This window comes from Mytilus californianus, unplaced genomic scaffold (genome assembly GCF_021869535.1).
Source record: "Mytilus californianus isolate M0D057914Y unplaced genomic scaffold, xbMytCali1.0.p SCAF_7, whole genome shotgun sequence".
NCBI classification, from domain to species: Eukaryota; Metazoa; Mollusca; class Bivalvia; order Mytilida; family Mytilidae; genus Mytilus; species Mytilus californianus.
This window is the reverse complement of record NW_026262723.1, coordinates 90,034,614-90,294,086: the sequence shown is the minus strand read 5'-3', so window position 1 is coordinate 90,294,086 and position 259,473 is coordinate 90,034,614. Positions and strand designations below refer to the sequence as shown.

Here is a 259,473-nt window from a genome sequence, read left to right as displayed (position 1 = left end):
CCTAATATTTTAATACAAATATACAATGTTTGATTAATGGTTGTGATTTTAAGAGGTTTCACTATACATTGCCTTACTGAATATACAATGTTTGATTAATGGTTGTGATTTTAAGAGGTTTCACTATACATTGCCTTACTGAATATACAATGTTTGATTAATGGTTGTGATTTTAAGAGGTTTCACTATACATTGCCTTACTGAATATACAATGTTTTGATTAATGGTTGTGATTTTAAGAGGTTTCACTATACATTGTCTTACTGAATATACAATGTTTGATTAATGGTTGTGATTTTAAGAGGTTTCACTATACATTGTCTTACTGAATATACAATGTTTGATTAATAGTTGTGATTTTAAGAGGTTTCACTATACATTGCCTTACTGAATATACAATGTTTGATAAATGGTTGTGATTTTAAGAGGTTTCACTATACATTGCCTTACTGAATATACAATGTTTGATTAATGGTTGTGATTTTAATAGGTTTCACTATACATTGTCTTATTGCATATACAATTTAGTTTCTGTTTTAAGTTATCTCTTATTTATTGCTTTCATTAATACAACATTGCCATATATAGCACATTTCTTGCAGAAAATTGATATTTTTTCCATAACAACCTTCTGCCACTATGCTCTCCTCCCTGCTACAACCATTGCAGGTCCCTGTTCTAATGGTGTATAACACACATATTTTTCAAATCTATGCTACCTATTTCATGTAACAAATGATAAGTCAAAACATGAGCTATATCATTGTACAAGTTTTAGTTTATTATATATATCAAAACAAATGTTGTTATTGGTAATGTAATAGTTTGTCAGAATACTGCTGAATTTTATAATCCCCATTTACTAGAAAATAAATGCAAAATAAAATTATTGCTCTCCTCCCTGCTACAACAATTGCAGGTCCCTGTTCTAATGGTGTATAACACACATATTTTTCAAATCTATGCTACCTATTTCATGTAACAAATGATAAGTCAAAACATGAGCTATATCATTGTACAAGTTTTAGTTTATTATATATATCAAAACAAATGTTGTTATTGGTAATGTAATAGTTTGTCAGAATACTGCTGAATTTTATAATCCCCATTTACTAGAAAATAAATGCAAAATAAAATTATATCTAATCTAGGCAGGTTCAATTTACTGTCATAAATTCATAGATTTTTACTGAATAATTTTCTAACAAAAGGTTCCTGAAATTTTAGTTTTCTAAGAGCAGCACAAACTTGATAGATAAATCTTCCTATTTACCAACAACTACTGATTACGATTGATTTTATGTTGAAAGTCCTTAAGATAAAGGTTTAACTGCAAGTATCACTAAAACTTTACATTATCAATGATACAAGTAAGTGCAGTCAAGATCATTTGATTCCCACCAGACAGACATGTACACTTTGAAATCATTCCATACACCAAATAAAGTTGATCTTATTCTTCTAGTACCCAAGAAACTGACCAAACCACAAAAACTTAACATTGACCAATGAACCATGAAAGTGAGGCAGAGGTCAGATGATACCTGCCAGACAGACATGTACACTTTGCAATCATTCCAGACACCCAAAATATTTAACCCATTTCTTAAAGTATCTGAGAAAAGGATTAACCTACAGAATCTTAATAGTGACCAATGAATGATGAAAATAAGTTCAATGTGAGATGATGCCTATCTGTCAGATGTACACAATACAATCATTCCATACACCAAATATAGTTGACATACTGTTTGTCCAATCTAAAAACAGAATAAAACACAAAACCTTAACATTGATCAATGAGCCATGAAAATGAGGTTAAGGTCAGATGAAACCTGCCAGTTGGACATGTTCACCTCTCAATCATTTCATTCACCAAATTAAATTTACCTACTAGCTTATAGTATATAAGTAATGGACCTAATCACGTAACTTGAACCTTGATCACTGATCCATTAAATGAGGTTGAGGTCAAGGGAACCTTGACGGACATGTAGACCTTTCATGGATCCTATATACTAAGAATAGTTATCCTATTGATCATAACACATGAGAAATTCACATGACAAAAAAAAAACTATTTTTTAAAGCAGTAACTGAACCATGAAAATGAGGTCAAGGACAGACAGAAACTTTGTAACATAATGCATCTGTATACAAGGTAAAAAACAAGGTTTCTACCCCCAAAAATATTAAGTTTTACAAATAGTTTACACAGCCGCCAGTTTGTAAAGCCTATGTCTTGCATTCTGCTTTTCTTCACAGGCTAGACTCTGAAGTTCTATAAACATATTTATCTTATCATGCTTATTAAATATGGTAATCTTAAATCGTTCACAAATTAAATATTCAACAGACTAAAGTTGTTCATAAATTGACTAAAAAAGTCAACCAGGTACAGTTTGCAATTTTAATTCTAATGATCAAGGTAATATTGTCAAAACTTGATTCTTTGTAACATAATTGCGTGACATTTTGCACTTTAAAATGCATGTATTCTGTGAGATAAATGCAACTTTGTATTACTACAATGTATGTTGGAAACTGAAGTTTTATTATTTGAGAAATAAGTGGCACACAAAGTTTTCAGGGTCAATGCAGTAGTTGTAAAAAAAGGATTCACAAGCAATATTATAAAGGCATAAATCAGACAGACCCAAATAGTTGTGTAATACTTGTGTATTAATAAAAATAATAACAATATCAATAAAACTTAAACTATTTTTTGCCTTTATTAAAAATAATATATGCATTTGTATTAAACACAATAATAGATGAAGATTTTTTTTCAAATATTGAGTCAATGAAATCCAACCACTAAAAAAATGAGCCCACATGATTTTTAAAGATCATATAAAATCAAATCAATTATCCAATCAAATCTTTTTACACTATATATACAGATTGAAACTCTGGCCTATCTATTGTCTTCAGGTGTCAATCTTGAGTAAACACCCTTTTGGTCAACCTAGATTTATATTATAGCTCTAAATTTATATCTAGATTGATTATTGCTAGCTTAAGGTCCAGTGGAAAATATTTCAGGCGTGTTTTGCAAGAATATCTTGGAATGCTATACAGAACACTGCTAAGAGTTGTGTATTATACACTGTACAGAAAGCTTGATGATTTTTCAATAGATTTACAACTATGTCAGACCACATTGCAACGCTCTAGGTCTTTCTATCTTATAATATTAGATTTACAATTCATGTTAGACCATATTTTATGTCTGGTAATAAATTCACTACCAATGTATTTTCTATAAATAATCAGTATCTTATGAGTCTAATAACTATACACAATTTCATTGGTTGGCTATTTAAAATCAAGCATTAAAGCTTTTTTTAAATCTGATACTACAGGGATTTTTAATCAAAGAGAGATAACTCATTTATTTTTGTTACTTACATGGAATGAATGGCACTTTTCTTTCATACATGCATATAAAAATAAGGAGATGTGATATGATTGTAGTCTGTTTCTTCAAAATAGTTTCTGAACTGAAAATATATAAAATCAATATATGAATGGGAAGTAACAATAGTTAACTGTTTTATCATATCACAACACCAAAAATCAGAAATCTAAATAAATTTCCTAATTTGAAAACTTCAATTTTCAGTTTTTAATTTGGCTTTGTAAAATACTAACCATGATATTTTTTTCAATTTATTGAAGTAAAAATTGACATTCAGAACTAAAGCTTTATATATCTAGTCAATAGTAAGACCAAGGTACTGTAAATGGGCTAGCTATGTTACAGATTTTAGTAATAAATGTATTTTGCATACAACTTTGGCTCATTGAACTATAACTGAAAATAAAAAAAATAATGCATTTATCTATTTTATTTTCAGAAATACTTCTAACTAAATTCTTCCAAAATAAGTAATCATTTGAACAGGAGGCACATAAAATTCGCAAAAACGTTCTTAAAGTTGTTTTAAAATCCAACTTTTTTTAGCAGTGAAAAGATATGTTTTTAATGATCTAGTACTATATGTTTCTCCTCTAATGTTATGACAAACTTCATTCAATGAATTCAGTGCCTTTATTTTAGTCAGGCTAGACCAGTCATGAAATCTGATGTGTTTAATATAATAGGGTTGTCTGGAGAGCTTATATTTTCTAGTACATATATGTCAACAGTAGCTTCAACATATTTTTTCCTCAGTTCAACATGAAATTTCTTTGGTGGATAAAGAAATCAGAATAATTCTACTTTGTATATATCCATATATTAATCGTTGGTTTTTTATGTCAAAGCTTAAATGGCTTTTTGATATCTATAGATCTATGCGTTTCCTACTTGATTTACTAATGATACAATTCTTATTCTTTACAAACGGTTGCTGGTGGCCAAGTAGTTTATTTAATACAGTATCACTATCCCATTGTTGTTCTCAGAGTCCTCTGGTATCCTCCATTAATAAAAACTGGCTGCCATGATTATAGCCAAGAGTGCTTATGTGGGGTTAAGGGCATATGATGCAGTTAAAAGGGAGTGAATGATAGTAATGAAAACTGTTATTTTTCATGATGTCATACTGTGACATATGGGGAAACGATGCATTTTTAGACTGATCTTAATCATTAGCTTGAAAAAGAGATCATTGACCCCTCTTTTTTAAAATGACATTTGGTTTGTGTATTAAAATTATTTTTATCAATTTTTTTGAAAAAAGACTCATGAATTTTTTTTATATAAGATGAACATACAGAAAAAAATTCTTTCTTTTTTCTTTAAAAAAATGAAAATTTGATAAAAATGAATTATATCCAAAGAAGTTTAGAGCATACTTATGTAAAGAAGATTTCCCAAATGTTTTTACAAAATCCGCTTGTGTTTATCTTTTGAAACAAAAAAGGTAGGCATGTCTGTCGAACATGTTGGGGAAACCCACCAAATGGGAAACTATTCCCAATGAGTAACAATACCTTGTTTGACTAATCATTTGATAATGCTAAAAACAAAATTTTCTTAACTGTGTCTTTCTACTAAAAATGGCAAATTTTAGTAAATCAGATGAGGGCTATTAATTTTTCAAAAAATTGGCTGCATTTTTTATGAATATGTGCCATTTTAAGTAAAATTAAAAGACTCAGTTAAGAAAATATTGTGTTTGGCACTATCACATGATTACTCAAATGAGGGATTGTTAATAATTTGGGGAATAGTTCGCAACCTGTCGAGAGGATAGAAATGTCAAAACAAGAGTGCACACGCTGAAATGTCTCGCCTCCTTTACTGACCATTGATTTTATGTTGATAGTCCTAAATATTAAGCTTTACTACAAGTATCACATAAACTTAAAATGATCCAAGAAAATGAGGTCAAGGTCAGATAAACCAACGGAAATACATGTTCACCTTACAATCATTCCATACACCAAATGTAGTTGACCTATTGCTTATAGTTTCTTAGAAAAAAACTAAACCAGGAAAACTTAACATTAACCAATGAACCATGATAATGAGGTCAAGGTCAGATGAACCATGCCAGACAGACATGTACACCTTACAATCAATCTATGCATTAAACATAGTTGACCTATTGCTTATAATATCTAGAAACAAACTTAACCATGAAAACTTAACATTGACTAATGAACCATGAACATGAGGTCAAGGTCAGATCATACCTGCCAGACAGACATAAACACTTTACAATCATTCCATGCACCAAATATAGTTGCCCTATTGCCTATAGTATCTAAGAATAAACTAATCATATTTTAATATAAAGCTTTTAAGAAGTTTGTTAACACTGCCGCCGCCACCAGATCACTATCCCTATGTTGAGCTTTCTGCGACAGATTAGTCGCAGGCTTGACAAAAACGAAAAATGTCCAAAATTGCAACTCTTTTCATCCCTAAAACTTGAATTTACTTTATATTTTTTATCAAATATTTGAACTGACTAGGTGAAAAATAGCTTGAATGCAGATTTTTGTAAAAAAAAATTACTTTGGGATCAAACAGTCAAACCTGCAGTGTATGCCCAAAAATCAATCAAACAACATTCTTTACAAAAATATCAGGGGCAGACCTAGTCCAAATAATTATGACGTCTTGCAAGGCTATTTTAATTTTTTTCTGTGACGCCTTCCTACGAATCCAAATAATTATGACATCTTGCAAGGCTATTTTAATTTTTTTCTCTGACGCCTTCCTTCGTAGGCAAGGCTATTTTAATTTTTTTCTGTGATGCCTTCCTTCGTCATCACAGAAAAAAATTAAAATAGCCTTGCAAGACGTTATAATTATTTGGACTACGGCAGATCCAGCCATTTTTAAGAGGGGTTCCAACACATGCAAGTTATCTAAAACAGGGGTTCCACCCATATGTCCCCATACAAAAGCATTATATTTTATAGTGTTGTCAAACAAAGAGGCCTTAGGGGGATTCCTACCCCCACCCCTACCCTTAAGACTATGACATGACTGAATACGATTTAATCAAGTTATTACCTGCTATGAGAAAAATCACTGGTCCCCCCTTTTTTGCAGGGTTATTGTGGCACTATTGTCTATTCGGTAAGAGTTCCATATGGCACCCCCACCATACTAATAGAACACAATAATGTATTACAGTTTATTCCGTGGGGGTGCCATATGGAACTCTTTCCTAGCCCTAGCTCCTGTTAAGTAAATTCCGCGCTAAATTATCTACCCTTAATTTAGCAGCGCCAACCATGTTTCAATGACAACTTCCTGTTTCACAAAATATGGATTTGTAGTGATTTCTGAAAACAAAACCAAGCAAACAAGCTTTGTCACTGTAATTCATTTAGTTATACCAATGCTTAACAATCTAAACTATACTAAACTTACAACCCAAATCTTGTAGCAAAGCTCTTAGGTGGAGACAAGTGAAATTACCAGGTTTGTGGCAGAAGATAAATTCATACGAAGAAGGCATTTGATCAGTCTTGGCTGTTGAATATGGATGCACATGCCCTCATTCATTTGCTCTTTGTTGGTTTGGTCTATTCCTTAAATCTGCTATTTTTCACCTCTAGACTAACCGTAGCTCTTATGGTCCTTATGATTTTTTGCAGACCATGTCAAATAATAACATAAGGACCATTGAGGGGGGTAGGACCTTTATCGGGACTCCGGGATCGGGTGTTATTAAGCTCGGGATTTAGGGATTGATCCATTCGGGATCCGGGAATTCTTTTTTCGAATTTCGGGATGTCAGGATTTAATTTTTTTTAAATTCGGAACCTCAGGATTCCATGTTTTTAAGCCCGGATTCGGGATCAAGACCCTTCCTACCCCCCCTCACCATTGCCATGGCATAGGAGCTAAGGTTTAACCTTAATTCCAGGGACCTCCATGACCTGTTTCAGGGTTCTCACTAAGGTGAGTCCATGAGTCCTGGACTCATGAAAATCTGTCTGGACTCCTCATTTTCAAAACAGGTGAGCCCAAAGATGCATCAAGATTGTAAAATGGAAATCATGCTGGACAACTCGGCCCAGAGACAACTAGGACAGACTAATAAGTTAACTCAGATTGTCTATAAAGTCAAGTCGGAACCATATACAATGGCAACAAGACAAAGTTTTAAAAGAGGATTTGAACTCTATAAATTATTTGATTTTATATTTTACACGACAATATCATTTGCATGTTGCTGAATTTGCAAAACATAATAAAAAGAAATATTGTATAATGTGAATTCAAATTTTTACTTATCTTTATCAATTTATAATAAAACTTAATTAAAGCATAAACAAGTCTAGGTTGAATTTGTTTTATTTATTTGTTGAATTCTTTATTTATTGTTTTAAAGTCAACTTGGACCGTCTATAATGCTAACTCTAACAAAGTATAAACATAAAGTGTGTGCTATTTATATGATAACTTGTTATATTTTGAAATATAGTATCCTTTAATGTAGATTCTTATTTCTACTTCATCATGGTGATTCTATATTTTACTCATTCATCTTTCAAACAACAGAAATAAAAAATTTAGGGAGCGTCATTCAATAGACCACTTTCGAGTTATGTCTTTCAGTAGAAAAGTTCATCAATTATGCGCGCCTTTATGACTTTATTTACCAGATAGAGGGGACTGCAGGGATCTCCATGGATGAAATTTAACAATGGAGGAACTTTCACCATGACAAAACTGTTGTGATTGAAAGTATTTCATTCCTCCTTTTCATTGTATGGAATGGTGAACAGACTGATAAATTGCTTATTATATTTATTTCACTATATAGAATAACCAATATTTTCATTGTCATTTGTAACAATTCCCATGTCAAGCCTGCATTGCTCTCCCTTAATCAAGAATGACCACAAGCTGTCTTTATGGTTCCCAAGTTGTTTTCTTGCTATTTTGGTAGATGGTTAGGGCTTAAAAATCAGGGGGACTTTTTTTTCGCTGTCAGGTTCAGAAGTCATGAACAGGGATCGATGATTTGTAGCATCAACAACAAGAAGTTTCATACCTGTTTTGTAAAACGTTGAAGAAAATTTTTGGAGAGCAAACATTTACAACTTAAATGGTTTTAATAACTTTAAATTGCAAATTTCATAGTAATAGACTATGCAACATGCATCTTTCGATTATATGTTAAAGGCTCAAGTTACATTTACTGATATTTCAGTACATGTATAAACTAACTAACCTTATAAGCCATGCATGCATGGCTAACCCTACTTAATTGGGTTAGTTTTCATTACAATTTCTTATCAGTTTCCAGAATTCAAAATTATTCAAATAATTCTTTGTTAAGAGAATATTTTGAAATAGCTTGCGATGAATTTTCTCCCCCTAAACTTAATTTAAGCTGTGATGTCCAATAATGGCAGACAAATTGTGTTAAGGTGTATTACCTACTGTTCATTTGTCATATCTCAGGAATAGGATTTGTCCCATGAAGGATGAAGACCTAGACAAAGATACTTTATATAACCATTAAGTATACCAATTCCCAGTTCCTGGATTTTACTATGACTTGACCATAAATGCATGACAAAATTCAAAGAAAATAATCAATAGTTTTGAAGGGGGGGATCTGATTATGTAACAGTTGAGTCCTTGGACCATGTCTTTTCTTTTACTACATTAAACATATTCCTGCTGGTCTTATACATCTTATATGGTCTTATAAAGACCGAATTGAATTTTAGTCAATTTTTGTTCAATTTTGAATACACAATGCACTGTTTGTCAGCTAAACTTCTCAGTTTCCAGCTAGAATCATGAATGTATTTTGCAAAATGAAGATACTCATTATCAGGATTTAAGTTTAGTGAACTTTTTCAACTGTTGATCAGCTCAACGCCTTCCACAGTTTCAAGACAAAAAATATTGTTATGCTGAATATATCTACATAAAGTAATTGTCCCCCGCTTAACGCGTTGCGGGGGACATGGAAATACCAGGCGTCTGTCCGTCCATCAGTCTGTGCGTCCGTCTGTCCAGTCTTGTAAGTGTACAATTCTTGCCAGATTTTTATGAAACTTATATCATAGGTTTATATCAGCAATGTCTTGGACGTGTTCGAAAATCAGTGCCGATCAATTATTTTTAAAAGAGTTATGCCACTTGGAAACATTAATTTTATGGAGAATTGCATTTTTAGTGGTCTCATATGTACAATTCTTGCCAGAATTTTATGAAACTTAAATGATAGGTTTATATTAGCAATGTCTTGGAAAAATTTGAAAATCAGTGCCAATCAATAATTTTTAAAAGAGTTATTCCCCTTAGAAATATTAATTATATGGAAAATTGCCTTATGAGCACTCTAATCTGTACAATTCTTGCCAGATATTTATGAAATATATATATAAGTTTATATCATCAACATGATCAATGTTCTTGAAGAGTTCAAAAATCAGTGCCTATCAATTATTTTTAATAAGAGTTATGCCCCTTGAAAATATTGATTATATGGAAAATTGCAATGTTATCACTTCAATTCTTGCCAGAATTTTATGAAAATTTATAATACCATAGGTTTATATCAGCAATGTCTTTGACACTTTTGAAAATAAGTTCTGATCAAATGTTTTTTACAAGTTATGCCCCTTGGAAATATAAATTATAATGGAAATCACATTGCATTTGCTCTGAAGTCTTCATTTCTCTTAAGATATAAATAAAAAGTTTTGAAGAAGAAAAAAAAAGTGTTTTTTTTAAGTTATTGCCCTTGTACCATGGATAGATAAAATATGTGAAACGTAGGGGGCATTGGAACTCTGATCTTTTATTAAATGATGTCCATATCAGGATTCAAAATTTTGATATAAGTTTATATCATCAACATGATCAATGTTCTTGAAGAGTTCAAAAATCAAATATTCATAGAATAAAAGTAGTTTGATATGATGCACACTTTATTCACTCATTTCACTCATTTAATTAACATGCTTAAGTTTACAAGCTAGAAATATTTGTTATTTATATGTTCTTTTTTTGTTTAATGCCACTTTCAGCAATCTTGTTTTTTTTCATTTTGGCCAGTTTTTTTTGGATAATCCAGATAATTGGGGGTTTTTTTTGTTGATTTTTTTTTAGAAGGGATGACTTTAGTTTGCCATGGAAGTGTGACTACTCTCATTGAATATTTTATTCAATTAAATATAATGTGGAATATTTTCAATATGTGTTGTAGGCATATTACTTGTGCTTAACAGTATAGACTATTGAAAATAAGTATTGACAGGAATATTAAGTATCCTCAATGAATATGCTAGTCAGGGATGCATAATGCACTTAGTATTCTTTCAAGCATCAATGATGAAGAATAGACTTTAAAGTCATTTGAAGGTTGAAATTTACGCTTTCCAAATCATTAAGGATAATTATGCAGTGTAAAATTTTCATATACATTCCATAATGAAAGGATTTAAAAATCTTAAAGTTTTTTAGATTGTTGATGAAAATATAGTTAAGTTTATAGTTTATTTATTTCAAACAACATTGAAATAAAAAACTGTCTGGCCTTTCATATTGTTTGCATTTTATCAAATAATCAATTTATTATTTTATTTTTTATTTTTTTTAGTTTTATTTATATACATGTACTTATATTTTTGAAGATGTAACCTTTAAGTATTGAATGCAGCACAGTCAGATCTTGTACCTTTAATAAAATGTTTGATGTTGATATTGTTTTTCTAATTATTAGCTTGCAAATTAATGTTTTTTACATTATTTTATAATTTGTTGATGAATCAGTTATAGTAAGTAACATCTGTTCTGCCTACTGAGGAACATAGCTATGGTACATTGGAGGTGATTATCTAGATTAATATCAATCAGACAAACTGATCAAACTATGAGAAAGTGAGTCACTTTGATAACAGAGAATTATATCAGTAACAAGTTTTTTTTTCTCTGGAAATATGAAAATCAATGTAATTACAACATTCAGGTAAGTGGGTCTTTATGTCCAGTGGATTATAGGTGAACTAATGTTAGTAACAGGTGTAAAATAAAATGATGTTGTGTCTGATGTCCTGCAGGGACAGGTAATGTCAGGCTAATTACTAACAATTGTTAGGGTAAGAAATTAGTGTTGATAGTATTTTTATGTTAGGAAGTTTAGGGTAATATAGAGTATATTTTGGCTGAGTTTCATCTTTCTATGTTTTGTCTGGACAATTGTTATGTTATTTCTCTATCAATTATAATGCATGAACAAGCTGTTGTATGTGAAGTGAGGAAAACTGCTGATGTTGACTATCGCAATCAAAACAAAGTGTACAATAGGATATATGCGTGTGGTAGATCTGCTATTATTGTTTTCATTCTGTAGTCTCTGAAATTTCACACCATAGGCAATATTACCTTCTAATACAGGTATATAGTCGTGTTATTTTATTCTAAGTGATTAATTCATTATTTATAGATACTTGTATATAATTTAGATAGGGTTAAATTTGTTAAAGTTTCTATAATCACGGTAATTGCTTCAATTTATAATATTCCTGTAAGTAATATTGATCAGTTGAGAATGACCATTCTTTGTAACATCAGTTTGTCTGTTTCAGGATCAGTTTAGAAACAGCTGCACAAATCCACTAATTGTTTACCTGATAACAAGTAAGTAGATCATACAACAAAACTGCCAGTCATTAATATTCATGTACTGTTATGTTGGAAATTTTGAAAAGTTTCTCTAAAAAGGTTTGCTATTTGCATATACATCTGATTTTTTATGGGTTTTTATTTTTACATTATTTCTTTAAAGAAATTTTTAAACAATTTTGAATGCATTCAGATGGACCCTTGGGATTTACCATACACAATCTTTGGAAAACAATTATTGTCTAGGAGAATAAAAAGTTGGATATCATTATAGTAAAATATTTTATTAGATTGCTAGTGCTATATCAAAGCTATCTACCAGATCTTAAAATTATTGTCCGTTTTGAAAATCTTGGGTTGTAAAATAAAAAGTTCTTTTCTTTTACTTGAAGTTGACCCTTTGCTGTCCATTCAGTAGAATCAGCTTTGTGATTTGGATAGAGCCTAAAAAAATTGAATTAAACCCTGATGGTAAAAATTTATGACATTACAATGTGTTCTTGCACAAAAAACCTAATTTCAAAATTGTGTAATCTTGTTTATTGTAAAATCTTATCTCTTCTTACAATTCACCAGGATAGAATAGATAAGAAATAACATGACTAACTTTTCATTTATTTTAAAATAGGTCTTATTCTGTAAATATTATTCCTTGTTGCACTGTCATATCATTCCTCAAGGTTGAAATATTTACAAAAATATGGCTTACTGAAGGTTAGATCTAAATAATTCTTCAAAAAGCTGTCTCTAAAATACCATCACTATAGGCAAAACATGTATACCTGTTATTACAGTTTTCATTGTTCAACAGTTCTGTGGATGATTTCTTACTTACAGATATTCTTGTATTTCAGAGCATCAAATGTAGATTAAATAACAGATGGGTGCATGCTATTCTAAAAGTGGCCATGAAGCTTCACTCTCACCAAAACAGAAGTCACCTCATAAAAAGCAGAACAATGGTTTGGCAATAAAAATAGAATATACACCAGTCAAACCTCATGAAGATGACAGACTATCTGCAAATGTTGACAATAACTTTAACCATGACAACAAGTCAACTGATGGTCAGTTGACAATAACCGAAGAAGAAAACGAAAAAGACATTGATTTAAATGAAATAGAAAAGAATATTCCACTTATAGACAAAGACATTGATGACCTTAAACATGGACTAGGTGTTGCTACTTCTGACAGTGGGATAGAGAGCCTCTCTCCCAATGAAATAGAGGCACATGTAGAAGCAACATCAAGTCAACCATTAAATACAAGTCATTCACGCAAAAAGAAAGTTGATCATATTTTGGAGGACAAAGAATGCTCAAATTGTACTTGTGGTGCACAAAATAGATCATTTACTTATGGTGAGTTTAAAAGTTCTAAAAGAAATTCTGATTTATTTAATTTAAAACCAAGTTTAAAGAAAATTGGACACAAGTCAGATAAGAAATTTCGACTGTCATGGAAGTCTTCAGACAGTTTAGATTGGACTAGTTCATTTGGTAGTAGCTTGGACCGTTGTCATAGTGAAGCTTCAGATCTATTTATGTTTGATGAACTAAGCATTCGTGCACCATTAGCAACTTTTGATTCTGTTGATTTTCTTGGAAGTACTACCAAATTACGTGATAACAGTAAAACTAACAGTTACATAAGTTATGATTCTGAAACTTTTACTTTTAAATTTGATTTTTCCGCATTAGACGCACAGAAGATCAAATGTGAGACAGCGCCAACAACACCGGATAAGGATGAGAAAAAAGTGATTAGACGACAAGATAGTCGCCACAGTACTGTTAGTTGTGAAAATGTTTTACTGGATATGTCAAAACGATCTTCTCGTGAAATCAGGTAAGACAAGATACAGGTAAAACAAGCATCAATTCCCAGCTTCTTTCCTGATCAGGATATAATGTCAGGTTCTGAAAGATAAAGCACAAATATATACAGGAATAGGATATAAATCATTGTTTACTCTAGTCTAGCTATTCTTTGAAACAAGAATTAACTCAACAGCTTACTTGATATCAAAATTTGTCCAGCATTGGTTAAGTGTAAAAGGTATAAACATTTTAAGTTTCATTGGGTTCTGTTGCACTTGGGGGAGTTATTGTGTTCATCACTGTTGAATTGTTATACATGTATTAACAACAGTGTTTGCTCTCATGTTTTTAAGTTTATTTTAACCATTGTGGCATTTTCCTAGGTTTATGCATGATGGTCTGGATAGGGTTTACAGAATAGAGAATAATGGGCACAACGTGCAGAATAATGGGCCAAACGTGCAGAATACAGGGCAAAAAATATAAAGAATAGAGAAAAACAGGCCAAAAAAAAAAGGAATAGAGAATAATTGGGTATTAAAATATAAAGAATGGAGAATAATGGGCAAAAATATAAAGAATAGAGGAAAATGGCTTAAAAAATTAAAGAATACACTTTTAGCGTTTCTTCTTTACATTTCATGTAAACAATCTAAAGACAACTTTTCCCTCCATGAATTCTTAGTTTTAAAAAGTATATATATCAAAAACAACCACAAAGAGCTTTCTCTATTGGTTTTTTTTTCAATAATTTTGAAGTATTATACATAATCTTTTTTAAAAAATGACTTCATTTTTGAAAATGATATTTTACTTGATTGCTTATCATCCTCAATTAAATCATTGGATACTGAATACTTTCTATCTATGGGGTGTATTTTAGCATCCTACACAGGAACTTATCCTCTATGTCTGACAGACTGAATACTTTCTATCTATGGGGCGTATTTTAGCATCCTACACAGGAACTTATCCTCTATGTCTGACGGACTGAATACTTTCTATCTATGGGGTGTATTTTAGCATCCTACACAGGAACTTATCCTCTACGTCTGACGGACTGCATACTTTCTATCTATGGGGTGTATTTTAGCATCCTACACAGGAACTTATTCTCTATGTCTGACGGACTGAATACTTTCCGTCTATGGGGTGTATTTTAGCATCCTACACAGGAACTTATCCTCTATGTCTGACGGACTGAATACCTTGTAAGCATAGCTACAGATAAATGATAGAGTATGTGTAGTTAGCATTTAGTACAAAGAAGCATTAACATATATATAGGATACTGCTAACCTAATGCATGGAATTCTTAACATTGCATGCATTGCATGGAAGTCTTTCATCGCAAACTGATTGTTTCTTGTAATTATTTTCCAGTAGACAGACAATTAATTTGTATATGGTGTCCCTGGGACTTGGTCTTTGTTATTATAGGTAGTATAATTAATTTTCCATTTTGTTACTGGTATTGATTAGTTAAGTTTATTGACCAATAAGTCGTTAATAAATATTTCCTGACCATGCTAAGCTGATATCGATAAACATAATAATATGAATTAAATAAAAATGAGATGAAGGCTTTGTTTATATTCTTGCTTTTCTTTTCAAAAGTTCCTTTTGGAAACTATAAGGTTCTTTTTTTTTAATACTGATCATTTTGGGTTGTGTTAGATCCGCCACATGACACTGGGAAACGGCATCATAATAAACTAAAATTCTTGATCTTGCTTAAGAATTGTTTGCTGTCATTTTTGGGGTTCATGGATCCAGGACAATTTTGCAAAGCCTCACATACATCTATTATGGGTGTTTTGTTAAATAAACACCATGTCTAATATATAACATTATCCATATGAATGAAAGGTTCAGTAACAAAGTAACATTCCAATGTGCCCAACCAATTTAGGTCAACATGACTTCATTTTCAGAAATAATTGAAATATGTAGGGTTAGCATGTTAATTTTTTCAACTTTTAGCATTTTAACAGTATCTACCAACACAATGTAGGTCAATATGACCCTTTTAATAAAAATAAAAGTGACCAAAATTTGTTCTTGTTAGGACTATTTGTGCTATAATTTTCAGAATTCCTTCATTATAACCTTATCAACAGTTTGTTGTGTGGTAACAGCATGTATGTTATTGTCATTTTGTGTGTTGCATTATTTCTGTATTGATTTCAGATATTATTCTAGGAATGTTATATAAAGTATGGGATGAAATGTTAAATATGAAAATTAAAATAATTACTTACTCATGTGTAATGAATAAGTGTTTAGAATTTACATTATTGCTGGAATGTTAAATAATCTCAATGTATACAATTGAAATTTGATACAGTATTTTTTGTCGCTAATAAGTTTGTATTTTTACCTGACAAAGTTTTTTTTCTGATGAATAGAACCATTGATGAACTTTTTTAGTAGGGTCATTGCATATTGCCTGAAAAACTTTTGTTTCTGATAGTACCGTAGTCAGGTTTTACAGTTAAGTTATATCAGTGAATGCAAAGCTCACTTTGATAATTGTGGGTAGAGAAAATGATGAAAAGTTTTCAGGTATAAACCAATAGAAACATTGAAATAAATTATATCGGTTTTTTGTCTATTTGGAAAGATAATTATTATATTTTGAAAATATGACATATCCATCAACATTGAAACACAGCACATAAAAAATATCAATACCATGTTCAAGGAAAAACAGAGCTTGCAGATTGTTCTTTTGACTGAATTTTATGGTCTAATTATTGTTCTGACTTAATTATTTCAAAGCTTTTAATATGATATTTGTACATATCCCGCAGTGCTAATGAGTTCTATTACAGAAATTAATCTATTTCTTCCATTTCAAAGGAAACATCCCATGATTTCCATAATAAAATATCATTATATAACATTCAAATTCTCAGCGAGATGTCTTCAAAAACGTAACATGGATTCTACATATGCTATAGATTTATTCTGTAAGGTTATGAATGCTTGACATAATTATGCTTACCTATTGCATGTTTAAGGGTATTATAGATATTTTGGAAACCATAAAGTTAAGAATGTTGTTTGTAGCTTTTAATGTTGTAGCTTGATTTGCTTTAAATGAATTAATAGAATTAGTTGTATTCTTCAGCTCAATCACTATTACTATAAGATGCCAACTCAGTATGCAGAAGTTGCTTTTGGCGCTTTCTGAAAGAGTTTTGATGTGCAAACAATTATTTAAGCCTTTTATTATCATTTTTTCCTTGCTTAAATATGGTTGGACTATTGTCTGTGTGTTTTTAATTCTGTTAGAAGGTCATATTACATGTATGTACAATTATACAACTTAGTCTATCTGGTCTGTTCAATCTATTTCTCAGGATCTTTGATGGTATAATATATAAATCTTTTTTCTATTTCTATCCTCTCAATACTGAATAGTAAAGTTTAACATAATTTCATTCTTGAATGACATTTTAAAATTTTTATGTACCTCCCTTCCAAAAAACACTACATTGAAAACTAAAGACTTGGTAGCATGAAGCCCGCCAAAAATCAAGGGTGATCCTGGTTTACTGTAATGTTTCAATGCAATGAACAACTTCCAATTTATATGTCTTGATCTGGAAGTGTAATTTGATTCTTGTTCAGCTGTCAATATAAAGAATGGTGTATTTCTGTTTCCTTTCTTTATTTACACGTTTTTTAGCCATGGCGTTGTCAGTTTATTTTCAACTTATGTGTTTGAATGTCCATTTGGTATCTTTTGCCCCTCTTTTCCAAATAAAAATTGTTTGTTGATATAATTTGATGTCAGTCTGTGTATTAAATGCATTGTTTTTATTTTGCAAACTGAGATGTAAAGATTAATATATACCCAGCAGACATAAATAGATATCAATTGACATATTGAAATGTAAAACATCAGTAGATGATTAAAAAATGTACCCCCGGTATACAGTATACAATTTATAAAAAGCTGTTTAAATATGTTAAATAGTACAAAACTATGTGTTTACATAATGAAAAATATGTTCTAATCTATGACTCTAAATTTCCAATTAATATTGTTTGCTCATAAATATGTTAGTGAATATTTTAGAAAAAATGGTATGGTATTACACTATAAGTTTTGGTCAATGTAAATGTCTATTAGAACAATATCCTGTTGTGGAAAAAAGTTCAATAAATCTGCATGATTTATAGATTAAATATTGAAATGATCTGATCTGTACTGTTAAGGCAGTAACCAAAATAGCATATTGATTTTGTGTCTTACATCATGGTTAAAATGACCAATAATGTTAAACATTTTATCAATGCTGTTAGGGCATCTTTCATTGTGAAAATATGCACCTTTAGGACGAAGAACAGTATAAAGACTCATTAGCTTGCATTTTAAATTCCCTCTTCCATACAAAAATTCAAACAAAGTTGTTATACTATTACAGCTAGCTACAGTTTGAGTGTAGCATTATATAATTAGTTGATAGGATTTATAGTTGATTAAGTATAATGGATGAGAAATGTTTGTTTCATGACTATAATAATAAAGCCATGTACAGATCTAGAACAAGAATCATTTATTGTCCAATTATGGGTCCAAGAAAGTCATAAACAAAAATTAATGTATTTGTAATTATTTGTCAACATCTTCATTAACAGTTTTAGTTTAAATAAGTACATTTCTGCAGACTATTTTTTAACTGTAAAATGTTGAAAACTGCAATAAGTTCCTATATTGCATTCAAAGTTGTTTAATCATTGTGCAGCCTATTTTATGAGTCATATCTGATTTGATTAAATTGAATTAAAATTTCTGCAGCAATTTAAGCATCATTACGTTTACTATCATGACAGATGTACTAAAGGATGCTGTAATTCTCTGCTATCACAAACATTATCAGGACTTAGGTTAAAGTTTACCTTGATTTTAGTTTGATTACAATATGACCTTGCTTTCAGTTTCAGGAGATTAACTATGTAAGTAAAGACATGCTGGTTTGGAGCTTGTTCCTTGTTATTATGAGAATGTAGTTAAGACTTGTTTCATATAATGAATGTTTCATGTAGCAAATGCTGGTTCCATTATACAATTTAACATGTGCCCTGTTAGATCAATTATTTAAATAGAAGAAAACCTGCTTGTCTTAAATGTTGTTAGGTGTATGAATTATACTTTCCATTAGAAAATTTGCAACAGGATATGTACAAGGATAACAGGAATTACCAAAAATATTGGACATACCACACACACAAACACTATTACCTGTATTTTTGTCTACTAGTCTGGGTGAATATATTGTATAATTATGAATGAAATAAGATGTAGTATGTAGATCTATGAGAAAGCAACATAATTATATAATTTTACTTAAAAAACAAAGTTGTTTTCAGGTCAGTGCATGGTCACCTACAAAAACAAAGTTGTTTTCAAGTCAGTGCATGGTCATCTACAAAAAAACAAAGTGTCCATATGATATTTCACACTCTAAATCACTCCAAGATAATCCATATTTTGGATTTTATATCAATAAAATCTTTGACTTTTGACTTTGACTTTGACTCCAAGTCTTGAATTCTGTGAAGACTACCAGATTAAAGTTATCAATACAAAAATCATTAATGGACAAAAAAAAACACTAAGATATAAACATCAAGTAGAGTTTTCTGACTGGGGACAGTCATCACATGTGTCATCGATAAAAGTTCCTAACACTACACCAAGCCCATCATGCATTTATATTTGCACCTATTATATTTGTAAACAATTCTCATTTCTAATTATTTTTTGTACACATTTGTTGAATATTACCTTAATGGACAAGAGTTCTGAGATAATATACATAAATTATCTAATATATATGCATCTTTTAGTCCCATGATAATTTTACCAAAAGTTCTGAGAGATTAAACAAAATAACCTATGTTTATACATCTGTATAAATATGTATATAGATTATTGCAACAAACAGAAAAAAAAGCATGTCTCTATTTGAAAGCATGAAAGATTCCCCGTACTGCCCATCTTTTTATTATTGATAAAAACTATGTCTTTGAATCAGACAATGTGTTTTAAAATTTAGAAGGATTCATGTTTGTTAGAAACATTGAAATGATCTTGTTTGTTGAGTGAACTTTTGAAGTTTTGTATGTATTGTATTATGATAGTAGGAACATGTTGCTATATTTTGCATTGATATGTTATCATAAGGAAAATGAATGTATAAAAACCTGAATCAATATTTTAGAAAATTATTCATGCAATATTTCATGACATTCCTTCCTGCTTATGTTTTTTTAACGAAGTTTTACATTTAAATTCTACTTTTAATCAATATGATAGATGATGGGTATATTCTGACAGAGTCTTTAAATAAAAAGCCTAACATCAATACAATGTAAACGATGAATTATGAAAGCTACCTCGATTTAATATTCATTGTAATTAAAAAAAAATATTTATATGAGGGTTGAATTCTGTAAAAAGCAAGTAAATGTATTCTGAATTCAAGATAATCAGTTTATTTTTTCTTGCTGAATTAAGAATATAGTATGGTCTTTGACAAACATTATAATGCTGCAACTTACAGTTGATCTCTTGCAGTTACTGCAATAGACATGTGGTAGAAGGCCCTAACATTTGTTTTCAAATACACACGTTGGCTTTCTTTAGGCTCTATGTATTTATTTAAAAACAATTTTCCCTTCACCTTGGCATGATGTGTTATTTATTAGTATCTGTCTGGACTTTTTTTCTGAAGGTCTTACTATCTTGCATTACTGGACTAAACTTTGCTATAATCATAATAGGTAGTAGAATTTCAGAATTATATTTAATATTTAAGGCAACTAACAATGCCACCATTAGAAAAAATAGAGCATAGACGAAATAAAACCTGTATTGATCCTTTTTAGATTTAATGTTGGTAACTTAGTTTTAATGACCCCCTTTAGAAATTTAGTCAAAGGACCTTTCATGTGCTCCTAAAAATGCTAAATGGCCACCATTACTGTGCACAGAAAATTATAGTTAAAAATTGATATGGTTAGCAAGATTTAGAATTGATTGAAGTCGTTCCGGATATAATGATATGCTTGGCATATTGTGGATTCATTTATTTTTCGTGAGTTCCAATACTCGTAGATTGAAGAGAGATTGTATTTTCATGGATATTTGATTTCGTGGTTTTTGTCAAAGTTTGCATAGAAGCCTATAGAAAGCTTGTACTTAAGTGAACATTTAAATCCGTTGTTCAGCCTAACCAACAAAATCCACAAAAAATGGTATCCCAAGAAAAATAATAAATCATTGGCAGGCTTCATACCAATATCAGACACGCTCCCCCTTTTGTGGAAGAAATTTGGTTGATTATTTAGGGAATCACTGAAGCATGACTGGAGCGGGCCCCCTCTTATGGCAGTCAGTGGGCCCCCCCTTATGAAAATTTCTGGATCTGCCACTGAATATCTTAAAGGGCAGAAATCCAATCTAGATACTTATAGACTTGGTGGAAAGTAATTTGACATCTAGCATAACACCATTAATCAGATATATTGAAAATATCTTTGACTATTGCAGACATTTTGATTCTGAGGCTAGTTTAGACCTTCCTTCAGCTTTCCAGAGTTTACAGGATGTTAAAACAATGCAGATGGATGGAAAGGAAGTGGTTGTAATTGATGCTGAACTATACTCACAAGTATTAGAGGAGCTGGCAACATTAAAGTATAAACTAAGTCAGCTGACAGACCTTATACAGTTACAGTCCATCAGCGGAGATGATCAGTCAGAGGTAAGATATAAAATACAAACTAAGTCAGCTGATGGACCTTATACAGGTACAGTCTCTCAGTGCATGTGATCAGTAAAATCATGATATATTTTGTGGCTAAATGATTTGATTTGATTTTTGTCTCGCCTTGACGGAGTCAAAAAGCGAGACTTTGGTATGCTGTTTCTGGCGTCGGCGGCCTCAACAATGTATTAGTTTGTGTTTAGGTCAGTTTAAAGGGAACCAATAGTGGTAGGTCAGTGATATTTGGTATGTAGATGCATTAGCATTGGCACATCTCATTACCATGGTGATCGTTTTGTGCCGCCCCCTCAGCCATGGTCTATTTAAGAAATAATTAATGCAAGTCATAGATTTGTTGGAAATTTTCACATGGCCTGGGTCGTTATATTCAAATTCATTCTCGAGCGTTAGTGAGGGATAAAATTAAAGAATATAACAACCCAGGCCATGTGAAAATGATAACAAATCTATGGCTTGAATGAATTATTTCGATTCTAATAGGACAAATACGGTATTTTTAAAAACAGAAGCGAAGGTAAGATTGCAGTGTGTATGGCTGTTCTATTTTACCCCCTGTAAGATAAAAGCTACAAATTGCAAATATATCTAAGGCTTGCTTGAACTATTTCTTAAATAACCACTTGAAAAAATGTGTTCAATCCTTATAATTCTTAACCCAAACAATCGAATAGAAAATGAACCAACACCTACCTCAAAACTACATTTTAATGCAATATTATCCGAATTTAGAGCGTAAAAGTAACGGAATAATCTTCAGCTTGAGAGTTTTATTTCCTATGACGTCATGGTTTGACATGATGTTAATGTGCCAAGATCATTCATGAAATTTCCGCGGAATTTTATTTGATTTTGATTTTATACATTTTTGTCTCGCCTTGACAGAGTCAAAAAGCGAGACGTAGGTATGCTGTTTCCGGCAGCAGCAGCGTCAAGAATGTATTAGTTTGTGTTTAGGTTTGTTTATAGGGAACGACTTATAATAAGTCAATGGTATTTGGTATGCAATTTTATTAGCATTGGCACATCTCATTTCCATGGAGATTGTTTAGCCATGTACCTTCAGTTATGGTTCATCGACTTTGAATATTTGCATAACTTACATGTTAAAGTATTGTATTTTAATTTCAACATTTGCATTATCAAAATTACAAAAAGGCGACACATATCTCTGTTTATTTAAGATCTTTATTCTTTTTGTTATGCATTATAATAGGAATAACGGTTCTTTAGTTTCTTTTTCAATTTCAATTTGAACACAACGAAATCCACATAGTTTTTGCACATAGGTAACGATACATGTGGATTTGCGTGGGAGGTAAATAGTAACAGTCATTAATATGTACATCTCTGAGTCTGCGCTAAGTATAGATATATTGAGAATTTTATCACGCTGTTATTTACAAAGTGAAATATTAGAATTAAATGTTTTGCATAGTTTGCATGTTAACGTTTGTGATTAGATCAGTTTTAGAGGAACCACTAATGTTAAGTCAATGATATTTAGTATGCAGTTGTATTTTTATTTGCAAGTCTCTCTTCCAGGGAGATAATATGGCCCCACCCCCTCATCATGGATCATTGACTGAAACTTTTAAATTTTGAATCTCCATGACAAACATTTCTAACTGAAGCAACCTTTAAGTCTGACATGTAGTCATGTTTAATCTTTAGGTTCCCTTCATAGATTTCATGATGGTATGTAAGTAATAAAAATTTATTGTTAAACAACATTTTGTCATTGCATTTGGGCCAAATGAAAAGGTTACTCATATGTCTTTTGAATATGGGCATATCCTAATTCAGACACATCATCAATATAAAAAAAAGGAGAAGTGGTATGATTGCTAATGAGACAACTATCCAAAGGAAAAGGATGTCAACAATTACAGGTCACTGTCACCCTACTGTAGTTTGGATTTAGGTACATTAATAATTACTGTTTAATTTCAGATTAATGATTCAACACCACTGAATTCACCAAGAGTAAGAACATCATTGAACTTCAGTAAATCCTGACGGTAATATAAAATTGATGTATATTGATATTATATGAATTTTGTTTCTACCACTGCATCACATGATTCATAACATTTCATTATTCTTCATAGTTGAATTTTAAACAATTTAAAACGGCAGACTTCATGTTGTAAATTTTTAAAAATAAAGATAAAAAGTGGAAAAATAGCATTTCATATTGGATTGAGTGTTTAAATATGTTTACTACTAATTTTGAGTTTCAAAATCATTAAAAATGTGTTTAGTTAAAGAGAAATGATGAAGATAGTTGTTGATTATGATTTTAATACATGAAGAAAATATTACCTCAATTGACAAACTTTCTATCCTTGCAACATTATTATCTTTTTTTTTTCAGAACATTTTCCTGAGTAAAATGAATTCATTCCAGGAGAGAATTGTTTCACAAAGATCATTGTACATAGACCATGATATTCAGACTCCCTCCAGATTACATGTCTCATTGTATATACTACATTGTATAATGTATTTTGTGTAATTTATTTGTAGTTAGAACAAGAGTGTGATACTGTTTGTATTTTATTCAAGTTCTCCTTATTTATATAGAGTAATTTTATACTCATGGAAGTTTCTTGTGATTTGCTATGATCTCTTATGCAGAAAAGATATGATTAATTCCAGGGGAAACATATATTTTTATCATAAAATTTGAAACCAATATTATATTTCAATCTTGATGGGTATTTGCATTCAGAGCTTGAAGAAATAAATACAGTTGATAAATTTGTACTACTATATAAGCACTTATTTTCACATGTTATTCATTTGAAAAGATTATTTTTGTACTCATAAATTTGCATTAGTTAAATAATTGTGATTCAATGTACATGTGAATAATTATTTATACAAAAGATTCCCTTTGGTGAAATAGTACATCAACAACATTGCTTACATTCAATTCACATTTTAGGAAAACCTTTAGTACAAGTGCTTATTAATTGATCTTGTGGTAAGGGGAGAGTAGTTTTCATGAAATATTAGTTTTTACAACAAATGGGAGCAAAAAACATTATACATGTACTGAATCTCTGGTTTTTAGCCTGATATCTTGAGAAATCATATTTACTGGTTTTCTTTTCATATCACAAATCTATCTTTGATCATTTTAGAACACCACTTGTCATTCAAGAAATGTAAATTTTGTTGTCACCTTGCACATGTAGGTATTTTAAAATTTGGAAGGTTTTACATATTCAAATTATAATATTATACTAAATTCTAATTGTTACTGCAATAGCATACAGTATGGTTGCTTTAATATTTTTTTTATAATTCTATCAGTGCAAGTTGGGACAGACTGTAAGAATAGGTGGTATATGTTAGTCATAGAAATAAAAAAAAAAGGTTTTTTCTCTACTTTTATTATAGGTAATTATTAATTCTGCAAATATCATTTAAAGTTCACATCAAATGCTTTATTTTATATGTATGAACTGATTGGATTTGTTTTATGTTAATAGGTAGGACAAACTGTTGTCCCTGTTTATATAAAGCAAGTGATACAAGCTTAATTACATCACACAATTATGGTAAAAGGGGATGTCAAATTGGGTGGTTATGGAATGAAAATTTCACAGTCTGCTCTACTTGAGACTTGCTTCCCTTTGCCAAATATTCTTATTTCTGTAATTTGAAATTTGCTATTGCATCATAGAAATATATCTGCAAGATCATAAGTCAATGTGAACTTGACAAATAATGTCAGAATTGATTAGGTGTTAGATATTTGCTGCACGCCTGGTATAACTACAGCAATTTATTTTTGTTGATTGTTGATCATTCTACCTCTTTTGTTTGTCTAGGTGCTTGTTTTTGTTGCTTTAAGTTGACTTTTTTCATTACATTATAAATATTGCTGACATGATAAAAGAAAGAGCCTATTAATTATATGATATGTATCTAGTGAGGGTTCTTTAACACTGCTCAACGTTTTTATGAAATTTATTACAAGACTATTTACGAAAGGATTGAGGTTTTGCTAAATTTCTTGGTATCTTAAATTTTTTAATAGTGCTTTCACTCCCATGAACAACTACTTAAAAGGAACGCTTGAATTAGATCAGATTCATATACATATGATGTACACTTTTATAGAGATAGGAAAACATTTGAAACACATTTTGTTTTTTCTGCGATAAACATTGCTAAGGCTAGACATAGCAATCCTATTTTCCATCACCATTAGTGTTGTCAACATTTAGGTTCAGCCTGTGGTTAAGGATTTTTTAAAACACCATTATCTTTGTCAAAAGGATTTCGAAACTAAGACAAAAGCTTCTTCTTGATCAAGACAGCTCATCCTTAGCATTATTTTTTTCTGTATTTTTCTGATAGATTGACTTAGCTATAATTATTGGAGCTTCTAAATTTAAGCACAAGTAATTGCTTTCTATTTTTCAAAAAAATTTAGTATTTATACTTTTCTTATGGTTAATACGATGTACATCTTTTCTTTTTACTTTAAAAAAAAATCCAGAGATATTTTTGATAAATATTTTCTTTTAAATCAAAGTTATTTAATACCTTTGATAACAATTTAAAACAAGATTTAGTATGTTTTGATAAAGTCCTTGATTAAACATAGAAATATAGTTTCATTTTTTAATTTGGTTGTCTTTTGATAGAATATTATGGTTATTTATGATTATTCATCTTCAGCTAACATTGAATTGTATTAATTGACTTTTTCATAAAAGAATGGGACCAATATAATCAACACAATAGATTTCTTATATTTTATCTGCAGTGCAGAAGTTTTTATTATTAATAAATGATTTTCATGAAACATTTTGATATATCTTGTTGAAAATATGCAGCTGCACAGTTTTTAAACATTTTACTCGTTTACCTTTATTCAGTATTTTAGACGGTGTCTATAAATGTTATTTTTTATTTGCAGTACATTTTTTTTATACATTTTATCATAATTTTCACCATTTTATTTCTCATTTTGCATACCACTATAAACATATGCTCGTTATGTACTTTTTCATAAAACCTCTGAAATTTAGACTTTTTCCAACTTAGGAAAACAAAAGGGTTATTTGTTTTGGTTGTGTTCAGATTTTAAAGATATTTATAACTTAGAATTTTTATTGTGTGTTTATTTGCTCAGTTTTTTTACCGTTAACAGTTCATCTGCTTAAATATCCCGGTAATTCATATGTACACATTTATTAAATGAACGTAAATTTTGCAAGTTCTAAGAGGTAAGAATACAAGTGACTAAACATTTTGGCATGGAGCATGGGAAATCTTCTTGCACTACAATAAAAATATATACCACAAATGGGTTGCATGAACGTCATCTAACATGGAAAGATGTTTAAGTTTTCAGTTTTCATTAAATCTGTTGTATTTGTTAACAATTAGTTAATAATTGAAATTTAAACAATGTTTGATGTTAATTGACGTTTGTGCAACCCAGTCTAGATCACTTGTTTTCTTATAGCTTACAACTGACAAAATATGCATTCACTTCTTATTTACAGTCTAAATGAAGTAAAAAAAGCATTAAGTAAATTTGATAAGTATGAAATATAAAATGTAGAAATTATAGTAGTGATTTACCTTCGTCTAATTTACAAGTTTTCAAAGGATAAAGTTTCTAACATTAACATGTTTTAAACAATAAGACTACATTGATTGTGTATAACAGAAGACATTACTGTAAAAATATTAAATTAATTGACAGTATTCATTGTTTATTTAATAAGAATCGAAAACATAGAGTTTGGGAAATTTTAACTTTTAACACATATTAAACATTTATTATGAAATCAGAGAAAAAATAATTATTTAATCTTTGTGATGAATGAAATTATTCTTATGGTTTAGCCAATTTTGTGATTAACCACCATTACTATCTTATTATCTCATTGTTGTAGTTATACACTAAATTGAAAGCTCATGGATAGACTTGTAATCCTTTTAAACTTTGGTGATTAAGTTGTTATTGTCGCAATATAGTCTTTTTGTGCTGATGCAGCCTAAAGCAAACATCAATCAATTGATTAAGTTGTCCACTTTTATACAAATATATATTTTAAACCTTACAAGTAATGTGTGTTTCATTGTCATTCACACTGTGTATTTTATTTATACTGAATGCTAAATGTCTTTATGCTTGAAGTACAGTTTGTCAATACAGGTAAATTAAGATCAACAATTTCAGGAATTTTATGAATTCATAGATGCTCTGCTGTAAACAAGAAGATGAAGTTAACAATAACGATATTCTATATGTTTTGGGGGAATTCAACTACTGGAGTTTTGTATTTTTCTAAAAATATTCTTTTACTGTTTATTTTGTTTTTTAGTTATACTTTTATGTTCAATGTTTATTGTCTTGATGTGCTTTCGTCCTGGTTTCGTGCTTACAAAAGTTTTATGCATGGATAGATGTTGTACCCAATTGTTGAAGGAAAAGCTAAATCAAAATCACACTGAGAATTTTAAAGTATTCAGTAACAGAACTACATAAAATGTTACATTATACTTACTTATACAGACATGTTTATTTCAATAAAATCCAAATGTGAACACAACGTGAAAAACATCAGCAATATGTACCTAATCCCTAAAAACCCTATAAAGGCTGACTTGATAGCTATATTTTCCAGGCCTCATCTCTACTTTGTAGACCACAAACAACATAGAGCAGGAGGTAAACATTCTTTAGATCATATCTATGTCCATGTCAAGCAATTCATTAATGATAAACAACAGATATTCAAGTTACAAAATGATGTGATTATATATATCCATAATTGTCAAGAAAACTACCCTATTGAAAATTATGTGAGTTGTGCATGGTGTATGGATTTATCTGTTCCAAAAATAAGCTCAACTACAATTATGGACAAAGTAAGATAACTCTAATTCAAAATATTGCCTTCCATTGCTTAATACATTGCAATGTTTAATTTTAAGTGAAAACAATCTTTACTCTTCAGTGCTTATTAGTACCTTAATAACTTTATTTTATTATTATGATTATTTAAAAAACATACATATAAATTATTAACTTGATATTTTTTGGTTTAGTAAGTCATTCCCTTTCTATGATTCATAATCTTCAACTTTTAGCCAGCCACAGCCTATGATTGGGAATTGCTAGATTTATATGCCATGATTCTCAGTCTTTCAATTTTAGTCACCTTTGGACTCCTGCAATCTTTTTAAGTAAAGTAGATTGTAACCTTTGAATTAATTGAAGTGATTTTTATATGTGTTCAGGCTACACAATACTGATGCATCAAGATCAACCATTGAATATATTTGTATAGATAGTAAAATTTTATTCACAAACCCCAATACAGTTATAGTAATGACTTGAAAGTGTCAAATAAATAGAAGTGTTTTCAAATATTAATATCCAAGTACACTGGTCAATGGGGGGAAAATATCATTAACTTTTCTTTTAGGATAGTGCTATTTTAAAGGTTCTGACTGCTTTCTCCAAGACTTACAACAAAGACATGCTGATTTGTAAAAATCAGACAACAGTCTTGTTTCTCCAAAATGTTGTGAAATAGACTTAAATAAAGAACACTCCTTATGATAATTGTATGCATTATATTTATAGAACCTAAGTCCTCAGAAGTTAACAGTTTGAATTTTCTATTAAGTTTGTTTATCAAACAAGTCTGTATTGGGGTTTGGCAAATTATGAAGCATATGATGAAATACATTTCAAATTCAAAATACTTTTCTAATGTGCTCCTCAATCTTATTCTTTTAACCAAGGAAAGAAATGTTCTTACTACTCGTCTAGGATCATATAACATAGATTTAATTGTCTTTCACACAGAATCATACAATTTAATCAAGAGTTTATTGCCATTCATCCATATTCATATCATCTAATCATGACTTTATTGTTTCACAAGCAGATTCACATCATTTAAACATGATCATGATTTTATTGTTTCACAAGCAGATTCACATCATTTAAACATGATTAATGATTTTATTGTTTCACAAGCAGATTCACATCATTTAAACATGATCATGATTTATTGTTATTCATGCAGAATCACATTGTATAAGCATGATTTTATTGTGAACATAAGGTGGACAGTGTAATGCTTCAGATGTCAAGTATTTTTAAGGAAATAAAAAGTTTTGAATAATAAAAGTATCTCTGTTGCTGTTTTATATGCCTTTTCTACAAAGTCTTGGATCTAAAGAGATCATCTTGTCCATTCATTTGTCTTTCAGACTTTTGGTCCCAAGATGTTAATTGAAGAACCCTCAAACGAATCTTTTATTTGAATTTTAAAAGAGCAGATGTCATGGACCAAGAAATAGCCTTATGTAAAAACAGCCTTATTTATGACAAAACAAATAACAACCACTGAATGGCACAAGACAGGCACATAAAGAATGTGGCAGGTTTAAACATGTCTGATCAGTCAACCTTCCCTCCACTTGGGAGAGTGGTGTAACAGCTCAAAATAAGATTGACTGATTGATTGATTGATGTTTAACGCCACTTTCAACACAATTGTGCTATTTTGTGGTGGTCAGTTTTTATTGGTGGTCTCAACATAAGAACAAACCGTTAAAATCAGTTAGAAATGATGTGATTCATCAGATTGGCACAAGGATAAATAACTAGAGAAAGACAGAAGACACAAAGAATAAAGACTTAAATGAAATTTCACCATTTTAAACTTTTGGAAATCAAATGTATGGAAGATATTGATTACATATATATGCACATATATTACACAGACAGTTAACTTAATTTGTGAGAAAGCAAAGAAAAAAGAATGGTCAAAAACAATGAGAGTTAATTTTTTTCTTTTATAATTATAATGCAATCTAAATAGTAGTGTCAAAATTTATACAAATAAGTGGCTGTGTGGGGTGTATAACTACACAGCCATGTGTGGTTGGAGTGGGGATATTAAATCTGGTGTGTTGTGTAAGGATAGTGTCGTGCTCTCTTTAATATGAAAGGGAACCCTTGCAACAACTCAGAGGAGTCTGTAGGTGGCCTGTTTTCAGGCAAAATACTCCCCCTTTCCAACATGCCCTCATTTTCCAGTGGCAATAGAAATTCTTGCCATTCATGCCAATATATTTTGGATAACTACTTATTTATTAATTTACTAATTTTTTGTTAATTAATTCTCGTCCTGAATATGCATGATATACTTGCCACTGTGTGTTAAGAAAACAAGTCAATCAAATTGACCTTGACCTCATTGTCAAGGATCATTGATAATGGTCCGTTTTTGGTGATACCTGGATACCTGTAGTAAGAATTTTATCTTAAGGATTTCCAACATAAAATTCCGTTCTTCCATTCTTCTTGTCAGCATGTTAGGTTCCTCCTTAGAAATCCCAAATGGTGAGTTAGACTGAAAGGCCTTTACGATGTTGGTAATGTGTTTTGTAAAAAGGTCATCTGATATTTGTTATTTTATGGGTCATTTTGAACTTTTCATTTGCATCCATCAAATTGCAGGATTTTTAGTTTTCGGGTGTTCAATAATATGAACACATTTACCAGTACTTTGCATATGATTCCAACTTGCTCAGCTCCTTGGATAATATGAGATGGTCTTTTTATGTTTCTATACAGAAGACAGTCATCCATAAACAGTCAAACTGACTGCGACTATTCGGAGAGGTGAGCTCATCGTATGTTCCTTGTTGAACTGTTTTTCCCTCGCCAATCTTTACCTAGAAAACTACATATAATATTATTGATTTATTTTACATTTTTACAATATACTAATGCTTTAGTTAACCCTAATGTGGCAATGGCTGATTGTAAATTAGCAGGTACTGGGAACTGCTGTTGACTCCCTATGGTTGTAATGACAAACCTGATGGTGCTGACATTGGTATTGTATCTTCTCCCTATACTGTTTGTTTGTAGATTGTATCATAAACACTGCTTGATAAGGAAATTAGGTATTGACAGTTGATTTGAATCATCAACGTATTACTCCTACAGGTCTCTTATATTTCACATTGGAATTTAAACCAAAATTGAAGAACTTAGACTTCCTGTTTACGCTCTAGTTATACTTTTTACCAATCTAATTAAAATATGGAACTCTGATTTCATTATACTCATATACTTTTTACACGATTAACATAAGTGTCCTTACTAACAACGTTGTATTGTTGGGTATGCCAAATACTCGAAGAACGTGACATCTTTTCAACTTATATAACTTCTACTTATCAGCAGTCAAAACCAGTCTTCGTGTTTACTGTGAAAGTACTCAACTAAGACGGTGGAGTGAACCATGTAAGATAAGAAAGGAGAAGCCTAAGATACGAAAGGGTTATTCAAACGCGTTTGTCAAAAACTGATAATGCCATGACAAAAAACGAAAATCGATCAAAAGACAAATAGTATACAAAAAACAACAAAGAAAACTATAAAAATTGAGCAACATGAACCCTACCAAACACCGGGGTGATCTCAGGGGCTCCTCAAAAGTAGGCAGATCATGTTCCACATGAGGAATCCGTCGTACGTGTTGCACATTTAAGTACACATTAAGTCACATTCGATAAAAAGAGGACGGAATTATGGTTACGACAGAGAGACGGTGACCTATAGTTGTAAACTTCTATGTCATTTGGTCTCTGGTGGAGAGTTGTCTCATTGGCAATCATACCACATTTCCTATATTTATATATCCGTCGTCATCTGAGTAACAAATATTCCATAACGGTCATAACAACTCGCGATGACGTCCATAAAATTTTCAAACGGATGGTTTCACCTTCACCGCTTGGAACTACTGTTTAGTAGCATCATTGTAAGCAGCAATCCTCTATCAAGGAAATTATAATATGAAAGGCAAGCTCTGGGATATGGTATCAACTGGTAGATATATTCTCCATATGCAGGCGCTTCTGGAATGTTGCTTCATAGAAATGGAAAGTTCACAATTGGGAACCTGAAATCATCTCTTTTTTCGTAAAGTTTATGTTTTCAACCGACCCTCATTGTCAATTTCTAAATGTAAGTCAAGATATGAAGCAGACTTAACTGTATCTGGTGTATCCTTCATTTCAAGTTCGATGTGATTCATGCATTCAACATAGTCACCAAACTTTGAATTATTTAGTGAGAAGACTTCATGTGCAGTATAAACAAATATTTGACCTGTCTAACCTTTACACAGTTATTCCTCAGTCCAAACTATTGGCAGTTCGAAAGTAAAGTCCAACTTTGTTTCACAATTCAAAGAATGGCCAACGTAGATACAACTAATCGTTTTAGTCATTATGCGGTAGAAGGCAACTTCAAACAGAACAGTTCTATATACAAATCCCATGATTGATTTTTGTTAATTGACGACAATTCTGTTACGTTTGGACCCCGGGACATGTTTTTCAACAGACAGTCGTCTTTCCTTTGGGAACCAACTCTGATTCGCCAAATTCTGGCAGCATTGTTCCCTTACTTGTATGAGCATCGTACGAAGCACACTGCTGAAGAAGATTAAAAAGAGGATATAGTACTATTATCTAACTTTCACTAAACAATAAAAAGGTTGATGACTATGTTGATCGTATCTACCCCCACCAACTTGAATTTGAAATAAACGTTTCCAACTTTCTGAGATATAGTTAAGTCGACCTCATATATGCTTACATTTAGAAATTGACCATGAGGGTCGGTTGAGAACTAAAACATACGACAATAGAACTATGATGATTTCAATTTTTCTCATTGAGAACTTTATATTTCTGTAGCAATATTTCAGTAGCACAGTATGGAGTGTAAGAGAGAGGAAAAAGGCACCAAAGGGACATCCAAACTCATATGTCGAAACAAACTGACAATGCCATGACAAAAAACGAAAAAAAAACCAAACAACAGCACATGAAACATAACATAGAAACTAAAGACTGAGCAACACGAACCCCACCAAAAACCGGGGTGGTCGCAGGTGCTCCGGAAGGGTAAGCAGATCCAGCTCCTCATGTAAGCCTCATAGTTTATACATTATTCCAGGGCTTGCCTTTTCTATTATGTTTTTCTTGATACATGTAAAGGGTCAAGGGTTCTTAATGCCGGCAAAGTTGAAGTCGCCTCTTCGAACGTTTTACAGATCTTCGACGCTATCATGGTTGGGGTGATTGTCAGCGAATACCTGTGTCACAAATGACCAATATCCAAGATAATGGCTGTCATCTGTAATGATAGGACGCCTATATATGTTGTATTTCAATTTTCATTTTCAGTAAGGTCATACTCATTCACTGAGTTACTTACCTTCCGCAGCCATAGATGCACTCTTGGTGACTAAATAACTTTTTGTAAAAATGTAATTCTTTTTAAAACAGATTTCCGTCAAAAAACAAATTGCATGCATAATTATTTACTAAACATAAATGTGAAACATCAAACATGTCAAAGACTAATTCATATGTCGATACTACACGATAACGTAGATGATACACTCATGGCAATATCAGATGTCGATATCGATTACGAATCCATGATAAAACCAGATGACCATGTCAATATCGACAATGTCGATGTCAGATGACTTAAGTCAATGACAAATCAAGCTGATCAAGTTTAGATCGAATTTAAAAATGGATATAGGGTGAGATGAGGGCTTTTTCGTCGTTTATATACAACAGAAATAAAGGACATGACTCAAAACCAGTACAAGGCCATTATGTGGTCACTTCTCCAAATTACAAACTGTTCAAAGTACGCACTGCTCATATTGATACAAAGTTTTGATTAAGTTAAATGTAACTTTTGAAAAACGTATTTCATTTGTTTTTAAATAAATAAATAATCTTTATTTCAAGAGGATAATCCCATTAGTTAAAACCAATCTTCCTGAGAGTCCTCAAAATTGATAATAACATATTTATAAAGTACATACAATATCATAATGATATTTTAATGAAATATACACAATATACAATTTTATAAAGATATTAATGCAAAAGCATATCAATTTGCAGAATTTATGAAAAATTTGTAACATTTTGTTTTAAAAGATACAAGTGTATTACTCATCTTCATTTCATTTGGTAAACTGTTCAATATTTGAGAACCAGAATATATAAATGTTATCTTCAAAAAAATTGTTTTTAGCTTCGGAAGATTTAATACTTTTTCATTAGCTGAACGTAAATTATAATTTTGATTATCAGTAAAATGAAAGTTTTCTTGTAAATAGTTAGGAACCATATCCTTTGATGATTTAAATACAAGTATTGCCTTTTGATATTGAGATCGTTTTTCCACATTTAACCAGTTTAAACTATTAAACAACAAACTGGAGGATGTCATTACGTACGCTTCTACTAAAACCCTAGCAGATTTCTTAAATAACTTATTAAGTTTATTTATTCCACTTGCATAACAACAACCCCATATATTGCAACAATAATCAAATAATGGCAGAATATAAGCATTAAAATAAATAATACGTATATGCATAGGTAAATACTTTCTTATCTTTTGTAATTAGTTGATTCTATTCGATATTGTACATGACATTTTATCTATTTGCTCATTCAAATTTAGGTTTTTGTCGATATATAAACCAAGAAGTTTTTCACAATCTACATTCTCTATATGTTCATCTGAAATATTGATATCTAAACTGTTCCAAGTTGAATAAAGCCTCTGTTTTGAACCAATAATCATTGATTTACATTTTTTGGCATTTAGTTTCAAACAATTTTGCGAACACCAGTTTTCAATTATGTAAATATCATTTTGAAGGTTAGCATTTAACTCACATAAATTATTATCTTTACTATGTAAAGTAGAATCATCTGCATTTAAATCTATTAATGAATTTTCTATGTTCAGTGGTAAATCATTGATGTATAAAATAAATAACAGAGGGCCAAGGATAGAGCCTTGTGGTACACCAGTTTTTATGTATTTATTTATTGACCTTACCTTAAACTTGTTACAGATAAGGGGGTCTTGGGTTCTCACAAACAAATTAAACACCGCCACATCAATCTCTACGTGACTGTCAGGAGCCTTTAATTCATCATCAGTGATAGACAGTGGATTTTAGTTGCTGTCTGCTATACAGTATTTGTTTTTTTCTTTTCTTTTTCTTTTTCTTTTTCTTTTTATATATAATTAGGTTGTTTGTTTTCCCATTTGAAGTATTTTACATTCAGTTGTCATGACTAGTGTTGCTAGTTGTTGAATGTCGTACGGTGACCTTTGTCCTATATTTGTCGTCCTTAACAGTGGTCACGTCTCATTGGAAAGCATGCATCTCCTTATTTTTATGATTTTTAAATTGCACCATTAAACTCAGTCAAGGTACATAAATCAAAAACTGAATGAAATATACAGAGAAACAAATCATGAGAAAAATTAGAAAAATTTCGATATTTAATCGATATCTTCGATATTGGCATCTTTTAAAAATAGATAAACCAGGTGAAACTTCTCGACAACTAAAACAGATGAGCCAGGATTGAGACCGTGACAATGTCAACACCAAATCTACATATGAAGCAGATGGACACAGAGTTAACTGCTAGTTTAAAAAAAATAAAATCTTGAGGAATGATAGATAAAGTGACTATCGATAACATTTCGGGCGATATCGATACAGTTGACGACTTTCGAATTGGTGCACTTTCCCAGAAATTTCCTATGTCACAAAATTACGTCACAGTTAGAACCGATTGTTCATATTGTCATAACCACGTTGTCAGTTTATTTTCGACTTATGAGTTTGAATGTCCCTTTGCCAAAGCCTTTGGTATCTTTCGCCTCTCTTTTATGCCGATTGACTCCTGGTCAGCCGATGTAACTCATTCATAAACTTTGAAAAAAAAACTCGAGATTGGTGTATGTCTTCGATATCATGACAATATCATGTCTTCAGGTATAATCAGTGTCAATAGTATGACAAACATATGTTTGATCTGGAACACTTTCGCCTAGCAAAATTGCAAAATGACATCATCCTTAAAAATGAACACTCCAAAAAAGAAATTAAAGAGGGTGGTAAAGGATTATTTTCGTGCAACGTGTTTTGCCATTTTTATTTCACGTGCAGCCGTAAAAAAGGTTCGTTATTCACCGTGTTTCGTGAAATCGGTAAAAAGATCAGCGTGCAAGAAATTTTTAATTGTTCGTTCATCGTGAAATGACAATTTTATTTCGCGTTCTTCCGTGCAGATACCCCCCCCCCCCCTTTACGCCCCTCATTAAACAGTTAAACAAACAACTCCTGAGGAAGTCAAAACTGCTATCAAAAAACCTGAGCACTGGCAAAACATTAGATGAAAATGGTATATGTTCTGAACATTATAAAGAAGCAGTCACTGTAGATGAAGTATCTGTGGAAATTGCAAGTATAATTAATAATATTTTCACAAATCTGGATGTACCAAAAAGTTTTAAAAATGGAATATTAACACCTGTCCTTAAAAAAGAAGAAAAATAAAACCATACCTGGAAACTACAAGGAAATTGTCGTTACAAGTATCTTTTCTAAAATCTTTGAATCCATTGTTAAAGGAAGACTAGAATATAAACTACTACCATCACAAAATCCATTACAACGAGGTTTTACAGAAGGGGCATCAAGTCTTTTTGCAGCCTTTATTACAACAGAAACTGAATTCTTTCAGTATGTCGTTTATGGCCGATGCCAAGCTAACTGGCTCAGTCTATAAATATCAGCATACAAGATAATGCTATATAATTTTAACATTTGCCTTGGCAGGGCACCTATCGACTAGAACACTGTGTCTAAACTACCCCGGCGAAAAATGTTTGGACTCAATAGTATCTAATGTCCGGTACGGTGACGGACAATCGACAGACAGAGAAAGGTAGAAATTCTGTTTATTTATATGTTGTTTTAATGATATTGAAGAATATACATACACATATAACTATTTTCGATATTGTGATGTAATATTTTCTACAACCGTTCTAGATTTATGGAGAAATAAGTAAAAAGGCACATCAAAATGGTGAATTGAGTAAACCCTGCCTCGAATTTGTTTACTTTCTCTTTAAATTGAGCACATTGTACGGAAAGAAAGGTACGGAAAGAAAGATATTAACTCGATGATTTCAAGACTTGTCACTATGAACACCTCAATATTTGCATGTCTGTGCATGGAATGAAAGAAGTGGGTCGTGTCAAAATTGAAGCACCCGGTTTTGTCAATGTGTACGACCCGGTTTTGTCCTTAAATTTCACAAAGCAGACCCGGTTTTGTCATAGAAAATAATGCATAATCGCATGACAAATATTAAAATATGGCGTTCAACAGCAGTTTGAGGGATCGTTGAAAAACATTTTCTTTCACAGGATAACTTATAACCTTTTTGAATCCGTAAACACTTGAATTCCTGCTATATTAGAACAAAGCAAATTTCAATTTTGTTTTGTTTATAAAAAAAAAAGGAAAAATTAAAAAGAAATGAAGGTTTTGTAACGCAATTAGATTTTTTTATATGTTAATTTAAGTGTTCAAACTTAAATAGTGTACGGCCTTGAAAACTTAAGGACGCACATTTGATATGTGATTTTCTGGGACAACAAGATGGTTTTCTTAATGTTCTCTACTTAAAGGGAGAGACAGTATGATCGTTTGAAAATAAATATTCTGAAACTAAACGTTCATTATAAAGCAAGAGAATAAGAAAAATGTATATGCATGCAGAATCGCCCAAGAAAAGGAATTTCCATGCGGCGCAAAGGATCACAATAATAGTGCGTTAAAAATCTGTTTACCCCTCCTTGTTACAATGATACTAAGTATAAGTTAATATAATAGTCTTAGGTCACCCGGAAATTGCAATGATGATTATTTGATTAGTAATTTTATAAATAAACGTTGTTTTATCTCTTTTTTTTTTCTTCTTTTTTTTTACATTAACAAATTCTTTAATGCACTAGTATCGAGTTCTTAACAACTGCCCTATATACTAGTAGTACAACTATTATATATAGGTTTATCTCTTCATTGTATAATGATTATCGTTCATTGACAAATGTTCTACAATTTAAGCACGTTGGTCAAGTTTAAAATTGTCAATATGCAAGGGCGGACCGATCGCGAGGCCATGATTTTTGAAAGGGGCGTATACATAAACGGATTTTATACCGCCGAGCGTAGCAAAGGGAACTTTTTTTAACGATTTTATGCTAAAAAAATCATATATAAATCGTAAAAAACATGATAAAATAATTATATCTAGCCACCAAAAAAAAGGGGGGTCGGCGTACTACCTCTACCCCCTGGATCCGCACTGATATAATGTAACTATATCGTATACCATCATAAAATTTAATAAAATAAAGACGAAAAAACAGAGACAGCCGCCAATCGCATATTTACTATAGGGGCTCTGTAATCAAATGAGTTAAGCCTTTTTCAACTCACTGAATTTTTTTTCATATGTTGTGCTGTTATACCAGTTTTTTTCTTGTTTGTTTGGTTTTTTTTTGGGGGGGGGAGGGGGCGCTTACACGTTCAACCCCGCAATTCTGTATGTGCCAGTACCAAATCCAGGAGCCTGTAAATCGGTGGTTGTCTTTTGTTGCTGTATATATATCATACATGTATTTGTTTTTCGTTTTTTTTATTTTGTACATAAATCAGGTCGTTAGTTTTCACATTAGTTTTTTTTCACAGTTTTTATTTCGGGGCCTTTTTTAGCTTGCTATGCCGTATGGGTGTTTCTCATTGTTGGATGCCATACGGAGTTCTATATTTATTAACTTTACGTCATTTGGTCTCTGATGTCATTTTTCATGGGCTAACTTGCTACTTAGGTCGTTCTACGAAGACGAAGACGAAGATATTGGACGTTATAATGTTGCAACCCAACTTTTTTTTATAAAAAGAAATAATTCTTTCATGCCATGCTCAATGCTCATTTTAACATACTTAGGTAGGCACTATATTTGTTAAAATTTTTAAACCAAGCGTTAGCAAGGTATAAAATATTGACAAATGTAATGCCTACCTACCCATGTTAAAATGAGCGTAGAGCATGGCATGATATAATTATTTCGTTTCTAATAGGGAAGTTTAGAACTTGTGCATTTTGAAGCGGACATAAAATACACGTTCGAAAGACAATCATTTTGATCTGAGATATCCAAAACGTTCTAATAAATATAAGAAGATGTGGTATGAGTGCCAATGAGACAACTCTCCATCCAAGTCACAATTTGTAAAAGTAAACCATTGAATGCTATATATACGTATACCTTATCGAACTTATCTTCGAACTAAATTTAAATGGAAATAAATAAAAATGTCAAAGTACGGCCTTCAAAACGGAGCTTTTTCTCTCACTGTCCGTCAATGGATGAACGAATGAGTAAATATATTGTAAACATAGCGTATAGTATAGTAAAGCATACTATCCTTATTCTTTTGATAAATTGATATGGTAACACAATCATTCCACATCTTCTTACTTTTACATCATTACAGTAGTATAGAAAATAAACAAACATTTGTGAGATGTATTTCTATTTGTATCCATCTGATGAGTTAAGCCTTTTTCAACTGATTTTTAGAGTTCGTTCTTATGTTGTACTGTTACACCAATTTCCCAGGTAAGGGGGATGGTTGGGACCCCGCTAATATGTTTAACCCCGCCATATTCCGTATATATGTACCTGTCCTAAGTCAGGAGCCTGTAATTCAGTGGTTGTCGTTTGTTGCTGTGTTATATATTTGTTTTTCGTTCATTTTTTTGTACATAATTTAAACCATTAGTTTCCTCGTTTGAATTGTTTTACAAATGTCAATTCGGGGCCTTTTATAGCTTACTATGCGGTATGGGCTTTGCTCATTGTTGAAGGCCGTACGGTGACCTATAGTTGTTAATTTCTGTGTCATTTGGTCTCTTGTGAAGAGCTGTCTCATTGGCAATCACATCACATCTTCTTTTTTTATATCATAAGGAATTAATGTAAGTACATGCTATAAAGTATTTATTTCCATTTAAGTTTAGTTCGAAGATAAGTTCAATAAGGTATACGTATAGCATTCAAAAATGTCTACTCCCTATATTGAAAAGTTCCCGTTTGAAATATATTTTAACACGACATGTTTGTATTGCAATAACATCTTTATAACATCTTTTTGACTCACATATTTAATTTCTTCCGATGGGCAATGTCCAGGTCCGTGTTAACGTAGCTTTTCATAAATTTGTGGTTTCAAAACAAAACAAAACCGGGTCCTATACTGAGACAAAACCGAGTCCTTAAGTAATAAACAACATTGACGAAACTGGGTCCTTCCATTTTGACATGAATCATTTCTTTCGTTCCATGCACAGAAATGCAAATATTGAGGTGCTCATAGTGACTAGCCATGCAATCTCTGTGTTAATATCTTTCTTTCCGTACTATTCTTTCCGTACGATGTGCACAATTTAAAAAGAAATTAAACAAATTCGTAGCAAGGTTCACTCAATTCATCATTTTCATGTGCCTTTTTACTTATTTCTCCATTAATCTAGATCGGTTGTAGAAAATATTACATCACACAATCGAAAATAGTTATATGTGTATGTTTATTCTTCAATGTCATTAAAAAACAAATAAATAAACAGAAATTTTACCTTTTCTCTGTGTGTTGATTGTCCTTCACCGTGCCGGACATTAGATACTATCGAGTCCAAACATTTTTTGCCGGGGTAGTTTAGACACAGTGTAGAAATCACTAGGTTGTAAATTTATTATTTATTCATATTGTTGAATCAAAGTGCTGTAATTCAGTTGTGATGTGTGCATAATATTTTTTTATCAATATCTTTTAATATATCATCAAAGACATTTTAAACTTTTACTTAATTCACTTTAACTAACTAATTTTATTTTTAAATTATATTTTTCATATCGTAAATATTTAAAAAAATCCGCTTTTTCGGTTAAGTATTTAAAAATTTTAATACTCATTCGATAAGTGAAGTGCTCCGATAAAACGGAGGAATATACCAGAACAGAACAGTATATAAAATACCATACTCCAGTCTCCATCTGTAAACCGATATTGACCGACCGTTCAAGGGCTGTATAGCCAGTCAAAGTCGTTTAAAACTTCCATATATATGTAAACCGATATTTGCTGATTGACAACCCACACGACATGTAATAATGTGGCCGATTCGACTGTTATTGAACTGGTTTGTGACCAAAACGTCTCCAAAACATAGGTGCTCCTGTAAATTGGAGTTCTTCTACGGCTAAGAGGAGAAAAGGGAAGCGGTAAAAGACCAGAATCTAGTTCTTTAAAATTTATATGTTTTAAACTAACCCTCGTTATTTTCTTCTTCTAAAGATGAAAATCTTTACATTTAGTTATAATGTGATGGAACTATCAAAGGAATGACTTTATATGGAAAGATTTGGTTTTCGTTCAATTTCGCTCTCATTTCCGGTTTTCAAATTCGTCCGCATGTAAACAAAACAACTGTGCACGTCAGAACCACAGAAAATCGATGATAATGAATGAAAATGTAGATTAACAACCCACACGTCATGGCAGAAAAGTAAAACATCAGTATGGAATATGCAAAATCTGTTTTTGGTGGCTGGAATCAGGACGGATATAGTAGTAAAGCCACTGAAGGTAAACAAATATGCGAAAAATGGATAAAATATGCAGTAGCCTAGGCACATATCTATCGGCGCGGTCTATCGTTTCTTTCACATTTTCTACGCGTCTAACAAACTCTCAATGACAGTATAAACAAAAGGCACTTTTTTCTGTTTAAAGTGATTTCCAAAAACTATTTATTCGCCAGGATTAAACACAAGAAAACTAATATGAAAGAGAACCCTGTCTGAGTGTCTAAAATATATTTAGCAGTGCTTCCCTTAACATAGTAGCTCAGAAATCACTTCCATTAGCTGTACCAACAGAGTATTCCTTACTGTAGACAGTTGGTAGAGTGTTAACTTATTAAGTGGTGTCACGGAATAGAAGTTCCTTCATAATATAAGTTCCAAATGGAAACAATATTCTGGAATATTATTTCCACTGGAATAAATATTACAGTAAATGTTCCTAACGGAATAAATGGTATAGAATATTTGTTCCAACAGGAACAGGTATTATGACATTGTTTATAACAAAGTTTCCAGTGGAACTTCTGTTAGGTGGAACAAATATACGTTGACAATGGGTCCTAGAGGTACAATGTACAATGTAGCAGGGTTGTTTCGCCCAGTTCCTGTTTACCTCAGGTCGTTTCTTTCCAGAAAGTGAATGGTTTCATCCCGATTTAATAATATACACATAGTTTATTGTTGATTGGAGATTAAAAGAAAAGACAAAATTCAAGTTGATGGTTTAAAATGACTGTTGAGTTTTCAACAAGTGTTAACGAATTACAATGATTGTATATTCTGGCGTGTGTACAAGGTTAAACTTGTTAATTGGATGTTATTTTGGCATTTAAACCATGGGGACATATCACTATTCTTATTCAAACTTATAACACAAATTAGCATATTATCTGATCAGATCTGTACTTAGTGTCTTTTTTGTTGTGGGGATGTATAAATACCCTGCCACGTCCGATCTGTGTTTTTGTTACTTACTTTTCTGCTTTGTATTGATCTGATGAGTTAAGCCCTTTTCAACTGATTTTTATGGTCTGTTCAAATGTTGTGCTATTACACCACTGTCCCAGGTTAGGATGGTTGGGCACCCTCAAACATTTTCAGAAGCCAGAAGTCAGAAGCCTGTAATTCAGTGGTTTATCTGTTGCTGTATGCATGTATCATATTTGTTTTTTCGTTCATTGTTTTGTACATTAATCAGGCCGTTAGTTTTCTCATTTGAATTGTTTTACATTTGTCATTTCAGAGCAGGACCTGGTAGGGGGCCTTGGCACAAAGCTTCTTGTAAGCTCCTGATTTTTCCAGATTTCATGTTAACATTTTCCTCTTTTATTGTTCTCGCTTTTTCTCATTAAGCTTATAATCCATTCAGCATCTGAAGGGCTGCATGCCAATAACAAACTTATCTATTAACATAAAAATCTATATCACATATGACCATTCTAGATTTCTCTTATGCATCTCATACAGTGTTTCTTGATAAGGGTTATATTTACAGGGTTCGCACTAAGGTGAGACCATGAGTCCTGGACTCATGAAAATCTGTCTGAACTCATCATTTTTAAAACTGGTGAATCCAAAGATGCACTGAGATTGTAAAATGTTGTATTAAATGAGCACATATATCATCATAGATTAGTGAATGTGCATATATAGTATATTATAAAAGAAAATATACTAGAAAGACAAAAGATCTTGAAAATATGGTATTCCTTACCTTAACCCTCTCCGCGCCAGGAGTCGCAGAAGGCCTCCACGCTGTTCTTCTTTCTTTGATGTACATTAATAATACATTTTGCATTATTTTCATTTTCAATGAACTCTCTAAAAAATAGCATGGTATTTGAAATCTATTGTAAACACACAAGATGATTCAGTTAAAATCACTCTTTCATTTTACTGGTGTGGAATTTTCCCAGTTTGTGATGGTGTTTGTGGGTGATTCAATCTGAAAACTTCTCTATACATTTTATATTCTAATTCATAGTACATGACAGTACGAGTTGTAAATTAGAGTATTATTGCCCTAAATTTCCAGTAATCACTTTGATTCACTGTTAATTTTAACATAATCTTCTTGTGTATACAAAATCCTGCACAACTATAATAACATATTATTTTATTATAGTTGAAACCTTGTCAGAAGATGAAGATGATCTTGCACAACAATCTGGACATATTGGCATGTCACCAAGTCACACCACTAGTCCCCAGGGATTTATACCTACACCTGGAGGACCTTTCTCAGCACTCACACCATCCATGTGGCCAGAGGATATACTTACAAAACTTAGTAACCAGGTATATGTATGATAACACCCTTAGGACTTACATACACAAACATCAGGTCTATGGTACTGTCATAGGATTTCTACCATCCATGTACATTTAATCTATATTGCATACCCTGTATCACACCCCTGTTTGGATTACTTCTAGAATTATCTTTTTTTTTAACGTATAAAAAAATGTATGCTGTCTCAAACAAAGATCAATATCTCTTAGGACAATACAGCATGTGATACACATTTTTGTCGTGTATGAAACTTTTTTTTGTGGAAGCGAGATTTAGTGATCCTATATTCTTATCAGATGGCAGCGTCTATACTTAGGTTCAGTCTGTGGTTAAAGTTTTTTATAGACATTTATAACTTTGTCAAACCTTCATTGAATTTAATAAAACTTAGAGAGAAGCTTTTTTCTTATCAGAAGACAATATTCTAACCAAATTTGTTGTTTTAATTTTTTAACCGTGTTTTTCTGACAGAACTCCTGTAATTGATTTGGGGTTGTACGACAGGTGGGTTGATTTTTATTCACATTTTAGGAGTCAGGAGTTCTGATCCTTCATTGCTTTAACAATGACACTAATTAATACATATACAAATGTAATAAAAACCTGGTTTGCTGTCATTTTGATAGCCTCTTGTTACATATTTTATAAATGGACTTTTTTTAAGTTAACTTTAAGATGCAGTCTCAGGTTAAAGTTTTTCAGACATCAATAACTTTGTCTAACCTGTACCCGAAACATGGAATTTTACAAAACTTGTACAGAAGCTTTTTTATGATCAAAAGACAGTATCCAAAGCAACCATTACAATACAGTCTCTGGTTAAAAGTCTTTGAACTATCCTACTGTCTGTCGATACATTTATTTTTGGCATTGCACTAGTCATGTCTTCTTTGACTGTCCATCGTTAAAATACTAAATCCCTGGGATGTGTTTTAGTTGATTTTAGTCTCTGATGCATGATTTTTTATTATTAATTGTTTTGGCTTTTAACTAGCTGTCAGTAACTGCGAGTACTCTCAAATCATACTTTCTTGTTTATTTGGCCTGTTGATACTAATTGTATTGCTTTTTTGTTATTAAATGTTATTCAGGGTTATATCTGGTCTATATACCAGCTTTGATAAGTGTTTGGTATTACTATAAATTCTCATTTTGTACTATGAACATTAAAATTATTTATTTTGTAAAAATATTTCCTTTCTCTATTGGAACTGTACACGTATACCTAACAACAAAATTATTTTCAGTTACCTGTGTTTAAAGTTATTGCAAATGGCTAATATTTTTGTTAGAGCATATTGTTTTTCTTTAATTGTTTAACATTTCATACCGATATTACATGTTACTTTTATTATTCTTCCCTTAGTTTATTTATTTTGTATTTACATTGTATCATAGGTCAAATTCATTTGTTCAGTGTATGTTCAATGGTGTTAATATGTCCTTTGATTGAGTTAAGCTATTTCAGTTGATATTTTATAGTGTGTCTTTCTATGTTGTGATGTTACACTATTGTTTCAGAAAAAGGGTGAAGGTTTGGTACCATTAAAACGTTTAAACCTGCTGCATTTGTTTGCACCTGTCCTAAGTCAGGAATCTGATGTTCAGTAGTTGTCGTTTGTTGATGTGGTTCATAAGTGTTTCTCGTTTCTCGGTTTTTATACGACAGCAAAAATTGAAAATTTTTTGGTCGTATATTGGTATGACATTGGCGTCGTCGTCGTCTTTGTCTGGCGTCGTCCGAAGACACATTGGTTTTCGCACTCTAACTTTAGTTTAAGTGAATGGATCTCCATGAAATTTTACCATAAGGTTCAATACCACGAAAGGAAGGTTGGGATTGATTTTGGGGGTTATGGTACCAACAGTTAAGGAATTAGGGGCCAAAAATAAGCATTTTTGTAACTTCCAGACAATAACTTGTGTGTAAGTGTATGGATCTCTCTGACATTGTACCACAAGGTTCCATATCACAAAGGGAAGGCTGTAATTGATTTTGGGGATAATTGCCTCAAAATTGTAGGAATTAGGGGCCAAAAAAGGGGCAAAAAACAAGCATTTTTCTAGTTTCATGACAATAACTTGTGTGTAAGTGTTTGGATATTTCTGAAATTGTACTACAAGGTTCCATATCACAAAGGGAAAGCTGGAATTGAGTTTGTGGGTAATTGCCCGAAACGTTTTGGAATAGGGGGCCAAAAAGGGGCCAAAAATAAGCATTTTTCTAGTTTCAAGACAATAACTTGTGTTCAAGTGTATGGATCTCTCTGAAATTGTACTGCAAGGTACCATACCACAAAGGGAAGGCTGGGATTGAGTTTGGGGGTGATGAATCATAAGGGGGTTCAAAAAATTTGGGGGGGGATTTTTTTTTTTCTTTTTTTTTCTTTTTTTCCTTTTTTTTTTTCTTTTAAAATTTTCCATTTTAAGTTGGTTATTTCTGATTAATATTTAAAAGCAAATAATAATGATATGGTAGGAGATACACACCAAACAGGATGTGTAAATTATTATATAATAAGTATTGTGCAATAGCAAGAAATTTTCAATTGCACAGTATTGCACAATTGCAAGAAATCTTCAATTGCACAGTATTGCGCAATAGCAAGAAATCTTCAATTGCACAGTATTGCGCAATAGCAAGAAATATCCAATAGCACAATATTGCGCAATAGCAAGAAATTGTCAATTGTACAGTATTGCACAATAGCAAGAAATATTCAATTGCACAGTATTGTGCAAAAGAAGATACTTCGTATAAATTGCTTATTTCTTGATCAATTTCAATGGGGTTTTATTCTTGAATTCTTGGGGTTCTTTAATATGCTGAATCTAACCAAGTATTAAGTTTTTGGATTTTGGGCCCCGTTTTTAAATTGGTCCACATTGAGGTCCAAAGGGTCCAAAATTTAACTTTGTTTGATTTCATCAAAAATTGAATTATTGGGGTTCTTTGATATGCCGAATCTAACCGTGTATTTAGATTCTTAATTTTTGGTTCCGTTTTCAAATTGGTCTACATTAAGGTCCAAAGGGTCCAAAATTAAACTTAGTTTGATTTTAACAAAAATTGAATTTTTAGGGTTCTTTGATATGCTGAATCTAAACATGAATTTAGATTTTTGATTATGGGCCCAGTTTTCAAGTTGGTCCAAATCGGGGTCCAAAATTAAACTTTGTTTGATTTCAACAAAAATTGAATATACGGGGTTCTTTGATATGCTGAATCTAACCATGTATTTAGATTTTTGATTTTTGGGCCCCGTTATCAACTTTGTCCACATTGAGGTCAAAAGGGTCCAAAAGTAAACTTTGTTTGATTTCATCAAAAATTGAATTCTTGGGGTTCTTTGATATGCTGAATCTAACCATGTATTTAGATTTTGGATATTGGACCATAATAGGTGAATGTCCAATTTAAAATTTTTAAGTTCTTAGACCACATTCATTCTGTGCCTTCCAACCATCATGGCCGACTTGGTTAAAAATAGAACATAGGGGTAAAATGCAGTTTTTGGTTTATATCTCTGAAACTTAAGCATTTAGAGCAAATCTGACAGGTGGCAAAAATGTTCATCAGATTTAGATTTATCTGCCCTGAAATTTTCAGACGAATCCGACAACCCGTTGTTGGGTTGCTGCCCCTGAGTTAGTAATTTTACAAAAATTTTCAGTTTTTTGTTATTATCTTAGATATCATTATAATATCTAATATCTAATACTATTAATTATGATTTTAACCTTATTTTACATGATTTCCAAAGCATCAGTAAATACAGGTGAGCGACACAGGCTCTTGAGAGCCTCTAGTTGTATTTTCTGACAAATGGACTTGTCTAGTTTTTTTTTTTGCAATTAACATTTAGATAGAGTCTTGGGTTAAATTTTTCAAACATCAATAACTTGTTCAACCTTCATCATGTTCATGGAATGTTATGAAACATAGACAGCAGATTTTTCAAGAAATAGCATCTGAAGAAAATTTTTAATTTATTCTTGCAGCCAGAAGACCCAAATGGAGAATTAGACTATAGATATGATGAGTTCGGATTTAAAGTAGAAGAAGAAGGTAGGTAAAGTTTAACAGTAATGTATGTTGTATTAAATAAGAATACACAGAAAAAAATCATTTTTGCTAAAACAACATTAATTGAAAAGTATCAAAAATAGAACAAACAAACAAAAAATTTATTGGCGGAGGAAGCCATTATGCCCTGAGAGAACCCCACCAACCGTCAGTAAGAAAACTGACAATCCTGGTCAATTGGAATTGGAGTTGAATGCACCTGCCATGTGTGGGAATAGAACTCCCAACCTCAGTGTTGACAGGCTAGTGATACAGTAGTTGGACTACGGTACATAGACCACTCAGCCACCTAGGCCCCTGTCGGTAATTGAGAAACACAGTCTACATTAAAAAGATTTATAACTTAGCACTCACACAAGCTTCCAATATAAACAGTATTGCTGTTAAAAAACTTCCGATTTAATTTATTTAAATGTATATAGATATAAGAAGATGTGGTATGAGTGCCAATGAGACAACTCTCCATCCAAGTCAAAATTTATAAAAGTAAACCATTATAGGTTAAAGACTTTATCTTTGGAAAGTTTTTTTTTTAATCAAGAATTTTAAAATACAGTAAATGAGATGGTGTGTCTGAAGTATTGTGTACCTTTGAAAATTTTTCAGATGGACCGGAAGAAAATTCCAGTAAATTATTGAGTACTCCATTTGTTGAAGACCCACAACACAGATTGAAATGGACAGCTTACTTAGAATTTACACATAATAATGAAGTTGGAGACCTTACATGGGACAAGGTATTATATTTGCTCTCTTAATCTATTGCCCTCAGTGAGCTCCTTTCCAAATAGATTTGAAAGCACTAGGCTAGTTCCTAAAACTTTATCTGAGAATGCTTTTGAAATGCACCATTTTACCCTTTGTGATTAGATTAAAATTGATAACAGCTCAATTTTTTTTTATCCTTAAATCTAATAGAGTGTATATGAATAGAACAAATAACAAATGAAATATAATTATTTGTCACAGAAAAAAGTATAAGATAATGCATATTTTTTATCCTACAATGTAGTTACATAACCATATAAAACAAATGGTAAATAACAATATAGATACAAACAGACATTGTAGCACTGAAAGTTAATAGACACTTATGATTCTAAACGGAGAAATCACATCTCCCTATTATTCTGAAGTTTTGTTAGCCCTGTTTATGTGTGTGTTATACTGCAATAATTACATTACATGTACATTACATTAAGATCCATAATTTTGATTGGCTGATCACTATCGCAAAGCACTCCAATATCATATTTTATTTCTGTATTAAATACAACAGCTGTGACTGCACATGCTATTTGTTAAAATGTTAAAACAATGCACAGAAAAACAAACTCATAAGCTTGATATAATTCTTAATTTCATGGTTGTATCATAAGAATGTAATAATAAGAATTGAAAATTTCTTTTTATAATTAAAGGCAGTGCTTTAATGCCTTTCTAGTTGCCGGGTTAATCCTTCCTTCCGCGATATCCAACTTATCTACGTGGGGGGTCGTTAGACTCCAAGTAGATCCGGAAATGTTGAATTCTCTCCTCTTCTTATTGCGATATAAAATGTTTTTTGTTTCATTTCATTTACATTGGGAAATAGAGAAACGATCATTGTGTTTTGTTAGTTTTAAAAACTTTTGATATATTAGTATTTTGCATTATAAGCAGTCAACCGATTGACAAACTAGAATTATTTGAATTCCGGGTGGAAAGAGCTCGGGTTAATTTCGAGTGTTATCTGCAATCTAGATGTTTATAAATCATTTCAGTCGTTGATATAATAATTAAAGGTCGACTGAACATGAATTATATTATACAATTTAAAGCGCATTTCTGTTTAAGCACGTGAACCCGTCTAACGTTATTTTCGCAGTTATATAAAGTAGCAAATTATCGTTCCTGAATAGGTGGCGCCGTGGTAGCGGATCCTGTTCCTCTACTTCCGGTTTCTGCACTGTGCAACTATTTCAGTTATATTTCTAATTAACGATGCCAAGTACTTGTTGTTGTGTACCTGGATGTCATTTAAGAGGAGGACATGCATTTCCAAATGACTTAAAAAGAAGGAAAAGTTGGATCAACGCCATGGCCCATACGCAGATTGGACGAGAACACGATGATATCGTGGAGTCCATCTCAATCAGCTGTTGTTTGCAAGGCACGTTTTACTGAAAAAGACTATGTGCAGGAAACTATTCATGGTAAAACTCTATTTTCCTTGTGAAATATATAGTTATATATGTAATCGCCATGCGAATAAACCAAAGTCTGTTTACAACCGCAATTATCGTTTTAGAATAAAAGGGGGTGGGTAATTCAAGACGTCATAATTTTTTGGATTACGATTCAATGTGATCTGTTTGAGATTTTTTGGTGATTGCTACAATTATAATGATTTCTTACAAGAGGTATATCATACTGAGAATTATTTTAGCAGTAATTATGCTAATGTAGTAATGACAGGAATGCATAAGCTATGCCTCATAGACTTTCTTGAAAAATATCAATGACAATGTTAACAGGAACAAAACAATGACATGCTCTCATCTATATTATAGTTATTTAGGTACAAACAATGTACGTTTGTTGCATAAGTCTCTCATTGTTTGTCCTTTGGATTGACATAACATACATTGAATCAGGCAAACATAGTTTTATCCAGATTGTAATGAATAAATCTAGTTAATATTTCGCCAGGTAGTACAAAGTATACATTGCTAATGGAATTTCATTTAATTATAAAAAAAACTAATGTTTTATAACCTTTTTCAGGGCGCAAACCCACCATACAGAGACTTAAGTCTACTGCAATTCCCAGCCTATTTTCCTGGACCAAGCAAGAGACTGAATCGTCCACTAAAAGAAAAATCAGGGCAGTTTCCTGTGAAAACAAAAGAACTAAACTTGATGAATATTGTAGTAGAAATCTAGAGGAAAGTTTTGATTGTAAAGTTGGTTTTCCTGAAGAAGTCATTCATACTGCAGAAAGGATTTATGACTGTCCACCACCAACTGCCGAGCTAATGTTGAGCTTCACAGATGGAATTACGCAAACACCATCAATGCCTATGTTTTCAGCAGAGAATTTTGAAATGAAGACACGTGACACAGCCATGCATTTTTAACCGGTTTAGAGTTGTATACTAAATTTTTATTTGTTTTGACCACACTTGGTCCAGCAGCACATTGTTTGAGATACATATATTTTCAAATTGATAGGGTGTCAGTTGAAAATCAGTTTTTTTATGACTTTGATGAAATTGAGGCATCATACAACCAACTTTGAACTGTCTAGATTCTAGATTGAATCTAGTGTTAAGAATATTGTGTACACATGGATTGTTTTTATGCCTAAACAGTGGTGTGAGGCTAACACTTGGCCATCTAGTGGTTTAGTCAGGTATTTTTCACCATCCAACTTCAAATTAAAGTTTCCTACGACTTGGATTATTATTGACAGCACAGAATATCCCGTGATAAAACCTAAAGCTCCTAGAGCTCAGGCAACCTTTTCATCAAATAAAAACAGAAACACTGAAAATTCTTGAATGTTCGACACCTGGTGGTTTAGTCAACTATGTCTCTATGTCACATAGAGCGAATTATTGGACTTGGCAAAACATACAAAATTCTAATAAATCCTATGAATGGAACTGAAACAAAACTTTCATCTGAAATAACATTTAGTTGTTTTATGTTGTGTAATTTTAGAACTTGTATTGTGCCAAAGGATGCATAAATAAAAGTGACGCAATGAATTTTGTTCTGATATATATATATTTACAATTACATGCACATGTAAATTGTAATGCATATAAAAATAAGGAGATGTGGTATGATATTCAGTGAGTTTATCAAACTAAAGTGCATAAGAAATGGGTTTAAGCAGTTACAGGTGTTACTGTCACCGTACAATCTCCAACAATGAGAAAAACTCGTACCCTGTAAAAAATTTCAGAGATCTTACAACTAAGTTTTGTTGTCTCACCTTGACTTTGGTGAATTTTTTATATCTGTTGATGTAAATATAAAAAAGAAGATGTGGTATGATTGCCAATGAGACAACTCTCCACACATGCACAAGAGACCAAATGACACAGAAATTAACAGCTATAGGTCACAGTACGGCCTTCAACAATGAGCAAAGCCCATACCGCACAGTCAGCTATAAAAGGCCCAGAAATGACAATGTAAAACAATTCAAACAAGAAAACTAACGGCCTATTTTATGTAAAAAAATGAACAAATATAACAAATATGCAACACATAAACAAACGACAACCTCTGAATTACACTTTTATAGGCTCCTGACTTGGGACAGGCACATACATGTACAAACAGAATGTGGCGGGCTTAAACATGTTAGCGGGATCCCAACCCTCCCCTAACCTGGGACAGTGGTGTAACAGTACAATATAAGAAAGAACTATAAAAATCAGTTGAAAGAGGCTAAACTCATCAGATGGATAAATACAAATACAAGTGGACGTGGTCGGGTAGTTGTACATCCAAACAACAAAAAGACACCAAGTACAAATCTGAGAGTACTCGCAGTTACTGACAGCTAGTTCAAAGCCACTAACAACTGATAAAAAAATCTTGCATCTAAGACTAAATAATCAATCCGTAAGCTCCCTTTAGAATTTTATAAATTTTAGATTTTACATTTCTGAGTTATGGGGTTTTATTCATTAAAAAAGGGGGGATTTTCCAGTCTTTGGACAACAACTCAAAAATGCTTTAAGCAGTTCACATGAAACCGTGGTGAATTATTTATAGCTATTGATGTAATCTCCCTATTGATTTTCATCAATTTCAAATATGACATTGAGAAGAAATTGAACTTTATTTGTTTATAGTCTGGCAACAGATTTATTAAGTATTGCACAACAGCACAGTGTATTGCACAACAGCAAGAAATCTTTAATTGAATATAAATTCAATTCATATAACCGATTTCAAGTTCATTGACTACATTTATTCAGAAACTATAATATGTCAAATATTTAATTACAATCCAAATTCAGACCTGTATCAAGCTTGAATATTGTGTCCATTTTTGCCCCAGCTGTTCAGGGTAGTACCTCTGCGGGTGTATCCAGCTCTGCTCAGCGAATCAGTTTATTTCTTAATTAAGAACTCCTTTTTATACGACCGCAAAAAAATTTTTGTGGTCGTATATTGGTATGACGTTGGCGTCGTCGTTGTCGTCCGAAGACACATTAGTTTTCGCACTCTAACTTTAGTTTAAGTGAATGGATCTCAATGAAATTTTAAAATAAGGTTCAATACCACAAAAGGAAAGTGGGGATTGATTTTGGGGGTTATGGTACCAACAGTTAAGGAATTAGGGGCCAAAAATAAGCATTTTTGTAACTTCCAGACATAACTTGTGTGTAAGTGTATGGATCTCTCTGACATTGTACCACAAGGTTCCATATCACAAAGGGAATGCTGGGATTGATTTTTGGGGGTAATTGCCTCCAAATATTAGGAATTAGGGGCCAAAAAGGGGCAAAAAACAAGCATTTTTCTAGTTTCATGACAATAACTTGTGTGCAAGTCTATGGATCTCTCTGACATTGTATCACAAGGTTCCATATCACAAAGGGAATGCTGGGATTGAATTTGGGGGTAATTGCCTCCAAATTTTAGGAATTAGGGGCCAAAAAGGGGCACAAAACAAGCATTTTTCTAGTTTCATGGCAATAACTTGTGTGTAAGTGTATGGATCTTTATGAAATTGTACTACAAGGTTCCATATCACAAAGGGAAAGCTGGAATTGAGTTTGGGGGTAATTGCCCAAAAAGTTTAGGAATAAGGGGCCAAAAATGAGCATTTTTCTAGTTTCCAGACAATAACTTGTGTTCAAGTGTATGGATCTCTCTGAAATTGTACTGCAAGGTACCATACCACAATGGGAATGCTGAGATTGATTTTGGGGGTAATTGCCTCCAAATTTTAGGAATTAGGGGCCAAAAAGGGGCAAAAAACAAGCATTTTTCTAGTTTCATGACAATAACTTGTGTGTAAGTCTATGGATCTCTCTGACATTGTATCACATGGTTCCATATCACGAAGGGAATGCTGGGATTGATTTTGGGGGTAATTGCCTCCAAATTTTAGGAATTAGGGGCCAAAAAGGGGCAAAAAACAAGCATTTTTCTAGTTTCATGGCAATAACTTGTGTGTAAGTGTATGGATCTTTATCAAATTGTACTACAAGGTTCCATATCACAAAGGGAAAGCTGGGTTTGAGTTTGGGGGTAATTGCCCTAAACGTTTAGGAATTTGGGACCAAAAAGGGGCCAAAAAACAAGCATTTTTCTAGTTTCCAGACAATAACTTGTGTTCAAGTGTATGGATCTCTCTGAAATTGTACTGCAAGATACCATACCACAAAGGGAAGGCTGGGATTGAGTTTTGGGGTAATGAATCATAAGGGGGTTCAAAAAATTTGGGGGGGGGATTCTTTTTCCTTTTTTTTCTTTAAAATTTTCCATTTTAAATTGGTTATTTCTGATTTATATATAAAAGCAAATAATAATGATATGGTTTGAATAGGTAAATTAAATTTTTTTAAGTATCTTAGACCACTTTCATTCTGTGTCAGAAACCTATGCTGTGTCAAATATTTAATTACAATCCAAATTCAGTGCTGAATCAAGCTTGAATGTTGTGTTCATACTTGCCCCAACTGTTCAGGGTTCGACCTCTGCGGTCGTATCAAGCTGCGCCCCAGCGGAGCATTTTATTTCATTCATAAATTACTTTATGCTTGGAAATATAATTTTGCTTGGAGTTGAAAGAGTTGACATGTTGCAATGTACATTTACTCTACATAGTTCTATGGTACCAAATCAAAAGTTTATATAAAGAAAGAAGTCAAAGGTTTCCCATCATAGTTTAGTTACATACATTTTTTTTGTACCTGAGGTCGTTGAATATAGATCATTATATAAATAAGGAGATGTTTTATGATTGCCAATGAAAAAACTAAGGATTTTCTTATCCAAGGAATAGATTACCTTAGCCGTATTTGGCACAACTTTTTGTAATTTTGGGTCCTCAATGCTCTTCAACTTTGTACTTGTTTGGCTTTGTTACTATTTTGATCTGAACGTCACTGATGAGTCTTATGTAGACGAAACACACGTCTGGCGTATTAAATTATAATCCTGGTACCTTTGATAACTAATTTGACTATAAACATAGATAAAAAAGGTACAAACTGGACATAATGCACTAGTTCATAAACAAGTGAGAACAATCGCCTTCATATAGTGCTCAGAATATGACATTCATAAAACTTATTCAATATCATTAGAGAACTCTAAATCTTAAATACTGAAAGCCACCTGTACTATGCAAGATAATGATATAACTGGACTTAAAATACACACAACCTGTAATTAACTGCCTTTACAGCGCTTTCGTGCTTTGATTTTTAATCAAGTGATACCCTTTGTGGTATGGAAACTTGTGGTATAATTTCAGAGAGATTCATACACCGTTCCACAAGTTATTGTCTGGAAACTAGAAAAATGCTTATTTGGGCCCTTTTTTGGCCCCTTATTCCTAAACTGTTAGAACCATAACCCAACCTTCCTTTTGTGGTTATAAACCTATATTTCATTTGTTATTATACCACAAGTTTCCATACCACAAAGGGTAACACGTCGTCGTCTTCGTCCGAAGACATTTGGTTTCCAGACAATAACTTGAGTATATGTAAGTAGAAATCTATGAAATTTAAACACAAGGTTTATAAGGTTTTTATACGACCGCAAAAAAATTTTTGTGGTCGTATATTGGTATGATGTTGGCGTCGTCGTCGTCGTCGTCGTCGTCCGAAGACACATTGGTTTTCGCACTCTAACTTTAGTTTAAGTGAATGGATCTCTATGAAATTTTACCACAAGGTTCAATACCACAAAAGAAAAGCATTTTATTGTGTTTTGGTCTGTTTTTCTAATACTGTATGCAACAGGTCAACTATATTTGGTGTGTGAATATTTTATGATGTACATGTCAGTCTGGCAGGTTTTATTTGACCTTGACCTCATTTTCACGGTTCATTGCTCAATGTTAAGTTTTTGTGTTATGGTTTGTTTTTCTCATACTGCATGCAGTAGGTCAACTATATTTGGTGTATGGAAATATTTTACTATGTGCATGTCAGTCTGGCAGGTTTTATTTGACCTTGACCTCATTTTCACAGTTCATTGCTCAATGTTAAGTTTTTGTGTTTTTGTCTGTTTTTCTAATACTGTGTGCAGTAGGTCAACTATATTTGGTTTATGGAAATATTTTACGATGTACATGTCAGTCTGGCAGGTTTTATTTGACCTTGACCTCATTTTCAAGGTTCATTGCTCAATGTTAAGTTTTTGTGTTTTTGTCTGTTTTTCTAATACTGTATGCAAAGGGTCAACTATATTTGGTGTATGGAAATATTTTATGATGTACATGTCAGCCTGGCAGGTTATATTTGACCTTGACCTCATTTCCATGGTTCATTGCTTATGTTAAGTTTTTGTGTTATGGTCTGTCTTTCTTAATCTTTAAGCAATAGGTCAACTATATTTGGTGTATGGAATGATTGTAAGGTGTATATGTGTGTCTGGCAGGTATCATCTGACCTTCACCTCATTTTCATGGTTGATTGGTTAATGTTCAGTTTTCCTGGTTAACATGGTTTCTTAGATACTTTAAGCAATAGGTCAACTATATCTGATGCATGGAATGATTTTAAGGTGTACATGTCCGTCTGGCAGGGTTCATCTGACCTTGACTTCATTTTCATGGTTCATTGGTCAGTATAGAATTTCCATAGTTTGGTCTGTTTCTTTTATACTGTAAGCAATAGCTATATATATAGGTCATCTATATTCTGTGTATGGAATGATTGTATTAAAGGTGTACAAGTCTCTGGCTTGGTTTATCTGACCTTGACCTCATTTTCTTGGATCATAAATGTTAATGTGATACTTGTAGTAAAACTTTATATGTAGATATATCATCATAAAATCAATGGTCAGTATGGTAGGCGAGACATTTAAGCGTGTGCACTGAAAATTGACCATAACGTTGTACAAAGGTAGATTTTTTATTGGCACCGGAAAACTGTTTGTGTGAAATGTGAATACTATTTAATTATTATGAAGTTATCCCAACTGAATTATCAAGTAAATACTAAATTTCTGTATTAGTCAGTGTTGTTTGTTTTTCTACTTAGGTTGAATCAAGATTACCAAGATCAGATAAGCTGAAGAGCATGGTTAGGTTGGGTATTCCCCACTCATTACGACCACAGATTTGGATGAGACTTTCTGGAGCTCAGGAGAAGAAAGAAAAATCTGATCTTTCATATAAAGATATTGTCAAAGCTAGTTCTAATGACCATCTGATGACATCAAAACAAATTGAAAAGGTATGAAAAAAATATCAAAGCTTGCCTTTATTAACTGCAAACATGCTTAAATACAGTATTTTTTGTTATTGTTTTGTATTTCCCTGCTTTCATAGAGTTAAGTGCTTTTTTCTGTACTGATATAGAAATGAAAATTATTATTGCCAATGAGACAACTCTCCACCAGAAACCAGAAGTTAACTATAGATGTACGGCCTCCAACAATGAGCAAAACCCATACCGCATAGTAAGCTATAAAATGACAAACATGTAAAACTATTCAAACAATAAAACTTAAAACTGATGTTTATTATACATTATTTTATGTACATTAGGTTGTTCAACTGGTTTAGATTGAGAGGGGGAGGTCGAGATCTAAAAAAAAAAATTTGTTGAAACCCTCCACACGTTTATTAGCATTCTCTCAAGTCAGAAACCTAATTGGTTCTGTAGAAAATAGTCTTTATTGTATGTTTATAATTGGCAAATATATATGTTTTTCTTTGTTTAACATGTACATGTTATATGTCATAAATCATATTCAGTATCATTACTCATTGATACTTGACAACTGACATGTCAAGCACACCATTATACCTGATTGCTTTCTTTTTTACCACCTAAACTCGGTTCTAGCCTTTAATTTTCTTTCTATTTCTTAATTCTGTATTCTGTTATTGTTGGTGGCCTTTGTCATTTCTTCTATCTTTACTGCTTGGTTTTCCTGTTTCTTAGTTTTAAAGTTAAATTCTGATTTTTTTGTTTAAAGAGTTTTATAATGATTTTAAAATTTAGTTGTTCAGATATAAATAGCATTTGTAATGGTATATTAACAGAATAGATTTAAGGTATAAACAGAATCTTTATATATTGCCATATTAGGAAAATACACAGCAACATCAGATCATCAATGAATGGTTGTATTTAAATATAATTTATTTTTTTTGTCATTTAGGGATTTTGATAATCTCTGTGAAATGAATGATAAATGTTACATTTGATTTTCAGGACTTGTTGAGAACAATGCCCAGTAATGCCTGTTTCTGTAACATACATGGTACAGGGATACCTAGGTTAAGAAGAGTGTTACGTGGACTGGCATGGTTATACCCAGACATTGGATACTGTCAAGGGACTGGAGTGGTAAGTTGTTATCCCCCTGTTCAAATGGAGGGGATTTACTGGGTTTTTTTCATGCCTGTGACAAAAAACGCAGAAAGCGAGACATAAGGATTGCCTTTCCGACGACAGCGATGACGGCGTCAACAATTGTTAAGTTTTCTGCTTAAGTTAGTTTGATAGGAACTACCTGTGATAGATCATTGATATTTTGTATGAAGATGCATTACTATCAGTACATATCAGTTTGACGATAATTTTGAGGCCCTGCCCCTAGGCCATGGTCCAGTGACTTTGATTTTCAATGTTAAGTTTTCTGCTTAAGTTAGTTTGATAGGAAGTACTTGTGATAGATCAATGACATTTTGTATGAAGTTGCATTTCTATCAGTGCATATCAGTTTGACGACTATTTTAAGGCCCTGGCCCCTAGGTCATGGTCTAGTGACTTTCAATCAATTAACAATTTTCAATGTTAAGTTTTATGATTAAGTTAGCGTGATAGGAATTACAATAGACAATATTTTCTATAAAGTTACATTGCTGGGTGTTCATCTCAGTTTGTCAACCATTTAGAGGCCCTACCCACGAGTTGGTCCAGCAACTTTTTCTGGGAAATTAATTTTGAAAAATTTTCTGTGTGACATAACTATTTTATGAGAACGTCTGAAATTTCAAGGAGCAGTTGTCAAATAGAAATTATATGAATTGCAACATTTACTGATGATAATAACCACACAACAAGTTAAAATGAAAAATGATAGAATTTCCTTTCCTAAAAATCAGTGAACCAAGATCTAATGAAATAACTCTACATTTACCAATATCATTTGTTTTGTAGATTGCTGCCTCTCTGTTATTATTTATGGAAGAAGAGGATGCATTTTGGATGATGTGTTCAATCATAGAAGATTTGTTACCTGCATCATATTATTCACATACCTTGATTGGTATACAGGTATGTATGGCCTATGGGTTTATAGAGGTGTTCTGTCATAGCGGACATGTTACCTGCATTATACGTCCCACTTTTTATACGACCGCAAAAAAATTTTGAGGTCTTAATTGGTATGACGTTGGCGTCGTCGTCGTCGTCCGAATACACAATGGTTTTCGCACTCTAACTTTAGTTTAAGTGAATGGATCTCTATGAAATTTTACCATAAGGTTCAATACCACAATAGGAAGGTGGGGATTGATTTTGGGGGTTATGGTACCAACAGTTAAGGAATTAGGGGCCAAAAAGGGGCCGAAAATAAGCATTTTTGTAACTTCCAGACATAACTTGTGTGTTAGCATATGGATCTCTTTAACATTGTACCACAAGATTCCATATCACAAAGGGTCAATGCTGGGGTTGATTTTGGGGTTAATTGCCTCAAAATTTTAGGAATAAGGGGCCAAAAGGGGGCAAAAAACAAGCATTTTTCTAGTTTCATGACAATAACTTGTGTGTAAGTGTATGGATCTTTCTGAAATTTTACTACAAGGTTCCATTTCACAAAGGGAAAGCTGGAATTGAGTGTTGTGGTAATTGCCCAAAACGTTTAGTAATAAGGGGCCTAAAAAGGGGTTTAAAATAAGCATTTTTTAGTTTCTAGACAATAACTTGTGTTCAAGTGTATGGATCTCTCTAAAATTGTATTACAAGGTACCATACCACAAAGGCAAGGCTGTTATTGAGCTTGGTTTTGGGGGAAAGGGGGGTGGGAGTGATGAATCATAAGGGGGGCGGGGGTCAAAAAAGGGGTAATTTTTTTTTTTCCTTTTTTTTTTGTTTAAAATATACATTTTAAGTTAGTTATTTTTTATCACGAAGAGAAAGTAGGAATTGAGTTTTGGGGTTAATTGCTCAAACATTTATGAATAAGGGGCCAAATATTTTTTTAGTTTGCAACAAAAACTTGTGTTCAAGTGTATGGATCTCTGTGAAATTGTATTGCAATGTACCATACCACAAATTGAAGGTTGTGATTGAGGTGGGGGATGATGAATCAAAAGGGGGTTGAAAAAATGGGGGGGGGGGGTGGGGGGTGGTTATGGCTCTAATGTTTAAGGAATAAGGGGAAAAAAGGTTAAAAAACAAGGGTTTCCATTTTAATAGACAAATAATTGAGTAAAGAACATTATTTAAAAGCAGTGTAAGGTTGGTAATTCAAACTCATTTAAATATCTCATCTACACTGCTTTTAAATTATGTAAATTGGAAATTTGCCAATAACTTTATTGTTAATAAATGCATTGGAAATTTGCCAACAATTTTAGTGTAATAAACTTCATTGGAAATTTGCCAATATAAAATTTTGCTGATGAAGGTTTTTTGTTTACCTTTAGCCTTGACTATGAAGTCATTTTCTATTTTTATAGCCTTATGATGTAGTTGAATTATTTAATACTTTTATGATGTGTTTAAATGGGGTTTTATCATGTTTATGGTTGCAAATTTATTGTTTTAGTATAATAAACTCCATTTAAAATTTGCCAATAAAAAAAATTTTTGTTTATTTTTAGCTATGATTATGATGTCATTTTCTATTTTACTTTTATGGTTGCAAAGAAATTTTTATTTTTAGATATTACTGTTAAATGATGCTGATTAAGGTTTTTGCTATGTTTAGCCATGACTATGATGTCATTTTCTATTTTAATATCTGTTATGATGTATTTAAATGGGCTTTTATGGTTACAAAGGAATTTTATTTTTAGATATTACTATAAAATGTTGCTGATGCTGATTAAGGATTTTGTTTATTTTTAGCCATGACTATGATGTCATTTTCTATTTTAATACCTTTATGATGTAATTTCCATTTTTAGATATTACTGTTAAATGATGCTGATTAAGGGTTTTTTGCTATGTTTAGCCATGACTATGATGTCATTTTCTATTTTAATATCTTTATGATGTATTTAAATGGGCTTTTATGGTTACAAAGGAATTTTATTTTTAGATATTACTTTAAATGTTGCTGATTAAGGATTTTTGTTTATTTTTAGCCTTGACTATGATGTCACTTTCTATTTTAATACCTTTATGATGTATTTAAATGGGCTCCCATGTATTTAGATTTTTGATTATTTATACATGTTACCAAATTGGTCCACATTGAACAAAAACGGTCCAAATTTCAACTTTATTACATTACATCAAACATTGAATTCTACATATTCTTTGATATATTGAAATTAACAAACAATTTAGTTTATGGATATTCCACCATAATAGGTAAATTAAATTTTTTCCAGTTCTTACACCACATTCATCCTGTGTCAGAAACCTATGCTGTATCAAATATTTAATGACAATCCAAAGTCATAGCTGTATCAAGCTTGAATTTTGTGTCCATACTTGCCCCAACTGTTCAGGGTTCGACCTCTGCGGTCGTATCAAGCTGCGCCCCAGCGAAGCATTTTATTTATTGTTGTACAGATGTAAAAAGATGTATAGAGATGTTTTATCGTAGAGCACTTAACTCAGAATGATGATAGGGATTAATTTTTAAGAACATGTTTTTTATGAATTTGAAGTGCTATAATAATGTCTGCAGCACATTCAGCACATGTATCTATATTTTGATGAATTATCATACCTATAGCTTAACTTTGAAATGATAAATTTTAGTCCCACTCCAGTTACACTAAAAATCTAATCTTGGAATTGTACCTATCTGTGGTACATTTTTGTCCTCAAAATACATGTATGTAAGGCACTAGACATGTGTTTATGTAAATATACATACCTACACCAGCTGTTAACATATAAGTCCTCTAGCTTCCAATCCATGAAAAGCTGGAAAATTACTGTCAACCACCAGGAAACCATATTGCAAGTGTATATCAAAAACTTAAAAATAGAATATAAAGTATTTATCCCCGGCTTAGTATATTTCTAGGATTTTGATTGGTTAACGCACGTCGTTACAAAACCCATAGCCCCTGGGTGTTGCTAACCCATATACCCGGACGTTGCTACCCATTACAACGGGGAACATCACGCGCGTTTTCCTTAGTTGCATGGTTGTTCCTTGTGAAATATCGAATTCTGTAGATTATCCATGATGTCTGAAATTAAATATTTAATCAACTAACAATTTTATCTTATTATGTCGATCATTTGCACTCATTTTAGTAAATGCATCACTTGGCTGCCACATTGTCAATGAATGGGACTACTGACCTAGCTATGCAAATGACCCACGTTGACGTCACACCGTCTATGATGTAACTCTCACAACATTGAGCGCCAAATTGGACCCATTCCCGTTTCTCTGTCTCTGGATTAAAAACGTCTTGTATTTGACTACCTGTAGGGTTCTACCAAAGGTAGTACCCTACACCCTGTTAAAAATATGTCAAATTCCCAAATTTCAATAAAAGATTTTTAAAAAATGAAAAAAACGTTGCTTTCACGTTACATTTTGTGGTTGAATTTCTCTAAAAATCGCAAGATTTGGACTAAGACCGGGGATAAATTCGTTATCTACGTTCATATCGCCTCAGGGTGTACTTGGATACTTCAGGGTGTTAAAATATCCATATCTACGGATATGAACGTAGATAACTTATAATAGCCATTTTAATGGAGTGTTACAGAACCCAAATATGACATCTTACCCTAACAGATTGCATTTTCCTCTAAATGAATCTGAAATCATAAGTTTCTCTCTCTTGCTAAATTAAATAAGTACTATGGCCAAGAGCTGACCATTGATTGCTAACTATACTTAATTAATTTTTTTCAGGCTGATCAGAAAGTTTTGAGGCAGATACTTATTAACTACTTACCAGATTTAGATTTAGTCCTCAAAGAACATGACATCGGTAAATTAAATATTATCAACAACTGTACAGGATTTAATAAGACTCCATGCTATTTTTGAATTATTGGTTAGACCACTGATCATAATAGATCTATATTGTGTCTTACAGAACTAATCAAATCTTTCTGAATACCTTATCTTACATTTGTTTTTATTGTCCATTTCTAGTTATTTACATGCTTCAGAAATTATGTATTTTCTACTATCTATGCAATTGTACATTTTTTTTAAAAGATTTGGAATACTATGTGTGCATTGTGCATGCAGTAGATACAGTCAAACTTTGACAAGTCTTAGAGACCTACCATAATTTTTCAACATATTAGATGCTTGAGTCAGTGACACACCATAAGCATACTATTCTGATTGTTATAACTAATTTGGACTCAAATTTAAATATATACTGATTTGAATATTTGACAGTACTTCAAACTTTAATTATTTTTTTAAATTTCCTTATTTTCTTTTACTTTGAGGTTCAAAACATTTGTGAATTAAATATGTTCATATTTCGATGAGGCACTTATAAAATATACTCAAGTTAATCAAAATTTCAATAAATCAATTAAGTTTGACACATCAGAGTAAAAAATGTATTGAATAAATGAGGAATTTTATCAGGACTGACTAAATACCTTGACTTTACTGAGTTATTGACACAACCAAGTTCAACTTTAATAGGTTAAGGTTTGACTGTGTTTATGAAAATAACAGTTGCTTGCAGTGTATGATGATTGCATACTAACCAGCATGTTACATTTCAGAGTTATCATTAATCAGTTTGCATTGGTTTCTAACCCTGTTTGCCAGTGTGGTACATATGAAAGTTTTACTCAGGATCTGGGATCTGTTCTTTAATGAAGGATCTACAATTATCTTTCAAATGACAATGGGCATGTTGAAAATGAAGGTAATAATAGAATGTAAGAATAAAATATCCCTCAGTGGTCTCCTAGTGACTTTTTGCAACCAAGTTCAGATGGTTGTGGGATCAAATACCAGCAAGGTGAAACCAAGTCTTTAAAATTGGTATTTGCTTCATCTCTGCCAAATACATCACACTTGGGAGTAAAAGCAAAGACTTGTTATAATAATACCTCAGAGTAGGGTGTGACTTACCTTGTGAGCTAGTACATTTGAAATATGATGAATGGATGGATGGATGGCAAATTAAATGTATTTATGATGAGAACATATTAATGGGATATGAATATGAACCCTACTTTGTACTAGACTGACACGCTGAGCTGGATTTTCAATGTGCAAGTTCACAAGATAACAGTCCGTAGGAAGACATGTTTCTCTTACCGTAACAAATTATTCTGACTCTTGAGCTGACCAGTCTTTGCTCTTACTCCTTAATGCCACATGCTTAGTAGAGAAGCAGCAAATATCAATTTTAAAGTGTTTGGCTTGACCTTGTTGAGGTTTGAACCTACGACAAATGCACTTGAGGTGAGCACATGACCACCGAGGCAGGTCATTTAAAATATGATTTGGTGTGTTGGTTTAGTACAAAGCAGTGCACATTCATATGATATTAATGTTAATGTCCTGAACTTGCCTGTGAAATTTTTCCACTGGATAACAAGAAGACATTTACCAATTAATCCCTTGACAATAAATCAGTTAACAGAATGCATAATATCCCAAAAGTGATCAGTAAACAACATGTATAATATCCCCACAGTGGGTCAGTTAACATTTCTAATACCTTAAAGTTGATTCAGTAAACAACATGAATAATATCCCCACAGTGAATCAGTAAACATCATGTATAATATCCCAACGTGGACCAGTTAACATATTTAATATCCCATAGTTGAATCAGTAAACAACATGAATAATATTCCCACAGTGAATCAATAAACATCATATATAATATATCCACAGTGAATCAGTAAACATCATGTATAATATCTCCTCTTTGGGTCAGTTAACATGTGTAATATTCCAAAGTTGAATCAGTAAACAATGATTATTTAAATATCCCCACAATGAATCAGTTAGCAACATGTATTATATTGCTAACAGTGAATGAGTACAGGTAATCCTCATGTATGATGTAACTATAGTGAATCAGTTATCATGACTGACTTCTGAAAAGTTTAGACCAACTGTTACAAGTTAATTACATGTTTACCTAATGATTGTTTTTTTTCTGTTCAGGAGACAGAATTGAAGTCATTAGATAACTCGGCTCAGATATTTAATTCTCTGTCAGATGTTCCAGGAGATGTCCAAGATGTGGATGAACTAATAGAGGTATGTTGACCAAAATATTAATTTATAATGTAGAAGGTCATTGTGAGTTTTATCAATTACCCACTTGTGATATTTTTTGTTTTTTTGCCATTTGCGTTGCTGGTTTTTCTTCAGCTTATGATATTTAGTCTGCTATTGACGAATAGTCCGCTACCGACGAAGTCGAAGGGGACTCTTAAGTTTGCACTCAGTCCGTCTGTCTGTCCATCCGTCAGTCTGGCAAATCAGTTTTCCACACTTTTTTTCTTCATGCTTGAAGATATTGATTAGATATTTGATATGTTGTTTTATCATGACTAGTTACAGATCATGTTCGAATTTTGTTCTGGTCTGATGATTTTGTGCAGAGTTATGGTCCTTGGACTTAGAAAATTCACTTAAATAATCAGTTTTCCACACTTTTTTTCGTCATGCTTGAAGATATTGACTTGATATTTGTTATATAGTTTTAACTATGACAAGTTATAGATCAAGTTAGCATTTTGTTCCAGTACTCCAGTACAATGTATTTTTAACCGGTAGTGGACTATGTATTGCTGTATTGCCATGCAATACTCTCAAAATGCTTGTTTATTATCCCTTTGGTCTTCTGCCTCTCTTTTATCAAGAGTTGCTAAAAATCCAAAATTGATCAAGATAAAACTTGAAAAAAATATGTAAAATCATATATCTATGTCACTTCAATTTTTATACGACCGCAAAAAAAATTTTGGGATTGTATAATGGTATGATGTCGTCATCGTCCGAAGACACATTGGTTTCCGGGCAATAACTTTAGTTTAAGTGAATGGATCTCTATGAAATTTTTTAAGGAAGGTTCAATACCACAAAAGGAAGGTTGGGATTGATTTTTGGAATGATGGTCCCAACCATTTAGGAAGTAGGGGCCAAAAGGGGCCCAAAACAAGCATTTTTCTAGTTTCAGGATAATAACTTGTGTATAAGTATTTCGATTGCTATGAAATTGTACCACAATGTTTAATACCACAAGTAGAAGGTTGGGATTCATTTTAGGGGTTATGGGGCCAACAGTTTGCCAAAAAGGGGCCAAAAACAAGCATTTTTCTAGTTTCCAGACAATAACTTGTGTGTAAGTGTATGGATCTCTCTGACATTGTACCACAAGGTTCCATATAACAAAAGGAAGGCTGTGATTGAGTTTGGGGTTAATTGCCCCAAACATGTAGGAATTAGGGGCCAAAAAAGGGCCAAAAACAAGCATTTTTCTAGTTTCCAGACAATAACTTGTGTTTAAGTGTGTGGATCTCTCTGAAATTGTACTACAATGTTCCATACTACAAAGGAAAGGTTAGGATTGAGTTTTGGAGTTATTGCTCCAAGGGGGGTTTCAAAAAGTTGGGGGGGAAGGGATTTTTTTTTTTCCAATTTTTTTAAGGGATTCATATTTTTTTCTTCAAAATTTTTCAAATTTCAAATTTTTGAAAAGTTTCAAGTAGAAATCTTCAATTGCACAGTATTGCGCAATAGATTTGTAAGATCTTGGACCACATTTATTTTGTGTAAGAAACCTATATTATGTCAAAAATTTGATCACAATCCAAATTCAGACAGTATCAAGCTTGAATATTGTGTCAAAATTTGCACAAACTGTTCAGGGTTCCACCTCTGCGGTCGTATCAGGTTGGCTCAGCGAAGCATTTTAATAACCTGTACTTTTACGATTTAATTTGTATTATTCATGTGTGTAAGAAATATTTCAATTGATTGTAATTTTCCAGATTGCCTTTAGAATCAGTGGATCTTTGACAGATGTTGTGATAGAATCTCATAGAAGAAAACATTTAGCTTACTTAATGGCTGACCAAGGTGCTATTGTTAGCCCCCAATCAAATAATTTACCAAAACAGGTAAGATTTTCTTTAGATTTTGATTGAAATTTAGCTATATATATAGTCACTTATTAAAAAATGATAAACATTCTCTTTCTGTCGCATGGTATTTTAGATTTTTTGTTCGTATATATAAGGTTGTGTTAGACGTAGATGAGTTAATTGTATAGAATTTACCAGAATTCATATCAAGATATAAACTAATCAAAATGTATAACTAAACAACATATAGTAAATAGATATAAACCCCTGCCATTTCATAGAATGGTATTGTTTCATGAGAGCTGAATGGTTAGGGTGTTGTTTCCTACAAATGTTTTAGACTATAATTATTTTGCTAGATTTTAACAAAGACTAGCATATAAAATGTCTCTCCAATAGTTGATTTGAGAAATCCAATACCAGAATGTACTTCTGTGAATAGCTGTCATATTTCTTGTTGCTTGATCTCTTATATGGCATATGTTTGAGATGTGGCAGACAATTGGATATCTAAAATATTTGGAGAGATATGGTAAAATGAGCTTTTATCAAATTGCATTTTGTAATTGATCTTTATTGTATACCTATAAATAGATCCTTACTATTTACAGGCTGAATTATTTGTCTGTTTTCAAAACTGTCAGACAGTAAGTGGCAGAGTCCATAGGATTTTTCCTGACCCTCTAACCTGCAGTATTTTTTTGCAGTCTACCTAATCATTATTCTTTGAATAATTTGTTGGCAGGTGCCTTATAAAGAGGGTTTTTATAATCCCAGCTTGCAATTTTGTCTGTTGAACCAGTAATATACATAACCAGTAATGGATATAGTGTGGAACAATTTCTATTTTTTTCTAAATTTCAGTAAAGTAAACATGTTTAATTATATTCTTATGTGATGAGATAGTTTTGTTAAAAAAATTAGTCTTATGTAAGTTTTGAAGAGAAATGAGTTACAAGGTTATAACCTTTTTAAAGGTACAAGACAGTTCAACATAGATGGTAACATTGATCTATATTCCATGATTTATTAACTTTGGTTGTATTTCACATTTTTTTGTCACACATTTCTCCACTACTACTTTAAAGAATAACTTCGTAATTCTTGAGCTGTTGAAAATTTATCAAATATCCCAGTTGATTGGATGAAGTTTTTAACTAGCAAAAAAGTAGTCTTTGTATGTCATTATATATAAAACATTGTCTGGGTTGCTGTCTCATTTAGACATATAGGGCCACATTTCCTTTAATTCATATTATATGAATAATCAGGAAAACTTATTGCAATCTTTATTTCATTTACACCTTGGTTAATATTTAGTGTTTTTATGCCCCCGCCATAGCGGAGGGGGCATTAAGTTTTACCCTTGTCCGTCTGTACGTACGTCCCAAAGTTGGTTTCTGTTCTCTAACTTTAGTTTGCCTCAACCAAATGTTATGAAACTTATACACAATGCTTATTACCACAAAACACAGATTAAGTTTGAATTTTGGTGGTGTCACTTTAACCGTTCTTCAGTTATGTCCCTTTATAACTGTATATAATAAGCAAACGGGGGCATCATCTGTGTCCCATGGACACATTCCCCATTTATTTAATGTTATAATACATTTCCTAAGGTTGAATTGAGGAAAGAAAATATTTGTCTACATTTGATATTTTATGAATAATATTGAAATGATATACTTTTTCTCATTTTTACAGCAATTGAATAAAAGGCATTTGCGAAGGTCCCGTTCGTTAGTGTCAATGTTACTTTGGGGGGATCAAGAAGATGACGATTTTGGAAAAGCCAAGAATATTAAGCAGACAGAGTTACTTGTAGATCTTAGAGAAGCTATACTGCAAATAGCAAGACACTTCCAGTCACTTGATCCCAAAAACAATAAAGTGGTAAGTTACCAAAGAGAAGCTATATAACAAATGGTGAGACTCTTCCAGTCACTAAGTCCTAAAAAACAATAATGTTGTATGATTCAAAAGATAAGCAAGATTATAAATATAAATAGCTTCCAGTTACTCAATCATAAAAACAAAGTGATGAGTGACCGAGCAGAAGCTATGTTTCAAATTTTTGGGCACATCAACTTTATACTCAATCCTAAAAACAATTCAATGGTAAGTTATTAAAAAAACAGCTGTATTTCAATGATAAGTTACCAAAGTTAAACCATTGTGGTGACGTCAGCCTATTCATTTATCGTGGATTCTTCTTCTAGAATCAACGCTTCCTAAATCTGCCGCTGAAATTGACTCACCAAATTATATACAATTGTTTCCTTTGTGTGCCTAATTTCATTAAGTTTGAATTGGCTAATTTACTGATTTCTGTTCACTAATGGAATTAATTTAAAAACTTACCTTTAATTTTTGTATGCCTTCACTGGGAGTCGAACCCTTCCTTAAAATCTGTTATGTGTGACTGACATCAACACATCGACGAAACCTCTCGGCTACCAATGGGTTACACTATAGATGTCTATTTTATATATTTAAATGAACATCTGATATACATCAGTTCATCGGACACACAGGGCTTGTACCTTTATATAGACACAATAGGCAGTCGTATAGTATGAGTTGGTAGCCGCGAGGTTAGCATGGTTAAAATCAATGAGTTAAAGATAGGGATTTGTCGGTTAGGTTCGAATCCCTGTATTCTCTCTTTTGTTCCAATTCTTAAGTTATCCTATTTTTTTTCTAATTTTGCATGTTATAGTGGATATTTTTGTAATAATAGCGAGTTTTACCGTTTTTTTTTAATTATTATTGGCTATTTCACATGTTTGAAACAAAAATGATTACATTCTATTTGTCAATTTTTGTTTTATAAATATAGTATGATTTCATCTGTTTTACTACATAATTTTACAAAGGTTTATTCGCAAATTCCTATGCGAGAAAATCGTGATGTGCCTACTAGAGTGCTAGAAAAATTTCTATAACATACTTATTATATATACTTTATATATGCTTTTTCGTCGGGTTGTTGTCTCTTTGACAGGTTCCTGGTTTCCATTTTCAATTTTATTAGAAATAATTTCGAATATGTCTTATTTTGTATAAACAGATAATATTCATATGCCTGGTAATATAAAGATCTTTAAAGGTAGAAGTGTTATATTTGTATTTTGTTAACCAATTAATTGTGATCTGAGATTTATCAATGCATCGTTGGACACGATGACATGGTTTTTATACCCCACGCAACGAGTTGCGGAGGGTATAATGTTTTTGACCCGTCAGTCCGTCCGTCCGTCAGTCCTGTTTCTTGTCATCGCAACTCCTCTCAAACCACCCAACAGAATTTCACGAAACCTTTTTAGATAATAAAGACATACTATGTAGTTGTGCATATCGACAGGAAATTGCGATTCAATTTTTTTTCTAGGAGTTACGCCCCTTTGAACTTATTTACTTTAATGTACTACTGCAACAGTTTGTCATCGCAACTCCTCTGAAACCACACAACAGAATTTCATGAAACCTTTTTAGATAATAAGGACATACTATGTAGTTGTGCATATCGACAGGAAATTGCGATTCAATTTTTTTTCTAGGAGTTACGCCCCTTTGAACTTATTTGCTTCAATGTACTACTGCAACAGTTTGTCATCGCAACTCCTTTGAAACCACACAACAGAATTTCATGAAACCTTTTTAGATAATAAGGACATACTATGTAGTTGTGCATATCGACAGGAAATTACGATTCAATTTTTTTTCTAGGAGTTATGCCCCTTTGAACTTATTTGCTTCAATGTACTACTGCAACAGTTTGTCATCGCAACTCCTCTGAAACCACACAACAGAATTTCATGAAACCTTTTTAGATAATAAGGACATACTATGTAGATGTGTATATCGACAGGAAATTACGATTCAATTTTTTTTCTAGGAGTTACGCCCCTTTGAACTTATTTGCATCAATGTACTTCTGCAACAGTTTGTCATCGCAACTCCTCTGAAACCACACAACAGAATTTCATGAAACTTTGTAGATAATAAGGACAATCTATGAAGAAGTGCATATTGACAGGATATTATGATTAAATTTTTTTTTCTTATACAATTTTTTTTTTCTGACACTTATTTTATTTCTCCAATGATAATGTGGGTACGTGGGGTATGTGAGCGCGCTCACTAAGGTTCTTTAATTTAAACTCATTTACAATACCTTCTAATTAAGAAAAGGCTTTAATTTTGAAAAGAAATTAACACAATAGTTTGAGTTATAGATACAATGGATAAGCGTAGATTCATGAAAAACAAACCATTCGCCCTCCGGGCTCATGGTTTCTTTTTCAAGAATCCACGCTTATCCATTGTATCTATATAACAGAGCCTATTATGAATTAATAGTTTCTTTTATATAGTCCATTTTAAGAATAATTAAATGCTATTCACAATATCCTAGATATTTCTAGTCACTCAATTCTGATAAAAGCTAGATATTTTGAAATTTATAAATTAGGAAAATAGTTATAATAGATGTGTCCAAGGCAAAATCAAAGTTCAAGAACGAACAAAATGCTTTTTGTATAATGATTAATTATATTAAGATCAATGACTTTAAATGAAATATTGTTATTTTGTTAGAATCTGATAGCTGACTATACAATGGAGAGTCATGCCAAGGATCTGGAGAATTATGTCAATGTGGCAAGAAACAAACGGAGAAGAGCTAAAGCATTGTTAGACTTTGAAAGACATGATGATGATGAGTTAGGATTTAGAAAGAATGATATAATTACAGTAAGATTTAAACAGTTGATAAAAATGAATATTTATTAATGTATCCTTATCATCAGCATATGCAAAAAAACAAAATATTTTACATGTATAATTATTAAAAAGTTTTTTAGAAAAAGCTTTGATAAACACGTAAAAACATTTCTACTTATGTTATCAGTATGATTACAAATATATTGTGAAGCAAACATATTGATAGCAGTTTAGAAATGTTCATTTTGCATTGGATAATAAAATGCTGCGCTGGGCCCAGCTTGATACGACCGCAGAGGTCGAACCCTGAACAGTTGGGGCAAGTATGGACACAACATTCAAGCTTGATACAGCACTGAATTTAGATTGTGATTAAATATTTGACACAGCATAGGTTTCTGACACAGAATGAATGTGGTCTAAGAACTTAAAATTTTTTAATTTACCTATTCAAACCATATCATTATTATTTGATTTTATATATAAATCGGAAATAACCAATTTAAAATGGAAAATTTTTGGCCTCAAATTCCTAAACGTTTAGGGCAATTACCCCCCAACTCAAACCCAGCTTTCCCTTTGTGATATGGAACCTTGCAGTACAATTTCAAAAAGATCCATACACTTACAAACAAGTTATTGTCCTGAAACTAGAAAAATGCTTGTTTTTTGCCCCTTTTTTGCCCCTAATTCTTAAAATTTTGAGGCAATTACCCCTGAAATCAATCCCAGCCTTCCCTTTGTGGTATGGTACCTTGCAGTACAATTTCAGAGAGATCCATACACTAGAACACAAGTTATTCTCTGGAAACTAGAAAAATGCTTATTTTTGACCCCTTATTCCTAAACGTTTAGGGCAATTACCCCCAAACTTAATTCAAGCTTTCCCTTTGTGATATGGAACCTTTTAGTACAATTTCAGAAAGATCCATACACTAACACACAAGTTATTGTCATGAAACTAGATAAATGCTTGTTTTTGACCCTTTTTTTGGCCCCTAATTCCTAAAATTTTGATGCAATTACCCCCAAAATCAATCCCAGCATTCCCTTTGTGATATGGAACCTTGTGGTACAATGTCAGAGAGATCCATACACTAACACACAAGTTATGTCTGGAAGTTACAAAAATGCTTATTTTTGGCACTTTTTGGCCCCTAATTCCTTTACTGTTGGTACCATAACCCCCAAAATCAATTCCAACCTCCCTTTTGTGGTATTGAACCTTATGGTAAAATTTCATAGAGATCCATTCACTTAAACTAAAGTTAGAGTGCGAAAACCAATGTGTCTTCGGACGACGACGACGATGCCAACGTCATACCAATATACGACCACAAAATTTTTTTGCGGTCGTATAAAAAGCTGCTAATCCTTCATTCTTCATAGCTGAGAACCAAAAATACTTTTGAATACATTTGTATATTGAATCAAATTATAATTTAGAGACAGATTCCTGATTGCAGATTCAGTAAAAGCTGTAGTAGATTTGGCAACAACAAGAACTTCCTCAAACGCTGTAACCTTGTTTTTCAAAGTTCAGAAATAAATTTTATAATATTGTGAATTATATGCCAATTACGCCATTCGAATACAGTTGTTCTTGTGTTTGGTAATTATTAATAGAAATAATAATGTGATTGTTATTTAATTGCAGATAATCTCTCAGAAAGATGAACATTGTTGGGTAGGAGAACTGAATGGTCTCCGTGGCTGGTTCCCTGCCAAGTTTGTAGAAGTTTTAGATGAAAGGAGTAAACATTATTCTTCAGCAGGCGACGACAGTGTAACGGAAACAATAACAGATCTTGTCAGAGGAAGGTATGTGTATACTATAAAACAGTTCTGTCATGCTTAGTGAACTATCAAATCTCACATCATAAATTATAGATACTGTAAATTCAGAACTTATTGCGACTTTTGAAGAAAGGACGAAAATATGAGACTAATTATTGAGATTGTAGGAAAATCTGCCATCAGATATATGCATTGGATATCAAAATGCAAGTTTTGTTATTTCGATACTCAACCAGTTGCATTATTCACATTGATAAAAACCTTGCACTTATTTCTGAAATTACAGTAAACTGAATAGTGAATGCTATCGATGTTATATACTGAACCCAAAAAACTTACCCTCAATGTTTATATGTATTGATATACAGAAAATTATTTATGATCAACAAATAAATTAACAATTAATTAATCATGAATTGATGTTGATCTTCTATATTTCTACCTTAAAAGGGGAATAACTCTGGAATGCTTAAATGATTTAAAAGTAAACTTGTCACTATCAAAAGAGCATAGAATATTCAGCCTATAAAACTAACTGGTAAATTCACATTTTCAAAAAGGATCTCATTAAAGACATGCAGCTTGAAGGTTGTTATACAGAGTAAACTTGTCACAATTGACATAAAATAAATGATTTTTAAATTGTAATCAAGCAATGAATATTTTTGTAGTTTGTGTCCAGCACTGAAGCAGGTATTTGACCATGGATTGAAGAGATCTAACTTACTTGGTTCTACATGCCATCCATGGCTGTTCTTAGAGGAGGTGAGTAGTGATTTGAAAAATCAAGTAATTTATGTTGTGAATTTGTTTTGGAGGGACCAAGTGTTGACTTTGTCCCTTGAACTCCTTCTGTATTAGTTAAACCAATGTGAGTGTGCATCTGTTTAATAGTAGGTGATGTATGACAACACAGTCATATTTGGTCAGAAGGGGGGAGGTTAAATCCTATGCTTTCTTTATGGAGAGTGCCATGCTTTATCCATGTTTAAGAACCATTTTAACAACTCTATAAAGGGTCCATAGGTGGCCTGTTCAAAGGCAAACTTTCTGCCCTTTTATAAATACCCTCTTTTTCCAGATCAACTTTGCAGAACCTACTATTTTGATTTATTGTTAATTGTTCTTGGCTTCAATATGAATGAACTATTTGCTGCTAGATGTTAGCAAACAGCAATCAATCAGTTGTTTTGGGGGGACCATATGGAAACTTTAGATGATGTTTATTGTCTGGTCACAGACTTGCTGGCCTTTACCTTATTGAAACAAACAGTATTATATTAATGTTTGTTTTGAATAGTCTGTCAGTTATTATTTTATAAGTAAGTCAGTTTTATCACAAGAAGATAGGTAAATTATCAAACATGTTTTTTTATGTTACTTAACATTGGATGAATCTTATTATACTCCTGCTCCAAGGAAGGGGTAAACTGGTTCTGTTCCTCTCACTGTCCCTTGAAACTTTTATCAAATTTTTCTCAGGAATTACAAATCAGAGCTACCTGTTATCAAGCTTCATGTAAGCATGCTGTACTGTGTGATATGTTTTAACATTCATTCGGTCATCAACTTTCTGTTCACTTAATACTTATATATTCATACACATAATATTCGTGTATGAAATTAGGTCTCAGGAACTACCAACTACAGCTTCCTAAAATTTGATGTCAAGCTTCATGTGAGTATGCTGTACCGTGCGCTGCATTTTCATAAACTTCCCAAATACTTATAGTGGGGGTATTATTAGTGAGCAATAGCTAACAGTTCATCTTGTTGTGTTTAACCATTTATTGATTACAATACATACCAACTTTATACAAATATGAAGAGAATACAACAGATGTGAATCATGTATTATTTTAAATGCATATAGCTACATATGACATAGAATTATTTCTTGATGACTGGAAAATATGGTTATTATAAAAAATAAACTAGACCAGCCTAATTTTAACCTGTGCAAGTTGTGTTACTAATAGCATCAATAATCATTTGTTTTACTGAAAAAGAAAAGTATTGAAGAATTTTGTCAATTTCCCAAGAGTTGTCTCTCTTGGTATACTGTAAAAGTTAATTTCTTTATGTTTTTTGATAAGGGAATTTAACTATAAACTATTGTTAAAATCCAAAAGCATCTTTAAAAATGGTAATGTTAAGTCACAGTTGATCTAAGGGCATGAAAGTAGTCTTTTTAGAATGATGTTTGTCATTTTGCCTGTCTTAATTATTTTAATGTGTTGTCATTAATACTTATTAAAATCTAAAGACACCAGTAGATACTTTGTGTTCTCCTTTCCTTATATTAAACAAGGCTGCAAAGAAGAGAATTTAAACAAATGTGCAATGTGCACCTGCTTTTTAAAAAATATTTAATCGAGTGATTTTTATGGTTCCACATACCAAACAGGGACATCAGTTTCTGTTTAAATTAAGTTTGGGTTTCCCATACTAAAACATAGACTCAGCCAGTTTATACCTGTTTGTTAATTCACAAATCCTTAAAAAATGATTCTTCTACTAAGCATGAAGTTGTGCATCAGCTCTCTTAATTTTTAATTCAAGCGATTTTCCATACAAACATGGACTTACAAATTTCTGCTTAAATCAGTTTGTTAATCCACAAGTCCTTGAAAATTGTTTGACAGAGTTCAACCAAACTTGCACAGATTTTTCTACAGGACTTTAGTTGTGCAATTTTTATTTTAAAGTTTGATTTGAGTGATTTTTAGGATTACCATACCAAAACTTGGACTTGGCCTTTTCTGCTTATACTATTTGGAGTAGGCAGACAGCACATACAACACTTAGATGGAAGACAAACACATTTTCATTAAGTCATTCAAACTAGGATATATATCAATTAAAAAGGCTTTCATATTTGGTTTTGATTGTGATCACCTAATTATCTGGAATTTTAGTTCTTGTGTCTTTTGATGAAGGTCAATATTGGAGATAAGTTTAAATCGTAATACTGTAGATTCTGAATTCATATACAGTACATGATGATGAGGTAACGAATTAAAAAGGTTTCCAAAAATTTTGAGTTCCAGAGTTAGAAATAATGTGCAAAACCTTTTAGAATTTTTCTCTCTCACCCAAATGAAGAAAGTTAAAGAGAGAGAGAGAGAGAAGGAAAGAAACAAAACTATTTCCATGATCTTGTTATGTATATCATACATGTTATAGTTTGGAATTGATATGGAATTTTTACTGGAAGATATGTCTTATAAATGCTTAAAACCCCTCCAACAATTTGCCTTAGTATTAATTGTTTTTATAAGATAACATTACTGATCTTTGAAAAAGTATTGCTTTTGGTCTCATCAGTTTATCAAAGCAAAATCTTTAGAATTAAAAATAGGTCAAACTTTCCTACTTTACATACCAATGTTGACTTTCTCACTAAGGTACATTTTTTAAAGTTGAATTATATCTTAGAATTAAAATGATCAGTTCACATGTAATAAACTATCTGATAATGCCACACCTGATTATTATTATCATTATCTCTGCTTACATAATGGATCATCTGATAGATGACATGTTAAACATAGGAGAAGTTGTATGTAGTGACCTGATATTGTATCAACATGTGACAATAGGCTTATTTACTCTCAGATAATTGTTAATATTTTACAAATAACCAAGTGATAAACAACAGATGTAGATCAGGGTCATATATAGAATTAAATGTCAAAACACAGGGTATTTCAAAAGAATTGTTATTGTCAACAAAGGGTCAACTGACCACAAAAATAAGTAAATACCTCTTGAATACCATTTTATATTTAAATCACATTTTACTACATATAATAATGAAATAGTCTAGATAGTGGACTACAATACTATAGATTTAAGTATTGTTTACCACAAAGATAACTCTGTTTTCTGACCTGGGATTCCCCTTGATGACCATAATTTTGGGGTAGCTTTTTTAGTGATTTTTATACGCCCGTTTACGGGACGTATTATGGTATACCTCTGTCCGTCCGTCCGTCTGTCCGTCCGTCTGTCCGTCGTCAACATGTCGGACATTAACTCAAAAATGCTTTTACCAATTTGCATAAAACTTTGGTGAATTGTTTATATCTATTGATGTGAGCTCCCTTTCGTTTTTTATAAAATTTAGATTTTACGTTTCCGAGTTATGGGGTTTTATTCATTAAAAAAAGGGGATTTTCCAGTTTTCGGACAATAAGTCAAGAATGCTTTCACCAACTTGCAAGAAATTGTGGTGAATTGTTTATATCTATTGACATGAGCTCCCTTTCCATTTTTATAAATTTTAAATTTTACGTTTCTGAGTTACAGGGTTTATTCATAAAAAAAGGGGTGATTTTCCAGTTTTCGGACAAAAACTCCAAAATTCTTTCAGCAATTCGTATGAAACTTTGGTGAATTGTTTGTATGTATTGATGTAAGCTCCCTTTAGAATTTAATAAATTTTACATTTTACATTTCTGAGTTATTGGGTTTTATTCATTAAAAAAAGGGGTGATTTTCCAGTTTTCGGACAATAACTCAAAAATGCTGTCACCAATTCTCATGAAACTTTGGTGAATTGTTTATATCTATTGATGTAAGCTCCCTTTTTATTTCAATAAATTTCTAATATGACATTGAGAATTAATTGAACTTTATTTGTTTATAGTCTGACAACAGATTTACTAAGTATTGGGGACTATTGCACAACAGCAAGAAATCTTTAATTGAATATAAATTCAATTCATATAACCAATTTCAAGTTCTTTGACTACATTTATTCAGAAACCTATAATATGTCAAATATTTAATTACAATCCAAATTCAGACCTGAATCAAGCTTGAATATTGTGTCCATTTTTGCCCCAACTGTTCAGGGTTGGACTTCTGCGGGCGTATCTAGCTGCGCTCAGCGAAGCAGTTTTTTTAAAAATTTTAGACTGTCCACTTTTTTCAATGGCCCCTCCACCCCCACCTACTTAGGAAGATCCTGGATCCGCCACTGCATGGGTACTAATTTTCATGTCTAACAATTTTGGTGTAAAGATAAACCAGAAAAGAAAGGATATGGGGTCTCCATCCATGACATAAAATCAGTACATGCACAGCAAAAAACACAAGGAACAGCCCTTTTATTGCTGCTCTTCATCTCAAAGTCACAGTGTGGCCTTCAACACGGAGCAAAAACTCTCACCCCACTGCAAGTTTGATAAGGACCTTAGCACAGGTTTGAGCAGACTTTAACAGTCAATAATACCCTCTGAAATCTAATGGTAACGATTCATATCTAAAAGAGGGGCCCCGGTGGTCAAGTTGTCTATATAATCTAACTTCTGCAACATTGGGGTTGTGAGTTCGAATCCCGCATGTGGCAGGTGGTTTTATCCGGGCACCCATTAAAACTGACCACCACGAAATAGCACAATAGTGCTGAAAGTGGTATTAAACACCAATCAATCAATCATACCTAAAAGTTAACTATGCCAACAGGTCACACTAAAAGCCTTACCCCCTATATTTTGATGGGTATAGCAGCGTTCTCACCTGAGGTTCTTTTAATATGACCTGCATTTTACAATGAATGAGATCTAGATCTTGTTTCAATTTTTCAAACCCAATTGCCAAAATTGTTAAATTTGAATGATTACTTAAAATAGATGTTATGGCAGTGCTGATATCCTATATTTCTAGCTTTTAGTTCATCAAGCAAAGTTGACCTTAGACTGACTGTGTTTGAGGTTTTATTAGGTCCTTGGCTTTTGTAGTTCATTTTATTTATATGGCTTTCAAATTTTATCTCAAAATGATGTTTCTGTTAAATTTTTTATATCAAAAGTCCATCACAAAGATTCCCAGTAATGAATTTATGGTAATGAACATTATAATCTGTACTGTATTACAGAAGTACAATTCATATTTATAGTACATGTATTAAAGGATATAGGTTATCATTCTCAATGTTAGTACTTTAATTTACATACCAATATTGATAATAATTCTTTATTTAAAGATTATAATGCCATTATAATTAATAAATCAGTGAATGACCTCAACATTTGATTAAACACAAGGGTCACATTCACTGTACATTGCATGTACAAATATTCATTTCTTATATATCTACTTTATATAGATTTATTATAGTCGATAACATATCCCTGTAACATTATCAAGGGAACCAACCTATCATTTAAAGGAATATCATGGATTTTAACAATGGTTTAATTTGAAATGTATCAATACATAATAATAATAAATTATGATGCAATTTTCTCTAAGATGATTAAATAAAAATTCCATAAGATTAACAACAGGAAAAAAGCTAATTCACCAATGTCCATACAGATAATTGTGATAAAAGACCTCATAAACAGATTCCTTACAATACACATAATAAGGATCCACTTGGACAAGTACTTTTCATTCTTATCTATATCTTTTAGTTATATTTTCTTCATTAAGATGATTAGTTTCAGTTACTGGAAAATGAATAAGCATGCCAAATAACCTAATAGTAGGATTACATGAGTTCTGAGATTGAACCAAAGCATATGCTTAAACAAAATGTCATTGGAAAATCTTTTCTTTTTGTTGAAGAGGTTTTGTTTTGAATGATATATATAGTGAGCTGTATAAGTAGGACTGTAATTACTTTCAATACATTAGACATTGACATAGTGCAAACGTGGATAGATTGAACATGCATGGCATATGCTATGCAGAACTTTTACTTCTGAAAGTTTCAATTAGAGTTTTGCCAATTTCTATAAAGAAGATTTCTGCCAATTTCTATAAAATAGAGATCTGCCAATTTCTACAAGAACATACTTGTTTTAAATACTTTCTCATTTCCATTTTACTGCAATAGCCAATAAATAGCTTTACTGTAGATCAAAAGTGATCATCAGTGAAATTTGCTTCCATCTTGGTATGAAATTGTAGGAGTGAATTCAAAGTATGTGGTAATTTTTTAATCACTATATTACATATTCACTGACTTTTGTAATAATTTGAACATCGTCATTAAATGAATATTTTTGCAACACTGTATCCTTAAAGATTATATAAACAAACTGGATAGTTGTCAAATTAGTTTTAGATTGAATTTCAAATTTAAAATCTAAGGTTAATTTCATTTGATACAAAAACTGGTCTGCTTATCCTTTCTGAAATAATTATTTTGTATGTAATTATACCCTATGCTACTAAATAGTGAAGGGGTTTATAGTTTTTACTTGTCTGTTGGTCCATCTGTCAGTCCATCAGTAATTTTCCTTTCTAGATGCTATTAACTCCAATATTTTATATTGGATTGCAACCATACTTGGATATGTGGTCACAAATAATGAGGGGAACATCCCATTTGATTTTGAGGTCACTTTGTCTAAAGTCAAGATCATAGTTACTAAAAATAGACTGAAATTTATGCAGAAAATGGATTTTCAGATACTAAATCAAATACTACTTATGGGATTGCAAAATTACATTGGTGTATGGTCACATATAATAAAAGGAAGATCACAATTGGTTTTGAGATCAAATTTCAAAGGACTAGATCAAAGCTTCTAAAATAGACTGAAATTTGTGCAGAAAAGTGGTTTCCATATGTTTAATCAAATACTGTATATGAGAGTACAATCTTGAATGTATTGCACACATCTTTAGAGGAGGATCCCTGTTGATTTTCAAGTCACTAGGTCAAAGGTCAAGGTCATAGTTACAAAAAAATAATTGTTGTAACACCAATATTACTGCCTGAAATCTTAAAGGAAAAGAATAATATCTTAAAGTTTTCAGAAAAAATCTATGCCATTAGGTCATTATGAGCTTTTGCACTCTATGTGGGGTGTGAGGTATGTGAGCTTGCTCACTAAAGATTCATTAATTAAGTCTCCCAAACGAAGTTTGGGAAGACTTATTGTTTTTGCTCAGTTCTTATTATTATTATTATTCTTCTTCTTCTTCTTCTTCTTCTTCCGCCGTTTTTAAATTTGAACTTGTCCACACCTGTTCTCCAAAACCGCTTGTCAGATTAACTTAGGGTTTCACAATATGTTAGACTAACATGTCTAGTGGTGCAATCAGGGTTTTGTTTGTGCAATGGGGTTTATAAAGGGGTACTTTGAGGGGCAAAAAGAAAAGAGGGTTTTACTATAGAACCCTATGGGATTTTATTTTTTTAAATTTTCAAACGATTATAAATTGAAAACCGTTTGTGATAGACACAATCTTTTTAATTGAAAATGTTCTAAATGATAAAGCCCATTAAATGAAATACAGGGTTAGTCCCCAGGGGTCACCCCCACCCCCTGCCATTTAAGAAAGTTCTAATACCTTGTAAGTGGTCAAGATCCCCACCCCTAAACCATATATATTCTGGTTTGTCATGCTAAGATGGTTTGAATGATATACAGGGTTAGTCCCCAGGGGTCATCCCGACCCCCTGCCATTTGAGAAAGTTTTAATATCTTGTAAATGGTCGAGATCCCCACCCCTAAACCATATATATTCTGGTTTGTCATGATAAAGCACATCAAATGTAATACAGGGTTAGTCCCCAGGGGTCATCCCCACCCCCTGCCATTTGAGAAAGTTTTAGTATCTTGTAAATGGTCGAGATCCCCACCCCTAAACCATATATATTCTGGTTTGTCATGATAAAGCACATCAAATGAAATACAGGGTTAGTTCCCAGGGGTCACCCCCACCCCCTGCCATTTAAGAAAGTTCTAATATCTTGTAAGTGGTCAAGATCCCCACCCCTAAACCATATATATTCTGGTTTGTCATGCTAAGGTGGTTTGTATGATATACAGGGTTAGTCCCCAGGGGTCATCCCCACCCCCTGCCATTTAAGAAAGTTCTAATATCTTGTAAGTGGTCAAGATCCCCACCCCTAAACCATATATATTCTGGTTTGTCATGCGAAGATGGTTTGAATGGTATACAGGGTTAGTCCCCAGGGGTCATCCCGACCCCCTGCCATTTGAGAAAGTTTTAATATCTTGTAAATGGTCGAGATCCCCACCCCTAAACCATGTTTATTCTGGTTTGTCATGATAAAGCACATCAAATGTTATACAGGGTTAGTCCCCAGGGGTCACCCCCACCCCCTGCCATTTAAGAAAGTTCTAAAATCTTGTAAGTGGTCAAGATCCCCACCCCTAAACCATATATATTCTGGTTTGTCATGCGAAGATGGTTTGAATGGTATACAGGGTTAGTCCCCAGGGGTCATCCCGACCCCCTGCCATTTGAGAAAGTTTCTAATATCTTGTAAATGGTCGAGATCCCCACCCCTAAACCATATATATTCTGGTTTGTCATGATAAAGCACATCAAATGAAATACAGGGTTAGTCCCCAGGGGTCATCCCCACCCCCTGCCATTTAAGAAAGTTCTAATATCTTGTAAGTGGTCAAGATCCCCACCCCTAAACCATATATATTCTGGTTTGTCATGCGAAGATGGTTTGAATGGTATACAGGGTTAGTCCCCAGGGGTCATCCCGACCCCCTGCCATTTGAGAAAGTTCTAATATCTTGTAAATGGTTGAGATCCCCACCCCTAAACCATATATATTCCTATTTGTCATGTCTCGAACATTTGAATGACGTATACGGTCAGTCCCCAGGGGTTCCCCCACCCCCAATGTTCTAATATCTTGTAAATGGTTGAGATCCCCACCCCTAAACCATATATATTCCTGTTCGTCATGTAATGAACATTTGAATGACGTATAGGGCCAGTCCCCAGGGGTTCCTCCCCACCCCCAATGTTCTAGTATCTTGTAAATGGTCGAGATCCCCACCCCTAAACCATATATATTCTGGTTTGTCATGCCAAGATGATTTGAATGATATACAAGGTAAGTCCCCAGGCATCACTAATGCATATAACTTTACTGGACCAAACCAATTTTCACTGGACGTTGCCCAATGTCAGGCGACCCTGGGAATTACGAATTATGGGAGCTTCGTTTGGGAGACTTCGTAACAGCATCCTGTTACAATCATTTCTTGTTCATAATATGTTTTGTCCCTATAAACTGGAAAACTGAAAGCAATTTCATCATCATTTTCTGTATGTTTGAAATATCTTGAGTAGTTTTACGAGATGAACAAAAAGTTTTGTCTTCTTACATCAATATCCCTTCTAAAGACAATTAGTCCTTTGACTAAATGGACTCAAATTTGAACTAACAGCAATTTTATGACTTTGATAACACATTATGAATAGCATGAGATCAGCAAACACTTTCTACTATGCAAATTTTTATTGGATGATAAATGCAATGTATATTAAAATCAATTTCTTCAGGAAAAAAATTTGATGGATACACTTTTTGAAGGAGCAATCAAATATGCATAAAATTTTGTATAGTAGCTCTAAAAGAGTAATGATGTAAGATTTACAAGTACTGTATAATTAACTTTGATTTCAAAATCATAAAAATGTCTAGGAAATTTGTATCAGCACTTGCATGTACTTAGAAATAAGTTTCATTTATTCCAGTTGACAAAGTTATGACAGAAATATGGCCCTTGTCCTTTTCTTACTTTCTACAGGCATTGCTATTCATGTTGTAGCTTTACATGTTGTTATTTTTCTTTTTTTGAAAACTTTATGATAAGTATTCTCTGTTTATACTCAAGTTATTTGTCAGTTATAATGTGTATCATTAGGTATCTGGATGAAAATCTAAAAAAAAACTGTGTTGTGAGGAAAAATTACTTGTGGTTTTTAATTAAATCAACTTAAATACTTGTTTGACCTTAAGATGTTATTTTGTTATTCAGATAAAAATTGTGATTTTAAATGTAGAAGCAATGTTTATCTTTAAAGAACAAAAGATCAAAGACTTTTTTTGAATTAACAAGAAATAGTTTTGAAGACAAGGTGAGGGGTAACCTGGTGTACTGGATCATTGTTAAAAATGGGTCACCCTTTTGTTTTACTGAGTAATTAAATTTTAAAGAATTGATTGGAGCATGAAATATCAGTTCAACCATAATACATGATTTAATTCTGTTTTCTATACCAAATAATGCTGCTGGTGTATCGTACATTGCTGAACACTACAACTTGGTCAAGTTTCAACCTCAATAATGGACTTCCTGCTACAAATTAAAAAAAACTATTGAAATAGCTGACTCAGTATTTTGTTTTATTCAGTATAATAGATTTAATCTGTTTGGATAATCTTATGATAGGACAGTACAGTATAATTCTCTTTAAGATATAATTCTGTCAGCGACCTTGAATTTGATAAGATTAAACAATTAGGTTCCTAAAATACAATATATATATAGTCCTTGATGTTCTTGACCTTATGGTTAAATACATGGCTGAACAGGTGAAAAATACATTTAACCAAGGTTAAATACTATGTAATGATTAAAGGCATAAACTGCATTTTTACATGCCAAGTTTTACCTACATTTATATACATGTTTTAGAAGATGTTAAATGGCTGTTTTTGTCATGGTTTTGTATGTAACTTAGTCCATATGATCAATATTGTAGAGTACATTTCGTAATGATACATGCATGATTAAGGCTTAAGGAATGATTTTATAAACAGAGCCTATATGATCATTTAATGTCTACCCACAGGTAGAGAGTCCATGTCCCAACTCCTTGCTAGGATAACTGGGTAAAACAATTTGGACCACGAAGAGAGCTGCAAAACACTTTAGTGAATTTCAAACTCATAAGATAAAGATTAGATTAAATATAGTATCATAATTACAGCTGAGAATGTGTGTACAGTTCAAGATATGCCTGATAAAGCAGTACCAGTATTAGGTACCAAGTACCATACAAACTTTTAACTTGGCATTTTTTTTAATGAAGGGATAAAGGGAATTGGATGCTGAACACGTGCATTTTCATACAAATTTATGTCCATTTCTACATGTCCTATCCCTCCTCCTTTACCCCTTTTGTGATAGAAGGAGGACACAATATTTCTGCTTGTATAGCAGCCCTTTGAAATGTTAAAAAGAAACTTGGATCAATTCAATTTAAGTTAAAAATTGATGAAGTAGCCTCAGTTTCATAGATGATTGATCACATAATTTGGGTATGAACAAATAGAGATGATGGGTATGATATTAATGAGACAGCAACCCCACAAAACACAGCTAAAACAGGGGACAAACAGTCTGCCACAGTGGTCATGTGCCAAATAACCATTGGTCAAATTTTCCTGATTCTAGGTTTTTTTTCAGTATGGAGTTTAAATGGTAGCTATTTTCAGATAATGGTAACTTAATTTATGTATAAGTCATTCTTGATGAAAGCTGGTCTGACAGTTAAAAGACATGAACAATTAAAGCATGTTAAAGAACCAATGGAATTCATTAATGGAAGAATAAATTGCATAAACCTATAATTAAAATGGATATTAAATAGTTTTAATGTTATTTGCACATTGATACCAATTAACCCAGAATGTGCATAACATTGGTATCACAAGGACATTGAATGAACAAAATAAGGTTAATAGAAGTAAGATGTGATTTCTAATTAGTTAGAGGTTGGTTTGCCATAGAATCATTTCCTGAACTATGTAGATAATTTCTGCTAACTATTTCCACCTAGGATAACCACCTCTGGTGGCCTTGATGATATATAAAAACACTTGTGATTTGTTATAGGCATGCCGGCTATTAAAAGTAGATATATAAACAAACTACCTGTTTGATTATTTTGTATTGATGTACTGATACTTTATCAACTTAATGGTACAAGAGAATGTCTTTATAGATAGGTTTCAAGTGCACATGTACGATTTTTTTATCTTATTTTCAAACAGGATATATATTTATATAAAAGAATTGTAATTTGGCAAACTTGTTTAACTTTAAAGAAAATTTGGCAGCTCAAGGATCTTTTCCTAGCAAGCTGTGTGAAAACTGAACTATTGAAATGTCACTTAATTGAAATAGAAAGGAAATTGGAAAGACATATTTTGTTCTGGAAATAAACTACACATCAAGGTCTGCATTCAGTTAGAAATTTTACTGAGTGAAAAAATTAGTTCAGAGTTGCCCATAGTATCTTTAAAAATGGACTTTATTGGTTTTAATTTCTACATCTAACAGATCATATTGCACAATGCTTTGTTGATATATCAAATAGCATGAAAAAAATCTTTTGGTTTACATCAACCTGTATGTGTCATATGATAGCAAGTCATCACAGATGCAGGAGATTGTGGGTTGATTCTTTTGCTTGTTAACACAAAGACTTAAAAAATTGGTATTTGATGAGACTCCTACTATCATACGGCATACAAAGGTTATCTCAAGGTTAGAGCAAAAATCTGCTTGGCTCAAAGGCAGAATAATGTGCAGGCCTGCAGCCAGGGTGTACTTGGTAAGAGGTGGGGCTATATCACGGATCATGATGCTCAGACTGTAATAGTGAAACTTCAATCTGAAATAACTTTAATAGTATGTTTAAAGGGGGATTCCAACCCTCAAATCCCCCTCCCCCTGGCTACAAGTGTGATGTGTCCATGGGGGATGTAGATATCATATTTTTGCAGTCTGTGACTTTATGAGCTATACCACTATGACTTTTTACAGCTTATTATATGGTATAGGATTAGCTCATTGTTGAAGGCATTATGGTGGTGTAGCTATAGTTTTTCACATCTTTGTCCTTTGGACTTCGGTAGATATTTGTCTAATTGGCAATCATACCACATTTCCTTATTATTATATTCGTAAGATTCCATCTGAAAATTACTATATAAAATTAATAAGTTTTCCAGTGTTTACTAGAGACTTGTTCTATCTTAACTTGATAAAGTCTGGAAGGCAAGACTAAGGTGTGCTGTTTCTGTCTATAGCGTCAACAATGCAATAGTATGTGATCAGGTCAGTTTAAGGGGAACTGCTTGTGATAAGTCAATAGAATTAAGTATGCAGTTGTATTAGCATTGGCATTTCTCATTTCCACAGAGATAAGTTGGCCCTGCACCTTCAGTCGTAGTTTACATGCTAAAAGTATTGCCATTTTAATATCAACAGATGCATTACACTATCCAAATTTCATTCAGGCAAGCCATAACTCTGTAACATCATTCCATTTCCAGGCTGCAACAAGAGAAGTTGAGAAAGATTTCCAGTCAGTTTACTCCCTTTTGTTTCTATTTCCAGGCTGCTACAAGAGAGGTTGAGAAAGATTTCCAATCAGTTTACTCCATTTTGTTTCTATTTCCAGGCTGCTACAAGAGAGGTAGAGAAAGATTTCCAGTCAGTTTACTCCATTTTGTTTCTATTTCCAGGCTGCGACAAGAGAGGTAGAGAAAGATTTCCAGTCAGTTTACTCCATTTTGTTTCTATTTCCAGGCTGCTACAAGAGAGGTTGAGAAAGATTTCCAGTCAGTTTACTCCATTTTGTTTCTATTTCCAGGCTGCTACAAGAGAGGTTGAGAAAGATTTCCAGTCAGTTTACTCCATTTTGTTTCTATTTCCAGGCTGCGACAAGAGAGGTAGAGAAAGATTTCCAGTCAGTTTACTCCAGATTAGTGCTATGTAAAACATACAGGTAAATGAATGTTCAGAAAAAGATTTAAAGTTGCTGTTCTTGTATTTTCTTCAAAATTAAAACATTGGCTTATTCTATCATATGAGAGGAGATTTTTATTCTTTCTGAATTATTTTACTTTATTCTATTAGGTTGATTCTATATTTTATTATTTAAATATATGCATAGCATAAAAGCATTTACATATCTCCTCACTAATTACAATTAGAGTTATTCATAAAACTCATTAGGCACATTGAGTAAGTTGGATCTTGTAAAAACAGCAATGTCTTATTCATTAAAGATTATATTAATTTATTTTATTGGGTAACCATTGATGACCAAAAATTGGTGATGAATGGAAATCCATATGATACAGTTGGTACTTGGTGAGTGGTAAATCAGATGACATATATTTGAATAACCTGTGCATTAACATTACAGATTGGATGCTGATGGAAAAGTCTTAACACCGGAAGAGATTTTGTACAGAGTAAGTATTTACCCTTGGGATTGCATTAATTTGAAGAAACAGCTCAACAAAAAGTGTCAGTATATGTTTACCCTTAAAGTTTGGTTGCTGTTTGAGTTTTTTCTGATATTTAAAATCTTTTAAAAAGCTTCCCTTTAAAAGATCACTACATGTTTTGTCCTTACTTGAAATACCAGCAGTGTTCAAGGACAACTTATAATAGTGAAAAGATCAATCTGTCAAGTAAGGTTCTTAAAGATATAACCTTATTTGGAAAATTCACCATTTCTTAATCTAAATCATATTGGTTACTATTCTCAAAAGTTGATCCTAATGTCTACAGTGTTTTGAACATTGGATAAGTAGTCAAATCAGTAAAAAAAAATTTGCAGTCGTATATTGGTATTATGTCGTCGTCCGAAGACATTTGGTTTCCGGACAATAACTTTAGTATTAGTAAATAGAAATCTATGAAATTTAAACACAAGGTTTATAACCACAAAAGGAAGGTTGGGATTGATTTTTCTCCTCAAGATTTCAGAAATCAAAAAGAAAATTTCTTCAAATATTTTTTTTTTTGAAAAAAAGGGGAGGGTAAAATTTTTTTTTGGGGGGGGGGGAGGTTAATTCACAACAGCGTAGTGTATTGTACAAAAGCCAAAAAAAGGGGGGTGTAAATTTTTTTTTTTTTGGGGGGGGGGGGGGGGGGGGGGGGTCAATTCGCAACAGCATAGTGTATTGCACAAAAGCAAAAATTGAATATAAGTTCAAATCATATAACCAATTATCAGTTATTCTTTGTCAGAAACCTCTTATGTGTCAAATATTGAATTACAATCCAAATTCAGACCTGTATCAAGCGGAATATTGTGTCCATTTTTGCCCCAACTGTTCAGGGTTGGACCTCTGCGGTCGTATCCAGCTGCGTTCGGCGAAGCAATTTATTAATTCAGTATAGACAGTAGTTAGTTGACATAAAGCAAAGAAATCTGTTCCCACCAGTGTTATGGGCAATCTTGAATTGCAGTGCAAAGGGAGCAATTTGAAGGCCACACACTTAAATTGAGATGGAAAAGCCCTTTTTTCTCTGTTTTGATTTTTGTCAAGTTCAATCCCTTGTTTTCCATTAAACAATGAAATAACCCATAAGAAATCATTAAGAATTTGAACTGGCAAATAATTGCTAAAATTAAATATCTATAAACCAATATGTCACACTTTTTTCATACAAAAGTTAAAATATACTTTATCATAGTTTAAAGTGACTATATTAGTATTCAAAATATGGACATTAAAAAGAATTATTGTAGATTTGTAAAGTAGTTACTTTTGAAACAGGAAAATATTCTTAATATTGTATAATTTCAGGCTGTACAAGCAGTGAATGTATCTCATGATGCTTGCCATGCACAGATGGACGTCAAATTTAGGTCACTGGTTTGTTGTGGACTAAAGTAAGTTTAGTGAAAAATCTATGGTCAGAAAAAGTCCATATTGTCCATGACATTTTGGTAAACTTTCAAAACTTTTGCACAGATTTTTGACAGAAATATTTGGAAGTTCTTAAAAAAAAAAAAGTTTTAATAACATTACATCAATTATTGAATAAAAGATCAATAATATAAATGAGGCTGAACAGTCAAATATCAGAAAAATGTACTAAAAAACACTAGCCATAAGGGGGCTTGAAAGCCTAGTTGATTAAACCACAGAATAAAAAATGAAAATGAAGCCACAGCTATGAAAGTCTAGCATATAAAAGTTATATATTATATTTCAAACATATTTCCAGTGAACAGGTCCTACACCTTTGGTTAGAAACTTTGTGTTCCTGTGTTGATATAGTTGAAAAGTGGTATCATCCTTGGTCATTTATGCGAAGTCCTGGATGGGTTCAGATCAAATGTGAATTAAGGTAAGTCTGGTTTCCTGTAGATTGAACTGGTTCCATGTTTTTGCATGGTTGTTAGATGTTGTAGTTAGTGTTGTTTGCCTGTTTGGTATTAGGTGCATGTAACAAAACAGAAAAAAAATAAATTATTTGCTGTTATTTGAAAAATAATATATTATGAAAATAAATAGTAAATAATTAATAAGGTATATCTAAAATTATTTAATTTTATTTCATTTGCTTTGTTTAATTGCAGTGTATTTAAATACGTGGTTTTGATAAATATGACATAAGAGAAGACATTTATGACATAGAATTAGTGTGACATAATTACTCTAGTAATGTGTTTCTGACATCATTTTGGCTTCAGAAAACATCACGAGGTAGTATCATGAGATAGTATCAAGTGCCATGTATCATACTGTGACACACTTGAATTGTTATAACTGGAAGCCATATTTTGGTGATCTTAATGAATTCAGCTGCTGTTGATAATTAGTTTTTGTATCATTTTGATTTACCCATAATAATACCCTTCCTTGGAAATTTTTGATGAAAGGCCAAATTAAATAACCAAATTCCTGAGATTAAAATGAAATACCATGATAATTTGATTAAGCATTTCTGCTCTTTAATTTTACCAAACAATATATGGTATTCAAATTGCATTACTAACTCAATATGCTTTTACTTTCTGAAATTCTTGTTGAAGAATGCACAGTATCATCAATTTATGTTATTTGATAAGTTTATTACAATTTTGGTGTATTGGAAATCAGTGAAGATGTAAGATCAGCTAAATTGGGTCATTCTTTCTGTCTTTAGGTATAATACCACCAAAACATAGTACATCATATTTCATTGCAGAAAAAGATTATGAGTCATAAACATAAATCTTGAGTGTTTAATAGCACCATTCTTTTTTTTATTTGGTATTCCTATAAATTATTTTGGAGGTGACCTGGTTACTTAAACTTGTAAACAGGAAAAAGAGAGGTGAAAATTTGCTTGGTTTCCTTGTGGTGATGGTTTTTTCTTATATGCAAAGGAATATTGTGTGAAATATTCACTGTAACACTGGACAGGATTAAACTTCATCCATGCCAAGTATTTCTTTTTTTTGAAACAAAGATAAATTCTGCACTATTTTTTGAAAAATGTCAATTTAACAAAGAATAATAGGGTGGCAAGCAGTGTAAATTATTAATCTGATACTATTATTGTATTTAGGCCACACCAATTTGATTTGTAGGCTCAAAAAAATATGGGTCGACCGAGTGAAATTTTTTTAATTTTATTTTTTTCTTGAAATTGAGTATTTTTGAGGCAAGTGCTCTACAAGTGAAGCAAACAGTATAATTTTTTATGCCCCCGCCGTAGCAGAAGGGGCATTAAGTTTTACCCTTGTCAATCTGTACATCCTAAAGTTGGTTTCAGTTCTCTAACTTTAGTTAAACTTATACAAAATGCTTATTACCACAAAACACAGATCAAGTGTGAATTTCGGTGGCATCACTTTAACTGTTCTAGAGTTATGCCCCTTTTACAAATGGAAAAGATGCTGAATTTTTCGTTTCCGTTCTCTAACTTTAGTTTGCCTCAACCAAATGTTATGAAACTTATACACAATGATTATTACCACAAAATACAGATCAAGTTTGAATTTTGGTGGTGTCACTTTAACTGTTCTAGAGTAATGGCCCTTTTACAAATGGAAAAGATGCTGAATTTTTCGTTTCCGTTCTCTAACTTTAGTTTGCCTCAACCAAATGTTATGAAACTTATACACAATGATTATTACCACAAAATACAGATCAAGTTTGAATTTTGGTGGTGTCACTTTAACTGTTCTAGAGTTATGCCCCTTCACAAATGGGAAAATTCCTGAATTTTTCGTTTCAGTTCTCTTACTTTAGTTAGCCTCAACCAAATGTTATGAAACTTATACACAATGCTTATTACTACAAAATACAGATCATGTTTGAATTTTGTTGGTGTCACTCTAACAGTTCTAGAGTTATGCCCCTTCACAAATGGGAAAATTGCTGAATTTTTCGTTTTCGTTCTCTTACTTTAGTTTGCCTCAACCAAATGTTATGAAACTTACACACAATGCTTATTATTACAAAATACAGATCAAGTTTGAATTTTGGTGGTGTCACTTTTACTGTTCTAGAGTTATGCCCCTTTACAAAAGGAAAAATTACTGAATTTTTCATTTCCGTTCTCAAACTTAAGTTTGCCTCAACCAAATGTTATGAAACTTATACACAATACTTATTACCACAAAACTCAGATCTAGTACAAAATTGGATAGAGTCACTTTTACTGTTCTTCAGTTATGTCCCTTTTGTAACTTAATATGTAATGCAAGCAGGGCATCATCTGTGTCCCATGGACACATTCCCCATTTATTTTTAAATTGTGCGATTTAGAATTTATGTACATGTTATAACTGGGTTACTAACTTCATAGAAAAACGAGGAGAAACATGCTCTAATGCATATAATTTGATTGATTGGTGCCTGTACCATACCAGACTTTCTTGTCTCACTGTGGTTTAGTTAATTTTGATTATTTTCGTCAAATAAGCTTTGTCTGCATGAATTTTCATTTAAATCCATACATGTATATATATTAAGGAAGCATAGCAGATGCAGTTTTACAAGAGGAATTATGTTAGTTAGGTAAATGACAATTGTTGAATAAAATTAAAATATGTGTAATGTATGCATCCCGATTTTTGACCTTTTATTTACGAATCTATTTATCATAAGTGCGTCGTATATTGGTATGACGTTGGCGTTGTCGTCGTCCGAAGACACATTGGTTTTCGCACTCTAACTTTAGTTTAAGTGAATGGATCTCTATGAAATTTTACCATAAGGTTCAATAACACAAAAGGAAGGTTGGGATTGATTTTGGGGGTTATGGTACCAACAGTTAAGGAATTAGGGGCCAAAAATAAGCATTTTTGTAACTTCCAGACATAACTTGTGTGTTAGTGTATGGATCTCTCTGATATTGTACCACAATGTTCCATATCACAAAGGGAAGGCTGGGATTGATTTTTGGGGTAATTGTCTCCATAATAGGAATTAGGGGCCAAAAAAGGGGCAAAAAACAAGCATTTTTCTAGCTTCATGATAATAACTTGTGTGTAAGTGTACGGATCTTTATGAAATTGTACTACAAGGTTCCATATCACAAAGGGAAAGCTGGAATTGAGTTTGGGGGTAATTGCCCAAAACGTTTAGGAATTAGGGGCCAAAAAACAAGCATTTTTCTAGTTTCCAGACAATAACTTGTGTTCAAGTGTATGGATCTCTCTGAAATTGTACTGCAAGGTACCATACCACAAAGGGAAGGCTGGGATTGAGTTTGGGGGTGATGAATCATAAGGGGGTTCAAAAAATTGGGGGGGGATTTTTTTTTCATTTTTTTTCTTTAAATTTTCCATTTTAAATTGGTTATTTCTGATTTATATATAAAAGCAAATAATTATGATATGGTTTGAATAGGTAAATTAAACATTTTTAAGTTCTTAGACCACATTCATTCTGTGTCAGAAACCTATGCTGTGTCAAATATTTAATCACAATCCAAATTCAGTGCCGTATCAAGCTTGAATGTTGTGTCCATACCTGCCCCAACTGTTCAGGGTTTGACCTCTGCGGTCTTATCAAGCTGCGCCCAGCGGAGCATTTTATTTTTTTTTATTGAAAAGTCAATTTATCCAAAACAGGAGCGGAAAAATCCAAAGGACTAGGAATCAAATTGGTGTGGCCTAAGATAACTTGCACCGTAATGACTGAAATAGAAGATTTATTTCCTTAAAACTTTTCAAGATGAGTGTCACAGACTGCCAAGAATAGCCTAGATTCAACCATTCCCTTAGCATTTCTTACCAAAACAATTTCATTTTCCTAGATTTGAGAACAATTGTACTACATATCCTAATAGACAAATTGATATATTGAATTTGACTCACTGCAAAAGATGTGCTGAACAGTGAGTAGGACTGATAATTTGAAGAGTATACATTGACCATGGTTTGTATTGTAGGCTTCTAGCACAGTTTGCATTTAATTTATCAAGAAACTGGGAACTTGGAATAAAAAAGAGAGCCAGAAAAGAAGTGACTGATTCAGTCCAGGATATCTTGATAAAGCATCATCTATTCAGCTGGGAAATTTAATTGTTTAAAATGTATAACATGTAGGATATGGAACAGTTCTCACTATACAGGCCATTGTAGGATTTATAGTCGAACAACAAGGCTTATTTTTGCCAGAAATACAGTATGGCACAGACTTTTGTCTATGTTCCATGAATAGGTTTCTGTGTAAAAGAATTTTAAAAAAGAAAATAGCAAGCTCTTTAAAACGATGGATCCAGCCTCTGAAAGATTATTCTTTTGGTTTGTTAAACTTTGAAAAATTTTCTATTGGCCTTAACACATATATATAGTATATTTATAGTTTTTAATCATATGATTGCCCCCTGAAGCCATATCAACTTGACATTATAAAAAATAAAAGTGCATTGTCTAATTATACCAAGATAGTTTGATTTTGCTGCCAAATTACATTCACAGCACAATTTGTATGAAGATGTTTTTCTGTTTTGTTTATTTATCCTTTGTTTATGTTGTTATGTTGTTATGTTATACATATTGTATTTATTTTCTCCTCCATGTTTTAAGAGACAGGCATATAGGTTATAGATATAAATTTAGAAAAGAAATATTGTTGTAATTTATGAATCCATCCACAGCTGCATGCTATAATATATGTGTTATTACAGAAAAACACTATAGAAATTCAAATGATAGCATAACATATCTTAACATAACTTTGTTTGCACAGAGCTGACAAATTTGTTGTATGGATCACTAAGTATTTTTTGCTTGGAGCATGAATTCTTTTCAACATTTATTAAAGACAATTTTTTAAGTGGACTATCAAAGTTCCTGTAAAACCCTTAAAAAAAGGGGGATAATGTTGATGATCATTTCCTTTGTATACTACAGCTTTCAATCAAGTAATGATTAAATTGTACATGTGCTTTATATTAATTTGCAAGTTTTTACAATTAATTTAAGCTCAATGCAAACAAGTACAAAGAGTTTGTAGTTTCATTTTCTTAATGAAATGTTTGTATATTTATTTGTAATACTGAATTTCACTATGAATAATTCTGTTATTGTATTAGAACCCATAAAGCACTTCAGAGAAATGTAACAAAGTTTTGTTTGGTAAGAGTAAAATTTTGTTTAGAAAAATTCACACATTGACATGATTTTCATTACCAGTATTTACTTTAACTTTTATACCTTCTCTGTCAGTATGACTTCATCTATATCTTCTTTATAAACATTTGTATATATAAACACCTGCTCAATTGTTGTTGTGAGTAACATGTGTTTTTGTTACAGACTGTTGTCACAGTTACCATTCAGCCTCAGTTTGGAGAAAGAAATCCCACAATCCTCTACTCCACATGTCAAACAACTCAGATCAGGAGTTAGAGATATGTTAATAAAGCATCATTTGTTTAGTTGGGATTTATAGAAACAGATAATTAAGGGGGGAATGGACATAGTAATATAGCTTTAATTGATCAGAGATTATGAGGAAGTTATTAAATGTAAAGCTCTGTACTGTGACATGAATGATTCCAGTTTTCTTGGCATAAATGTTTTACCAAATTTATTGTCAGGTCTAAATCCATTCTTCATTAACGTTGTTTATAAAATTATTGAACGAAAAACTTAATTACAAAGGAAATAAGCTTACAGCAATTTCTATTTTTACTGTTAACAAGTTAAAATCTGTTTTATGTCCCCCCCTCTTTTAAGTGGTGAGGGCATATAGTGTTACCCATACCAATTTTTTGTATTCTGAAAGCCTACAGTTGTCCAGAGTTTTTTGCATATTGCCTGCATCTGTAGTACATTAGTGTATAATGATGACTGGTTGAGATTGTTTTTAGTACCAGTAACTGAATGTTTGTGGAATTATGCTGCTCTTTGATTTAGAAAATTTCATAAAATTGTACTTGTCAGGATTTTAAAGTCATGCTTCAGATCTGAAGCTGCTCTTTTGTACATTAGCATATAATGATGGCTTAAAGATTGAGTTTATTTTTTTTTTCCAGTTGACAGACATTTTGATAAATTTGAGTTTGAATATCAACAGTTCGACTGACTTTTTCTAGACATCAAATACATAATGAAGTTCTCTTTTTTGTCATTTAAGCCACACTATAACTCCATGAATGTATAGCAGCAAGTTTATGTCCCTGGTATATGTCACTTTTCATATGAAATTTCAGAAGTAGGTTATAGGCAGGGACATTCTTGTTGTAAGGACATATCTAGTTTCTACATTTATGTATTGTTGAATGAAATCCAGAAATCCATTTTGTTAATGTAGCTTTACTGTGAGAATATTGTGCTTTGAATGAAGAAAATGTTGTCTGTTTTTATACATTGCTGGTAGCTTAAGTATTCATACAGAAATAAGCTTGTTAAGTTTTGTATTGTGTATGTTATTTCTTTATTTTGTGGGGATTATTTTACTTAGGGTTGTGAGGTTGTGTATTATCTCCCTTAACTTGGTGGATAACAATGTTATGCATTTTGTCTTATTTTAAAGTTATATTTGCAACCTTAGTCAAATTTTTTAGTAGTATTAAAATATGAAAAATAAAAGAAATGAACATGTTTTGAAAACTTGGAAATATTTGTGATGTCTAAATTATTTGCTATTTTTTTAATTCACTACATATAAGGAAATGACACAGTAACATGATATGGACAATTTTGTGATGGCTTTAAGTGTTGTTTATTTGTTCCCTATTTATTGTATGATTGTATAATGCTTTGCCTAATAATACAGATCCAATCTGATTTAAATATAGATCCTGTGTCAAAGCTTTGCTTACAAGGATCTGACATCTTTCCGTTCTACTTTCTGTTTAGGTATTTGTTACATCAGCCAATGAAATTTTTGAAGGATAAAACCAGAGGATCCCAAACAGTCTTTAAAACAGAAAGTAGAAAGGATTGTTGGTCTTGTGAGCAAATACAGGATCTGTAGTTCAATCATATCAGATCTACATTTATTGTACAGTGGCAATTACTAAATGTGGTGTAACTTCATACCTACTTAATCATATTATTTTGTAAGAACTCAATATATTTATGTAAATGATACACTACATACATGGAATTTATTAAAAATAAGGGATTAGGATAACACCTTTTTCTTATTAATTTGTGAAATTTTTTAACAGACTATCCAATAGGATTAGTAATTGGAATAATTTATTTATACTTGTGAAACATAATGTAGTTAAAAGCTAGATTGTATTGACCAAAAGAAAGGAAAAAAAATGCCCAAAATGAACATTAGCATGATATTGTAATATTTCTCATATTTTATATTTTCCAGGTTATTATCCCAGTTTTCCTTCAATCTATCAATGGACTGGGAAATCCCCAAACAAACAATTACAACTTTTAAACCTTTCAAGGATGGTGTAAAAGATATGTTAGTTAAACATCACTTGTTTAGTTGGGATTTATAGATTACTTGAGAGAGTTATAATTTTTACAATGTCCTAGTTATCATTCAAATTCATTGATAGGTTTTTCTTTTTAGCCCTTTCATAAAAATGCAAAGTTCCTTTTATCAAATATTATACAAGGAAAAACTACACTTTAATGATAGAAGTTGGTTGTTCAAGACCAGTGAAAAATAGCTAATCAGAACTATTGTTTGACTTGTTTGCCAAAATTTGTAAATGGCAGCATCAATTTAAATTCATAATGAAATACTCCTTTGTGTTCTGTCTGCCCTATATGATTGGTTTTCAGTTTATTTATTAATGTCACTATATTCATCAGATTTTTTAAAAATTATTAGACTGAAAATAGCAGTTCATGTACCTTTCTGAATCTAGAACTTCTAAGCTACAAGAATGCTGTCATATTTGTCCTTTAAGATGTTTTAAAATTGTTACCAAAGTCACTTATTATCAGTATGCGTGTTAATTTATTTCATCTTTTATCTGAGTAATAAATGTTAGACCAGTCCAGAAGAATCTGTGATAAAAGAGGGATATTCATTTGTCCCCCCCCCCTTAATTGTTACTCATCAAACATTCCATGATATATAAACTGCTTCCCAAAACATTCCATTTATTCGTTTTTTATCTCTTATTTTATTATTAGGGACCCCAACATAGTTTATCATCATACAATAAAACATTGTTGAAATGACATATGGATTGGCCATTGTCATTTATGTTGAGCTATATGGATTGGCCATTGTCATTTATGTTGAACTGACATATGGATTGGCCATTGTCATTTATGTTGGACTGACATATGGATTGGCCCTTGTCATTTATGTTGGACTGACATATGGATTGGCCCTTGTCATTTATGTTGGACTGACATATGAATTGGTCCTGGTGATTTATGTTGGACTGACATATGGATTGGCCCTTGTCATTTATGTTGGACTGACATATGGATTGGCCCTTGTCGTTTATTATCCATTGGATAGCATTATATCTTAGATTAAAATCTCTGTTGCTGTAGATTAAGGAATTCACCACTTTAAACATATTTTGATAATTTAACACAATTTGACTATAGTTAAATCACTCTGACCTACATTTCATGCTTAAGTGATTATAGTCAAAAATAAGGTACCTCATTTTCTCAAAACCCAAGGTGGTATATCAATGATATGTTAACCCTTATTATTCATGTGTGTTTGGTCTGTATCTTACTGTAGGAACATATGATGTTCTTGGGTGAAATTTCATCTTTACATGACCTTTGCATAGTTCATCATGACCTAGTTTTTATACTTGAATAACTTTGGTTAAGTTCTCTTCAGATGTTGACATATAAAAATCAGAAGATGTGGTATGATTGCCAATGACACAACTGTCCACCAGAGATGAAATGACATATAAGTTAACAACTATAGGTCACGTATAGTTTGTGAATGTTTTACACAACTGTAATCCTCTTTTTACTCAACATATTTCAATAAAGTTTACTAAGATGTGACAATGTTTTAATGCATATTACTATTTGGATTTTCAATAATATGTGGAGAGGTAGAAGGTATAAAGTCATCTGAGTTGCCAGTCATGTAGTTCATGGGCTAAACTGTTGTGGTATTTTAACATTTTTATTTAATAGTGCATTTATCTACTCACCGTATAGTACATAGACACTGTATATAAATCTAAAGGATGCACATTTTAGTTATTTCTATACAATAGTAATCGCACTTGTTTTATATCAATACTAACTAAATATAGTGGATAAAGGTCATTTCTTCTCAATACAATTGTTATATAATGATAGAAACTGAAAGCAAACACTGGATTATGGACTTAAGGCTGTCTTTTCTGTAAGCAAAATATATAACTTCTAAGACAAAACAGTTTTTTTACTAGATGGTTTTCTCATTAGCCTCGTTATTTTTTTTTATTCAAGCCCTGGTTTGATTTCCTAGATTTGAACCAGTTTTAACTTTATTCACATGATGTTTCTAGCAAACAAGAGATTTTCAAACTTTTTTGTTGTGATATTGTATAAATAAATGACTTGGCAATCTATCATATCACAAAACATGTATTATAATTGGCTTTCAATGTTATTTTCTGGGACATAAATCATTTTTTGAAACTAGTACTTTTAACATTATTTTATGTTTATGAAGTCATAAAATCTGTGATATATGTAAACATTTGAACTTGATTTTTTTTTCAAATATTTTGTTATAATTTAAATTAGAGTATTTGTAATGAGATTTAATATACACAAAAGACACTGTTACTAAGTGAACATGTTTCCTCATTATGACTTTTTGGAGTAAGAGTGTAGATAAAACAAATCTTACCGCGGAACTGAGATGGTGCTTTAAGGGCATTATTTGCCCTAGTTTTTGGGAGTAGGGGATGGGGATATTATAACTCTTCTCGCTGAACTTGTTGAGTACTCTAACAGCTTTATTTGCCATATTCTTTGGGAGTAGGGGATGAGGGTAACAGAACTCTTCCCCCTGAACTGATAGGGTGCTCTAAGGGCATTATTTGCCCTCCTAGTCTTTGGGAGTAAGGGATGGGGGTAACAGAACTCTTCCCGCTGAACTGATAGGGTGCTCTAAGGGCATTATTTGCCCTCCTAGTCTTTGGGAGTAAGGGATGGGGGTAACAGAACTCTTCCTGCTGAATTGATAGGGTGCTCTAAGGGCATTATTTACCCTCCTAGTCTTTGGGAGTAAGGGATGGGGGTAACAGAACTCTTCCTGCTGAACTGATAGGGTGCTCTAAGGGCATTATTTGCCCTCCTAGTCTTTGAGAGTAAGGGATGGGGGTAACAGAACTCTTCCTGCTGAACTGATAGGGTGCTCTAAGGGCATTATTTGCCCTCCTAGTCTTTGGGAGTAAGGGATGGGGGTAACAGAACTCTTCCCGCTGAATTGATAGGGTGCTCTAAGGGCATTATTTGCCCTCCTAGTCTTTGGGAGTAAGGGATGGGGGTAACAGAACTCATCCTGCTGAATTGATAGGGTGCTCTAAGGGCATTAGTTGCCCTAGTTTTTGCTCCAAATTTATTGTTTTTAATTCAAGATTTTCATTTATGTCCTCAATGATAATAACTTAACAAAATACTTCAGTAGCCATGATGTCACAAAACCATATAGTTATGTTGTTATACAAAGAAACATAAAGTAAAAAATAATAAAACATTAATTTTGGTTGATTTTAAAATATCAAAACCAAGAAGACAATGTATAACATCAACTATCTTTATGAATATTTCCTCTATTATGAATTTTCATGTGATATATGTCCTCAGTGTGTCTCACTTTAAATGTCAAAGCAATGGCAGTTTTCTTATTTTATGTAAAAATGCACAGACTCCTTGTAAATGTATTGGCGTTATAAGGTAATCAGCCTTTACCTTTTTTGTGCAATATAGTTATTATATTATCAGTACTACCTGACATATTCTGAGAAATCCTGTAACTAGTGCAATATTGCTGAAAAAGTCTACAAGAAATCCAGATATTTGTTGAAATGTTTCTTATTTTATTCATATTTATTGTAAAAACAAGAAATTTATGAAATGTTGTAAAAACTGTTATCATGATAACAACAGTATTACAGCCTATTAGATCTTTGTTGTAATCATGATCAGTGCAATCTCATTGTTATTAATAAATATATTTACATTTATTCTGAGTTAAAAATTAATTATGTCACAGTTTTAAACTGGCCAACTGTTGTGTTCACTTATCAATACACTAACCTTCAGAGTAGAGCTTTTAGATGGAATGGTGGACCAGTTTCGCCTAAGATCAAACATTTGATTAAAATCAGAGTTTGAAATATGAATCACATCTTCAGTAAGATATGAGAAAAAAAACAATAAGATATTGAAGGCCATACGATAACCTATAGTTGTGAACTATGTCATTTGGTCTCATGTGGAGGGTTGTCTCATTGGCAATCATACCACATCTTCTTATTTTTAAATATGAGATCTTATTTTTATACGACCGCAAAAATTTTGCGGTCATATATTGGTATCACGTCATTGTCGTCCGAAGACACATTGGTTTCCAGACAATAACTTTTGTTTAAGTGTATGGATTTCTATGAAATTTTACTATAAGGTTTATGACCACAAAAGGAAGGTTGGGATTGATTTTGGGGGTTATGGTCCTAACAGTTCAGGAATTAGGGGCCAAAATGGGGCCCAAATAAGCATTTTTCTAGTTTCCAGACAATAACTTGTGAAATGGTGTATGGATCTCTCTGAAATTATACCACAAGTTACCATATCACAAAGGGATGATAAGAATTTGCTTTGGGGGGTTATGGCTCACACTGTTTAGGAATTAGGGGCAAAAAGGGGGAAAAACAAGGGTTTCCAGGTTAATGGACAATTACTTAAGTACAAAACATAATTTTAAAGCAGTGTAAGGGAGGTAATTCAAACACATATTGTCAAATTACCTCCCTTACACTGCTTGTAAATTATAAAGAAATGTGTTGTCTTCAGGTGATTAGCTGTCAATTTATTTTTATACGACCGCAAAAATTGGTATCGTCGTCGTCGCCAAAGACATTTGGTTTCCGGACAATAACTTTAGTATAATTAAATAGAAATCTATGAAATTTAAACACAAGGTTTATAACCACAAAAGGAAGGTTGATTACCTCCCTTACACTGCTTTTAAATTATGTATAAAGTAAGAAACTCAATTTTCCAAAGAAAAAAATTAGGGGTCACAATTTATTTTGCTAATTCTTTGTATATAGTCTGAAAACAGATTTACTAAGTATTGCACAACTGCACAGTGTATTGCACAACAGCAATCTTCAACTGAATATGAATTCAAATCATACATTTGGATTCCAGACAATAACTTTAGTTTAAGTGTATGGATCTCTATGAAATATAACCAAAAGGTTCAATACCACAAAAGGAAGGTTGAGATTGTTTTTGGGGGTGATGGTCCCAACTGTTTAGGAAAAAGGGCCAAAAAGGGGCCAAAATAAGCATTTTTCTAGTTTCAGGACAATAACTTGTGTATAAGTTTTTGATTGCTCTGAAATTGTACCAAAAGGTTCAATACCAGAAGAAGAAGGTTGGGATTCATTTTGGGGGTAACTGACCAAACTGTTCAGGAATTAGGGGCCAAAAAGGGTCTAAAACAAGCATTTATCTAGTTCTCAGACAATAACTTGTGTTTAAGTGTATGGATGTCTCTTAATTTGTACCACATTTTACAAAAAGAAAATTCCTTCAAAATTGGAGGGGGTAAACAAAAATTTTTTGAGGGGTTCAATTTTTTTTTCCTCAAGATTTAAGAAATTGTCAATTTTCCAAAGAAAAAAATTGGGGGTCACAATTTATTTTGCTAATTCTTTGTATATAGTCTGAAAACAGATTTACTTAGTACTGCGCAACTGCACAGTGTATTGCACAACAGTAAGAAATCTTCAATTGAATATAAATTCAAATCATACAACCAATTTCAAGTTCTTTGACTACATTTATTCTGTGTCAGAAACCTATAATGTGTCAAATATTTAATTACAATCCAAATTCAAACCTGTATCAAGCTTGAATATTGTGTCCATTTTTGCCCCAACTGTTCAGGGTTGGACCTCTGCGGTCGTATCCAGCTGCGCTCGGCAAAGCAGTTTATTAGAAGTTACTATTTAAAAAATGTTTAATAAAGGTAATTTAATTATAGCCATGATTATGTATGTGAAGGAATTTTATTTTTAGATATTACTATTTAATGTTGCTGATGGAGGCTTTTTATACGCCTGTTTACGGGACGTATTATGGTATACCGTTGACTGTCTATCCATCCGTTGTCAACATGTCAGATATTAACCCAAAAACGCTTTAACCAATATGCATGATTCTTTGGTGAATTGTTTATATCTATTGACGTGAGCTCCCTTTTGTTTTTTATAAATTTTGGATTTACCGTTTTCGAGTTTTAGGGTTTTATTCATTAAAAAAGGGGGGATTTTCCAGTTTGTGGATAATAACTCGAAAACAATTTCACCAATTTGCAAGAAACTTTGGTGAATTGTTTATTTCTATCGACATGACCTCCCTTTTGATTTTTATAAATTTTAGACCATACTTTTCCGATTTATTGGGTTTTATTCATTACAAAAAGGGGGATTTTCAAGTTTTCGGACAATAACTCAAAAATGCTTTCAGCATTTTTTATGAAACTTTGGTGAATTGTTTACATGTATATCTATTCAGTATTGATGTAAGCTCCCTTTAGAATTTTATAAATTTTAGATTTTACATTTCTGAGTTGTGGGGTTTTTATTCATTAAAATAGGGGGGATTTTCCAGTTTTTGGACAATAACTCAAAAATATTTTCACCAATTTGCAAGAAACTTTGGTGAATTGTTTATTTCTATCGACATGAGCTCCCTTTTGATTTTTTTAAAATTTTAGACTATACGTTTCTGATTTATGGGGTTTTATTCATTACAAAAAGGGGGATTTTCCAGTTTTCTGACAATAACTCAAAAATGCTTTCAGCATTTTTTATGAAACTTTGGTAAATTGTTTATATCTATTGTTGTAAGCTCCCTTTTGATTTTTATAAATTTAAGATCTTACGTTTCCGAGTTATAAGATTTTATTCATAAAATAGGGTTGGTTTTCAAGTTTTTGGACAATATCCTTAAAGTGCTTAGAGCAGTTTTCATTAAACTTTGATGACTGATTTATATCTATTAAGATAACCTCCCTTTAGTTTTTTTATAAATTTCTGATATAACATTGAGAAGTTATTGTTTGTTTATAGTCTGACAACAGATTTACTAAGTATTGCGCAACAGCACAGTGTATTGCACAACAGCAAGAAATCTTTAATTGAATATGAATTCAATTCATATAACCAATTTCAAATTCTTTGACTACATTTATTCAGAAACCTATAATATGTCAAATATTTAATTACAATCCAAATTCAAACCTGTATCAAGCTTGAATATTGTGTCCATTTTTGCCCCAACTGTTCAGGGTTGGACCTCTGCGGGCGTATCCAGCTGCACTCAGCGAAGCAGTTTATTAATTTTAAAAAAGCATTTTTCTAGTTTCCAGACAGTAACTTGTGATTTAGTGTATGGATCTCTCTAAAATTGTACTACAAGGTTCCATACTACAAAAGAAAGACTGCAAATGAGTTTGATGGTTAATGCTAAAAGGGGAATTCAAAAAGTTTGGGGGGAAGGGGGGTTTCCAATTTTTTTTTTTAAAAAGGGTTCATATTTTTTTTCCAAAAGTTTCAAAATTTCAAATTTTTGAAAAGTTTCAAGAAGAAATCTTCAATTGCACAGTATTGCGCATTAGATTTGTAAGATCTTTGACCACATTTTTTTGTCAGAAACCTATATTATGTCAAAAATTTGATCACAATCCAAATTCAGATAGTATCAAGCTTGAATATTGTGTCCAAATTTGCCCCAACTGTTCAGGGTTCGACTACTGCGGTCGTATCAGGCTGCGCTCAGCGAAGTATTTTATTAAATATGTGAACAAAAGACTAAGAAGATATAAGAACACAAAACAATAAGAATATATGAGAATAAAATCATTAAGAATATATGACAACAAAATGAATAAGAAGATATGAGAATATAGCAATGAAAAGATACAAGAACACAATAAGATGATATGAAAACAAAAGCAATAAGAATTGAGAACAAGAACAAAAAGTAGTTATGAAAACATAAACAATTACAAAATATGACAACAAAATCAATAAGCTATGCAAACAAAAATGATAAGAAGATATGAAAACAAAAACAATAAGAATATACGAGACCACAAAGATTTGCATCTCCAATTTAGGGGTGAAGGGGGTATAGTTAGATGTACCAGAGACAACAATTTCATGATATACTTAGTTTAAATAAATAAAGAAATAGTTTACCCTACATTAAAGTTATACTCTGTTGCTGTCATCTCATGCTAACATTTCTTAATAGAATAAGTCCAAAACATAACTCTGGTGAATAAAAGCCTTCTATTCTATTTGGATCAGACTCCAAAATGTTCTGTGTTTTATTTGGATCAAACAAAGACTTAAAAGTAGCATTATATTGTGCAGACCCCTGGCAGTAAATATGTCTTAATTGTGTAATATACACCTTCATGCATATTGTGCGGGAGGTCGTTGGTTCAAACCCTGGCCTGGTCAAACCAAATACTAAAATTGGTATTTGCTGCTTCTCTGCCAAGCACGCGGCATTAAGGAGTTATAGCAAAGACTGGTTTGTTCGGAGTCAAAATAATGTGTCCGGGTAAGGTGACATGTCTTCCTGCGGACTGTTAACTTGTGAGCTAGCACGTTAAAAATCCATCTCAGTGTGTCGGTCTAGTACAAGGCAGGGTAAATATTCATATTACATAAACATGTTCTCGTCCGAAATATGCATATTAATTTGCCGCTGGACGTTAAGCAACCATCCATCATCATCATCATCATCATCATGCATGTTTTAAAACCTCATATACAGTTTTGTTCATGTCTTAGATATGCACAATCATTTTAGTTGAAACAGAATGATCTGCAGCACTGGTGCTCTCATATTGCTTGCATTTTCCTTAGGATGCTACGGTCCTTTTTCAAAAGTTTCTATCATCTGTTTATTACTAGTAGCTTCACACATTCAATTCCGCAAATCTTGACATATTGTAACTTCATTGACACCTTACAACAGTTAGATTCAGTAAATGGCTGGCTAGAAGATATCAGAGTCCATTACGGACTACCGGTACTTGAATTACTCATTGAGTCCGAACTTTAAAAAAGATATTTAAAACTTCAATATAGATTTTAAGTTTATAGTTCTTTGAATGGTAAACAACTAAAGGATAAGTTTAATGCGTGTCTGACATGTCCCTGAACCAAACATTCAATCTAATTTCAAATCGATTTACTGGGCGTAACCTATTATATCATATTTTCTGCAGTTTAGCGTTTCACGTCTTACGTAAAGAAAATGAAACAAAGAAAACACCTCAAACTGTGTTGTGTGATTAAATGATTCTCTTAAATGTTATAATACTTAACGTCAGGTTAATCTTTTATAATTAATTCTCTGACGTAAGTTGTGTACATGCATATTTTCACTTCATCACGTAAATCCACATTTTATACAGCATTTGAAAGTCATGTTCTTGGATACTAGTCAGCTTTCTCATACGTGATATCTAAAATATTAGGAATTAGCTTGTTTTTGTAATGCATACATCGTTACAGAACAGTAATCTGAAGTTATAGACAAACGTATTGATGGCCAATTATCAACAAAGTATACAAGCCACAACGACAAGAGTCAACTTAAACTAATATAAATATCGAGTCCGAAAATTGAAATTCTAGATAAGCAAAACAAAAATGGGTGATTTGATAATGTTAACCTTGAGGTGTAATAGAGAATGGCAGGTCATTACCAATTTCCTTGATTAAAAATAAAGAAGAGACAGAACACACCAAATACCATAAGAAGAAAAAAAAACGACAATACCATCGCAAAATACGTCATATTGAACACACACACACAACTGCGAAAAGACACAACTGTCTACAAAACACTACAAACAGAAAACCAAAGTGATCAAAACAGACCCCGAGGATGATCTTAGGTGCTCCGAAAGGGCATGCAGATCCTGTAGCATCCATCGTGCTAATGGCAAGCACACATTCGAAAGGTTTCATCTGGTAATGTCAAAATTGTTGAAACGAGGAAGGGATTGTTGTTACGATAATTGGAACATATTCGATAAGACGTACTTGAGGTCCTTTTAGGTCCCGGGTAGAGTGACATGTCTGTTTTCTTACGAACTATTACTGACGTTTAAAATCCGGCATCAGCGAGGCGGTCTAGTTCAAAGCAGGGTTCATAATCATATCACTTCAGCATGAACTCTTCCTGATATGCATGATATTCTTAACACTGAACGTTTACACCAATCCATCCATTCATACGTTAATTTCGCTAGAAATCAAATTACAAGATAAAACTTTGGTCGTTTCAATAAATAACATACTTAGCCGACTTTTCATCATATTATCTCTATGACTTGTTTACTAACATTATATTAACCGACTTGTTGAAGCTATCCGGGGTCGTTATCTTCCTTTGTGACAATTTTCTATTTTCAGGCTACAAATGCACTTTATGTTATGTCATAAATAAACTAACTAATGTTTAAGGTAAAAGCCTCAAAATAATGCCTATATACTTATATGTTAGTGTCGATGTCGGTGATTGACCATTTTTTTTAATTTTCTGTCAAATTGATTGTTTGTTATTTGCATATAACGTCCAGTGGCAAATATTTCATATATAAGTACTGCAACTCCAAAAATTAAAGAAAGAGGCTTTTGCAAGTATCATCGTAGTAGAAGGTAGTAAGTAATTCGTTTGCAAAGAAATACCTTTATTCATATATCAGCATTGTAGAGAAACACGGTTATTCTCGTGCCTACTCTTATTCAACATATAATGTAGTATTAATAGAAGACAGTTATTTATATGCTATCATAGTAGAGTTCGCCTTGGCAGGACATCATAGTAGAAGACAGTAATGTTCATTTCTAACAAAGTTGAATGCAGTTATTTACAAGCCAAAATAGTAGAGTGACACAGCTATTCACATGACATGTAGAGAAAGATGGTTATTTTAATACCAACACGTGAATGTATGTCATTGATTGATAAACCATAGCTTTTTTCTTTTGCATGTTTATAGAAAACAATAGTCCTAGATTGCTCTGACGTCTGACAGCTTCATTTTAGGATTTGTTAGGGCCCAACAAGTCAGTCCTAAAAAGGCTGCCAGACGTCAGAGCAATCTCGGACTAAGTAAACAGGTATCTGGATACTGTGTTCCTCCCCTGTGACACATTAGAATACCGGCCTTCTTACTGATGTGTTGGAATTTTAAATAATTGACTTCTTCTTGGTAGGCATTTGGATTTTGATCTTGAACTTCTTTTATCTAACAAGTGAATAACTGCCCTTCCCAACAGGAGCTATGTGCATGTACCCCGGCCTTTTTCTGTTCTTTTTGTGTGTTTATTATTATGTAAATATTCATTCATTTAATTCATTTAATTATTTTCACTTATTTAATGGACATTACGGCGACCTATAGTTGTTAACTTCTATGTCATTTGGTCTCTGGTGGAGAGTTGTCTCATCGGCATTCATACCACATCTCCTTATTTTTATATTTAATCCTCTTGGAAAATAAGAATAGAGGGGCAAAATATATAAACTACTGTTATTGTTGTATCGTATGGGTAAGTACAAGAACATATTAGATAAGAAAAAATAACGGATTTTACTGAAAAGGAGAATTAAAAAGGGTGGTCCATGCAACAAGCGCCTGTGTCTTATAGTATGGTATGCGGATATTTACCAGGGTATTTATTTCCTGATTATGAATTAAATTTAACGTAAGAGTCATGATAAGGTTATATCGTCCTATACATGGGGTGATATTGATCAATAGTACAGAGAAAAACATAACACCCGGCTATTTGATTGGCAGATGACGTGTGGAACACGGCCCATTAACAAGTAGTATAAATAACTTTGTAATCTATTTAAGACAACATTTACGGACGATTAGAAGTTCTTTACACACCTGTCTTCAACCAGCTGATTCTATAGTAAATATGAATCTGTTGTACAGTGGAGTTATATATACCTGCATCTTAGCTATTTCAGGTAAGAATATTATACTTTCAATAAGTTTTTTTTTATTAGGGATTGCGACGGCTAATCAAACGATCTACGATTTTTTAATGCATTATGACACTCATTAATTATATGTCATATATTCCGTACTTGACGTTTAAAAGTTAATAATTTTATATCTAATTTCGAAATAATAATAATTAATTATGCGACAACTTGATAATAAAACAGCAAGTTATTAACAAGAAACACACTCATAACTTAAATTTTGAAGCAGCTACAATTATGAACAAATTTTTACTAGAAAATTAACTGATGCAAAACTACAACGCCGACTCTAGGCAGTTAAGTCACAAGGGCTCGTATCGTAGATGTTTCTGGTTCGGAAATAGTGTGCCAGTTGACAGGTTTGCGTTATTGATCTAGAGCGTTCTAGACACTGAATAACTCCCATATATACCATTGGATGGGTACATATTCTAGACTAAATATCATATATTGATGCGAGGTCCTATGTTCCGACAGCCTGTTTTAGGACTTTCTGTGGCCAATCATGCACGTCCGAAAAAAAGGCGTCAGACAACAGCGCAATATCGGACTAAGTTTCCAGTTGATGTGTCCCTAACCTTATGGTAAACTACATTAAAAAATAACCTGGCGGACAACCGTCGCACAGACGAACGCACAGACCGGAATGCGTAATGTCCCCTCGCAATTATTTAGCGGACGTAGAAAAGAACAATCGAAAATAATGGAGTTCTAAAAATGAATAACGCGCTTTTCTGGATTTACCTTCATCAGGAAAGCTCAATATCAAAAATATGAACGCACGGGATGCATAGATACTAAATGAGCTGTATGACCAACTGAAAGGGACATAAATAGAATAGCCAAAAACCATGAATATAAGGTCAACTGTGATGAAGTTTGAGCCTTTATTTCTCAATTCTTTGTCATTTATCAACGAAACTGTAAAAATTCATGTCTGTGACTCGCGGACTATTAAGAAGACTAAAAAGTTGAAATCTTTTTATAGGATGAAAGAAGTAAATTAAAAACAGGACATTGGTGGGAACATAGTCCTAGACTGAGTATTTGATTATTTAATTTTTGTTTTATGTAGGATGAGAGGTTATTGTACCATCCCTTGCCACACCGGGTGTCCGAACAAACACGGGCAAATGTATACGAGTACAACCGTGATCAAATTCGTTTGAGTAATAGGAACCGAAAGCTTCTCTACAAGGATTTTTTTTCTAATTGAGTAGATGTATTAGTCTTTTTTTTTCATTAACAGTGAAATATTTCATTACCAGTGAAACAAGGGTACATATATTCGTGATAAAATTCGTTTGGGTAATAGGAACCGAAAGCTTCTCTACAAGGATTTTTTTCTAATTGAGTAGATGTATTATTCTTTTTTTTTCATTAACAGTGAAATATTTCATTACCAGTGAAACAAGGGTACATATATTCCTGGTATTAGCTCTTCTGACAAGATATTTTGTATAAAAACTACAAGAGTATTTATTTTTCACTTTTGGGTTACGTTTATTCGTTTTTTTTTTTAGTTTGAATTTATGGTATTCCATGAACTACTCCGTGACCCGTTTAATCGAAATAAATAGCTTTTTAAATAGCTTTTAAATAGATATATCAGATACTTCTCACAATAGGTATTCTGATAATATGTCCTTGTAACTTACTTATTTAGGGTTAAACATGACTCATCACATAATTCACCTACTAGTATTACAGCTTGTATTTTTAACTTTAATGTGAAATTTATGCAAATATCATCTATATTTAATTAACTGAAATATTTAATTTGGTGTTCTGCCTATCTAAGGTATGACAGAAATTGTAACGAAGTAGTATGCCTCACTCAAAAAACCCGAATGAATAAAAAGAATGGGAAATAAAAGATCTTCCATTACTCCTTAAACAAAATTTTAAGAATGAAATGGTCTCTATGAGGATGAGAAAGTCATAATTTATTGAGGTTTTTTTTCTATATTTTTCAGTGCAAGCCGTCGTTCCACGCCATTTACTGATGCGTGCAAGAATGAGCCGTACTCGGAATCCTCAAACATCTATAAAGTCACGTGTAGATAGGGCACTTGCTTTGTTTAAGCCGTCAGGAGTTGGATGTTGTAAGCTTGGTGAGAAAACAGCAAAGAAGAAGCTGTCTTGCCATATTCATGACCCTTCTAGAAAGAAGAATATGATACAAAGGATTAACTCTGCTTATACCAGTTCTAGATTACTTGTCGGGAAGGCAGAGAAATGTGGAGTCAAATACGGTAAACCATTTGAAAAGTGTTGTAATTATCGGGAAGACTTTTACAGAGATATGCATAGATGTAAAATTAACTTCTCTGATAGAGATGATCGCAGAAAATGTAAAACTTTGGTCAGAGACAAGTATACTTGATTTATCAGGAGCTTCTTAGCAAGAATTCCACTAAAATATGGAACACTTCTATGTTGGCCGATAGTCAGTTACGAGGGCATGATTTCCGAATGATGCTGCTACTGCCACAAGACAGACCTTGATCATGCTGCCTTCCAGTCAACAGATAGACGGAAGAGATGAAAACAAACGGTTATGATGGAACATTCCAAAATAAACAATTATTATAGATATACATAGAAGTAACAGTTGTCTTGGATGATATTTTGTATTGTTGACATTTTTGTTTGAGTTATGTAAAATTTGTTCAAATTAAAAGATGTTTAAGATTATCTATTATTACTCTTCATTTGTTCATATCACAGTAATTCTATACACAGATGCCTAATTACATATGTCCATTGTTCTTGACCTCGTGTTCATTGTTCACCGATTTTTAAAAAAGTACACCTTAAATACAGTGTTTCTACTGCTCAGCTGGTTCCATCATCAGGTGGATCCCCTCTCCTCGACTGTTTCGGCGCTGTCCACGACAATCTCCAGGGGGTGCACCGACTGAGTTGATCAGGCTTAGCAAGGAACCAGCTAGCTCTTCCACTGATCTTCTCTCCTCCTCCATACCCAACCAGAAGCTTCCTCTGCCTGTCTCCCAACTTTTCCTACCAAGCTTCTTCTTACTGGTCCAGTTAGTCCTAAGGACCCCAAGGCTCTCCAAAAAGTTTGAGAAACAAAGCCTCTACAGCCTACCTCCACTGGAAAATACCATGTCCTCAATTCTTCTCTTGGATGTCTGTTACCAATTCCTGATACTTCGCAAGCTTTCTCTCATGGGCTTCTTCCGGTCTTGTTTCCCATGACACTGTTAGCTCTACAAGAATGACCTGTCTGCTGATTCTGGACCACAGCACAATGTCTGGTCGGAGGGTTGTTGTTAAAACCTCTCTTGGGAAGGTGGTCTTTCCCCCAACGTCGGCTTGCATCTCCCAGTTATTTGCTGTTGCTAGGATACCACTGGCTTTGCTGATGTTTTTTGGATGACTCTCCACCTCCTTTGATGAAGTTGATAAACTTTGGCCCCTTCTCTATCTTAGTCTTCTTCCTCCTCTATGTGTCCAAGACAGCTGCTATCTCTCGAAGGACTTGGTCATGGCGCCATGTATATCTGCCATCCTTCAGAGCTGTCCTGCAAGACGACAAAACATGTTCTAGATTTGCTGGCTTACCGCACAACTTACAACTAGGGTCTTCGGGTCTTCAATCAGTTTTCAAATTGTAAAGTTTGTGGGTGATGGTAGTACGTCGTATCCTGATCTTAGTAGGAAGCTTATCTTCTTGCCCGTCCATTCTCCACGTCTCATGCCAGCTGATCTTTCTTGGTCTTGCCATCTCCTATTTCATATATTGCCCTTGTTGTTTCATACTGACGGGTCTTACTTGTCGATCTTCTTCTTCCCCACGACGAACTTCTTGTTGAACAAGTTCCCTTATATGTCTTGCATCTGCTGACTGCCATAATGGTTGCTGAATTTTGCCAAAACCAAGTCGTCCTGATGTTATCACTCCCACTATGTCTCTATATCTAAATCGGTTCTCTGCATCTTCAACAGCGCTCTTGGCCACCCATTTTCTTCCTGTCCTGGTATCAACATTTGCTTCTTTCACCTTGTCTTCTTTACTGTCTCTTAACATCATAACTTGTCTGGTTTTGGTGACTTTAAACTCCTCTGTAATAGAAGGCAGTAGTAGTTGAAGTTTTGAACTGGTGCTGTGCAAACCAATGCTGCTAGAACTCTTTGGAACCCCAAGCCATTTGCGTAAGTGTCTGTTGAACATTCTCTCTAAACTTTCAACTTTGGTTTGAGGTACTTCATACATCAACAGAGGCCATGTGATCCTTGGTAATATTCCATGCTGATAGCGCCATGCCGTGTACTTCCCAGGTAAACCAGACTTGTCAATAATGTCCATCCACTTTCCTGCCTGTGATACCATCTCATCTACACTTTCAAGGAGTCTATAAACCACTTGCCCAAGCTTTTGACTGGTTTCTCCATGATTGTTGGAATGATATCTCCTCCAATTCTGATCTTTCTGTTCTGCACCTTTCCTTTCTTTAATATCAGACTCCTTGACTTTGAAGGCTTGAACTTCATGCGTGCCCAGTCTATAAGCTCACCCAGATCTTGCAGCATCCACTTGCCTTCCAAAACTGATTTGCTGTTATTGTCATGTCATCCATGAATGCTCTTGTTGGTGGTTGACTGACCCCAGATGACATTACAGGTAATCTGCTCATCTTCTCTGCTGATTTTACTAGTAGATTCATTGCTGCTGAGAATAGAACTACTGATATGGTACATCCTGTAACGATTCCCACTTCTAGCCTTTGCCACGCTGTTGTGTAGTCTGCAACTGTAAACCTCATTACAAAGTTGTTGAAATAGTGCTGAAGCATTTCTCTAGCCTTGCCAGGTATGTGGTATTTCTTCAGGGTTAAGTCTACTAGTTTGTGTGGTATACTTCCGTAAGCGTTTGCCAGGTCTAACCACAGGACAGTCAAATCGCCTTTGTTCTCTTATGTTGTAACCCGCTTTGCCAAGATTGCAAGACAAACCTTTCCCTCAACGTTGAGAACTGTTTCAGCTCTTTAGAATCTTCCTCCTTTGGAATAAAACAACCATCTGATTTTAACCACTCATCTGGTAACCGATATTTTCTCCATAGTTGTTTTGCGAGATTTGGACAGTTCTTGTAAACTCTATATGGAATACCGTTTGGTCCTGGTGCTGATGCTACTCTCGTTTTCTTTAAAGTTGACATCACTTCATGAAGTTAGGGTTCTGACATATGAAACTCTATTGTTGGCTCATCTGGACTTATCAATCTGTGTTGGTCTCCAAGATCGATTTCTCTGTCTGGATCACTGTGAGTATCTCTCAAATATTGTTCAACCTCTTCTTTTGGGCAATGTAACCGGCCTGATCTTTTATCTCCTAGAAGTTTCTTTACAAAGCCAAAAGGATTAGCTGTAAATTGTGATCTCTTTCTTGCTCTTTCCCTTCGGTTCTTTCGAAGGTTCTCTGCTCTCCTCGGCGTTTGTATTCTTTCCCTGTTGACATCTCTCAGCTCTTTTAATGCCTTTTGTTCATGTACCTCTGCTTTCTTGTAGCACTTTGTTAAGTTGCGTTGTTCTCTCCTCAGTTTGGCAATTTCACTTACTCTTTTGTTCTCTTTCATGGCCTGACTTTTACCTTTCTTCTGTTCTTCAATTTCAAACATGTCTTTCCCCATTGCGTAGATAATGGTGCTCATTGCTTTAATCTTTCTGTCTACATCTCCTGCCAATGCTGATTGTAACACTTTTGATGCATCTTCATCAAACTGGATCCACTCTTTCTTTGAAGATACTGTTGGCCACTTAATCCGTGGTGTTAGTGGGTCTCCTTCTTTCCCTTGATGTTTCTCTCCTTCCTGTTGACTGTTAAGATTCATTCCTAACTGATCATGAGCTTCGTCTTCTTCCATGACTTCCTCCTCTTGTACATGGAGGTGTTGAACACTGTGGTGTGTTTCCTGATTCATCTCCTTCTCCGTCTTATCAGGTTGCCCTTTGCGTCGTTCAAGAATCGGTGTCACTGAACAGCCCATCTTTGTGCGATGAATCTTAAGTCCTTTCTCATTCTTGCAAATCTTTCCACAACTACAAACTCTAGATGTGTCCATTTCCTGTCTCGTTGTCCGTGTTTCAGTTCCGGTTGTTTCGTTGTCCCTCTTGTTGGTCGTTCATCCTCCCCCGCTCTCGCACGATTAAAATTATGTTTTCGTCAAGTGATTTTTTTCTGATATTATGTGTACTATGTTAATTATATTTGGAATACATAATCATATCAAGGTGTACATATCCATCGGACAGGATTCACTTGACCTTTACCTCATTTCATAGATCAGTGACCAACGTTAAGGTTTCGTGATGTCTGTTTCTAAGACACTGTATGCCATTGGTCATATATATTTAATGTACGTAATGATTGTTAGGTGTACATTTCCATGTGATAGGATTCATCAGACATTGGTCTCATTTTTATGGTTCATTGGTCAATGTTAAATTTTCATGGTTTTCATAATTATGTCAGTTTCTCGGATACTATAAGCAGTAGCAGCAAACTGTATTTGGTGTATACAATTAGTGTAATGTGTACATGTCCGTTTAGCAGGGTTCACCTGATCTTGACCTCATTTTCATGGTTCATTTGTCACAAACAAAGTCATGGCAAAAAAGGGGGAAAGACAAAAGACAAACAATTGTACACAAAACACAACTTAGAAACTAAGGACTGAGCAGCACGAATCCCACCAAAAACCGGGGGTGATCTCAAGTGCTCCTGAAAGGGTAAGCAGATCCTGCTCGACATGTTGCACCCGTCGTGTTGCTCATGTTAGTACAAACCCGGTGATAAGTCTGAATTCGGTAATGTGTACATGTCCGTTTAGCAGGGTTCACCTGACCTTGACCTCATTTTCGTGGTTCATTGTCAGAGGTCAACTATGTTTGGTGTGTGGGATAATTTTAAGGTGAACATATGTTGAAGGCCGTACCTTGACCTATAATGGTTTACCTTAATAAATTGTAACTTGGATGGAGAGTTGTCTCATTGGCACTCATACCACATCTTCCTATATCTATATATACATAAAATAAGGAGATGTGGTATATCCTTTTAGGGTTGATCTAACCTTGAAATAGGAGTTAAAGGACCATATTTTGACAAAAAGTTGGCTGTAATTTTATCTATTAGTATAAATTACATTTTGTTTTATTTTAAGGGGCGGGGCCAGGTGCGCCTGTTAAAGTAAGAGATGTAAGTCAACACTTTAAAAAACAATACGTAAACAAAACACGTAAAACGATGCACAATACAGTAAAAGTTAATTAATAGTACTTGTTTGGTACATGAAATTGGACTTTCTAGAGACAAACACACTTTGTCATGCTAATATACATTGATATGATTGCTATTATGTCGCCCATCAGACTTAGAATATTTAGTTAAGGAACATTTGCGTATCATCGTCAAAAATATTTTTTAGAACGGCAAAAATGTATGAACACAACAACAACAAAAAGGTTAACGGTAGTCAGTCTATTTACTGACCCGTCCGGTTGGAATTCGGACATTTGATCCGATTCCCAGTGTAACGATAGTGACACGCTTTCTGCACTTTAAGGTCTCTTGCAACACTGAGGGGTTCGTACGTGGAAAGTTGCATTTGTTTTAAATATGCATGAAATGATTATTTCTGGACATCAAGCAAGCAAGCAACAATCAATTAATCTATGTAAACTGACAATAGATAAACAGTTAAAGATCATCCAAACAAGTGAAATGATTTAATATCTATTACTATGATTGTATACAGGGATGAACAATAGTAAACACAAGTCTTTTCTATAGCTTAGAAAACAATTGTCAAGAGTTATGATAATGATAATAAACACAGGTGTGTTATCATATAACAAACATCCAGGTTAAAGATATGATAACAAATAAATAATCGCATATTTCAATGATGACCTAAGTGAACTCTAAATCTGATATGTAAAAAGGATATTTAGATAGGCCATGATATAGACCAATCTTAAATATAATTCGACCCTATACATGGCTTGTTCAAATATTGGCGGCAAACTTTACATGTCTTTGTTATTCAAGTCGAAGGACGTTTGGATTATCAACGATTCTTCGTATCGCATAGCTTGACTTCTGAAATAATCTTAATTTTGCCGGTTTCAAAATGTCCTTTCTGTTCATTGTTTTAGGTAAATACCTCAAAGATGTAAGGACCAATTTCCACTTTTATTCACTCACGTGATCAAAGTCTTAAGTTGTCAAATCCTACTGGAAATTGAATATTAGAGTCTATATAATACACTTAAAATATTGTTTCAGAATATTACATATTGCCATAAAATCAAAATTCAGGCATTTTGATATAGAATTAGCATTTTATTATAAAATTGCAAATTTTACATGTTTTTGTAAAACTTTGCATCGAAGGACATCGCTAATCACAATGAATTAATGTGTATCCGAAAGACAGTACATAATTTTTCTTTCAATATAATTTTAGTGTTGGTTAACGATGTTCTTGTACAGTTTTCAAATGAATACTCATAATTTGACAAAACCTCTCAAAATTGCGGTTTTGGGAATTCTTCATGCGTTCATAATTTGATGTATGGTTTAGAAATAAGCCGAAATATAATCTTACATTACACACATTTGGCTGTGATACTATGAATTTAAGAAAATATTGAAAGACTTTTTGAAAATGGCCCTGGTATAAAACAAATACAGGGGGGATTGGCCCTGCTCCTTTGCTAAAATATATTAGAATAGGAGTGCTGTGTCACTCAAGAGCATTCATTATTTGGATGCATATTAAAAACAATTGTGTTTTATGTGGGAGAACCACAAAGTACATACTTGAAGCTATGAAATTGCGAATTCTAGTTAATTCAAAGACTTTTTGCAAATGACCCTTCTAGTTTCATTAGTATGCTGTGATAGGAGAGCTTGGTGGATTCCCTTTATATTTTTCAGTTGTATTATCAATGCTGAAATATTGGTTTAGAATAAAAAATATGAAAGATGGTTTACTGTATGATACCTATATGTGTAACAAAAACATGTTTAATAATAATATGCTGGTATTCATTCATACATTACATTTTTAAAAAGCTGAATATTCATAATTTGGAGGTAAAGCTCAACTTTTTTATCAAGTCAGTTAAGCAAAAACTTTGTAATAGTTTTGTAAAATTTTGGAACACAAAAAGAAGAGATACAAAGAGTAGTAAATTAGATACTTATTTCAAACTTAAAACTTGTTTTTCGAAAGAAATGTATCTATCTTTAAACAATTTTCAATTGAGAAGTTCCATATGTAAAATCAGAATCAGTGCACATGATCTCAAAATAGAAAGAGACAGGTATAAAACTTTATATATAGAAAGAGACCAAAGGCTTTGTAAGAAATGTACTCTAAATCTGGTTGAAGATGAACAACATTTTATTACTAGTTGTCCAGCATACAATAATGATAGGGAGATATTTTTCAAGGAGATAAACTGTATCTGTCCCAATTTTATATATCTTTCAAATGAGGCAAAATTTGTTTGGTTATTTACTAATGAAAATTTGTCTATACTTAAATATTTAGGGAGCTATATTATTACATGTCTAGATGTTAGACGAAATGTTAATTAATGTATGTAATAACAATGATAACTGTAATGATTTTATAGTTCTGATCCTGCCTGGAATTAAATGTATGTGATTTTTATAGAATGAAGATAATAACATCTGTCTGAACTTTTTAATGTTTCATTTTAATATATAAAAATGTTTTTCTGTTACAAATCATGATGTATTGTTTTATGTGTACAAGTTATGCTGCCCATCAAGGGCCCTTGATTGGAATAATAAATATTCTCTTATTCTTATTCTATGCTTTACGATGGATAAATGCTGGTAATACTGGATAATCATCCAAACGTGTGAAAGGATTAATAACTATTATTATTATTGAACAGGGATGGACAATCTTCCACAAGAAAACAGTTTTCGAGTGTTATTGTTCAAAGTTAAAAGGTATAACTGTACAATCATTCTAGCACGTCTATTTGATTCCAGAATGATTGTAACGATACACATTTTAACCTTTCAAACGACTTCTTTTGACACACACCCATATATACAGTTACAAAATAACAACTTTTATCGAGTCTATATTCTGTACTATAACATTAAAATAGTGACGTTTACAATGCATGTTACATATCATTTCCTGGGAATTTGCATACTAGTATTATGGTTCATTTGAAAATGAGAAAAAACGATTAATTTAGAGAATTTTTGATATAAAAAAATATTTTCTGATTTTAAAAAATCGATTTTTTGATATCAATAAATCAATTTTTTTGATATGAAAAAAAAATATTTTCTGATATAAAAAAATAGAATTCCTGATATCAAAAATTCAAATTCTTGATATAAAAAAATCTTATTTTGATATCAGAAAATAGTCTTCACTTTTTTTATATAAAAAAATAGAAATTTTGATATCAAGAATTCTATTTTTTTTATATCACAAATTCTTATATAAAAAAAATAAGGAATAAATAGTAAAAATAATTAAATTGAAGAGAATGCATTAGTGATACATTATTTATTTCCGATCAGATCTATAGGTTTAGTCATATATTTCCGTCTTGGCGCAACGTATTCATCAAACAAAAATATGTGTTCGTGAAATATATATTTGCAAAATATAAATTATATTCAAATAAGTTCCAAGCAATGGGAGGGTTGAGCGCTCTCAAACATGTTCAATTCCCACCCAACCCCACACATTTGTCAAGTGCTTGTCCCAAGTCAGGAACATGTAATTCAATGGTTCTCGTTGGTTACTGTCTGTCATACTCGTTTATAATTTTAGTATTGGCAATCATGTGATATCTCCTTATAGTACAACTGATTTTGTTGGATTGTAGGGCTGTAGTGTCCATTTTCACAATGTTTCAGCAAAATATGTGCTAGATTATTACGCGCGTCTGGCTTATTAAATTATAATCCTGGTACCTTTGATAACTATTTATTTCTATTTCCTCAACATTGGCCTCAACCCAGAGCTCTAGCCTCAACCTGATGAGGTTCTTGTTTTTAAAGAAATCTGACATTCTGAACACATATTTCCTGAGGAAAGTTGCATTTTCAAAGAGAGCTATTTTTTCGAGTAAATACGTACATGACGAAAGAATATTTAACTTTTATTGCTGTTCCTTATCACAGAATTACAATATCAATTCTGACAAAACTTATATATTTAAATTTATTATAGGCATTATTTTAAAAGAACAATTTAATTAGGAAATAACTGTAAAACTTAATCCTATGTATCTTGTCGCTATTCAAAGTTAAATCCTACATGGTTACACTAAGGTGCGGCGTCTCTATTTCATTTGCTATTTGCTGTGGTTAATGTAGTATAATATAATGAAAGGATCGGAACATGTATGGCGTTGACAGCTACCGTCTGGTGATTGGGTGTACGTATGGTTCGATAACATCCCTTTTTATTACAAAGTTATTCTCCTTTTATAGCAATTAAACAGCCAAAGAACGATAACTACACTGCGAATAGGACTCCAAAATAGTTATCAACAATTTAACAACTGATGAAAATGAATATTATATATCTTCTTATGTCATTTCTTTGGTTTTCTATGGATATAGTAGTTGGCAATAGACAACACGAAACGAAGAGAAAGTTTCCAAGTAAGTAGTTTCACAAATCAAAAAAAAATAAAGAAAAATCTGTTGAAAATATGACAAACCAAGAATTTTTTTCGATGTGCAACAAATTTTATTTACAATTTAAAAAACTTGATGATACCTTACTTATGAAGGTACTAAGTGAAAATATGATGTCTTACGTATTTGATTTGTATATTCAATATGAAGACTTTGTTTTAATTCAAGATTACGCGACAAAGGCGCATAACCAACTTTGCTTTATCGGGATGAAGGAATTTCAGCAGTATTTCCATACGCCTAATGTTTTTATCATATTTTTGCACTATTTTTCTACATGAAATAATGTTTGATACCTGTACGTATGTTGAACTTGCTATGTTTTGTCATACATCATTTGAAAACAGTTTGTATGGTTTTCTATCATGGAAGCATCAGCATTGAAGTAATAAAATCGTTGATTACGTTATTTGAAAGTAATTGTTTCTTGGTTTTTTGGGGTACGGTTTGTCCCGTCAGCTGATGAAACTGATGGATTTATGTTTAACGTCAAGTGGCAAGTATTACATGGAATAAACATGTTCTGGTCTTGACATGCATGATGATGCATGACCAGGACGATAACATGTTAATGTTTCTAGCCCGACATGCCGGTCCTGACCTTTAATGTGCTATTTTACAATGTAGCAGTCCTCAAGTAGAAATGTTCCCCTATCCGGTCACATTGTTCATTATTCCCAGTCTTTGCTATTACTCATATATGACCCGTGTTTAGTGGAGAAGGTGCAAAGATCAAGGTCACCTTGTCCAAAGCTACGCAGGGAGACTGTGCTCGGCATCATGCGGGGAAAACACAGATTTTCCCTTTCCCTTCAAACAAGATTGGTCAGTAAAAATCGTCAAATATCTAATTGTTTAGGCCGTTTTAATTAATAAAAAGTCTTGAACTGAATGCACATTGACAGGACCAAGTTTGCATAAACTATCTGTACAAGATATGGAAGAACACTCACACAATGCTTCAGGGCTTCCTTAAATTTTAGATTTGCATTGGATTTCTACCTGTTTGAGCGTATGACAGGATTTCTGCCTGTTTGAGCGTATGACAGGATTTTTGCCTGTTTGAGCGTATGACAGGTCATGTTTCGTAAGATAGGTTGTCCAACTGTTCACTAACAACTAGTTCATTGCAAGCAAAACTGTTTTGTCAATTAAAATGTTATAATTTTACATTTTTCTAAAAACAAAATGGTTGCAACTTTGGGGACGTTGATTCGTGTGTGACAAGGGGACTGTGAGTGTTATGTTAATTTGGTCCAAATGGATCTATAATAGTCTTATTACATTTATAAATTACGCATTTTACTTTATTCAACATCGATTATGTCATATAAATAAGAAGATGTGGCATGAGTGCCAATGAGACAACTCTCCATCCAAGTCACAATGTGTAACAAGTAAACAATTATAGGTTAAAGTACGGCCTGCAACACAGAGCCTTGGCTCACACCGAACAGCAAGCTGTAAAGGGCCCCAAAATAACTAGTGTAAAACAATTCAAACAGAAAAACCAACGGTCTAATCTATATAAAAAACGAGAAACAAAAAACACTTATGAACCACATCAACAAACGACAACCACTGAACAACAGGCTCCTGACTTAGGACAGGTGCATACAAATACGTCAGTAGGATAGTTATGATTTAAACTTATAATAAATATGTATCATATTATATATAGATAAATCAATCTCTAAATAGAAAATGAACGTGGATGTGTATTTATACATCCCAAAAAAACATTCGAAGAGAATACAAATTTAGTTATGTTTTAATTTGTTGATGACAAGATCGATGTTAGTGCCAATGTAACCAATATACAAAGATCTTTTTACAACATTAATAAGATAACCTTTACTATAAGTTTGTTTAAAGGTTCGATGAGTTTACACGGATCACATAGTGATTTCCGCGCTTTTAGTACAATATTACCGTAAAATTTAGAATGTGAAATACCGTTTTTAATAAGTTTTCTACAGTACTAATTAAATCTTTGTATCTATGAAAGAATTTAGTAAATGTTTTAAGTAATTTATGGTAACGAAATCCCTGACTTAATAATTTACCAGTGATGCATTGCTTACGTTCGTTAAAATCTATGACATCACTACACACACGGGCATAACGAACGAGTTGGGATATATAAACACCGTATGATGGAGCCAAATTGTCTCTTTCATCGTAAATTTTAGTATGGTGTTTCCCTTTAGAAATTGAAATGTCTAAATCTAGAAAAGGACAAATACTGCTGATTATGTTAGATTTATTTAAAGTAAGTTCCTTTGGGTAAATTTCGGTAGTATATTTATTTTTTTTTTTTTTTTTTTTTTTTTTTTTTACAGCACTGGGTCTATACTTCTGCTGGTGGACTATCAGTCCCCGAGGGTATCATTAGCTCAGTAGTCAGTACTCTGGTACTGACATGATTAATAACAAACCTCTCTAAATTTGCCCGTTTATAAATTTTGAAATTATAAAGAAACTAAGGTTTCAACTCCCTCAGGCAAAGTTGGCCTTAGAAGGATTTGGCAATTATTTTAGGTCATTTTTGATTATATAGCTCTTCAACTGTTTCGGATATATACATCCTTGGCTTTCAAATATTCGGCTTTGAGCGTTCCTGATGAAGGTAAATCTGAAAAAGCTCTTCGGACGCATCAAATTTATAACGTGTTGTTTCATTTTTTTTAATGAACTCTGGATTATTTAACGAAAAAATATCATCAGGATAACGGTAGGTAATGTTGAATGTGTCAACCAAATGTAACAATGACGTGTCTTTACTGAGTTTTGCCATAAACTGTGATTTATAGCAATACAGTCGAAAACAAACTGATAGTTAAGCAAACTTGGTCCTGTGAATGTGCATTATGCGCAATACTTTTCATTCAGTGCAACGGCCTACATAATTCGATATTTGACGATTTTTCAAACCTATCTTGTTCAAAGCAACACAATATGCTGTCCGCGTATGATGCCAAGCACAATCCCCATATGTGGCCATTGAATGGTTAGAAAGGGCTGGGACAAAACCATTGACTTCCCGCATTCGAGTCGAGCACGAAACCAGCGAGACGGTTAATTCACTTGAAACTAATAGGGTCTTCGTAGGTGATTTGTGAGACTGCACAATCATAACTAACTGCGGAACCGTAACTCTAATGGCCCCTATGATATTTTTGACACTTTGCGTAACATCAAAAAATATCATAAGGACCATAAGAGCTACGGTTCCGCAGCCAAATCACAACAATTAAAAACCAAACCAAAGGTTGTCTTAGATGTGAATAATTAAATAGAGGTGGAACGTCAATGGGACAGTAGCAAATTTAACAGTCAAGGGCTCATGGTTCGGCTTCTGACTTCGAACAGACAAACACATTTTTGTTTCCGTAAAGTTTGTATGTCTGTAGATTTTTAAGCCTTCAGCCCATTCGATTTTGCAATTAAGTCCTATGCCAACTAGAATTTCATTTGCATTAATAAAAATGATAATCACATTTAAATAAATCATTTTTAGATGTAAATTGTAGATGTGTAAGAGTTTTCAGTAATGCAAGCCAAAGTCCAAGTCCGTCTGACACACACTTAAAGTTTATGGAAGGACGTCTCAACCTAAGTAAAGTTTCTTATAATCTTCATTTGTAAATTTGTAGATAACAGATTGTCAAGTTATCTATCCAAAGGAGGGCGTCTTCGTGTACATCATCATCGATTCCCAAAACACATGGTCGACGAAGACTTGCTTGAGTATAAACCTGGGAGTAGGACTGGTGATATTCAAGGAGATGGAACACCACCCGGGAACATTCTGGACAATCCAGGTATCATTTGATCCCTTATTCCAAACTTTTTTGTACATCCTTGTAAAATATTGTACATCGACAGTGTTAAATTCAGTGCATCGATTGTGCATCGACAGTGTTAAATACTGTACATCGATTTCAATAAGCGCTACCATAGACGAGATTTAAAGCCAACAACATCATAACCAAAAAGAACCATAAACAGAGAACCTAAATAATCTGATGTCAACTAAGTCCTTTAGAGTTACAACCTTGATTTTAGTACAATTGTATGGTTTATTAACTAAAACTTTTGAATCAAATATGATACCAATATCAGCAATATAGCGACTCGTGAATAATACGCTATAGTGCTATAAGAGACGTATGCATAAACTTTGAAAAAAAATATACCGTACTTTTTAGCTTGCTGTGCGGTGAGATGTCCATTAAATAAGACCCACAACTCATGAACTTCTTTTAAAGGTACCTGTACCAATCCATTGCCATTGTATTGCATATCGTGTATTATTGAAGTAAGATTTGTCAATTTTATTTGAAAACTTGGAAGTAAATTGGCTGTATATCTCAGCATCATGCCTACTGTCAACAGTCAACTCATTTTCAATAATGTTGATCATAATGTATTTTAATCATCACTACTATACACATAATCAGAATAGTTTACTTTGTCAACCACTTCTATCTTGAACGAGTGATAAATATTTTCAGACTAGATATTTTATTATTTCAGATAGCAACATCCAGAGAGAAATCTGCTGTACTCTAGGCAGAGCAAGTTCTACCAGACGAAGCAGTTGTAGCTCAAGGGTGTATGTTCGTCTTGTCAAACAAAATCTACGACTCAAACTTACATCAGAACAATTAGGTCTGCAACAAAAGATCACAGATGTGGACCAGTATAAATGTGTACTTCAACATAAAAGTAGTTTTGAAAGATGTTGTCTTGCATCAAAGAATAGTCAGAATAATAAACTAACAAGACAACAACAAAGGACAATAAACAGAAGGCGGCATAGACATCATGGGAACTCCTGAGTCTGATGCGGTATTCTTTTTACTAATGTGTTCAGAAATTCCGGTCTTCATATGTGCATAATAATTCATCATTGAACTGTCATTTTCATTTAGTTAATTTATTTGTGTATGTATGTAATTATTTGCTTATTTTGATAATAGAAATAATTGTTTACCTGGTATTATTGAGATGTCTCTTTAAAATATCTGAGGCATACAAGTCATGAATCTTTGTTTATAAAAATAAGAAGATGTGGTAAGATTGCCAATGAGACAACTTTCCACAAGAGACCAAATGACACAGAAATTAACAACTATAGGCAGTGGCGGATCCAGGGAGGAGGGGTTCCGGGGGTTGGAACCCCCCTTTTTTACGATCAATGCTTTTGAATGGGGACACATGGTTGGAACCCCCCCCCCCCCCCCCCCCCTTGTTAAAAATGGCTGAGTCCGCACCTGTATAGGTCACCGTACGGCCCTTTTAATGTACCCCGATTAGATCCGAAGTAAAACTAAGTTACAAAATGACAGACTTCGTTGATTCCAGGCCAAGACATCAGATTAAGTGTTGACAGGTAACAATATAATACAGTTATTCCTTCTTCGTCTTAGGCAACACAATGATTGATATCAGGTCCATACATCAGATTTAGTATTGACAGGGAACAATCTTATAGATACCGATATTCCTTCGTCGTCTTATCCGGCCAAAAATGATATCAGGCTCAGATATTAGATTAAGTATTGGTAGTGAACTATCCTATAGTTATTCCTCCATCGACTGATCAGGCAAAATAATGTTGTTATCAGGCCCAGTCATCAGATTTAGTATTAGCCTTGAACCATTTAATAATATTTTGTTCATCGGCTTGTTCGGTAGAGGAATATTGATATCAGGCCCAGGCATTAGATTAAGTATTGGCAGATAACTATTGCTTCTTATAATTTTCAAGATTGCACAATTTAAAGTCTTGTGAATTACTTACCATCCTTTCTGTTTGTACAATACCTTGTTTCATACATGTCACTTTCTTCGTATGGGTTTACAAGCACACATATATAAAAAAAAAGAGGCAGAAAATACCAGAGACAACAAAAAGTCGAAGTACAGACAATACGATTGCAAAATAGAAAAAAAACGACTAGAAGACAAACAATAGTGTATAAAACACTTAGCCAAAAACTCGAAGATTGATCAATATGCACCCACTAAAAATCGTGGGTGATCTAAGGTGGATAGTTGTCTCATTTGCAATCATACTATGTCTCCTGCTGCAATCATCAACATAAGTAACCACTCTCAATAAAACTGTCTTTTTGTCTGAAACGCAAAGCAATAGTGTACAACTATGCAAAAAAAAAAAAACAAAGACTGAACAGTATGAACCCCGCTACTCCGGAAGAGTGAACATATCCTGCTCCCCTATTGGCATCCGTCGTTTTGCTCATGACAGTTACACATTCAGTGATAAGAAGAGGCTTTCGGTGATGTCTCAATCGAGGAAAAAAGGACAGGATTGTGGCTATGAGAATTGGATGATAAGTTGTCTGTTGTTAGCTGAGATGATATAGTGGTAACCTTCAAAAGCCTCATTAATGTCTAATTCGCAAAAAAAAAAACTGATCAGACCGGCTCAAAGTCTCAAAACCTTGTATAATTTATTGAAAGGACATCGTTTTAAAACGGGACATGGGAGCAAAGGTTTTTTCATTTTTCTCGAGAAGTTTCTGTATTATGTATATCTCATAAAAAAACAAAGGAAAAATTGACAATAAGAGTCCAAATGTAACAAATTTGTTGCAAAAAAAAAGTTTAGTTTTTTTCTTCACAAAATATAGGTCTGAGTATTGAAACCTTGCTAGATATGTAGCATAATTATCACAGAATATGCAATTTGGTTCTACCAGTAATGATTTATCATTTGACTTTCATATTTGGTGTGGGTCAATACGACCTTTTCATCTTCGATTTATTATATCATTGCTGTGCTTCATGGTTTTTTAAAGTGACCTGGGTGCAATAGTAAAACAAAATCTTTAGCATTCTAATGTATGTTTGTTGCTTTTCTCTTTTTACAGAGAGTCAAATTCCCATTTGTCCCAACTATTTCGGACTCGACCCCGATGCTTTAGTCGGCAGTTTATTGTCTTTAAAACTGTCGTTACATTACCTGGCTTACAAAAGTCAAAGACAATACAGAGTGCTTGAAATTCATCTTCCCGGAGTATCGGATCCTTCAATATATCTTTAACATGTTCTGTTACCTCTACTGTTATTAAAATAAAGCTTGCTTTAAGACCATGCTTTTAAATTATTCCCAAGGTGATGCTAGATCTTTTGACTTATATTTTTTTGTCCCGAATGCGTATTCAGTGGAATTTTTAGTACCATTATACCTCATCAAGGCAAAGGGCAATTGGAAAAGTGATGCCTTCAAAAGTTATCTTGACCCTTCCTTTTCTCATAAACGACGGACTCGAATGCGCAAACCTTTCTACTTCTACTCAGGTTTGTTGTTACTTTAGAGTACAATTTTTCAACTTGATTTGACTTTGTTGGGTCGGCACTATAACTTCTCGGATGACAAACAATACTTCCTGGAACCACTGGCCTCATATTGATAGTGTTCATACAGTTTAATTGAGGTCTGGAGCATGTCAGTAACTGCTAGTAGTCCTTTATTAATTTATGTATCATTGTCATTTTGCTTAGTTTCTTTTGTTAACTATTCTGACAGCGGACTCGGACTTCTTTTAAACTGAGTTTTACTGTGCGTATTGCTGTGTGTTTGTTTTTTCTACATTGGCTAGAGGTATAGGGGGAGGGTTGAGATCTCAAAAAACATGTTTAACACCGCCGCATTTTTGCGGCTGTCCAAAGTCAGGAGCTCTCTGTCCTTTGCTAGTCTTGTATGTTTTTTAATTTTAGTTCATTTATATGTTTTGGAGTTTAGTGTGACGTCCATTTTCATTGAACTAGTACACATTTTTGTTTAGGGGCCAGCTGAAGCCCGCCTCCGGGTGCGGGATTTTCTCGCTGTGTTGAAAGACCCATTGGTGGCCTTCGGTTGTTTTCTGCTCTTTGGTCGGGTTGTTGTCTCTTTGACACATTCCCCATTTCCATTCTCACTTTTATACAGGGATGAACCTTTAGTGAGCATGTTCATATAACCACAATATAAGAGAGAAAACGCTTATAGTGCCTGATGGCGTACCTTTTCTGTTTACTTGAGGTATAATGATTCTTTTATTATGATATAAGGCAGTAATAGTGTCTCTTACATTCTGTTCTAGTAACTATGACCTTGACCTAAAACAAAGTAACTCTTCAAAATCAAAAGGGATCTTTCCTTATGATACGTTACCACATATCCAAGCGAGGTTGCAGTTCCATATGCTATATTTGATTTATCATCTGGAAACAAAATTTTGGTATAAATTCCTTCTTGTTTTAATAACTTTGACCTTGACCTTCGACATGGTGACCTAAACAGATAGGCATTTCCCTCTCATTAAAGGTGATCAAATACCCAACTAAGGTTGTAATCCCGTTTGTAGTATTTGATTTAGCAAATAGAAACCACTTTTCTGCACAAATTTTAGTAACTTTGATCTTGACTGCAGACATATCGATCTCACCATCAATAGGGATCTTCTTCGACCATATATCAAATAAGAGTTACATTCCCATGAGTGGTATTTGATTTAGCAATCCAGAAACCACCTTTTTTTTTAATCAAATTTCGATCTATTTTCAGTCACTATGACCTTGACCTTTGAGGTACTAGTATTGACCCCAAAATATGTAGGGATATTTCTCTCATTATATATTCAAAGTTGTTATCCCATATGTAGTATTTGATTTAGCTGGTCATATTTCAGAAAGATTACAATCAGATTTAAAGTATTTGAGTTAGCATCGAGAAACGAAAATGACTGACGGACGAACAGATAAAAAATGATATCCTCCCCTTATTACTTTGTAGTGTGGGGTACAATAATTAAAATTCCTTATATGGACAGTATTCTAGTTTAAATACTTTGTGTCCATCATCTGTTGCTGATCTGTCCCTGGTTCATACATTTTTCAAATGTGATCACCTTTGACACAACTGGGCCAATGAGAGCCACAGATTTATTCAGGTGTTTCTATATTTGAAATTTGCATCCTATGACCTGCATGACAACCACATGGCTACAATTACTATAAACAGTACATATGAAGTACAACAAATTGTATCTTTCTGTGGCCATTACCTAACAGTATTCTTCTATGCTGTCAGCTGTATTTGCTTAATATATCAAGTAAACATTTGGGGCTCTGTGTTGAAGGCCGTACTTTGACCTATAATTGTTTACTTTTTACAATGTGACTTGGATGGAGAGTTGTCTCACTGGCACTCATACCACATCTTCTTATTTATATTTGGTATGTTATTGCATGGAGAAGTTTTAGTTAGTTGATTTTTCTCTAGTTGACTTACTTCTGATCTTAATCATGTTAATATGGGCTTGAGACCTGGAGAACTTTGAACATTGCAGATATTAATATATGCTGACATTTTCTTTTTAGATGCTTATGTGAGCTTTGTTCCAGTTAATATACTTTTGATAGAATTAACACTATTGGGCTGTCAGGAAGATATGAAGTTTTTCGCTCTGCTTTATGAGATATTTGGCACTTGTTTGCACGTAATTTAAAGGTTGCACTTTGTAAATACAGCTGTTTCACAAGCCACACCTCTTTTGGGGAGATATATAATATTCATAGATATTTTGATTTGTACTGGTTCCCAGATATGATCTCTATGTTTCATCTCATAGAGAAATAACTTGGGAATGTTACCAGTATAAAAAAACATTGAAGTGGTGATAATTGAAATCTCAGAAAGACCCAAAATGAAGGTAGGGGTAGTACAGAATTTTAGTTTAAGTTCAAACTCTTATAAGTTCGGGGCATCTAAATGTTGAAAATATGCCGCATAGCCCTATGTTTTGACCTTTGAATAAAAAAGTAGTGCATATCAACTTTCCATTCTAGGATATAATTTTTTACGAAACTTCGTAGTAAAAGTGGCACAGCTTTAGCCGCAAAGTGAGTTCCAATGGGAAATTGCATTGTCTATATTTACAGAAGTGCAACCTAAAATGTGTAATGAGTTTGTACAAAGTTTAAATATTTAATCAAATTGCAGACTCTTTGAAGTGTTGTTGTCATATATAGGTATTTTAAGTTTTGCAATAGTTTGCATTAATTGACAACCCTGCACTTCAGGACACTCTATCAAAAAGAAACACAACCGTGTTGGTTCAACAATTGGAGTTATAGAAGTTTAAATATTGTTAATCTACTGTTTACCTTATTATAGTTTCGACTGCAATGGGGCTAAAATGGTTGCATGCAACAGTTAACAGTGTTGTTCAGTGTTAGTTTTTCTGAAGAAGTATGCAGCTGTGTATGGGGAAATTCCTGCCAAAATATATTCCTAAAAGCTGTTCAGAAATGGTTTTACTGTATTTTTAGACTTTTTCAACCTAAAGAAATGTCTTTTTAGTGATATTTGTGTACTTCAAAAGCCCTTTTAACTTTGGTTTCACCATATCCATTATGAAATTTGAAGGTAACTTATTATTGTACATAGTTGCCAAGTGACTGATAGAAGCTCCTTGGACCCTTTAGTTGTTGCATATAAGTCTGTCCATATCAAAAGTAAGATACAATAAAATAATTCTTCCAAAGCCAAATTTCAAATCATTTTGCAGAAAAACTACTTTGTAAAAAAAATCCTTTTATTAATAGGCATTTTATCACATTAATATAAGGTAATACATTTATAGTTCCTAGACGAATATCAATTTTTTAAACAACCTTGAAGATAGTAATTGGGGATGAAGTAACGTAAAGTAAAATAAGGATAAGACAATTTAAAACATTTTAAATGCAGATTCTCTTGTAAAGTAATCTTAGCTACTTAAATGTAGATTATCTTGTTATGTAATCTTAGCTACTTAAATGCAGATTCTCTTGTTATGTAATCTTAACTCCTTAAATGCAGATTCTCAAGTAATGTAATCTTAGCTACTTAAATGCAGATTCTCTTGTTATGTAATCTTAGCTACTTCAATGCAGATTCTCAAGTAATGTAATCTTAGCTACTTAAATGCAGATTCTCTTGTTATGTAATCTTAGCTACTTAAATGCAGATTCTCATATAAAGTAATCCTAGCTACTCAAAATGTATGTAATTCATGTTTTTTTTCTTCCTTTTTTTTTACAAATTTGTATTAAAAGAAGCAAAAGTTCTAGATAAAAACATCTGTTGAAAAAATAATGAAATTTTAGGATACAATATACCAACATTAAATTTATTTCAACCAAACCTTTTATGCAATACAAATAAACTTTATAATTTAACAAGTATAAATATACATGGATAACAGAAGAAATATTAAAAAAAATATCTTATTTGAATATTCAAAGATTAGCAGGCCTGTAATTTAGTTTTCAAATATTGTAAATGATTGAAAACAACAAATAATTAACAATCACTTACTCTTTTGTTTCTGAAAAAAGTTACTGCAGAAAAATGTGTCCATAGGACATAAATAATCTCTGTCACAGTCAATATAAAATATCTGAACATGCATAAAACAGCAGAAAAAACTCAACAAAATTAAAAACAAGCAAATGTTCTAATGCTTTTAACTTGGACAATATAATTTTTGTACAGTAAACATGTCAGAAATAATGAAAAAATAAAATCACTGAATGGTCCCTCAAACTTTTTACAAAGGGACATAACTCAATGACAGATATATATATATATATATATATAAACAGAATATCTTAAAGAATTAGGTTAAGGCACACAAGACTCTCTTAGTGTTTAAAGTTAATAGCATAATAAAGTTAATTTCAAGAGTTTTGACTTTGTCATTATCAAATCATTAGCAATAAATAAAAATAAATGAACCAAAGCAAAACTAATCTTTCCCAATTGACTATGAAAGATGCATAAAAACATGTTGTAAAACAATCACAGTTCTTTATATAATATTCACCTAAAACAAGTATACAATATTCTCTTAAAAATAAATCATTCCATCCAAAGATAACATAATTTTACATTTTCTCTTCCATAAAATATTGTCCTAATACTATTTCTTAAAGATCATTAGATGAGTTAATAAATAAATAGAGGTCATGTGAGAAAAACTCACAAAATGATAACGGAAAAGTCAATACTTAGGGAAACCCCAATAATAATTTGAATGAAAACAATAGAATATGTGTAATGACATAATACATGATATAAAGATTTTGAGAAAGTTTCAATAAGTTCTAATAAAGAGGTTTAGTTTTCCTTGTCATGCCAAAGTAAACCCCTTAAATCCTCTAGATGGATTGATGATTTTGTTGAAGCATAGTTTACTGTAGTTATTTACATATTCTTCAGGCATGACTCTGAAACCACAAATGTCAAAGATTTTACAAGGATCCAACTTAAAAAGTCTTTAGTAGTTCATAACTTTTTGGTGAACATTTCAAATGTGTTTGTTGAAGAAGACATAAGGTTTCTAAAATAATTATGTGTAGTTTTCATTTATACAAGATCCAATAGAACTTCCGTGAACTCATAACATCCTGTGAAATCACACTCTCAAATTGAAAAAAAAAATATAAGCAAAAAACTATTTCTTTTCAAATTTTGAAATATATATTAAAATTTGTAAATCTACAATAGCTCTATCAATACTGGACTTTCTATCTACACATATCTAATGAGGGGAATAATGAATTGGTTTTGTAAATACCTGAGATGATGCACCTGAACTTGGAAGACCAGACACTTTATGAAATGTATTATCGATTCTATATGACTTCTTAAGGGATACAATATATATGGTATTGTGAAGGGACTTTACTCCCTAAAACTAGAATAAAAACAGACTAGTTAAACAGACTAGTAAAATAATCATCAACTATTTACAAGTGTATACTGAACAAAAATGGTTACTAAAACAAAATATCAAAAATGAAATAAAAGATTCTTAACTGTTTGGATCAAAAATTTAATTCTTTTTTTAAAAGAAACAACATTAAATCAAAATAAAAACTGAAATATTGCTACTGTAGATATACTTGGGTTTTTTCCTAGATTCAACTAGACTATTACAACCAGAAATAATAAAAATATGTTCAGTATATAAAAATAGATCATAACATGTACAGTTTATTAAAACAAGTAAACAAAATGTTTTTAAAACAACAAAACAATGTATGCCAGGAAAATCATCTTCCAGGAACAAAATAGTTAAATTATTTCAGCATTAAACAAGTTATTCAACAACAGTCACAGAATCACTTTCTCCAGTATGAACAGCTACATATTCCTGTCCATTGACAAAACCATGATGTCCATCCACCGATACACCGCTATCATCACTATCAGAAAGTCTTTCCTTTTTCCCACTAATCACAGAATTCTTCATATTTGCATTGCTGTTTATATTTTTGTCTTGAATTTCTTTGAGAACCATGACAAGTTTCTGACAGACCAGATCTACATTTTCCTTAGTGAAGCACATTGGCGGTTTCATCTTTATTATGTTACAATGAGGACCATCCGTACTTAATATAATAAACTCTTCCTTCATTCTGTAAAATTATACATGAAGACATTTGAAGTAAGCTTACGAATAAATAAATACAGTAAGTTAATGTGGATTCATTATTATTCATGACATACAAATTTTCGTGGATTTCTTGGGTAAAGCGAAACCACAGATTTTAATGTTCAAGAGTACACATTTTCTTTAGGCTTGTATGCAGACTTTGGCAAAACCACAAATTCAAATATTAACAAAGTACAATTTTTCCTCAATCCATGAAAATTGGTTACTACGAAAATAAATGAATCTACAGTATGTGAAATCTATAGATGTTGTGTTGTTGAGTGTTGTCTTATCAAGGTATACAAATAATCTCCTATCATTCAAATGTACTGTATATGAAAAGAAAACATAGAAAAGTCTGCATATATATTAAAAACTTGAAAAAAATTGTATCAATGTTTTGGGTATCTTTGTTTTTTTCAATTACCATCAAAATGAATTTGGATGGATGAGAAGTGATATGGTGCATTAATTCACGAAAAATGGCAAAAGCTTGAAACTGGTCACTCTACCATAACAGTGTTTAAGTCTGATTCCATTCAAGTCTTCAATTTCACTTTTTTTTTGTTAAAATTGTTTTCATTTTGATGTTAGTCTTCAGAGTATGCCTAATGCACATTATATTCTTATGGTAAGAAATAACAAAACGTTTTGGTTAAAGAAATTCTGTCACTTAATATAAATGGGTTTGAGCAATTTGTATCTCAATTTATTTATTACAGTTAAAATCTATTTCTTAGGATCCGCCAGGCATGCAAGAATCAATTCAAAATCAATGGCATTCAATAATGATAATGATAAATAAATGGATAATGGGACACAGATGATTCCCCCGCTTGCATATAACGTTATAAAGGGACATAATAGAGAACTGTAAAAGTGATGCCACCCAAATTCGAACTTGACCTGTGTTTTATGGTAAGCATTGTGTATAAGTTTCATAACATTTGGTTGAGGACAGAAACCAATTTTGGGACGTACGAACGAACAGGAGGATGTACAGACATACAAGGATACATAAAAAGATAGAATTCATAATAATAAGACCAAAGTTATATTAAGTAAATAAAATTAAAATCTATTTAGCACATCTGTTGCTTTCTGATTTTGTGACTGTCATTGAAAAAAGTAACTGTTGTTTTTGAAATCAGCCAAAATGCCTGGTTAATATATATTTTTTTTTATCTTAACCACAGATAATTAAGTTGATTATCTGCCTTCTTAATTGAAATAAAAGGGAAAATAATCAACATTAAGAAAAATAATTCACACTTCAAACTTTTTCATGAATGAAGGTCGGTTGAGAACTAAACTTTATGACAAGAGTTGATTTCAGCTTTCTATTTCTATGTAGTAACATAACCTGTGTGTCAATATTCTGGTGTCCAAGAGAAAGCTCAAGTTAATCTTTACACAGCTTTTTTAACTTTGATTTTCAATGTGATATATTTTTACTTCATGTTACAAAGCATGTATGTAATATCTATGATTAATTTACCTCGCAATGACATGCTTAGCTTCAGCTGATGCTGGTTCTCTGGTTTCTCTGTCCTTGACTAGATCTATTCCTATAAACAGTCCTAGACCCCTACAATTATAAAATGTTAACTGAACTCTGATACAAAATGTTACAAAGCTGATGCTGCAAAATTTCATGTGTCATATGTTCAAGTGATTCCATTGAAAATATAAAATGTTGTTCTTTTTTTTTTATTTAAAGTCTGTCAATACTTTTATACTTTAAAACTCTGACCTCCTTATCACTTCAAAACTCTGGTTCTTAACTGACCATGGACAATATGCAATTATTTTGGAAAAATATTCTTTATACAAAAATTTTATAAAATTAAGTTAACAATTTTCAAGTGTTCAAGTGTTACATATACAAGAACTTCATTCACTGAAAAAAAATACCTTTAATATATTCCCAGTAATTCTTATGGGATCATAGCATTTTGCAATCAATTCTGAACAGACTAAACTAACAGACCGAATGGAATCTGAGATACTGCATACCTTCAAGGAATCAAGAAAAAGCATGTTTCAATAAGTTCTTATAAATTCAACAGGACTAACCTAACATCCCCAATAATAGGGAACTGTTTCTTTATTTCATCGAGCTGTGCCACCCAGTATTTTCCTGTGGTCAAAGCATTCTCTTGTAGCTTCTCTTCCTCTATAACATCCATCACAGCTAAAGCTATAGCACAGGATACTGGATTACCTCCATACTGAAATATAAATTTTATAATTACACATCAGAAAATAAAAGCTGATCACGGTCAAACATGAGTTTAAAACCATAACAATGAATAAACAATGTGGGATTACCTCAATGAGACAGCAACCCAGAGACAACAAGCATTCTGAGAGTATTGCATGGCAATACATAGTCTCCTACCGGGTAAAAATTCATTATACTGGAACAAAATGCTAACTCGTTCTATAAATTGTCATGGTGTAAACAAAAAGAAAATATCAAGTCAATATCTTCAAGTATGACTAAAAACAGTGTGGAAAACTGATTATATGAGTGAATTTTTCAAGTCCAAGGACCATAACTCTGCACAAAATTATCAGACCGAAACAAAAATTTGAACTTGATCTGTAACTTGTCATGATAAAACTATATACCAATTATCAATCAATATCTTCAAACATGATGAAAAAAAGTGTGGAAAACACTCTAACATTAGATGTGATTAATAGTTATCTAAAATTAGATATGATGTAATACAATATATATTTATTTTCAAGTTATAATCAAATATAATTAATAGTTCCAAATATTTTTTCTTTCATTTGTCACAAACTAATATAGATTTGTAACTTATCTATAAAACTTCAACAACTTTTTTCTATACACAATGTAATGTAATAAAATATATACCTTAATAAAAATAGATTATTATCTAATTAAAAGATTTCACTTCATAATTTTTTTTTATGTATATAGCATTCAGAAAATTAGTTTATACAAAATAAAAAACACTTCAAACAATTAACCAAAGAATGTCTTTAATAAAATGCTCCGCAGGGCGCAGCATGATACGACTGCAGAGGTCGAACCCTGAACAGTTGGGGCAAGTATGGACACAACATTCAAGCTTGATACAGCTTTGCATTTGGATTGTGATTAAATATTTGACACAGCATAGGTTTCTAACACAGAATGAATGTGGTCTAAGAACTTAAAAATTTTAAATTGGACATTCACCTATTATGGTCCAATATCCAAAATCTAAATACATGGTTAGATTCAGCATATCAAAGAACCCCAAGAATTCAATTTTTGATGAAATCAAACAAAGTTTAATTTTGGACCCTTTTGACCTCAATGTGGACAAAGTTGATAACGGGGCCCAAAAATCAAAAATCTAAATACATGGTTAGATTCAGCATATCAAAGAACCCCATATATTTAATTTTTGTTGAAATCAAACAAAGTTTAATTTTGGACCCCGATTTGGACCAACTTGAAAACTGGGCCCATAATCAAAAATCTAAATACATGTTTAGATTCAGCATATCAAAGAACCCTAAGAACTCAATTTTTGTTAAAATCAAACTAAGTTTAATTTTGGACCCTTTGGACCTTAATGTAGACCAATTTGAAAACGGAACCAAAAATTAAGAATCTAAATACACCGTTAGATTAGGCATATCAAAGAACCCCAATAATTCAATTTTTTATGAAATCAAACAAAGTTTAATTTTGGACCCTTTGGACCTCAATGTGGACCAATTTAAAAACGGGGCCCAAAATCCAAAAACTAAATACACGGTTAGATTCAGCATATTAAAGAACCCCAAGAATTCAAGAATAAAACCCCATTGAAATTGGTCAAGAAATAAGCAATTTATACAAAGTATGTTCTTTTGCACAATACTGTGCAATTAAATATTTCTTGCTATTGCGCAATACTGTACAATTGACAATTTCTGGCTATTGCGCAATATTGTGCTATTGGATATTTCTTGCTATTGCGCAATACTGTGCAATTGAAGATTTCTTGCTATTGCGCAATACTGTGCAATTGAAGATTTCTTGCTATTGTGCAATACTGTGCAATTGAAAATTTCTTGTTACTTATTATATAATAATTTACACATCCTGTTTGGTTTGTATCTCCTACCATATCATTATTATTTGCTTTTAAATATAAATCAGAAATAACCAACTTAAAATGGAAAATTTTAAAAGAAAAGAAAAAGGAAAAAAAGAAAAAAAAGGAAAAAAAAAAAAATCCCCCCCCAATTTTTTTGAACCCCCTTATGATTCATCACCCCCAAACTCAATCCCAGCCTTCCCTTTGTGGTATGGTACCTTGCAGTACAATTTCAGAGAGATCCATACACTTGAACACAAGTTATTGTCTTGAAACTAGAAAAATGTGTTTTTTTTGGCCCCTTTTTGGCCCCAAATTCCTAAACATTTAGGGCAATTACCCCCAAACTCAAACCCAGCTTTCCCTTTGTGATATGGAACCTTGTAGTACAATTTCAGAAAGATCCATACACTTACACACAAGTTATTGTCCTGAAACTAGAAAAATGCTTGTTTTTTGCCCCTTTTTTGCCCCTAATTCCTAAAATATTGAGGCAATTACCCCCATCATCAATCCCAGCCTTCCCTTTGTGGTATGGTACCACGCAGTACAATTTCAGAGAGATCCATACACTTGAACAAAAGTTATTGTCTGGAAACTAGAAAAATGCTTATTTTTGGCCCCTTTTTGGCCCCCAATTCCTAAACGTTTCGGCAATTACCCCCAAACTCAATTCCAGCTTTCCCTTTGTGATATGGAACCTTGTAGTACAATTTCAGAAAGATCCATACACTAACACACAAGTTATGTCTGGAAGTTACAAAAATGCTTATTTTTGGCCCCTAATTCCTTTACTGTTAGTACCATAACCCCCAAAATCAATCCCAACCTTCCTTTTGTGGTATTGAACCTTGTGGTAAAATTTCATAGAGATCCATTCACTTAAACTAAAGTTAGAGTGCGAAAACCAATGTGTCTTCAGACGACGCCGGACGACGCCAGACGACGACGACGACGACGACAACAACGTCATACCAATATACGACCACAAAATTTTTTTTCGGTCGTATAAAAAATGAGTTATCTCTCTTTGTACACAAATATGGTTTAACATACAAAATGTAGTACTCTACCATTAGATATGGACCATGATAACTCTGGACTAAATCATCAGACCGGAACAAAATTCGAACTTGATCTATAACTTGTCTAATAAAACTATATACCAAATATCAAATCAATATCTTCAAGAACAAAGAAAAAAAGTGTGGAAAGCTGATTTGCCGGACTGACGGATGGACAGACGGACGGACAGACAGACGGAAGGAGTGCAAACCTAAAGTCCCCTTCGACTTCATCGGTAGGGGACTAAAAATAATCATGAAATATCCAGTACACATCAGAACATGACACTGCCAAGATAACCTACATACTTGAAAATAAAAAAAGCAAGAGTCAGTGACGTGAAAGTAGATTTAAAATCATGTCTTGGTGAGGCTTGAATGTTAAAAAATTGGTCCTTTTATACAGCACTAGATTGAAACAGAATAAAAACTTATATCATATTATTCACGATGAGCATGTTTTGCAGACACACTGCATAAAACTAACTTTTGACAAGGCCATTGTGAAAGTTAAATTACGGTAATACTGAAATGATTCAATTCATAAAATCTGTTTTATAATTTTCAATTTGAAAATCAGATAAGGAGCAGAACTTACATGAAACATGACTTGGGTGTGAATTACTACTCCCTAATAAACCCAACCCGTGGTTTTTTGTTGTGAAAGGTAAAACATGTAGATAACAATCTCAAAGCAAACAACAGAAGGTAGATAAGGACATGGTTTAGCTTACCAATCTATCAAGAAGCCCATACTTGCAGTTGCTGAGAAAATATGACAGAAATATGATATGAACAGACTGACTAATAAACAGTTCACTTACAACAGTGATTATATGGTAACTTTCCTTGCGACAAATGAAGAATGATAATCCCTTTTAATTTGTTAAAAAGGAAAATCACATATCTCTATAATAACAGTATGATGAATTTGGCTTTAAGGTCAAATTTCATTATTTACTTACAGTATTAAAATATTCCATGCCAGAATTTTTAAAACTCATTGATATATCTTTTGTTGTGATTACAGCAGCAACAGGATGTCCATTTCCCATAGGTTTACCGATAGTTACTATGTCTGGTATAACATCTGAAATCAAACAAGGTATAGTTAAAAGACATTATTCAAGAGGGCCTGAATAAAAAAATGCATGATAAGTATAGTACTTTTTTTTTTAATAAAATCATTTTGTTTTGAAAAAAATAGTTTATAAAATATATCAATTATTATTGCACAGTAATTTTCTATGAAATTTACCTGTACTAATAAAAATAAAATGCTTCTCTGAGCGCAGCCTGATAAGACCGCAGAGGTTGAACCCTGACTAGTTGGGGCAAGTTTGGACACAATATTCAAGCTTGATACTATCTGAATTTGGATTGTGATCAAATTTTTGACATAATATGGGTTTCTGACACAAAATAAATGTGGTCAAGATCTTAAAAATTTGAAATGGGACATTTAAATTACCTAGAATGGTCTGATATCCAAATCTAACATGGTTCAATTCAGCATATAAAAAAACACCAATAATTTAATTTTAGTTGAAATCAAACAAAGTTTAATTTTGGACCCTTCAAACCTTAATATGAACTAATTTAAAAACAGGGCCCAAAATAAAAATCTAAATGCACAATAAGATTCAGCAAATCATACAGCCGCATTAATTCAGTTTTTGATGAAATCAAACAAAATTTAATTTTGGACCCTTTTAACCTCAATGTAGACCAATTTAAAAATGGGGCCCAATATCCAAAAAAATTATACAAGGTAAGAACCCCTAAAAATTAAAGACTTAATTAATCCTATCGAAATTGGTTAAAACATTTGTATTTGTTTTCAATTGAAGATTTCTTGCTATTGCGCAATACTGTGCAATTGGAGATTTCTTGCTATTGCGCAATACTGTGCAATTGAAGATTTTTTGCTATTGTACAATACTGTGCAATTGAAGATTTCTTGCTATTGCGCAATACTGTGCAGTTGAAGATTTCTTGCTATTGCGCAATACTGTGCTATTGTGCAATACTGTGCAATTGAAGATTTCTTGCTATTGCGCAATACTGTGCAATTGAAGATTTCTTGCTATTGCGCAATACTGTGCAATTGAAGATTTCAAAAATTTTGAAGAAAAAAAATGCCCCCCCCAAAAAAAAATTGGAAAAAAAATCCCCCCAACTTTTTGAACCCCCCACCCCCCATTTTGGTGTAATTACCCCCAAACTCAATCCCAGCCTTCTCGTTATGGTATGGAACCTTGTAGTACAATTTTAGAGAGATCCATACACTTAAACACAAGTTATTGTCTGGAAACTAGAAAAATGCTTGTTTTTTGGTCCCTTTTTTGCCCCTAATTCCTGAACGTTTAGGGCAATTAACCCCAAACTCAATCCCAGCCTTCCCTTTGTGATATGGAATCTTGTGGTACAATTTCAGAGAGATCCATACACTAACACACAATTTATTGTCCGGAAACTACAAAAATGGTTGTTTTTGGCCCCTTTTTCCTAAACTGTTGGTACCATCACCCACAAAATCAATCTCAACCTTCCTTTTGTGGTATTGATCCTTCTGGTAAAACAATATTCAAGCTTGATACTATCTGAATTTGGATTGTGATCAAATTTTTGACATAATATGGGTTTCTGACACAAAATAAATGTGGTCAAGATCTTAAAATTTGAAATGGGACATTTAAATTACCTAGAATGGTCTGATATCCAAAATCTAACATGGTTCAATTCAGCATATAAAAAAACACCAATAATTTAATTTTAGTTGAAATCAAACAAAGTTTAATTTTGGACCCTTCAAACCTTAATATGAACTAATTTAAAAACAGGGCCCAAAATAAAAATCTAAATGCACAATAAGATTCAGCAAATCATACAGCCGCAATAATTCAGTTTTTGATGAAATCATACAAAATTTAATTTTGGACCCTTTTAACCTCAATGTAGACCAATTTAAAAATGGGGCCCAATATCCAAAAAAATTATACAAGGTAAGAACCCCTAAAAATTAAAGACTTAATTAATCCTATCGAAATTGATTAAAACATTTGTATTTGTTTTCAATTGAAGATTTCTTGCTATTGCGCAATACTGTGCAATTGAAGATTTTTTGCTATTGTACAACATGTGCAATTGAAGATTTCTTGCTATTGCGCAATACTGTGCAATTGAAGATTTTTTGCTATTGTACAACATGTGCAATTGAAGATTTCTTGCTATTGCGCAATACTGTGCAGTTGAAGATTTCTTGCTATTGCGCAATACTGTGCTATTGTGCAATACTGTGCAATTGAAGATTTCTTGCTATTGCGCAATACTGTGCAATTGAAGATTTCTTGCTATTGCGCAATACTGTGCAATTGAAGATTTCAAAAATTTTGAAGAAAAAAAATGCCCCCCCCCAAAAAAATTGGAAAAAAAATCCCCCCAACTTTTTGAACCCCCCACCCCCCATTTTGGTGTAATTACCCCCAAACTCAATCCCAGCCTTCTCGTTATGGTATGGAACCTTGTAGTACAATTTTAGAGAGATCCATACACTTAAACACAAGTTATTGTCTGGAAACTAGAAAAATGCTTGTTTTTTGGTCCCTTTTTTGCCCCTAATTCCTGAACGTTTAGGGCAATTAACCCCAAACTCAATCCCAGCCTTCCCTTTGTGATATGGAATCTTGTGGTACAATTTCAGAGAGATCCATACACTAACACACAATTTATTGTCCGGAAACTACAAAAATGGTTGTTTTTGGCCCCTTTTTCCTAAACTGTTGGTACCATCACCCACAAAATCAATCTCAACCTTCCTTTTGTGGTATTGATCCTTCTGGTAAAACAATATTCAAGCTTGATACTATCTGAATTTGGATTGTGATCAAATTTTTGACATAATATGGGTTTCTGACACAAAATAAATGTGGTCAAGATCTTAAAATTTGAAATGGGACATTTAAATTACCTAGAATGGTCTGATATCCAAAATCTAACATGGTTCAATTCAGCATATAAAAAAACACCAATAATTTAATTTTAGTTGAAATCAAACAAAGTTTAATTTTGGACCCTTCAAACCTTAATATGAACTAATTTAAAAACAGGGCCCAAAATAAAAATCTAAATGCACAATAAGATTCAGCAAATCATACAGCCGCAATAATTCAGTTTTTGATGAAATCATACAAAATTTAATTTTGGACCCTTTTAACCTCAATGTAGACCAATTTAAAAATGGGGCCCAATATCCAAAAAAATTATACAAGGTAAGAACCCCTAAAAATTAAAGACCTAATTAATCCTATCGAAATTGGTTAAAACATTTGTATTTGTTTTCAATTGAAGATTTCTTGCTATTGCGCAATACTGTGCAATTGAAGATTTTTTGCTATTGTACAACATGTGCAATTGAAGATTTCTTGCTATTGCGCAATACTGTGCAATTGAAGATTTTTTGCTATTGTACAACATGTGCAATTGAAGATTTCTTGCTATTGCGCAATACTGTGCAGTTGAAGATTTCTTGCTATTGCGCAATACTGTGCTATTGTGCAATACTGTGCAATTGAAGATTTCTTGCTATTGCGCAATACTGTGCAATTGAAGATTTCTTGCTATTGCGCAATACTGTGCAATTGAAGATTTCAAAAATTTTGAAGAAAAAAAATGCCCCCCCCAAAAAAAAATTGGAAAAAAAATCCCCCCAACTTTTTGAACCCCCCACCCCCCATTTTGGTGTAATTACCCCCAAACTCAATCCCAGCCTTCTCGTTATGGTATGGAACCTTGTAGTACAATTTTAGAGAGATCCATACACTTAAACACAAGTTATTGTCTGGAAACTAGAAAAATGCTTGTTTTTTGGTCCCTTTTTTGCCCCTAATTCCTGAACGTTTAGGGCAATTAACCCCAAACTCAATCCCAGCCTTCCCTTTGTGATATGGAATCTTGTGGTACAATTTCAGAGAGATCCATACACTAACACACAATTTATTGTCCGGAAACTACAAAAATGGTTGTTTTTGGCCCCTTTTTCCTAAACTGTTGGTACCATCACCCACAAAATCAATCTCAACCTTCCTTTTGTAGTATTGATCCTTCTGGTAAAACAATATTCAAGCTTGATACTATCTGAATTTGGATTGTGATCAAATTTTTGACATAATATGGGTTTCTGACACAAAATAAATGTGGTCAAGATCTTAAAAATTTGAAATGGGACATTTAAATTACCTAGAATGGTCTGATATCCAAAATCTAACATGGTTCAATTCAGCATATATAAAAACACCAATAATTTAATTTTAGTTGAAATCAAACAAAGTTTAATTTTGGACCCTTCAAACCTTAATATGAACTAATTTAAAAACAGGGCCCAAAATAAAAATCTAAATGCACAATAAGATTCAGCAAATCATACAGCCGCAATAATTCAGTTTTTGATGAAATCATACAAAATTTAATTTTGGACCCTTTTAACCTCAATGTAGACCAATTTAAAAATGGGGCCCAATATCCAAAAAAATTATACAAGGTAAGAACCCCTAAAAATTAAAGACTTAATTAATCCTATCGAAATTGGTTAAAACATTTGTATTTGTTTTCAATTGAAGATTTCTTGCTATTGCGCAATACTGTGCAATTGAAGATTTTTTGCTATTGTACAATACTGTGCAATTGAAGATTTCTTGCTATTGCGCAATACTGTGCAGTTGAAGATTTTTTGCTATTGCGCAATACTGTGCTATTGTGCAATACTGTGCAATTGAAGATTTCTTGCTATTGCGCAATACTGTGCAATTGAAGATTTCTTGCTATTGCGCAATACTGTGCAATTGAAGATTTCAAAAATTTTGAAGAAAAAAAATGCCCCCCCCCCCCCCCCCCCCCAAAAAAAAATTGGAAAAAAAATCCCCCCAACTTTTTGAACCCCCCACCCCCCATTTTGGTGTAATTACCCCCAAACTCAATCCCAGCCTTCTCGTTATGGTATGGAACCTTGTAGTACAATTTTAGAGAGATCCATACACTTAAACACAAGTTATTGTCTGGAAACTAGAAAAATGCTTGTTTTTTGGTCCCTTTTTTGCCCCTAATTCCTGAACGTTTAGGGCAATTAACCCCAAACTCAATCCCAGCCTTCCCTTTGTGATATGGAATCTTGTGGTACAATTTCAGAGAGATCCATACACTAACACACAATTTATTGTCCGGAAACTACAAAAATGGTTGTTTTTGGCCCCTTTTTCCTAAACTGTTGGTACCATCACCCACAAAATCAATCTCAACCTTCCTTTTGTGGTATCGATCCTTCTGGTAAAAATTCATAGAGATCCATTCACTTAAACTAAAGTTATTGTCTGGAAACCAAATGTGTCTTCTGACGACGCAGACGACGATGCGACATCATAGCATTATACAACGCAAAAAATTTGTTGCGGTCGTATAAACATCTGACTATATCTTATGTTTTCCTACTTCCAACCAATACACGACAATTTGTATGATTTATTTCACTTTTTACAATAAAACAGAAATTTTAATAAAATTAGCTACAAAGGGAAATAACTCTAAAATATATAATAAAAAAGAAGAAAAAATTTGCTCAAGCTTGCTTCCCTTTCAGTAAAATATATTCTAAATTTATATTTAAATAAAATCTGTAATGAGTTATGGAAAATACATTAGAATTTTCAGATCCTGATGTTATGATCAAAACTGTATTATCAGTGTTATACAATATGGTCATTGAACTGAAAAAGATTACAATCCAGTCAACATTTATTATTCAACAATTTAACTGTTTATCATAACATCACTTATTATTGTGTAGCAATCCCAGAGGAAATCGCACAAACTTTTAAGTATAAAAATAAAGGGTAGTTCTTGAAGATGGTAGGGCATAGTTACTCTATATTTTTAGTAGCTTAGACATTTATAAAGGAAAAGAAACCATTCAAAAAATCTTAAAAGGTTTACCTTAGTTGAGCCCCTCTAAACTAGGAATCAATAAAAGCCAATGACACCACTAATGTTTTTGTCAAATAAAAATCAATGAAATAGATCTTATAGATTTTGAAGGAAACTTAAGGTGAAACATTACTATATATTTCTTTAGATGGAATTTTCTTATACTTGACCGAAATGAAGATGTTACCATGCTTTTTTTTTTAAATAAGAAAAAATATGGGTCACCTTGCTGTTTTTCAAGCTACAAATCTGCAAAATTGCCCAATTTTGCATAGATTATTCATGAAAAAACACTTTTTTGTGAAAAAATAGAAATAAATGAGATAGAATTTTGAAATAACATACGAGAAGACTGCTTTTATATTATGCTTTAAGAAAATTAAAAAAAAAGGTTTTACCAAACTTGCTTTCTTGCTACAAGTTAAAAATGAAAATTTCATTAACATTCTATTACATAAACAATTTTTACTATAGGAGTTATCTCCCCTTATATGGCTGAGAATTTGAATTGAACATAACAAATATTTGATATTTGTTAAAATGGTCTGTACAGTGCAATAAATCATTTATTTTTATTGATTTACACAAACAGTCTTACACATTTATTGTCAATCTGTCTCAAAACTTGCAGATTTAAGCAAAGAACTAGACCAATTTTGTACTGCTATTTTACAATCCAAGATGTCTCAAATTATTAAAAAAATTGAAATACTTTATTGACACTAGTTATGGCCCTTCAAATCTTTGAAGCTATTATTGCTGAAACAATTATGATGAAATATTCTATTAATGAATTTTTATAAAGAACATTGAAACATATTATTTCTGTAAAAAGTAGGTCATGTGGACCAACACAACCTCAGTCAGTTACCCACTTGTATACTCTTAACAAGTGAAGCAGCATAACTCTGCTCAATATCTACAGGCACAACAAAGTCAGAACAAGTACAACTGTGTATTAAAGATCAAGTAATTAATTCTACTACTTTGGATTAATTTATTTTCGTGGATTGAGGAAAACTTGCATTTTCGTGGATACCTTATTTTTGAGGAATCACCAAAATCTGCATACAAGCCTACATAACATTTGTAATTGGTTGAACATTTAAATTTGTGGTTCACTTATCATATGTGGTTTCATTTACATGTATAATGATAACTTATGATTTACACGTACAATGTATGTCAATGTATTGTTCTCATGATATGTTTCTTGTTTTAACAATTTGAATGTATACATTTAGCAATGCCCCTCATGGGCCCTTGAATGGTAAAAAGAAATGTATCTATATCTACATCTATCTAATGCTATGTGACAAAAAAAGTAAACACTGAAATAAAAGTTTTTCGACATATATATGTAATATACAGAGTAACATTCTTAGCCAAGTTTTATGACACAGGCTATATGATATTTTTTTTTAAATTATGATTTAAGGTGGTACCAAACACCTTGACTAAAATTAATTTGACTCGTTTAATTTTCATAAAATGTTGACAAAATATTTACTTTGACCCTTTGGCAAAAATATAAAAATTTCAAAAAATTTGAACCACACACTTTATCGGAAAAATTTCATTGGATATATAGCAGTTTGACAAACACTAATTTTGAAAAGCTTAATATTTTCTTAACAATAGAACGTGATTAAAACGTTCAGCTGATTTTTACAGAGTTATCTCCCTGTAGTATTATGTACCACCGTAAATGAATTTAGAAATTCGAAGGTAAAAGTCATTGCTTTTGGTTTTTTTTTTTATAAAAATGAATGAGTAATATGCCAATATAGTCTAAAAGAAGATTTTGTAAAGAGGAAAATATTTGCTGACATTAAATTTCAAGATTTCTTTACCTGAACCAGTTCACAATGTTTTATTTTGGCTCTATTTCTGGTCCCTTTTCTCTCTGATCTTCCTTAAATATCAAATACATGCCAGAGCATTTTCTAGCGATTTTATTTTATTTCTGATTTTAGCAAAAATAAACCCCTCACGCAAACTCCTACTTTACAATAACCTGTGTATAGCAATTTATCATAATTTGATAAAAACAATAAATAAATTAAATAAAGTAACTCATGTGACTACCTTGTGTTTGGAAGGTCCAGAAATGTGAGCCAGCCCTTCCAAAGCCCACCTGGACCTCATCAGCTATACATATTCCTCCTGCATCATGGACATACCTGTTAAAGAGTCATACTAAACACATAAAGCAGTGTGATAATTGCAGTGTGTACTGATATAATCTACTTGTTCTTGATATTGTGAGCAGTGTAAACTAATCAAGGCAACACTCTAGATACTGTTAGCCAACTGATTTTTGTGGATACTTTATTTACCAGTGGTAACACTAAAATTACCAATTAGCTCTATCTAGCCAACTTTATGGTATTTATTTTCAGGATTTTTCTCTGTGTTTGTTAATGTATTCATAAAGAAGATCCAAGTTTAACATACTCACAATTACTTATAGTTGCATCAATTTTTTTTAATTACAAAAGTCACAAAAATAAGTTAAGTTACAGTATTCCTAATGCCTTACAAATACTTTTATTAGTTAATGGCAAATTCTTATGTGGTTGAAAAAAATGTTTGAATGGATTCTACAACTCAAAAGTACAACTGTAAACAAAGCTGTGTACAGAAGTCAAATATCTTCTGTGATCTAAAATTTTGATAGTACTGGGCAGATGCAGCCAAAAAAAATCCAAGACATATTTTAAAAGCATTTTGAGATATCTTAAAGTTAAATTCTAAGTAAATATATAAAGGCTTGATCTTTGTTTAATGTTTTATTATTTCTGAGATAATAAATATATTTTTTTAAATTGTAAATTCATAAATAACCCATAAAAATATAACCTTTAAAAGAATAACCCATAAAAAAATAACCTTAAAATAACCTCTAAAAGAACAAGCATTCTGTGAGTATTGCATGGCAATACATAGTCCCCTACCTGTTGTACTGGAACAAAATGCTAACCTGATCTATAACTTGTCATGGTGTAACTATATAACAAATATCAAGTCAATATCTTCAAGCATGACGAAAAAAAGTGTGGAAAACTGATTATTTAAGTGAATTTTCTAAGTCCAAGGACCATAACTCTGTACAAAATCATCAGACCAGAACAAAATTCGAACTTGATCTGTAACTTGTCATGATAAAACAACATACCAAATATCAAATCAATATCTTCAAGCACGAAGAAAAAAAGTGTGGAAAACTGATTTGCCGGACTGACGGATGGAGTGCAAACCTAAAGTCCCCTTCAACTAATAACCCATTAAAAAATAACTTATCATATAAGAATACCAGTAACTTAAATATAAATAGAGAATTAAGAGTCAAAATAATCAGAACATTGAATCAATTACTCTGTAAATAATACCTGTTCAGTTTCATGTTTTCAAGCTATGCTATCTTTTGAAAAATCTATGAGGTATTCAACCTTAGTCAACAAACAAAATACAATAGGTGTTTGTCTGGGTGGTTGTATAACAATTAACCCTGTAATACAGGTATAGCACAGTCCATATTTTTAGCAACCTAAAAATTACTTCTACAGAATTAAAATAACATACTAATGGAATAAAGCACTACACATTCAACATTTGATGTACTAACTGTGAAATTAAAATCAAAAGAAACATTTATTAAAATGTTTTTGGCATAGTTTAAATGCACCTTCAGTTTTCAGAACTATTTTTCATTTAATTTGCGATTGTAATCTTGAGATTTGTTTAAATCACAACTTTTAATGGTAGTTGGTGCATTGAAAGATGTATACAACCTACAAACTAATCCCTTAGGGATCTACTTTTTTTAATAGTGGCAATATAATGTTTGTCTGTAAAAACAACATAAACCTCAAATCAAGCAGTATGTCTTAAATTAACTAAATTCACAAATATGTAATAAATTCAACTTTCCATAATCATTGACACTATTTGTACATCTGAATATATTCTCTATAACACTAATTGTAATGTACTAAAATGCTTCCCTGAGCGCAGCCTGATACGACCGCAGAGGTCAAACCCTGAACAGTTGGGGCAAGTTTGGACACAATATTCAAGCTTGATACTGTCTGAATATGGATTGTGATCAAATTTTTGACATAATATAGGTTTCTGACACAAAATAAATGCAGTCAAAGATCTTAAAAATTGGTCTGATATCCAAAATCTAACAACATGGTTCAATTCAGCATATAAAAAAAACACCAAAAATTTAATTTTAGTTGAAATCAAACAATGTTTAATTTTGGACCCTTCAAACCTTAATATGGACTTATTTGAAAACAGGGCCCAAAATAAAAAAATTAAATGCAATAAGATAATAAGATTCAGCATATCATACAGCCGCAATAATTCAGTTTGTAATGAAATCAAACAAAGTTTAATTTTGGACCCTTTTGACCTCAATATAGACCAATTTAAAAATGGGGCCCAATATCCAAAAAAGTAATACAAGGTTAGAACCCCCAAAAATTAAAGACTTAAAATTAATCCCACTGAAATTGGTTAAAAGATTTGTATTTATTTTCAATTGAAGATTTCTTGCTATTGCGCAATTAAATTTCTTGCTTTTTTGCAATACTGTGCAATTGAAGATTTCTTGCTATTGCGCAATACTGTGCTGTTGCACAATACTGTGTTGTTGATACAATTGAAGATTTCTTGTTATTGCGCAATACTGTGCAATTGAAGATTTCTTGCTATTGCGCAATATTGTGCTATTGCACAATACTGTGCAATTGAAGATTTCTTGCTATTGCGCAATTGAAGATTTCTTGCTATTGCGCAATACTGTGCTATTGTACAAAACTGTGCAATTGAAGATTTCTTGCTATTGTGCAATACTGTGTTGTTGCGCAATACTGTGCTATTGCACAATACTGTGCAATTGAAGATTTCTTGCTATTGCCCAATACTGTGCTATTGTACAATACTAAACTATTGTGCAATACTGAGCAATTGAAGATTTCTTGCTATTGCGCAATACTGTGCAATTGAAGATTCAAAAAAATTTTGAAGAAAAAAAATCCCCCCAAACTTTTTGAACCCCCCCTTGGAGTAATTACCCCCAAACTCAATCCCAGCCTTCCCTTTGTGGTATGGAACCATGTAGTACAATTTTAGAGAGATCCATACACTTCAACACAAGTTATTGTCTGGAAACTAGAAAAATGCTTGTTTTTGGCCCCTTTTTTGCCCCGTATCCTTGAACGTATGGGGCAATAACCCCAAACTCAATCCAAGCCTTCCCTTTGTGATATGGAACTTTGTGGTACAATTTCAGAGAGATCCATACACTTACACACAAGTTATTGTCCGGAAACTACAAAAATGCTTGTTTTTGGCCACTAATTTCTAAACTGTTGATATCATAACCCTCAAAATCAATCCCACCTTCCTTTTGTGGTACTGAACCTTCTGGTAAAATTTCATAGAGATCCATTCACATAAACTAAAGTTATTGTCCGGAAACCAAATGTGTCTTCTGACGACGACGACATCATAGCATTATACGAGGCAACAAATTTTTTGAGGTCGTATAAATATGTCAAATCATTTTAATATAAAATAAAAGTTCCAATGTCCATTGCGTTGCACATATTTTATCTATCCAAGGTACAAGGTCAATAACTAAAAAAAGCACTTTGCTTTAAAACTTTTTATAAATATCATAGAGAAATGCAGGCTTGAGAGTAAATACAATGTGATTTCCATTATAATTAATACTTCCAAGGGGCATAATTGCTAAAAATATTTGATCAGCACTTATCTTAAAAAGTGTCAAAGACATTGCTGATATAAACCTATGATATAAGTTTCATAAAATTCTGGCAATAATTGAACACATGAGAGTACTGACAATGCAATTTTACATATAATCAATATTTCCAAGGGGCATAACTCTTTTACAAATATTTGATCAGCACTGATTTTTGAACTCATCAAAGACAGTGATGATATAAACATATAATATAAATTTCATAAACATCTGGCAAGAATTGAACACATGAGAGCGCTAACAATGCAATTTTCCATATAAATAATGTTTCCAAGGGGCATAACTCTTTTAATAATAATTGATCCGCACAGATTTACGAACTTGTCCAAATCATTGTGATATAAACCTATGACATAAGTTTCATTAAAATCTAGCAAGAATTGAACATGTGAGAGCGCTAAGAAGACCAGACGGACAACCGGTATTTCTATGTCCCCCGAAATGCAGGATTGAATAAAACAGAAATAGCTCAAATGAATAAGAAACAAGAAAAGGGATAAGGTGGCACCTTACTGGTTGGATGGCACTTTACAGAAAGGGTGGCACCTTACAGGAAGGATGGCACTTTATAGGAAAGATGGCACTTACAGGAAGGGTGGCACCTTATAGGTAGGGTGGCCATTTTTTTGTGAAGTCTCATCAAACAGGATTTTGTTACAAATTAAGAAGCAACCTACTTGTAAACTTTCTGTAGATATCCTTCTGGAAAAATCACCTGCCCAGCACAGCTCTGCATCGATTCTGCTATAAACATTGAAACCTGTTTCTTCTCTTTCTTGAGTTTATCAATCACAGCCTTGACCTCATTAGCATACAGGTGTCCCATATTGTCCTCAGGGTAGTCACAGTCTCTATACTTCCCTCTGTAGATATCTGGACAGGGAACCTACAAAATATGTAGATATCAGTAAACTGATACCTGTCACCTATATATTAGTGTAAAGATGTGCCACATTACATTGTCTTTGGGGTGGTCAAAGTCTCTAGACACATAATCTGCATACATCAGTAGATAGATAACATGTTGCTAGTCTTTTCATCAGTATGCAGGTTTGATTGACAGCCTAGGTTTTTGTAGTTATAGCAAAATACAAGTGTGCAAGGTTGTCTGATGGGAATCATGGGTCTGGTTTTCAGCCAACAAAAAACAAAGATACAGGGGACAACTGTCTATACAGACACCTGCAACATTTGCTTTAACATACACGTCATACATTGTTTTCAAGATAGTTACAGTCTCTATTTTTCCTCAGATTGACTCAGTAATGTACAGGTACTGAATAGAAGATGTTTCTATGACCTTGCTACACAGCCATATATATTACTGTGTAGGAATAAAGAATTTAAAGTCAGCAGGTTAAGTCCTCCGACTTTTGGTAATTGTAAGTTCTGGGATATTTGCCGTCTTAATGTGGTTGTTGAAAAAGTTGTCACACTTGACATTTATCTATTGATTTGCCTATATAAAAAGAAGATGTGGTATGATTGCCAATCAGACAACTCCCCACCAGAGACCAAATAACGTAGAATATTTCATGCAGATAACATATTGTTGATCCTAGTATAAGATGGGACTCTTTTGAACTTTTGTAGTGTTTATATTGTTTTTCTTTTACTTGTGGTTTGTTTTATGTATAATTTATAAAATTTTTATACCAGTTTTATATGTATTTTTATGTGCTTTTACTGTACTGAGTTTTAATATATGTTCTTTTATGTACCTTTTTGGCAATCAGCTAATTGAGATATAAATGGGAAGAGCTGAGTTCTTCAAAAAAACTAATTCAAACATGCCACATGTCCATTTGCTTGTCCCGTTTTAGAAACCAATTGCTAAGTAGCTGGGTATAGTTATATCAGGTTTAATCTTTGTCATTTTGCCGCAAAGAAAACTTGTTCACAAGTATTGCTGATTGTTCCTCCAGTACTAGATTGGTTGATACTAATTCATACCTGCCAACTTTTCAAAATCTCCATTGGGGGATTTTAAGCACAAGATGACCTTAATTCATACAAATACATGTCGTTAGTGTACTTAATTAGAATATCTATTGTTTGGAATGAGTATGTAAGTTTTTGAATGTATTTTTTTTATTATTCAGAATACCTTTTTAAAAGTCTTTAGTCTAAATAATTGAGTTTTATAACTCATGTCAATATTGGGAATATCCCCCATAAAGTGGGAGAGTTGGCAGGTGAGATTTAAACTGCCCTTATTTTTATTTTTTATTTTTTTGGATATTTGTAACATTTTTCTTTTTCTGTATAAGGAGCACTTATGATAAACAAATGCTAAAGCCTTTTAAGACATGGGTATACATACATGTATATGATAATTGTTATACTTGATAATTTACTGAGAATAAATCATGTGACTTACAATGTGGATATTTTTTGAGTGTGTATGAATACCATCAGTACACGTTCCCAGTTTATATGGTGATATATCTAATGCTGAAATCACATGTCCATGGTATGCACTAAAAACAAAACAAAAAAATCATTACTTTACATACTATAACATTTTTGTGCCAAATCATTTTTATGTTGTTTTTATTTCATGTTTTCAATATATCTATCTATCTATAACATTCTAAATATAACAGGCTATTATTTGAACTTGGAATTATTTTTAATTATGGAATTTGCATTATTTCTTGTGCTTGAAATTTTTTATGAATTCCATGTTTATTCTGTATTATAATGTTCTGTGCGGCGCACAACACTTTCTATTACAAAGAAGATAGCACATTTTTCAATAGAATGTACTGTGCCGCGCACAACACTATCTATACAAAATACATTGTGTGGAAAGTGTTATGCACCGCTCAAAACATAATAATACTTAATAAACATGGAATTTATCAAAAATTTCAAATACATGAAATTATGCAAATTCCATAATTAAAAATAATTCCAAGTTCAAATAATAGCCTGTTATATGTGCTTCCTCTCAAACATATCCATCTCACCCAAATGTGTCTATTTGACTTTAACAAATGCCAAAACATGTTATTTTTTTTTGCTTGACACAAAAACTTGTTCCTCTTTTCCAAAACATTTTAAGCATTATCTGAAACCAAAACATGTCCCTTAAATGTTGCAATACACTAAAATCTATATAGTGCAAGACTTTCTACTCAACTATTAATGAAAGAGAGAGAGTTTATATTATTGAGACAACTTACTGGTCTAGTGTAATCTGTTCTGAACCATGTGTGTGATGATTGGCAAGTCTTATGGCAAGATCAGTGGCTTCAGATCTGAAATTATGAACAAAACAATAATTTGAGAGTTCATACTTCAGTACACTCATTCTCCTTATAGTACACTGACAGTTTATAAAATAACAAGGAGATTAGGTATACATGTAATTACCAATGAGACAATTATCCATCAGCTACCAAAGGACAAAGATGTGAACTATTACAGGTCACCAATAAATAAAACCTATAACATATTGTTAGCTATAAAAGGCTATGGAATGACAAAGTGAGAAAAAAATCATCATAGATACAAAGCTTACAATTTTCAAGTATGCCACACCCACTTCGTCTAGCAAAGACTCATCAGTGGTACTTGAATCAAAATAGTTGTAAGGCCAAATAAAAATAAAAGAACAGAGTTCCAATTTCCCCCACGTTGCACTTATTTAATATTTCCAAGGGCATAACTCTTTTTAAAAAAGTTGATCGTCCACCATTACAGAACATGTCCGAGATATTACTGATATTAACCTATAGTATAAGTTTTATAAAAATCTTGCAAGAATTGTACCTGTGAGAGCGCTAACGAGGCCATTTTCCATAAATTTAATATTTCCAAGGGGCATAACTCTTTTAACAAAAATCGATTGTCCACCATTTTAGAACTTGTCCGAGATATTGCTGATATTAACCTATAGTATAAGATTAATAAAAATCTGGCAAGAATTGTACCCGTGAGAGCGCTAACGAGGCCATTTTCCATAAATTTAATATTTCCAAGGGGCATAACTCTTTTTTTAAAAAGTCGATCGTCCACCATTTTATAACGTGTCCGAGATATTGCTGATATTAACCTATAGTATAAGTTTTATAAAAATCTGACAAGAATTGTACCCGTGACAGTGCTAATGAGGACGGACGGACGCCCTGTATTTCCATGTCCCCCGCAACGCGTTATGTGGGAGACAATAAATTGAAGAGCATTGAAATCCATATTGAAAACAAAAAAAATGAAAAAGGTTAAAAAAAGGCTATCTATGCATGGGGGTAGAAAAACCTTAGTGAATCGAATAATTTTTTTATAACATTTTATAAACAACTAATTTACAGAAAATAAAGTATCAATGATATTTCATGCCAGCACAGACCTGAATACTGAGTTGGTGATACCCTGAGTTTGTAAATTCACAACATTTAAGTCTTATGACAGTGTGGATGTTAGTCTTTCCTGAGTTTGTAAAATACACAACATTTAAGCCTTCTTGCAGTGTGGATATAAGTCTTACCCTGAGTTTGTAAAATACACAACAGTTGAGCCTTCTGGCAGTGGGATGTAAGTCTTACCCTGTGTTTGTAAAATACACATTTAAGCCTTCTGGCAGTGTGATGTATGTCTTACCCTGAGTTTGTAACATACACAACATTTAAGCCTTTTGGCAGTGTGTATGTAAGTCTTACCCTGAGTTTGTAAAATACAAAACATTTAAGTCTTTCAGCAGTGAGGAAGTAAGACTTACCCTGAGTTTGTAAAATACAAAACATTTAAGTCTTTCAGCAGTGAGGAAGTAAGACTTACCCTGAGTTTGTAAAATACACAGTATTTAAGCCTTCTGGCAGTGTGGAAGTAAGTCTTTCTGCTAGCATTACCAGATTATCATGAAGAAATCTGGAGTTGGTATTCAATGTCTTCATTTGTTCATATCCGGCCTCTACCACATATGGATGGCAATGGCCAACTGAAATCAAATATATACCATGCTTAGTATCATCATGGCAAAAGGTTGATTACTCTGTACAAGCAATGGTCATTCTTTTAGTGAAAGTAAATGTAGCCTCTACATGTAATTTTGAACCTTACAGGCATACCATGACTTTATGCAATGGATGAATTGAAAAGGCAAGCAAGTTTATATATATTATTGTTTTTGAAACTATCATTATCAATTACTATTTTATTGTTAAGGTTTGATTCTGCGAATAGAATTGAACCTATTTTCTTTTTTGCTTGAGAAAACCAATTACTTCTATACACCTCCATCTAAAAAAATTTATGACCACTACACGACCTCCACTTGTACTTCCATTTAAAACCAAATAAAAACTGTTTCTTTATTTCTACTTTAAAGTACAGAGCAACACTGGTTCTGGTCTGCACCCACCCGCCTTTTTATGGTCAAAAATTTGTACTTTTTAGTATATTACACAAATCTCCTTATTGAAAATCCTGAATCAGCCATAAATTATATAAATTACACACATTAATATTTTCAAACATAGTATATAAACTGCAGTGCCTAAATTGATCACCTTTTGTGTGCCACTTTTCTCTGTACAAATTGTATTTAAATGCAAATAAATCAACAAAAGGACAACTTCGGGATAAGAGCAGAATACATATAAAGATATAACTATTGAACAGCCCCAACACTGCCATGAACTTCCGAAGATACATACCATGACAGACATTATTTATACAGTCCAGATACGCATTGTCTTTCTCATCATACATATACTGTTTGGAAGCTTTCGTGATCTTCAATGGATCATGTTTGAAAAACAGTGTACATGCATCTCTGAAAACATAATACAATTATTAATTTTTTTTCTGTTTAAAAATGATGGAAATTATAGAAACTAGGAATCATGTGACATCACGGCAATTAATAGAAACAAACATTAATTCAATTTTCATAATTCTGTGAAGCCATTTTTGTTGTGGGCATATTTTCAGGCAAAAGTCCTAACGGGACACAGATTTATATGTCAATGCATATCCGACACTAAAATATATACTTATGTCACTAAAATTGATCATAAGTTTTCTGAATTGTTCATGACTAAATAGGGAATTTTTAACAAGATTTTCTGAAACACAAACTGCATTAGTGATCTGCATAAAATGATCCTCATTATTATTTTGAGCTATACTGGTAATTTTCTTGGTGGATTCAGACTTTGTACACTATAAATCAAGGAAAATAAAACTTGTGGTTTTGATAAAACATGAAATACAGTATTACATGAATAAAAGTAATGATAACTATAGAAATCCTGTATTTATACTTCAACTGATGTAGCAATGTTGGTGATTCAATTTAGCTGAATGTACAGGAATTTAAAGGTATACATCTAAGGTTGAAGAAAATTTGTTTAAAAATTACAATAGAGGAACATAATAATACCTGTACAAGTGTCAGGTTAAGATGGACATAGTTCAAATATGGTCCTTCATATTGGAGGAGCTAAAATCTGGACATATTGATTTACATATGAAATAGTACTTTAGTTTAATGTCAATTTTTCTGACTGACAATTCTAAGACCCTCCTTTTTTCAAATATTTTGTCATGTTTTACACAAACATGAAAATAATTTAGATTTTCCAGCTGTAGATAAACCATGAATGTTTACATGTCTCACAAAGAGTACAGAACTTAAAGGTCAATACCATGTACATCTACTTAGTGTAAGCACTAAAAACTTTATTTGTTTTAACAAGCTTCATAATTCATACAAATTGTACATGCCATGATTATATGTAACCTATCATAGGTTTGAACGTTGTTTTCAATTTAGACTTATATATATATATATTAGCTAGCAAAGATAAATGTTCGGCCTGCAGGGCTTTTACTGTCAAATTTGCATACTGAGATTTTTTGGTACAGAAAGTTAACAGAAACTGGGTTTTAAAGGACAAACCAACAGTTCAAAATAAAGTCATTACATGATCTCTTGTAAAGCTATCTTATCTTATTTCACTATATCATATTCAATGTTGAAGGCTGTACAGTGACCTGTACTTGTCCTATGGTCTTTTGACACATTGGCAATCTCCTTCTTACTATTTTTATACAAATAAATTAGTTTTCTAGTACATGCACTAAGTATGTATTGTTAAGACCATGATAAGGTGTACTAATGACAGCTTGTCAGTCTTTCTGTTTTACTCTACCAATCAACCTGTGGGATAGTAACAAGATAGAAGTGTGCTTGTTGTCGGTCAATTGTAATAAGTTCATGACTCTATACAGTATTTTGTTTTCGATTGAATAAAAGGAAATGGGTGGTGTGGTATATTTCAATGAGACAGCAACCCAACAACAACAAAAGCGACTAGTAAAGACTGCAACTGTTTGTGTAGAGTTATCAAATTCACAATTTACCATGATAATTAAATATAAAACACAATATTTCAGATGATTATTCATCAGTATTTTACGTTAACAACTGACCTATTAGAAAATTATATCAATTTTTTATGAAACAAGAGGCTCTGTGTCGCTCACCTGGTACTATGTGCATTCTCAATGATAACCACTCTCAAACATTGTAGCCTAGTGTATAATTCATGACTAAATCTGTTTTTCATCGTTTTTTTATGATTATTTTTATTGTTTACAGTTTCTCTATGTTCTGTTATTTTGCCCAAAATGAAAAAGGGTAAGAATGGTCATTTAAGGCCAATAACTTCTATAAAGAGTTGAATGACAATTTCAGCCATGATGCATAGTTGTAGATCTTGTCCTCTAATCATTTTTGCTTTTTAAAGTTCCTGTCTATTAGAGTTTTCAAGATAATAGGCAAAAACGAAAAGAAATGGTAAAATTCGTCATTCAAGGGCAATAACTCCAATAAAGAGTCGACTCATGATTTGGGCCATGTTGTTTCATTTGTAGATCTTGTCTTGCTAATCAGTTTTGCTATTTAAAGATTCTCTCTATCGATTACTAATATAGTCTTCAAGACAAAGGGCAAAAATTGATAAAACTTGTCATTTAAGGGCAATAATCATAAAATATATGTTCTATTTTTAGCCATGTTGGTTGGCAGGATCATTGGACACACTTTTATACCAGATACCCCAATGCTGATTGTGGCCAAGTTTTGTTCCAATTGGCCAGTTTCAGAGGAGAAGATTTTTTTTTAAAGTAAACCGACGACTGATGCCAGGTGAGCTACAAATTAGATGTGGAGTAAATGTCAATTACACAGCAACCCAATGACACAAATAACACTACTAAACTTCTAGAGGTCAACACAAGTGTCTTACTTTAACACTATATCAAACACTAAAATGCCATCAGTCTATCTTGTTAGTCAGGGTGTTTTAATCTATCAACTTTTGTTTCATGTTTACTATATATATATAAATTATAACAGGAACCATCAACTCAGAAGTAGAATATCATATTTTACTAAAAGCTTTCATGTCAAGACAAAAAAATATCTCATTAACTTTATAAAGTCATGAATTAGTTTACAATACATGGTCCTTAACTCATGACTTTATATAGTATTTTGACCTTTGAGATCTAGTCAGGAGTTTTTAATCTATCAACTTATGTTTAACATTAATAATAAACTCAGTTATTATTTTTTACTATATATCTAAAGATCAGTCTATATAGCTAATGTCTAACAGACCAATGATATAATGTGTCTTTCTTGCCAAGATGCTTTCTTGGGGGTAGTTAACTCCCTTTAATTGCAGAAGGTCATGGGTTTTATCCATGACCTTAACAAACCACATACTGGTATTGGCTGATTCCGTGCATGATTTATTCTTCAGGAAAAGAATTAAAAACTTCACTAAGTGCACCATAACACAATCAAAACATATCAACAAGAGAACGATTTAACAAGCATATTACAATAGAAACTGTGAACAAGTACACTATTAAGTGTGCTTGGAACTACATGTATTGAATAAAATGGAAAAATCCTATGACACACATAACTTTAACTAAAGGATAAAATATCAACGGACACATAAAGTTTCATTTTGTGACTACATGCATTGATACCCATTACATATTATATATTCCATTAATTTGCAAGGATGATAAAGGATAATAAGTTTAACCAAATTTATATTTTGAATGATTTATAGTTGGTAGCTAAAAAAACATTGACTAAGACCATCCATCCAGCAAGCTCCATCTATTACTCTATTAACATCACACAGAAAGTACACTATAACAAGTTAAATCAAGCCAGAAGAATAATCCCAAAATCTGTAAACATGAAGAGAATACATGGTTTTGACTAAGAATTTGTCAGATGAGTCCAGGGACATCATAATTTTTGTCCATAAAAAATCATTATCAACTTTATCAAGCTTAACTTATTTCATTTTTTTTTTTTTATAATTGATCTTTTATATACTCAGCTCCTATGCAGCAAGCTAGAGTCTCATCTGTTTATAAAACAAATAGTCCAGGGCTCATCTTAGTGAAAACCTTGATAAAATGAGAATTGTTAAGAAATGGGTATAATGTAACTAAAATACACATGTACACTGCAGTTAGTTTACCGATAAAAAGATAACTTTGTTAAACCATTATTTACTAGTTATTTAAATCCAGTTTGAGGACAGAATTGTACTGGTAGCTATGTTAAATAGTTACATAGGTATTCAATCAACCTACATATTCCTAGTTTGTTTTGATAATTGGAATAAAAATATCATCATATGACCAAATGTAGCTTGTTGGAATTTATCTATGGATACAAAGAAAGTGCAATCATTTAAAATAAATAGCACAATACATAAAGTACAAAACTCAAAAGGATCACTCAGACAACTGTGTGCCATATATAGTTACAAATGTATTACTAACTTAAGGTAGCTTGGGTGTCTTCCGCCATCTTGGATTGTAAAATAGCAGAAAACAATCGGTCAAGATCTTTAATGAAATGTGCAAATTTTAAGAGAAGAATGTCATTCATTTGTTAGACTTTTCATCTGAATGAAGAAAATTATGTGTTTTATCATTTTTTTGCAACTGTTTCTTACAAATACATATTTGTTTCAACTTTGTCATATAAGGGGAGATAACTCAGATAATGTAACTTTTATACTGGAATGTCAGTTATGAATTTACCTATTTTGTTTTGTAGCAAAAAAATGAGTCCTGTGACCCTAATTTTTCTTTTATATTTTTAAAGCCCATTATAAGAGCTATCTTCTCATATTTTATCTGAAAATTCTATGGTTTAGTTTTCTTTCTGTCACACAAAATTGTGTTTTGCATGAATAATCTATACAAAATCTGACAATGTTGCACAACCTGTACCTTGAAAAGAAGCCCTGTGACCTATACTTTTTATCATATATTTGAGAAAGCCATGATATAAACTACATTTTGGCTAATTATTAAAAAATTATATGGATTTTAATTTAGACTCCAGTAGTTACTTGTAACCAATAGGGGCGCAGTTGGGACTCTTGTCTTGACTCCCTTAATGTTACGGGGTCATGATTTTATTTGTAAAATCATTAGTAAAGCAATTAAATCTTGAAGGCCACCAATATCAGGAACTAATTGTTGCAGTTCATGAAGATCCAACACATTCAAGTTATATAATTTAATTCCAAGCCAAAGTACTAATATAACATATACATAGGACAATGTCAATATAATGTGACTCCTACTGTATCTTACTTTCTAACTGTTACACACTTCTGATTGTTTTATACTTTACAAAGTTTACCATAAATATTTATACTGAATATTGAAAACAGACAATACTCAATTAACATGACCCATTCAAGAAACCCACAAAAATTGGTATCTCAAGAATAACAATGAATCCACTGAATACAACCTACATTTCTGTACATCATATTATAATAAAATAAATGTTTGACTTTAAAAAATAAGAACTAGCCATAAATGATTAAGAAAAGTAAAAAAAATATCAAATATAGTATAGAATAGGGGCTCTTTAGTATATACAATATTTTTTCCTTATTTTAATCATTTATTGATAGAGATTCAAGTGACTGTGGTTAATGTTAACAGACCTAAATTACAGGAATTTTAATTTTCGTGCAGGTTAATCATGTAAACACCATAATAAATTAATTAAAATAAATGATTCATTAAACACATGTACCTGTACATGTACTCTGTATTTAAGTTTTTACAGAGGTTATTAAAAGCATATTTAAATGTCATTACAAGTAGTATTTAAAAAGATTAGTCCTTCACTTATGGACAAATAATGGCTATATTGAAAAAGAGAACAATTTTACCATCAGTGTTTCTTACATGATTGCTAGCGAAAAAAAGGGGGTTACAATTTTACACAAAAAATCTGAAAACATTTGCTGCAAACCCTGAATCAGGGATGTGTACATGGTATGTATAATTTGAATCTACTTTCGATATTATTCTGTAAGGGTAGGTCCCGTTTTACACTGAAAATAGCTATTGTAAATTCGAATATCTTATGAAAGTGATTTGTACAAACAAACATATATGTCCTTGAAAGAAAGATGCAGCAGCTGATGGAAATCGATAAGCTCTACATGTTTCAAATCATTTTTGATATGTTCCCTCTAAGATCCTATAATACTATGCACTTACCCAATGTGTTTATTTCTTTTTTCTAATGTTATTTCCTTCGAAAACCTTTCCATTATAGTTGGGGGAGAGCTGCAGCAGCTGACGAAAACCAAATAGACACTGACCAAATCAATGTCGCGGTTGCTCTTTCTTATACGATAAAAGAAGTGGGCGTGTCTATTAAAGGAAAACAAGGCGGGGCGTGACCAATACTCTACGTACAACTTTGATTAATTCTGTGTGTTTTAAGAGGGTAGGAATTCCTTTACAGTGTTATGATATTTTAATTTCCCCCCTTTGCATCGTTTTCTCTTTTTTGTTTTAAAACAAAAGTAACTTATTGTTAGTTTAGAAAGTCCCTGAGAATATTCAAACGAAATTTCTTCGTGGTCTTCATTTCAAGTAAAAGGTTCGAATTAATTTCAAAATGAAATGTAGTACATGTTTAAACATAGTATAGAAAGTCCTTGATATTCTTAAAGCTTTCAGGTTATCTTTAAAAGTAAACGGATGTCTGTGAACTTAATTTTAGATTTAATGCACGTCAAATAATTTCCTTGAACGATTTAACATTTTTATAATTTCTAAGAAATAAATCAGCTATGTGTTATTGAAAAAATTATATTACATTATTCTTGACTTAATTCTCTAGTACGCCTGTATGTATATTTTAATGCACACGGATTTCGAAAGGATCCGAATTTCAATCAAGTAACACATGACATAGCTTTTATAATGATATTTTTTTTGTGTGTTGCATTTAAACAGAGACATTTGTATTATATGTCTCTGATTTAAATGAATAAATTACCGAAGATGATATTAAAAAAAGAAACACCAAACCATGTTTACCTTTTGTATAACAAAACGATATGCGTTGATTAGCATATTACTCTTAGTATGTGAGAATTAAACGAAAACATTGCCAGGGCTTAATATCTTCCATTTAACATTGCCAAGACAGATGAAGTTAACAAAATTTAAATATAATTGTAAGTATTTCCTAAATATAACTATTTTGCAATTTCAGAAACAACTATTTTAATCGCTCTTATCTAACCTTTTCCATCCATGCTCCTTTGCCGCCAGTGCAATTTACTGAGCAAAGTTATAGTATCATGTGATAAAATCGCGTCATTGGCACAGAAAGTTTTGGCTCGACATTACAAGTTACAAATCTCAGCAACAATCGGTTGGATATTAATATATTTTTTTTTTCATTGTAATAAGATGACTCAGCTGATGAACAAATATAAGTACTGTTTCTATTTTTGTAGAACAAAAAAGTAATCTTCTGTGCCATTTCTTATTTAGGCATATTCAGACCTGAGACTACTATAACACTATGTTATAGCTCAGTTCAGACTTATCGTGTAAGATGGAACCATCTTTCAGAATATCTATTTCAAATGGTTACATCCAAATAATTTCACAAATTTGTCTTTATCGTCACACCCCGGCCAAAACGTACCAATAACGTCAAAAACAGAAAAAAATACCATTAACTTGGCATGATTTATTAACGTTATTAGTCGCAAAGTACCTCCATTGCGACCCACATTAAAGATTAAACATTGCACGGTTCTAAGTATAAACTACAAGTCTGAAATCTTTACTCTAGATTGAATTGAATCGGTTTCAGACAACGAATGTGTACGTTTTTCTCTGTCACCCTTCTTCCAGCTGGAGTGTACAGTCCCGTCAATATACATGTTATGCCAACTCGTTATGTATGTCAAAAAATCATCATATCTTTTTATTTAGAAAGTATCGACCTTTAAAAAAAATGCGGTTTGACTAGAAAATTTTATATCAAGAATATATTGTTGTTATATCTTTTTTACTGTTGCTTGCAAAAATTCACGTACTCCAGCCCTATTTCATCTTAATTTCAACTGGAATCATAACCTATGTTTAAGTCCATAATTTTTAAAGATTGTTTTGCCATATCTCAAAACCATAAAAAATTCAATTCGATGTAAAACTGTCGCATATTAAAATAATGCTAATGTAAATGAAATTACACTCAATAAATTTTGTCCGAAGCGCTTTTCTGTATATACATGCACCTTCCATGACAAGAACCCTGAAACCCCAACATTTGGGACACAGGAATGTATAAACAACATAGCTATATATGACAAAAAGGGATTTAAAAAGAAATCAATGAACAAATACACCTAAGGTCAACTTTGCCTGGGGAAAATGGAACCTTATATTATTTCGATAAGTTAATTAATTTCAATGTGAAAATAAGTCTATAATCTGAAACTGAAACTAATCAAGTTTTAAAAAATATTATTGCATTTAAAGCTGAGGTGACTATTACACAATGTGTAATAGAAGTTTCAGATCAAGAGTGACTAATAACAATTGAATCCCTATAAATGGTCCACAGAAGAGCTGCCAGATTTGCAACCTAAACATACAACAGACAACCAGTGACAGTGACGAATGATCGCGCAAACTCTAGGATGGCAGACTTTAGAATTAAGGCAGATAACCATTAGACTAACCATAGTCTTCAAAGCAACGCACTGAAAGGAAGCAGTCAACATATGCAAGAGAAATTCACCAAGATCAGTACCTCCACAGATGCCTACAAGTACAGCTATATACCACACACCATCACCGACCGGACCAACATCCCTACTGAAGCCTTCCAAGTTACATCACAGGATCAATGCTTCAAGGAACACATATACGGAGACTGCAGCTGTAAACAGAAACCACCTGCTTGTAATCCTATTTTACTTGCACATGTAAATATACTGAGCACCCACATTGACTTTGTAAAGGGTTATGGATTTCCACTGCTGATAAACAGTATGGATGTGAATAATGACAATTTTTATTTTGTGGAAATACAGCAAAAAGAGACTGGCTCTAACTTGTACTTTTAGCATTTTGCTTATGCATCACTAAAAAGATGACGCCTGAAAAAGTACACCAATCCAACTTTCAAAGGGTTAAATTGCATACTAGTATCAACAAACACCAAAACAGTGATCAATGAACACTTATGATCAATCAATTTGTTATAATTCTATAATAATAAGATAAGTTTAATCTAATCTTATCGCACTGAACACGTCTTTTAAGTTTAAGCCATTTTTTTCAAAAGATAAAATAAATCGATAATCCTTATTCTATAATATACACTCAAAGAGTATCGTTTTCGAGGTAACTAAACTGGTTTTCGTTTGTTCGTTATAAATCACTGATAAAATATTGAAGCCATGATTTTTTTTAAATAGAAACAACAAGAGCCTGATTCGCTTACCTGGTTAAAATATCTCATTTTGATATTTATTTTACTTTTATTGCAATCAGCTTGCATATATGTAAATCATGTGTAGTGGCATATTTGTAGATTTGGTGTAGTTGAATCTTTTTTGCTGTTTCCATTTTATAGCTTTCTATTGCAGTTTTCGAATTTATTGGCAAAATTATAGAAATTAGTAAAAACAAATCGTCATTTAAAGGCAATACATCATATAAGGATTCTGATCTATTGGTCATGTTGACTTACTCGTAAATCTTATTTTGCTTATCCCTTTTGCTTTTAAAATGTTGTTTCTATCTTCTATGATTTTTAACAAATGCAAAGAAAAAGAGGGAAAAGTCATCACTCGGGGAAAATCACTCCTTTAAACAGTCGGTTGAAAGTTATCGCCATGTTGACTTATTTGAAGATCTTATTGTGCTGAACTCTTTCTGCTATTCTTTGTTCTTCTCTATCTATCATATTTTCTGCAAAATACGCAAAAACTGGTAAAAACATCTTTAAAGAACAATAACTCCAATAAGGGGTCAATTGAAAATGCTTACTTGTTTGTTGATCTATTTTTGAAGAGAATTTTTGCTATATACAGTTTCTCTTTAAAAATACATTTAAGGGACAATATTTTTATTATTAAATCCAAAATAGGTTTCCGATTTTTTTGGAAAATTTCATATGAGATAGACCTTGACCTGTTGGGTATTTTTACCATGTGAGTAGAGTTTATGCATATCTATCTATATATAGATAAGTACGTCTAAACAAGTGACAACTCTACGACAGATCCATCGATTGGAACACCAGTTAAGGTGATACACGGCTGAAAGCACATGTTATATTCATAATTACTCTAAATATCAGCACAACAATGTAAAATCTGCAAATTTGCGGAAGCAAATTTTTGTTCTTCTCTCACCGGGATTTGAGATATCGAGACAACACCGCCTGCACTGTGTCCAGCGCTCTAGACCACTCGGCCACCTAGACTGAAATTAAAATTCAGCTTTCGGTGGCCTAGTGTTACCTGTCCTCGTCAGTAGAATCTAGAGATGTAACACAGTACATGATATATTAGGCATGAAGATGGAATTGATTGCAGATTAGCTAAATTATCTATCGTAGAGGATCGTAAGATGCAGTCACAGAAATAATTATTTGATAAGTACGTCTAAACAAGTGACAACTCTACGACAGATCCATCGATTGGATCACCAGTGAAGGTGATTCACGGCTGAAAACATATATTATATTCATAATTACTCTAAATATCAGCACAACAATGTTAAATCTGCAAATTTGCGAAGCAAATTTTTGTTCTTCCCTCGGAGGGATTCGAACTCATGCTATTGGGATATCGAGACAACACAGCCTGCCCTGTGTCCAGCGCTATCATATATATATATATATACAAGTCAAAAACTGCTTTGACCCCTATTTTTTATTAATGGCCATGTTTGTTGATGCATCAACTCCCTGGATACAATTTTTATACTAGAGTAAATAAGGAACATTCAGGTAAAGTTTGGATACATTTTGCCTTGAGAAATTTCGGAGGATTTTTTATTACGTCTAAGACGACGGACGGACGGCGGACGACGGACGGACAACGGACGAAAAGTGATGGCAAAAGCTTACATGGCGTTTTACGTCAGGTGAGCTAAAAATGTAAAGTTCAAATTTTTCAAACAAAAACTTCAACGAAAAGGTATAATTAATCCACTGAAGATAAATAATTTGTAAAGACGGATAAGATCGTTAATCTTGCCAAATAATCATTAAATGTTTTAACAACACACTAATCCGAGGCTACCCGATGAACATCCGTTTAATGAACTATATCTTTAATAAACTGTTGTCTCGCCTATCTGTATAAAACTCAGAAAAAGACAATCTGATGGACAGCAATATTGATTATTTATTCAGTCACTGGACCATGATCTAGTGGGCAGGGCATGAAAATGGTCGACAAACTGAGATGTACAGACAGTAATGTAACTTTATAGAAAATATCGTTGTTTATTGTAAATAGTTCCTATCAATATAACTTGAGCAGAAAACTTAACATTGAAAATTGCTAATTAATTCAAAGTCACTGGACCATGACAACGGGGGCACAGGGCCTCGAAAAAGTCTTCAAACTGATATGGACTGATAGAAATGCAAGTTCATACAAAATATCATTGATCTATCACAAGTAGATCCTATCAAACTAACTTAAGCAGAAACACTAACATTGAAAATTGCGTATTAATTCAAAGTCACTGGACCATGTCCTAGGGGACAGGGCCTCAAAATAGTCGTCAAACAATTAACTGATACTGATAGTAATGCGACTTCATACAAAATATCATTGATCTATCACAAGTAGATCCTATCAAACTAACTTAAGCAGAAACCCTAACATTGAAAATTGCTTATTAATTCAAAGTCACTGGACCATGTCCTAGGTGGCAGGGCCTCAAAATAGAAGTCAAACTGATATGCACTGATAGTAATGCAACTTCATAGTAAATATCAATGATCTATCACAAGTAGTTCCTATCAACTTAACTTAAGCAGAAAACTTAACAATTGTTGACGCCGGAGCCGGAGCCGTCGTCGTCGCCGGAAAAGCAATCCATATGTCTCGCTTTCCGCGACTTTCGTCGCAAGCGAGACAAAAATGAATATGAATCACTCCTTTACTGTCTGAAAAATGTACAGTTAAATTTGGCCACCGTTTTAGATGGCAATTATTCCTTGGCTTAATCCATGATTTTAAGGGAAAAAAGATAACACTTTATAAATTTGTTGCGCCCGAATCGCTTTTCTAGATTTACCTTCACCTTGAACGCTCAGTTTTCGATATATAAATAAATCACGTGTAAATTCAGCGCATGACTTTCACTGCATGTTTGACAATACTTATTATGTACCATTGTCAAATTTAGAGGGATACCATCCATAATTTATGAAAAATCGATATCTTGAGTGTAAAAACTAGCCGATCCTAGATTCCGTCGTCAGCGTTGGCGTCGGTGGCATCAACATTTCGGTTCAGTCTGTGGTTAAAGTTTTTTAGACATCAATAACTTTGTCAAACCTTCATGGATTTTTTGGGAAATTTGGACAGAAGCGTGTTTATGACTAAAAATACAGTATCCAGAGCAAAATTTTATTTTTTCCGTATTTTACTGATAAATGGAATTAGCTTTTTTTTACCGTTAACATTCCGATTAGTTTGAGGTTAAAAGTATTTCAGTCATCAATAACTTTGTCAAACCTTCATGGAATTTTAGAAAATTTGGACAGAAGCTTGTTAATGACCAAAATATAGTATGCAGAACAAAAAAAATTGAAAATATTCATTTTCATTTTTCCGTATTTTACTGATAAATAGATTTAGTTTTTTTTTTAAAGTTAACAAGCAGATACAGTCTTGGGTTAAAGTTTGTTACACATTAATTACTTTGTCAAACCTTCATAGAATTTGATGAAACTTTGGCAGAAGCTTTTTTATGATTAAGAGGTAATGTTTGAAGCAAACATATTTTCAATTTCAGTATTTTTCTGATAGATGGACTTAGTTTTTTACAGTTTTAAACATTTACAGACAGTCCGGGATTACATTTTTTTGATATGATAAATTTGTAAAGATTCATGGATTGTTATGAAGCATGGACAGAAGATAATCTTCAGGACCAAGAAATAGCATCTAAAGAAAAAGTTTGAATTTTTTTTTAAATTCTGTATTTTTCCGATAAATGGACTCATTTTTTATGTCAACATTACACTTTTACTAACCTAGCCTAAACGTTTCAACCCTGTGGTCTGGTAATCTGTTTTTCTGGAAAGCATTGATACCAGTACTTTAGTCATACAGAACATGATTTATTTATTAATTGTAATCTGCTTTTAACTAGATTTCAGTAAAGATAGATAATATATTTTATTGAAGTGTCACCATCCATATCAATATCTATATCAACAGAAAGTCATAAGAACCTAACATTAAGTAAAAGAGTGCAAGCCTAAAACGACTTATGAGATACTACCATAACTCGTAACTACGTGTACTCTTAGATCGGTATTTTGTGTCTTTAGTCTTTATGTCAATTGTTTTCTTGTGCTTCATACCACTCTGGATTCAATCCATTTCCAACTGATTTTTACACTTTGTTATTATGTTGTGCTGTTACACTACCGTCCAAGGTTATGCACATAGAAAAGGCTTGTACGTATACCAGTTGTATATGACATCGCTACGACACTTAGAAAAGGCTTGTATCAGTGGTATATGACATCGGTTAGGCACTCAGAAAAGATGGTATACTAGTATGACATCGCTTAGGCAATCAGAAAAGGTGGTATATGACAACGCTTAAGGACTCAGAAAAGGCTTATATTATCAGTGGCATATGACATCGCTTAGGCACTGAAAAAAGGACTGTATCGGTATCATATGACACCACTAGGGCACTTAGAAAGGGCTGGTATCAGTGGCTTATGACATCGCTTAGGCATTTGAAAAGGCTTTTATCAGTGGCATATGACATCGCTAGGGCACTTAGAAAAGGCATTAATCAGTGATATATGACATCGCTTAGGCACTGAAAAAAGGAATGTATCTGTATCTTATGACATCGCTAGGGCACTTAGAAAGGGCTGGTATCAGTGGCATATGACATCGATTAGGCATTTGAAGTAAATTTATTTGTCTTTCATTTTGAGAAAACAGACGTTTCAGTAGATTGATCATTTAACATCAGAGACATGACCGAAGTATTTAATGTACAAATAGTTTTAATACAAAATTTAGGGAATCTGCTGAAACAAAAACTAAGCGAAATCATGCAAAAACTTAACACAACTAAAAATCTAAAACAAATAAATATCAAAAGAGATATCTTAGGACAACTTTGAATTTCTGATCGCCGAAAACATAATAAAGGAGGAAGAAGATCATAACTTGGTAAATATTTTTTTGTAATGTATTTGTTTAGTCTGTGAATCGGTTTCCTATATGAGATATAGTTCTAAGATTAAAGGAAAACATAAATTGATATGCTATAAACTAATTATTGTTATGTTGTCTCCTGTCATAAGTCAATTCTACATGCAAGCACAGTGTGATTTTGGACAAAATGTCGATTTGGAGAACATGTTCTGACAGACAAGTACGACATCTTGTTGACTTGTATTTGGAGCACATGTTCTGACAGACAAGTACGACATCTTGTTGACTTGTATCTTTTGCTGTACATTGTTTGGCGTTCATTGGAGTGGGAGCCACCGTGCCTTGGCATCCACCAGCTCCATCACCAACACCATTCGCGGTAGTGGCTTTGGTTGTGGCAGCTGGTCGGGCGGTAGGTGCCGGTTACTCACAATTTCTATGTCAACACATTCCTGTTTTACTGCACATCCCTTGCATCCTTTACCGGTAACAGGGTCGATACCCCAGTTGTTTCCTGAAAAGATAGCGTACCAATTAAAACACACGTTAACATAACATTCGTTATTCAGTTTACCAGCACTCAATCATGTTAACGTTTTTTAGTTGATCATACATGTACGATTGTTTCAGTAACGAACTTAAATTTCTATTTTATAAAATAAAATATACACTATTTTGGACGTCATCACCATTGTTAATATTTTACCTAACTTGAAGATCGAAGATTACCTAGCTATATCACTGGGTATAGCAATATGATTGACGAAGTATTGGTTCCCGTCCATGCATAAACTGTTTGCCAATGAACGTTAAGCAAACAACAATCAATCATATAAAAATGTGAATACAAATAGGGAACGATAGCAATATAATAGTGCGTTAACTGGTTTTTTTTTGACAGACATGTGTGATATCCATGATCTATTTATCACTGATTACACATGTGATCACATATCATCTAGGATAACTGTTAATTGTATATACCTCCTTTCCAATACCATCTAAGAACACATCATGTACAGTGCACATCGTCTGGTAGATGTAGTTGGAGAGTTTTCAGAGTCACATGACCAGGGAGGTCCCATTCTTATCCAGTGAACCCATTGTCTGGATCTGTGATGGTTAGTGGATGTTCTGACAGACATTCTTCTGTTATTTTCTTGAAAAAGTCGTTGTTTACACATAAACTAAAGTTAAAGAATCCAAGATGGTTGGCAGTGATTTTGATTGTGACATCGATAGTCTGACCTTGAGTGTAAGTTGCCGTGACAGCACCAGTAGCAAATTTACCACCAGCCATGTTATTTTCAACTCCACCATAAGCATCGCCACAGACACCACATACACCTCCACTGGAGTCCCATTGATGCTAAATAAACAAAAGTTCAAGGTAATGATTTCTGTGGATGATCTATCACCACATTTTGACTAGATCAAGTTGACAATGAAATATGATTTATCTGTATCAAGTGTTACCAAAATGGCAGACCTGTTAATATAAATAAGAAGATGTGGTATAAGTGCCAGTGAGACAACTCTCCATCCAAGTCACAATGTGTAAAAAGTCAACAATTATATAGGTCAAAAATCGGCCTATCAGACGGAGCCTTGGCTCACACCGAACAGCAAGCTATAAAGGGCCCCAAAATGACTAGTGTAAAACAATTCAAACGGGAAAGCCAACGGTCTAATCTATATAAAAAACGTACACAGGTAAATTTAAATATAATAATTTTGTTGTTAGGAGTACGAAAACATTTTTTACAAAATGGATAAATTTGTTGTTCACAGTACGAGTACAGAAGTGAAAATCTATCGTCATACTAAATACTTATCAAAGGTGGTAAGCCTGATGGTACGTATACATCTGGTAAAGAGGTATAGAGCTATGCTTAAAATCAGAACTTCCTGTTCTGGACGATACTTTCCACACTAGTAGTATAAAGAACGATGAATATGAGGGTTTATGGGTTTATAGGCAATGCTTACGGCTATAGAAATTACATATTTACCAAACGATGGAATTGATCAGCCAGTAACCGTTATACACACTTGAAAACTGCTCAAAGTCAACCTATCATGGGTAGGAAATTTAAGTGATTTTTTACATTAACGTTTTATTATTTTGTAAGATGCGTCAGGTTTAAAATTTTAATATTTTAGGAATCGAGTTTTTAGATGCAAGGTTTTATGCGCTGTAAATTTCCTTCCGGTTTTTGTCAAGGTTTATGCCCACGTATTCATGAATAAGCAAAGAAATGCAACTTGATTATGTTTTTATTTCAGAATCCTTTGGCTTGAGCCGCAACGCGGAAACACGTGTCATTCAAGATGAAACCAGCATTTTTTTTAGATATAATGACCGTTTTATAATAAGGACTTAAGTAAACATTATCAAGTGGAGTACAAAAATAAACCAAATCAAAATCTATTTTCATTTTTAAAATAAACGATGATACTGATTTTCATACTTTTTGATACCTTGAATTAATGTTTAACAATAATTCAAGGTATCAGAACCTACTATAAAATTTGCTTCGTAATATCAATACAGATTGTGGTTATTGGACAATTGAATCGTATTCGGAAATGTAGAAAATTCCAAGAAGTTGCTTAGTGTTAAGAGGAAAGAAAGCCCTCTGAAATTGATGCAATCTTATGATAAATGTGTTAACTCATCAAAATACTAGTAGGTAAAAGTCTGAGAATATTTAAAAGCCAAAGAGACGACTACTGTTTCCAAACAGACTTAGGACAGGCACAAAAAGAATGTGGCGCGGTTAAACATTTTTGTGAGCGCTCACCTGAGACAATGGTGTTACAGCACAACATAAGAACAAACTATAGAAATTAGTTGAATAATGGCTGAACTCATCAGATCGATACAAAGCTGAAAAACATCTAACAAAAACACAGACCGGAAGTGGCAGGGTATTTATACATCCCTAACAACAAACGACACACACTAAAGGTATGAGAGTACTCGCAGTTACTGACAGCTAGTTCAAAGCCAATAACAACTAATAAAAGAAATCATGTATCTAAGGCAAATATATCAATCAGTACACATCCAACATCCAATGGATTTAGTGTAAAGACGTCATTAACAGTCATGCAGAGAAAAACATAACTTTGTGCATTGCCAATATACAGGTATCGACAGATTGTAGTACCGTGAAAGCGCATATGTGTATAACAATACTATTTAGTATGGTTTAATTTACTAGTAACAAAATCCGAATATTCATACCAATAAAACAATATTCAAAGATCTAATTACAGTGTTGAATTGGTAACCTTTTATAACAAGTTTATTGAAAGGATTAATAAGTTTACCCGGATCGTATATAAATTTCCGGGCTCAGTAAACAACATCACCGTAAAATTAAGGAAATGGTATTCAGTCTGAAATACTGTTCAAATCACGGTAAAGTAATGCATCAAATAAAACTGTGCTGAATAAAAGCGAAACAGGTTTCGTGATTAATAATTTGACCAAGACAATACAGGATGTGTATATTGCCTCAGGCTCTTTTCTCTTTTCTTATTAATGACCTCGTTAGTATGTTTGAAACGATCCCCACAGCTTTAGTAAACTGTTTATTATTTGCTTACAGTGTAAGTATGAAGAGACACGGATTTGACTGTTAAATATATCAACTTTTACATAAAATTAAACCAAACAAATCCAATGTAAAGATAGATAATTCTATTATGAAGTGTTTTATCCCATGCATATTGACATTTCTTTTTCGCATACCGATTAAATGAAAAACTCACCGAAATCCCTCCACAGTTCATTCCTTGGAGTGTGGTGTATCCCGCGGCATAAGCCCTGTAAGGAGGGTCCATTAGAAAACCATGTCCATGTATGGACATAACCTTTACAACCAGCAACAAAAGTACAGCTTTCATCTCGGTTTAAAAAAAACTATGAACTAAACTTTGATAAAAATTTTCAATTTCATGCTATCCTGGTGATAATGTTCCCAATTTTGTGGGTGTTTTGCGTGTTTTGTAAAACTAGTATTACAATGTTTAATTATTTTATTAAAGGGAAATACAATATCACCTTTGTTGGGTAAAAAAACGTTTTATCAAAAACTATTTGATTTTCACACTTTTAACTATCAGTCACGCATTATGGTTCAAATGATTTCACCCATGAATCATGAGAAACATGAAGGCGTGAGACTGAACAATGTTTGAAAAATGGTGGTCATAAACTATTATATTTCGGTCTTCTAAATCGTAAATTGCCGAACATCATGCACCATAATGCAAAAAATTTTGTACAGATGACGAAACCTAAAACATCAGATATAAAATCTGATTGAAACACCCCTTTTATGATATGTTTTTTTTAGGGATGCAGTGATCGATAAAACTAAGTGGGATTCTGGTTTCTGATGACAAGAATGATCAACTTTCCAAAATTATGTCTTCAATGTTTGCAAAGTTCGCAAACAAGAGCTATTGACTCTATGAACAATAGAAAATGTTACAAACAAGAGCCTGAATCGCTCACCTTGTAAAAAATATGCCATTTTGATATTTATTTTTGCTCTTTATTGCAATCATATATGTTTGCTTATTTATAGATCGTATTTTGTGCTATTTTTGTTGTCTTGTATTAAAGATTATGTTTGCTGTTTTCACTTTATACCTATTTATCAAAGTATTTGAGTAAAAAAAAATTATTTGATGGAAAAATCGTCTTTCAAAGGCAAAAACATTAACTCTGCTCAGGGATCAATTGACGATTTAAACCATGTTGACTTATTTGTAAATCTTATTTTGCTGAATAGTTTTGCTATACAGTGTTGCTCCCCATCTATCTTTGTTTCTGCTAATAAAATAAACAGCTGCGCCATGAGCGCATGATACGCCTGTCGCTTTTTCAAAGAATAAAGTTTAATAATTTCTCAATGTCATATCAGAAATTTAAAAAACAACTAAAGGGAGGTTATCTTAATAGATATAATCCAGTCACCAAAGTTTCACGAAAACTGTTCATAGCACTTTAAAGATATTGTCTGAAAACTGGAAAATCACCCTTTTTATGAATAAAATCACATAACGTAAGATCTAAATTTTATAAAAAAAAACAAAAGGGAGCTCACGTCAATAGATATAAACAATTCACCAAAGTGTCATGCAAATTGGTTAAAGCGTTTTTGAGTTATTGTCCGACATGTGGACGACGGACGGACGGACGGACGTAAACGGGCGTATAAAAATCATAAATAGGGTAAAATTATCATTCAGGGGGCAGTGCTTATTTAAAGTTCATGTTGACTCTTTGGCTAAAATGGCTGTTTTTTCACCTCAAAATCCACACTGAGTACAGACAAACATGTGTATCTGGACAAGATTAAAGGCATAGTCTCATTGGCACTCATACCACATCTTCTTATATCTATAGCATGCCCTAGATAAATAAAATTCAAATGCATTTTATGTTTTAAGAAAACTAAAAACTTACCTGGTTTTTGCAACTGTACTTTTTTCGGATATATAAAGTATGATTGCATGATAGGCTGTTAATCTTACCAGGTTAACTCACTCCACAAGTGAATTTGTCTTATTTACTGGTAACAAACATCAGAGAATCCATCTACTACATCTTTACAATGGTTTCTGTCAAAAATAGATAAAAACAATCTTTCAAGGGCAATAACTCCTATAAGCGATCAATTGACAATTTCAGCCCAGTAAACTTATTAGAAGATCTTCTTTTTCTGAAACTCTTTCTCTCCTTCTATTATAGTTTCTTCGAAAAACGCATAAAATGAGAACAATTTGGTCAAGGACAAAAACTAAAAAAAAAAAAAAATGGGTGATCCGAATTTTCTGAAAATTCCACAGCAGATATACCGGCTTGAAATGCTGATCATTTTTTCCCGGATACAATTTTATATCTAGACACCATAAGGAACATTCGGGTAAATTTGTGTAACATTTAGCCAAGTCGTTTTAGAGATGAAGAGATTTTTAAAAGTTTACGACGACTGACGGACGGACGGAGGAACTACTCATAGGGACTGACTACAGGTAGATATATATAGCCCGTTAATAGTCTATGTGCATTATAAAAAAACCCATATACCCTATATACACCAACAATTAACCAATCTTACTAAGTATCAATATGTATAATTGAGGAAAAAAGCATGCGCGATGTTTCCCTAGGTTTTCATATACGTTAACTATAATGACTACACATTAATAACGAGTGACTGGATAAAATGCGGAATGATCACGTGTGCGGTTTATACGGAGTTTCGGCTATTTATAGAATAATGTCCCTGTGTACCGATATGCATGATTGATCACGATGCAACTTTAATAACTAAAATCAAAGTACTGAAGTATTGAACATCGGATGACCGCAAGTTCTTGTGGATGGTCACAAGCACTTGTCTCAGAAAAAAAAATCACATCTCTATACCTGAAAGTGAGGTTAATGTACAGATATATTTTTTTCTGAGACAAATTCGTGCGTGGATGATGAATAACTGACATGGAATTCAACCTCACCGAAATAACTATTATATTGTAGTGATACAAATCAGTATACTCTGGTTTGTTGTTATATATTATATTAATATTTGTATATAACAGTTACATGTATATATTATTTTCATCCATTTGTATATCATTCTATTCTACTATTCTATTAATAGTGCAGCGCAAGTGCATGGTGGACACTCTGTAATTATTCGATTTTTCTAATAGATTGGATTTGAGTAGGCATTCATATTTTCCCGCAAAATGTTCTTGAGATATTCTTCCGCATGCGTTAACACAATTTTTCTGTACGTGTGCATAGATATTAATGATTTTTTACTTATGTATATATATTACATTATTAATTTATGTTCTAGAAAAAATATTTTTATGAGTATTCATTGAAGAAATGAATTTATAACAAGCGATAAGGAATGTTATTTTGCACTCGATAATGTCCGCGTATTTATAGATCGGTTACCAGTCAAAAACGAAAGTAACGTAAGTAGAAATTTCTGTGGTAACAATACATCGGAATGCCTACACGGTCATCCCGATGTAATGAAGAGTTCAAACCATTGAAGGACATTTACTAGGTTTCAAATTGCCCCAACCAATCAACAGACTTTTACTATGAAAGAGCCAATCAGGTAGTAAGAAAGCATTCAGTCCGAAGACTATCCATCGTTCAAGTATATGTAAGAGAATGATAAGACCGTAATGTGGATCTTCCCGAACCTGTTGATGGACATGATAGAAGGACAATGAATATTGAAACAACAACTTATGAGTTAAACTGCTTGAATAACTGACCGTATCAAATGAAATCCAGGTGTTTGTTTATGTAATAGCCTTCACGGTAGGTATAGTGTCCGGCTAATATCGTGTTTTTTTTTTCGAGTGATCTGATCGGTTTTTTTTTCGAGTGTGACCACGTTTTTTCGAGTGAATATGATCAAAAATGTAAACAAACAGACTTCCTTTCTGGTTAGACGTAAAAAAGATGGTAGAACCTTATATTTAACATCATATAAGGTAAATTAGTATTCGTAATAAAAATATATTATCGACCCTACATTATTTTGTTTTAAAAGCGTTTAAAAAGTTAAATCACAAAAATACTGAACTCCGAGGAAAATTCAAAACGAAAAGTCCCTAATCAAATGGCAAAATCAAAAGCACAAACACATCAAACGAATGGACAACAACTGTCATATTCCTGACTTGGTACAGGCATTTTCTGATGTAGAAAATGGTGGATTGAACCTGGTTTTAAAGCTAGCTAAACCTCTCATGTGTATGACAGTCGCATCAAATTCCATTATATTGACAACGATGCGTGAATAAAACAAACAGACATAATAGGTAAAAATGTCAAAATAGGGGTACAGCAGTCAACACCGTGTCACAATCTTAATCGCAACAAAAACAAACAAATATTTAACAGAGAAGCAAAAAAAAAAGCATATATCACATTTAACAACCTCGTTCATTAATTTAGCCTTACAATGCTGTTTTCCAAAATATAGATTAAAGCCATTTTTATACACACACCAATGCAAATGTCAACGGAATTGCATACATAGAATCTATATATACTTAGATATACAGACACTTTACATGAATTCTTGTTTTTGCTTTGAAAAGGACATTTTAGCGAGTAAATTCATTTTTATAATTATGTCCGTGATTTTTCGAGAGCAGTACGTGTTTTTTCGAGTGCATCCTTGTTTTATTGAGTGAAGAAAAACAAAATTCCTATGGCTTAAAATGTAGTGCCGGGTATGTCAGTTCATTTACGTTTAAAAAAACAATGTGAAAAGGTTCAAATAAAGTTCTTTTCAAAGCACAAAACAATGCATTAAACGAGTTTGATAATTCTGTATTAACACGTACATTTCATAAAAATGCATCGTTCATTTGTATTCAGATATCTTCATGTTAGTGTACCGCTATGGTTTTTATACAGTAAATATTTCGTGATGTAAACAATCTTTATGTGAGCTCAGACATGTTGGATTGAGAAATACGTTCACATAGTGTGTAAAGCGGGTAAATGTGTTTTTTTTAAACAGAAAATACATCCTAAATGTTTCATTTACTGTTTGTCTTGATGATAATATGTTTTATCGTTCTAGAAATGGAAACCAAGAACAATGTTCAAATGCTTCTACTGTGAATAGGAGTCTGATCAAGCGATGCTATACTTGGTCACATAGAAATAAAGCACTATCATAACTTCATTTCCATTAGAAATTAAAAGCATTATATTTGTGAAGTTTACGCATATTAAACACACACATTTTTTTTTTATCATTTTCAAAAGGATCGTATTAAAACTTACAGATTATTTATTTCGTTGTCGGATAAGTCCCCGAGTTTATCGTCAGTTCAGTAGTCAGTACTTCGGTTCTGACATGATTTATAATAAACCTTTGTAAAATTATTTACCTCCAAGGGAACTGGGAAATAGAAATATGGTCATTTAGGTCCTTTTCCGACCGGCAGTAAAACCCTTGCCAAAGTAGGGCGTCCATTTGGCTGTGCGGGATGTTTAAGTACGCAGCCACGTTCATTGCATGTTAAAAACCCTTGCAACAGCTCTTTGAGGGTCCGTAGATGGCCTGTTGCAAGGCATTTTTTTTATCCATATCCAATATACCATTTATTTTAGTGACAGTCTGAATTTCCCGACCTTCATCCCGAACGTCCTCCAGAACTAGAAATTAAAGAAACAACAGACACGGCTTCCTCCTCCTCATTTTTAGACTTATATCTCGAATTTGACATACACAGTCATCTCAGTACCAGAATCTATGACAAACGAGACGATTTTAATTTTGAAATTATCAATTTCCCCCACCTTAGTAGCAATATACCAACTTCACCTGCATATGGGATATACATTTCTCAACTTATTCGGTTTCAAGAGCTTGCAGCTCTTACTCAGACTTTGTAAAACGTCACCAGTGTCTGAGCAGAAAGTTGATGAACCAGGGGTATGTCAAAGAACGTCTCGTCCTTTTTCTAAAAAAGTTCATCGGAAGGTACCAAGAACTTGTTGATAAATATTCCGTATCAACTTCAAAAATAATACACGATGGTCTTGAAGTATAGATTTTGCGTACTTTTACTGTTAAGTCTATTTTTTTGTGATATACATTTGACGTGACTCTGTACTTATGTATCCCGTCATACTTTGAACCACACAATTATTTTATTTATTAATATTACTTTTACTGTTAAATCTGTTTTTTGTGATATCCATTTTACGTGAATCTGTATTTATGTATCCCGTCATACTTTGAACGACAAAATTATTATATGTCTACCTGTGCAAATTTCAAACGTTCGATTTTACGCCTGTACTTAAAACCTTCCATCCTTTATGGGTGGATTTTACATAGATAAATAAAATCGTATAATATAAGCAAAATGAGGATGTTAAATTTGATGTATGACTTTTTGTGCTTCTTCGTTACATTTGTTTGTTTTTATAGTGATTAAGATGATAAAACAATGTTGACTTCTGTACCCCTATTTTTTACATTTTTACCTATTGTGTCTGTTTGTTTTGATCACGCATCGTTGTCAATATAATGGAATTTGATGCGACTGTCATACAAGTGAGAGGTTTAGCTAGCTATAAAACCAGGTTCAATCCACCATTTTCTACATAAGAAAATGCCTGTACCAAGTCAGGAATATGACAGTTGTTATCCATTCGTTTGATGTATTTGAGCTTTTGATTTTACCATTTGATTATGACTTATATCTAGAAATTGACTATGAGGGTCGGTTGAAAACAAAACTTTACGACAATAGAGATGATTTCAGCTTCTCAATTGTGAATTTTCATTTTTAAACCAAGAGTTCCAAATGTTGAAGTTTAAATCATCACTTTGTAAATTTTACGGACGCCATCACGAGTTGGTTGACCGTTTTGGAATATCCGTTTCACAGATGATATCGGATATGTTCCTTTTGTCGTAACTACAATCCCGTTACCTTTTCACGAATGTGACCTACCGAATTAGAGTATTTACCCCTATTTGTGACATTTTTACCTATATATTGTTGTTTGTTTTGTTCACAAATCGTTGTCAATATAATGGAATTTGATGTGAATGTCATACAAGTGAGAGGTTTAGCTAGCTTTAAAACCAGGTTCAATCCACCATTTTCTACATAAGAAAATGCCTGTACCAAGTCAGGAATATGACAGTTGTTATCCATTCGTTTGATGTGTTTGAACCTTTGATTTTGCCATTTGATTGGGGACTTTCCTTTTTGAATTTTCCTCGGAGTTCAGTATTTTTGTGATTTTACTTCTTTCTGTTACAGGACCTTCATATTGGATTTATTGTTAATTGGTTCTCGTCTTGAACAAGCATGAAATATTTGCCACTGGAAAGAAGCAACCAACAATCAATCATTGAAAATTGTCAGTTTATGAATTTGAAAATTATAAAGAAACTAAGGTTTCAACTCCATCAGGCAAAGTTGACCTTAGATGGATTTGGCTACTTTTTAGGTCCTTTTGGTCATTTAGCTCTTCAAATGTTTCGGTTCTTATACATCTTTGGCTTTCAAATATTTGGCTTTTAGCATTTTTTTTTTTTTTTTTGGGGGGGGGAGGCTCTTTTTGTAGAATATTTGGGTTTATGTTGATTTTTTCTGATTTTTTACTTCTTTTCCTTTTAGCTTTTTTTCGTCACTGTAAAATATATATCAATCATAAATTATTATTGACGGTAAAACAACGGGTAGTATATTGAAAGATTATGAGTCCATCTCCTCGGTTCTTAAGAGTTAGACCGTTTTTAAAAGGACCCAGTGATTTCTTATAAATCGTATTACTTTACTGCAAGGTTATGTTAATATGTTTTCAGAACAGAAAGTTGCCATTAAATTGAAAAAGGTTGATAAACATAGTAATATGTTTTGGGGACTTATTAAGGATATATAACATTGTCCTTCGCTAAATTACAGTTACAAACTAGAAAAATTCAGTTTTTAAGCCCAAAATTGTCTTTTTTCATATTCACATTTTCTTCAAAAAAACCGGACCATTTGTTGAAAAAACCCGGACGTTTAAGATGTTGCTCTCGAAAAAACACCGACAATATAAAACACCGAATTATGAGTGAACTACTGCGTCGTTTGTGCTCAAAACATGTATAGCATTCAGAATAAGACGAACAGTCACGAATACAAGTATTATATTCGCGTGATAGCAGTAAGTCGATCTGATCGCATGTATTATCACTCGAAAAAACCTGATCTACACTCGAAAAAAGTGGACCGATTCCCTCGAAAAAAAACACGATCTCAGCCGAACACTATACCTACCGCGACCTTGACTGGCTTGAAAAAAAGAATCTCAAATCCCAAAAAGTGTTTCTTTTTCTAAAACACACAACTTTTTATAAATAACCCACATTTCCCCCTCAACGACTGTGTATTGTACTTATCAACAATTCATTTTCGTTCCTTAACTTTCATGACTTATCATATTTTAATCTCACACACCGGCACCATATATACACACCAATCTGCAAAACATGCATATGGCCGCATTGCCAATAGGTTTGACTTACTGGGATGTAGGACGGTTGGTGACAATTGTATGTCTACCGCTGTTACTTTCGTGTTGTTACGTGACCACTGTTCTCGTCTGTCTGTCGATTACATATGTTGCATTCTTCTTGTACAGGAAATCTACAATAAAACGGATACCTATATCTGGTCAAGGAGTCCTGATTACTGGATGTGATACGGGTAAGTATAGTAACTGAATGTGAACATTTTCATTTTTGTGTACATCCCTCAGCCTGCATTTGGTTAGTTGACAAAGATTCACCAACTAATTTACAGATAATCACAGAAATCTTAATATATAACTGCGAATTCGATTTGTGCCTTTCGATAGTAATATGTAGGTGCACTCGATTTTCATGTATGGTGCTGTCAAACAAATGTATTTTTTTTCCGACGAAATATCAGAAATTTTTCCGAGATTGCAGATTTATTTTATAAGGCGTCACAAATTTTTTTAACAAACATGCATATCGTTTGAACACGTATTTTCGAATTTTCCTAGAAAAAATGTGAAAGTTTATAGGAATTATCATTCACTAATAACATGTAACACAATACAAAACGAAAGCAATGTCATATCAAATGAACAAAAGAAAGAATACCAAAAAGCAGAAAACCTTTATGTTGACTATTTTACAATGGATGCTGTTTTACGAACGTCCTGGAAATGAAGCGAGCAATAATAAGGTAAAACATCCTTAAAAAAAGTCTGATTTAAACGATAAAGGTTTGTTTAATCTGCAAATAATTATTAACTGTAATTTAAATTTTGAATTAAAGATTTTGATTATAACCGCCCAATATTTACACCATATTTAACTACCATACTATTATATCAACTTCATGCAAAGCAAGCCTTCGAAATTGTACTTCAATCGATACACCCGTATATGGACGGATCAGTTAGTGCTATTGTAGTTTACTTTTTTTCTCCAATCTGTGAATTATGACTCCATTAGATAACACAAAGATCGACTCATTTGGACGACACAAAATGTAAAATAGGATAAATAAACTATTAAACTGTCCCAGATTAGGGGGAGGGTTGGCGCGCCCACAAAAATGTTTAAATAAATCAAATACAAACGGTAATAACTGTTCTTTCCTAGATTTAGAAATTTCAGTTTTACACGGGAAACTCTACACAAAAATTTACGACAAAAGGGAAGATTTTTCGTTCACTATTGTTAATTTCCCTCTTTTTTTTGGAAGTTAATGTTTCTTTGGCACCACCTTACGGTGTTTTTATATCACAAATCGTTCGCAATGCCCGTGTCTGTAGTGACGTTTTTGATTTCATGAGCGTAATTTAGTTACTGAAAAAAAATAAAAACTTTTACTAAATTTCATAGATACAAAGATTTGGTTCGGAGGTTTGGCTGTACCAGCATGTAGAAGACTTAGACTTATTACAAACGGATACCACGTCCTAATTTTTACGGTGATGTTTGTTCGAGCCCGTAAATTTAGATACGATCTGGGTAAACTTATCGCGCAATCCTTTAAATAAAATTATTCTAAAAGGTTACCAATTCAACACTGTAATTAGATCTTTGAATATTGTTTTTATCGGTATAAATATCGATTTTGTTATCAGTAAATTAAAGCCAAATTACTAGTAATATTGTTATACACAAATGCAAATTCACGGTTCTACAATCTGTCGATACCTATATTTTGGCAATGCACAAGGTCATGTTTTCTCTGACTCATTGTTAATGACGTCTTACCACAACTAAATCCATTGGATTTTGGATGTGTACTGATTGATATTTAAGTCTTAGACACATGATTTGTTCTAGTTGTTATTGGCTTTGAACTAGCTTTCAGTAACTGCGAGTACTGTCAAGCCTGTACTTTGTGTATTTTGTGTTTTTGTTAGGGCTTTTATGTGCTTTGTATCGATCTGATGAGTTAAGCCGTTTTGAACGGATTTTTATAGTGTTTTCTTATGTTGTACTGTTACAACACTATCCCAGGTTAGGGGGAAGGTTTGGCGCCAGCAAACATGTTTAACCCCGCCACGTTCTGTATATGTCTGTCTTAAGTCAGGAGTCTGCAATTCAGTGGTTGTCGCTTGTTGCTATATATTATATTTGTTTTTCGTTTATTGTTTTGTACATAAATCAGGCCGTTATTTTTCTAGTTTGGATTGTATTACTTTTGTCATTTCGGAGTTTTTTAAACCTTACTATGCAGTATGGTTTTGCTCATTGTTGAAAGCCATACGGTGACATATAGTTGTTAACGGCTATGTCATTTGGTCTCTGATGGAGTGTTGTCTCATTGGCAAATATAACAATATTTTTATTTATATATTTCATGTTTCAAAAATTGAGGTAAAGGCAAAAGCGACCACTGGTTAGAGATTCAAACATAAAAGAGTGTAGGGTAGTGGTGGTAGTTTTGGAAATAGATATTCTGACCGCCTAAATGTTAAGAATAATATTGCCAAAACGAATATAAAAGTTAATATTATAATAATCTCTTATAAAGTTCAAGAACAGAAGTATTTTTTATAATTTCATAAACCATATATATTTTATTTGATTATTTAAGATCTGTATCTTTTAGGGGGATATAGATAAGTTTGACACTTCCACTTTTATATTGTTCTTTGAAAACAAACTTTATAAAACAATATTTAATTTATATATATTATCAAGTCTTTCATTTGGCTATAATAAACGTATACTGCAATGAACCGAATTCATAACCATATATCTATATACCTGCAGAATCATTTTCTACTATTCGTGCACGTCACAAGTTTTAAACTTTCACATGCAATGTGTTTGAAGTTGAAGTTTAGCTGCAATTTGAAAAACTACATGTACTTCAACCATATCCTGCATATTTCTCTTAAATAAGTAAAAAATACAAACAAGTTTTAATCTTTAGAATTTCAAATTTTTAATGACATTTTATTAACGTAAGATGATAACATTTTGTTGACAGCCAAAACATAACATAGGACCTATCCTTTATTAATTGTTGCGTCTTTTTTCTCTTTCTCGAGGATTTGGAAACGAATTTGCCAAAAGATTAGACAGCTTGGGATTTACTGTTTTTGCTGGTTGTTTGTCAGAACATAGCGATGGAGCGAAGGACCTAAACAAAAGTAAAACAGGGCGACTGCACGTCCTTGGTCTCAATATAACAAAGGATGACGAGGTGCTTAAAGCTGTCACATACGTATCTAAAGTTCACGAAAAATCAGGATGTGGTAGGTCTATAATTTATTTTTGTAATGTTTTGTAAACTCAACTGGTTGGGTTTGAGGCGTATAATCTCATCAAACTATAAGTCAGAATTATTAGCTTTTCGTATTACTGTTCTCCGTCGTGACATTTTTTCCCAATGCATCATTTTCAGCATATTTGCATAAGATAGAATTGAGAATGGAAATGGGAATGTGTCAAAGAGACAACAACCCGACCAAAGAGCAGAAAACAGCCCAAGGCCACCAATGGGTCTTCAACACAGCGAGAAAATCCCGCACCCGGAGGCGGGCTTCAGCTGACCCCTAAACAAAAATGTGTACTAGTTCAGTGAAAATGGACGTCACACTAAACTCCGAAACATATAAATGAGCTAAAATAAAAAAAAAACATACAAGACTAACAAAGGCGCAAAAATGCGGCGTAGTTAAACATGTTTTGTGAGATCTCAACCCTCCCCATATACCTCGTCAATGTAGAATAAACAAACACACAGCAATACGTACAGTAAAACTCAGTTTAAAATAAGTCCCGAGTCCGATGTCAGAATAGGTAACAAAAGAAACTAAGCAAAATGACAATGATACATAAATGAACAAAGGACTACTAGTAGTTACTGACATGCCAGCTCCAGACCTCAATTAAACTGATTGAAAGATTATGTCTTTATCATATGAAAATCAAAGACAACCCCTCCCGTTAGGGGTTTAGTATCATACCATCATAAAATATATGAATATTTCTTTCATCAAACCGTTATTTTTTTCTGTCTCTAGCCTCTTACAGAATCTTTACGAATTTGTTTCTTATTATAATTGATGTTAATAAATAAAGATGATATAGGAACTAAGTTCCCACAGGGGAGAAAAGGGGCATGTTTCAAAATAAATTTATAATATACTTTTAGCTGATGTAACGTTAACAAAAGTCTATGTTGTAATTTACTATAAACTTTAACGCTTTGAGTTTATAGTTAGCATCTATGTTATCGAATACCTTGATGTTTAAAGTTTTTTTTTCAAAATTTCATATCGATCGTATAAGAATACGAATAAGAATATTTATTATTCCAATCAAGGGCCATTGATGGGCAGCATGACATGTATATACACAAAACAATAGTGATTTGTAACAGAAAACAAGCATTTATTTTACATTGAAATGAAATATTAAAAGTTCATATAGATATAGAGCTACATATATTTCTTCATTTTATATAAATCATTTACATTGAATTCCAGACAGGACTAGAACCAAAAATCACTACAATAATCATCGTCATTGCGTATATTAATTTACGGTTCATCTAACATCTAGACATTTAATAACATAATTCCCTATACATCGATTGTATATTTAATTTCAAAGTATTCTAGTGGCCTTTGATTTTTACTATCCCAAACATTAGAGCGATCGTTCGTTCCTTACAATGTCTACTAGATCCAAAGAGGTGTTGCGTTCTTTTTTTTAAATTTCTCATTTCATCAGATTAGAATGCATAATCTTTAACAGAAGTTAAAAGATTTGGGGATCAAATAAAGATCCTTGATTTACACTGAAAAAATGCCTCCCCAATTTGACATCGAACTTTTAAAATTAGAATGTCAATTCATGTTGATAATTTATTCGTTTTTTTTTTGTATAAAGATTGGAGTATCGATAAATCGTATGACAAGTCTGCATTTGAGTAATCTTACAAAAAGCAGTGAAGCTCTTTTTCCCCTGCGTATTGATGTCATTATACATTACTCTTGTAAAAGTTTATTTGTAGGATTATGGGCATTGGTGAACAATGCTGGATTAAACATGCTAGGGGATATAGAACTGTGTACCATGGAAATGTTTTACAGAATATCCGAGGTGAACATGTATGGAATGGTCCGAGTCACAAAAGCGTTTCTACCATTTATCCGCAAAAGTAAAGGTAACACCAAAAATCATAACTATAGCAGTAGTTCAGAAATTTGAATATTTATTATACGACGTGTGCACTCAAAACTGTAATTCGTAACAAAAATGGTCTAAATATGCACGAAGAAATAAAAATTGTTCACGAAGAAAATCCAGCCTTTTAGACAACAGGGCTTTTATAACAGCTTTCACCTTAACGGGATACCAACGTTAAGATAATTGTGGTGTTGATATTTTGACCGACAAAGCGGGCATTTTATAGATAGAAAGAGTGCTCATTAGAAATGTAAACGACAGTATCGTCGTAATCGATGACGCTAGGAATTTAATATGCGTGACAGAAGCGAGAGTAAATCCCTGCAAGGTTGGAACGATGGAAATAGCTGCATACAATAAAGTGTTTTATATCTATAAAATGTCTGCTATGTCGGTCAAAATATCGAATGTTTTAAAGAGTTGCCCCTTACACACTTCTTGGAAAAAATTAAGAGAAGACATCTCAAGTAGGGGCAATCAAAAAGCATAGACGAATTTACAGACAACAACAGGAACAAAAACGAAAAACGGAAAACAACAATTGCAAAACACTACACAGGAAGCTAAATATTGAGAAACACAAACAGTCCCACCAAAACCCGACGGTGAACTCGGGTGCTCCAGAATGGAGAATGAGATACTCAGTTTGAGTAAGAGGAAGCAGATGTATACTGCATGTTTCTGAGACGAATACCAATTCAATTATCTACACATATCAATACGGTTTATCACAAGTACTCTTGATGTCTTCTCTCTATTTTTTTTCAAGAAGAGTGTAAGGCGCAACTCTTTTAAACGTTCATGAGCATTTCTCTTTTGAAATGTGTTTTGCGAACATGAGATTTTTTAAAAAGAGTACCAGATAACAAGGAAACGACGCAGTCCACTGGAGATTACCTCAATATGACCACAAAAAAAGTTTAAATATACTGAAATATATAATATAATCATTATTAGGATATGGCATACCAACTTGCTGTGCAAAGAGAGAGAACAAGCGTTTTCCTATTCTGTTCATCACGACCTGTTGATGGGCTCTGGCTCTCTCTCTCTCTCTCTGTGTCGCAGATGACCATTGATATGTTCCAATTCTCGTTACAACAAGCACGTCCTATTTTCCTCGATTGTGACATCACCGAATGCGACTCATCGCCGTATGTGTACCTACCATGAATAACACAATGGGTGCCACCAGTGGAGCAGTATCTGCTTACCCTTCGGAGACAAACGAGACCACCATAAGTTTTTTTGTGGGATTCTTGTTGCTCATTCTTTAGTTTTCTATGTAGTGTTTTGTGAACTTGTTATTCTTTACGTTGTTTTTCGTTTTTTTTTGTAATAAAGTTATCAGTTTCTCTCGACTTGTGAATTTCAATTCCCCGTGGTATCTTCCGGCTCTTTTTTACAATATAAAAAGAAGATGTGGTATGATTGCCAATGAGACAACTCTCTACAACAAACCAAATGACACGGAAATTAATAAACCATAGGTCACCGTACGGCCTTCAACAATGAGCAAAGCCCATACCGCATAGTCAGCTATAAAAGGCCCCGAAATGACAAATGTAAAACAATTCAAACGAGAAAAATAACGGCCTAATTTATGTACAAAATAATGAACGAAAAACAAATATGTAACACAGCAACAAACGACAACCACTGAATTGCAGACTTCTGACTTGGGACAGGCACATACAGAATGTGGCGGGGTTAAACTAGTTTGTTGGCGCCAAACCCTCCCCCTAACCTGAGACAGTGGTGTAACGGCACAACATAAGAACAAACTATGCAAAACAATAAACGAAAAACAAATATGAGAAACAGCAAAAAAACGACAACCACTGAATTACAGGCTCCTGACTTGGGACATGCACATATAGAATGTGGCGGGGTTAACATAGATTGAAGGCGCCAACCCTCCCCTAACCTGGAACAGTTGTGTAACAGAACAACATAAGAACAAACTATGAAAATCAGTTGAAAAAGGCTTAACTCATCAGATGGATACAAATAGAAATACATCTTACAAAAACACAGAGTGGACGTGGACGGGTACTTGTAAATCCAAACAACAAAAACACACTAAGTACAAGCCGAGAAGATATCAAAATACCATACAATTATGAAGCCTTGTAACACGTTGTTGGGTTCCTGTCCCATACCCTGTATTTCACTTTATCCCTGTGCAATTCAAAACTATTAGGTTATGCTGCCAGATAATCGGTAAAGAGTCTCGAAATTCTTCAGTTTAAAATGCAATATATTGATAATCAACATCACCCTTTAAGTAACATAAGACACACAGGGAGGGGGAATTCCGAGTCATATATTCATAGTAGTTTAACTGTGAACAAAGTTGATGGTGGTATTCTTAATGTTTGTTGCAGGTCGAATTCTAAACACAACTAGTTTAAAGGGTAGACTCTGTTTGCCAAAAAATGCTGCCTATGGTATTACTAAATTTGGCGGTGAAGCATTTTCAGACGTTTTACGCTTGGAAATGTTAAAGTTTGGAGTACGGGTTATCGTTATAGAACCTGGGAATTATGGTGGAGCCACAGGAATGTTAAACGACCAATCTGTAAGTGTAAACCTTATTATATATGTGTATCATTTTCTTAAAATTCCTGTTCAGTTCTTACCCAATCATACATACAATAGTGTATAAGCGAAGTATAAAGTGTTGTAAGCGAAGAAGGTTAAAAATGGAAACAGGCAAAGCAAAGAAAAAAGAGGGACAATTAAGTAGACTTTTTTCGAGGAAAGACAAAAAAAAAAACGATTACACAAAATGTATTACCTTCCGTACTTGATGTCACCACGGTATGATCACAGAGGCGATAAACTGCCCCTCAAGACAAATGCATTTACAATTCTTCTCAAGCTAACTTCGAAGACAGTCGACCACTTGCACTCGACGCCGAGAACTCTACCAGGAAACCCAATGCGCGTTTAACACCACTACTAGACAAAATCAAAGCGAGTGCTTTATTTTCCAGTACGAGTTTCATAAGAGATTTATATATACTAAAATGAATTAAGAGGAAGACAAATGTACCATATTAAATGTATCGTTTTAAAATTCGATGATTGTTTTATTGAAAAAGGGCAACAAGAGCAATTGCGTTTACCGCCATACATTTCAAAGACCATTTCTCCTTTAATAAACTCAAACCAGTTGGCCAATCCAGATTCAGAACAGAAGATTTAGTAAACATCAAAGGGGAAATGCGGTATGTGCGAATACTTTGCGAAAGGTTTATCCAAAACACCCCGGATGTTCATATACGGCGATACTAGTAGTTAAAGGTAATCCAGAAATGCGCTGTATACACAGTATATACTGTCACTATAAATAACTGTGAGTAAACTGTGGAAATGATTTTAAGGCAATGTTAAAATTGTTTTTATCGTTTTAAATTATTACAGCTAAAGGCTATTAAAAGAGACTTTGACGCCATGGCAGAAAAAGTTTCTGCAGAGGTACAAGAAGTTTACAATGCTAAACAATATTTGGAAGATTTTTACCAGGCCGTATGTGGTAGTAGTAACAGTACGTATCCTGGACTGAAACCAGTAGTTGATGCTATGGAGGACGCTGTTGTCAGTACTCACCCTAAATATAGATATCTTATTGATGGAAGCAACTCCTTCTGTGATGCATATTGCGTATGTATATTTGTTTTATTCCACCCTCACACTTACTATGAGTTATAGAGACTGCAATACGTATATATGAACGTCAGTCTGTATTTTGTGAATTCTATCAATATTTTATCCCAATTGTCCAGCTAACTCCCTTTCAAATTATGCAAACTTAACACCCTAGAAATGTTCGTGACAGACTTTCTAAATTTAGTATTTCTATGAATTTGCTGTAGAAAATCTACTACGCAGTAAAGCCACCGATATTAGAGTATAGGTCGATTTGATATAATGTCAGCAGATAAAAAAAAGATTCGGATGATATCATAGTCGAAGACAGACCGACAAAATCATGGCGAAAAAATGAAATACGACTAAAAGACAAACAATTGTCTACAAAACACTACATAAAAAACTTAAGAATGAGCAACACGAACCCAACCACAAACCAGGGTAAACTCAGGTGCTCTGGAAAGGTAAGCAGATTCTGCCTCATATGTGGCACCCGTCGTGCTTGCTTTCATTTACTTCGAGTATTCATTGGTATGGTATTGATTGTTTTTGTTGTATTATTCCTGGTCCGATTGTTAATAAACATTTTGTCAAATGTAAGTTTAGCACTAACTAACATATATCCATTTAACTGTCCAAGTCAGGAACCTAGTCATTGATTGTTTTAGTTATATCGTTGTGTGTTTTTGACCGTAAAATAATTTTGTGCTAATTGCAGATCTTTAATAGTCTGTTAAACTTATTCACAACTAGTTTTCCTAATTATACTGCTGAAATACTCCAAGAAACTTACTCTAAATAAAAAATCAAATATTAGCGGTAATAATTGTCCTTTTCATGATTTGAATATTTCAGCTTCATTATGAAAACTCTTTACTTAAATTGACGGCAAAAAAACTCGATTATTCTTTCCCTATAATAAAGTTTCCTTTTTTGAACGATGATGTTCTTTTGGTCCCTTCTTACGGTATATATATATATATTACCCAACTCGTTCTCTATGTCCGTGTAAGTAGTGAAGTTATTGATTTCAGAATGTGTATCTTATGCACAAAGCTAGATATGCAGCAAACTGTTGAGATGGGTCTAATTCCACAGAGAGAGTTTGAAAGGTAGATGGATATATCCAAGAATATATTGAAAGACTGGTAACATTTGATGTCCAATATACAAAGTGATTATCAAATATATAAGTGGCATCAAGTGATCTTAGGGAGTGAACCAGCTTACCTTAAAAATTGGGTCGTAGTGATCTACGTTGCAAATTTTATTGGCACAATACTGGTTAAGCGTTTCGTCCAAATTCAGTTCTCAGATACCAAGTGACCTTCAATTATATAACTTGCTGTAGGTAGAAATATAAGGAAATGTACCTAATTAAGATTACTCAGGCCTACATTTCATACTTTGACTGGGGTTACTTATTGGTATGTCCAAGTTGATCTTTTAGATATTGTTATGACTTTCAAACATAACTCTTGGTGTAGGGATAGATTTGATTTATCATAAAAGAGGGACGAAAGATACCAGAGGGACAGTCGAACTCACAGATCGAACATAACTGTCTCATGCAAAGGTATGTCATCCTGGTATTCAATTCATGCTTCGTTGACCCTGTTTATACATTACTTCTTGGGTTTTTGTCCGGCCGTACGCCCCAAAATTAATTTACCCCAACCATATGTTATGAAACTTATACATAATGCTTATTACCACCAAACACAGATCAAGTTTGAATCTCGGGGCGTCACTTTCGCCATTCTCGTTGTATGTCCCTTTATAAATGAAAAAAAATGGCAAATTTGCAATCTCCGCAATCTAACTTTATTTTACCTCAACCAAATGTTATGAAACTTGTACACAATGCCTATTACTACCAACCTCCGATCAAGTTTGATTTGGGTGAGGTCACCTTCACCCTTCTCTAGTTATGTCCCTTTATACATAAAAAAAAATGCTAAATTTGCCGTTTCGCACTCTAACTTTAGTTTGCCTCAACTAAATGTTATGGAACTTATACACAATGCGTATTACTACCAAACACAGATCAAATTCGATTTTTGGTGGGGTCACTTTCGCCGTTCTTGAATTATGTCCCTTTGTTAATTGAAAAATTGCAGAATTTGCCTTATATATACAAGCGGGGGCATGTGTGTCCCGTGGTCACATTCTTCTCTTTTCTTTTATTATTAAACTGCAAACGTGTAAAAAGGGTATTCGAGCACAGTCGCTTGAGGAATGGATCAAACAACTATCTTTTTTATCTTTATTTTTCAGACACTTGCACGAGTAACACCATTCCTACCTGAATCATGGGTGGATTATTTGGTTGATAGGATATTTGCCAGTGGAAACCAGTAGAGCGCTAGAACGTCAAAAAACTCACCATAGGATCTTGCAATACCAAGTGGACACATTTTGTCTTTTAGAACAGTTTATGTTGAGAATTCAGCACGTATAAAATATACATGTGTGTGTAAAATGTTCACAAAACATGAATCTACAAGATAATTATACTCAGTTACTACTTGTTTCATAACTTTCATAGAAATAAAAGTTACGAACGATTCCAAGACCCGTGTTTACCATAGCCGTGTCTATAATATCAAGGTTTATATATATATATCTGTCCGTTGGAAGTAAAAGATGAAGAGAAATTACCAGAAATATCAGACTCAAAAAAGGTTCATTGCAAATAATATTTTGAATGTATGAATTTTTCATTGCTCAATTGATAACAGCATATTTACGAGATGCGTATCTTTAAACTCAATCTTTTAAAAGCAAACTGACATTCCCACTCCTCCATCGGGATCCAATAGTCGGCCTGGAGGATTTCGGATGGCCATATTTTAATTTTATATACCCTGAGTCACCGCTGCGGATAGCTGTAGTGTACACAATGCATATTTTTCAAACGAAAAACAATCCTTAATTGATTTAAATGGTTGTTCTCGGTTACCAAATGTGAATCTTCAGCAGCCTAACATTTGGTTATATACTAAAAAAAGCTGACAGAATTCTGAAAAACGATACTGTACACAATAAAAACTTTTTCACTTTTTTGGTCTTTTGGAAAATGTTGTTTGTGCTGTATTTAGACCCCTCTACCAAGAAATTTTTTTGCATGCACACGTATACAAATTGCGGTTTTTATCCAACGCAATCATAGGTTTGAACGTTGTTTTCAATTTAGACTTGTTTATATTTTTTTCGTTTGGGCTTGTATTATATTTTCCTTCGGGTTTATATGATCCGTTCATCCTATTTCGACTCTTCAGAATTCAAGAGTCTATCCTAAATTGATGTAAATTATATGGCCTTCCAAATACTGTTTCGATTCCTAACATCACTGAAGAGACATTAATTGTCGAAATCCGGATATGGTGTACAAATTTTTGCACCTCTTGTTTGCGGTATACCATATTTTCCGTAAGTTTATTGTTTTCTGTTTGGTATAATATTAAAAATTAAGATTCATTTTGTTACATCTAGTGATCCGTTTATTTGGCAATCACCATGGCAGTCAGCAGGGTTTAAGAACATCCTTTGTTCGACCTGTTAGTCAATGCGTTTTGTTAAAATATACTTTTTCACTCTTTTGGTCTTTTGGAAAATGTTGTTTGTGCTGTATTTAGACCCCTCTACCAAGAAATTTGTTTTGCATGCACACGTATAAAAATTGCGGTTTTTATCCAACGCAATCATAGGTTTGAACGTTGTTTTCAATTTAGACTTGTTCACAATAAAAACTTATATATATACGCCTTAAATGTGTACAAAACATCACCAATATTTAAAAAAGGAACAGTAAATATAAGTATCAATAAATATTTCGGATAACAGCTAGACCAAGCATTGTTATGGTCTATGGTGGTTATAGTCAGTCGATTGAGATCTTCCTTAGTGTGGCCAGGGGATCTCAAATGTCGACGGAGAGGAAGGTCCAGCTTACATTCATTGTCACTAAGATGGTCGTTCATACGTTTGTGAAATGGCTATTCTGACTCACCAACATATTGTTTGCCACATTTAAACTATGGAAGATACACAGCATGTGTAATCTTGCAAGTAACATAGCAAAATATGGTGTATTTCGTAACAGTGTAGTGACTGTTAAAAAAAGTCTGGTTATTCAGTGGTTGCTTAGAAGTCGGACATCGTTTGTTCCCACAACCCTTACAAAAGCCCGCTGACGAAAAGCCTTGTCTAAAGAATAAATCGGCTCTCACCAGCGAGTCTTTTTTAGGCTTTCCAATTTTCGCGGATAATGTGTGATAATTTATCAAATTTAGGATGGTAAGTCAGCACAAACGGGACTCTTTTGTTGACCTTTTGTTCATCTCAGTTGATATTGTTAGCACGAGAGAAAAATTTATCAATACATTTTCTTTTGTAGCCCCGATTTTTAGGTGACCACAAAGCACATTTAATCGCTTTTTTCATAGTATCATTGGTGGAGCAAATCCGCTTTAATCTGATGGCCTGGCTGTAGGGGATGCTCGTGATGCAGTGTTTTGGATGACAACTCTGGAGAGAAAGATATTGATGTTTGTCTGTGGGTTTGCAATACAGATCTGTAAAAATTATTCCATCATTCGCTTGTGTAACAGTGTCAAGAAATATGATCTTAGAGGCAGATGTTTTATAAGTGAATTTTATTGACGGATGGGCGTCGTTGGTATGTTGAATGAACGCATTAAGTTCTTTTTCAGTATTATCCCATTTTATGTCAATATTGTCGATGAATCGGAACTAAGAGAGATGCTGATGAAGAGAAGTATTAAGAATTCGCGGTTTCTAATTTGCCCATAAATATTGGCATAGGACGGGACCATCTTTGTTCCCAGTTGCCATAGCTGTTTCATTAAACTAGAGATGGTGTTCGTCCACAGATATAAAGATTTGGTTTTGAAGTTTGGTTGTACCTGTAGAAAACTTATTTCAAACGGGTTATAACCTTTTAGAATAAGTTTATTTAAAGGATCGATAAGTTTACCAGGATCGTTTCTAAATTTCCGGGCACGGTAAACAATATTGCCGTAAAAATGAGGATGTGCAATCCCGTTTGAAATAAGTTTTCTACAGGTACAACCAAACTTCAAAACCAAATCTTTATATCTGTGGACGAACACCATCTCTAGTTTAATGAAACAGCTATGGCAACTGGGAACAAAGATGGTCCCGTCCTATGCCAATATTTATGGGCAAATTAGAAACCGCAAATTCTTAATACTTCTCTTCATCAGCATCTCTCTTAGTTCCGATTCATCGACAATATTGACATAAAATGGGATAATACTGAAAAAGAACTTAATGCGTTCATTCAACATACCAACGACGCCCATCCGTCAATAAAATTCACTTATAAAACATCTGCCTCTAAGATCATATTTCTTGACACTGTTACACAAGCGAATGATGGATTAATTTTTACAGATCTGTATTGCAAACCCACAGACAAACATCAATATCTTTCTCTCCAGAGTTGTCATCCAAAACACTGCATCACGAGCATCCCCTAAAGCCAGGCCATCAGATTAAAGCGGATTTGCTCCACCAATGATACTATGAAAAAAGCGATTAAATGTGCTTTGTGGTCACCTAAAAATCGGGGCTACAAAAGAAAATGTATTGATAAATTTTTCTCTCGTGCTAACAATATCAACTGAGATGAACAAAACAGTCAGGGTTCTACTTCGTCAAAATTATCTCCCCATTACGCCAGGTTATTTTTACAATCGTAAAAATGGAAGCCATTGTAGGGATGACGCGTTTCCAATTTAGCTCTTGAAAACCGATAAATTTATCCACATAGCACCATTACGATCCTTATATGCCAGGTGTATTTTAAAAGACAAATGTATCTACTAGCTAATGAGCATCAGTTAATGTACTTGTCTGCATTCAGTCAACTTAAAACTTTTGTCGGATCGGTTGTCAGGTTGAAATTTCGGAAATTCATAAACATTTAAAAACATTCTAATTAAATATTTCGTGGAAGGGCAGACTAAAAATTTTCAGTGGTTGAAGACTATAAACCCTAATTGTCACACACAAAAAATGAAGTTTTTTCGAAGATATGCATTTTTAAGATCCAACTTAAAAGTCAGTCGTCAAGTACTTTTAGTAAAAATTTTCTATTCGAACACACCTACACTGTTTTTGTGATTCATTAGAAAAGTATTTCACTTGACCCATATATTTAATTTTTTAGTACTGTGAACTTTCGATGTTATAAAGTCAACCTGTAGCCTTGATATATAAAAATAATAGAATCTGAAGCGAGATGATGTATCAAATACTCTTGCTTTATACGTTTTCAAGACAAAATATTTAACTCAAACACGCCCTAACATAAAAAGGTGCACTCGATTTTATCTTATCGATGCAATTGTTACCCATTTTTTTGAATTTTTTCTTGAGTTACATAATGGAAGGGCAGAAACAAAAATCTAGGAACAAAAAGATTGATATGTTCTCCGTCCGTGGTAAAAAAAAAAAAAAATCGGAGGTTATGCATTTTTTAGATCCAACTGAATAGACACCCATGTCGTCAACTTGATATCTAATTGTTCTGCTTAATTATGTAATAGATAAATTGAAAACTTATGCAAATTGTGTTTTTATGATAAAATACTTCGTAATTTAGCCGAAAACTGTCATTTTATTTGTTTCTATTAACTTTTAAAAATTTTGAAACTATAGTAAACATTACAGTAAGCATTTATCGCCTTCTCTAACAAAGAGCTTCGATTCTTTTGATCTATTTCAACTGGGTTTCCGCCTGAAAAGGTCAACAAAAGAGTCCCGTTTGTGCTGACTTACCATCCTAAATTTGATAAATTATCACACATTATCCGCGAAAATTGGAAAGCCTAAAAAAGACTCGCTGGTGAGAGCCGATTTATTCTTTAGACAAGGCTTTTCGTCAGCATGCTTTTGTAAGGGTTGTGGGAACAAACGATGTCCGACTTCTAAGCAACCACTGAATAACCAGACTTTTTTTAACAGTCACTACACTGTTACGAAATACACCATATTTTGCTATGTTACTTGCAAGATTACACATGCTGTGTATCTTCCATAGTTTAAATGTGGCAAACAATATGTTGGTGAGTCAGAATAGCCATTTCACAAACGTATGAACGACCATCTTAGTGACAATGAATGTAAGCCGGACCATCCTCTCCGTCGACATTTGAGATCCCCTGGCCACACTAAGGAAGATCTCAATCGACTGACTATAACCACCATAGACCATAACAATGCTTGGTCTAGCTGTTATCCGAAATATTTATTGATACTTATATTTACTGTTCCTTTTTTAAATATTGGTGATGTTTTGTACACATTTAAGGCGTATATATATAAGTTTTTATTGTGAACAAGTCTAAATTGAAAACAACGTTCAAACCTATGATTGCGTTGGATAAAAACCGCAATTTTTATACGTGTGCATGCAAAACAAATTTCTTGGTAGAGGGGTCTAAATACAGCACAAACAACATTTTCCAAAAGACCAAAAGAGTGAAAAAGTATATTTTAACAAAACGCATTTGACTAACAGGTCGAACAAAGGATGTTCTTAAACCCTGCTGACTGCCATGGTGATTGCCAAATAAACGGATCACTAGATGTAACAAAATGAATCTTAATTTTTAATATTATACCAAACAGAAAACAATAAACTTACGGAAAAGATGGTATACCGCAAACAAGAGGTGCAAAAATTTGTACACCATATCCGGATTTCGACAATTAATGTCTCTTCAGTGATGTTAGGAATCGAAACAGTATTTGGAAGGCCATATAATTTACATCAATTTAGGATAGACTCTTGAATTTTGAAGAGTCGAAATAGGATGAACGGATCATATAAACCCGAATGAAAATATAATACAAGCCCAAACGAAAAAAATATAAACAAGTCTAAATTGAAAACAACGTTCAAACCTATGATTGCGTTGGATAAAAACCGCAATTTGTATACGTGTGCATGCAAAAAAATTTCTTGGTAGAGGGGTCTAAATACAGCACAAACAACATTTTCCAAAAGACCAAAAAAGTGAAAAAGTTTTTATTGTGTACAGTATCGTTTTTCAGAATTCTGTCAGCTTTTTTTAGTATATAACCAAATGTTAGGCTGCTGAAGATTCACATTTGGTAACCGAGAACAACCATTTAAATCAATTAAGGATTGTTTTTCGTTTGAAAAATATGCATTGTGTACACTACAGCTATCCGCAGCGGTGACTCAGGGTATATAAAATTAAAATATGGCCATCCGAAATTCTCCAGGCCGACTATTGGATCCCGATGGAGGAGTGGGAATGTCAGTTTGCTTTTAAAAGATTGAGTTTAAAGATACGCATCTCGTAAATATGCTGTTATCAATTGAGCAATGAAAAATTCATACATTCAAAATATTATTCGCAATGAACCTTTTTTGAGTCTGATATTTCTGGTAATTTCTCTTCATCTTTTACTTCCAACGGACAGATATATATATATAAACCTTGATATTATAGACACGGCTATGGTAAACACGGGTCTTGGAATCGTTCGTAACTTTTATTTCTATGAAAGTTATGAAACAAGTAGTAACTGAGTATAATTATCTTGTAGATTCATGTTTTGTGAACATTTTACACACACATGTATATTTTATACGTGCTGAATTCTCAACATAAACTGTTCTAAAAGACAAAATGTGTCCACTTGGTATTGCAAGATCCTATGGTGAGTTTTTTGACGTTCTAGCGCTCTACTGGTTTCCACTGGCAAATATCCTATCAACCAAATAATCCACCCATGATTCAGGTAGGAATGGTGTTAATCGTGCAAGTGTCTGAAAAATAAAGATAAAAAAGATAGTTGTTTGATCCATTCCTCAAGCGACTGTGCTCGAATACCCTTTTTACACGTTTGCAGTTTAATAATAAAAGAAAAGAGAAGAATGTGACCACGGGACACACATGCCCCCGCTTGTATATATAAGGCAAATTCTGCAATTTTTCAATTAACAAAGGGACATAATTCAAGAACGGCGAAAGTGACCCCACCAAAAATCGAATTTGATCTGTGTTTGGTAGTAATACGCATTGTGTATAAGTTCCATAACATTTAGTTGAGGCAAACTAAAGTTAGAGTGCGAAACGGCAAATTTAGCATTTTTTTTTATGTATAAAGGGACATAACTAGAGAAGGGTGAAGGTGACCTCACCCAAATCAAACTTGATCGGAGGTTGGTAGTAATAGGCAGTGTGTACAAGTTTCATAACATTTGGTTGAGGTAAAATAAAGTTAGATTGCGGAGATTGCAAATTTGCCAATTTTTTTCATTTATAAAGGGACATACAACGAGAATGGCGAAAGTGACGCCCCGAGATTCAAACTTGATCTGTGTTTGGTGGTAATAAGCATTATGTATAAGTTTCATAACATATGGTTGGGGTAAATTAATTTTGGGGCGTACGGCCGGACAAAAACCCAAGAAGTAATGTATAAACAGGGTCAACGAAGCATGAATTGAATACCAGGATGACATACCTTTGCATGAGACAGTTATGTTCGATCTGTGAGTTCGACTGTCCCTCTGGTATCTTTCGTCCCTCTTTTATGATAAATCAAATCTATCCCTACACCAAGAGTTATGTTTGAAAGTCATAACAATATCTAAAAGATGAACTTGGACATACCAATAAGTAACCCCAGTCAAAGTATGAAATGTAGGCCTGAGTAATCTTAATTAGGTACATTTCCTTATATTTCTACCTACAGCAAGTTATATAATTGAAGGTCACTTGGTATCTGAGAACTGAATTTGGACGAAACACTTAACCAGTATTGTGCCAATAAAATTTGCAACGTAGATCACTACGACCCAATTTTTAAGGTAAGCTGGTTCACTCCCTAAGATCACTTGATGCCACTTATATATTTGATAATCACTTTGTATATTGGACATCAAATGTTACCAGTCTTTCAATATATTCTTGGATATATCCATCTACCTTTCAAACTCTCTCTGTGGAATTAGACCCATCTCAACAGTTTGCTGCATATCTAGCTTTGTGCATAAGATACACATTCTGAAATCAATAACTTCACTACTTACACGGACATAGAGAACGAGTTGGGTAATATATATATATACCGTAAGAAGGGACCAAAAGAACATCATCGTTCAAAAAAGGAAACTTTATTATAGGGAAAGAATAATCGAGTTTTTTTTGCCGTCAATTTAAGTAAAGAGTTTTCATAATGAAGCTGAAATATTCAAATCATGAAAAGGACAATTATTACCGCTAATATTTGATTTTTTATTTAGAGTAAGTTTCTTGGAGTATTTCAGCAGTATAATTAGGAAAACTAGTTGTGAATAAGTTTAACAGACTATTAAAGATCTGCAATTAGCACAAAATTATTTTACGGTCAAAAACACACAACGATATAACTAAAACAATCAATGACTAGGTTCCTGACTTGGACAGTTAAATGGATATATGTTAGTTAGTGCTAAACTTACATTTGACAAAATGTTTATTAACAATCGGACCAGGAATAATACAACAAAAACAATCAATACCATACCAATGAATACTCGAAGTAAATGAAAGCAAGCACGACGGGTGCCACATATGAGGCAGAATCTGCTTACCTTTCCAGAGCACCTGAGTTTACCCTGGTTTGTGGTTGGGTTCGTGTTGCTCATTCTTAAGTTTTTTATGTAGTGTTTTGTAGACAATTGTTTGTCTTTTAGTCGTATTTCATTTTTTCGCCATGATTTTGTCGGTCTGTCTTCGACTTTGATATCATCCGAATCTTTTTTTTATCTGCTGACATTATATCAAATCGACCTATACTCTAATATCGGTGGCTTTACTGCGTAGTAGATTTTCTACAGCAAATTCATAGAAATACTAAATTTAGAAAGTCTGTCACGAACATTTCTAGGGTGTTAAGTTTGCATAATTTGAAAGGGAGTTAGCTGGACAATTGGGATAAAATATTGATAGAATTCACAAAATACAGACTGACGTTCATATATACGTATTGCAGTCTCTATAACTTATAGTAAGTGTGAGGGTGGAATAAAACAAATATACATACGCAATATGCATCACAGAAGGAGTTGCTTCCATCAATAAGATATCTATATTTAGGGTGAGTACTGACAACAGCGTCCTCCATAGCATCAACTACTGGTTTCAGTCCAGGATACGTACTGTTACTACTACCACATACGGCCTGGTAAAAATCTTCCAAATATTGTTTAGCATTGTAAACTTCTTGTACCTCTGCAGAAACTTTTTCTGCCATGGCGTCAAAGTCTCTTTTAATAGCCTTTAGCTGTAATAATTTAAAACGATAAAAACAATTTTAACATTGCCTTAAAATCATTTCCACAGTTTACTCACAGTTATTTATAGTGACAGTATATACTGTGTATACAGCGCATTTCTGGATTACCTTTAACTACTAGTATCGCCGTATATGAACATCCGGGGTGTTTTGGATAAACCTTTCGCAAAGTATTCGCACATACCGCATTTCCCCTTTGATGTTTACTAAATCTTCTGTTCTGAATCTGGATTGGCCAACTGGTTTGAGTTTATTAAAGGAGAAATGGTCTTTGAAATGTATGGCGGTAAACGCAATTGCTCTTGTTGCCCTTTTTCAATAAAACAATTATCGAATTTTAAAATGATACATTTAATATGGTACATTTGTCTTCCTCTTAATTCATTTTAGTATATATAAATCTCTTATGAAACTCGTACTGGAAAATAAAGCACTCGCTTTGATTTTGTCTAGTAGTGGTGTTAAACGCGCATTGGGTTTCCTGGTAGAGTTCTCGGCGTCGAGTGCAAGTGGTCGACTGTCTTCGAAGTTAGCTTGAGAAGAATTGTAAATGCATTTGTCTTGAGGGGCAGTTTATCGCCTCTGTGATCATACCGTGGTGACATCAAGTACGGAAGGTAATACATTTTGTGTAATCGTTTTTTTTTTGTCTTTCCTCGAAAAAAGTCTACTTAATTGTCCCTCTTTTTTCTTTGCTTTGCCTGTTTCCATTTTTAACCTTCTTCGCTTACAACACTTTATACTTCGCTTATACACTATTGTATGTATGATTGGGTAAGAACTGAACAGGAATTTTAAGAAAATGATACACATATATAATAAGGTTTACACTTACAGATTGGTCGTTTAACATTCCTGTGGCTCCACCATAATTCCCAGGTTCTATAACGATAACCCGTACTCCAAACTTTAACATTTCCAAGCGTAAAACGTCTGAAAATGCTTCACCGCCAAATTTAGTAATACCATAGGCAGCATTTTTTGGCAAACAGAGTCTACCCTTTAAACTAGTTGTGTTTAGAATGCGACCTGCAACAAACATTAAGAATACCACCATCAACTTTGTTCACAGTTAAACTACTATGAATATATGACTCGGAATTCCCCCTCCCTGTGTGTCTTATGTTACTTAAAGGGTGATGTTGATTATCAATATAATGCATTTTAAACTGAAGAATTTCGAGACTCTTTACCGATTATCTGGCAGCATAACCTAATAGTTTTGAATTGCACAGGGATAAAGTGAAATACAGGGTATGGGACAGGAACCCAACAACGTGTTACAAGGCTTCATAATTGTATGGTATTTTGATATCTTCTCGGCTTGTACTTAGTGTGTTTTTGTTGTTTGGATTTACAAGTACCCGTCCACGTCCACTCTGTGTTTTTGTAAGATGTATTTCTATTTGTATCCATCTGATGAGTTAAGCCTTTTTCAACTGATTTTCATAGTTTGTTCTTATGTTGTTCTGTTACACAACTGTTCCAGGTTAGGGGAGGGTTGGCGCCTTCAATCTATGTTAACCCCGCCACATTCTATATGTGCCTGTCCCAAGTCAGGAGCCTGTAATTCAGTGGTTGTCGTTTTTTTGCTGTTTCTCATATTTGTTTTTCGTTTATTGTTTTGCATAGTTTGTTCTTATGTTGTGCCGTTACACCACTGTCTCAGGTTAGGGGGAGGGTTTGGCGCCAACAAACTAGTTTAACCCCGCCACATTCTGTATGTGCCTGTCCCAAGTCAGAAGTCTGCAATTCAGTGGTTGTCGTTTGTTGCTGTGTTACATATTTGTTTTTCGTTCATTATTTTGTACATAAATTAGGCCGTTATTTTTCTCGTTTGAATTGTTTTACATTTGTCATTTCGGGGCCTTTTATAGCTGACTATGCGGTATGGGCTTTGCTCATTGTTGAAGGCCGTACGGTGACCTATGGTTTATTAATTTCCGTGTCATTTGGTTTGTTGTAGAGAGTTGTCTCATTGGCAATCATACCACATCTTCTTTTTATATTGTAAAAAAGAGCCGGAAGATACCACGGGGAATTGAAATTCACAAGTCGAGAGAAACTGATAACTTTATTACAAAAAAAAACGAAAAACAACGTAAAGAATAACAAGTTCACAAAACACTACATAGAAAACTAAAGAATGAGCAACAAGAATCCCACAAAAAAACTTATGGTGGTCTCGTTTGTCTCCGAAGGGTAAGCAGATACTGCTCCACTGGTGGCACCCATTGTGTTATTCATGGTAGGTACACATACGGCGATGAGTCGCATTCGGTGATGTCACAATCGAGGAAAATAGGACGTGCTTGTTGTAACGAGAATTGGAACATATCAATGGTCATCTGCGACACACAGAGAGAGAGAGAGAGCCAGAGCCTATCAACAGGTCGTGATGAACAGAATAGGAAAACGCTTGTTCTCTCTCTTTGCACAGCAAGTTGGTATGCCATATCCTAATAATGATTATATTATATATTTCAGTATATTTAAACTTTTTTTGTGGTCATATTGAGGTAATCTCCAGTGGACTGCGTCGTTTCCTTGTTATCTGGTACTCTTTTTAAAAAATCTCATGTTCGCAAAACACATTTCAAAAGAGAAATGCTCATGAACGTTTAAAAGAGTTGCGCCTTACACTCTTCTTGAAAAAAAATAGAGAGAAGACATCAAGAGTACTTGTGATAAACCGTATTGATATGTGTAGATAATTGAATTGGTATTCGTCTCAGAAACATGCAGTATACATCTGCTTCCTCTTACTCAAACTGAGTATCTCATTCTCCATTCTGGAGCACCCGAGTTCACCGTCGGGTTTTGGTGGGACTGTTTGTGTTTCTCAATATTTAGCTTCCTGTGTAGTGTTTTGCAATTGTTGTTTTCCGTTTTTCGTTTTTGTTCCTGTTGTTGTCTGTAAATTCGTCTATGCTTTTTGATTGCCCCTACTTGAGATGTCTTCTCTTAATTTTTTCCAAGAAGTGTGTAAGGGGCAACTCTTTAAAACATTCGATATTTTGACCGACATAGCAGACATTTTATAGATATAAAACACTTTATTGTATGCAGCTATTTCCATCGTTCCAACCTTGCAGGGATTTACTCTCGCTTCTGTCACGCATATTAAATTCCTAGCGTCATCGATTACGACGATACAGTCGTTTACATTTCTAATGAGCACTCTTTCTATCTATAAAATGCCCGCTTTGTCGGTCAAAATATCAACACCACAATTATCTTAACGTTGGTATCCCGTTAAGGTGAAAGCTGTTATAAAAGCCCTGTTGTCTAAAAGGCTGGATTTTCTTCGTGAACAATTTTTATTTCTTCGTGCATATTTAGACCATTTTTGTTACGAATTACAGTTTTGAGTGCACACGTTGTATAATAAATATTCAAATTTCTGAACTACTGTTATAGTTATGATTTTTGGTGTTACCTTTACTTTTGCGGATAAATGGTAGAAACGCTTTTGTGACTCGGACCATTCCATACATGTTCACCTCGGATATTCTGTAAAACATTTCCATGGTACACAGTTCTATATCCCCTAGCATGTTTAATCCAGCATTGTTCACCAATGCCCATAATCCTACAAATAAACTTTTACAAGAGTAATGTATAATGACATCAATACGCAGGGGAAAAAGAGCTTCACTGCTTTTTGTAAGATTACTCAAATGCAGACTTGTCATACGATTTATCGATACTCCAATCTTTATACAAAAAAAAAACGAATAAATTATCAACATGAATTGACATTCTAATTTTAAAAGTTCGATGTCAAATTGGGGAGGCATTTTTTCAGTGTAAATCAAGGATCTTTATTTGATCCCCAAATCTTTTAACTTCTGTTAAAGATTATGCATTCTAATCTGATGAAATGAGAAATTTAAAAAAAAGAGCGCAACGCCTCTTTGGATCTAGTAGACATTGTAAGGAACGAACGATCGCTCTAATGTTGGGGTAGTAAAAATCAAAGGCCACTAGAATACTTTGAAATTAAATATACAATCGATGTATAGGGAATTATGTTATTAAATGTCTAGATGTTAGATGAACCGTAAATTAATATACGCAATGACGATGATTATTGTAGTGATTTTTGGTTCTAGTCCTGTCTGGAATTCAATGTAAATGATTTATATAAAATGAAGAAATATATGTAGCTCTATATCTATATGAACTTTTAATATTTCATTTCAATGTAAAATAAATGCTTGTTTTCTGTTACAAATCACTATTGTTTTGTGTATATACATGTCATGCTGCCCATCAATGGCCCTTGATTGGAATAATAAATATTCTTATTCGTATTCTTATACGATCGATATGAAATTTTGAAAAAAAAACTTTAAACATCAAGGTATTCGATAACATAGATGCTAACTATAAACTCAAAGCGTTAAGTAAAGTTTATAGTAAATTACAACATAGACTTTTGTTAACGTTACATCAGCTAAAAGTATATTATAAATTTATTTTGAAACATGCCCCTTTTCTCCCCTGTGGGAACTTAGTTCCTATATCATCTTTATTTATTAACATCAATTATAATAAGAAACAAATTCGTAAAGATTCTGTAAGAGGCTAGAGACAGAAAAAATAACGGTTTGATGAAAGAAATATTCATATATTTTATGATGGTATGATACTAAACCCCTAACGGGAGGGGTTGTCTTTGATTTTCATATGATGAAGACATAATCTTTCAATCAGTTTAATTGAGGTCTGGAGCTGGCATGTCAGTAACTACTAGTAGTCCTTTGTTCATTTATGTATCATTGTCATTTTGCTTAGTTTCTTTTGTTACCTATTCTGACATCGGACTCGGGACTTATTTTAAACTGAGTTTTACTGTACGTATTGCTGTGTGTTTGTTTATTCTACATTGACGAGGTATATGGGGAGGGTTGAGATCTCACAAAACATGTTTAACTACGCCGCATTTTTGCGCCTTTGTTAGTCTTGTATGTTTTTTTTTATTTTAGCTCATTTATATGTTTCGGAGTTTAGTGTGACGTCCATTTTCACTGAACTAGTACACATTTTTGTTTAGGGGTCAGCTGAAGCCCGCCTCCGGGTGCGGGATTTTCTCGCTGTGTTGAAGACCCATTGGTGGCCTTGGGCTGTTTTCTGCTCTTTGGTCGGGTTGTTGTCTCTTTGACACATTCCCATTTCCATTCTCAATTCTATCTTATGCAAATATGCTGAAAATGATGCATTGGGAAAAAATGTCACGACGGAGAACAGTAATACGAAAAGCTAATAATTCTGACTTATAGTTTGATGAGATTATACGCCTCAAACCCAACCAGTTGAGTTTACAAAACATTACAAAAATAAATTATAGACCTACCACATCCTGTTTTTTCGTGAACTTTAGATACGTATGTGACAGCTTTAAGCACCTCGTCATCCTTTGTTATATTGAGACCAAGGACGTGCAGTCGCCCTGTTTTACTTTTGTTTAGGTCCTTCGCTCCATCGCTATGTTCTGACAAACAACCAGCAAAAACAGTAAATCCCAAGCTGTCTAATCTTTTGGCAAATTCGTTTCCAAATCCTCGAGAAAGAGAAAAAAGACGCAACAATTAATAAAGGATAGGTCCTATGTTATGTTTTGGCTGTCAACAAAATGTTATCATCTTACGTTAATAAAATGTCATTAAAAATTTGAAATTCTAAAGATTAAAACTTGTTTGTATTTTTTACTTATTTAAGAGAAATATGCAGGATATGGTTGAAGTACATGTAGTTTTTCAAATTGCAGCTAAACTTCAACTTCAAACACATTGCATGTGAAAGTTTAAAACTTGTGACGTGCACGAATAGTAGAAAATGATTCTGCAGGTATATAGATATATGGTTATGAATTCGGTTCATTGCAGTATACGTTTATTATAGCCAAATGAAAGACTTGATAATATATATAAATTAAATATTGTTTTATAAAGTTTGTTTTCAAAGAACAATATAAAAGTGGAAGTGTCAAACTTATCTATATCCCCCTAAAAGATACAGATCTTAAATAATCAAATAAAATATATATGGTTTATGAAATTATAAAAAATACTTCTGTTCTTGAACTTTATAAGAGATTATTATAATATTAACTTTTATATTCGTTTTGGCAATATTATTCTTAACATTTAGGCGGTCAGAATATCTATTTCCAAAACTACCACCACTACCCTACACTCTTTTATGTTTGAATCTCTAACCAGTGGTCGCTTTTGCCTTTACCTCAATTTTTGAAACATGAAATATATAAATAAAAAAATTGTTATATTTGCCAATGAGACAACACTCCATCAGAGACCAAATGACATAGCCGTTAACAACTATATGTCACCGTATGGCTTTCAACAATGAGCAAAACCATACTGCATAGTAAGGTTTAAAAAACTCCGAAATGACAAAAGTAATACAATCCAAACTAGAAAAATAACGGCCTGATTTATGTACAAAACAATAAACGAAAAACAAATATAATATATAGCAACAAGCGACAACCACTGAATTGCAGACTCCTGACTTAAGACAGGCATATACAGAACGTGGCGGGGTTAAACATGTTTGCTGGCGCCAAACCTTCCCCCTAACCTGGGATAGTGTTGTAACAGTACAACATAAGAAAACACTATAAAAATCCGTTCAAAACGGCTTAACTCATCAGATCGATACAAAGCACATAAAAGCCCTAACAAAAACACAAAATACACAAAGTACAGGCTTGACAGTACTCGCAGTTACTGAAAGCTAGTTCAAAGCCAATAACAACTAGAACAAATCATGTGTCTAAGACTTAAATATCAATCAGTACACATCCAAAATCCAATGGATTTAGTTGTGGTAAGACGTCATTAACAATGAGTCAGAGAAAACATGACCTTGTGCATTGCCAAAATATAGGTATCGACAGATTGTAGAACCGTGAATTTGCATTTGTGTATAACAATATTACTAGTAATTTGGCTTTAATTTACTGATAACAAAATCGATATTTATACCGATAAAAACAATATTCAAAGATCTAATTACAGTGTTGAATTGGTAACCTTTTAGAATAATTTTATTTAAAGGATTGCGCGATAAGTTTACCCAGATCGTATCTAAATTTACGGGCTCGAACAAACATCACCGTAAAAATTAGGACGTGGTATCCGTTTGTAATAAGTCTAAGTCTTCTACATGCTGGTACAGCCAAACCTCCGAACCAAATCTTTGTATCTATGAAATTTAGTAAAAGTTTTTATTTTTTTTCAGTAACTAAATTACGCTCATGAAATCCAAAACGTCACTACAGACACGGGCATTGCGAACGATTTGTGATATAAAAACACCGTAAGGTGGTGCCAAAGGAACATTAACGTCCAAAAAAAAAAGGGAAATTAACAATAGTGAACGAAAAATCTTCCCTTTTGTCGTAAATTTTTGTGTAGAGTTTCCCGTGTAAAACTGAAATTTCTAAATCTAGGAAAGAACAGTTATTACCGTTTGTATTTGATTTATTTAAACATTTTTGTGGGCGCGCCAACCCTCCCCCTAATCTGGGACAGTTTAATAGTTTATTTATCCTATTTTACATTTTGTGTCGTCCAAATGAGTCGATCTTTGTGTTATCTAATGGAGTCATAATTCACAGATTGGAGAAAAAAAGTAAACTACAATAGCACTAACTGATCCGTCCATATACGGGTGTATCGATTGAAGTACAATTTCGAAGGCTTGCTTTGCATGAAGTTGATATAATAGTATGGTAGTTAAATATGGTGTAAATATTGGGCGGTTATAATCAAAATCTTTAATTCAAAATTTAAATTACAGTTAATAATTATTTGCAGATTAAGCAAACCTTTATCGTTTAATCGGACTTTTTTAAGGATGTTTTACCTTATTATTGCTCGCTTCATTTCCAGGACGTTCGTAAAACAGCATCCATTGTAAAATAGTCAACATAAAGGTTTTCTGCTTTTTGGTATTCTTTCTTTTGTTCATTTGATATGACATTGCTTTCGTTTTGTATTGTGTTACATGTTATTAGTGAATGATAATTCCTATAAACTTTCACATTTTGTCTAGGAAAATTCGAAAATACGTGTTCAAACGATATGCATGTTTGTTAAAAAAATTTGTGACGCCTTATAAAATAAATCTGCAATCTCGGAAAAATTTCTGATATTTCGTCGGAAAAAAAAAACATTTGTTTGACAGCACCATACATGAAAATCGAGTGCACCTACATATTACTATCGAAAGGCACAAATCGAATTCGTAATTATATATTAAGATTTCTGTGATTATCTGTAAATTAGTTGGTGAATCTTTGTCAACTAACCAAATGCAGGCTGAGGGATGTACACAAAAATGAAAATGTTCACATTCAGTTACTATACTTACCCGTATCACATCCAGTAATCAGGACTCCTTGACCAGATATAGGTATCCGTTTTATTGTAGATTTCTTGTACAAGAAGAATGCAACATATGTAATCGACAGACAGACGAGAACAGTGGTCACGTAACAACACGAAAGTAACAGCGGTAGACATACAATTGTCACCAACCGTCCTACATCCCAGTAAGTCAAACCTATTGGCAATGCGGCCATATGCATGTTTTGCAGATGGGTGTGTATATATGGTGCCGGTGTGTGAGATTAAAATATGATAAGTCATGAAAGTTAAGGAACGAAAATGAATTGTTGATAAGTACAATACACAGTCGTTGAGGGGGAAATGTGGGTTATTTATAAAAAGTTGTGTGTTTTAGAAAAAGAAACACTTTTTGGGATTTGAGATTCTTTTTTTCAAGCCAGTCAAGGTCGCGGTAGGTATAGTGTTCGGCTGAGATCGTGTTTTTTTTCGAGGGAATCGGTCCACTTTTTTCGAGTGTAGATCAGGTTTTTTCGAGTGATAATACATGCGATCAGATCGACTTACTGCTATCACGCGAATATAATACTTGTATTCGTGACTGTTCGTCTTATTCTGAATGCTATACATGTTTTGAGCACAAACGACGCAGTAGTTCACTCATAATTCGGTGTTTTATATTGTCGGTGTTTTTTCGAGAGCAACATCTTAAACGTCCGGGTTTTTTCAACAAATGGTCCGGTTTTTTTGAAGAAAATGTGAATATGAAAAAAGACAATTTTGGGCTTAAAAACTGAATTTTTCTAGTTTGTAACTGTAATTTAGCGAAGGACAATGTTATATATCCTTAATAAGTCCCCAAAACATATTACTATGTTTATCAACCTTTTTCAATTTAATGGCAACTTTCTGTTCTGAAAACATATTAACATAACCTTGCAGTAAAGTAATACGATTTATAAGAAATCACTGGGTCCTTTTAAAAACGGTCTAACTCTTAAGAACCGAGGAGATGGACTCATAATCTTTCAATATACTACCCGTTGTTTTACCGTCAATAATAATTTATGATTGATATATATTTTACAGTGACGAAAAAAAGCTAAAAGGAAAAGAAGTAAAAAATCAGAAAAAATCAACATAAACCCAAATATTCTACAAAAAGAGCCTCCCCCCCCATATTAAATAGTTTATGATTAAACGTTTTTTTGCCCAACAAAGGATATATTGTATTTCTTTTTGATAAAATAATAAAACACTGTAATAGTTCTATACAAAACACGCAAAACACCCACAAAATTGGGAACATTATCACCAGGATAGCATGAAATTGCAAATTTTTATTAAAGTTTAGTTCAGTCTTTTTTTTTTAACCGAGATGAAAGCTGTATTTTTGTTGCTGGTTGTAAAGGTTGTGTCCATACATGGACATGGTTTTCTAATGGACCCTCCTTACAGGGCTTATGCCGCGGGACACACCACACCCCAAGGAATGAACTGTGGAGGGATTTCGGTGAGTTTTTCATTTAGTCGTTATGCGAAAAAGAAATCCCCATATGCATGGGTAAAACACTATTCATAATAGAATTATCTATCTTTACACTGTATTTGTTTTTGGTAAATTTTATGTAAAATTTGCTATATTCAACCGACAAAACAGTGCCTCTTCATACTTACGCTGTCGGCAAATAGTAAACAGTTTACCATAGCTGTGGGGATAGTTTCAAGCATACTGACGAGGTCATTCATAAGGAGAGTGAAAAGAGCCGGAGACAATATACAAATCATGCATTGTCTTAGGTCAAACTTTTGATCAAAGAAACCTGTTTCACTTTTCCTCTGCAATGCTTTATTTGATGCATTACTTTACAGTGATTTGGACTGTTTTCATCACTAACCTTGCACCGATGCCGTTTTTTCAACAAGCAATGGAAAAGTCTATCTTGACAGACTTTCAAAAGCTTTTGATAGGTTTATTTAAGCAGGAAACATTCGTGTAGCCTCATACTTTAATTCATAAAAAAGTCCCTACGGCAAAGCTTTTGTCCACACTAGGTACAAATGATGTTAATTGCCTAAGGTTACCTGGACCCAAAGACCCAGGTGGGTAAAGTTACAGCACTTTTTTAATTGAGGTCCAAAGTTGGGGTATAGTGACCCTACCCCCCCCCTCCTACTTTAATTCATAAAAAGTCCCTACGGCAAAGCTTTTGTCCACACTAGGTACAAATGATAGGCAATTGCCTAAGATTGCCTGGAACCAAAGACCCAGGTGGGTAAAGTTACGGAACTTTTTTAATTGAGGTCCAAAGTTGGGGTATGGTGACCCAACCCTCTCCCTTCTTTTATTCATAAAAAAGTCCCTACGTCAAAGCTTTTGTCCACACTAGGTACAAATGATAGGCAATTGTCTAAGGTTGCCTGGACCCAAAGACCCAGGTGGGTAAAGTTACGGAACTTTTTAAATTGAGGTCCAAGGTTGGGGTATAGTGACCCAACCCCCTCCCTTCTTTAATTCATAAAAAAGTCCCTACGGCAAAGCTTTTGTCCACACTAGGTACAAATGATAGGCAATTGCATAAGGTTGCCTGGACCCAAAGACCCAGGTGGGTAAAGTTACGGAAATTTTTTGATTGAGGTCCAAAGTTGGGGTATGGTGACCCAACCCCCTCCCTTCTTTAATTCATGAAAAAGTCCTTACGGCAAAGCTTTTGTCCACACTAGGTACAAATGATAGGCAATTACCTAAGGTTGACTGGAACCAAAGACCCAGGTGGGTATAGTTACGGAACTTTTTTAATTGAGGTCCAAGGTTGGGGTATAGTGACCCAACCCCCTCCATTCTTTAATTCATAAAAAAGTCCCTACGGCAAAGCTTTTGTCCACACTAGGTACAAATGATAGGCAATTGCATAAGGTTGCCTGGACCCAAAGACCCAGGTGGGTAAAGTTACGGAACTTTTTTTAATTGAGGTCCAAAGTTGGGGTATGGTGACCCAAACCCCTCCCTTCTTTAATTCATAAAAAAAGTCCCTACGGCAAAGCTTGTGTCCACACTAGGTACAAATGATAGGCAATTGCCTAAGGTTGCCTGGATCCAAAGACCCAGGTGGGTAAAGTTACGGAACTTTTTTAATTGAGGTCTAAAGTTGGGGTATGGTGACCCAACCCCCTGCCATCTTTAATTCATAAAAAAGTCCCTACGGCAAAGCTTTTGTCCACACTAGGTACAAATGATAGGCAATTGCCTAAGGTTGCCTGGACTCAAAGACCCAGGTGGGTAAAGTTACGGTACTTTTTTAATTGAGGTCCAAAGTTGGGGTATGGTGACCCAACCCCCTCCCTTCTTTAATTCATAAAAAAGTCCCTACGGCAAAGCTTTTGTCCACACTAGGCACAAATGATAGGCAATTGCTTAAGGTTGCCTGGACCCAAAGACCCAGGTGGGTAAAGTTACGGAAGAAGCCTGGGACTCTCGCAGCACCTTACACCCACCAACTGAATGTTTAGTCCAGTTGCTAACTTTGGTATTGAAATACAATAACTTCACATTCAATGGTGAATATAAAATAGAAGATGTGGTATGATTGCCAATAAGACAACTCTCCACAAGAGACCAAATGACACAGAAATTAACAACTATAGGTCACCGTACGGCCTTCAACAATGAGCAAAGCCCATACCGCACAGTCAGGTATAAAAGGCCCCGAAATGACAATGTAAAACAATTCAAACGAGAAAACTAACGACATAATTTATGTACAAAAAATGAACGAATAACAAATATGTAACACATAAACAAACGACAACCACTGAATTACAGGCTCCTGACTTGGGACAGGCACATACATACAGAATGTGGCGGGGTTAAACATGTTAGCGGAATCCCAACCCTCCCCCTAACCTGGGACAGTGGTGTAACAGTACAACATAAGAACGAACTATAAAAATCAGTTGAAAGAGGCTTAACTCATCAGATGGATAAAAATACAAATACTACAAATACAAGTGGACGTGGCCGGGTACTTGTACATCCAAACAACAAAAAGACACTAAGTACAGATCTGAGAGTACTCACAGTTACTGAAAGCTAGATCAAAGCCACTAACAACTAATAAAAAAAATCATGCATCTTAGACTAAATTATCAATCCGTACACATTCAACATCCAATGGATTTAGTGTAAAGACGTCATAAACAGTCAGAGAAAAAAATGACCTTGTGCAATGCCAAGATACAGGTATCGACAGATTGTAGATCCATGAATGTGTATATGTATATAAAATGAATATTTAGTTTGCTTTTAATTTACTGATAACAAAATCAATATTAGTACCAATAAAACAATATTTAATCATCTAATTACAGTGAGTACTCTCAGATCTGTTGAATGTGAAGTTATTGTATTTCAATACCAAAGTTAGCAACTGGACTAAACATTCAGTTGGTGGGTGTAAGGTGCTGCGAGAGTCCCAGGCTTCTTCCGTAACTTTACCCACCTGGGTCTTTGGGTCCAGGCAACCTTAAGCAATTGCCTATCATTTGTACCTAGTGTGGACAAAAGCTTTGCCGTAGGGACTTTTTTATGAATTAAAGAAGGGAGGGGGTTGGGTCACCATACCCCAACTTTGGACCTCAATTAAAAAAGTTCCGTAACTTTACCCACCTGGGTCTTTGGATCCAGGCAACCTTAGGCAATTGCCTATCATTTGTACCTAGTGTGGACACAAGCTTTGCCGTAGGGACTTTTTTTATGAATTAAAGAAGGGAGGGGTTTGGGTCACCATACCCCAACTTTGGACCTCAATTAAAAAAAGTTCCGTAACTTTACCCACCTGGGTCTTTGGGTCCAGGCAACCTTATGCAATTGCCTATCATTTGTACCTAGTGTGGACAAAAGCTTTGCCGTAGGGACTTTTTTATGAATTAAAGAATGGAGGGGGTTGGGTCACTATACCCCAACCTTGGACCTCAATTAAAAAAGTACCGTAACTATACCCACCTGGGTCTTTGGTTCCAGTCAACCTTAGGTAATTGCCTATCATTTGTACCTAGTGTGGACAAAAGCTTTGCCGTAAGGACTTTTTCATGAATTAAAGAAGGGAGGGGGTTGGGTCACCATACCCCAACTTTGGACCTCAATCAAAAAATTTCCGTAACTTTACCCACCTGGGTCTTTGGGTCCAGGCAACCTTATGCAATTGCCTATCATTTGTACCTAGTGTGGACAAAAGCTTTGCCGTAGGGACTTTTTTATGAATTAAAGAAGGGAGGGGGTTGGGTCACTATACCCCAACCTTGGACCTCAATTTAAAAAGTTCCGTAACTTTACCCACCTGGGTCTTTGGGTCCAGGCAACCTTAGGCAATTGCCTATCATTTGTACCTAGTGTGGACAAAAGCTTTGACGTAGGGACTTTTTTATGAATAAAAGAAGGGAGAGGGTTGGGTCACCATACCCCAACTTTGGACCTCAATTAAAAAAGTTCCGTAACTTTACCCACCTGGGTCTTTGGTTCCAGGCAATCTTAGGCAATTGCCTATCATTTGTACCTAGTGTGGACAAAAGCTTTGCCGTAGGGACTTTTTATGAATTAAAGTAGGAGGGGGGGTAGGGTCACTATACCCCAACTTTGGACCTCAATTAAAAAAGTGCTGTAACTTTACCCACCTGGGTCTTTGGGTCCAGGTAACCTTAGGCAATTAACATCATTTGTACCTAGTGTGGACAAAAGCTTTGCCGTAGGGACTTTTTTATGAATTAAAGTAGGAGGGGGTTGGGTCACTATACCCCAACCTTGGACCTCAATTTAAAAAGTTCCGTAACTTTACCCACCTGGGTCTTTGGGTCCAGGCAACCTTAGGCAATTGCCTATCATTTGTACCAAGTGTGGACAAAAGCTTTGACGTAGGGACTTTTTTATGAATAAAAGAAGGGAGAGGGTTGGGTCACCATACCCCAACTTTGGACCTCAATTAAAAAAGTTCCGTAACTTTACCCACCTGGGTCTTTGGTTCCAGGCAATCTTAGGCAATTGCCTATCATTTGTACCTAGTGTGGACAAAAGCTTTGCCGTAGGGACTTTTTTATGAATTAAAGTAGGAGGGGGGGGTAGGGTCACCATACCCCAACTTTGGACCTCAATTAAAAAAGTGCTGTAACTTTACCCACCTGGGTCTTTGGGTCCAGGTAACCTTAGGCAATTAACATCATTTGTACCTAGTGTGGACAAAAGCTCTGCAGTAGGGATTTTTTTATGAATTAAAGTAGGAGGGGGTAGGGTCACCATACCCCAACTTTGGACCGTTTCTCCGATTATAATTCCAATGTTAAAATGAAATAGTTCGTATTGTTGTGATTACATCCTTTTCTTGTTAATTTAAATCAGTGTAAAGAAATTGTTCTTCTGATTTCGGGTTTTCCGTCTGTTTCCCGAGTTTTTTTTTAAAATATGCCTCCTTGAAAAGCTTTGATTTGAAAATTTTGTCTGCTAAAATAGCTTAAATCTTTATATCCATTCATATATCGTGTCACGTGTGTCATTGTCACATAAAACACATTTCCTATTGAAATGTAATAAATAAATTGCCAGTTTTCAATCATTCCTATTTATTAGCTTTTATTTCAACTTATAATTCTGACTGCAAAATTCTGTACTTTACGTTCCAAAATCGATATATTGTTTTCTAAAAGCTTATAAGCATGTGGATTTTATCTTTACACTAGTTAAGTATGGTCTAATTTTATTATTTATTCACTATTATTATGATTATTATAAAGACAAACCGTTTCTACTCAAAGGTAATCAAAAAAGGGAGAGGAGAATCTAAAAGGAATTTTGAAAATCCTATAAGAGATGACCAATTATGTTGTCTTGAATATATAAATAAATAAATAAATAAATAAATAAATAAATTATATATAAATATACTAAATAGATAAATGATTTGGAAAATACGTTGAAGGTATAAAAGGTCATGAGAATTCTGAATGCAAAATACGTTGAAGGTATAAAAAGTCATGAGAATTCCGAATGCAATTAGGTAAATTTCCGTTAATATATACTAAATAAATAAATGATTTGGAAAATACGTTGAAGGTATAAAAAGTCATGAGAATTCTGAATGCAAAATACGTTGAAGGTATAAAAAGTCACGAGAATTCCGAATGCAATTAGGTAAATTTCCATTAATATGTTAACATGTTGAACTTCGACCCCGGGTTCAACCGGGGTTAATAAACCAATTGACAAATAGAGATCTCCTTGCGCTCAAATGTAATTCTTTGTGAAGTATACTGGCAACTTCTTTTACAGAAATATATACACATTTTATCATTAATATATTGTCATGCTTCTGCATATTCACTTTTGTTTACGCTGAACTTTAGTTAAATTTGATTCTATACAAATTTTATTACGTCAAGCAATAGGAGTAAGAATATTTTTCGCGCCAAAATAACCTGCATCACTGCCTGCATCAGTATTCTATCGTAATCTGTCTGACATCTCATTTAAATAGCGTTTAATAATATAGAGTAATTTTGGTAAGTATTACTTATTAATGTTAAGGTTCTCCAGAGGCAGGGGTGGTTCTCTAGACCTTCTTGACGGTCAGTTTGATCCCATTTATCAATTATCCCCGATGACAGAAATGTTAACCCAGTCGATTTGTGTCATGAGTGAAAATCTTCTCTCTATTTGATGAACTAATTTCTTCATTAACTGTACATGCGATATTTTTGTATTATTTGACAACCAATCACATTCACTTTGCATGATAAATGGGTTATGTATGTGTGAATTGTGTAGTGTATTGTAAGGGCGATGCAAATTTGTGACGTCAGTGCGCGATCACGTGACATTATTATTTGTAAACAAACCGGCTCCCCATGTAACACGTGTGGGAATTATCCATACAAAGTGCAATCAATCTTATATTTCACTATTTTATGATATTTTTGTGTCTGTTTGTAGGTTTGCAGATCAGTAGTCAAAGTAAAATAGACATAGTGTTATTGTTCCTGTTCTGAGTTGTGATTTTTTTGTATATCCTGGATAGAATTTATAGAAGGTAAGTACATTAGTCATTATTTAACTAAAGTCTGAAAAGATGACCCAACTTTCCCTGTAATTTTTCCTCAATTTTTGAAACACAAATAATTTAAAGAGCATTTGCTTCCCTTGAACACTATTTGACCCTCTCTACTCCCCATTTCCCTCCAAATTTGCTCAAAAGTCATACTAATAGTCCAACGGCTGTTTTTGACCCAACTTTCCCTGTAATTTTTCCTCAATTTTTGAAACACGAATAATTTAAAGAGCATTTGCTTCCCTTGAACACTATTTGACCCCCTCTACTCCCCATTTCCCTCCAAATTTGCTCAAAAGTCATACTCATAGTCCAACGGCTGTTTTGTGATTTTGACATTTTAACTATTATTTTCAAAATGAACACATTCAACCATTCAGCTTCCATGTATTTGCATCTTATATGAATGAGGTGTTAGGTCATGTTTTCCTATACACCTTATTTTTATTTGTCATGTATTTGCATCAAATCAGTTGGAAAGAAACTGTCAGTTTCATTTATTTTTTACCACTCATCCCTTATTTCCCTCTATATTTTTCTAGAAGTTTTATCTACACCAAATTAGGACATGGTAACTGGTTCAACATCCGGGTTGTTTGGTTATAGAAACCCAACTTCTTGGTTCTATCCGGGTTCTTTTCTTATATTCCCGTTGAACTTTGAGAAGATATCCGCAAGTATCCGAATAAAGAGATAAAGTAGGTCCAAGACGCTTATCCTGTTTTATATCATTTATATATTTCAGCATCGCCGGAAAATGAAGCTGTAAGGTGAATACCTTCTTATTTTAATTATTTAACCTGGGAAACTGGACAAAAATATAACATTGTTTATATTTATATCAACCCAAATCTACAGTATATCTAACATCCGTTTTTATAATCAGAGTCGTTCCGTTTTCATTTATTTTTCACTACTCATTCCTCATTTCCGTCAATATTTTTCTGAGAAGTTTTAAAAACACTGATTAGGACATGTCGTTAATTTGGCCAATGATATGTGCATATAGCACTTCGATCCTTTTGTAGTAGCGGTGAGCATCTGGGACATCCATTTTCCTTTTCATATATTTTAAAAATATGTATCCTATCATGTAAATATGTGGGATTAAGCTGTTCCGCAGAGAAATAAATTATATTTGACAAAAATCTGATGCACATGACACCCCACCAAGACTATGTCTCTAATTACGATTAACCACAAGCCCTACTGCCATGGCCAATATAAAAATCGGACGGGTAAATTAATTTGTTCACCACTAGCCATATAACCTACACCAGTAAATTTCATCACTGGTAAGAGGCCTTACAAGTTTTAATTTTGATTTTAATACAGGCATTGTAAAGTATAAGAAATTTGATTTAAGATTGATTTTCGGTCTAGAAAGTCAAGAAGCTTTTCAAAGACTGAATTTGCCCTGAAAAAAATGCCTCACAAAAAAAAGCCATATAAACCAAAAGAAATTCCATGAATTACTGATTTTCGGGTTTGTAATATAAGGGAGAATTTTCCTCGTACCAGGAGACAATAGACCATATCGCTAATTGAATATCAGAACACTTGAAGTATTGACGCCATACAACAATCACTTTTCCTTTTAGGCGTCAGACATTTTGTATTGTGAAGTCAAAATTTTATGGGAACCTTTGTGATGTCCAGAAATGACAGACAAATAGCGATAAGGTCTATCCAGTTTACCAGAAAGTTGAATATGTTGTTCGCATCTTAATTGCACGGGTCTGAAGGGAACAAGTATTTGAAATTCTTTGTGGGGGAATTTCTATGAATACTATGTAAATAATGTTTAAGAAAGGAGCACATATAGATTTATCACTTAAAATAAAATTTACTCTAATACATATATTTTTGTACTTGAAGAAATTAATTTGATACTTGTTTTTATGGGTCAAGCTAGTCCTATATATATGTGTCATCTTTTCATTAGGGCCCCGCCGAATGGCGGACGCCCTATAGTGATCAGTCTGTCCGTCCCTCCGTCTGTCCATCCGTCCGTCCTAAACAAATTGTGTCCGCTCTATATCTAGAGAACCGTTATGATTTCAAAGTTTATACTTGACATGTATATTAACCAACACCAGAGGGTGTGTCATAATGTATGTACAACTTCCTAGGTCAAAGGTCAAGGTCAAAAACTTTGGTTTTAGTTGCCAACCCCATGTCCTATGGTAAAGATCGTGTCAACTCTATATCTTGAGAACCGTTATGATTTCAAAGTTTATACTTGACATGTATATTAACCAAAACCAGAGGGTGTGTCATAATGTATGTACAACTTCCTAGGTCAAAGGTCAAGGTCAAGAACTTTGGTTTTAGTTGACAACCCCCTGTCCTATGGTAAAGATCATGTCCGCTCTATATCTTGAGAACCGTTATGATTTCAAAGTTTATACTTGACATGTATATAAACCAACACCAGAGGGTGTGTCATAATTTATGTACAACTTCCGAGGTCAAAGGTCAAGGTCATAAACTTCAGTTTCAGTTGACAACCCCATGTCCAATGATAAAGATATAAATTTTTTACCACACATTATTCACAACAGCCCACCGAGATGGCTCCAATCTCAATGATATCTAGTTATTTAGTGTTTTTAAAGGGGCATTAGCTGTCAAATTCATGTTCACCAATATGACTCAAATTCTCATATTTGATTTATAACATACTAAAACTTGTATCCCAATTTAAAAAAGTCTTAAATATACAATTTGCAATATATGAACTGGATAATATGTATCAGAATTTCGTGTGTATTTTAGTCTAGACGCCTCTAATTAACCTTCGAGGTGACCTCCAAGACTGCCGACGGTCATGTAACCTGATATAAACATAAACACAGATACAAATAGATAGTAAACACGTACAACTGGATTTTTCTTGGTCTGTTTGATTTCATATTGTAGGTTAAAAAACTATGTTAATCATCGTTTTTTCCTGTATAAGAATGAGTTTTTGTTGATCGAATCGGTCAACCAAATGGTTTAGTTTTGTTTCACTTTTTGAGTTTCAATGTTGACATTCTTTTCCTTTTATTAGCTGAACATGCCTAGTTTATGCCTAATCAATCTCTAGCTAAGGGGTTTTATTGAAGGTCACATAAAAATGGATTTAATGAGGTCGAATTATTCACTTGCAAGTGAATAATTAATCAGCGATGTTTCTTAGCTTATTTTGACAAAATTGAATCAAACTGGCTGCTAAAAGCGAATTATCATTTCGCTATTTCACTTTCATTAATGATTGAACAAAATGGAAAAGTATTTTTATACCATATCTCGTAGCTCATGCCTCTTTAAAGCTGATATTTTCATTTCTTGCTTTTTTTTTAATTTTGAAGCTTGTGACAGCTTGATTATAAAAGTTGAAAATAGCAAATAGAAAAATGAATGAAATAGAAAATACAAAAAAATTAAAGAAAATGTAAATATCGCCACACAATGTTTGTGTTTTAGGACTAGGGTCAAGCAAAAAACGGAACATAAATTAAAATGTAAAATGAATCTACCCACGGGATTGCAATTTCATGAAATATCTCCAAATAGGGTGTATTTCTCCAATACGAATGACATTGATGAAATTGCACCCTTTTTACACGCCCGTTTACGGGACGTATTATATAGTATACCGTTGTCCATCCGTCGTCAACATGTCCGACAATAACTCAAAAACGCTATAACCAATTTGCATGAAACTTTGGTGAATTGTTTATATCTGTTAACGTGAGCTCCCTTTCGTTTTTTATAAATTTTAGATGTTAACTTTCCAAGTTATGGGGTTTTATTCATTAAAAAGGGTGATTTTCCAGTTTTCAGAAAAAAAACTCAAAAACACTTTCACCAATTTGTAAAATACTTTATTGAATAATTTATATCTATTGACATAAGCTCCATTTCGATTATTATAAATTTTAGATTTTACGTTTCCGAGTTATTGGATTTTATTCATAAAAAAGGGGTGATTTTCCAGTTTTCAGACAATATCTTTAAAGTGCTTTGATGAGTTTTCATGAAACTTTGGTGACTGGTTCATATCTATTAAGATAACCTCCCTTTATTTTTTCATAAATTTCTGATATGACATTGAGAAGTTATTGAACTTTATTTTTTTAAAAAGCGATGGGCGTATCATGCGCTCATGGCGCAGCTGTTTATTTGATAGTGTATAGATCTGAGTGTTGTTCCAAAATTATAATTCGATTTAACTAGTGGTTCAGATTTTTTTTTTTAATAGATTTATCTGTGACTACGCAGAAGCACCAGGCTTGGTATGGAAATCTTTGGTAAAGTGAAGTTTAAATGGAGGTTTTCTTCAAACAATCATGCATTTTCTTGGGAGTGGAAAAGGATGGGAGGGTGTTAGTAGTTTTTTTTTGCAACCACGAGTAGTCATTTTGAACATTGGGAGGAAAGCAATATATTTTTAACACTATATTCTACATGAATATCTACTTTAAAAGTATTGTGATGTTACAACAAAAAATTTATTGTTGACAATCTTTCATATATTTGCAAGATTTTATATGAAGAATATAGAATCATTGATTGTTTGAGGCCAGTTTATATTTTACTGTGAATGTAAAACTAAGGAGATGTGGTATAATTGCCTTAAAGACAAATGAGCCCAAATTGTCGTGAATGAAAGATGTAAGCAACAGGAAACTCATTTTAAGCAATTTCTTTAAACATTTATATTGGTCAGAATATTTATCTGTATTAAAAACTATACTGTTTTCATTTCTCGTTTCAGTGTTTTTTAAGCAGTGGCTGTACCTTTCCGGTTACTATTCATGTGTTGTGTATTATGTATCGTAACACTTTATAGTTACTGGACAGGTTGAATTTAGGCGACAAAACATCCAAACAGCACCAGATCATTATGATCATTTGCGATTCCAGCTGATTTCAGATAAGTAATAAATGATAAAAGAAAGTTAGAAAGCTCTAGTTCATGTAACCGATTTTATTAGATGATTGATAAATATTGAATACAGAAAAAAGCTTAACAATGATCGTAATACAGAAAATGTAAGTTTTGTGATTGAAATGAAAGTAGATCATGACATGATGTGCCTACACATGGGAAGTTGCATACAGGAAGTCCAGTGATATTGGCAATATCCAGTACTATCATTAAAATTAAAATTTAAAAGATTTTGCATTGTTATCAAAGTGGTACATGCATGACATGTATTATTGTATGTAGGCAACTGGGGAAAACAGATCTCCTTGTGAAATGAAAACAGATCATGACATGATGTGCATATAGCAAGTCCAGTGATATTGACAATATCCAGTACATACAGATGAAAGAGACCAGTACTGATAGTTAAAATAAAAATTTAAAAGATTTTGCATTGTTATTAAACCAGTACTGTATTATTGTATGCAGGCAACTAGGGAAGACAGATCGCCTTATGATATCTTATATATTTAATGCCAATATATAGTTTAATTAAAAATGGGGGTTTGTCATAGACACAAAATTATAACGCAGGCTTACAGACTTCATATGAAGCACCTTAATAAAGTGCAGTCACCAATCTGAATAGTAGAGTGTATGTCTATGATATCATTTCAGCAGGCTATGAGGTTAAGCTCACTTTCAGTAACCCCAAACACTCTTTAATACAATATAATATTGTATATTATTGTTTCGTTTTATTTGTATTTTTGTAATTCATCACAATAAAAGTCACCAGTTTTAGATGTATGCGCTTTTCCTATGAAATTGTACTACAAGGTTCCATATCACAAAGGGAAAGCTGGAATTGAGTTTGGGGGTAATTGCCCTAAACGTTTAGGAAATTGAGGCCAAAAAGTGGCCAAAAAACAAGTATTTTTCTAGTTTCCAGACAATAACTTGTGTTCAAGTGTATGGATCTCTCTGAAATTGTACTGCAAGGTACCATACCACAAAGGGAAGGATGGGATTGAGTTTGGGGGTGATGAATCATAAGGGGGTTCCAAAAATTTGGGGGGGGGGGATTTATTTTTTCCTTTTTTTTCTTTAAAATTTTCCATTTTAAATTGGTTATTTCTGATTTATATATAAAAGCAAATAATAATGATATGGTTTGAATAGGTAAATTAAAAATTTTTAAGTTCTTAGACCACATTCATTCTGTGTCAGAAACCTATGCTGTGTCAAATATTTAATTACAATCCAAATTCAGTGCTGTATCAAGCTTGAATGTTGTGTCCATACTTGCCCCAACTGTTCAGGGTTCGACCTCTGCGGTCGTATCAAGCTGTGCCTAGCGGAGCATTTTAATAAAATTGGAGTTATCTTCCTTTGTCCATAATTATAGTTGAAACAACTACAATTAATGCTTTATACAATGCAATGTTTAATTTTGCCTTCCACTGATAAAACACAGTTCAAGTTGAATTTGGGTAGGGTCACTTTAACCATTATTGAGTGATGCCCCTTTATAAATCGAAAAATTGCAAAATTTTTAGTTTCCGTTCTGTAACTTAAGTTTGCCCCAACCAAACATGAAACCTATACACAATACTTATTACCACAAAACTAAGATCAAGTACAAATTTGGGTAGCGCTACTTTTATTGTTCTTGAGTTATGTCCCTTTATAATGTTGTATGCAAGCAGGGGCATCATCTGTGTCCATATATAGGGACACATTCTCCATTTATTTTGTATAATCCGCCAACACATTTTTAAAATATCCTGTATACAAAAATAATAGTTGTTAATTGAATAAAACAACCTCTCAACTACAAAAGGCACTGAAAGAATTATATAGGCATCCGATATTTTTTAAAACCAATAAAATTTGTTCAGCAGAATCTGATACCCATAGAGATGAAATGAATCCGTATGCTTGAAGTAAGATTAGCATATGTTGATACTATATTATCATACATGAAATTGAATATTATGTCCATAACAATGCAAGACATAGAGGTGTATACGAATGAAAGTTATGATAGATCCGAATTTTATTCAGAATGCACCAATAAGAAACCGTAGTTTTTCTTCACTTTATTTACCTAAAACTATTATATCAGCTGCAAAATTATTATTATATGTATGCCTACATTATTAACAATGTATATTTATATAAACGATCAAACTTGTAAATAAATAAATAAATAAATAAACAGTTTTCAATAAATAGTCTTTGTGAAAATGTATTGCATTTCGTCTTCCTACTGGAAATGATTGTCATCAGATTTCAAAGAACGTTTCATGTTAATGCAAGTCTTCGGTTTTTAGGCATGATCAGTTTGGCGCGTATTTCTTATTGTTCGCTAGCTTGAAACACCTTATTGTTCGCTAGCTTGAGTCTGGTGTACTGTAAACCGGGAAATTTTCGCGCCTGATACGGTGCTTTTTGTCCGCAAGTTGCTTTTTGTCCGCTTTTGCTTTCTGTCCGATAATTTTGCTTTTTGTCCGACACTTTTGCTCTTTGTCCGTTGCTTTTTGTCCGTTTTGCTTTTTGTCCGATAATTTTGCTTTTTGTCCGACACTTTTTCTTTTTGTCCGTTGCTTTTTGTCCGTTATGCTATTTGTCCGATAATTTTGCTTTTTGTCCGACACTTTTCCTCTTTGTCATTTGCTTTTTGTCCGTTTTGCTTTTTTAGCTCACCTGGACAAGAGGGCTAAGTGAGCTTTTCTCATCATTTGGCATCCGTCGTCGTCGTTAACTTTTACAAAAATTTTCTCCTCTGAAACTCCTGACAAAATTAATGCGGATATAGCCAAAATCATCCTTAGGGTATCTAGTTTCAAAAAAGTATCCGATGACCCCGCCCTATAATCAAGATGGTCGCCTTGTATAAAAATAGAACATTGGGGTAAAATGTAGATTTTGACTTATATCTCTGAAACTAAAGCATTTAGAGCCAATCTGACAGGGGGTAAATATGTTCATCAGGTCAAGATCTATCTATCTATTTTTCAGACACATCAGACAACGTGTTTTTGGGTTGCTGCCCCTGAATTGGTAAATTTAAGGAAAATTTGCAGTTTTTGGTTTTTATTTTATTGGAGTTTTATTTTTAAGTCGTTGTAACGACTAAGCTTACTTGTTATAACGACTTAGCTTACTTGTTATAACGACTTAGCTAACAACTTAGCTTACTTGTTTTAACGACTTAACTAACTCGTTTAAACAACTTAACTAATTTGTTTACTTAAAATTGTAAATATAGAAATCAATGCGTGCATTTTTCATTTAAAGATAAGAATGAAACAATCACAATGTTTTTACCTGTCGTCCAAAATATTTCTGGAAAAAAAGGGTTAATGAAGCAAAAAAAAAACCAGTCTTTTTGGTCAACTTTTGGACTGTCGACTAAAGAAAGTGTCGGAAAAATAGGCTGTTTGACAAATAGGGAAGTATGACTTGTGGACTGTCAGAATATAGCTACCCACCCTTCTCAGATCACAAATCTAACCAGCACGTTATCAGGTGGCAGATAGGGGATGTCTTATTTAAAATTAGATTGACATATACGTTCAACTAACTTCAAACCGATAAGTAACAACCTGCTGTTGACTTTCCACCCTTTTTGGTGCCTTTATTTTCAGAATTGAAGGGGGAAAAAAACTAGCAAACTCTTATCTGCATTTGGTCCTGGTAACAATTACCTAGACATCAAGTAAATCAATCCACTGCAACCTCAAAGGATAAGGGGCATTAGAGGACCTTTTCCGTCCCAGCATTTTACAAACATTTGAAGCTCATCTTTCCAAGATGATAGAGATATATTGATAGGGATTAAACATAAATTATCATGAAAAAGACATATTTGTGTAGATGTCTTGAAGAACCAAGACTATAACTAAACATTTAAATGAAGGAATCAGATTAAAAGTCAATGTTTACCTGCTTTTACTTCATTGTTTGACATACCTTGATCCAGTAAACGTCGAGCGCACAACAAATACAACATCGTATTTAAAAGAAATGTATATTGTGGAATCATAACTAACTTATGATTCTTATGTTGTACTGTTACACCACTGTCCCAGGTTAGGGGGGCGGTTGGGATCCCGCTAACATTTTTAACCCCCCACCCCACATTCTGTATGTATGTGCCTGTCCCAAGTCAGGAGCCTGTAATTCAGTGGTTGTCGTTAGTTTATGTGTTACATATTTGTTTTTCGTTCATTTTTTGTACATAAATTAGGCCGTTAGTTTTCTCGTTTTAATTGTTTTACATTGCCATTTCGGGGCCTTTTATAGCTGACTATGTGGTATGGGCTTTGCTCATTGTTGAAGGCCGTACAGTGACCTATAGTTGTCAATTTCTGTGTCATTTGGTCTCTTGTGGAGAGTTATCTCATTGGCAATTATACCACATCTTCTTTTTTATAACATGTTAAAATATTTAGTTGTTGTGTGCCTGTGCTTTATACCCTGATGGTATGTTATATGTTTGTATCAAAATTAATCTTTATCGCCCCAACTACTTTACACAGACGAGGATTTGTCGAGTCTCTGTTAAGGGGGTGCGCGTAATCATGTAATAACTCATTGTTGTGCTTTGGTTGTCATTAAACCATTTCCTTCAGTTATAAAATTATCACACCAATGAAATAACGCAGCCAATTATTCATTAGAAATAACACATTGTGATAAAATAATAAGCCTCAAAATGCCCTTGTAATCATGCAATCAAAAACCCTAACATAGTCCCGTATCGTTATAGACATACAGCAAAGAATTCCGTCTTAAACTTACATTGCGGTGAGACCGTTGAAAGCATCACTGTGACTTCGAGATGAAGAACAGTAATAAAACTGCTGTTCCGTTGCTTTGGACTTTGTCAAGTGTATGTAGAAATTTTGTGTCATGAATTTATACACCATATTCATTGTTTCTTATTACCCAAACAATTATTGACGACAGACCTATACATTAGTACTATGATAAATCAAATATTTGCATCAGTATAGCCATTTGGGAAATATGTGTGCAAGATATAAAAGTTGAGGGTAGTTTTTTAAATAATTTTCTACACATAATGAATTTATTTGTTATATTTGTTTCTGGTACAATTTAACTATAGGCTATGAATAAAAAGAGTCAATTATGATCAACATAAATAAAAAAAAAAAAACGTTTTGATATGCAAACAAACATGTATTCATCAAGACTTCAATTTGGTAATTAAATGATGTCCATTACCCAAATAGAAAAGAAACAGTTCAATTCTGTTCTAAATGAGTGATAATTTTCGTAGCTCTTTGTTACCTCCAAAAGTTTCCCACATTACCCAGACCATCTTGTGAAAGAAACTGAATGGAATATCTGCCTGTTCTTTCAACATTAAGTCAGACGCTGTACAAAAGCATAAAAACAATTTTAATTTGGCTTGGACTATTTCTTTGGTGCATTTCTCAAGTGCTGCATGGCATCTCTATCAGTAGAAGAAAGGTTTTCAAGAGAGATAAGGCTACCCAAAACGTTCTTAACAGTCGTTTGTTACGTATTGTTAAGCTGTTGTTAATTCGTTGGATTGATCAAGGTTCCCAAGTCCGGACAATGCACTTTGGTTGCTGAACTAGTTCTTAATGAGGAATTTCCTTTATGATTCGGTTGAAATTGTCAAGTTTTCCCATTTTTACAAGAGTGGCTATCAAGAAGATATGCAAGGTTTATTTTGTCAATCTCTGCAAAGTTTTCCAAAGCACATAACACATCTTCATTCTCACATATTGAGTCTGGTACTAAAAAGATATCCATGATATCTGGTTTTACTTAACCAAACATTGCTTCTTAAAACATAACTCTGTCTAGTTCAATTTAACCATGAAAGATTTAAATTTGTACGCACAAGATTAAAAAAGTTGTGCGCACAAGTTTGAAAATTGTGCGCACAAGTTTAAAAAAGTTGTGCGCACAAGTTTTAAAAAGTTGTGTACACAAGGTTTTTTGGTGTTTAAAAACGATGTGCGCACAAGTATAAAAAAGTCGCGCGCACAAATATTCTAAATTTCATCTTTGGCACTTTAGGGGCTCCGAAGATATCAAACAAAAATGTTTCTTTATCATTTTTCGGCTACAATGGGTATATGAAACATGCAATGTCGAATCATAAAAAATGGAGTCCTAACAAAGAATATTTCTGTCATGATGTGCAACGAAATCTCTACATCACATGGTAGCGACAACACTATAGCCAGACTTTGGTCCGCGAAGGTAGCAAATTGTCTGTGTGACCATCGCTGACGGCTTTGCTACACATAAGATGGTTTTTGGTTAACAGATATTTTTGTTCGCCGGACGTCCATTAAAATATCACCAAGGAAAGGTCGCCGTGTTCTTTATTAATTTCCACGCAAACTGATATAGCTCCAAAGGTTTTTATTTTTACCATGAACACCAATGGATACTCGTGCCAATTAGAAATCCACGCGGAATCAATATCAGAGATGTTTAAGACAAATGCATCGGTCCTGCTGGGCGTTTGTTGCTTTTTGTCTCCCTGGACATGGCCTATCATTAAAAGATCCCTTTTGCGGAATTTGTGGATAATTTGGTCTACTGTAGAGGGTGCAATTGCATCCTGGGAAAAGCCTCCTTAAATTACGCCCCAAATTGTTTGTCACTTCTTGTCAAAAAGACCTGGCATATAGTCTGCTGTTTATTGAAGTTTCTTTACAATAAGGGCGTTAAATTCATGACATAAGCTAAACTTTACATGTCGAAAGTAAAAGCAAGAAAGTCATACTTGAGTTAGAAAACGTTCGAACTCGAATTACGTCCGTTCAAATAACCCTGCACTCCACATCTGTTCCAAAAATCTATCAAGCGAAAAGTATTTGACATTGGTCTTAAAAGTCATTTTTAACCAACTATACATAGTTCTTATAATAATAAACTAGAGGCTCTAAAGAGCCTTTGCGATTACCTTGGTCTATGTGCATATTCAACAAAGGACACTCTCCAGCATTGTAAACAAGAATAGAACTCATGACAAAATCTGTTTTGTTGATCTTGTATTGCTGATCATGTGCTATTTAGTTTTCTTCTATCTTTTTAAGTTTTGCTCAAAACACAAAAGATGATAAAAATCCTCATTTAAGTGCAATAGCTCTTATAAAGGGTCACAGTTTTCTTAACTATGTCGGCAAAATTTATCTTGTTAGTAGATCTTGACTTGCTGATCATTTTTGTGATTTAAAGTGTATCTTTATCTATTATAACTTTCTATAATTTATGACAAAACGCAAAAACAAAAGAGGTGAAAATCGTCTTTATAGTGGTATGGGAGTATAGATTTAAATGGCAGAATTTGTTCAGTCTTTGCCAAAACGTAGTAGATATTGTGAAATGTTCAAAAATATAATAAATATGATAGGTCACCGAGCATTTTCTCAAGCTACAGGTTGTGACAAAATGACATATTTTGTATGGATTATACGGGGAAAAAACAGCATTATGTGATCAGAAGCTAAACTAAATGATAGAATTGAAAACAAAATGCGAGAAGATAGCTTTGAGAATATCAATAGATAAGATAGGGTCACCGTGCGTTTTTTTCCTGCTAATATTTAAATAAGTTTATGTAGACTCTTTCAGAAAATGCACTATTTCAGAGTTATCTCCCCTAAAAATGCCAGTATAAAAGCATTATAAATAAAAAAAAATAAAATCTACGCTTGTAAAAATACTAATATTTATATGTTCAAATCTCATAAATATGTTCTTTTAAATGAAATTCACATTAGTTATCTGCATTTCTTCATGACATTTTGCTACATTGATTAAAAATTGGTTCTCTGTTATTTACAATCCAAGAATGCGAAAGACACTACATTAAAGGGCAATAACTCCAATAAGAAGTTGCCTTCGTATAGTCTTTATTGTAGATTTAAGATATAAGGTAAAAAATGCCAAACAAAATGGTCAAAATCATCATCAAAGGACATTAACTGTAATAAGGAGTCGATTAGCGATTTCGACCATGTTGTCTCATTTGTAGAACTGATCTTGCTGATCATCATAAAGTTTTTTTCTGTATCTATTATAATTTTCAAGATAGTAGGCAAAAAAGAAAATAAATGGTAAATTTTTCATTTAAGGGCAATAAATCCTATAATAAATGGGAAATGAGTCCATGGGATACAGATAATGCCCCCGCTTGCATAAAACTTTATAAAGGGACATAACTTAAGACGGCAAAAGTGACACTACCCAAATTTGTACTTGATCTAACTTCTGTTGTAATAAGCATTGTGTATAAGTGTATAACATTTGCTTGGGGCAAAATTAAGTTAGAAAACAAAAACGATAAAGTCAGCATTTTCCCCATTTATAAAGGGGCATAACAGGAAAAGTGAGGCCACCAAAATTCACACGTGACTTGTGTTTTGTGGTAATACACATTGCACATTAGTTTCATAACATTTTTTTAAGCAAACTAAAGTTAAAGAACGGGAATAAAAAATTCAGCAGTTTTTCCATTTGCAAAGGGGCATAGCTCTAGAACAGTAAAAGTGACGCCACCAAAATTCAAAGTTGATCTGGGTAATGTGGTAATAAGCATTGTGTTTAAGTTTCATAACATTGAGTTGAGGCAAACTATAGTTAGAGAATGGAAGCCATTTTTTTGGGACGTCATCTGACAGTTTTGACATTTAATACAATTGGTAGAGCTCAACATCCTGCTGTAGTCAGATTTTCTCTCTTTTTTTATGGTTTTCCAAATAATAGACAAAACTTTAATTTTACCCCGTATGTTCTATTTCAGCCATGTTAGCCATCTTGGTTGGTAGGCGAGTTAATCAGACATATTTTTTAAAATTATATACCCTAATGATGATTGTTGCCAAGTTTGTTTAAATTTGTCCCAGCAGTTTTAGAGGAATTCTTTTTTGTTAAAGTTAACGGACGACGACGACGACGGACGACGGACGCCAAGTGATGAGAAAAACCCATTTGGTCAATAGAGCTAGGTGAGCTGAAAATAAATCAGTATGTTTTTTGGAGAAAAAAAATAATAATAGCATTGCATTTTCTATGGCATTCCGTATATGTTATAGATTATGTTATATGCATAATTTGAAATTTCAGCTTTGAACTATTTCTTACAAACTTCAACTATTAAATATAGAAACGCAAAATTTATTATAAATATGCACGATAACACTAAACATTTTTGCCTATGTTGACAATATACACAATCACTTTTGTATGTTTACTTTTGTAATGATAAAAAAATTGAAGAACGGTAATGCATAACATTGTACCTTTATTTTATTATAGTACTTGATTTGTGAAAATAACTTCATTATTATGGGTCGATTTCAGTATTTCAAATGAGTAGTACTACAAATGTACAAATGCAAACATAACTGTGTAGACTAAGAAGGAGGACTGACTCCCACTGTTATAATCTAATAAGTTTTTCAAGAATGATATGGTTATTTCAGCTCATTTATTGCTTGAATTTGTTAAATTTAGGACTCATGCATTGGTGTAGCAACAGCTTTTTCTCTCTTGTGTGAGAGCACTACATGATATAAGATACATATATAGTGAAATTCGTCACCGATATCAGCAGCATCATAAAGATGACACAACCTTTCATTTCAATCAGTCCAATTTGCCCCGAAAACCGGGACAGTATTACAACAGAACAACCACTGAGCGAACTTTAAAAATCAGTGTAACAGGGGTTTGCCTCGTCAGTAAATAGCACAAAAAAATCAAAGAAGACATAGAGTACCAGTCTAAATTCTGCACGCATATACATGTTGTACTAACATAGAGTTTTAAGTTTTTAAGAACTTCATATAATATACTGCTGAATAAAAAAGAAATCTGCAGTATGGACTTGGAACATAAAAAAATATATATGATAGAGAGAGACAGCTCTTGTCATTCGTCAGTTATTGATTTATTTCTTTTGGCAGTTGCTTTAACATATTGTTTGTGATATATTATATCGTCATTACTTTACAGAAAACAAAATCTTTTTCATCAGCACAGTAATGTTTACGTGCAGTGAAGCAGCTTGGGCGTTGAATGAAACAAAAATGAATTTCATCTTCACCAGAATACTTACATGAATACTATCTAAGATAATTACCCCTCCCCTCAAATGTCGTAATTAAAGTCAGTAAGGGAATGACAACTGTTTTCTTTTTTTACATTTTTGGGGAAGAAAATTTTCGAAATGGATGGATTTGTATGTCAGTAATGGAACATAAATAACTGAGCCCATCTTCATGTCAACATTAAGATAAATAGTCTGTCCTACAAACTACAGGACAATTCAGGATTTAGTTATGAAATAGGATGAAAATTATCCAAACAACCACACCCCTTCTCGATAATCCTAAGGTCGTCTCTAATAACATTAACGGTACCAATTTTATTTCACCAGCCATTTTAGCAATTAATATCTCTTCAGTGATGTTGGAGACAAAAAAAAAATCTGATAAAAATGTTGAATAGCTGAGCCGTAAAGGACGTCAACTTGAGCTAAACCGACCAAATGCAAATTCCAATCAAACAAAATTTCCATTCCAGTACTGTCCTTGCTATATCCGTCAAGTTTTTTGTTATCGTCTTGATAGTACGCTTTTTAAAACATTTTTGAAGTTTCTCTCTGACCATTAATGTTTTCAAGATTAACAGCAACAAAAAAACAAACAAAAAAAAACCTTACACAAATCAAAATAGTTTCAGTTATGGGCAACAACTCTAATATTAAAGGAGTCGTCCGATAGTTTAAGTAAGGCGTTCTTCACATTCTTAACAATTAATCTCTGTCAGATATTCTTAATCAAAATTTCTAATGTTAAGGGTTTTAATATACAAATAAGTTTAAATTGTATTTTACGACTTTATATTCTATGTTAACCATTGCAGTCATATTTGGCTACCGGTGAGTTCATCGGAATTCTTCTTGCTTCCAGATTCTCATTATTAAAGGATAATTTAGCCAAATTTAGTATGATATTGGGCTGGTAGTTTCAGTGGGATAATTGCAACGTTATATATATGGTGATCGATCATTTCATTTTCGGGTCGTGGTAGGTGGGTGTATGGGCCATGCGAATTTACTTTCGGATGGAATATTCATTCTTTTTTTTTCAGCAAATTTTCCTTTTCAAGTTTTTACCAGGTATTATATCATTCATTTTCAAATTCTCCGAGACCCCCCTCCCCTCCATTTATAAAGTGAGTATGGTCTGTATTTAACTCCAAAAAGGGCATGGTGTTTCGAAGTTCAAAATGAAACCTGCAAAAAATATACACACTTTTATATCGGACATAAAGCAAAATCAGCGGACAAAAAGCAAAACGGACCAAAAGCAACGGACAAAAAGCAAAAGTGTCGGACAAAAAGCAAAATTATCGGACAAAAAGCAAAACGGACAAAAAGCAACGGACAAAAAGCAAAAGTGTCGGACAAAAAGCAAAATTATCGGACAAAAAGCAAAACGGACAAAAAGCAATGGACAAAAAGCAAAAGTGTCGGACAAAAAGCAAAATTATCGGACAAAAAGCAAAAGCGGACAAAAAGCAAATTGCGGACAAAAAGCACCGTATCACGCGCCGTCTTTATTTCGCGATTTACCAACTGAATCTTAATTCGCGTCGTTTTGAATTCGCGATTTGAAGGAGTCCTGTACACATTTTGGTGAATGATTTTACGGTATAGTTTTACATCTATTGTAAAGCAAGTGTTGAAAATCGACCAAACACTTTTTTGTCTAAACAAGGTGAACAGTTTTCGTCGGTTCATTAGTGTACGCGTAGATTTCAGGTTATGACTTTTGTCATTGCTTAGGCACTTTGGAAAGGAATGTGTCAGTGGCATATGTCATCTCTGAGACACACAGAAAATGAATGCATCAGTGTTATATGCCATCGTTTAGACATTCAAAAAAAGGAAGTAATCAATGACATATGAGATAGCTAAGGCACTTAGATAAGGGTTGGATCAGTGGTATATGTCATCGCTTAGGCACTTGGAAAAAGGGTTAGATCAGTAATACACGTTGTGTATATGACAGAGCTTAGAAAAAAATATATCAAAGGTATAGAACATCGCTAAGCCAATTTGAAACGGAATTTAGCAGTGGCATTTGACATGGATTAGGCACTTTGAAAAGAAATATATCAGTGTCATATGACCTCGCGAGGGCACCTATTATGCATATATTCTAGACATAATTAAAATTAAAAATTAAATCGAGTTATTAAAGTAGATTTATTTGTCTTTCATTTTGAGAAAACAGATGTTTCAGTAGATAGTTCATTTAACATCAGAGACATGATCGAAGTATTTAATGTACAAATAGTTTTAAAACAAAATTTAGGGAATCTGCTGAAACAAAAACTAAGCGAAATCATGCAAAAACTTAACACAACTAAAAATCTAAAACAAATAAATACCAAAAGAGATATCTTGGGACAACTTTGAATTTCTGATCGCCAAAAACATAATAAAGGGAGAAGAAGATCATAACTTGGTAAATATTTTTTTGTATTGTATTTGTTTAGTCTGTGAATCGGTTTCCTATAGGAGATATAGTTCTAAGATATGTGATTAAAGGAAAACAGAAATTGATATGCTATAAACTGATTATTGTTATGTTGTCTCCTGTCATAAGTCAATTCTACATGCAAGCACAGTGTGATTTTGGACAAAATGTCGATTTGGAGCACATGTTCTGACAGAAAAGAACGACATCTTGTTGACTGGTATCTTTTGCTGTACATTGTTTGCCGTTCATTGGAGTGGGTGCCATCGTGCCTGGGCATCCACCAGCTCCATCACCAACATCATTCGCGGTAGTGGCTTTGGTTGTGGCAGCTGGTCGGGCGGTCGTTGCAGGTTGTCCATTACTAACAATTTCTATGTCAGCACAGTTGACGAAACATTCCTGTTTTACTGCACATCCCTTACATCCTATACCAGTAACAGGATCTCTACCCCAATTATTTCCTGAAAAGATAGCTAACCAATTTAAAATCACATATTTAACATAACACTCGTTACTCAGTTAAACAGCACTCAAACTTTCTAACTTTTTTCATTTAGTCATACATGTACGATTGATTTCAGTGACGAAGTTTAATTTGTATATTTCATAAAAAGACCAAAGGTTAAAAAGACTAAAAATTAAATAACAGTGCGATACAATATTTTCGACGTCTACCTCACTTCGAGATCGAAGATAGCTAGAGATATCATTGGGTACAGCAATATTATTGACGAAGTTTTGGTTCCCGTCCATGCATCAAATATTTGCCGATGGACGGTAAGCAAACAACAAAATTAATTAAAATGTGAATACAAATGGTGAACGATAGCAATAGTGTGTTAACAGTTATTTTGACAGACATGATGTGTGATATCCATGATCTATTTGTTACTAATCACACATGTTATCAAGGATAACTGTTATTTTGACAGACATGTGTGATATCCATAATCACACATGTCATCGAGGTTAACTGTTATTTGTAAATACCTCCTTTCCAATACCATCTAAGAACACATTGTGTACAGTGCACATCGTCTGGTAGATGTAGTTGGAGAGTTTTTAGAGTCACATGACCAGGGAGGTCCCATTCTAATCCAGTGAACCCATTGTCTGGATCTGTGATGGTTAGTGGATGTTCTGACAGACATTCCTCTGTTATTTTCTTTGAGAAGTCGTTGTTTACACATAAACTAAAGTTAAAGAATCCAAGATGGTTGGCAGTGATTTTGATTGTGACATCGATAGTCTGACCTTGAGTATAAGTTGCCGTGACAGCACCAGTAGCAAATTTACCACCAGCCATGTTATTTTCAACTCCACCATAAGCATCGCCACAGACACCACATACACCTCCACTGGAGTCCCATTGGTGCTAAATAAACAAGTTTAACGTTAATTTTTTCTGTGGATGATCTATCACCACATTTTGACTATATCAAGTTAACAATGAAATATGATTTATTTGTATCAAGTGTAACAAAGTGTAACAAAAATGGCAGACCTGTTAAGCCTGATGTTACGTATACGTGGATCGGAAAATGCAGGATATCAGGTATAGGGGACCAATAGAGCTATGCTTAAAATCAGAACTTCCTGTTCTGGACGATAATTTCCAAAAAGTATTAAGGACGATGTATATGAGGGTTTATGGGTTTATAGGCAATGCTAACGGCTAAAGAAATTGCATATTTACCAAATGATGATGGAATTGATCAACCAGTAACCGATATACACATACTTGAAAACTGCTCAAAGGTAGGAAATTTAAGTAATTTTTGACATTAACGTATTAGTATGTATTAAGATGCGTCAGGTGACACATTTTAAGATTTTAGGCATCGAGTTTTTACATGCAAGGATGAATGCGCTGTAAACTGCGTTCCGGTTTTTCAAGGATTATGCCCACGTATTCATGAATAAGCAAAGAACCGCAACTTGATTATTTTTTTTCTTTCTTAAGCATTTGGCTTAAGCCTCAACGAAACACGTGTCATTCTAGATGAAAACAGCTTTTTTTAACTATATAGTGAACATTGTATAATAAGGACTAAAATAAACATTATCAAGTGCAGTACAAAAATAAACCAAAACAAAATCTATTTTCATTTGGAAAATAAACGATGATACTGATTGCCATACTAGCTTGTCTAACAACTTTAACAATAATTCAAGGTATCAAAGCCTTCTATGAAATTTGCTTCGTATATCAATACAGATTGTCGTTATATGACAATGGCTACAGAATCGTATTAGGAAAATAGCAAAATTAAAATTGTCATCAAATTATTGTTCAGAGTCAAAATTTTGAAATTTAAATCTTGAAATTTCGACTTTTAACACAACATTTTAACATTTCAAATATTCATATTTAGACTTTAAATAACTCGATATTTTTACGTTTAGAATATCACTGAAAGTTCTCCTTTAAATTAAAAATGTCTCTTATTGAATACAGAAAAATCCAAGAAATTGTTTGGTGTTAAGGGGGAAAAGGCACTCTGAAATTGATGCAATCTTATGATAAATGTGTTAACCCATCAAATAGGTAAAAGTCTTCCGGGAATATTTAAAAGCCCAGGAGACGACTACTGTTCCCAAACAAAATTGAAAATTAAAAAAGCAATTTTTTAACGGATGAAAAGATATAAATGTTAGTTTACGTGACCTTTTTAATTCTCTCAAAGTAGTTTCTTCGGTAAATCTAATTCGCAGAATGATGTTGAGGAATTTCTTTCGAATATTGAAAAATAAAAAGGAAATGGTTGGTAGATAACTACCAGAAACCAGTAGCCTCGCAAAGCTAGTGATATCAGGAACATATATATACTGTTCCCAGGTGATATCGATTAGGGACTTCACGAATTCTTAAATTTTGGCAATGATGCACTCGTTGATTCATAGAATTTTATAATCATTAAACAAACCTTGAAACTATATCTTGGAAAAGGGCATCATCAAACCCGTATGCAAAGCTGGATATTTGTCTTCAGTATTCATACTTATAGATGGATAAAACTTAATTCTAGAAAGTGTATTCCTACATATTAAAAGAATCTGTAATTACCTTCTTAGAAGAAGGATATATTTAAGGCGAGGTCCTAGAAGACTTAAGGTAAAAAAAAAATAATGGCAGAACAGAAGACCAGTTTTGTACACATCAGGGTATATGTTCCATTCGTAAGGCTACACGAATGTTTCCTGCTTAAATAAACCTATCAAAAGCTTTTGAAAGTCTGTCAAGATAGACTTTTCCATTGCTTGTTGAAAAAACGGCATCGGTGCAAGGTTAGTGATGAAAACAGTCCAAATCACTGTAAAGTAATGCATCAAATAAAGCATTGCAGAGGAAAAGTGAAACAGGTTTCTTTGATCAAAAGTTTGACCTAAGACAATGCATGATTTGTATATTGTCTCCGGCTCTTTTCACTCTCCTTATGAATGACCTCGTCAGTATGCTTGAAACTATCCCCACAGCTATGGTAAACTGTTTACTATTTGCCGACAGCGTAAGTATGAAGAGGCACTGTTTTGTCGGTTGAATATAGCAAATTTTACATAAAATTTACCAAAAACAAATACAGTGTAAAGATAGATAATTCTATTATGAATAGTGTTTTACCCATGCATATGGGGATTTCTTTTTCGCATAACGACTAAATGAAAAACTCACCGAAATCCCTCCACAGTTCATTCCTTGGGGTGTGGTGTGTCCCGCGGCATAAGCCCTGTAAGGAGGGTCCATTAGAAAACCATGTCCATGTATGGACACAACCTTTACAACCAGCAACAAAAATACAGCTTTCATCTCGGTTAAAAAAAAAGACTGAACTAAACTTTAATAAAAATTTGCAATTTCATGCTATCCTGGTGATAATGTTCCCAATTTTGTGGGTGTTTTGCGTGTTTTGTATAGAACTATTACAGTGTTTTATTATTTTATCAAAAAGAAATACAATATATCCTTTGTTGGGCAAAAAAACGTTTAATCATAAACTATTTAATATATATAAACTTGTAATTTTATATTTAAACAAGTTTAACACTTTTAACTATCGGTCACGAATTATGGTTCAGCTGATTTCACCCTTGAAACATGAGAAACTATGAAAGCGTGAGACTGAACAATGTTTGAAAAATCGTGATTATAAACAATCCAACTTCGAACTACTAAATTTAAATAGCTGCATAACACCGTCAATAAAAACTTTTGTGAAATATCTTATGCATTTGGCGAAACTTAAAACACCTGATATAAAATCGGATTGAAACACTCCAGGCAGGGTTTTTTCAGGGATGCAGTGATCGATAAAATTAAGTCCAGTGGGATTCTGGTTTCTGATGTCAACTGTTTATCACTTGAACTTCCAAAATGAAATCTTCAATGTTTGAAAAGTTCTTAAACAAGAGTTATTGACTTTATGTATAGTAGAAAATGTAATAAAAAGGAAATGATAATGAAACAATATATAATTTTGAGTTACACAAACTAAAACCGGGACACACTAAGGTGCAACCCAGGGGTTGATTTGGATATAGAAATATGGTCATCCTTTGGTGATCCTCCGATTGGTAGTAAACCCTTGCCAAAGTTGGGCGTCCGTTCAGTTGTGCGGAATGATACAATGTATTTTGTTGTGTGTCTTTCTGTGGTGTGATGTTGCACTATTGTTTCGGGTTGGGGTGAAGGTTGGCGCCTGTTGAAACATTTGGGCCCGCTGCGTTTGTTTGCGCCTGTCCTGGGTCGGGGCCCGTTGTTCTGTGGTTGTCGTTTGTTGATGTAGTTCATTGGTGTTTCTCGTTTTTTTTATATAGACTGGACCGTTGGTTTTCCTGCTTGAAGGTTTTGCGCTAGTCATTTTTGGGGCCTTCTGTGGCTTGCTGTTCGGTGTGGGCCTGTGCTCCGTGTTGGGGAACGTGCTTTGACCTATAATGGTTTTCTTTTGCAGGTTAAAATTGTGGCTTGGATGGAGAGTTGTCTCATTGGCACTTATACCACATCTTCTTATATCTATTTGCAGCCACGTCCGGTCAGAATGGGGACGTTAAATCCGATGCCTCATGTTGAAAGAGTGCCACGCTCTTCCACACCAAAAAACCTTGCAACAAAATTTTATGTATACGTATTTGCTTATTTGTAACAACAATTTGAAGAAATAAAAACAATCAAGCATCATTTAAGGTGATTCGATTGTTGCTTAAACGTTCTTCACCGTATAAGATGTGTGCACTGGTTAAAATTCAATGGACCCGCTTCTCTAAATGCTTCATGCATTTATAAAACAATATATTCGATAAAAAATTGTAAATAGTTCGTCTGTTTATTTCTCATTCTACATAAGAAATATATGACAGATACAGTACAAATGGTATTTCAGAATCCGCACTTTGTATACACTTTTGACACTCAATATCTGAACAACAACAATGGATAATTTAAACTGCTTGGATAAGTGGACCGTAACAGATGAAATACAGGTGTTTTTTTTTATTTTATTATCTTCGTCAGGCTGGAAAAAAGGAATCTTAAATCCAAAAAAGTTTTTCTTTTATAAAACACACAATGCACACAACTTTTCATAAATAACACACACTTAGCCCTCAACAACTGTGTATTGTACTTATCAGCAATCCATTTTCGTTTCCTTAACTTTGATGACTTATCAATGTTTTAATCACACACATACTAGCACCCTATATACACAACAATCTAACAAAACATGGCCGCATTGCCAATAGGTTTGACATATTGGGATGTAGGACGGTTGGTGGCAATTGTATGCCTGCCGCTGTTACTTTCGTGTTGTTACGTGACCACTGTTCTCGTCTGTCTGTCTGTTATTTATGTTGCATTCTTCTTGTACAGGAAATCTACAATAAAACGGATACCTATATCTGGCCAAGGAGTCCTGATTACTGGATGTGATACCGGTAAGTAACGTCGTTAAATTTGATCGTTTTCATTTTGTGTACATCCTTCAATATAAAAATAAGTAGATGTGGTATGATTGCCAATGAGACAACTATCCACCAATGTTAAAATGAAGTGGATGTTAGCAATTATAGGCAATCGTACAGCCTTCAGCCTACATTTAATTAGTAGGCCAGCTAGGGTTGAGTGGAGTGGTGGAGTGTTGGAGTGGAGTCATGGAGTGAAAACATGGAGTAAGAAATGGAGTGATTGATTGGTGTTTAACGCCACTTTCAACACTATTGTGCTATTTCGTGGCGGTCAGTTTTTATTGGTGGAGGAAGCCGGAGTGCCCGGAGAGAACCACCGACGTTCGGTAGGAAAACTGACAATCCTAGTCAATTAAGATTGGAGTCGAGTGCACTGTGACCTGCCCCGTGCGGGATTCGAACTCACAACCTCAGTGTTGACTGGCTAGTGATACAGTAGTTGGACTACTTAGACCACTCGGCCACCGAGGCCCCCGGAAATGGAAAGAAGTTGAGTTGTTGGGTCAATAGTTTTAAAATTAAACCAATTTATAAGATATGTTTTTTTTTTTATAGCTTTGAAAATCATAGAAAGAATCTGGATGTTTGGTCTCACCAACGTCCAACTGCATTCGTGTACATTGTACCAATATAATTCACCTTGGATGTGTCATAGGTATGATTTAAGGTTATATCTCCAAACATGCAGTCTAGGTCGCACACACATTTAAAGATGTCCTGAAATGTGTAAGATGCACCATGACACTCCATGACTCCACTCCAACACTCCAAAACTCCACCACTCCACTCCACTCCAACACTCCACTCCACTCCACTCAACGTTTAAGTACATGGCTTTAAGTGGTAGACAACTGTCAACAACAACAAAAAAAACAAACAAAATAATTACGAACGCTTAAATATTTATAAGGTAGCTCTCATTAACTATCAAATTTAAAGGCATAATTGTAAATTCGATTTGTGCCTTTTCGGGTAATATGTAGGTGCACTCGATTGTCAGTTATGGTGCTGTCCAACAAATGATTATTACCACGGAATAACTGATTTTTTCTTCGAGATTTCAGATTTATTTTATAAGGCGTTCTAAAAAATGGTTAAAAAATATGCAAATCACTGGTACAGGTATGTTTGAATTTTTCTAAACAAAGTGTCACTAATAACAAAAGCAAAATAATCTATTATGACTATTTTACAAGGTTACCCCCCCCTTTCTTTACTAACGCCATGGAGATGAAGCGAGTAATCACAAGGTAAAGCATCAACTATGTCTAGTATATACGTTTTAAATGAAGATTACTCCAGAAATATATCTATGTGAAAAGGCTTACTTTTAATGTTCTAATGAGAATTGAATCCTGTTAAACAACTTATAACATTAAAGTCTATATAAAACTTAACGGGACATTAGCCACGAGATATACAAAAATAATTTTACTTTGTTTCTATCATTAATGAAAGTGAAATATATAGTGAAATAATAATTAGTTTTTAGCGTCCAGTTTGGTTCAATTTTGTCAAATTTAGTCAAATTTGGAGAAATCATACTCTTTTGATACATTTGGCGACTAACTGAAAAAACCCACTGCGAAGACGATGTTGCATTCAGCAGTGTTAACGCATTGTTACCTAGCCCTACGTGCCAAGCCCTCCTTTTACACAAGTTTATGCTTCGACCATTCATCTTTTTAAGGGGAAGGGCATGTTTTATTTTAATCATTTGTTTTATTCTTTATTTCTTGAACGAAATAATTTGTTTTACAAGGGAAGAGTAAAAAATAATGTTTTTTTTTCTAATAAAAATTGTTGGACGTGTTAGCGTGTTTAGAGCCAAATTATTATTTATAAGCTATATTTGATTGTTTGTTATGTTCTCCAGGATTTGGACACGAATTTGCCAAAAGATTAGACAGCTTGGGATTTACAGTTTTTGCTGGTTGTTTGTCAGAACAAAGTGATGGAGCTAAGAACCTCAAAGCAAGTAAAACAGGGCGACTGCACGTCCTTGGTCTCAATATAACAAAGGATGACGAGGTGCTTAAAGCTGTCACATACGTAACTAAAGTCCACGAAAAATCCGGATGTGGTAGGTCCATAATGTGTTTTGTAATGTTTTGTAATACTCCCAAATGTATGCGGGGTGCAGGGTGGATGCGTATGAGATTGTAAGTTCATAAGATTGCTTTTCGTTTGCTGTTCTTCATCGTAACATTTTTCCAATTCATTTTGACATTCTTGCATAAGATGGCTTTCCTCGAACCGTTATTTCTTTAGTCTTTAGCAAATCATTATCTTATCGGTTTTATTTCTTATTAATATTTGTGTTGATAGATAGAGATAAAATACTAGGAACTAAGTTCCAAAAGAGAAGAAAAGATAATTCTTCAAATTATTACATGGATCAGTCAATTTTACATTTAGATTATGGTATTTTTAAGAAATGGTTGATGGCGTAATTCGTTAAACTGTTTTTCAAATAGCATTGTAATTATAGCTTTAACCCTTGGAGTTTATAGATAGCATCTTTATTATCGAATACATATGTTATTTTGATGTTTAAAGTACTTTGTCAAATTTTCTGATCGACTTAAAAATACAATGTAAGTCTTTCAAGAGCCCCATGTGAGCTTATGCCATCCCTTGGTGTCCGTTGTCGTCCGTCGTCTGTCGTCGTCGTCGTTTGTCGTCGTCGTAAAATATTTCAAGAATCTTCTATTAAACTAATGGCCCAAATACCTTCAAACTTTAACTGAATGTTCCTTAGTGTATCTAGTTTATAAATATATATCCGAAGTTTTGATCCATCAACAAACATGGCCGCCATGGCTAAAAATAGAACATATGGGACAAAAGCAGTTTTTGGCTTATATCTCAAAAACTACAGCAGTGAGAGCAAAAGTGAAATGAGTTAAAGTGATAAATGGGTCATGATCTATCTGTTATGAAATTTTCAGACGAGTTCGACAACCCATTGTTGGGTTACTGTTGGAAATATTTTATTTTTATTAAATTTTACTGTTTTTGGTTATTTTCTTTAATATTATAATAAATGTTCAGCTAAGTAAGATCTACAAATAAGTCAACATGATCAAAATAGTCAATTGACCCCTTGAGGAGTTATTGCCCTTAAAACGTTTATTTTTTTAAACATTATTTTGTTAAAAGTCCAATTATTTTTTCAAAAATCTTCTTCTCTGAAACTACTATGCCAAATACTTAAAAACTTTAATTGAATGTTCCTTAGGGTATCTAGTTTATAGATTGTATTCGGGGATTCGATCCATTTAAAAACATGGCGGCAGTTTCTAAAAATAGAACATAGGGGTCAAATGAAGTTATTGGCTTTCATCTCAAAAACTAAAGCAGTAAGAGCAAAACTGACATAGGTGAAAGTGTTAAACAGGTTTAGATCTACCTGTCAAGTAGTCTTCAGACCAATAGGACAACTTATTGTTGGGTTACTGTCCAGAAATAGTTAATTTTCAGGAAATTCTACAGTTTTGGGTTATGTATTATCTTTAATATTATTATAGAAAGAGAGAAAGTGTAAATGACAAAATTGTTCAGCAAAGTAAGATCTACAAAAAAGTTTTATATGACCAGAATTGTCAATTGACCCCTTAAGGAGTCAAATGTCAGAAACTGAAATAACAGCCAGGTGAGCAATATCAGGCTCTAATGAGCCTCTTGTTTTTATTCCCACAAAAAATAATGCGGTAATGCGTTCCTTATGTTGTAAAGCATACCCCAACGAGTTGTTTTTATTTTAGTTTCTCAACATAAGTTAACAGATTTGGGGTTTCAAATAAAAAACGGTCCTTGATGATTTTCACTGAAATAATGCCTCTCCAGTTTGATATTAAACTTTTTACAATTAGAATATCAATTTGTGCTTATAACTACAGTAAAACCTGTATAAACCGGCCGGAGATGGGACTATGAAAAAGGGCCGGATTGGACAGTGAGCCGGTTTATTCAGGTTTCCGTTTTGACCGGAAATTAATGACTTGTGACGTCAGATATTTTTCATGTAAAAGTTCTGTCTGATTGTAAATTGTAAACTGAATACCGTAATACATGTAACTACGCACGATCGTTGTTTTGAGTCTTCGTATTCATTGCCTTTAGAAATTGATTGTTCCCCGAATTCAAAAAAATAATGTTTTAACCTTTTTTACATATCCTCGTATGTCAAATCGACCTCGGTAGCATCAGTCTCCGACTTGTCAGTTTCACTTTTACCTTGAGTTCATTGTTTTCATTTGCATCAGAATCCTCGCGTTGTTTAAATTGTTACACGAGAGTTTCGTTTTACTTCCGTCGTTCATTTCCTACGTTGGTATAGCCGATTAAAAAGCCAGAATTTTATCAAATGAAATTTCATCACGATCTAAACATTGTCGTACAGTGCACGATAACAATGGATTGTCGTCATCCGGGTCTTCTTCATTATCAAGGTTATTGGTTTCGGGGTTCACAACAAGGAACCCAGCATTCGAAAACACGATGTAATTTTTTTACTCCACGATTTTAAAAAATCATCAAAGTTACAACGTAAGTTCTATCGGAGATATATTCGGCGTTTCTTTTAGTTTTTTGCTTGCTCATTGATTATCCTAAAAAAACATCTTGTATAAACAATTATGTTTTGATTGCATATCGATCAATACAGTTATCATTTTAAATTAATTAAACAAACCGGTTTTGACAGGTAATGATTGATGTAATTAAGAATATTGGGACTGCATAATTAGACCGGAATTCGGAATACATGGGTCCGGTTTACAAAGGGTATTTTTACAAAGACTTTGAAGAGAAAAAAATGGGACTTCAATTTTCGGCCGGAATGGACAGGAATCCGGTTTATTCAGGGTCCGGTTTACTCAGGTTTGACTGTATACGTCTTTTATATGTGTATAAAAAGACGGGAATATAGATAAATCGATTGACAAGTATGCATTTCAGTTAACATACAACAAAAAGCAGTGAATGGTTTTTTTCATCTTTTTTTGCCAATATAAAAATTAGAAGATGTGGTATGGCTTCCAATGAGACAACTCTCAACCAGAGATCTTTCCCCCCCCCCCCCCCCCCCCCCCGGCGTAATGATCATGTTATACAGTAAAGATGCGGATCCAGGATTATGTAAAAGGGGCCCAAAACTAGGCACTGTTGGAAGTAAAAAATGAAAAGGTCTATGCATTAACCATATACGTATAGCTCCATAAGTGGAGCAGGCCCCTTGTCCAACCCTACTCAATCCCCCTCTGCATTACTCCTGTAAAAATATATTTGTAGGATTATGGGCGTTGGTAAATAATGCTGGATTAAACGTGCTAGGGGATATAGAGCTGTGTACCATGGAAATGTTTTACAAAATATCCGAGGTGAACATGTATGGAATGGTCAGAGTCACTAAAGCGTTTCTACCATTGATCCGCAAAAGTAAAGGTAACACCACAAATCATTACTATAGCAGTAATTCAGAAATTTGAATTTGAGAGTTTACTATTAACTCATCATAGATACAAGGATTCAAATTTTGTACATAAGACGCGCGTTTCGTCTGCAAAAGACTCATCAGTGACGCTCAAATCACTGGAAAAAAAGAAGAAGAAAAAAAAACGCCAAATGAAATACGAAGTTGAAGAGCATTGAGGACCCAAATTTCGAAAGGTTTTGCCAAATACAGCTAAGCTAGTTTATTCCTGGGGTAGTTTAGTGAACAGTTTAGTGACAATTGTGACCATATCAATGATAATTCATGTCAACACAGAAGTGCTGATACTGGGCTGGTGATATACAATATGACGCTTGCCCCCAAAAAGAAGTTTAAATATGGATAAAGCAACAACACATAATTATACACGAAACAAAATGTGAATTGAGACAATAAGACTTTTATAACTGTTGTCACCGTAGTCTCCAATTGGTCTAGATATATAACCAATATAAGCGAAAGATTTTGGTGTTGAATTTTTTTTACCTATCTAAATGGAGGACAATTTATCAATAGAAAACTCTGTTTTGTATGCATGCAGCAAGATCCATGGATCAAACCTTTATGTTAAATCTCGCTTCTGTCGCTTCATGTCGTGGATATTACTTATCGGGCGTCATCGTTGACGCCGCCGAAAAAACCTATACAGTGTTGAGGATGTACACCTCGGAGGAGCCAAAAATTTCTAGAATTGAACTTTTTTGAATATTTACTTGTGAATGTAGACGATTGAATTAGTATGCGTCTCGGATTGCATGTAGGTTTTTTTGGCACACTCTTACTCAAACTAGGTATCTCCTCTCTTCCGGAACACACGAGTTCACCGCCGGGTTTTGGTGGTGTCTGTGTTGCTCAGTCTCTAGTTTTCTGTGTAGTGTTTTGTTATTTTTGTTATTTTTTTTTCGTTTTTCTTTTTGGCCATGGTTTTGGTTTTTGATTTTGATCTTATGATGCTCCTTTTATATCTTCTCTTCCTTTTTCAAGACGTTTGTGAGGCTCAACGCTTTTAACTTTGAAATATGTTTTGTGGACACGAAATTATTTAAAAGGTCACCACATAACGATTCAGTCCACTTGAAATGATTGCAATACGATCTCAAAACTGAAATATATAAATAATTATAGTAAATTTATGACATACCAAGTTGCTGTGCAAAGGGAGATAACTGACGTTTTCATACGATTTTTACTGTTCACCACGACTTTGTTGATGGAAAATTAAATTCCCTCTCTCTCTCTCTCTGTAGGCCTATGATATCTGGTACGGTTGCTATGCTAGAATTATATCTATTAATCGATGCAATGATTTGTTGTGCAGTTAATTGTATGTTGTATTGTATTAAGAAAGATAGATACATCTCAATATTTACAAGTCGAGAAGATTTCAAAACAAAATCAAACTACTAAGCCTTGTTACACGTTGTTGGGTTCCTTACTCATACCCTGTATTTCATTTCTATCCATTTGCAATTCAAGACTTTTTAGGAAATGATGGCAGATTACGGGCTCCGAAAATTCATTCTGTTAATAATCAACATCAGGCATTCAGTAACTTTAGGCACCGACGAGGGAAAATTCTAAGTCTTAAGACTGTGATATAGTTTCGTAGTATATAGTCCTATAATATAAGACTTCGGAGTCTTATATTATAGGACTACGTAGTATATAGTTAAATTGGGGAAAAAGTTGATGATGATGGTATTCGTTGATATTTGTTGTAGGGCGCATTCTTAACACAACTAGTGTAAAAGGTAGACTCTGCTTGCCAAAAAATGCTGCCTATGGTATAACTAAATTTGGTGGGGAAGCATTTTCAGACGTTCTACGCTTAGAAATGCTAAAGTTTGGAGTACGGGTAATCGTTATAGAACCTGGGAATTATGGTGGAGCCACAGGAATGTTAAACGAACAATCTGTAAGTGTAAACTTTATTATTTATCGAGTATCATTTTCTTATAATTACTCTTCGGTTCTGTCACACTCAGTCATAAATAAGCGAAGTATAAAAGGATGTAGGCAAAGAGGAGTAAAATTGGACTAGGAAAAGCAAAGTGAAAAGAGGGACGAGAAATTGTGAAAGCAAATGTTTTCAACAAAATAAGATCTACAATAAGTCAACTTAACCGAAATTCTCAATTTACCGATTACAGGAGTTATTGGTATCGAAAGATGGTTTTAATCCAGTGTTTTTTCTCTCATTACTTGCAGAAATCATTATCGAGAAAGAGAATTGTAAAAATCAAAGATGTTCAGCACAACAAGATCTACAAATAAGACAACATGGCTGAAATTGTCAACTATAACTAAATTTAGGAGTTATTACCCTTGAAAGATGATTTTTTTTCTATTTGTGCTGTTTTTTGCACAAACTACCATAGATAGAGAGAAACAGTAAAAAAGAAAAACTGTTGAGCACAATAAGCTGGATCACTAAATCAGTCATCATTGTCGAAACTGACAGCAGACTCCTTATAGATTTTATTTCCTCTGAAAGATGATTTTTTATCCCTTTTTGTTGCATTTTTGTCAAAAACTATTGGAGTAAGAGAGAAACTTTTAAAGCAAAATAAGATCTTCAAATAAGTCAACATGACCAAATGGTCACACTGTAATAGGATTTATTACCTTCAAACTGATAGCAATAAAAGAAAAAGAAATAACAAATTAAAAACAACGAAGGGGGGCCATGTTGAAAAAAAAACAATAAAAGGGAGATAACTTCAAAAGGAGATGATGAAATCCTTAACAGGGTCATCTGGTAATACTTCATGATGAGATCTATCGATGGTTCATATTTGGTCTTGATAACTCTAATAGAAACGAGGGGAGGGCAGGTCAAAAAAAAAAAGAAAAAAAAAAAAAAAAAAAAAAAAAAAAAAAAAAAAAAAAAAACATTCGAAAAACAATAAGGTCTTTCCTAACGGAGTGGAAAGACCTTAAATAACATATGCTTTTTAAAACAAATGAGAGATTCAGGGTTTGATTGTTTTTATTTATACATTTGAATTAGCGTTCTGGCTTATTGAGTTATTACTTAAATAAGTGTTCAGCACCGTGAAAATCTTTTTTTAATAACATAACATATCTTACCAATTTGAATGAAACTTGGCTTGAATCGTCTTAAGGACAGACATCCCCTTTCAAAATTACGTCTTATGACCATTTTTCAAGTCCAGTGGCCAAATTTGTTATCGTCTTGATTGTGCGTGACATATTTGCTACTGGCCGTTAACAAGCAACAATTAGTCAATCAATCAACCAACATCGCTGCCATCACTATTCGTTGATTCATCATTGTGGGTAAAGTGAGAAAATGTTGCTTTGAAGGCCAAATTAAGGTTGTTTTTATTTGATTATTACAGCTAAAAGCTATTAAAAGAGATTTCAACGCCATGGCAGAAAAAGTTTCTGCAGAGGTACAAGAAGTTTACAATGCTAAACAATATTTGGAAGATTTATACAAGGCCGTATGTGGTAGTAGTAATAGTACTTATCCTGGACTGAAACCAGTTGTTGACGCTATGGAGGATGCTGTTGTCAGCACTCACCCTAAATATAGATATCTTATTGATGGAAGCAACTCCTTCTATGATGTATATTGCGTATGTATATATATATTTTTTTAAATTTTACCATACACCTAGTAATTCCGTGGTGTCGTTTGTTGCTGTGTAGCATATTTGTTTTTCGTTCATTATTTTGTACATAAAAATTAGGCCGTTAGTTTTCTCGTTTGAATTATTCTACATTTGTCATTTCGGGGACTTTTATAGCTGACTATGCGGTATGGGCTTTGCTCATTGTTGAAGGCCGTATGGTGACCTAGAGTTGTTAATTTCTGTGTCATTTGGTTTCTTCTGGAGAGATGTCTCATTGGCAATCATACCAAATCTTCTTTTTATATGACAGACTAAAGATCTTTCTAGTGTGACTGTGACGTTGCTTTATGAAATCTACTCCACAGTACAGCCACCGATATTAGAGTATAGGTATGCATGATTTTATATCAGCAGATGAATGAAAAAAAAGAAGAGGCGGATGCTAAAAAACTGTCCACAAAACACTACATACAAAAATTAAAGAGTGTGCAATACGAGCCAAACCAAAAACCGGGGGAAAAAGGGGGTGATCTTAAGTGCTCCAGAGGGTAAGCATATTCTGCTCCATATTTGGCATCCGTTGTGGTTGCTTTCAGTAACTTCTATCATTTATTTCTGGAGAAAAAAAAAAGAAAAAGGGTAATTGGGTTATCAAAAGGCAAGTTTAACACTAACACATATCCATTTAACTGACAGAGTCAGGAACTTAGTCGGGCGTTGCTTTAGTTGTTTGTTTACCTTAAAAAATGATTTGGTGCTGATTGTCGATCTTTGATAGTTTGTTAACTTTTGAACATTTTTTTGTGGTTTCTGTTCGATAAATAGCCTGGTATAATGTGGAAAAATTGTTGAAGACCGTATGGCGTAATTTACCACTATTTGCCTTGATTGTTTGTGTTGTTGGGTTGTTTTAGCATTGACGTATACCCATAATCTTCTTATATTTCTATACAACCAATGTTTTGCCACACTGTGATCAAACTGCAACAAACAACCCACCTGCAGAGAACTGTAACTTTTTTCTTCTGTTTTTTTTACTTAATATATCAGTAAAATATGTTGAATGCTTCAATTTGTTCTGTATTATTTTGTATATGTTGATAAAACTAAATTATAATTCGTGCCGATCTGATGAGTCAAGATTTTCATGCAATTTTTTACAAGTTTATTTTAGAAATATGATATGGTTGTACACCAGTGTTCAATGTTAGGGGAGGGTCGAACCAGTCTGTAATCTTGGTCGTCGTTAGTTGCTGTCCGTCATAAATCAGGCTGCTGGTTTTTTCGTTTAAATAGTTTCACATTTTGTCATGTTGTTGCCTTTTTTTGTCGACTATACGGTATTGGTTTTGCTCTTTGTTGAAGCCATACGGTGACCTTTAATTGCTCAAATACGCGTCATTTGGACTCTGGTCGATAGTTGTCTCATTGGCAATCATATCTAATCGTCTCTTAATAATCAGTGAAGTAAAATTGAGAATGGAAATGGGGAATGTGTCAAAGAGACAACAACCCGACCAAAAGGCAGAAAACAGCCGAAGGCCTCCAATGGGTCTTCAACACAGCGACATAATCCAGCACCCGGAGGCGGGCTTCAGCTTGCCCCTAGACAAAATGGGGGCTATCAGGCTAAACAAGATTTAATAGAACAAATTGATTTACTTACTGCTAGTGGACGTTGATATATTTTTCTTTAAATTATCAAGATTTTTTCTAATTATACAAAGGAAATACTCCAAGAAACTTACTCTAACTGAATAACAAAATATTATCGACAATAATTATCCTTTTCTCGATTTAGATATTTCAGTTTCACGAGGGATACTCTTTTCTTAAATTTACGACAAAAGAAACAATTGTTCTTTCCCTATTGTTAATTTTCGCTCTGTCTTTTAAGAAGTGATGTTGTTGATTTCAGAATGAACGAAATCTGTGTATATCTGAGCAAAAAAGCTAGATATGAAGCAAACTGTAGAGATGGGTTAATTCCACAGAGAGAGAGAGAGTTTTTGCATAACTTGCTGTATGCAGATATAAAAGAAAACATATAAGGACACTTATCTAATTAAGATTACCCTGGTCTACATTACATACTTTGACTAGGGTTACCAAGTTGGTGTGTCCGACTTCATCTTTCAGATATTATCATGACTTCTAAACATAATACTTGTTGTATGGATAGATCTACATTATCGTAACTGTCTCATGCCAATTGTATGCAATCCTGGTATTCATTTTATGCTTCGCTGACCCTGAACATACATTACTTCTTGGTTGTTTTTTTTTTTTATTAAACTGCAAAATTGTAATAGGATATTTGAGCACAATGGGGAATGGACAACGTAACTATCTTTTTTTTTTATTTTTCAGACATTTGCACGATTAACACCATACTTACCTGAATCTTGGATGGACTATTTGGTTGATAGAACATTTGCCAGCGGAAAACAGTAGAGCGTCAGAACGTCAAAAAACTCACCATAGGACCTTGCAATACCAAGTGGACACATTTTGTCTTTTAGAACAGTTTATGTTGAGAATGTAGCACGTATAAAATATACATGTGTGTGTAAAATGTTCACAAAAAATGAATCTACAAGATAATTATACTCAGTTACACTTCTTGTTTCATAGCTTTCATACAAATAAAAGTTACGAACGATTCCAAGACCCGTGTTTACCATAGCCGGGTCTATAATATCAAGGTTTATATATATCTCTGTCCGTTGGAAGTAAACGATGAAGAGAAATTACCAGAAATATCAGACTCAAAAGAGGTTCATGGCGAATAATATTTTGAATGTGAATTTTATCATTGCTCAATTGATCACAGCATATTTACGAGAAGCGTATTTTTAAACTCAATCTTTTAAAAAGCAAACTATTTAAGCAGATAACCCGACATTCCCACTCCTCCATCGGGATCCAATAGTCGGCCTGGAGAATTTCGGATGGCCATATTTTGATTTTTTATACCCTGAGTCACCGCTGCGGATAGCTGTAGTGTACACAATGCATTTTTTTCAAACGAAAAACAATCCTTAATTGATTTAAATGGTTGTTCTCGGTTACCAAATGTGAATCTTCAGCAGCCTAACATTGGCTAACAAAAATCTGACAGAATTACGAAAAACGATATTGTACACAAAAAAAACTTATATATATATATACGCCTAAAATGTGTACAAAACATCACCAATATTAAAAAAGGGAACAGTAAATATAAGTATCAATTAATATTTCGGATAACAGCTAGACCAAGCAGTGTTGTGGTCTATGATGGTTATAGTCAGTCGGTTGAGATCTTCCTTAGTGTGGCCAGGGGATCTCAAATGTCGACGGAGAGGAAGGTCCGGCTTACATTTACAGTCACTAAGATGGTTGTTCATACGTTTGTGAAATGGCTATTCTGACTCACCAACATATTGTTTACCACATTTAAACTATCGAAGATACACATTATGTGTAGTCTTGCAAGTAACACTGCGACATATGGTGTATTTCGTAATAGTGTGGTGACTGTTAAAAAAGTTTGGTTATTCAGTAGTTGCTTAGAAGACGGACATCGTTTGTTCCCACAACCCTAACAAAAGCCCGCTGACGAAGAGCCTTGTCTAAAGAATAAATCAGCTCTCACCAGCGAGTCTTTTAGGCTTTTCAATTTTTACGGATAAGGTGTGATAATTTATCAAATTTAGGATAGTCAGCACAAACGAGACTCTTTTGTTGACCTTTTGTTCTTTATATTGTAAAAGTTTATCTCAGCTGATGTTGTTAGCACGAGAGATAACTTTTTCAATACATTTTCTTTTGTAGCCCCGATTTTTAGGTGACCGCAAAGCACTTGTAATCGCTTTTTTCATTGTATCATTGGTGGAGAAAATCCGCTTTATTCTGATGGCCTTACTGTAGGGGATGCTCGTGGTGCAGTGTTTTGGATGTCAACTCTGGAGAGAAAGATATTGATGTTTGTCTGTGGGTTTGCAATACAGATCTTTAAAAATTAATCCATCCTTCGCTTGTGTAACAGTGTCAAGAAATATGATCTTAGAGGCAGATATTTTATAAGTGAATTTTATTGACGGATGGGCGTCGTTGGTGTGTTGAATGAACGCATTAAGTTCTTTTTCAGTATTATCCAATTTTATGTCAATATTGTCGATGAATCGGAACCAAGAGAGAAGTTGATGAAGAGAAGTATTAATAATTTGCGGTTTCTAATTTGCCCATAAACATTGGCATATGACTGGACCATCTTTGTTCCCAG

At 33.2% G+C, this 259,473-nt stretch overlaps 7 protein-coding genes and 3 long non-coding RNA genes across 16 annotated transcripts; 7 read left to right on the top strand and 3 right to left on the bottom strand.

Moving 5' to 3' along the window:
• Positions 1-6,714: 6,714 nt before the first annotated feature.
• On the top strand, positions 6,715-29,868 carry LOC127708715 (uncharacterized). 2 transcript variants are annotated; one of them, XM_052213834.1, is made up of 7 exons: positions 6,715-6,785; positions 12,028-12,079; positions 12,919-13,428; positions 13,768-13,915; positions 21,455-21,668; positions 23,643-23,710; positions 24,067-29,868. In XM_052213834.1, the coding sequence occupies exons 3-6, from the start codon at positions 12,945-12,947 to the stop codon at positions 23,706-23,708; spliced, it is 912 nt and encodes a 303-aa protein (XP_052069794.1). In that variant the 5' UTR covers positions 6,715-6,785; positions 12,028-12,079; positions 12,919-12,944; the 3' UTR covers positions 23,709-23,710; positions 24,067-29,868. The 2 variants fall into 2 exon arrangements, with proteins under 2 accessions (XP_052069794.1, XP_052069795.1); XM_052213835.1 differs by having other exon boundaries at positions 6,715-6,889.
• A 12,288-nt stretch (positions 29,869-42,156) lies between these two features.
• On the top strand, positions 42,157-102,841 carry LOC127708659 (small G protein signaling modulator 3 homolog). 3 transcript variants are annotated; one of them, XM_052213740.1, is made up of 20 exons: positions 42,157-42,338; positions 44,463-44,635; positions 48,633-48,699; positions 49,324-49,454; positions 57,951-58,145; positions 59,133-59,267; positions 60,084-60,200; positions 63,985-64,063; positions 64,827-64,972; positions 66,232-66,327; positions 68,067-68,195; positions 69,864-70,052; positions 72,759-72,914; positions 74,542-74,705; positions 75,353-75,446; positions 89,155-89,225; positions 89,649-89,697; positions 91,045-91,130; positions 91,469-91,591; positions 99,025-102,841. In XM_052213740.1, the coding sequence occupies exons 1-20, from the start codon at positions 42,272-42,274 to the stop codon at positions 99,158-99,160; spliced, it is 2,403 nt and encodes an 800-aa protein (XP_052069700.1). In that variant the 5' UTR covers positions 42,157-42,271; the 3' UTR covers positions 99,161-102,841. The 3 variants fall into 3 exon arrangements, with proteins under 3 accessions (XP_052069700.1, XP_052069699.1, XP_052069701.1); XM_052213739.1 differs by lacking the exon at positions 99,025-102,841 and adding an exon at positions 97,005-98,844; XM_052213741.1 differs by lacking the exon at positions 99,025-102,841 and adding an exon at positions 95,633-97,141.
• LOC127708742 (uncharacterized) lies at positions 50,418-52,469 on the top strand. Its single transcript, XM_052213874.1, has 2 exons — positions 50,418-50,912; positions 51,484-52,469. Exons 1-2 carry the CDS (start codon positions 50,828-50,830, stop codon positions 51,834-51,836), a joined length of 438 nt encoding a protein of 145 aa, XP_052069834.1. The 5' UTR covers positions 50,418-50,827; the 3' UTR covers positions 51,837-52,469.
• A 19,627-nt stretch (positions 102,842-122,468) lies between the features above and the next one.
• LOC127708735 (uncharacterized) lies at positions 122,469-127,658 on the top strand. The gene is made up of 3 exons (XM_052213862.1): positions 122,469-122,624; positions 126,317-126,484; positions 127,200-127,658. Exons 1-3 carry the CDS (start codon positions 122,525-122,527, stop codon positions 127,502-127,504), a joined length of 573 nt encoding a protein of 190 aa, XP_052069822.1. The 5' UTR covers positions 122,469-122,524; the 3' UTR covers positions 127,505-127,658.
• Positions 127,659-133,255: 5,597 nt separating this feature from the next.
• On the bottom strand, positions 133,256-165,801 carry LOC127708683 (5-phosphohydroxy-L-lysine phospho-lyase-like). 2 transcript variants are annotated; one of them, XM_052213795.1, is made up of 11 exons: positions 165,688-165,801; positions 159,768-159,886; positions 158,890-159,049; positions 157,296-157,370; positions 156,488-156,587; positions 154,785-154,993; positions 150,396-150,490; positions 142,298-142,422; positions 138,236-138,390; positions 137,658-137,747; positions 133,256-136,142 (listed from the first exon to the last, which is right to left on the bottom strand). In XM_052213795.1, exons 1-11 carry the CDS (start codon positions 165,738-165,740, stop codon positions 135,824-135,826), a joined length of 1,500 nt encoding a protein of 499 aa, XP_052069755.1. In that variant the 5' UTR covers positions 165,741-165,801; the 3' UTR covers positions 133,256-135,823. The 2 variants fall into 2 exon arrangements, with proteins under 2 accessions (XP_052069755.1, XP_052069756.1); XM_052213796.1 differs by lacking the exon at positions 165,688-165,801 and adding an exon at positions 163,936-163,954.
• Positions 146,074-153,341, top strand: LOC127708769 (uncharacterized). The gene is made up of 2 exons (XR_007985378.1): positions 146,074-146,871; positions 152,785-153,341. It is a non-coding gene; the product is annotated as an uncharacterized LOC127708769 (long non-coding RNA).
• Positions 165,802-172,892: 7,091 nt separating the features above from the next.
• On the bottom strand, positions 172,893-177,883 carry LOC127708753 (uncharacterized). 2 transcript variants are annotated; one of them, XR_007985358.1, is made up of 3 exons: positions 177,666-177,883; positions 174,870-175,374; positions 172,893-174,399 (listed from the first exon to the last, which is right to left on the bottom strand). It is a non-coding gene; the product is annotated as an uncharacterized LOC127708753 (long non-coding RNA). The 2 variants fall into 2 exon arrangements; XR_007985359.1 differs by having other exon boundaries at positions 174,870-175,254; positions 177,666-177,880.
• Positions 177,884-185,951: 8,068 nt separating this feature from the next.
• LOC127708699 (D-beta-hydroxybutyrate dehydrogenase, mitochondrial-like) lies at positions 185,952-257,868 on the top strand. Of its 2 annotated transcripts, none has more exons than XM_052213816.1 (6): positions 185,952-186,176; positions 247,987-248,193; positions 251,406-251,558; positions 253,329-253,522; positions 254,970-255,209; positions 257,577-257,868. In XM_052213816.1, exons 1-6 carry the CDS (start codon positions 185,960-185,962, stop codon positions 257,658-257,660), a joined length of 1,095 nt encoding a protein of 364 aa, XP_052069776.1. In that variant the 5' UTR covers positions 185,952-185,959; the 3' UTR covers positions 257,661-257,868. The 2 variants fall into 2 exon arrangements, with proteins under 2 accessions (XP_052069776.1, XP_052069777.1); XM_052213817.1 differs by lacking the exon at positions 185,952-186,176 and adding an exon at positions 245,782-246,080.
• LOC127708766 (uncharacterized) lies at positions 217,721-218,928 on the top strand. Its single transcript, XR_007985374.1, has 2 exons — positions 217,721-217,819; positions 217,987-218,928. It is a non-coding gene; the product is annotated as an uncharacterized LOC127708766 (long non-coding RNA).
• On the bottom strand, positions 239,854-244,019 carry LOC127708718 (uncharacterized). The gene is made up of 3 exons (XM_052213838.1): positions 243,823-244,019; positions 241,140-241,524; positions 239,854-240,610 (listed from the first exon to the last, which is right to left on the bottom strand). Exons 1-3 carry the CDS (start codon positions 243,955-243,957, stop codon positions 240,282-240,284), a joined length of 849 nt encoding a protein of 282 aa, XP_052069798.1. The 5' UTR covers positions 243,958-244,019; the 3' UTR covers positions 239,854-240,281.
• Positions 257,869-259,473: the final 1,605 nt, after the last annotated feature.

Excerpts from the sequence above, each read along its gene's own strand:
- LOC127708715 (XM_052213834.1), top strand. The coding sequence starts at position 12,945 with ATGGGTGCATGCTATTCTAAAAGTGGCCATGAAGCTTCACTCTCACCA. Across the intron at positions 13,429-13,767 it reads AAATAGATCATTTACTTATG|ACGCACAGAAGATCAAATGT; the intron begins GTGAGTTTAAAA and ends TTTCCGCATTAG. Across the intron at positions 13,916-21,454 it reads CGATCTTCTCGTGAAATCAG|ACATTTTGATTCTGAGGCTA; the intron begins GTAAGACAAGAT and ends TGACTATTGCAG.
- LOC127708659 (XM_052213740.1), top strand. The coding sequence starts at position 42,272 with ATGGAATATGCAAAATCTGTTTTTGGTGGCTGGAATCAGGACGGATAT. Across the intron at positions 75,447-89,154 it reads CATGGCTGTTCTTAGAGGAG|GCTGCGACAAGAGAGGTAGA; the intron begins GTGAGTAGTGAT and ends TTCTATTTCCAG. Across the intron at positions 89,226-89,648 it reads GTGCTATGTAAAACATACAG|ATTGGATGCTGATGGAAAAG; the intron begins GTAAATGAATGT and ends TTAACATTACAG.
- LOC127708742 (XM_052213874.1), top strand. The coding sequence starts at position 50,828 with ATGATATCGTGGAGTCCATCTCAATCAGCTGTTGTTTGCAAGGCACGT. Across the intron at positions 50,913-51,483 it reads TGTGCAGGAAACTATTCATG|GGCGCAAACCCACCATACAG; the intron begins GTAAAACTCTAT and ends AACCTTTTTCAG.
- LOC127708735 (XM_052213862.1), top strand. The coding sequence starts at position 122,525 with ATGAAAATGAATATTATATATCTTCTTATGTCATTTCTTTGGTTTTCT. Across the intron at positions 122,625-126,316 it reads AACGAAGAGAAAGTTTCCAA|ATAACAGATTGTCAAGTTAT; the intron begins GTAAGTAGTTTC and ends GTAAATTTGTAG. Across the intron at positions 126,485-127,199 it reads GAACATTCTGGACAATCCAG|ATAGCAACATCCAGAGAGAA; the intron begins GTATCATTTGAT and ends TTATTATTTCAG.
- LOC127708683 (XM_052213795.1), bottom strand. The coding sequence starts at position 165,740 with ATGGAAAGGTTTTCGAAGGAAATAACATTAGAAAAAAGAAATAAACAC. Across the intron at positions 159,050-159,767 it reads TATAAATAATGTCTGTCATG|TTGGCCATTGCCATCCATAT; the intron begins GTATGTATCTTC and ends ATTTGATTTCAG. Across the intron at positions 154,994-156,487 it reads ACTCAAAAAATATCCACATT|GTTCCCTGTCCAGATATCTA; the intron begins GTAAGTCACATG and ends CATATTTTGTAG.
- LOC127708699 (XM_052213816.1), top strand. The coding sequence starts at position 185,960 with ATGCATATGGCCGCATTGCCAATAGGTTTGACTTACTGGGATGTAGGA. Across the intron at positions 186,177-247,986 it reads GATTACTGGATGTGATACGG|GATTTGGACACGAATTTGCC; the intron begins GTAAGTATAGTA and ends TATGTTCTCCAG. Across the intron at positions 251,559-253,328 it reads ATTGATCCGCAAAAGTAAAG|GGCGCATTCTTAACACAACT; the intron begins GTAACACCACAA and ends TATTTGTTGTAG.
- LOC127708718 (XM_052213838.1), bottom strand. The coding sequence starts at position 243,957 with ATGAAAGCTGTATTTTTGTTGCTGGTTGTAAAGGTTGTGTCCATACAT. Across the intron at positions 241,525-243,822 it reads TGAACTGTGGAGGGATTTCG|CACCAATGGGACTCCAGTGG; the intron begins GTGAGTTTTTCA and ends TTGTTTATTTAG. Across the intron at positions 240,611-241,139 it reads TAGATGGTATTGGAAAGGAG|GAAATAATTGGGGTAGAGAT; the intron begins GTATTTACAAAT and ends CTATCTTTTCAG.